The sequence below is a fragment of the Balaenoptera physalus genome (assembly GCF_965194825.1).
Source record: "Balaenoptera physalus genome assembly, chromosome: 17".
Lineage (NCBI taxonomy): Eukaryota > Metazoa > Chordata > Mammalia > Artiodactyla > Balaenopteridae > Balaenoptera > Balaenoptera physalus.
In genome coordinates this window covers 25,329,546-25,617,903 of record NC_138895.1, presented here as the reverse complement: position 1 = coordinate 25,617,903, position 288,358 = coordinate 25,329,546, and the positions used below count along the sequence as shown (strand labels likewise).

General features: G+C 37.1%; 5 protein-coding genes and 1 long non-coding RNA gene across 14 annotated transcripts; 4 read left to right on the top strand and 2 right to left on the bottom strand.

Annotated features, from left to right (window-relative positions):
- The first annotated feature begins 77,772 nt into the window (after positions 1–77,772).
- SNX16 (sorting nexin 16) lies at positions 77,773–115,980 on the top strand. Of its 4 annotated transcripts, XM_082434036.1 has the most exons (9): positions 77,773–77,881; positions 79,589–79,836; positions 79,924–80,063; positions 85,765–85,851; positions 93,142–93,290; positions 108,410–108,479; positions 112,416–112,552; positions 113,073–113,192; positions 113,936–115,980. In XM_082434036.1, exons 2-9 carry the CDS (start codon positions 79,689–79,691, stop codon positions 114,030–114,032), a joined length of 948 nt encoding a protein of 315 aa, XP_082290162.1. In that variant the 5' UTR covers positions 77,773–77,881; positions 79,589–79,688; the 3' UTR covers positions 114,033–115,980. The 4 variants fall into 4 exon arrangements, with proteins under 4 accessions (XP_082290162.1, XP_082290159.1, XP_082290160.1 ...); XM_082434033.1 differs by having other exon boundaries at positions 79,589–80,063; XM_082434034.1 differs by lacking the exon at positions 77,773–77,881 and adding an exon at positions 77,973–78,107 and having other exon boundaries at positions 79,589–80,063.
- A 119-nt stretch (positions 115,981–116,099) lies between these two features.
- LOC309647090 lies at positions 116,100–134,400 on the bottom strand. Its single transcript, XR_014255785.1, has 3 exons — positions 132,834–134,400; positions 127,806–130,118; positions 116,100–127,494 (listed from the first exon to the last, which is right to left on the bottom strand). It is a non-coding gene; the product is annotated as an uncharacterized lncRNA (long non-coding RNA).
- Positions 134,401–142,116: 7,716 nt separating this feature from the next.
- On the bottom strand, positions 142,117–168,610 carry CHMP4C (charged multivesicular body protein 4C). The gene is made up of 5 exons (XM_082434054.1): positions 167,956–168,610; positions 149,671–149,848; positions 146,830–146,944; positions 143,263–143,428; positions 142,117–143,070 (listed from the first exon to the last, which is right to left on the bottom strand). Exons 1-5 carry the CDS (start codon positions 168,143–168,145, stop codon positions 143,006–143,008), a joined length of 714 nt encoding a protein of 237 aa, XP_082290180.1. The 5' UTR covers positions 168,146–168,610; the 3' UTR covers positions 142,117–143,005.
- Positions 168,611–178,588: 9,978 nt separating this feature from the next.
- Positions 178,589–204,437, top strand: ZFAND1 (zinc finger AN1-type containing 1). Of its 5 annotated transcripts, none has more exons than XM_082432877.1 (9): positions 178,686–178,912; positions 179,065–179,201; positions 181,827–181,869; positions 182,837–182,876; positions 185,279–185,403; positions 185,491–185,582; positions 186,375–186,496; positions 203,861–204,016; positions 204,107–204,437. In XM_082432877.1, the coding sequence occupies exons 2-9, from the start codon at positions 179,081–179,083 to the stop codon at positions 204,275–204,277; spliced, it is 870 nt and encodes a 289-aa protein (XP_082289003.1). In that variant the 5' UTR covers positions 178,686–178,912; positions 179,065–179,080; the 3' UTR covers positions 204,278–204,437. The 5 variants fall into 5 exon arrangements, with proteins under 5 accessions (XP_082289004.1, XP_082289003.1, XP_082289005.1 ...); XM_082432879.1 differs by lacking the exon at positions 179,065–179,201 and adding an exon at positions 184,171–184,266 and having other exon boundaries at positions 178,774–178,912; XM_082432875.1 differs by lacking the exon at positions 179,065–179,201 and having other exon boundaries at positions 178,774–178,912.
- Positions 204,438–204,582: 145 nt separating this feature from the next.
- Positions 204,583–209,396, top strand: SLC10A5 (solute carrier family 10 member 5). The gene has a single exon (XM_082432859.1). The coding sequence runs from the start codon at positions 207,911–207,913 to the stop codon at positions 209,225–209,227; it is 1,317 nt and encodes a 438-aa protein (XP_082288985.1). The 5' UTR covers positions 204,583–207,910; the 3' UTR covers positions 209,228–209,396.
- A 6,450-nt stretch (positions 209,397–215,846) lies between these two features.
- IMPA1 (inositol monophosphatase 1) lies at positions 215,847–236,376 on the top strand. 2 transcript variants are annotated; one of them, XM_082433526.1, is made up of 9 exons: positions 215,847–215,948; positions 218,921–218,986; positions 219,374–219,507; positions 221,298–221,402; positions 222,653–222,698; positions 224,942–225,050; positions 226,646–226,754; positions 233,618–233,769; positions 234,641–236,376. In XM_082433526.1, the coding sequence occupies exons 2-9, from the start codon at positions 218,924–218,926 to the stop codon at positions 234,754–234,756; spliced, it is 834 nt and encodes a 277-aa protein (XP_082289652.1). In that variant the 5' UTR covers positions 215,847–215,948; positions 218,921–218,923; the 3' UTR covers positions 234,757–236,376. The 2 variants fall into 2 exon arrangements, with proteins under 2 accessions (XP_082289652.1, XP_082289653.1); XM_082433527.1 differs by having other exon boundaries at positions 215,865–215,948; positions 218,924–218,986.
- Positions 236,377–288,358: the final 51,982 nt, after the last annotated feature.

Here is a 288,358-nt window from a genome sequence, read left to right as displayed (position 1 = left end):
TTTCCATACCCAACAGCTGAACCTGAACATGCCTTTGTATTTTTCACTTCATCATCCTCCTTCTTCTAATAATAAAAAACACTTATTTAAAGGTAAGTGTATTATTGCCAGTCCCTGGCATACGGTAAGCGCTTTATTGGCTTTAAGTAGCTATTATTATTATATGCCACAAATTCAGATAAAGCACCAATGAGCAAAAGACCAAAGCTCCTTCTAGCTAGTGTGTTGCATTTATAACATCCTTTCCACTAATTTCTGTCACAACAATTCACAAGTGGCCACAGCATAAATTCTAATGTGCCCTGTTCTTGCTAGGAATTCCTGCAATGCACTCTAATATTTTCTATTCTTTCTATTTGATTTTATTAACATGCTGCCCACATAACTCTTCCTCTAGGGAATCTTTTTTTTTTTTTTTTTTTGAGCTTCTTGAATTAGGCCTGGAAGCCTGAAACAATTTGGATGGGAATGCTAGGGAGAGTTACAATGAATTGCTCAAATTAATCAGTTTCTGCCCCTGGAGCTATGATAAGTTCCCCAAAGTGCACACTGCTATATAATGGGGGAGGAGTGGTATGGATGTTGAGAAGACCTCGCCAATATCTACTATTTTCCATATATTATCACATACCTATGAGTAAACACTTTGGGAAATTCTCTTTTTCTGAACCTTGGTCCTTAACATTTAACTCCCATAACATGGGTTATGACATATATTAATAAAATCTCCTAATATTGTGCCAGCTTCTACCCCAAAATGCTGCTCATAATCTACTAAGTTGACTTCATGGCCTATTAAGTTATAATTTATAGCTTACAAAACCCTGTACTTCCTACAATAGCTGAGCCATCATTTCATGCCTGCTCTTGGATCAGCCTTTCCAAAAAAAAAAAAAAATGAAGAGGTCAGGATCACCTTCTAGCATACTCTTCTGTCCCTTCCTGACTGTCACCCACTGCAGTGCTTCCATCAGTGCCTAGTGTTTTTATTTTTTCTTTCCCTCGTTCCCTAACATCACAGTGTAGCATTTAAGAGCACAAATACTGGAATCAGAGACCTGAATTAGAGCCTCAGTATTGCCCCTCATTACTTCTCTGGCCTTGAACAATATTATTTACCTCTTTGAGCCTCAGTTTTCCCTACCTGCAAAAATGGGAATAATATAATTAACACATTCATAATATTAAAGTGAGGACCAATTGAGATAAGACACGAATACCTGGAACATGATAAAGTACTCAATACAAATTAGCCATGATTATTGCTCTAAAAGCTAACTCACATAATGTGATAAGCTAATTGCTCATTTTTATAAAAGACTACTTAATGTTTTCAGTTCCAGGGTAATAGATGTCAAAAACTAAAGCAAGTAACTCCTAACTATAGAATGTCAAAGATTAGTCAACTGATAAAGAAGGAATTTTTATGACCAAAGAGTGCTTTTCATATGCCCTCAAGTCACATTACAGATAGCTATATACTTGACCCCATTCTTGCTAAAAAGAAGGAAGAAAAAAGAAAGCAAAAAGCAGATTTTCTTTTTTTAAAGAGCAGTAGCAAAATTTCTCTTTGTCTCTGAGGTAGCCTGGAAATATTTCAGAATTAGACCCAAGGATGTAAATTATCTGTCTTTCTCCTTCTAAGACTAATATTTTAAAAAAGCAAATCTTAAGAAATGATTATACATTGTACTCTTTTGGAAAACAAGTAAATCAAGGAGTGAATTTTAGCTGAATGAAAACTGTTTTTAGATTTATTAACAATCTGCATGACCCCCCAACCCTTCCCAAATGAATCTTCCAATTTGTCACATGCTATTTTATACTTTTGTTGAAATCTATTTATGCATTCACATTACTTATTCACAGCCAGGAGATCAGAGCCCTAAAACAAAAATCACATCAAACGCTGCCAACAGAATGTGAAAAGGCTGTAAAATTACCCATCCATAGTTATGAAGCTGTTATTAACCCTATGGCAACAGGCGAATTTAGAGAAGTTATTTAAAGTTGTCATTCAGAGAGTTTTAGCACACCATTGTGGTCCCATATTTTCCACATCCATTACATTTGATTTATAAGTTTTTGCTTTTGTAATGCCTAACATTTGACCATTAGTTGTACGGCTTTTTGCAGTTGGTTATAACTAAATAGAAGTTATATGTTGTATTTTGACAATAAATGCATGGTGTAGATTTATGTTCTTGTGTTCAATGTTACTCTGTTCTGAATATTCAGTTTCCCAAAAATCAACTTCAGTGGCCTCAGCTGCTACCCATGAGCTTGATTTGGTGCTAAACAGAGGCACTTTCAGCTAGGGGACATGGGAGCATGAGTGAAAGAGGAAAAGCTGAATAACTCTAGAGACGAAAAAAAAGAGAGAGACAGGATTTGATCCTTTGGGTTTTTCCTTTCTTTCACTGTTTTGATATTGGAGTATCTTATGAGTGAATTGAATTTCAGTAAGATAATCAGCTATGAATTCACTCTTAATTCTTTCAATTTACTGTTGTAACATATCATTCTTTAAATTTATGCTTCATAACTGAATTGAAATGGTTAAAGAAGACCTAACTTATGACTGGGATACAATGGGAGCAAGAAAAGAATCAAAATGTAACTTTGTATATCTGTCTAATTATAGATGAACTTTTTTGTATAATTGATTGTGTTTTGAGATGAGCTTATTAGCCTATGCTAAAAAAAAATCCATCCCATTACATTCTGATTATTGTTTCTTCCAATATACTTGTTAAAACACTATTCAATCTTTCTTAATGGATTAAAATTAAGCTGACGTGAATAACAAAAAGAAGCCAAATGCAGAGATGTAGGAGGGCAATCACTACTAAATAATTTGTATCTTCAACAATAACAACTCTTAAAAATGTTTTCACAATTTACCATGTTTTCACAGTAACCCGTGTAAGAGTACAATACAATTTTACAAAGCTCAAAACCAAGGGAAATTAAACAATATATTATTTATCATATATACAATGGTTATAAAACTTTACTTTTAAAAAGCAAATGAATGATACACATCTATTTATAACCAAATAGAAAGTAGAAACAGAAATCTGAATAGTGATTGCCATGGAGGGCAGAGATGTAAGATAAAGGAAGAACACAAAGAAAGATGAAGGCTATTGCTGGTGTTCTAGGACAGGGGTTGGCAAACTTAGGCCCACAGGCCAAATCCCATTTCAACCTGTTGGGAAAATAAAGATTTTCCATTTTTTTACATATTGTCAGTGGATGCTTTGTACTACAGCAGCAGAGTTGAGAAGTTGCAAAAGAGACTATATGGCCTGCAAATCCTTAAATATTTACTATCTGGCTCTTTACAGAAAAATTTTGCTGGATCCTGACCTAGCCTGTAAAAGTAAAGAAGGCTTCTATTAACTATTATTCACACGTGGAATGATAGGTTTTACTAACCCCTTCATTCTCTTCAAGCTTACCTATCTTCATCCCTGATGAAAAATGGTTCATTCAACACAAAATTACATATAAGCAGTGGAAGGATGCGCAATTGATATTGAAAAGGCCAAGTTGTGTTTGTTTTATAGGTTCTCCAATCTGAAGAAAGTAAGAATCCAACATATTCTTTTTAGCATGGAACCAGGAAAGTGTTCTCAGTTTTGACTACAACAGAATTATGGAATAAGTTTTTAGCCACACATTGAGGCTGACTGTATATATACCAAAAGAGAGCTTGATGGAAATAGAACTTGAAGGTATAGATGTGAAGGAATGATTTTACATCATCTTCTAGACTCCAATTAACTTTTTGATTAGATACAAGTTAAAGTACAGTGGTTCTTTTTAGTGATTAACTGTCCTTATACACCATTCCAGAAAGTGCAGATCATAAGAACAAGGTTAAATAAAGACCAGTGGTTTTCAACCAGGGGTGATTTTGACACCTTCCCACCCCTCACATGGAACATTCAGCAATATCTGGGAACTTTCCACTTGGTTGTCACCACCAAGGTATCTAGTGAGTAGAGGTCAAGGATACTGTGAAATATCCTAGAATGCACAAGGTAGCCCAGAACAAGAAAGCCTCAAATGTCAATTGGGCCAAGGTTGAAAGACCCTAATATATATTCTTGGATTGTGTCTGTTGACAATTAGAGTCAAGATTCTGATGGTGAGGCCAAATTCAAGGTAAGTGACACCCATTACAAAATTCCTTCTGGATCTGATCCATGTGATGCACACACAGACACACAAGCAAGCACATCCTACACACTCTAATACATACATTCTACATAATGAGAAAACTTGAGGCATTCTCCATGATTCAAACTTCTTGGGTATATATATTTTTCAAATCAAAAATATTGTTTAGTCTGAATTACCCATAGAGATTGCCTAAGTTCTTTAGTTTATTCTGCACACAAGGAGACAGCACATAGATATCATTTTTTTTCATTATACTATTGCTTATACTTTATCATTTCATATAGATAATTGACCGTCTTTCAACAATATGAATTGCCAAAGAACACTTTTGTGAGGTATTTCATTAGTTATGCAGCTTTGAGCAGCCTGTCAGCATCTGCACATGCCTTAATGCACGTCCAAATGATATTATTGAGCACTCTTTTTAAAGAGTGTCTGGAAAATTACATGTCATGAACTTCAACAGTCTGGCTGTCACCACCAGGAGGAAAAAAAATGATTTCAGCAAATGTTTCAGACGTATCCCAAAGAGGCAGTGAACATTTTCATTGAAATAAAGAATCTGTTCTATAACTAGTATTCCATAGATAAATATTTCCTTTTTAATTTTAGTGTATTAATGGGTATTTCTAATCTTCACAAGAAGATATGACAGCTTTGTTGTTCATTAAGTGTCTCATTAGTAGGCTCTGAAAAAGTAGGATTCTAAACAACCAAAATTAGAAAATGTTAATAGACAATTCTGAAACCTTTAAAATGCATGCTCTGATGTTCATAATCACAGCTAGCGTGTCCATCATTATTTATTTATAGATGTTGTTAGTAAAGATCTAGTAGAAACACTTATTAAGGAAATTGGAATAGTTTCTCTGCAAATGAATTAGCAATGTCTTATTCTGTGTGGTCTACTTTAAATGTTAAAATTATTAGGGTTTACAATGTGCCTTAATATTGTAAAGTTCATCAAGTGAAATATAAGACATTCTCAGAATTAATTTTAATTAATTGCTCTATTCACGACTAACCTAGACAAAATTATGAAGCAGATAGTATGTACCCCAGCCTGCTTTCTACCCAATATAGTTATAGGTTCAAGGGCCTCTTTTCATTGTTTTATTTGATTTTTAACTAACTCCATTCTTATTTGTCCAAGTTGTTTATGTTTCCAACAGTGCAATTGCCTTAGAAACATTTTGTGGTCCACTCTATCAAACAAAAACCACATCCACAAATCTAGCCAGAATGATCCCTTCTCTACCCTGAGCTGCCTCTGAAGCTGTTTTACGACCACCATGCCCTTAAAAGTATTATTGTTTAAAAGCAATGATTTTCATGGCATGCTCTTCAGATTCTAAAGGCACATTTTTCTTTTTGTGGGTCCACCTTAACCTTACATTTTACATAAAAGAGTAAAATACTAATTTTAAGTACAGTGTGAAAAGTTAAGAATATATATTGTAATTCCTAGAACAAACACTTAAAAAGTAATTCAGGAAGGTATGGCCAAAATGCCAATAACTAAATTAAAAATGGAATTTTAAAAAGTATTTGATTAATCAAAAACTGCAAGAAAGGAAGAGCAGAGGAACCAAAACAGAGGTGGCAAAGAGAAAACAAATTAAGAATTGATAGAATAAATCCAACAAAACCAATAATTACATTAAATGTTAATGGACTACACATCCAATTAACAGAACTAAATTGTCAAATAGGATTTTTTTTTAAAAAAAGCAAAGCCCAACTACATGCTGACTCTTGCATACATGAACTTTAAAAATAAAGAACAGATGAACGTAAAGTAAATAGATGGGAAACATACCAGGCCAACAGTGAGCATGAAAAGCCTGAGGTAATGTTATATTAACATCAGACAAAATATATTTCAAGACAAAGTGTATCCTATGACCTGAGTGATAATGAAAATACAATCTATAAAATATGTGGGATGCAAATGAAACCATGCATATAGGGAAATGTTTAACTTTAAGTGCTTATAATAGAAAATGGAAAAGATTTGAATCTAATGGCTTAAACTTCCACTAGAAGAAACTAGAAAAAGAATAGTAAACCAAGAATAAAAAGAAGGCGAAAAAAAAAACAAAAGTAAGGGTAGAAATCAAAGAAACGGGAAACTGACAATTGAGAAAACTTAAAATGCCAAAAATTGTTTGAAAAGATCAACGAAGTTTATCAACCACTGGCTATACTGATCCAGAAAAAGAGAGAGAGAATGCAAATTACCAATATCAGTTTTGAAAGAGGTGTTGTCACTACAGATCTAAAAGACATTAAAAGGATGGAAAATAAGGAAATATTTTGAATAAACGAATGTCAACAATTTGGACTACCTGATAATAATATCTACCGTGAGAAGCTGTTGAAAAAGAATAATGTTTATAAAGAGAATGTATATTAAATGCTTAGGTTACATTGGTGCCAACAATAAGCCAGGCCTTATATATCTCATACAGGCTTATAACTCCATGGGCAGGAATGACTTGCTTAATAGATAAGAAAACAGGAGCTTAATAATGATAATTAACTTTTAAGGTTTACACAGACAATAAAGAAAAGAGTTTTGTTTCAACTCATTGTCGACTTGGCTCTAAAGCCTATACCTTTTAAATGATATAACATGATGCTATAGTAATAGATATATTTTTACCTTAGTTGATGTTTGTAAAAAGCTATATCTAAATATTATCCTCTGTTTTCTTATCACTGCTAACCTTCTAGATGTGAGAATTGTATATTTTGAAAAAATTAGTTGAATTTTTCTTTTAAATTTAAAAAATATGGGATAATAATTTGTACTCTAAAAATTATGAAATTACAAGTGAATTTTAAGTAGTATGAACATAATATAAAATAACCATAATCACAATAATTTCTCTAGGTCAGGAAGCAGGTTTTATACAACTTAATACTTGCCATAGGAACAAATTCAATGTCATCCAAATATTTTTAATCAAATCATTTTTAAATTGTTGTTAAATGCTATATCAATACCCCAAAGTATAGAATATAAATTTAATTTATAAATGTATAATTTATATACAAATTAAATGGACTTAGACTAACAATAAAACAAAATTATTCTCTAATAAATCATGCTGAAAATGCAATTAATTACTTAGTTAAATTAATTAAATTTTTAAAGCATCAACAAAAACCATCTTGGCTCAGATTTCTCATCATCAAGATGCTAACTGACAGTGGAGCAAAGTTTCCAATTTCTACATGAAATTATAATATATCCTTATTTCTATGCCATGGCAAATTATAAATCAAATGTGAATCCAAATCAAAGATATTTACAGATATTCAAGAACTCAAAACATTAATTCACTATTCTTCCAGGATATCCACTTAAAAATGTACACTTAAATAAGTGGAAAATAAGAAGGAAGACTTAGGATATGAAAAACAGTGAGCTCTCCCAGGATTCCAGTAGAATGAAGTGCCGAGATGACAGTTGTGCAGCAAGTCTAGGAAATAACCGGTCCAAATTAGAAGAGGAAGTCAGTGGGCTCCAAGAAAAAATTCCTCATAAAGAATGCCACGAAAAACAACACAAAAATACATTTTATGGAAAACTCATGGTTCAAATATGAAGCAAATTACAATGTGGCATGATATACAGCAATTTATGAAGGGTTAGAAAAACTAATCCAGTTGACCTTAATTTTGCTGATATTCTTTTTCTAACAATGAAGTCTTAACAGTGGACCTTTAGGAAGAGAATTCCAGCAGACCCCTTGATTCTGAAACTAAAAATATTAAAATAATAAAATTTATGTAGAATCAATGTATAAAAAATCCTGAGATATTTATTTAAATATAGATAACACATGAAAAATTTACATGGATAAGGATATAGGTAAAGCATAGGGTATTTACCTCAAGTCAATCTATAGATTAACAATGAAAAACCCCATTATGCTTGCAGAACCAAATATAAATATTATCAATAATAATAATGTGAAAGTAAAATTATAGATGGCAAAATTAGAAGACGAATGGTAAGGGTGCTAATAACCATGTCTTATATTAGTGCAAAACCAAGAAGAGTCACTGTCTGAATTTGATGGAATAATAAATGTAAGTTGATAAATAATGCTTAAAGTTATAAAAGGAACTAATAAAAGATAATTAATAATACCAAGGACAATGATTGAGAGAGCAGGAAGGGACTGAAAAATATGAGTTAAAATACTTATCTTTCATAGTAGAGGCAATAGAGTTGATATTTCCAAAGTTGATATTTCAAGAAATACCTTATTATTTAGATGCATGGGATTATCCAACAAAAGATCTAATAATAACAGTTGAAAAATGATAGTTTCTGACAAGGGAGTATAAAGGATGGAGCTTTTCATTATAAGCTTTTCTGTACTACTGGAATTTTTAGCATACCTATTCTGTTTTGATAAAAACAAATAATTTTAAAGAAAATATAAAACAAAGAGAAAGAGTATTTCATAGATAATAGCATATAAACTTGACTAACAAATGAAAACTCTGAATATATTGCCATTGACATGAGCAAAAAAGCCTATAAAGCCAAGAATAGAACAAATTTCTTAAAGAAGTAGACAATGGCTATAATTCATGTAAATTATTCTATATGCAATTTCATTAGCAATAAAATAAAATTGATACAGCAAGAATAATTTTATTTCTAAAAGTTCTGCAGGCAAAACTCTTATATAAGCTAAAAGAAAAGTAGAGTCAAAATACTGCTGAGCAGTTGTGGTGCTAAGTCACTCCCGAAAAGATCCAGGTCGTCAGTAAATCAAGTACTTCAATAAAATTCTTAAAAGCATAAGAATGTATAACTGTATTCCAATAATGAGAAATATAAATAATGAAAAATGTCCACCAGAACAGTCTGCAACAGAATTTCTGAGCCATTCACAATGCTTTCATTAAAGTTTGGCTGTCACCAATTAAAATAATAGAGAAAATTTCTCCTTCCAAGATAAGATCTTAGGATCCATAAGCCTTTCTCTCTACTTGCAGTCTCTTACTTTATGTCACCTAAAAGCCCAGACTATTTTAACAGTTTTAGAAATCTCAGACCTCAAACTACGTAAGGAAAATGTAATTTAAAAGTTCACAATTTTATACTACTCAATGAGTTTAAATCCTGAAAACACCAATTGTCTTTCAGTCTTCTCAGCTTCAACCCTTCTCCAGGTAAACTGGATTCACCTGTGAATATATCCTTTGACTCATCAGGTGCTTATCAGGACACACTTACTTCCACCTACTTCCTAAGAGTATGTACTCTATTTCTGACTACAACCTTGAAAAGTAAGTATTTTCTGTCTGTACTCCATATATGCAACTTGATTTCAAGAAAAATCTACTATTCTCACACAGCCATCTAGGGGTTATTCAATATCTTATGATAAGTAGTGTGGTCCAAAGAATCTTTTTGCTCTGAAATGCATTCAAGTAGATTCTCTTATGTTAGTGACTACAGAATTGCAGGACCAAGTAGGTTATACTGCTTGTGCTAAGACTGGGAAATGGAACAGGCAATCTTTATGGGTATGTTTTTTTTTCATAGTCTTAATTAGCCAGGCATTATTAAAATTACTAGAAGGAGGCAGTGGTAGGAGATCATTACAGTCAATTGGAGCATTATATTAAAAAGAGTAGTAGTGCATGGTAATCCAAACAGTCACTTCTCTTAAACCACTATTAGTATAGCACAATTGCAAAGCTCCAACAAGAAACAGAATACAGAAATCTCAGAAAGCCTGCAAGACACAGGCAATAATAGTAACAATATCAACAAAGAATGACATGTGTTGAGTACTTATTATGTGTCAGATACTTTACCTATATTATCTTATTTAAATCTCAAAAAATCCTATACACTATGTGCTTTTACAACCCTCATTTCGTAGATGAGGAAACAGAAACTTAAAAAGGATATCTAACTTGCCCATATCTAGCAAGTGGTAGGACAGCAATTTAAACCCAGACAGTAGAATTCCAAATCTGATATGATTAAGCAGTCTGCTACATAGTTCAAGACAAAGATTCACATATAAAGAGTAGAAAACAGATTTTACTGGAGTTGAGCTAAAAGATATGAATTAGGTATCAATGAAAAAGGGTAACTGATGGTTTTATAAAGGAAAATAAGACAAAGGGGGATTAACAATCTGTTGAACTAGTACTAAGTGGAATTTAAAGGTGCCTTATTTTCATTACTCTAGGAGGTGGATCAAAAAAGATCTTGCTGTGATTTATGTCAAAGAGTGTTCTGCCTATGTTTTCCTCTAAGAGTTTTATAGTGTCCGGCCTTACATTTATGTTTTTAATCCATTTTGAGTTTATTTTTGTGCATGGTGTTAGGGAGTATACTAATTTCATTCATTTACATGTAGCTGTCCAGTTTTCCCAGCACCACTTATTGAAGAGACTGTCTTTTCTCCATTGTATATTCTTTCCTCCTTTGTCATAGATTATGTGATCATAGGTACATGGAAACAACCTAAGTATCTATCAACAGAGGAATGGATAAAGAAGATGTGGTACATATATACAATGGAATATTACTCAGCCATAAAAAGAACAAAATAATGTCATTTGCAGCAACATGGATGGACCTAGAGATTGTCATACTGAGTGAAGTAAGTCAGGCACAGAAAGACAAATATCATATGATATCACTTATATGTGGAATCTAAAAAAAAGGGTAAAAATGCACTTATTTACAAAATAAGAGTCATGGATATAGAAAACAAACCTATGGTTACCAGGGGATAAAGGAGGAGAGGGATAAATTGGGAGATTGGGACTGACATATACACACTACTATATATAAAATAGATAACTAATAAGAACCTGCTGTATAGCACAGGAAACTCTACTCAATACTCTGTAATGGCCTATATGGGAAAAGAATCTGAAAAAAAAAAAAAGAGTGGATATATGTATATGTGTAACTGATTCACTTTGCTGTACACCTGAAACTAACACAACATTGTAAATCAACTATACTCCAAGAAAAATTTATGAAACTAACACAACATTGTAAATCAACTATACTCCAAGAAAAATTTTAAAAATTAAAATTAAAAAGAAATTTAAAAAAGAAATTTTAAAAACATTTAAATAAAGGTGCCTTAACCTCTTTTGGAAATATCCCTCAAAACTCAAGACTGATATAGGACACAATAGGCATAAACCACAATTAACGAAATATGAGAAAGGCAAAGCTAAGGGTGAACATATTTTAAGAGTTTATTTGTAAGCAATTTTAATTTAAGTAATTCAATTAATTTAATTTAATGAGTATATTTTAATAAAACAAGTTAAACTTATTTCTACACATCAATAAAGTATTATGAAAGGAAAAAAGAAGGAATATTAAAAACCAAAAAGATCTAATCTTATAAAAAAAGACTGATATAGAGATTTGTATGGTAAATGGAGGTGAGGAAATCATGAGGTTCAGTATTACATTGTTTAATGGGTCATTAATATCCATTAATATCCATTTCTGTGTTCAACCTGACATTCATTTTTCTCTTTTCTGTAAGTGTTATTGTTGCAGTTACATTTGCCCTATTTGCTGAACTTTGAACCAGTGAGACCCTCAGTAGTGTTGTCCAGATGAAGGAATTATCTAGCCTTTCGGGGAATATAATAGAAACAACCTGATTGAAAAGACTCAAGATTCTACAACTCAGGATCTACATTGGGATAGAAATTTTCAAGACCATTTGGAATTGAAATACCATCTTCTTTGAGAATTTTGTTTTCTAGCGTTGTGAATACATTTAAATATTAGATTAATAGATGAATAGGTGAAAAGATAGGTAAGTAGATAGATAGATAGATAGATAGATAGATAGATAGATAGATAGATAGATAGATTTCTAAGAGAACTTGTGAACATACAGTGTAAACTATGATGTAAAAATAGTGTAGTCAAAAGGAAAGAATTAAACTCAAATTCTACCTAAAATAATTCACTTTTGAGATTTCACCAATAAATTCTTTGCTCAAGTTACACAGACAAAATATAATATTTTATGTCAGTAGGACATTTCATGGCTTGTCACCTTCATATTTAAAAACAAGTTTTTAACTCTCTTTTTCTCTGAGTTGGCTCAGGTTTTCAAAAGTTTCTCTCAGATATAGCCATTCAGCACAGTGTGATTGCTACATGTAATATAATATAACAAGACAGCCCATTAACGTGTTCTCTAAAATACCCTTAAGTAACTGACTTAATACAATATTTAGAATGGTGCAGTCAGGTGGGAAATCTTGCTCTTAACTATACTGACTGCTGAGCACAGATTATAGCAGTTTCCCTCCAGCCTTTTATCCCAGAGCTTTCAGGGTCAATTTGTTCCTCCTAGAATCAAGTGCTCCAAATCAAAAGTTTTTAAAATAACATTTTCTTCTTTAGAGCACAGATTTTAAAATAGAATAAAGAGGATTCTCCTGCTTGCTTTACTGTTCTCTTCCTGTCTCCACAGAAATGTTCATCATACTCAGTCTCCATTAACTGCTCAACTACAAAGTTTATACAAAACTTTAAAATTAACATAGTTGATGTGGATTCATTATTTCAGAAGAGGTTTTTCTAAATGTTACTCTTCCAAGGCTCACTTTTTTCTTTATCTAGTCAAAGTACAAATGTACGACCCACTGTTAAATTACATTTCTCTAGCCATGGAACATAAATGTTTGTTTCTCTTGGACATTATCTATCACTTACAACAGAATCTCAAGCTCTTTGGACATATTAAAATTTGAAAGTATTTAAATTATAAATTCCATAATTCTTCATCTTGAATTCTACACTTACTGAAGCTTTGTTAACAAGTGTTATATTTATTAACAATGTTATATTTATTAATATTATATGTATAACATTTATGTGTGTGTATATATATATATATATAATAAGTTACCAAAATATTATATTCCAACTTTAAACTTTGACTAATTAACTGTAAGATAATATATTTTGGTTTTCAAATAAAAAAGTAAGCTATACTAAATGAGACTTAAAGGAAATTGTATTCTTATTATTTTTAACAATATGTGTATGAAAATATCAAATTCAGACCCAAAGTCAGATCAATGAAGTCATCACTTATTCATTCTTCAACTGATCTTGTGCCAATCCTTGTACTAAGTACTGGAGATAGAAATATGAATTAGATATATTCCTTCTAGTAGAAGAAACACACAAAAACAGATCTCTGTAATATAATGTCTTATTGCAGCAGTAGAGAATGCAAAGGTGTTTTGGAAGCATCAAAGGGTACAACTATATCTGGTTGGGTGTGAAACGAAGGGATAGTGGCAAGAAGACTTCTTGGAGATGGCTCGTGTGTTGAGACTTTAAATAGAAATATGAGTTAGATTACTCAAGAGTAAGAGTTAAGAGGATTCTAGGCAGAGATACCAGAATTAATAAAGATATAGAGGTAAGAAATAGCATGGTATGTGTGATAAACTGTGAGTCATTCAGTGACCTGAAGAGAAAAACAAATGTCAGGAATTGGTTTAGATTTGAAACTTGAAGACAGGCCAAAGACAGATCATTAAATGCATAGTGAGACATATGAACTGCCTTGGACTTTAAATAAGTTTTATTCTGCTCTTCCTTTCTCCTGAGACTCCAATTACATGTTTGACAGACTCCTTGGTATTATCCCAAAAGTCACTGAGATTATACATTTGTTAGTTTTTTTCTCTACCTAGGCTTCATTTTCCATACTCTCTATATCAACATATTCAAGTTCACTGATATTCTATTCTGCAGTGTCTCACCTGCTATAATGCCAATCCAGTGAATTATTTTCATATTTTATTTTTTACCTCTAAAAGTTCCACTTACTTCATTTTATAACTTCCATTTCTCTTCTCATTATGTACATGTTTTCTGTTTTTACTTTTTTAACCATTTTTTATATTGAAGTATAGTTAATTTACAATATTACATTGGTTTCAGGTGTACAACATACTGATTCGAAATTTTTACAGATTATAAATGTCAGACAGAGAAAGACAAATAGTGTATTTTTCACTTACATGTAAAATCTAAAAAATAAAACAAGTGAATGAATATAACAAAACGGAAACAGACTCACAGATACAGAGAACAAACTAGTGATTACCAGTGGAGGGGGGGGAGGGGCAAGATGGGGGAGGGGATTAAGAGGTACAAATTAATAGGTATAAAATATAAAGAAGTAATGTACAGCACAGGGAATATATCCAATATTTTGTTTATGTTTTCTTTTTAATCCTTAAGTATATTTATAATATCCGTAAGAAACGTTTAATGTCACTTGTCAATTTCATCATTTCCATCATTTTTGTGTATATTGCTATAGACTGATTTTTCCCCTAGCTATGGTCACAATTTCCTTCTTCATAAGTCTGGTAATTTTTGATTCATTTATAGATATTGTGTGTGTGTGTTTCACATTGTTGGACATTAGATTTTGGTATAACAGGCAGTTAACTTTCTTGATACTTTTGAAGTTTGTTTTTAAGTTCTGAGGAGTGGATATAAAATACTCCTTCTCAATGAGGGTTCTACAAGAAAATTAAACCCTAGTGCCTAAGGCAACATTGTACATAATGAATTAATTTATAGCTAATGTATTTAGAATGGTATTGCATAAACCTTGAAAGAAACAAGAAAATAGTTATTCAAATTATTTTCCATAGAATGTCAGTTGAGAAATACTGACAATTTAGCTGCACTACTAAGGCATGACCCTTCTGAAGCCTCTCTGAAGGCCCAGGTGTTCAAGAAAGACTCTTTATTCTAACTGATTAAAACTCAAATGTCTCCCAACTGTGTGTGAATTCTGGAAACTTTTCAACTTACAGCTTCCTAGCTATTTGTTGCCTGGCCTCGAGTAGTTGTTTCATACATACGCACAACTTAGTATTTAGCAACAAACTTAAGGGGATTCCTAAACAAATTTCTAACATTCTTTCTCCATGCAGCTTCTACCTCCTTGTTATTCTGCTCCACAAATTCAAGATGCCTCAAGCTTCCTGGACAATTCTGTCTGCTCAACTCAATGATACCACTGTCCTCTGTTCAAGATACCCCTCTCCACACTGTAGTCCAGAAAGTGCCTGAAGGCAGAAAGCTGGGATGACTGTAGGCTCATCTTGTTTGTTTCCCCTCTTTCAGTATTGTGCCAACTGTTTGACCAATGTCCAAAAATTGTTGCAGCATATATATTGTCCAGCATATATTTTGTAATTATTTATGGAAGGAAGGTAAGTCCAGTCCCAGAGTGAAAGCTTTATGTTGGACCTTAAATTATAGTTGAAGGAGAGCCAATAAAGGATTTTAATCAGAAGACTGACATGGTTAGCTTTGTATCTCAAATGACTCTAGCAGTCCTATGGAAGGAGAACATGAAAAGTTAGACTGATGAAAGGGAGAAGCTCATAAATGTTTAGGATTGAAACTATCAGGATGAGACGGTTTATTTTTTTAAAAAGTGAGAGAAAGGAGTCAGAGATACCTCTAAGAACTCAAGCTTGGGTGTCTGAGTGCCATCAACTATGAGGAAGGGGACCTAGTTTACAGCAATTTTGTGTTCATATTGCCTTTGAGGCATCTTTGGAACATCCAAATGGAGATAACCTTTGAAGATTTGAATATGCAAACTTGAAACTCCGAGGAAAGATTCTGATTGGAAGAAATAAAATCAAGAGTAATGAGCACAAAGAATATAGCTGAAACTACAGAGGAAATACTATTGTTCAGGAAGAACATATGGAATCCTAAGACAACCGGAAAAATATAAAAAACACTAACATTTAAGGATCAAAGGGATAAAGTAGAGATGGAGAAGTCCTCAGAAATGAAGAGAACCAGGAGACTGCAGAGTTTCAAGTCAACGTAGTAAAGACTTTCAGAAGGAGGAATTAAACTATGGTTTCAAATGAGAGTTCTAGCAAAATAAAAGCTAAAAGAATGGCCATTGGCTTAGGCAATTGAAGAAACAAAAAGCCTTTCACTCACTCAGTAGGTAAGTGTAGCCAAAAGCCAAATGCCAACAAGTAGAAAACATGAGGAGGAATAGATAGCAAGTATAGATTACTCTTTTAAAGGGTGAAAGGAAGAGGATTGACTAAATTGAAGCTAAGGAAAAATATGTATGGGTCAGAAGAGAATACCTTTAGTATATGTGACTTGAATTCTTGCAAGCTGAAGAGAAGAACTTAAAAGTACAGGAGAGAGGGAAAAACAAATGGATTAAGGTCCCAGAAGAGAGGGCAAGATGAAGTCAAGAACACAGAAGGATTGGTTAGCCTTGATGAAGAGTCTTGACCTCCACTGGTATCAGAGGAAAGAACATAGGAACCAGCATCCAAGCCCACAGAGAAGGCTTGTTCTGAGCAAGGGTTCCTACCTGGTTTTCAGAGCAGTGACAAGACCTTGATCTGAGGATGGATTGCCATAGAGTTTGGGAAGAGAGAACAAGGGTATCAGAAACTGAGAGCAAGGGCCTTACTCTGAGAGATGGCTTTCATCTAGAGCCTTTAACAGTGACAAAGACCCTGGTTAGGGAACAGTCACTGAAGGCCTTGTTATCAATGTGAGCTGCCACATAACATTCAGAGAATTTACATGAGAGGAGATACAAATGAGAATGTTAATTATAATGATGATGATTAAAATATATCCCCTGATATATCCTCCCAGTTACTCCCTTCAGAACTGTATTCCCCTGGCTGCTGGGAGTGCAGCTGGCTGATAACCCTTGCAGCAAGGTAATCTCAGCTGAAGAGAGTTGCCTTCCCCAAGGTCATGATTCTTTCCCCACTACAGTTTGCACCCCATGACTGGTCAATGCAAGGATATAGAAATCCAGCCTCTGTTCCCCAACCTGGGACAAGGCTAAAGAGCCATCCCAGTTTCAGTTCCCTAAAGAGTCAGCTGAGGCCTTGGTTGTTGTTGACTAGCAGTCCAACTTCTCTCTGTGTCCACTCCCACTTCCCCCCTTTTCTCCACACATAGGTTTGTCACCCAAACTACAGGACACTCAATTAAATTTGAATTTCAGATAATTATGTTCCAAGTACTTCATTTTTAATTAAAAAGTATTCATTGCTTGCCAGGAATTTAAATTTAGCTGGGCATCCTATATTTTTACTTGCTACATCTGGCAACCTTATCCACACATGTTAATTCCGAGAGCACTTCCTAGTAAACTTCCTTCACACTAATTCCATCTCAGAGTTGGCCTCCCAGGGAACTTGCAATAGTCAGTGAATTCTGGAACTAATTGCCTGCTGGATGGCTGGCAGTGAGGAACCCATGTCTGGGGATAGGCAGAATATAAACAGTTCCCAGAAGTATAGCAAGATAAATATTAAAACCTTGACTAGTGGTGAACTGGGATGGTCTGTGGTGGAAGGAGATGTACTAGCATATGGAATTCATCAGGAGTTTGAGAAATATTAGGGAAATAGTACAATTGTAATGATAATGGGATTGGGTGGCTATTGTTGGAGATAATGCTTTAGAAGAAAAGACAATAAATACCTGAGAGAGATTAAATAACACTTAAAGGCTAAGGGTGCAAGACAGAGGATTTCAAGGAGACCAGGGAAATACTTGGTGGCAAGTTGACCCCTTCTACCCTGTGAAGGGCAATGATTTATTCAGTCTGCTATAGGCATATATTAAAATACAGGTTTCCCTTTCCTTCCCATAGGGCCTTAGCCTGTACCATTATCTAGTAACTTAAAGAGTATTTAATCCATCAACATGAATCCCACACAAAATTACATCAGACCAATGGGGGTGCAGCAGTAAGCACATGAACTTGGGATTCAGGTGTCCTCTCATATACTGCACCACCTAGAACCTGCCAACCTGATAGAGCAAAGAAAAGCCTACTGAGGCTATAGCTATAGCACCATGTCAGAGAAAATATCCTATAAGAACAAGGCACTCTTCTCCAGAACACAAGATGCACATACCCATACACATCTACATACATATAATGACACTGTGTTCCCAAGAGATAAATACATGGATCTGAGGACCAAGGGGTAAAGAGGAGATAGTCTCACTTATATCCCTCCCAGGGAGCCACTTGGAGAATTTTTGCTTCCTGCCACACAATTCTGGGCTCTATGGGTTGAGAAGTCCTGACTCCTAAAGGAGAAATTCTTCTACCAGGGGAAATGACACAAATCTCATTGAACTTTAAGCTATGGCCATCTGCTTAGTACCTTAGGCTTCATAAGACAAAGGACCAACAGGCAAGAAGTCACCAAGTTGCAGAGGTAACTGAACTTGATCATTAGGAAGAGGAAATTACTATTATATAATGGAGGCATTGGCACACAGGTGAGCCGCTTAGACACTGCTTATTACTCCCTTGCCCAATTTAGATGGTAAATGGACAAGTACAGAAGCCATGACTTGAGGAGGGCATAATGACTAGGTACTTGAGTATACTCCCTAAGAAGTAGTGTGGCAGGACAAGAAAAAAATAAAAAGACAAAAGAATAATAGAGGAGAGTCATATAGAGGTCAGAACAAGCTTTCTCTAAATTCAGAGTATATAGATTTCTCCTATAATCTTCTCTTGATTTTCCAAGAATAATGATCTATTATCATTGAAAAAATTACTGTATTGTAGAGAATGCAAATTAGTGTTTATTGAGAACCTACTATATGCCAAACAGTTTTCTTATATTATTTTACATTAATTCTTACAAAAACCCTATAAACTGTCTTACTCTCCACAGATTAGGAAATTGAGTTTTGAGAAGTGAATAGTGAAAGGTATTTCCATTACAGTATGTCCACGTGGAAAACTAATAGAACCTACAGGCTTCAGACAGATTGAATAGGACCAAGGAGATTGAAAACAGCGCTGAGATGGCCAAGTATAAATGCTCAAAAGCAGTACTCTGCAATAGAACTTTCTGGGATGATGGGAATGTTCAATATCTATGTCTGTTCTGTCCAACATGGTAGCTACTAACCACAAGTGGCTATTGAGTAATTAAAATGTGGCTAATGCAAATGAGGAATTTTCTAATTTTATTTAAGTTTAATTTGTTTAAATTTGACTTTAAATATCCATTTGTATTGGGTAGTACAGTGCTAAAGGATCCCTGGAACTTCTTTATTCTTCTAATAAAATATACCCAAGGGTTAAGATGGTTGTTATAAGAAATCAATGCAACTCTGAATTTCCAGAACAAGATTTCTAGTTCACTGACCATACTTTTCCTCTCCCTCAAGTTGTAACAAAATTGGACTCATGGCATTCCAAGCTCTAATTCTTAAATGGAGCAAATGTATCGTAGATATTAATTAAAGACTTTTAGCAGCCACTGCTAATTTCAGAGTGACCTTATTATTTAGAAGCACTCTGAGCTATTTTTTCATTCTTCACAACTTCTTAGCTGGATAAAGTCTAACTTTCTTTCTCAAAAATAATGTGGTGATATATTAAGTTAAACAGCTGTTTTCTATCTTTTGTTGTTGTTTTTATGCCTGATTTTGTTGGGAGGGGCTGGTTTTGTTTTGTTTTGTTTTTCACCATCTGATTAATTTTTAAATGTCTCCAGTTTACTGTTTACTGTCTGTGCAACCTCCTTCTCTAGAGATTTAGGCCAAATAGATTTTTCCTGATTAGGTTGCTCATCATTATTTTTTGAGCTTCCAATTAAGCATCATCTGGCAATCTGGCAATTTTGTGAAAGATTAAGGCAGGCTGTATTTCAATTCTGCCTTTTAATGTTTAACTTTCATTAAAGAGAATCTATTTTGAGGCCACTGCTGAATTGAGACCTCCAAATATTTCATAAATTTTGACACCTTGCCAAACCTACAAAAATCTACACTCTGCTTAAAAGGATTTTTTAAATCAAATCCTATGACAAATCATTTACCAAATTGAGTATCTTTAACTAATTTTCTGGCTTCTCTCATTCAATCTAATGAGTCACACTGAAATCTTTAAATTCAGGTGATTCCACAACTTCCAAAAATATTTTGCAATTAACACTATTTTCTACAGGGAAAGTATGAGGTGAGAGAAATACCTCTTTGAGAGTGTTAACACGGTACCTATCCCTGCCTTCATATAAGTACCACTTTCATCACCTGCTTCTTTGCTGAGATGAAAAAGGAGTTGCAGATTTTTAAAACCCAGAGTGGACTAGACATTAAAAAAAATACTTTGTCATATAGAAACAACAAACCTTTACCCTCAAGTTCTTATGGCTTTCAAGTAACTGGCTAGATGTTGGAGGTTACACAAAGAAGATCTAGCAAATATTAAACTTTCTAAAGTCAAAAAGCCTGAGTTTGAATACTGATTTTATTGTTGAGCATTAGAAATTATTTAACATATATGTACCTCTGTTTCTTCATCTATAAAATAGGGATAATAATAATACCTCCCTCATAATGTTGTTCTGAAAATTAAATAAGTTAATCTTGTAAAGCACTTAAAATAGTGCCTGGCACAAAGGAACCTAGCCTAAGTTAATATAAGTGCATAGAATCATAGTATACAAATGTTGAATAGAACTCTAGATATTATTAATTTTATGTGTATATTTAACACTTGCATTATCTAAGAAACACTTTTTATACATACCTTTGAGACTTTAGTATTTAGATTCTAGAAACAGCAATAAAATTTTAAATATTCATTACAATTTGATATAAACAGAATTCACAGAAAACGGGTTTTCATTCAACTGGGAGATTGGAGTTGTGATATTTATGTAATTGATATAAATAAGAGCTTTGTATTTCTGATGGAAATTATGCCTGCAATTCTCATAGTAATAACAGTTATGGACAACAATGTATCTATGGATACTACATTATTCATTTTGAGCAGATCTGCTTATTCAATCACCAGTGTTCCTTGATCACCTCCATTTCACCTTTTTAAATTTTTTTCATCTCTATTGCTAAGTATGGGCGGTAATATTATCAACAAAATAGCTCTCATGACATTTACTCTAGTAAAGGATAAAGACATTAATCAAAAAATATCAAACAAATGTGAAACTTCAACTGATTTATATAAATTTTTGAGCATATTAATTGAAGAATGTGATGTAGTCAAAGAGATTAGAAAATTTTCCCTAGAGAAGAGAGAACTGGACTGATGCCTAAAGGTGAAAGGAAGTTAACCAAATGAATAAATGAAAGACCATTCCCAGAAAGGGAACAGCATGAGCTAAGTCTCATGGAATGAAGGAAAGAGAATAAGGTAAACGAGATCATCCACAAACTTGGAATGGTAGGTAGAGAACAGACCATACTGTGATATAAGGCCATGTTAAGGAGTTTTACCACACCATCCAGCCAAATAAAATCCATTGGATCCTATCAGGAGGTGAGGAGGGGACAAATATGATCAAGTTTGACTTTACATCAGATTAGTAGGCCTACAGTGAGAAGATAGATAGGGAGAGAAGGAGGCAAGAGTTAAGTAAATCAGTTGGGAGTCTATTTCAACATGATATCTTAGTCTACCAGATGATTAGTGGAGATGGAAAGAGGTATAAATTCAAGAGATATTCAGGGATCTTGATGATTCACTGGATGTGGGAGATGAGGAAGAAGAGATATCAAAGATAATTTCTAAAATTTTGACTTGTATAAGTAGACCAGATTTAGAGAGGGAAAACCATGAATTTTCTTTTTTTTGGGGGGGGTGGATATACTGCATTTGAAATGCCTTTTTTGTGTTTGTTTGTTTTTTCCTGTTTTTTTTTTTTTTAATTGAAGTATGGTTGATTTACAATATTATATTAGTTTCAGGTATACAACATAGTGATTCAATATTTTTGTAGATTATATTCCATTTAAAGTTATTCTAAAATATTGGCTATATTTTCTGTGCTGTACAATATATCTTTGCAACTTATTTATTTTATACATAGTAGTTTGTACCTCTTAATCCCCTACCTTTTCTTGCCCCTCCCCCTTTCCCTCTCTCATGTTCACAGTGAGAGAATTTCTGATTTTAAATATAATAAAGTAACCAGTACCAGACAACTCTTCCCATAGTAAATGACTGTAAAACTAGACAAAATATATAAAACAGTATTTACAGAGCTTGGTCAAAAGGCAGCACTGAACTCTGATCCCTAATAAAGGAAATACACAAGGTAAGTCCCATAAATGCCCTGAGTTTCTGCCCCAGGGAAAATTTTCCAGATTACAGTGCAGGGAGAGGAAGTTAAGCAGAGCACAACAATATCACTGAAGTGAGGAGGTAGAAATCAAAGTTGGGAGCTGCTAAGGAGGCTAAAGTTTGTGGAACTGGATATTGTAGACAAGGAAGCTGCATAGAGAAAGATCTCATAAATCTACATAAGGATCATCCAATACTTTTGCTAAATCCTAAAGCTGTGCATGCACATAGTGCGACTGGGGAAGGTCTGACAGAGAACAATCACTAGGGATTTGTAAAATAAAATGGACATCCTGGTAGCTGCAAATTGCTTGCAAAATAGAAATTCTGAGCAGCTAGAGTGAAGAGGCCTTACTAAACAACCCAGGGACTCAGTTGACACTTCATAGAAAGGCCATATAATAGGAGTAGGGCTACTCTAGCTAAAAATAAGCTCTAAAGAATAAAGTTGATTCAGCAGTAAATTACCTGCCTGCCAGCTCAAAACCCAATACTTCTAAAGAAAGAAGGGAAAAGTCAAAAATTCATTCAAACATTTGAAGATATACCTTAGAATGCCTAGCACACAATCAAAAATTAGTAGATGTGAAGAAATGACATAGCATAGCAGCAGTGACTACTTCCCAGCTCTCCTGACAGGGTTTGCCCCCTCTGAGATACCCTGGCAGTTTAACATAAGCCCCAAGGAAAAAAAAATAATAAAAGAACAATACACCTAAGGCAAGGCAAGTAAATAAATAATTAAATAAATAACAATAAATATAAAAAGAAGAGGAAAGAGAAAGAACAAGTAGAACACTAAAACTACTAGAGCAGACAGACAGCAACCAAAAATGATTAAAGCATTTATGATTTAACTACATTAAGAAAAATATTTCTGTAAATTGAAAAGCTGTATATTTTTACTGAAAATTAACTAATTTAATTGAAATGAAGAATGGTTACTATTGAGAAGCAAATTCGTGTCTTCAAAAATCCAGAGGAAGAAATATCTCAAAAGAGAGAAAATGTACAAAGAAAAGGTAATCATGAGGGAAAGAAAAGAAAAATGGATGATGATCTAGGATATTTAATAAATAAATCATAAAATTTCAGAAGAAAAAAAGTAAATAACAAAGGAAAAATTATTTACATTATAAAGGAAAATTTGTCAGGTTTTAAGAAAGATTTGAATCCACCAATTTAAGGTCCTTACTGAGATTCAAGGAGATTTTAAAAGATACGCAGTAGGGATACCTGGCAATAATGTTGGAATTTTAAGGTGGAATATGCTGAACAATGCCCTCACAAAGATATCAATTCTTAATCCCTAGAACCTGTGAATATTGTCTTTTATGGTAAAGTCTGCAGATGTGATGAAATTAAGGATCTTGAGAAGGTGAAATTATTTTGGATTATTTGGGTAGGCCCTAAATGCCATCATAAGTATCCTTATAAGAAAGAGGCAGATATATATTACGTACAGACAGAAGAAAACAAGACAATGTAACCAGAGGCAGGGATTGGAGTGATGCAGCTACAAAACAAGGAATGTTGGCAGCCACCAGAAACTGGAAAACAAGATGTATCTCAATGCTCTCTATTGCTTATCTATTCTGAAGATCTGCTAAACATTTAGAGCAAATGTTTGTAACATATTCAGAAACTGGAACACGCAAGGAATGAATTCTGCTAGAGCTTCCAGAGAGAGTGTGGCCTGCCGGTTCCTTGATTTCAGTCTTGTGATATTTATCTCAGACTTATGACCTCCAGAACTATGAAGAATAAATTTCTGTTGTTTAAGCCACCCAGTTCTAGGTAAATTGCTACAGCAACTGCAGGAAACTAACACACAAGGGTAAAGAGAAAATTTCATAAGTTCTCATGGAAGAAGAACAAGTTACTTCAAAAGGCAAAAGAGGGGAAAAAAAGGCAAAAGAATCAGACTAATATCAGACTCCTCCCCTACAACTCTAGAAGCTTGAAAACAATAGAATAATATCGACAGACAACTGATGTTAAAACAACAAACCAAGTATCTTAAATTAGCCAAGACGTTAATTACCTGTCAGAGTGAAAGAAAAGTATTTCAGATATTTGAGGATTCAGACAATATATAACCCACATGCCATATCTGAAGAAAAGGTTAGAGAAACTAAGTAACAAATGAGTCAAAACAGCTGGAGAAAGTTAAGGAGGAAGGGAAGAACAGAAAGATATGAGCTTTTCAATACATTATCACTAAATCTAAGTGGATAAAATGAATGTGTAATATAAATGAGACATTTAAAAAAGAAAACTTAATAGCTGCCTTAAAAGTCACAAATCTTTTCAGCAAAATGTAGGTGCTATAGAGAAAGAAAACATAAAAGCATTTTAAATATATCATCTTATTGGAGGGAAAGCAGGGAAAAATAAAGCATTTTATTTCTTTAAATAAAGGGGGAGAAGATCATTAGTATTTTGCTTTCATATAATAGTAAAGACATATCTCATTAGAAATGTGGTATGGAAACTAATGTGATATGAAAACACACAGAAGAATTATTAACAAGAGGAAAGTAGGGAATGAAAAATAACTTCAAGTCTACAAAAATAAAGAAAAGAGGAAAAGGGAACAATACAATTAAAGAAATGGTCATCTTAACATGGAACAAACAAAATATAATACACTACTTTGTAAATGTAATACACTATTATGTAAATGTAATACACATTTACATTTTACACTAAATGTAAATGGGCTGAATTCTCCTATTAAAATGTAAACAACACAGTCAGTAATGTGGGGTTTTCTTTAATACAAAACAAATTAACTCAAAATGATTAGGAAAAAAGTTTTAAATTTTAAATAGTCCACGAAACACCAAGGAAATCCCAAATTCCAGAATCTGAAAAGTACACTGGTGCCTCAGGGACTGTCTCAAAGAGGGAAGCAATATGTTTCCTCACTCATTTCTTAAGGACAGAAATGAGCTCTGACTTTTACTCACACCTTTACTCACACCTGCAGGTAAAGTTCTGTAAGCCATGTTTCCAATCCAACACTGCCATAAAGGAATAATAAAATGGAAATTTCACTTTAACGTGGTTTTATATCCACTCCCAAGCCCCTCAAAACTGACAGAAAAGAATGAAAAAATACACTTCCATAAGAACAAAGAGAACAGGAGGGTAAAGACAGCAAATGAGAGATGTCAAAAAATTATTGCAAAAGACATGAAACATAATCATGGTACAAGGCAGCATGGTATATACAATTCAGCAGTCAAAATGTGAATATTGGGGGTGGTGGTGGTGGGATAAATTGGGAGATTGGGATCAACATATATACACTAAAATGTCTAAAATAGATAACTAATAAGAGCCTGCTGTATAAAAAATAAATAAATAAAATAATTTTTTTTAATGTTGTAAATATTGATAGGATAGTGAAAACCAAAAATAATGATAAAATTACACTGAGAGGCCGTGGGAAGGAGGTCTTGCGTAAATAAGGTCAATCTTTAACAGTAACAAGAGCCAGTAGATATCTAAAATCAATAAATTAATAGCTAGCATTAGAAGCAGCTTCTTTAGACATACGAAGGATATTATAGAAAATAGAAAGAAGGGCATGCAGTTTCCCTTGAAGGCGCAGGATCTGGAGCAGAGAGGAATGAGGCAGAAAACTGTTGTACTTTGTCATAAACTTTTAAACTGTGTGATTTTTAACCCTACATATTTTGGATTGATAAAAATTCAAATTATTTTTCTAAAGTTCAATAAGGCTCAAAATAAGTTCAGTAAGTTTATAAAATGTAAGTCATTTTTTCAAATTTCAGTCTTTACTAAAAGGTGCTCCAGTATTCTCAAAAGATCAATGCTACCACTTTCATGACAGTCAATCTCCTATGTGTACTACTGTTAAAGGTTGATGTATATTAATGACCGTCATGTGTCACTAGAAAGAATCTTTTCCTTGGAATGGAGGGAATTGTAAAGGATTATCACCTTACATCTACATTTCTTCCATATCTTAACCAACTTTTGGAAAATCTTTCCACTACAAACTTCCACTTGATCACCCTCTTACATGATATTTGAGGAAATGTAAACTGGAAAGAGTGTGGAATTTGAAGCCAGATAGACAAAACTTTGAACTCTTGTTTTCTAACTTTCTAGTTTAAGCATATTTATTAATTTCTCTAGCTTACATTTTCTCATCTATAAAACAGAAGTAGTAATTCCATTATTATATAAAACAATGCATGTAAACATCTTGAAGTGTGCACAGCATACAGTAGGTATTGAATAAATGATGGATATTTTATTACATAGATTTCCATGGTATTTTAATCAGAATTTTGTAATCCGAGTGCCCATAAATTCACAGGCCTACAAAACAAGGCCACATATCCTTTTAAAGTTTAAATTATCATGACACAACTCTCCACAAGCTTCATTAACCAAAAAATGGCACCCCTAAAAATGTCCCCAGTTATTTTGGGGGATTCAAAAAAGTCCTTACAATTATCCAGAAACTAGTTACTCCCTATATCTGCTCCTCAATTTCCTGTTCTGGGCCTTCTGTATCCATGCGTCCTGCCCGTGAGGCACCTGGAGAAGCCCCCCAGACCAGTCCCACCACCACCCCTTATGACCAACGGGGTCTGAGTGAAGGTTGCTGCATGAAGAGGCAACCAGGACAGAGCACTGCAGGGAAAAAGGAAAAAGACCCTTTCCTAATTCTATGTCAGACTATAGACAAGATTCGTTAAAGTTATTTGGGCAGGGAGGATAATTTAAGTTTGGGAATTGGGATTTACTTTTTTTTAAATGAGGCAGGTTTCAATCTGCATATGGGAATTTCTGCAGGTAGTTTTTCTGCCCTTGGTAAAAACAGGAGCCAAAGCCATTCCAAATGCTTAAGATTCAAGTAGTATATGCATATTCAGAATCAAAAAGTTTCTTGAATCAAAATAACTTTGTACCCATCAATATGACCCAGCCCGAAGAATACACTAAATCATCATTATTTGCAGATTAGGTAGTTGCGAATTTGCCTACTCGCTAAAATTTATTTGTAGCCCCAAAATCAATACATATGGTACTTTCAAGGTAATCCTCCAACATGGAGATACTCAGAGTGGTGAAAAATTTGTCATCCATGCACATTCCCAGCGGAAGTCAGAGATGCTCTGCCTTCTTGTTTTAATTCTCATACTGTAAACAGTATCCTTTTAAACAAGTGTCCTTTTCAAGAATGTTTAGTGTCACATTTTTCACACTATTGTGCTTTCTGTTGGTGATCTTGTTGTTTAAAATGGCCCCAAGTGGGCTTCCCTGGTGGCGCAGTGGATGAGAATCTGCCTGCTAATGCAGGGGACACGGGTTCGAGCCCTGGTCTGGGAAGATCCCACATGCCGCGGAGCAACTAGGCCCGTGAGCCACAACTACTGAGCCTGCGCGTCTGGAGCCTGTGCTCTGCAACAAGAGAGGCCGCGACAGTGAGAGGCCCGTGCACTGAGATGAAGAGCGGCTCCCGCTTGCCGCAAATAGAGAAAGCCCTCGCACAGAAACGAAGACCCAACACAGCCAAAAATAAATAAATTAATTAATTAATTAATTAATTTAAAAAAATGGCCCCAAGCATAGTGCTGAAGAGCTGTCTAGTGTTCCTAACTAAGCACAGGAAGGCTGTGATACGTCTTATGAAGAAAATACACGTGCTAGATAAACTTCCTTTAGGCAGGAGTTCCAGTGCTGTTGGCTGTGAGTTCTCTGCTAATGAATCAACAACATATATTAAATAAGGTTTTTTTTAAAACAGAAACACACATAAAAGAAGGTTACATATTGATTGGTTGATAAAAATGTGACCAGAGGCTCACAGGCACCTAACCCTGTATTTCCCTTGGGGCAATGATTCCTATTCCCTAATTCAGTGTTCCTGAAAATGCCTAGATAACTGCAACGAATAATAAGAATCTATTGTATTCTGATTTATTAAAGTAGTTGAGGTCCCTCTTCTCTGTCTGGGTACTAGGGGGAAATAAACCAATGAGACATAAGCTCATTGTGACAGGCTTGGGAAACAGGAACTAGTGAAATTCTGATTCTGCTCTGACAGGAGTTCTTAGGAAGGCAATCGGGGAAAAAGCTCCAAAAGGTCTGAGCTCTGTTCACCAAGTGGGTTGCTACAGGTGGTATTACCCATACATCAGAATGGACCCTTCTCCAACTCTCCTAGGACTAGGAAGATAATGGATCCAGGCCATTCAACCATGGTCCAGGGGGAGCCATTCACACTGGAGCTACCCCAGCTAATCTCTGCCCAGGGACAGAATACCTTATTACTGAGGATCAGCTCTGGAGCCAGCAGTGGGAGAATGGGGCCTAGAAAACTACTCATTCTTAGCTTTTCCTGTTTGAGGCCTGCACCTACTAAACGGGTTTCTTTGTTTGTTTAAGTGCCCAGTGTTAAAAGGGTATTGATTTACTCGGACTAGGCAAGTAGACTAGAGTGAAGTGGAATAAGTGACTGTAAATCAATAAAGTTGAGCTTTATTTATATAATAAAGAGCTTCTTCTGAAACACTCTGAAGTAACTCTGTTTGCTGTTCACAAAGTCCTGCTTGAGAGTTACCTCAGCTCCTGACCACCACCTCTTGCCTGGCATCTTCCCAGATCTTTCTTAGTTCTATCAGTCTTTAAACATGGCCATTCAAACCCAGTTCATCTGCCTGATTGGAAACAGATACCAAATACTGGCTTCATTCTCAGCTCCTTTTCTTTCATATGCAACACACACACACACACACACACACACACACACAGGCATATCAATTGGTGCAAATAAATACTGGGAGAGGCATTTTCCGCGGTACTTTTCTTGGAGTTCAATTCAATAAGTCCAAAATGGAGAAGTAAGAAATGAGGAAACAAAGTGCCCTGCCAACTAATGATAATAGCAAGCACAGAGAGCTTACTATATACCAGACACAAAGTCTTTTACCTATATTAGCTCATTTAATTCTCACAACTCTATGAGGTTGTGATTTTCATAATCCTCATTTAAGACATACAGAAATCGAGGGGTAGAAAAGTTAAGTAACTTCCCCAAAGTTGCACAGTGACAGAAGAGAGACTTGAACTCAGGCAATCTGGCTCTAGAATCTATGTTCTTAACCACAGCACAGCACTGCCCCCCCAACTATCTATAAATCCCTAAAGTGAGAGACCATGCTTGATTTTTCTCTAGCAGTTCCTGGTATGATGTGATTATACCATTGGATCACAAATAGAAGTGTCTATATGAGACCTTCTCAGGGGCTTGGGTAATTTCTATAACATGAAACTACCTTGAAGGTTTTCAAGAATTAGTGATGTCCAGTGTGATGTCATTACCAAGGGCAAGATTATTGTTACAGTTAGCTGGTGATGCTGCTTCTCCCTTTCTAGAAAAACAGAAGCTAATCTGAAAATCAACAGGCTTTTGCCCAGTTTCCCACATGTATATCCAGTTCAGATTCAAAGGAATGGAGGTTTTGGTTCAAAAATATGGTTATGGTTTTGTGGAGTAGGGAAACAGTAACTATTCTCGATTTGCTGATGACTGAAATATGAGATGAGAAAAAGGTGAGGTGAATCTGATATTACATACTCAGAGGAAATGGTACAGTGTTTATGACTAAGGGTGACAGAAAATTGAGAAAGATAGGATAGCCCATAAACAATGACAAGTAACTCTGCTTTTGCTATATTGAGACTGCCAACAAAAACATCTGTTAGCTTAGTAGCTCTGTGTCCTGTCAGTCAAATATTTATCGACTGCTTGTCAGGAAGATGCTCAGTGGCAAATATTCTACAAAGACAAGCACATTACTACATAAATGCCATAAAATGTGTTGGAGAGATTTCCAGCCACTGCTAACCTCATCTGAGTAAATGTGAACAGTTCATTAACATCCAGAGAACCATCTAGATCTGACACTCCAGTCATTTTAAATCTTTCAAAAGTGAAAAGATTCAATAAAAATAACACAAAACAAAACATGTTTCCTACTATTTCATAAATCAATAGTACTGTGTTTTTCACAAACATCTGACTCTAGCCAGGATTTTAATGTAACAATTTGAAAAAACTTACAAGCAATACTTTATTTCATTTGTTTGAGGGTACCCATTGATTTCTTACATATAAACTCCCTAGTTCATTTAATTATTCCCAGGTGATCTGGAACACCGTTTTAAACTTGACTACCTTTCTTTCATATGCCAATCTCTTTGAGACATAAAGATTTAATATCTATTAATAAGGCAAAAATCATTTGAATTTTACATATATAAAAGAAGAAATTTCAATAATAATGTCTGTCATTCTTAAATATTGGTCATGTTATAACAAGTTAGTGTTGTCATTTATGTACTAATATAGAATTACTTTATACAATAAGGTATTGATTTTTCAGACTGCTTTCCTGTAGCCCAGGGTTCTGGGGTGTGTAAGGAGTCTATTTGGGTGAAAAAAGGAAGAGAACTAAATGGCCAAGGGAATTGGGCCCACAAGCATCATTCTAATCAATTTTTAAATCTATCATAAATTACAGTTTTACATACAATATAGTTTGGGGATAAATAATCTCTAGTTAAAAAAAATAAACTACCTCTAATGGAATTCTGTTCTCCCAAAGGAAAATATTGCAAATCTACTTCTAGTCTTCACCCTGTAAAAACAATTAATGTTTTAGTGGTTTCAAAGATAATGTGCTTTAATTATGCTCAGCTATTGGTTTATGTAATTTCATATTAAGTAAAATCTCAAATGTAATCAAATATCACAAAACATTTAAGTCACAATGAAAGGTAATACACTTTCAATCTGAAAAAAAGTTATTTAGACGCCTTTTCCTAAAACAAATATAAAACAATAATCATCAAACTGAGGTAAATATTTCTTTTCTTTTTCACACCTATCAATAATCTTTCTTAGTTATTTGCAGTTAAATTGACTATTTTCTCTCCAAAATATTCTACTGTCTCCACTAGTTTATTTTTCTATTCTCCTACATGAATAGAAATGAGGCATTTCTATCACATGACAAAATTAAATGATGTCATATGCCTGAAGTTCAAGGATAATTTAATTTTACATTTATTCATTTGTGGTATTTCTAAATTTATTTGAAGTGCTATGTTATTGTACAGAAACGTTTCCACCTTTATAATGAAAATACCTCAGTAATTTCATCAAGATTCTACAAAATCCATTTAAAGTTATACAGATAAGAAATAGTCAAAATCTTTTTAACATAATTCCTTCATAAATGTCAGTATGTGACCAACATATGTGATTCAGAAGAATCATTTTTTGCAAAATTAAACTATAGATTCTTTTTTATTCTTCATCACCCCCTTAAAATAAAAGAAATGAATAGATTGACAACACTGGACAGAAACTTTGAAATTATTTTATCTAACACATTGTTTAATTATTTAACATGAGGAACATAACAACCCAAAAAAGGAGAAATAACTTAATTTAACAGCAAAATTATGACCAAAACACAGTCTTCTGTCTAAAGCCCTTTCAACTACATCCTCATAGAACAGAATATTATATGTGATAGCATACAATAAACATAATAGAGAATTGTAGCAGCATGTCAAGATAGCCTTCCGTGAACTGCCTATAGTCAATTTTAAATAGCTAAGCAATTGGCTTAGTATCTGAATGTCATTTTCTGACCTAATATTTGCTATTTTAAATTTTAATGTGAATGACTATTCCTATAATCTTGTGGTAAATATATTTAAATAGAACATGTCCTGTGTGTTTTGTTTATTATTACAATTTCTAGAGGAGGGTAGGAATTCGCGGAAGGCTAAAATTTACAAGCAGCTCATGCAGCTCAATATCAAACAACAAACAACCCAAGCCAAAAATGGGCAGAAGACCTAAACAGACATTTCTCCAAAGAAGATATACAGATTGCCAACAAACACATGAAAGGATGCTCAACATCACTAATCATTAGAGAAATGCAAATCAAAACTACAATGAGGTATCACTTCACACCCGTCAGAATGGCCATCATCAAAAAATCTACAAACAATAAATGCTGGAGAGGGTGTGGAGAAAAGGGAACCCTCTTGCACTGTTGGTGGGAATGTAAACTGATACAGCCACTATGGAGAACAGTATGGAGCTTCCTTAAAAAACTAACAGTAGAACTACCATATGACTCAGCAATCCCACTACTGGGCATATACCCTGAGAAAACCATAATTCATAATTCAAGTCATGTATCACAACGTTCATTGCAGCTCTGTTTACAATAGCTAGGACATGGAAGCAATGTAAGTGTCCATCGACAGATGAATCGATAAAGAAGATGTGGTACATATATACAATGGAATATTACTCAGCCATAAAAAGATATGAAATTGAGTTATTTGTAGTGAGGTGGATGGATCTAGAGTCTGTCATACTGAGTGAAGTAAGTCAGAAAGAGAAAAACAAATACCGTATGCTAACACATATATATGGAATCTAAAAAAAAAAAAATGGTTCTGAAGAACCTAGGGGCAGGACAGGAATAAAGACACAGATGTAGAGAATGGACTTGAGGACAGGGGGAGTGGGAAGGGTAAGCTGGGACGAAGTGAGAGAGTGGTATGGACTTTTATATACTACCAAATGTAAAATAGATAGGTAGTGGGAAGCAGCCACATAGCACAGGGAGATCAGCTCGGTGCTTTGTGACCACCTAGAGGGGTGGGATAGGGAGGGTGGGAGGGAGACACAAGAGGGAGGAGATATGAGGATATATGTATATGTATAGCTGATTCACTTTGTTATAAGCAGAAACTAGCACACCATTGTAAAGCAATTGTACTCCAATAAAGATGTTAAAAAAATAAAATAAAATAAAATTGCCTATGTTTGGAATGTCTCTCAGCTCAGGCAAAATCACTAGGGGGCAGGCAGCTTCTTGGCTTTCCTTCCTCTCTGGCCCGAGGAGGCACTAGCTCTTTCCTCAGGCACTGGCACTCTGGCACTCTCACCATTCTTAGGGTTTCAGTTACAGGAATCATCTCTAACTTTCAGAGAACTGCATCTACCTGCATCATGGGTAGATTCCCATTTGAGTACTTGACTCCCCACTCCATCCCAAACTCTTACAAAGGAAAATTTCTTTGAAGAATGCCCCATTTTAGTCACTCTGTAATAGTTATATATTTTCCCAAACATAATAAATAGTTTATGCTTCTGTGTGTTTCTGTTGCCATGACTGGATATATTTTTTCAACAAATTGAGGGACAATTAGAAAGTCTAATTTAGTAAATAGACAAGATAGCATATGCAAAATTCACCTGGGACTGGGGGCAAACGGGACGTGAGGAAAAATCACTTGAGGACTAAGAAGGAAAGAAATCATTTTTGAAAGTGAATAAAAGGCTGTTTAATCTGAAGAATTTGCTGACAGTTGGAAGAGACGTGTATTCTCAAAGACATCATAGACTGTTATTTAAGGTGAAAAACTTTTGAGCACCCCAAGAAATAGGCAATCATCATTTGGAGGTATTCAAAAGACTAACTATAGCTCAAGAGAGAAATATTTGTTCATGGACAGTTGAAATTGATATTAGGCACTGGAGATAGCACAGACTAGCTATCAAAATGTCATAGAGAATATAGTGGTTTCAAAATTAAACCCTAATCAATTAGGCTAACATAGTGGGATTACAAAATAAATATCTATTACTACAATATGTGAAAAAGAAAACATATCTAATCTTTTCAATGAACCACATTCCACTGGGTAACAGGGAAATTTATACCAATTAATATCATCTCAGTCATTTAGAGTTTAACTAGTCTCCTTTTAGTGTACAACACTCTCTTTCAAGTAAATATGGTTCAGGGATTCTCCCTGTACTTTCCAAAGACTACCAGAACAATATCTCCCATCCCACTCTTTCTTCTACAATGTGACCTTGCCATCTTCCATCAAGAAATGGGATCTAATTTCTCCAAAGAAGACATACAGATGACCAATAGGCACATGAAAAGATGTTCAACATTGCTAATTATTAGCAAAATGCAAATCAAAACTACAATGAGGTTCCACCTCACACCAGAAAGAATGGCTGTCATTAAGAAGTCTACAAACAGCAATGTTGGAGAGGGTGTGGAGAAAAGGGAACCATTTTACACTGTTGGTGGGAATGTAAATTGGTGCAGCTACTATGGAAAACACAATGGAGGTTCCTCAAAAAATCAAAAATAGAGTTGTCATATGATCCTGTAATCCCATTCCTCGTCATATATCCAGACAAAACTATAATTTGAAAAGATACATGTACCCCAATGTTCATAGCAGCACTATTTACAATAGCCAAGACATGGAAGCAACCTAAATGTCCATCGATAGATGAACAGATAAAGATGTAGTGTGTATACACACACACACACACACACACACACACACACACACACACACACAGTGGAATACTACTCAGCCATAAAAAAATGAAATAATGCCATTTGCAGCAACATGGATGGACCTAGAGATTATCATACTAAGTGAAATAAGTCAGAAAGAGAAAGATAAATGCCATATGATATCATTTATTTGTGACATCTAAAATATGATACAAATGAACTTATTTACAAAACAGAAACACACTCACAGATATAGGAAACAAACTTATGGTTACCAAAGGGGAAGTGGGAGGAGGGATAAATTAGGAGTGTGGGACACAGATACACACAGATACATGCTACTACATATAAAATAGATAAACAACAAGGACCTATTGTATAGCACAGGGAACTATATTCACTATCCTGTAATAAACCATAATATAAAAGAATATGAAAAAGAATATATATGTATAACTGAATCACTTTGCCATAAACCAGAAACTAATACAACATTGTAAATCAACTACACTTCAAACTGTTAAAAAAAAATTAAAGAAAGAAAGAGAGAGAGAGGGAGAGAGAAAAAGGGAGGGAGGGAGGGAGGAAGGAAGGAAAAGGGTCTAAAGTTCCAGTTCAAGATGGCAACAGAAGAGGATCCTGAACTCCCCTCCTCCCATGAACACACCCAGTCTACAGCTACATATGGGACAGCTTCCTCTGAAAAAACATAGAAAAAGGCTGAGTGAGAGACGGCACTGGTTGAAAGACAGAAGACCCATATCAAAGTGGGTAGGAGAAGCTGGGATACAATCCACCATAACCCCCATGCCCTGCATGGCTTAAAGGGACTCATAGTCCTTTTAAGACCTGTACCCAAGAAACAAGTTTCCAAAGCATCTAGATTTGAAAACCATGGGGGTTCATGTCCATGAAACCCACAAAACTATAGTAATCTGAGAAATGTCTCAGAAATGGCTCCCGTGCTTGGACTCACACATCCCAGGGCCCAAGTGAATAAGTGGCTGATCATGATGTGCCCAGACTTTGTGTGGGAGAAGCTCATTTGCTTGCTTTGGGGTGTCATCCTGAGGGGCAGGCATCTGATTTGGGGATCATGGTCTGGTGACAGAGACTGGTGGGTGCCATCTTTGTGCTCTCTCTCCCTTCTTCCATGCTCCAGAGTGCCAGTATCTCCCAGAGAGGAGCTTTCACACATGTCTGGTGCCCCAGCTTTTGTGGCTGCCGCCGGGGACACCTCTACGTTGCCTGCCACTGGTGGCCAGTGGGGCTTACGCGTGTGGTCCCATAGGACTGTATGTATTAGCATACCTTAAAAGCTGCTGCCTGCGGGTCTGGCTTCCAAACAACCTGAATCTAGGTACTGACTGAGATCCTCCCCTTTGCAACACTGACAGGTCTTAGCACACCCTCAACTACTGGGAGCCATGAAAAATAAAATAGACTGCTTGAACAATCACAGATGTTTGAGAGACAACAGAGAGCTAGAGCAGGATTAAACAATAAGATTGATCTCCTACTCAAGGCCACTCCTTCAAGACTGGGAGAGGTGGCGTTTTATCTAATGCATAGAAGCCAACACAGAGAGTCAAGCAAAACAAAAAAACATAGTAATATGTTCTAAACAAAAGAATAAGATCTGAGAAAAAAAACCTTAAAGTTAGATATTGTACTTACAGTGTTTATATTATTATTATACATACTGATTATGTGTAACTTTATATATTTAAGTTACTTTACACATCTAAGTGACAAATATGTAATTTCCTTTATATATAATTAAATATATTATTTTGTATAATTTAAATATTTCCCAATTAAATGTAACAAGCCATATACATAAATTAAAACATGATTTAAAAAGTAAAAAAGGAAAAAGAAAGAAAGAAGAAATGGGATCAAAGTTCCTTCCCGTCAAATCTAAGTAAGCTTGTGATTGCTCCAAACAAGGGAGCATGGCCAAAGTGATGCTATGTGACATCCAAAGCTAGCTCATTAAAAGCGATGTAGCTGCCATCTTGTCCACTGGGACACTCGCTTTTAGAACCCTAAGCTACCAGGTAAGGAGTCCAACTACTCTGAGGCTTCCATATTTTGAAAACCAGACCACGTGTAGGGACCATGTGGAAGTGCTCTGGTTGGCTGCCCCAGCAAGGTCTTAACCAACAGCCAACATCAGCCTCTAGACATGTGAGTGAAGACACCTCCCGATGATTCCAGCCCCAGGCATCGAGTCACTCTCAGCCAGTGAGTGTTCCTAGATTCATACATTATGTCGTGGAAGAAAATTATCCTTACTATGCTTTGTCCAAATTCCTGATTACAAAATCCATGAGCATAATAAAAAGGTTGTTTTACACCATTGTTCGGTTTATCATGTAGCAGTAGTTATTGGAATATTCTCCCTCTCCTGGATCCACTCCTATATAGTGTGTGGGATTACTAGGGCCTCATGGCGTTATGGCGAAAGTGATCTTGCATCTCTGCAGTGTCCTCTGGATCCTTTCTAGTTTCTGCTGTGATGTGACTTGTCTGATCTAATTCTTGAACTGATGCCTACTATTGTGTGACGTTTCTATTGAAGCATCATGATGACATCCACCATGGGAGTTTGTGGTCTTAGATCTGTGACTTTGGTCATGAGGTCCCTCACACAGAGACCTCTTTGTCTCAACTTTGGGCCTCTGATGGACCATTGACAGTATCGGTCCCTCCACATCTCCCCACCAGAGGATAAGGAAATTTCTTAATCCCCTCACATACCCGTTCATACCTGTGAAGTCAAGAATGCTGCCTTGTGTCATCCACTAGCCAGCTCCCTTTACTATACTTGTGCTTTCACCCTTGCCATATTTAATAGGGTCAAATATAAGATTCTCTCTGAATTTTGCAGTCTCCCCTGAGCTTGTGTCTACTTGACTCTCTGATGTACTCAGATTCTTCCACACATGCATGGATGCTTCTACCACACACACTGGGTTCTATTCCCAAGAGGAGAAAAATGAGGGCTTGAAAATCGGACCTCCTTACCACATCTCTTTCTTTCTTTTCCTTCCCTAAATTCACATGTTCAGAAAAGGAGAGTATCCCATTTCTGTTTTCTCCCTGGCAAAGACTTCTCTTCCATTATATCTAATTCCTTCCCAGGAGCCATTAACCCCCAGTTCCCAGCCTCAATAATAGAAGAGGTATCTTCTCTACACTAAAGAATAGTAGCATAATCTGAATAGCCAGGCATGGCTCTTCATATGAGAGCCATAAAACTACAGGGAAAAAATCCATTTTGGTTTAATAACATGAAAATATCATTTCTGTTACACTAAGGAATATTACAGTTTTCCAATCTTTAAATGGAAAAGTGAGCTGAAAGGTCCCTGCTTTATCTTTGAGTTGTTTCACTTAGGAGGAATATAATATGGCTGCAACATATTGGGATCATATTTTTAAAAGTACAGTGGAAGGTTTTCTGATTCTAAAGACTAGTCCTTTGGATATGATCAGAGTGTGATAGTGAAGACATCTCTCATGGTATTAACAAATACATAATTAGCAATTGAAATGAAAATCATTTATAATATGGATTCAAAAATCATTATCTTCCTCTTAGTGTCTTTATGTCATTCTGGGTAATTCCTAAAACTTCCATGGGACAGATTTACTAAAACAGTGAATATTTGCTTATTTTTTGTCCTCCTTATTCATCATCCATTGTCCATTTTAAAAATGGGCTAAATAATTCATATTTTTGAATCAGTTGTCCCCTCTGTACAACATTTAAAGCAATAGAAAAATGTCCAGTCCCCATTACTAAGTCATATGCAAAGCCATAGACAATAATGCCAATCTAGAATTGAATAAGAGTCGGTGTGCAAAGTGAACTCTCTATAAGGGACTCTGGGAATTAAAATGCATATGTCGGACTAAACCCTAGTCTATGTGTGGTCAATACATCAACCAATTTTCTGTTGTTTAAAGTCAAGGGCCAAAAAAAAAGGTCAAGGGCCAATTACTATTCAAAATAGTGACAATATGTTTATCACAATTCAACCATTAAAACTTGTCTTCCAATGAGAATTTTTAATCATATAAACATCAGTAAAATATGGTTCTGAATAAAAAAGAAAATATGAATATTTCATTATCCATCTCAGCTAATTTATACAATAATGTCATGTTTATGAAATTCTAAAGAAAAAAGAATTTTAAATTCACCTAAGTCTTTTAAATCAGTAGAAGACAGGAGCTCTATCTATCTTGTTCACCTTTGTATTAATATTTCCAACACTAGCATCTGGCACATAAGCATTCTGAATAAATGAATGAGTCTAGACCAACCCCTTTATTTTACAACTAAGGAAACTGAGAACCAAAAAGGTCATACATCTTCTCCCTTTGTTCAGTAAGAACAACTAAGAGGTTGCTAAAATGAATCTGTACTCAGTATGAATGTTTCATAAATGTTGCTTGTATTATATATGTCTGATTTATCAGTTTCATATACATTTTTAGTATTTGCTACATTTAGGTTCTTTTTGCTAAGTAAGTTATGGTTATTTTTGCTGCTGATTGTTGATAATAAAACAAAAAAGACAGCAAGAAGAAATAATATATATATATAATATTCAATCAGTTTTCGACATATGATTTCACTATACCCTAAGCTAAAACTATTTTTTGGAGCTAAAAGATGTAAGAGACACTTGGGTGCAATAATATAATTTAAGTAATTCTGAGTATTACATACAGCCCTTTTGATGAAAACCAAAATCTTAAAAATTTCATGATATGGAAAAGTAAGTTGTAGCAAGGTTCTGCTACTTTATGTCTAGAAATTTTACTATTTATTGAACAGAAATAAATATATTAAAGGAGAAATACATTTTAATGTTGATTATTCCTAGACCCCTTTTCTATGATATCTTGAAATTTTTACTAAATTCAGCAATATTTATTATATGCCAACCAGAATTGCCTAGCCTCATTGGAGTTTACAATCAAAAAGGACAAAGACACATGGGGAAAAAAATTAAAACATGATTGAAAAGTGCCATGGTAGATCTATATATACAACATCTTAAGAGCAAATATTAAAGATGATTAATTCTGCCTGGGAAACCTTCGAAGTCTTTTTAGAAGAGGTGATTTTAAGTCAGGCTTCAAAAAACGTGGAGGAAGTCATTAGATAAAGGAAAGTGGGAAGAAGAAATAACACTCAAGGTCTAAAGAAAAACATTCACAATCACACACAAAAAAAGTGAAACAGCTAACAAATAAATATAAGGAGCATCCAATGATGTTGTGTGACTAGAATAGGGGGCATGAAGAAGGGAAGTTTCATTGGCATGATTCTCAAAAGATAAGCTGGGTTCAGATTATCAAGAACTTTTTGCATCATGATAAGAAGTTTTAACCTCATCTTATTGGTAATGGAAAGTAATTTCTAAGCAGGAAAGTAATATAGTTTGGTTTATAGATTAGAAAAAAGAATCAATTGGAATAATGAAGAGACTGAAGAGAGATAATAACAAGGCTATTTAAACGGGTCAAATTTGATGACAAGAACATTATCAGAAAGGAGGAAATAGATTCCGGATATCATTGAAGAGTACATTCTAAAGCCCTTGATGATTGATTAACTGTGGACCATAAAGAAAGAGCTGAATCAAAATTTCTAGGCTGAGCAACTGCATGGATGCTGACAATTTTAACCAAACTGAAATGCACTAAAAAGAAAGAATCAAGAGGTCACAGTATTTGTAAGACACAACAGCAATTACTTGAAATTTGAAATTTAAAAACTAAATACTTGACATTTAATTTTTATTCAACTAGTTAAATCAATCAGCTATATTTTCTCACCACAATGAAAAGCCATATGAGGCCATATAAAGTGCCTGTTTAATATTCTGTTCCTGGCAACTTCATTAAGACATATTTGGATGTAGCCACAGTTTAAACAGACAAAAGATGGGATATACTCTAGCTTCCCTAACTTCTTGTAATGAAGCCAGAGAGCGTGCAGCTTATTTTATTTCCCAATCCTGATGTCATATTCCATGTAAAGAGATAATTTTTTAGCTTCACACTCTTATCTCTCTCCTCCCCCTCACTCAGTCTAGGGGAGATGGGCAGAATTACCTAACAAATCGTTGAGTTTGGAAGGTATGCCAGCTCAAGTCCTCTGTAAAGCTGATGCAAGATGAGATTAGACACACAAGAGGTTTATTGAGGGAAATGCCCAGAAGGAGGAAGGGAAGGGGGCCAGGGAAGGCAGGAGAGAGCCTTCATAACGCGATGCCGGTCTGATACCTGCTAAGGAGAATCAGTAAAAGTCTCAGACTGAGGTGTCATTCTGAGAGGTTTGGCAAGGTCAATGGGGCCCTCACATGTAGGCTGCCTACTAAAAAAGTCTGAGGAATGAGTGGCATCAGTCCCTGAGCCTTGCTCAGTCACGGTGTGGGAGCAGCCCTAGGTGCTTCAGAGCAATTGCAGAGTTGGCTCCAGAAAGGGCAGAAATGGGGGCAGTCAGTCAGTTATGCTCCCTGCTGCCGAAAATGTAAGCACTGCATTTTCCTGGTCGCCACAGAAGGAGAAATTGAACATGTGTTATCTGGCACCTTCCTCTCTCCTTTTCTTGGGAACCAAACTCGCCACAAAAGATTATACTCTTTATTGTTCCAGGTCAGGACATAAGATTTACCCTATGGTGGGTAAGGAGGCTGGTGTTTGTTTGTTTGTTTGTTTATGGCTGTGTTGGGTCTTTGTTTCTATGCGAGGGCTTTCTCTAGTTGCGGCAAGTGGGGGCCACTCTTCATCGCGGTGCGCGGGCCTCTCACTGTCGCGGCCTCTCCTGTTGCGGAGCACAGGCTCCAGACGCACAGGCTCAGTAATTGTGGCTCACGGGCCCAGTTGCTCCGCAGCATGTGGGATCTTCCCAGACCAGGGCTCGAACCCGTGTCCCCTGCATTGGCAGGCAGATTCTCAACCACTGCGCCACCAGGGAAGCCCCCGGTGTTTATTTTTAAGGGAGGAAATATCTGGTACACGGGGTCAGGGTCTTTGTAACAGAAAGGATAATTAATATTTGGGGACTGACATATACCAGGAGTGACTGAGGTTTCTGGGGTAGCTATGATCCATGGCTTCAGTTTTTTAACTTTGACCACATGTAGAAATATTATCAGACTATCTTGAAATGTACAATCATCCAACTGTTTTTTGTTTGCTTGTTTGTTTTTTTCTGTCCTGGCCTGAAAGACTTTAAGCCTTAAGCCCCATGGTATTTTTTCACTTGTTGGTGATCAGAGCTTACAGTGGCTCTTTCTTTGGGGGGCAGTGCTACATGCATTAGGACTAACGAACAGGATGATAGCCATAAGGAATGTGGGGTTGTGGGCTTCATCTAAAGATTGATGTATAGCTGACTTGGCAAGTTCTGGAGGCGGGATCCTGCTGCAAGACCTTGGACCACACAGGTGTAGCTTCCTAGGCATGTGTTGCTGAGACAAAGTTCAACTGTAGGAAGCAGTCTTTTTATACAGAGGCCCTAAAATAAGACAGAAGACAGAAATTTGCTTCTATTATGCTGAAAGGATTTATCTCATGCTATACCTGAGTTTTGCCTGTGCCACACTACACTAGTAAGTTTCTAGGTTTAGATTTTCAATGTCAGGCACAGATAAACAGTACAAAGAAGAAATGCAAAAATAAGAGGCTTTGACTATGGGACGGAAAAGAGGGGTGCCTCAAATAAGATTTTCTGTCTGAAGCTTCCACCTTTAAAAATTTCTAAACTTTGAAAAACAGCAGCCAGATCTCGAATGCAAGATCTGGAAGACATGGCACACAGAGGTGGATATCTCCCCATATATGCCTAAAGGAAAAATTAAGCTTTTACTGATTTCTCCCATCTGAGTTTGTGAATTCTGGACCAACTGGCACAGACTGGCATTATAGCAAAGCTAGATCAAGAATATTTTCTCTGATAGGCAGTTGAGAAACATAAGGTTAATTTATGTTTTGAGTACATAAAATCTGTAGGAGTTCAGAGAAAGTAGTGATCAAAGAAACCAGGAAAGAATCATAACATTAGAAAATGTTCTAATTGGAAGAAATCTTAGAATTATCATTTGGAACATCTACCAATGTGGAATCCTTCTTAGGTCATCTCTTATTTCTTAATTGATAAAGATCGCTATCTTTTTTTTTAAGTCAAAATCCTTCTTTTTCATACTCCGAACACTAGATCCAGTTTTGTCTTCTGGGAAGGCTTCAAAATTTAGATATTTTAATGTTCAGAGATTTTCCAAAGAATGAAGTTTAAAATAAATACATTAACAAAAATGGAAAAAAAAAGAATATTTTCTCTGTCTTCACTTAGATATCTTTGAGTCAATACTGTGGTCTTTGACAAATAATATTTGGGTAGATGAAATCCTGGGTTCTGGATTCTGGAAATATTATTTTGTCTTGTATAACTGTTCTAGGGACTAGGGATTGGCTCATTTCAAAATTTACTGTGTGTGTGCCTAGAGTTGATACCGTCTGATGTGTCTAGTTATCATTTGGTCTCTTTAAAAGTGTAGCTCACAAAACAAACATTTGGCATTAAGCAAATACAACTTCTGAGGCCCTGAAGGATCTACACCCATTGCAGAAGGAGACAGCTCAGCCTGCAGGTTTTCAAAGAAACCCAACTCTGCCAAGCACTGAGAAATGACTCTAGCTGAGCCTGAGCAGAATATTAAGTTAAACAGAATGGATTTTGCACTTAAATTTCTTTGGCATTTTACAACACAAGGGCAACAGAATTAGATTTTGGACTTTATTTCCTTAGCACTTTTTCTTAAACTTGAATTTACGAGCTGGTTCTTTTCTGCTTGCTCCTCCAGATCACTCTGTACACTTTGTGCCCCAGAGGCTGTGCAGGCACCTGGCCCTCTGACTCCCCACTGAACTCAACCATTGGAAAGCACCAGTAGGATAAGAGGAAAACTAGGTCAGGGTGTTTATTCCCTTTGTTCCTTCCCAGATCACCACGAGTTAACTTTCCTCTCTCTATTTAAGGTAGCCCTCTCCATACAATTACTTTCTCCAGAATTTGAGGATCTCTCCCTCCTTGTGCCCCTTCAGGCCCAGGGTGGTGTCAAGTATTCCCTCTTGATAACCCCAGAATATTGTCCATCCTTCTTTGTTTCCCTATACCCTGTCTCCACTGGTGTAAACAGTTCTTTTATTAAACTCTTCTCTATTGCCCAGTTTGAGCGTGCCATCTGCTTCCTACTAGAATTTAATGGATACAGCTTGGAAGGGGAATTAAGTTTACAAGTTTCATTTCTCCCTCCCTGGGAATTTGATAATAAGAAGAGGATTGTATTTTATGACTTGTCACTTGTTCTCTTTGAAGAACCTCTGATAGGCCCTTCTGGATTCGTGGTTGTATACATTTGGGAGGTGAAGGAACATGTAAGTGAACTTCAGCCTTGAATACAGAGTGGCCTTAGAGGAGTTAATTTAATTGGTTATTGTTATGACCTATTTTAGAGCCTTTTGGGTGTAAAATCTATACTGCCTACTAGTGGTCCTAGTAGGTACTCAATGGAGCAGTGACTGGTATTTGCAGAGCAGCCTCAGGGGAAGGGTCATCCTGAGAGACCCCTACTCCCCTTTCCCAGTGGCATGGCTATAACTTTGGTTGACTAAAGATTTAATACTTAAGCCCAATGGATTAAGGTGCAAAAACCCAGGAGATGTTAGTGGTGAGAGATGCTTATTGGCCATCCCGATATTTCCTTTGATGCAGAGGGAACCTCATTAGCAAAATACTCCTGGCCTCTCTCCACCCCCTCATTCACGATCCCCTAAATACCTGTAGGTGACTGGTGAGTCCAGAAGGAGAAAGTGGGTATGAAAACCCTTTCCTCTAGGCTGTCCGTTCTCTAAGGAAGGCCCTGTCCACAGTGAGTGGGCAGTCTGTTAAGCTCCAGCCACAGATTCCAGCCCTTTGGTTTGTGGTGTCCGTGCAGAAGGTTGCCTTAATCCATACAGTTATGACTTTGGGAGGAAATTGGTCTAATTCCAGAATTCAGTATTAAGAAACACATGTGTATACAAATGTAGGCTATATTCTGAAATATTAGCTTTGTGTGGAATAGAGATCATATTTGGACTTCCATCAGCCTTGCTCCTTGGGGAAGAGAGGTAGTATTTATTTGTCCCCCTCAATGATCCCCAACAAATACTAAGTTAAAAGTTTCTCAGACCAAATTCCATATTTGCCAATATAATTTCCTTGAGTTTATTGCACACTGCATAAAGTATAAGATTATTAATATCATTAACCTACTACCAAAGACTAAGTTGTGATTTCATTATTTGTTTCACAAGCCAAGTAGACACTATAATGCCCAGCAAAGATGCAAAGCATTAAATTATATAGCAATCAATGAAATAATAAAAATAATATATCTGCCATTGTTTGGAAGATTTCAATTTATTTGGCTAAAATGAGTGTGTAATTCTTAAAAACCACCTAAAAACTGAATTATAGTAAATGGTAGAATTTATTTATTCAGATAAACCAGTTTTGTTTCTTCTTCTTGTCCTCAGTGTGTAGAACAAAGGTCAAAATCTGAGTATACATCTCTGTGGTTAACTGTGAGTACAGATGATGGTGTCTGGTGAAATAGCTGTTGACACCAGGTCAGCTCGAATGATAGAAAAAAACATTGCACTGATAAAAGAGTAAGACCTTCCTTGTTTTGTGTCATGTTTGATATCCAATGGAACACACATAGAAAGTGTTGGTTGACAAAGCTATATTATTATGTGAAAACTATTAGAGTTGAAAAGAGGAAAATTTATACTTGAGAGGAATATTTCTGTGTTAAACAAATTGAAGAATTGCCAGAGCAGGCCACTGAAGTTCTACTGACAGATCTGTTCAGAAAAAGATAAAGCTGGTGGGGAAATTTCTTAACACAAATCCCCATGAGCCCAGCATTACTATTGGTGATTTTGTGACACATCTCTTGTGGATTTCACTTCCTAAACAAATCTTTCTTTCACCAATGTTTGAGCCGACCTGTGCTTGATACCAAGAATACAAGATTAACTTGTGCCAGAAGGGAAGGTATGTCACAATGTAAGCAGCACACACCAGAAGGAAAACGCTTTGAGTAGACCAGGAGGCAACATGGTCGTGCCAAGAGAACCCAGAGATTCATGGAACGTTGTTCTACACATAAACTATGTCTTACAAGGAGAAAACAATATTTGAAGAAGGAACGGGTATTTCATAAATTAGGAGTGTTTTGTGTTACTGTATCACCCCACACTCATCAACCACAAACTGTCATTGAATACCATCTCTGTGTCAGGAACTTTGCTAGGCAAAAGAAATACCTGCTCTCAAGGAACAAACAGTCAAGTTGAGGATACAGAACATATTTATGAAAAGGCAAATAACAAAATAAAGTAGCAGATACTATACAACAGGTAATAGTGAATAAAGCTAAATATCCCAGTTTTAGGGAAATATACCAATGTCAGGCTATTAGAATTATTTTAACAAGAGAATAGAACCAGACCACATCCTTGAGTACTGGGATGGTTTCCCCAGAAAGGAGGAGTTTTCCTATTGTCAGTCATCCAAAAACAGGTTAAACCAGAGAGCTGGGATGGGAAATGGTGGTGATAGGGAACTTGGGTATAAAGGATACTTGTCTCTTTCTGGGCATGGGCATTTGATGCATGAAGATGACTGAGAATTCTGGAGTGGTTCTAACGGTGAGGCTTGAGCTGTCCCTGGTCAGAGGAGACAGGCTAAAAGCAAGGCAAAGAATGAGCCTGTAAGTGACCATAGGTGTGAACACAGGTTTGAGCAGTGATGGTTAGGAATTCTCTAACTTAAACCTCTCTACTCCTTTCTTTTATCCATGATCTATTAGTAAAGCCTAAGCAAGAATTATCATGGTCTCAGTTGTGTAGCGGATCATTAAGAAAGGCCTAGTGCATGCATTGTGAGAAGGAATGATACAAGTGGGAGCAGTTCCTCCTCTCCAGAGCCTGGAGAAGAATGTGAGTATGAGGGTCGGGAGGGGTAACATAGGGAGTCAGTGGGGTTGGGCAATGTAGGAGCACCAGGTGGAGTGGCTATCTAGTAAGGATCAGTGGTCAGGAAGGCAGAAGAAAGCCCCAGGATCAAATGAAGAAGACCGAACAGAAGAAACTGAGGTGTTTGTGTCTGAACAGGTGAGATGCAGTACTCTGGGAATGGCCAGAAATAGCTGAGACACATAAATTGATGGGAGATTTTCCATAACAATTTGCATATAAAGATAAAGTTTGCTTTGATTTGATAATAACAGATTTGATAACTTAAGGTTGCACTATTCATAAAGTAACCATCTGTCTCTTTGCCCAGGTCAGTCCCAATTTACACCAGTTGTCGCAGTGTAATTATCAATGGTACTCATTTTCACTATCAAAAGGGTCCCAGCTTGAATAATAAATAATGTGGTTGGTCTAACTAATAAGCACAGTATCAATGACAAAGAAAAGAAACATGCAACTTCAGAAGGGTAGACATCACTGAAGAATGGATATTTGATCTGAAATATGTCTTGAAGGAAGGGAGGGCTTAAATAAATAGAGAAAAAAGTAATGATTTTATAGGAAAAAGAAATGGTATGTGAAAATAAACTCAAATCTGCCATTTTTTGCTGACATATATTGAATCCTTTCCATGTGTCATGTATGGTTTTCTGTGAATTTTATGTAAGAACATTTTACTTCTCATAATAACCCTATGAAATAGGTACTATTATTAGTCCTTTTTTAGTGAGGCACAGAGCTTAATTAATTTACCCAAGCTATACCATAAGAAGGTAGTAGAGCAGGAATTAAATACAGACAACCTGGCCTCTCTACACTGACTATCAGAGAATAATGAACAGATTTATTTTGCTAAAGTTTCTGATGAGAGAATAGTTGTAGATAAAGTTGGCAAGATGGATTAAATGGTCTGCAGTGCCTTGATACAGCATTCGTACTTCATTCTCTACATGGTATAGAATTAGTGAAGAGCTTTGAGATATTGATTTGAGAAAGTCTTATTTTCAGAAGATTTATCTTTGACAGCAGCATACAGAAGGACTAAGAATTAGACTTTGAGGTTGTTTTAATCAAACTAGTTTATAATCTCAGATTTATTATGTTTGTTACCCTTACTCTGCACATTGGTATGAACATAGGTGACACTTTTAAGAATTGTCTGCAGTTGAGATTTGTGGAGAATAAGATCAACAATCAGAACACAGAAAAAGAAAGTTACCAGAGTGGGGAGGTATATACAGATATTTTAACATATAAATATTTCTTGTTTAGAGATATGTATCTAAGACAAAGCCCCAAAGCTGAGTGTGAAACCCTGTAGGAGAGGATTAAGTTAAAGATGAAAGGAGAAACAAACAGTAGGACTATGAAATGAGATCAGGGTTTCAGGAAAGATTAGGCATGCTGCTCGTTAGTAAAAGTGAGTACAATGGACAGAAATTTCAGTTCAAAACAAGAAGGAATTTTCAAACAATTACAACTTTCCAAGTCTGATTCTATGAGTATTTGTTCCCAAACACCTATATTCTGAAGGTTAATCTATTGAATGTTATACAAAAATGGAAAAGAAAAGAAATGTAACTGACACAGTATATATACAGAAGAAACTAGTACCTGTTTAATAGAAGAAAGAATAATATACATAGTACATGTACTGTAGGTAAGTTGGTGAGATATGGACAGATAGATTCATAGAATAGATATTAACTAGATAAATGAATAGACATGCAAACAGGCAGATAAGTATTATTACATTGTTTTACCAAATTTCCCAGTTTCCAAAATGTGGGAACCCAATCAAGACTCCAAGCATTTAAGGGCTATGCCTGAATAATGATTTGCATGGTCCATGTACCAATAAGTGGGAAAAGGAAAATGATTGAAGGCTTTAGTAATTATTTCTAACATCTGGATTTGGACAATTAGCATTTGTTCTTGAGGTGAAGATTGGGTGCTATTTCACATTATTAAAAATCTAGTGAGTATTGGAGTTTGGGGAGATCATTTTCCCTAAAAGGTAAAAAAAATAATTCAAAGTATTCTTTCTCTCAGGATGTGAGGAAAATGAATTCATCATGCTTCTTTTATAAGCATCAACATTTGGGGCATCCTACTACATCCAATGTAGTGTTTTTTTCATGTACTGGGATTGTGTATGTGTTTGTGTGTATAATATAAAAATGCAAATTATATTCCTGAAAATTTAAATTATATTCATCTCAAATAGTAAATTTAAAAATGAATTGCTTGAAACTTCTATGAAAGCAAATCAATTAAAATCATAAATATTTACCTACCCAAATATATATGTATGATATAAATAGTGTTTCACTTCCTTCGCCTAGGTAGTTTATATCTCCTGGTGGCCCAAATGAAAGCTCCAGTACAGAACCAGACACCTGTCTTCTAATGTTTATATATTATTTTGAAAGAAAATGAATTCTGCAGAAGAACAAGAATAAAAATATTTTCATTTTAAAATCATTTATTTCAGCAGAAAGACAACTAAAGGTTTTTTTTAACTTATATTTTATAGGTTATATAATGAAGTCATTATTTCCAGAGACTAATTCTTCTTTCCAGTTGCTTGAAACCACTGTCACAATAATTCGATTTAGATTGCAAAGAAACAATCATAGTCTCTTTTCAATTAAGAGACATATTTCATTTTCCAATACCTCCATTCTCTTCTTTTCTTCTAAAACTCATTATAAACCAAATAATTTCATTCAGACCAGGCAACTTCTGGAAACACAATCAAGGGTTACAGTATAAATGTGAAATTTTTAATTTTGTCCTTTATCTTTTTCTTGGGAACATTTTACATTAACAGGTAGAAACTCGAGCTTTTAAAATATTTCCCTAAAGGAGTACATCTGCAATGAAAACAATATATAGGAAAACTATAGCTTTTCTTCAGGATTAGTATGATATAGCACCGTAAAAACATACTTTGTAAGACACAAATGTTATCAAGAAACAATGATTGCTCTATGGTCAAAGGGAGTAATTAAAAGGAAGTTTTAAAAAAACTACAGTCCCAGGTGTGTGGATTTTTAAGTCAGGAAAATCAAAATGCATTCTTCATATATATATATATATTTATATATTTATATATATGTGTGTGTGTGTGTGTATATTTAATTTAAGCTATAAGTTCATAAAAAATGCTGTTCTCCTGAAAATTTAGTAATCAAGCAGAACTTTGTAATAAGATGCATAAAGGCCAAAATAGGGCTTATATTTTCAGGTAATATATTTAAATAAAAATTTGATGAAGGAAGGGAAAAATAATTTAACTATAATTCTTAGCTCCAAGAATTTCACCAAGCACTTTACATATGTAGTTATCTCATTAACTCTTTTCAACAATTCAAGAAGGTTGTTATCATTGCCTGTATTTTATGGATGAAGAAACTGAGGCTGAAAAAAAAGGAGTGATTTGCTCAAGATCATACAACTAGTTTGTGGCAGAGTAAGAATTTCAAACCAGATATCAATTCAAAATCCTTCTATTATTGACATGAGGATTCTTTAATGTCCTATACAACAATTCCCCTAGAAAAAGCACAACAAAGTCAGCACTGAAAAGATGTAGGAAAATATTGGTAGAAGTATATTCACATAGCCATTTAAAAGAGTAATTTTCTAGCAGCTATCAAAATTTTAAACATAAAAAAGCATGTCCTTTTACCCAGTAATTCACTTTCAGGAATTCATCCTATAGAAATCTTGCTATGCACAAGTACGCCATTGCAACACTATCTATAATTTCAACAACAACAGAAAAGTAGGATCAACCTAATGTCCAGAAATAGGGAATTATTTCAGTATAATACAGTGTGCCCACACCACAAAATTGTACATAGCAATATAAGACTATGGTAAATCTACATGTACTTACATAAAAATATCTCTAAGATATATTTTTAAGAGTAAAAGGAAAATAGAATATTACAAGTATAATGGTCTTATTTATGAGCTATGTTAAGTTACAGATAGATGGATAGATAGATGGATAGATAGATAGATGATAGATAGATAGATAGATAGATAGATAGATAGATAGATAGGAAGAAAAACATATTGAGAAGGAGATCTTCCTACAAGATCCAATGATCTTGTGACCATGATTTATCTTTATTTCTAGAAAACAGTTCATGCTACTTGTCAAAGACCAAGAATTAACATGTCTCCCTCACAGGTCTACTGGAGCTCCAGGACTGAATCCACCACTACTGTATTCACCATAAACCACATTTTTTTGGCATTTACCATTTTAAAGCACTTTCACTTGAATTACCTAATCTGGTCCTCACAATACTAATAATCAAAGTATCCCAGAGCAGTTCAACAAAAACCAAGTTATACTATTCTGCCATTTTATGCTAGTATAAACTCATATTTATTGAGTTAACAAGCATTTATTGAGGGTTTACTATGAGCCTGCTTCTCATAACAGGTAGAAACATGAATCAAATTAGACAAAGAACCTACACTGAATAAAATGAGCAACCAGAGTATATGTGTTGGGAGATGTGGTGAGTTATAAGATATATGCACAAAGAACATAATTTAAGGTAAAAAGTTAATAGGTAGCATCAAAAAGGTAGCCAAAAAAGTACAAGCTATTGTCTCAATGATCTGCAAATCATGAAGCCTGGGGGTCTTCCGTAAGAATCAAAACTCTGAACTCAAGTTGTTCATGTGACTTTCTTTGCTTATTTATTCACAATAGTTCTTTCAGGATTGTATTGATCCTACAACACTCTACTGTGTAATATGACCAAGGGGCAAGCACACAAAGTCAGAGACAAGTAAATCGGAGCAGCTGGGGCTGCTCCACTTCCTAGCTGTTTGGGAGAGTTATTTAACCTCACTGAGTCTCTGTATGGTAAACTGTATTATCTAAAAGTGACCATGTCAACATTTCTCTTCAGAACCTTGTCACTCCTCCATTAAGAGGAAAAGTCAATGTCTCCTCCTCTTGAAATTGGGCATTCCTCATAGTCACATAGTCACTCAATGAACAGAATGTGACAGAAGTTAATGCTACAGTGACTTCCAAGGCTACTCATAAAAATGATCTCTCTCTCTCATTCTCTCCCTCTCCGTCCTCCTCTCCCTCTCTCCACTCTTAATACTCACCTTTGAAATCTGTCCAACATGCTCTTAGGAAGTGCAAACTAGTCCACATGAAAATATCACATGGAGTTCGTCAGCACCTATCAGCATCAACCACTCAACTTGTGAGTGGATGAACTTTCAGATGATCACAGACCCAGTCTTCAAGTCTCCCAGCTGAGGCCTCAGACCCTGTGGAGTAGAGAGACAAGCCATCTCTATCTGAATTCCTGCTCCACAAATACGTGAACCTAATAAATGGTTGTTTTGATGTAATTTGTAACAAAGATAGAGTAACTGGAACACTCAATTCCCTCATCTGGAAAAACAGGATGAGAACAGTATTTAGAGTGTTGTTTTGAGGATTAATAGAGCCAATATAAAGCAGTTAGTAAAGTACCAGGCACACTGCCGATAATAAATGGCAATTACCGTAACCATGTTAATCCCTCTCAAAGATTGTCCTCTCTGCTACATGCCACATTATTTCACCTCTTCTCTCCACCTCCCTGGTAGAAAAGTCAATCCCCATTCTGAAACTGCACCCCAACCCAACAGATATTCCAGAATTAAACCAGTCTTTAGTTTATGAGCAGCTAGGTGCCTTTTAGCAGGCAGTTTGTACATCCCTAATCCCTTGCAGTAAACTTTAACTCTGAAGGTAGGAATTAACAGAGATGTAGTGGATGGAATAGCCAAGAACAGACAACGTAGACAAAAACTCTTTGGTGGTGAACCTACTTTCTAATTATTTTCTGTTGTCACTTAGGGCAGTATGTACTTGTGTGATATCTCACACATACACACACACACACACACACACAAATTCACCATTTGAAATGAGCACTTGTGTGATCAAAAATCATGCTGGTTGGTATTCAAAGCATCAGCTTAAACATTTCATTTTCCTGTTCATTCATTCATTCATTCATTTTACAGACCTTTACTTAGCACCTTGTACACTCCAGGAGCTATATAGGTACTAGGACTTCAATGATACATCCTACATGGTCTGTACACTTAAAGATTTACAGTCTAAAGGTAGAACACATAAGAGTTCTACTTGTTTTCTGCGGAGTTCCTTCTTCTCCCCAAAAAATCCTTAATAGTCTGCTTACACTAAAAATGCGTTTTAGATAAAGAGGTCAAAATTTAAAACAAATAAGTTGTATATTAAGGCATCTTCAATTTATGTTGATAGTCTTCTCTAGTAATTTACATTATCTTCATCATTGGCACACATATGAACCAACACAATATTTCAAGTATATCTGTTTTGTTTTCTCTTCAGTTAATGAACAAAGCTAAATGATCATGGTACTGCCATATGGGTACAAATATTACAGTGCACATGTTGTACTCGTGAACATAATAAATATTTGCTAAACAAGGCAATGAAAGTGGAGTTCTGGTAAAAACAGACTTAGTGGAAATAAAAAGAATCTGACAAGCTTTGCACAAGTTCCACAACAGCTGCCTGAGGGAGTCATGTTGCCCATCAGGATCAGATCCCTCTGAGAGGACTTGAATGAGCAATAGCCCTCTCAACTATCATAGTTCATGCTTCCTAGAAAAGCAGCTGCACTGAAAACTCCTTACTGCTTAGTAAACTATTCAGTGTTCACAGCCCAAGTGCTAAGTATACATCCTCCCACAGAGCCTATCAAGACTAACTCCATTTTGTCATATATTCCTACTTCACCAAAAGTCCAAGCCCCCATGTCACCCTTTATCTCATAACCAAAGTGCTTTCTACATCCTCATCCAATTCTCCTCCTTTCTCCTTCTACCTAAACCCCAGATTTTCACATGCCTCGTTTCCTCTCATTGTTCAGGTCTCACATCAATCACCATCTTCTCAGAGGCCTTCTCTATGCCATTAAGTAAGTCTTCTGTTATGCTCTATTACAGCACTGTTGACTTCATTCACAACATTGTCACAAGTTGTAATTACAAGTTAGTTTTTTTTTCTTTACTTGTTTCATAACTTTTTAACTTACTTATTTACTTGCTTATTATATCTTTCCAAATTAGGCGATAAGGTCCATAAAAGTCAGGGATAATACTCATATTGCTTACCACTCTATACCAAAAGACTAAATCAGACACTAGCATGTGGTATGTCCTCAATTAATATATGCTGGATGAAAAAATTAAAACATGAAATACATAAATATCTAACAAGAATGTATCATTATATAAGCAGAAACATATACTTTGCTCCAATTCCACTACACTCATGCAGGTCAACGTCATCTCTTAAATGATTCAAACAACTTTTAACTGGTCTCCCAGCTTCTGCTGCTTCACTGCTTCTTTCCCTTCTATTTAGTTTTGCAGCTTTTTTATTGATGCATAATGAACTAAAAATATTATATTAGTTTTAGGCATATAACACAGTGATTTAATATTTTTATACATTACTAAATGATCAGCACAATAAGTCTTGTTACCATCTGTCACTACACAAAGTTATTGCAATATTATTGAATACATTCCCTGTGCTTTTCATTACTTCCCCATGGCTTATTTAAAACTGGAAGTTTGTACCTCTTAATCCCCCTCACCTATGTCGCACGTCACCCTACACCCCACCCTTCTGGCAACTACCTGTTTGTTCTCTGCATCTATGAGTCTGTTTTTTTCTTATATTTATTCATTTGTTTTGTTTTTTAGAGTCCACATATAAGTAAAATCATATGGTAGTTGTCTTTCTCTCTCTGGCTTATTTCACTTAGCATAATACCCTCTAGGTCCATCCATGTTGTTGAAAAGGCAATATTTCATTCTTTTTTATGGCTGAGTAATATTCCATTGTGTGTGTATATATCTGTGTATATATATGTGAGGTAATATCTCACTATGGTTTTGATTTGCATTTCCCTGATGATTAGTGATACTGAATATCTTTTTATGTGTTTACTGGCCATCTGCATGTCTTCTTTGGAAAACTGTCTATTCAGGTCTGCTCATTTTTTAATCAAGTTTTTTTTTTATTATTGAGTTGTATGACCTATTTTTATATATTGTCTATTAATGCCTTCTCAGTCATGTCATTTGCAAATATTTTCTTCCATTCAGTAAATAGTCTCCTCATTTTGTCAATGGTTTCCTTTTCTGTGCAAAAGTTTTAATGAGATATCACCTCACTCCTGTCAGAATGGCTATCATCAGAAAGTCTACAAATAACAAATGTTGACGAGGATGTGGAGAAAAGGGAACACTTGTACACTACTGATGGGAATGTTATTGGTGCAGCTACTATTGAAAACAGTAAGGTGGTTCCACAAAAAAAGTAAAAACAGAGCTACCATATGATCCAGCAATTCCACTGCTGCATATACATCTGAAGAAAATGAAAACAGTAACTTGAAAAGATTCATGCACCCCAGTGTTCATAGCAGCATTCTTTATTTACAATAGCCAAGATATGGAAGGAACCTAAGCGTCCATCAACTGATGAATGGATAAAGATGTGATACACACACACACACACACACACACACACAATGGAATCTTAGCCAAAAAAAAGAATGAAATTCTGCCATTTGCAAAATCATGGATGGACCTAGAGAGTATTATGCTTAGTGAAATAAGTCAGACAGAAAAAGACAAATTCTCTATGTTATCAATTATATACATAACCTAAAAAATAAAACGAATGTATATAACAAAACAGACTCACAGATATATGGACAGAGAACAAAGTGGGGAGAGGAAAGGGGGGAGGGGCAAAATAATGGTATGGGAATAAGAGATACAAACTACTGGGACTTCCTTGGTGGCACAGTGGTTAAGAATCCGCCTGCCAATGCAGGGAACATGGGTTCAATCCCTGGTCCGGGAAGATCTCACATGCCATGGAGCAACTAAGCCCGTATGCCACAACTACTGAGCCTGCACTCTAGAGCCCATGAGCCACAACTACTGAGCCCGTGTGCCACAACTAATGAAGCCTGCACACCTAGAGCCCATGCTCCACAACAAGAGAAGCCACTGTAATGAGAAGCCCATGCACTGCAATGAAGAGTAGCCCCCACTCGCCGCAACCAGAGAAAGCCCGTGCACAACAATAAAGACCCAATGCAGCCAAAAATAAATAAATAAATAAATAAATAAAATTTATTTAAAAAAAAGAGATACAAACTACTATGTATAAAATAGATAAGCAACAAGGATATAATGTATAGCACAGGAAAATATACTCATTGTTTTGTAATAACTTTAAATGGAGTATTAGCTATACAAAATATTGAATCAGTATGCTGTACACCTGAAACTAATATAATATCATCAATCAACTATACTTCAATTCAAAAAAATTATTGAGATATTTTTTGAGGCCTAACATGTGATCTATCCTGGAGCTTGTTCCATGTACACTTGATAGTATTCTGAAGTTTCTGAATGGTATATTCTATAGATATATATTAAGTCCATCTGGTCTAATGTGTTGTTTAAGGTGAATGTTTCCTGATTGACCTTCTGTCTGGATGATCTATCCACTGATGTAACTGGGGTATTAATGTCCCCTACTATTATTGTATTACTGACAATTTCTCCCTTTACATATCTTCACTTTATATATTTATTCACTTTATATATTTAGGTGCTCCCATGCTGGGTGCATAAATATTTACAAATGTTATATCCACTTCTTGGCTCAAGCCCTTTATCATTATGTACTGCCCTTGTTTTTTGTTACAGTCTTTGTTTTCAAGTCTATTTTGTCTGATATGAATACTGCTATCCCAGCTTTCTTTTCATTTCCAATTGCATGGAATATCTTTTTCCATCCCTTCACTTTCAGTCTTTGTGTGCCTCTAGATCTGAAATGAGTCTATTGTAGGTAGCATATCCACTCAGCCACCCTATATCTTTTGACTGGAGCATTTAGTCCATTTACATTGAAACTGATTATTGATATGTATGGTATAAGGTATGTACTTATTACCATTTTGTTTATTATTTTCTTGTTGTTTTTGTAGTTTTTATCTGTTCCATTCTTCTTTTCCTGATCTTTTCCCTTGTGACTGGATAATTTTCTTTAATGTTATGTTTGGGCTCCTTTCTATTTTGCATGTGTGTACCTATTGCAGATTTTGGTTTGCAGTTACCATGAGGTTCATATATATATCAACCTATATGCAGTAGTTTATTTTAAGCTGATAGTTGCTTACATCCAAATGCATTCTAAAAGCACTACATTTTTACTCCCCTTTCTCACATTTTTTATATCATATATCTTTTTATTTTGTATCTCTTATGTACTTATTGTATAGTTGATTTTATGACTTTTGTCTATTAACTTTCATATTAGATTTTTAAGTGGCTAAACTACTGCCTTCACTATATATTTGCCTTTACCAGTGAGATTTTTTTTCTTTCATATATTTTCTTTTCCTAGTTATGGCGTTTCCTTTCCTGCTTAAAGAATACCCTTTAAATTTTCTTGTAAGGCCATTTTAGTGGTGATGAACTCCTTTAGTTTTTGCTTGTCTATGAAATTCTTTATCTCTCCTTCAATTCTGAATGATAACTTTGGCAGGTAGAATAATCTTGGCTGTTAAGATTTTTTTTTTCCTTTTTCCTTTAAATACATTGCGCCACTCCCTTCTAGCCTGCAAGGTTTCTGCTGAAAAATTAACTGATAGCCTTATGGGGGTTCCCTTGTATGTGACTAGTGGTATTCCTCTTGCTGTTTTTAAAATTTTCTCTTTATCTTTAACTTGTGCCATTTTAATGATGATAAGTCTTGGTGTGAATCTCTTTGGGTTTATCTTATTTGGTACTTTCTGTGCTTCCTCAACCTGGATATCTTTTTCCTTCCCCAGGTTAGGGAAGTTGTCAGCTATTATTTTATCAAATAAGTTTTCTGCCCCTTTTTCTCTCTTCTCCTTTTGGGACCCTTATAACACAAATGTTAGTACACTTGATGTTGTCTCTGAGGTCCCTTAAACTATTCTCATTTTTAAAGGTTCTTTTTTGTTTTTGCCATTCTCATTGGGTGCTTTTCACTTTTCTGTCTTCTAGACCACTGATCTATTCTTCTTTATTATCTAATATGCTGTTGATTCCCCATGGTGTATTTTTTGTTTCAATTATTCTATTTTTCAGCTCTGATTGGTTCTTTCTTTTATTTTCTAAATCTTTGTTGAAGTTCTCACTGTGTTTCTCCACTTTCCTCCAAAGTTCAGGGAGCATGTTTATGACTATTACTTTGAACTCTTTATCAGGTAAATTATTTATCTCCATTTCATTAGGATTTCTTTCTGGGGTTTTATCTTGTTCTTCCACTTGGAACATATTTTCTGTCTCCTCATTTTGTTTCTCTGTTTGTTTCTATGAATTAAGCAAAACAGCTACCTCTCCCAGTCTTGAAGCTGTGGCTCTGTGTAGAAGAGTCCCCTATGTAGACTGCATGTGTTGGGTGGCTTTGGCAGGCTGGCTGGAGGCGGAGTGGGTGCCAGCTGATGGTGGGGTCCAGGGGTTGCCTTGGCAGGACAGCCAGAGCTGGAGTAGGTGCAGATTAGGGGGGGGTCCCATAGTGTACCACATCAGGGCCACCTTGGCAGGATGGCTGGAGTGGGCACACACTAGGGGGAGGCCTCAGAGCACACGATGCCAGGGTCACCTTTGGGGGACAGCTGGAGCTGGTTTGGGCCAGGGGCCTGGGGCACACTGGGATGGCCCTGGCAGGCCTGCTAGAGCACCTGAACCATGTTCCTGCTTATACTATTAAGGTGGAGGGGGAAAACAAAAAAATGGTGCTCTCCAGTGCCTCTGGGCCCCAAGAGAATTACAGCAAGCCCCCTCCTATATGGCAGATGCTCTAGGGTTAGCAAATAGATTTCCTTCATGTATAGTCTAGGTGCCCTTTAAACCACTCTTCTTCCCCCATACCCCAGGACAGGCAAGTCTGTATGCAGACCCCTCAGTGATATACCTCCCTACAGGAGGTCACCATAACAGGAGTGGGATTCCTGCTGATACTATGTCTCCATCTCTCCTACCTGTCTGTATGTGGTCATTCTATTATTTGTCACGCAGAAGCTGTTCAATCAGCCCTTAGTTCTTCTTCAGGAGTAATTGCTCTGATAAGTAGGTGTAGATTCAATGTGTTGTGGGAGGAGGTGAATTCAGGGTCTTCCTACACTGCCATCTTGAACTGGAACCTATTCCCTTCCCTTCTGAATCTGTTCTCCACATAGTAACAGAAGTGATTTATAAAAAGTAAATTTGAAAACAGAAAAAGTAATTTGAAACTTCTGCTTCAAGAAGGAAAAGTACATCTTCTTCCCCCTATTTCTCCCATTAAGTACAACTGAAAACCCTGGAAACTGTATATAAAACAAACATGACTCTGGAAAGTGGAGAGAAGGCAAACCAGCTAGGGACATGGAGACCCAAGGAACCACAAGGTAGTGAGTTACCTGTGTTTTCTTTTAACCTCATACATTCCAGATTTGGAGTTGAAGAACTGGCATACCAGAAATGTCAACAGACATAAGCAAAAAGAGCCCAAACAAAAGCCATACTCCTTGGAGGTTTGAGAGGGATAAATATGCTTGGAAATGAGAATGGAAGCAGGAGCCACAGAGGGTTTTATTAGTGAGGAGAAGCAGCATGTCCCAGTGTTTTCCTTTTCTCTTTTTTTTTCAGTCTAACTCATCTACTCCTTTTCCCTCTGGACTATATTTTAGATTGCAGATCTCCCTGACACATTTCCATGGAAATACTAGACCATTACCACCTATCTCGACTCCACCACTATCAGACAGGAACCAGATTTTCAGATGAGATCTGGGGAACAGGAATAAAGGAAATGAGAAGTGGCAGGAGAATGGAAGGGCAGATAATAAGATGCTGAATTAACCTCTTAACTTACAGCAAATATTCAAAGTGTCAGTGGAGAAGGAGAGAGAGGAAAGTCAACAATGGTGTGGCAATTCATACTTCAGTACACATTACGAGTACTCACTGAGAGTTTCAAACTCTTTACTACCACATTCAACTAAATGGGGAAGGTTTTACGGAAGACATGAACATGTGAGAATCAATTGAAAGACGGATAATTCAGTGAATTGCTGGGACGTAAGAAAGAAATTTAGGAAAAACTGCAAAGGTGTCAATGTAATAACTGAACCAAAAAGGAAATTCAGTATTCTTGATTACTGATACATGAATACTATACATGCATATATTATGTATATTATATACATAATAATACTATATATTGTTATATAAATATATTGAAATATAAAATAAAATTTAAGCTGTATTATAATTAAATACTAAGAAAAAAATCTAATTGAATATACTTTTTAAGTTTCACTTTTAGGTCCAAATCAGTGCTGAAACAGTGTACTAGGAAACAACTGAAACCTTGAAACAAGCATTTTAAATATAAGTCCATTAGTGTTCTTCCTACAGTAATGAATTAGTCCATACACTAATGAATTACTCTAATCTAGGCTTTTTGAATTCTCAGTAAATACCTTTGGATAATATTTGCTAATGTTAAAATCAAACCATATATCTCAGACACCATATTAAGTGACTTGTATATAATATCAGTACCTTTTGTTTTGCTAGCCAATGGATTCCTTTTAAAGCTGCTTATAACTTTTTCTTTAATATATATAACTGTGAAATGCTAAATTTTACCACAAGGTGGCTCTTCCTAGATTCTAAATTAACTGTATCATGCAAGTAGCACTGAAGGGCTTCCCTGGTGGTGCAGTGGTTAAGAATCCACCTGCCAATGCAGGGGACATGGGTTCAAGCCCTGGTCCAGGAAGATCCCACACGCCTCAGAGCAACTAGCCCAAGTGCCACAACTACTGAGACAGCACTCTAGAGCCCGCAAGCCACAACTACTGAAGCCTGCACACCACAACTAGTGAAGCCCACGCACTGTAGAGCCCATGCTCTACAACAAGAGAAGCCACCACAATGAGAAGCTTGCGCACCACAACGAAGAGTAGCTCCCGCTCGCCGCAACTAGAGCCAGTTTGGGAAAGGAGAAAAAAAAATGTAATATGTACAACTACATGCTCTTTCAATGATTTTTGTATGTATATGTGTGTGTGGGGGGTCGGGGGGTGTTGGAAATCCATGACTTAACCGATTTCACTTGTACAAGAGTATATCTCCCATTCAATGACGGATACAGGATATGAAATGTCAGATATGAAATAATTCACTTAAGGAATGTCTTTATTAGCATTTGGGAGAAGCCCAAAACACAAAACATTCATTCATTCAACAAATATATATTGGTCCTGGCTATATTCCAGACTCTGTAATAGACAACATAACAGAGTGGTTAAGAACATAGACCCTGGAGCCAAATTGTCTAGGTTCCAATAGTAGTCCACACACCCCCGCCCCCACTATCTGTGCCCTCTTAGGAGAAATACTTAACTTATTGTACCTAGATTTACTCACTTGTGAAATGGGTCCAATAATATAAGGGTGTCATGAGGATCAAATACTCAATATAAGTAAAAAGCATAAAAGAGTGCTTGCTATGTTTAAGTGTTTGGTAAGTATTAGCTATGACTATTAGGCACTGCAGTTGACTTAAATCACATCAGCAAATTCCTTGACACTCCTCCCAACAAAAGTCTAATGTTCTTTTCTTTAGATATGAGCTAGCCTTAGAGAAGGCAGTGACTTCTGAGGCTACTTTAAAAAAGCAATACAACCTCAGCATGGTCCACTCTTTCTTAGGATGCTCACTCTTGGAACCCAGACACCATGTTGTGAGGAAACAAGGAACAAGACACAAGGAAAGTCCAGGTAGAGGTGTCTGGCCAACAGCTCCAACTAAGGTTCCAGGCAACAGTGAGCATCAGCTGGCAGACTTGTGTATTAATGAGCCAACAGGTGGTTCCAGTCACAGCCTTCAAGCCGCCCTAGGTGTGGCTGAGTAGAGCAAAGCTGAGTTGTCTCTCCCAAGCCATGTTCCCATTGCAGAGGCATGAGCAAAATAAATGTTATTGCTTTAAGCCACTAGGTTGTGCCAAGTTTAGTCACTCATTAATAACCAGGACAGGCACTGAACCCATAAATAAGAAGACCCAGCTTCTTCCTTCAAAGAATAGTACAGTCGAGTACACAGGGACAGTATGATCTACTAAGAAAATTTATGGACTTTGGAGTCAGATAATCCAGAGTCCTAATCCTCTCTGTTTACTGCCAAACACCTCCCTAAGCTCTGCTTCTGCATCTGAAAAATCAAGGTAGTAATACTTGCCCTCAAGGATTTCTATATACCCTAGCAAATCACCTCCCTGCCTTGAGACTTGCCTCTCTATTTCTTCTGGACACCAGAGATAGAATAATCTGTCTGAAATGCAAATCTGATCCTGGGTTCTTTTCTCTGTCTTCCCATTGCCCATTCCCAAGAGGAAACTTCTATGCTCCTCAACCTTGCTTTCAAGGTCCTCTGTGACCTGGTCTTCCACCTCCTCGGCCTCATCCTGAGCCTTCCCAACTCTATGATTTGAGGTATTTGCTCTGAGGACTTCCTCTATTTCTCTTCTTGCATTTCCTTCTAAAATTCAAAGAATTCCCAGTCAAGTCTCTATGTAGTGTTCCAGCCACAGAAACATGAGCTTGTCTGAAAGCTTGAAGGACAGGGTAGATCTTAAGTATGACGTTCTTAAAGAGGTGACACAGGAGTTTCATGCAGAATTTCAAAGAAAGCTACCAAAGCATTACCTTTATACACCTTTCCTTCCCCTGAAGGTTTTCCATTCTGAGCAGCTGGCAAAAATCTTTTTCCCCACATGGCTCTCTTATAGTCAGGTAGCTCCACCCTCCATTCTATCCCACCTCCATCATGTACCACTCCTGGTCCTCAGTCTTCCACCCAAGACCAATAGCTAAGGTAATCCATCCTAGAATGGTTTAGGACATAGAGAACCTAGAAGTCAGATGCCTAGACTTCTCTCACGTCCTCAGAAAGGAAGCACAGATGGAACTTCCTGGGAAAGGCAATCTCAGCTATCCTCTTGGTTGCTTTACTTATATAAAAAAATCAGCCCATTACTGCATTATGCAAAAGACCTAATAAGCAAGGTTGACTCCTTTACTTTAAGGTCTGGGGTGCATGGAAAATTGTACATATTCATATACTCATAATGTTTTGCCCCTATTACACTTGACTCTACCATGCTGTTTTTCACCACCAGACCTTAGGAAATACTGTCCTGCCTGGAATTCCCCCCTCCCCCCACTTCCAATCCCTATTCCCTTCACCTGTCTAACTTTTAATAATCCTTCAGATCTGAACTTAGATGTTATTTTCTCCAGGAAGTCATCACTGATTATCCACCCCACAGCCTGGATTGGCCCACTTCCTTCGTATGAACACTCTCTACCGAGTTATGGTTCTTGCTGCTCTGCATTGTAATCAGCTGTTTGGTCTCTTGCCTTTGAACTATACTGTAAATGCCATGAGGGCAATAACTAATTCTGATTTTATTACCACTGTATCTCTTGGGTCGGAGTATGGCAACCATAAGTGTTCAATAAATATCTGTTGGTGAAAAGAATAAATGAGATAATACATGTAAAGTGACTACCACCGAACCTGACACTTAATCCCCAACTCCAAGTAAAACTGCCTCTCTCTTCTTTATGCTGATCAGGTACCCTGTTGAGAGATCCATCCTAGTGTCTAGAACACATTCATATTTATTGATTTAAGTGCCTGTCTCTACTTAACTGCTAACTGAAGTTCTTAAGTATAAAGTGTTTATTTTTAAATGACCAGCATTTGGAATTATGCTTCACACACACGAGGTACTCAGCAAACGTGGGCTGACTGAATGAAGGGGGAGAAAAATATGAAAACAATTTCAATACAGTGTGATAAAGGCCGAAGTTTACACTAAGGACAAACAGGAGCACAGAGGAAGAAATGCCAACTAAGCTTGGGAAACTTATGAAAAAACACATGAAGGATTTAAAATGTAAGCTTTATGAATGGACTCTTTCAAAGGAGAGAGAAGCAGCAGCATGGACCAAGGAGAGGAGGCATTTCACATTTACAACAAGTGCTTCACCCAGTATAGGGGCTAAAAAGAGAGAAAAAGAAAAACAGGAATGAGGAGATTAGAGTGGTAGGCAGGGGCCAGATCATAAAGTCCTTCATGCCAGCTGCCAGGCTAAAGAGTTTTGTGTTTTATCTCATAAATGATGCTTAATAATAAAGGATTATGATGCATGTAGATCTATGTTTCAGAATTCTCACTCTAGTAGCAAAAGTGGAGAATGAAAGTCTGGTGTCAAGGATACCAATGTGGAGCCAATTGTATTGGTCCAGGGCAATATATTGGATGCCCAAAGGAATGTATTTGTAGTGATAAATGAAGATAAAACAGTTTTGAAAGATATTTTAAAAAACAATTGATAGAGACTGCTTCTGACAGGGTATAAGGAATGGAGAAATAAAAATCTGGGACAATTCTTAAGTTTTCTGCTTCAGGTGATCTAGTAGGTAGGAATATTGTCACCAACCAAAGTAGAGAGGGGAGGGGAACATCAAGGTACAGAGGAGGGAGACAATGAAGAAATAATGACTTTAAAGTACTGATGGGACATTCAAGTAGGAATGTTCCACCAGCTTTTGGGACTAAGCCTAAGTGGAATGCTCCTTCCTTTTCTGTTCTCTTCACTTCTAAAAAAGGAAAAACTGGGATTGGGGGGTCAGCTTTACCATTTTTCCAGCTGGACTGTTGCTGACAGGCAAACACTTCTCATCACTCAGCAGCCACAATGAAGTGGGTGCTTCTCCCTGTGGATCGCTAGAGGGGAAGATACGTGACCTCAATCTGTACTAGACACCACCTAACCTGACTTTCCATAAATCAGTAGAGATCCAGTGGAAGTATAAGCTGATCTTTATTGAGGAAGAATCCTTGAAAACCATCCCAACCTTTCTCTAAAGCTATACATCTTTACCCATTAATTGGGACACCATCCAAGTTCTTCTGCCTCTTATTTAGGATTTACACATGTCCTCATCATTGATCACCTCTCATTATGTCATTAACTACCCTCATAGAGAACATTATTGATTGTTTTTCAGCGTCCATGTTCCATCCTCCCCTCCAAACAGCATCCAGATTGTTATGCTGACATACACCCCCTCCCCCATGCAACCCATGTTCTTTGCATAAAGCTTATTCAAAGTTGCCTACTTCAGGGCTGGACCTTGGTTGATTTAAGCCAACAAACATGTTCTATTCCCCTGGCCACAGTCACTGCTGCATTGTTGGGCATCTGACTTAAACCGTCCAATCAGGATAAATCTCAGGAATCTGCTTGGAATATTCAGATGGAAGTTCTTTTTCCCACAAGAATTAATGAGGAGACATATATACTTCATTACTACTGGCAGCCATCCTACATCGTGAGGCTTTTTAGCCTAACACTACAGAAAACAGAACAGAATCATTGTCATCAGATCACCCAACTTAAAATCCATCCTACCTCTGTATTTTCAGGTAATTGTGTCAATACATTTGATTATTAATGTTTCAGCAAGTGTGAGCCATATTTTCTATTACTTATACCCCCAAGTCATACCAACCAATTTAGAACCTGGTATTAAAACGTGAAATGACACCGGTCAGAATGGCCATCATCAAAAAATCTAGAAACAATAAATGCTGGAGAGGGTGTGGAGGAAAGGGAACACTCTTGCACTGTTGGTGGGAATGTAAATTGATACAGCCACTATGGAGAACAGTATGGAGGTTCCTTAAAAAACTACAAATAGAACTACCATACGACCCAGCAATCCCACTACTGGGCATATACCCTGAGAAAACCATAGGTCAAAAAGAGTCATGTACCAAAATGTTCATTGCAGCTCTATTTACAATAGCCAGGACATGGAAGCAATCTAAATGTCCATCGACAGATGAATGGATAAAGAAGATGTGGCACATATATACAATGGAATATTACTCAGCCATAAAAAGAAATGAAATGGAGGTATTTGTAATGAGGTGGATGGAGTTAGAGTCTGTCATACAGAGTGAAGTAAGTCAGAAAGAGAAAAACAAATACAGTATGCTAACTCATATATACGGAATCTAAGGGAAAAAAAAAAAAAAAGGCCATGAAGAACCTAGTGGCAAGACGGGAATAAAGACACAGACCTACTAGAGAATGGACTTGAGGATATGGGGAGGGGGTGGGGTGAGATGTGACAGGGTAAGAGAGTGTCATGGACATATATACACTACCAAATGTAAAATAGATAACTAGTGGGAAGCAGCCGCATAGCACAGGGAGATCAGCTCGGTGCTTTGTGACCACCTAGAGGGATGGGATGGGGAGGGTGGGAGGGAGGGAGATGCAAGAGGGAAGAGAAATGGGAACATATTGTATATGTATAACTGATTTACTTTGTTATAAAGCAGACGCTAACACACCATTGTAAGGCAATTATACTTCAATAAAGATGTTAAAAAAATAAATAAATAAATAAAAATAAAATAAAATAGATGAAAACTTACTTGACTCAACCCTTCATCTAAGGAGTGCAATCCTCATTTTCCTCTTAAAAATAAGAGTAATAAATGAATGCAAACATTCACAGCCAAACGTCTGTCAAGAATCTCTCCCAACTAATTAACCTGCGTAAGGATGGAGCAAAGCAAACAGCATGGCTGATCACATAAATGCCAACTCAGAGAGAAATTTCTTTCAGTTACTCATATCACCTGGACCTGCAAATTTACTTTCTTTAGGATCAGATATCCATCCTTCCTAGCCCCTAACCATTCTCTTGCCTACTTGTTCTTCATAGCAAGCATCCCTATCTGAAGTTTTATTACTTTTTTTCCCCCCAATTCTCTCTTCCCTATTCGAGTGAAATCTCTGTGAAGGCACAAACTATGTAACTATGGTCACTGCTGTAATCACAGCACCTAGAATAGGACCTAGTGCATAACTAACATTCAATAAACATTTGCTGAACAAATAAATGTCTAACAAATGCCATAAAATATTCAAAAAAAAAAAAAAAAACGTGAAATGAGCTGAATGAGAGAAGCATGGTCCAGGGCATATCCCAGGCTGAGGAACTGGCCATCCTGATAATAAGGTTGAAAAATTGTTGGTTAAACTGTTAGCTGTTGTGATGGGAAAGAAATACTGTATTCACAAACACTGAATTCTCCAGGGCACTTCATCCTCTCTCTTCAGGCCTTCTCAAATATTACCTGGGTGATGTTGGTGGCACATCTCAATAATTCTCTGAACTAGCAGCCCTCAATAAGAATTTTGGAGAAGTTTGCTGGCTCCACCTACCTGTGTACTGCATCCTTAGAACATGGAGTACTTAGCAACTTATATCCTCATCTTTGGTACTTAGCTGCCATAGGTGATAAAACTCATGTATCAGCTAGTTGCATATCTTTATGTCTATCTATATCTACACCCATACCTATAACTATATTTATATACATGCTTATGTGTATATCTATAAAGTATATATATACATATATATATCTATACATATGTCTAAGTCTATATATCCAGCTGCATACATAACAGCACGTTGTTGTAACATTAGGGTGGTTATAGCAATTAAAGGAGCTCAATGGGTATTTGTTGAATGAATAAAAAATGCCTGCAACATTTTGCATTCTCAGTAAAGGCTAGGCATTATTATTTGTATTTATTGTATAATAGTAAAGGTAGTAACAACAGAAAATCCCAAGTTAAGCTTGCTTATCAGTAAGGAAATTTATTACCTCAGATAATTTCAAGACCAGAAGCAGAGCAGACTCTAGGCACAGTAAAATCAAAGGCACCATCATGTCATCAAGATGCTTACCCCCCTTCCCTTCACTCTGCCATCCTCATACCGGCTCCATCCCAAAGTGATTCCCTTGCAGTTGCAAGATGACGACCAATGGCAGTCAGAACTCTGTGCTTCCTTGTTCATAGCCAATTGCAGAGAAGAAGGGAATACTTCCCCCCAAGAACAGAAATTAAACCCTTCCCTTTTCTTGGCCTTTCTCTTGACCCTTCTCTTCACTTGCCTATGTGGCAAGCAGCCCTAAGGTGGCTCTGTCCAATTTAAGATAAAAGAAAAATTTTAAAGATATTGACTAGCCCACAGAACCTCTAGGACACTTGGGGACAATGCAGCCAGGAACAAAGCCTAAAACCAAACCATAAAACAAGTCTTGTGAGGATGCTTCGGTCACTGAGGTTTAGACACTGTACCTCAGAGGACAAACACAGCCGGCATGGGAAAGGATTCATCTGATTGGTAATGCCGAGGGCATGTTCTGTACCCTAGCTGCCATGGAGGCTGAGAAAGCAAGTATACAGCAATTTAGAATTTTATATGGGGAAATGGGCTCTTACCTCTCACCCAGACTCATAAGACTGGCATTCCCTAGACTCAGAAAGACACTCAGAGAGTTGGCATCCAATAAGGTCCGCTGCAGAACTGTTACAGGAGCTTCTGCCAACTCAGCCACCCACATGGTATGGTGCTCCCTGGGGAAAAGAGGACTAGGTGAACAAAACTCAAAGGGCTTGCTTGTCAAACTGTGTAACACTTCAGTATTCAAGCAAAAGTGAAAGAAAGTTCTCCGTTTCAATTGGCAGCAGGCTGCTGTCCTGTGGGTCTCCAGTTCAACAGGGGCAGGTAGCATTACTGGAAGATCTCCAGCTTGCATCCGTGGTGTAATAGTTTGACTCAAGTGACACTGAATGTCTCAGCTCTGTTAGTGGAAAGGCTAGTGTAGAGCTGTCAATGCAAGCATGACTCCATCAGTGGCAAAAGCAGTGACAGCAGTTCATCCAGCAATGGTGACAGGGAGCAATGACCAAAACAGATTCCCGGGAGCACAGAAGATATCTCTTGGGGAGTTTAAGGGTATGTAGAAAAGGAAAAATTTACAAGAGACTAGAACTCCTTAAAATGAAGTGGGAGCTTGAAATTAGCAAGATTTGGGTATTAATGTTAACATCCAATGTCTCAGAGACATGTGGATCACATATGCAATTGGAGAAACATCTGGCATCTTACTTCCTGGAATTAGAATGAGTTCTTAGGAAAAGGAAAAGGGAGTGCTTTTGCTAACTGGTTTCCGTTTTCCTCCTACAGAACATATGAAGCAGCTTTCCTAGAATGCTCTGCACCCCCCCATGTCTACAAAGTTGTTTTCTTCTAGACATTCACATTCTCAGAGAGGTCCGATTTGATGCCTCAATGGATAATTGCTGCACGTCCCCCTACCCCAGCCACTCTGATCATATTACTCTATTTTATTGTCTTCAAAGAATATAAACCTAGATAAATTCTTAAAACTTATTTCTTGTTATGTCTATTGTCTGTCCCCACGTAAACATTCACCAAATGTGAACTCCATGAGAAGAGTGGCTTTGCATATGTTGTTGCTGACAAATTCCTGGAGGCTTAGAACAATAACTGGAACATATGGTAGGCAGGCAAAAAATATTTGTTGAATGAAGAGGAAGATCTGGCTCCTCACAGAGTTGAGGTTATTTGATACCACCTAAAAATTAAAACTGTCTGCAAGTCTTTATTTCAATTCAAACAACTTTGTCTCTCATTATTAAGCAATCTCTACATAAAATCCTCTATACCTTTTCTGCCTAGGATACTCCTTTTCCCAACCATACTCCTCGTTTCCCATCCAGACACATCCTTCACCTGGTTAATTCCTTCCCAATCCTTCTGGTCCATCCAGTCTTTCAATAAGGAAGATGAGAGAAGTGAGACCTCAGAACCAATATCAAAGAGCAAATCAGAATAACAGTAAAGCATCTGAGGACAGACCAGGCACAGGAGAACATCAGTTTATCAAGACAAATTATTTTAGGAGCCAAACCTAGGATGCATGAATTATACTAGAGCTAGGTAAGAGTCAAAGAGAAAAAAGAAATGAAATCATCTGAGCCAGCTATCATACTGTTAAATGAAGTGAGGAACCCAGGAGTTCCTGGAACTAAGTCCAAAGACTTTGTTTTCAATCTATGTCTTGTCAAGTATGGCCCTCTGAGGGTCTAGGTTCTACCCCCTGCAATGACAGAGAAGGACTGGCGGAGGAGAAATCTGAGCTTAAGCTTCAGAGACAGACAGAACTGGGTTTGAGTCCTAACCTTTCTAAACAAGATAACTTCTCAGAGAATAACTTTTCGTGTATAAAGGACAAGCTATTTGGCCTTTCAGAGACTCAATCTGTAAAGGATCAATTATGATAATAGTACCTGACTCGTGGGATTATTTTGAGGGTTAAATAAGTTAATGTACATAAAATCGATAGTGCAGTTCTCTGCTCATAGTTCATTCATTCATTCAACAAGTATCTACATACATTACTATTAATATTGTCTATCTTCTTAAAGTAGTTGACCTACCGAGTTGACTCAAGATAATAATAATAGCTATTGTTCATTTTGCCAGGCACTGTACTAAGCACTTACCAAGCAAGATCATTTTTTTTATTTTTCACAACAACTTTATGAGGAAGAACTATTATTGTCGCATATTACAGATGAAAAAAGTTGGAAGCAATCCAAACAAAAGACCACAGCAAACCCAGATGATTTAAGCCCTCCCTGAAGAGGCTGATATCCCACATAGGAGATGAGCAGGAATCCTGGTATTGATGGATCAGAGACTTGCTACTTCTTCCAAGGCTATACTTTTTCCCCTGAAAACTTTTTATTTTCTTTTTTGAAAGGACCTCTTGCACACTGGGATGTTGAAACCTGGCACTGGGACCTCAGAAACCAGAATTCCTTCTCTATGTTTATCCCAGAAGTTGCAGCATATCTCAAACTTAATTAAGACAAAGACTTAAATGTACAATAAAACCTGATCCATTGGTCTGTTTAATTTCGGTAGTTTAGCTTTTTTTGGTTTTCATTTTATTTTTCCTCTGCATAATGCCTTTTATAGATCTTAACCAGGTTGTGATACTTGTTTGGTTAACTCCTTAAGGTTTCAAACGATACACATAAACTCATAAAGCATTAGATCTGAAGTGGACCTTAGAAATCATCTATCTAGTCCAGTGATTTATAAATTACTCTGAGCAAATGAAGGAATCATTTCTCTTTAAGCAGAGTTGTTTCACATTGTTTCATAGAGCAAATTTCCCTTTAATGTCTCTTTGAAACCAAATTCCACTGAGAATGTTTGTATGTGTGTCTGTTTCTCTTAAACCACCAAGCTGATCCAATAAGAAAACTTTAGTCACCCATTTTCATTCATTTATTCAGTCTAGCCCCAACATACGCCAGAGGTTCTGCGAGCCAGTGGAGAAGAAAAAGACATGTCCTATGCCTCAAGGAGCACATATTCTAGTCAGGAAGGCAGTCATATAGGGATAACCACATCCAGTGGGGGCAAGACCACAGCAGAAGCTTGTAGAGAGGACTGTGGGAACATGGTGAAGGGGATTCAGACAAGCCTTTGCAGAGCAGGTCACTTAGAGCTGAGCCTCAGAAATGGGACGAGAGGAGTAGAATTCCAGGCAAAAGCTACAAGAAATACTAGCAAGAGAAAAAAATGAAACGGTTAGACTGGGAAATAATTGATATAGCTGGACTTTGAGATTCATTGCATGTGATAGGTACTCAATAAATAGCTGGTTAATTAATTTACTAATTAATTAATCTGTAGGAAATAGACCATAAAGGAGATAAAAGTCATTACACGAAGGGGCTCATGGGCCTACTCAAAAAATTTGGATTTTATTCTCTAAACTAGGAATTGAAAATGCAAAAGTCTAGAGGGATATTATAGGAAATGTGAATAAGTAAGATAGGCCAGGTATAAAAAAACAGTTATTATGGAGACTTTACATGAAGTACCTGCCTTATTCAGGTATCATATAAAATGCTGTCAACACATGGATGTCCAATATATAATCCTGGCCCTTAGGCTGCACACTTAACAAAGTACTCAAAAGTAATGTGATGATTGTCTCCATTCATGTACCAAATACAAATACAATGGGCTCATAGAGGCGGTGCTTACTTAATTCCATCCGAGGAAATCGGGAAGGTATTACTCATGAGATTATATTGGAGATGGACTTGAGGGATGAGTAGGAGCTCATATCACTATTTCCAGCTACATCCAAAGACCCTTCAATCCAATCAGGTTGGTCTCCTCAGTTCCCACAGCACCCCACATTGTTATGCCCTTTCTCAAGTTTTTGACTTTGCCTAGGGTGCCCTTCCTGCTTCCTTTACTTATTCAATTCCTAGCAATCCTTAAAGGCCCAATGCAGGCCTTCCTCATGCATAAGATCCATGAAGACTTCCCAGGTATCAAATGTTAACTGAGAATGTACCAGGGGCAAGACACTGTTGGAAGGGTGAAAGATATTTAGGACATAACGAGTGCAAAAGTGCTCAGAAAAGGGCATCTTACTAGGCATGGTAAGAAGTTTACCAGTTTGGGAGTCAAGAGTTCACTGGCTCTGAGATTGATTACAGGCAGAACTTTTAGCTTCTGTTTTCCTCAGTAGTCTTAGCTCTAAAATGGAGGCTTATCTTCATGACCATTATGGTCCCTTTCAGTTCTAAGATTGTAACTGTGATTTGGTGAAGGAATTTGGTCTCTTTGTTGTATTTCCAGTAGGATTTCCACACCTGCTTTCAAAATCTTCCTTATGTAATATGATGAGTGGAAAATCACTAATCAATGGTAGCAGTATTGAAGTCTCTTCTTTGTGCCATTATAAATGTCATGTAATTCCTACCCTGGATTTAGGAAATTGCACAGGTCACAAATTCATTGTAATAAAGTTGGCTATCATGCTGCCCTGTTACAACTTTGGACACCTCCTGTTACTCTAAGAACAGATCACTTGTGGTTCTTTTTCTGAACTCTTACAATTTCATGGCAGGGAGAAAATAAAGGGCAGGTGGAGTACAGATCCTGAATATTAAGATTACAGAAACACTGCCTATGGAAAACAACATACATGAATTAGGGAATCCATGAATATATCAAAGTAATAATTGAAAAAGAGTCATTTTATGTTTTTTAGTTATTATAAATCATTGAGAAGGAATTGTTTGCATTTTATCAGCTTTTACTTTGCACCTTCAGTTTGCCTCATTCCAACTTGCTGTATTAGTTGTACTCTTGGTTATAAGCAAAATAACCAACTCTGGCTAGATTTAAGGAAAAAGCAAATCTATTGGAAGAACACTAAGTTACTCATGAACTCTAAGGAAAAGTGGAGAATGGGGAAGAACCAGATCAACTCCAGGGATCTCAGCCATGGGACTTCATGGACCACAGAATTTCCCTTAGTCTGACTTTAGCTCCTGTGACTTCCAGCCTGTATCCACACCACCCGCCCTCAAAATAATTCCTAGAAGAGAGCATCATTTGGACACAACTTGGGTCAAATATCCTCTTCAGATACAATCAGGTATGACAAAAAACTTTTGTTATAAAAGTATCATATTACGAACATGGCCACGAGGGCCCCAGCCTTGTAGAAGAGGGACAAGCTTCAGAGAAGGGGGAAATGTTGGGATCTAGGAAGCTACCTCAAGAGATGTCTGCCAATTGCACATACTTTTTTCTGTTGTGTTTTTTTCTACCTTTCCTCTCCCCTGCCCCTTAAACCCACTACCACCAAGTACCACTATCTATATATCATTGTATAAAATAGTACCTTGAGTGGGCTCAATACATCCTGCTAGGTATATATCTTTTATATAAAATTAAAATACTGAAAGGGCAGAAAAATGTTCTTTACAAATTAAAGACCTGTTACTTTACAAATTAAAATGTATGCAATTCAATTTGATTTTGTGCACTGTATAGAGGCATCCAAGCTTAACTATCAATAAAATATTCCATACATAGAGATTAGCCATTAGATGTTGTCTGTGATAATACAACTTTTACTCTGACAACCACAGGATATTCTTTCTTAATTATTAAGGATGTTCCAGAGGCCAGAAATAAACCCATGCGTATGTGGTCAATTAATTTTCGACAAAGGGGCCAAGAATATATTATACAATGAGGAAAAGACAGTTTCTTCAATAAATGGTGTTGAGAAAACTGTACAGCCACATGCAAAAGAATGAAACTAAACTACTATCTTACACCATACACAAAATCAACTCAAAATGGATTAAAGACTTGACTGTAAGACCTGAAACCATAAAACTCCTAGAAGAACACATGGGCAGTAAGCTCCCTGATGTCAGTCTTGGCGATGATTTTTTGGATCTGACTCCAAAAGCAAAAAAAACTAGTAAGAACTACATCAAACTAAAAACCTTCTACACAGCAAAAGAAACCATCAAGAAAATGAATGGGAGAATATATTTGCAAATAATTTATCTGATAAGGGGTTAATATCCAAAATATATAAATAACTCATACAACTCAATAGCAAAAAAGCAAACAACCCAATTAAGAATGGGTAGAGGCAATACACTAAACAACCAGCTCAGGTGGTTTTGTGTCCTATTCACTTGTGCAGTAACTATTGCTTGTATCCATGCCATGTAAACTCAGTCTATTATTTTCAGGATGTAGAACACACCTCTACATCCTTAGCAAGGAAACAGAAGAGCCAGTCTCATAATGAATGAGTGCTTTGGCACTTGTTAGGGGTTTGTAGCCTCGGGTTTAGACCAATAAGTTTATTAATTTCCTAATGCTAGATATTTAGGGGCTTTATGGAGAATGGATAGAAGTTCTGTTGACAGAATTAAAGGCTATGTAGCTGTGGGCTTCCCTCGTGGCACAGTGGTTGAGAATCTGCCTGCCAATGCAGGGGACACGGGTTCGAGCCCTGGTCTGGGAAGATCCCACATGCCGCGGAGCAACTGGGCCCGTGAGCCACAACTACTGGGTGTGCGCGTCTGGAGCCTGTGCTCCACAACAAGAGAGGCCGCGACAGTGAGAGGCCCGCGCACCGCGATGAAGGGTGGCCCCTGCTCGCCGCAACCAGAGAAAGCCCTTGCACAGAAACGAAGACCCAACACAGCCAAAAATAAATAAATAAATAAATAAATTTATAAAAAAAAAAAAAAGGCTATGTAGCTGTGACAAAATTAAGAATGTCTCAGTTCTACTCTGTTTTTGGAATCTGAAGGGAGAAGAAAGTATGTAGAAAAAATATGCAAACACTTACTGAAAACTGTTTGTTCTTTTTTTATTCAGATATTTTATGGAGTTGTTTTTTATGAAGAAATGAAATAAATCTGTACTGATATTTTAAAAAAAAAAAAAAAAAAAGAATGGGTAGAGGATCTAAACAGACATTTTTCCAAAGGAGACATACAGATGGCCAACAGGCACATGAAAAGATGCTCAATATCACTAATCCCCATGGAAATGCAAATCAAAACCACAATGAGATATCACCTCACACCTGTTAGAATGACTATTATCAAAAAGACAAGAAATAACAAGTGTTGGTAAGGATGTGGAGAAAAGGGAACCCTCTTGCACTGTTGGTGGGGATGTAAATTGGTGCAGCCACTATGGAAAACAATATGGAGGTTCCTTAAAAACTTAAAAATAGAACTATCATATGATCCAGCAATTCCATTTCTGGGTATTTATCCAACGAAAACAAAATACTAATTCAGAAAGATACAAGGCACTCCCAAGTTCACTGCAGCATTATTTACAATAGCTATTATATGGAAACAACCTAAGTGTCCATCTATAAATGAATGGATAAAGATGTGATACACACACACACACACACATACACACACACACACACTCATAAAATGGAACACTACACAGCCATAAAAAAATGAAACCTTCCCATTTGGGACAATATGGATGGACCTTGAAGGCATTATGCTAACTGAAATAAGTCAGACAGGGAAAAACAAATACCATGTAATCTCACTTATATGTAGAATTAAAAACAAAACAAAACACCAAGCTCATCAATACAGAGAACAGACTGGGGTTTCCAGAGGTGGGAGGTGTGGGTGAAATGAGTGAAGAGGGTCACAAGGTACAAACTTCCAGTTATAAAATAAATCAGCCATGGGGATGTAATGTACAGCATGGTAACTATAGTTAATGAAACTATATTGCATATTTAAAAGTTGTTAAGAGAGTAAGTCTTAAAAGCCTTCATCACATGAGAAAAAAATTGTAACTATCACATGAGAAAAAAATTGTAATTGTATGGTGACAGATATTAACTAGACTTACTGTGATGATCACTTCACAACATATACAAATATTGAATCATTACACTGTACATTTGAAACTAATATAATGTTATATGTCAATTATATCTCTTTAAAATTATTTTTAAGAAATAGTCAGTTCATTTTCTAAAAGTAAAATTTAGACATTCATCTATACCAGATATTCTGGAAGATAAAAGTTACATATAGTATGTATATTTTGTATGCTCCTTTCAATAATTAGTGAAGGAAGTTCTTTTTGGACAATTCCAATGATTTTTCCTAGATCTTTTTTCTCCTCCTAACTGGGATATCTCTATGTCTTTATTTCTTGAAAGTTTAATATTCCTCAGCTTCCTTGATATTAGATTATCAGATTTCCCACATCAGAAGTATCTTTTGCTACCACCTGCAGTCCTGACCACAAGTGAGGAAAATATTGCAAAGCTCCTTTTTCTTTTCTTTCTATACCTTTATTAACTTACAGAAATCATGGATATAACTGCCACCTCACAGCCAAGACTCCCAAGTCTGTCCTGAAAACTACCTCATGTTTTAGTCTACTGTTTCTACAGAATTCTCTTTTTATGTCTCATTCACACTGGAAGAGCAACATTATCAACTCAAAACCATTATTATGCCACAAGCCAGATTAGCTTCCTATGTGCATTTTGAAATTACGACTATCAATTTTTCCGAGTCTTCGTAATATTCCAAAGCCTTAGAAATCATGGAAAGATTTTTATATCAAATTGCGCAATTCTAATGATAAACAGACCTGCAGACTGGTCTGAATTTCAGTATTTGACTATCAAAGAACGACTTTCCTGATAATCTTCAGCTCTTTAAATGTGCACGTCTAACAAGCCTAATACCATATTATTTGAGATAAAATTGCTCTCGACATAGTAAAAAAACAAACAAAAAAATCCACCACTAACACACAAGAATTTCAGCAGTTCTCTGCCAATGAGGAGTTCTGAATTATGTAGGACGAATAGGCTGTAGCGGAGCATTCTACCTTCTCACTCAGAATCAACTGTCATCCCTTAAAACGCTGTTAATTCTGGAAACTAATCTGTAACCTAGTAGAACCAGCCCAAACTGGTGATGACTATAAGTCCCATGATGCAGAGCAGAAGCCCGGGCCAATGTTGGCCGCAGTGCCTCCCGGGAATTGTAGTCTTCTCATCACCTGTGGGGCAAACTAGGTACCGTAGTCTCCATTTCTCAAAAGTTAACTTACAAAAATAAAGCTATGGAAAAGAAGGTAAAATTCTTACCACAAAACTAGTTTCAACCTAGGTGCCAAAGACCCCTAGCCCCCCAGCTCCGGCCTGCGCCTCTGGGGGCCGGCGCCCTTTCCGTGACGTCACTTCCTGGAGCGGCGGCCCCGCCCAGCCCCGCCCTCCACCTCGCCGGGATCCTGGGCCCTGCGGCCCGGGCGGAGGCGGGCGGAGGCGGGCAGAGGCAGGGAGCAGCTGTTTTCTGGAAGGGGGTCACGTGAGGCCTCTCGGTGTGGTGGGTGGAGACAGAAAGCTGCGGTTAAGTAGGGTCGGATTTAACCGTCCCAGGGAAGCGCGCCCGAGCTGGATCGCGGAGCGGGCTAAGGTAGGGACCGGGCAGCGGGCGCTCTCCTGGGCGCTCGTGCAGTGACACCTGCGCCCCCGCGGTTGGCTGGCGGCGGGCCGGCTCCCCAGGAGGGTGGGCGTACGCGGCAGGAGCTTCAGGCCAACCTCAGGCCACCGCCAACTCCGCCCGGCGTCTGGGAGGCGCTGGCTGCGCATTGGGCGGCTGAGGCAGGACCGTCTTGGGGCCCCAAGGAGCTCCGGGAGCGGTGAGTCTTGCCATCCACCGAGCCGAAGACCCTTGGCCTGATCAGACACCGACCAGACACTCCTGGGGTCGAGCTAAGCCCGGGCTTCTGCACTTTGCTCTCGCCACCGACTTCTCTCGCCCACCGTGTTGCTCAGGCTCGGGACACTTCACCTGCCCTTGGTTTTCCAGAGTAGCCCTGAATGTTCGTCCTCAGAGCATGTCGATGCCAAGGCAAAAGTGGAGACACTCTTAATGAGCCCAGTACGTTTTTCTTACGTTTGGGTAGCGCTCACGTCCTTGCAAGGTCAATGGCTGTATTGGTCTGAGCGCCCCCCGCTCCAGCCTTGCGGCCTCAGGTATTCGAATGGCTAGAGGCGGGGCGACCTTACAGGCGGTGAGGAGGTTGAGATTTCAGACTTTTATTTACTTCTTTTTGGGGAGGCCATCTGGCGGAACCGAGCAGCTCAAGTTTCCTGAATCTTTGATGATGGGGAAGGTATCCCAGAGCCACGTGCTGGGTTAAAAATTTTATTTCAGCATCTGTCAGAGCCTGAGCGGCTTGTTTCCTACCTTTCTCACCAGTCGGGTTGCGTAGATGTAATTGGATAGGCAGACCTCTTATGTGCCATTTCCCCGGTTTGTAGTTATCGCTATTTCTTAGTTTATTAGTTAACTTAGTGGTAAAACTTTTTTCTTTGTATCATTACGAAATTATTCTGAGGCAAGATAAACTCATCCTTTTGACAACAGAGCTTACTGAGTATGAGTTTTGAAGATTTGTTACGTACCTGCACTTTATGGCGTAGCAGAATTAGTGATGATCTAGAAACTGAAGAATATTTAAACTTTTATTCATTTAATCTTTTTGGATATAAGTTTAATGTTCTTTGGGGTTTATTTGATTAATATAATTTGACTAAGTTTTTTTTTAAATCCATTTGATCCTGGGTTTAATAAACCGTTGCTTTAAGAACTGTTATTATTTATCTTACAGGGTGTCTAAGCTTCTGGCTCACTATCATTACTCTGGGTAATTGTTCAGTTACGCTAATTAAATCAGAAGGAAATATGAATAATTCTTCTCCCTTTCTTTCCTTCCCTTTACCCTTCCCTCCCTGTACTGTATTTAGTAGTGTCAGGATCATAGTAGAGAATAAAGTTTCCGGACGGTCTTTATCACTTTTCCTCTTTCCAACTCATATAGATGAGATCAGGTTACAATGGACGTTATAGAAATCCATCACGAAGAAATAAAGTGGGTAAAAAAGGATCAAGGTCAAGAAAAAGGGTGTGAATACTTCTGCTCTCCTTACCTTAAAAACGGGAGTTGTTAGAGATGATATTTTGGGATTAAAGGAAGAGGTTTGGGGCATGTTTTCATTCCAAATAAAGTAATAGAGTGTCACGAAATTAAAAGAAATGGATATGAGCATTTTGGTTTTTTTTGGATAATGCTCCCGATTAAAGACTAATCTTTCAATATGTTCTTCTCATTTTTAGGTAGTGAATTCCTAAGAAGAAAATAATGGATTGCATATTACTTGTTCTCTAATTGTTTGAACTCAGAAGTGTGCAGGTTTGTTGCAAAAGCCAAAAGAAGATGGCAACTCCTTATGTCCCAGTTCCTATGCCAATAGGGAACTCTGCTTCCAGTTTTGCAACCAACAGGAACCAAAGAAGTTCTTCTTTTGGGAGTATCTCAACAAGCTCAAACTCTTCCAAAGGCCAGTTGGAAGACTCAAATATGGGTAATTTTAAACAGACATGTGTACCTGATCAAATGGAAAGCACTTCATCTGTCTGTAGCAGTCCCCTCATTAGGACTAAATTTACAGGTGCAGATTCTTCCATTGAGTATTCTGCTAGACCAAGAGAAAGTGAAGAACAAAATCCTGAAACAGTGAATTTGGAAGATAGACCTTCTACACCTATTATCCTGGGTTATGAGGTGATGGAAGAAAGAGCTAAATTTACTGTGAGTATTGATTTTTGCTGTACATCAGTAGAAGATGAAAAATTGATTAACCTGTGTTCTAAACTTGTGTTAAGTGATGTTAGCCTATACGTGTAATTTCTTGAACATAAAATTCAGATGGTTTATACCCCTTAAGTTGTCCTGCCGTAGTGAACTTTTGCTTTACTTGAACGAATTTTCACAAACCAGTCACAGCTGTGAAACTAGCACACAAATCAGGAACAGACCATTACAACAGCCTAAAAGCCTCCCCCCATGCTCTCTGTCAGTCAATACCCACTCTCCTGATAGCCTAGATTAATTTTGCCTATTTTTGTATTTTATGTAAGTGGAATTACGGAGTATGTACTCTTGGGTATGGTCTCTTCAGCATTATGTTTGTAAGATTCATCCTTGATTTTGCACGTAATTGTAGGCAGCTCATTTTTATTACTGATGCTATTCCTTTATGTGAATATACTACAATTTATCCATTCTACTGTTAAGGAGCAGCATTTAGATAATTTCCAGTTTGGGACTTTTACAAATACTACTGCTGTGAACCTTTTAGTACTTGTCACTCAGTAAACACATGTACTCATTTCTTTTTGATAGCTCCCTAGGAGTAAAATTGCTGGATCATCTGCCCAGCTTTAGAAGATACTGATGAACAATGTACCAGAGTGGTTGTACTAAGTTATACTCCTTTAAGTAGTGTATGAGAGTTCCAGTTACTCCACGTCTTCCCAACATGTGGTATTTTTCTGTCTTTTTCATTTTAGCTATTCTAGTGGGTAGAATGATACCACATTGTGGTTTTAGTTTGCATTTAAGACTTTTTTTTTGGCCATTTGGATATTCTCTTCTGAAGTGTCTGTTCAAGACCTTTGTTCCTTTTTCTTTTGGAAAGCCTTTTCCACTTTAATTTGTAGTTTTCTATGCATTTTGGGCATAAGTCCTTTTTCAGAACGTGTACTGTGACTATCATCTCTCACTCTGTGGTTTGCCTTTGTTAATGGTGCATTTGATAATCAAGAGTTCTTAGTTTTAATATAGTCCAGTGTATTAAATTTCTTTTATGGTTAGCACTTTTTAAAATCTGCCTCGGGCTTCCCTGGTGGCTCAGTGATTAGGAAAACGCCTGCCAATGCCGGGGACACAGGTTCGAGCCCTGGTCCGGGAAGATCCCACATGCCACGGAACAACTAAACCCGTGTGCCACAACTACTGAGCCTGTGCTCTAGAGCCCACGTGCCGCAACTACTGAGCCTGTGAGCCTCAACTACTGAGCCTGCGAGCCACAACTACTGAAGCCCGTGAGCCTAGAGCCCATGCTCCGCAAAAAGAGAAGCCACCGCAATCAGAAGCCCGCACACTGCAACGAAGAGTAGCCCCCACTCGCCACAACTAGGGAAAGCCCACACACAGCAGCGAAGACCCAACACAGCCAAAAATAAATAAATAAATAAATAAAATAAATCTATAAAAAAAATAAAATCTGCCTCCTCTTAGGTTACAAATATGTTGTCCTATGTTTCCTTCTAAAAGCTTTATTGTTGGAACTTTCACAGTTAGATCTGTAAACCATCTGGAATTGCTTTTTGTCCGTGGTGTGAGGTCAGGGTCAAGACACATTTTTTTTCTCCCTAAAGTCAAATTTTTATTGAAAAGACAACTCTTTCACTTCTGCATTTACTCTGTTGCCTACGTCATAAGTCAGGTGACCATAAATGTATGGATCTGATTCTGTATTCCATTTTTCCCTGCTTTACCAATTCCACACTGTCTTGATTACTAAAGCCTGATGATAGTCTTGACATCTGGTAACTTAATTACTCTAGCTTTGCTGTTCTTCTTCGGGATTGTCTTGGCCCTTTGCATTGGGATTGTATTGAATCTATCTAGGGAGAACTGACATATTTACGGTACTAAGTCTTTGAATCTATGAACCTAACCCATTTACTTAAGTCTTTAACTTCTTTTAATAATATTTTGTAGTTTTCAGGGCAGACGTCTTACATCTTTTGGTAAGATTTATTTCTGGGTATGGATGTCGTTTGAGGTTCTTGACATAATGTTTTCTATTTGTTCCTTGCTAGTTTATATATTTTGGTCTCATATGTTATTATATATTTATGCATCCAGTGACCTTGCTAAATTAAATTCATTTATAAGCCTGTTCTTTCAAACTGCTAGTTTGTTCTTTCTCTTGGATTTTCTTGAAGTAATGATTTCCTATTTATTTCAACATTTCATGCTGTAAGTTTATGATAGTATGGAAGGACCGCCAAGAAAAAAAATACTGAAATAATTTATGAAGAGGCAGTCTTTAGAGTTCAAATATTGTAAGACTGATGATATGATGGGAAATCTGCATGGACCTGACTTTTCTGCAAGTGATTTTTGGAAATTATAATAAATTGGTGGCTCATTTCCTTACATTGACCTACCTTCCATACGAAGGAATGAGCATTCATTGAGGTGACATGTGTGAAAAGTTCATAGGCAAATTTAAGGCAGTGATATATAAATATAAACTCTTTCAAGACAATACAGAGGAAGAAATAAGTGGCAAATATGAAATTAGTCATAGTCGTTTATTTATTAATTTGACATTTTTGGAGTACCTGTTATGTGCCAGGCCCTCTTCCAGGTAATGTTGGGACAACAACTCGACTGACTGAATGAAAGATAAGTTTTTTTTTTTTTTTTTAATGCTAGTATGTCACATGGTGATAAGTGCTATAGGAAGGAATAAAACAGGGGAAGGAAATAGAGAGTTTCTTGAAACTGGAGTTGCAATTTAAATAGTGTTGTCAGTCATGGCCTCACAGAAAAGGTGTTAGCACTAAGATTTTAGCATGGGAATATCCGGGGGGAAAGCTTTCCAGACAGGTGGCATAACTGCCAAGACCCTTGTGGCTGACAGGAGAATAAGTAATGGGAAGAAATGTACGAACTGAGGTAACAGGTAAAGGCAAGCGAGTGTGACATCCAGATCAAGTAGAGTACATAGACTTTATAAGGCCTTTAGATTTTACTGATTTTACTAATTAGTAAAATTTATGAAGTAAATTTATGATTTACTAATTTTACTAATTTTACTAATGAGATGGGAATCTTGAAAAGTTTTAAAAGGAAAAGTCAGATGATCTGACTTAATTTTTTTAAAGGCTCATTCTGGCTGCTGAATTGAGATTAGATTTTTGTGGGGGAAGATTAGAGGCAGGAGGCAGTTAGGTTCCTGAAGTAATCCATGGGAGACATGATGGTGGCGTGGACCGGGTGGTGGAAGAGGCCCTAAGAAGTGATCAGATTCTGGATATATTTTGAAGGTAGAGCCTTGGGACGTGGTAGATGGAGAAATCAAAGGTGATCCCGAAGTTTTTGGTCTAAACAATGTGAAGAATAGAGTTGCCATTTAACTAGATGGCAAATTTTGAGGGGAAGATCAGGATTTGCTTTGGGAAGTGCTAGGTTTGAGATGTTTGTTAGACATCAAAATGGAGACGCGAGGTATGTGTATGTGCATGTGAGTGTGTACACACATATATGTATTTTATACCTCTATATATTCGGTATTGTGTTTAGGGTAGAAGTCTAAGCTGGAGTTACAAGCTTGGGAGTCATAGGTTTGTAAAATAATTTTACCTTGGTATATTTCTTTAAATTGATCTCTTAACTGAAGAAAGTATTAGGACAAACTGGCAAGATCTTATATAGAGTGTCAAGCCTTTGAAAAGTGTTTAAAAACAAAAAGTGACTAGGAGGGGTGGTGAGTAGGATCGGGAAAGAGTCGTGAGGTGGACTTCTTTGGTAACGTTTTGTTTCTTGCTCTTGGTACTAGTTACATGGTGTGTTTACTCTGTGAAGATTCATTAAGTTATATACTTAAGATTTTTGCACTTTTCTGTATGTATCTTATGATTAGTGTATATATCTACGTTTGTTGTTGTTTACTTAAAACAGGGAGTACATAACAAGATAGACAGTACAAAGTAGTACATACTAAGTTTCAAATAAAGAGTAGAGACAATAACTGCTATTAGAACATAGAGGAGGCAATGATCAATACTGTCCATAAAGTTTTCATTGAAAGCACTACTTAAACAAGTAGAAAAGTAGGAGAGCTTTCTAGAAAAGATAAAATGAAAACCTCTTTGTTTTTCCTAGAGAAACAAGAGTGTTTAGGGACCACTGTAAAGAGTGGCTTAGTTAGAAAAGGGCTCATTTTTTAAAACAGGAAAATAAAGTTGGTATGTATTATGAATAGATAAACCTAATTATCATATGAAGTTGACTTGTATCACGCATCAGTTATTCATAGTCAAAAGTTTTGAAGTCAATTTATCCCTTTTGTTTGAATTAGTAACTCCTAAAAAGAATGTTTTATTTGTATCCCCTTCGTGACTATTTTTACATCAGGACTGTCTGGAGACTTTACAGGGTATCCAAATAATTTTCTTCCTCACCTTTAAATGTTATAAAGATAAATTACTTATGTTTTACTTCAAAACAAAGGGATTCATCCTAACCCTTGCTGACCCCCTTCAAAGCTGAAAAAGAAGTCTGTAAGGGAGAAAAATCAAATGGTAAGGATGATCTACAGTCCCTAAATAATGAATTGTCTCTAGATCATCCAGTAGGATTATGATGAGTCATATTTGTAACTTAAAATTTCCTAGTAGCCATGTTAAGAAAAAGTAAAAAGAAACTGGTGAAATTATATTTAGTAATGTATTTTGTTTGACCTAATGTACGTAAAATATAATTTCAACATGTAACCAGTATATAATCATTTGAATGATGTATTTTTACATCTTTTTTCATACTAAGTCTTTGAAATCTGGTCTATATTACACGCATAGTACCTGTCAATTTGGACTAGTCACATTTTGAGTGTTCTATAGCCACGTGTGGTTAGAATGCAGCTCTAGAGCTACAATTGAAAGTTACTGCACAGCAGACTTTAAGAAAAAAAGTTACTCTTTTTAAGAGAGTTTCACTCATTCAATAGATAGTTACTGAGTACTTTTTATATGTCATGTATATAGTTTAGCTCAAAACACTGTACCAAAAACTACCAGGAGATGTTTCTCTGAGATTGTTATAAATAGTACTTCCAAAATTATACTTATAAAAGATAGGATCTAGCTTTTTCTTATATGCTTTTTAAAATATTGACTTGCTTCAACCAAGTTTTCTATTCAATAGCCTAGATAATTGTACATAATTATATAAATGTAAACTTTTATCTAATATGGGTATTTTTTACCTTGTATTTCAGCCTTGAAGATTAAAACATCTAATTTATTTGAAAACTTTGCTTGGCAGTTACTGAGTTTAAAAATTAAATTGACTGTATAAGACAAGATTATTCAAAGTTTTTTCAAGTATGATTGATTCTTTTATTAATTTTAGAATATATTAGCATAAAATATACTTTGGAGGCTGATAAGTTTATTTATTATTAGTGTGCAGCAAAAAAGCATTTTGCCTCAAATATGTCAGTCATGTTTCTTAAGAAAAAATCTTGCTTTTGGTACCTACATTTGATTATTTGAACATTTGATGGTCTAAATAATTTCTGATATTTTTTATATATTAATTGTATGATCTGGGTTGTCAAATAAAAGTTTTAAAATTATTTGGTTTGAATATTTAAATATTTTTACATAAATATATTTTAAAACTCTCTCTGTTTCTCGCTGTCTCTGCATAGGTATATAAAATACTAGTAAAGAAGAGTCAAGAAGAAAGCTGGGTAGTTTTTAGAAGATACACTGACTTCTCTAGGCTTAATGATAAAGTAAGTACTTTAATAAATCTAAAACTGACTTTTCAGTTTTGAATTATCTGTTCCTGGAGTTCTGCTGTTATATTTGTGTTTTTTCTTCCTTGTTAATTATTTGAGCAAAGTCAAGTCTTTGCTATTTCCAAACAAAATTAACTGTTTCATTTAACTTTAATAGTTCGAAGTCCCATCTCTATGCATAATTTCCTTTTATTGGAAACAAAAAATTATTTTTAATATTAAAAATGTGAAAACCTTAAAATTGGCAACAGAGATATAAGTGATTATTTATATAATCTTGTGAGTTTGAAAAGATGTATATGTATAATAAGACCCCCTAAATCATATGACTACAAAAGAATGAACAAGAAAGAAAAATTTAGCACATTGTGTTAGTTTTCTATTGCTGTATAACAAATTATCATAAACTGTGGCTTAAAACTTACCTGTTCATTATCTAGAGATTTGGACTGCTCAGCTGGGTTTGCTGCTTAAGATCAAACAAGGTCAAAATCAAGCTGTTGGCTTGACTGGCCTCTTACCTGGAGGGTCTGGAAAAGAATCAGCTTCCAGTATCATTCTGGTTGTTGGCAGAGTTTGGTTTCTTGTGGTTGTGAGACCAAGGTCCCTGTTTCCTTGCTAGTTGTCAGCCAAAAGTTGTTCTTGGCTCATAAAGACTGTTCTTCAGCCCTTCCACATGGCCCTTCCATTTTCAAAGTCAGGAAGAGACTGTCAAGTCCTTCTTGTGCTTTGAATATCTTTGACTTTCTCTTCTGTCACCAGCCAGGAAGGAACCTTTACCCTTATAGAGCTCATGTGATAAGATTAGGCTCACCTAGGTAATTTTCCTTTCTTAAGGTCAACTGAATAGTAACCCTAATTGCATCTACAGAATCTCTTTTCCTGTGTAAAAACAAAACACAGAGGCAACACCAGGGGCAAAGGTCATAGGGCCATCTAGAATTCTACCCACTGCATAGACAAAGACGATAATAATAAACCTCAGTACATTAAGTACCCTTAAAAATAAGTAACAAAAAAAAAATATAGAAAATTCAGCAAATGATATGAATGGGGTAATCCACAGAAGAAATATAAATGACCAATAAGTTACTATCACAAGTACTCCAAGAAAAGAAAATTAAACAATTTTTCACCTGTCAAGTTGGCAGGCTTTAAATGGTATTATCCATTGTTGGAAACATGAGTCTTCCTAGAGGACACCCTAAAGCTGAGCATAATTTTGACACAATCACATTTCTGGGATTTATCCTATATAATAAATTATGGATATGAGCAAGATTTAGCCCTAAGGATACTTATCATGATGCTTTATGTATTGTTTTGTTCATGTTTTATTTTGTTTTTAATAGTTAAAAACTTAGAACCAACCTAAATTTCCAACACTAGGGAATTCATTGAGTTAATTGCAGTAAGAGTTCAGTAGAAAAACAGCAGCTGAGGCCTTCACAGAGCTGGAGAGAAATCAGGTGGGGCAGGTGGGGGTAATTGGTATTTAAGAAACCAAGAGAAAGAGCATTTTTCCAAAAGAAGCAAGTGATTTATGATACTTCTGAGAGGCCAAGTAAGCTGAACTTGGACCACAAATTATTCCCTAATTTTGACATATGTTTAGTAGAGGAAACTTTACTGGTCCTATTCTTTCCCATCTGCCACCTCCCCCCACCTTCTTCCTGGACACTCAGAACTTCTCAAGTTGGTATATTCTTAAAATGTTTGGTGGTAGGAAACTCCATTTATGTGACTTTGCAACTGCCCGGATGCCAAAAAGTTTCTAACATTTCTGAAAACCTCAATTTGAATGAAAAGGTAAAATATAAAATGCTAAACTATTTTATCCTTAATTAAGGTATTGTTAAGATGACTTTTTGCAACATGTCAAAATACTTAAAAGTATTATTTCTAATATATTTCTACCATTATATGTAAATTTTATTTTCTGTTTCTGAGTTCTTCTTATATTCACAATTTAAAAACCTGTAATTCTTTACTTCTGTTTATTTTTTTTTTAATGATTAAACAAACAAGAAGACCAAAGTAATTCATGAAGTTACCAGATACTTAAGTGGAATTCTTAGCTTTTTTATGAAATTGTTATAATTTTTGTTCATACAGTTTCTAATAGTTTCAATTTTGAGCTATTTCATCCTTTATGACTTCTTATTTTTCTTTTCAGGACTCAAATATTATTTAGTGTTTACTTCCCTTTGTCTCTCTAGATTCATCTTTATTGCCAAAATATTTATCTTAGGCAAGCTGAGATTTAGATAGCTCTTAAGCTTTTGAAGAAAGATGTTAGTAGAAGTTTAATTTGAATCTAGTAAATATCTCCTTGATACTCTGAGTTGGGCACTTAAAATTGATAAGTGTCTGTGTCAGTCTTCTAGGTACCAGCAAGAGCTCCACCCATCACCTGATTTTACTGGCAAGAATCAAAAATGTGTGTCAAACACCAGCAGCCACACAGTTTAAATGGTAGTTATTATTTTTATAATTGTTAAAAATAAAGTAAAATCTTAGGATCTTTCATTTTATAAAACCAATCATGAAGTATTTGTGAAATGAGTAGTTTGAGTTCAGCACTGTGCTAGGAATTTGGTATTATATAGAAACTATTTAGATCTGATTTCTAACGTTGAAGAGTTTATGTTTTCCATTTATCTATACTAGGAGGAAAAAAATAGTCAATTGACAATATGAAAATTATTTAACATAGTTAAAATAACACTGTTTAGAAAGAAAATTTTCTGTAGAACGCTAGTCTTTTTTTTATTTCTCTTTTTTTAATTTCCTGGGTTATAATCTGGCTTCAGCTTCTCTAGGAGTTTTTAAGAGCCTCTTCTGGGAAAGTGAGAGGGCAAAGTCATGAGCAAGATCTGGAACACATAGAGCTTTTCAGAGTTGAGACATCTGGCAGGGTTGTAGGGCAGGCTGGTGATGAATAATTTGAAGAATATGGCCATGAGAGTAGGGTTTTCTCTATATTCTACTTAAAAGCTCGCTATTTTCTACTTCCAATTTGCAGAGTAGGTCAAAGCTGAGTATTTCTGTGACGTAAAATGATTATTCTCAGTTGGAATTAGAATTCTCTTAGAATTCTCTCGATTCTAAGTCTTAGCTGTACTAAGCAGAGCACACAGCAGAGCATAGGGAGGGAGCAGAACCATTATCAGATCACTGTCAAGACAAGCCAAGCTCATATGAAAATCTGGGCTAAGCTCAACCAAGCATTTGATCCTCTCATTAAAAAGAAATTCAGTGGTAATCCTCAACATGTCTGTCTCTTGGGTCACACTGTCCTGAACTGTCCTGAACTGATTGACATCAGGCAGTTCATAAGTAGTGTCCTAAGTTTGCCTTTTACTGTCTTTCTGGGGTTTTTTTCACTTTTTTCCTTTGTTGGATTTTATTTCCTTTATCTCATGTCTTCTTTCTTGAATTACTCTTTCCTTTTAGTAGAACTAATCCCCTAGTAGCTTTTTGAGGAAGATTACATGGGATGTGATGTCTTTCAGACCCCACATGTCTAAAAATATTCAGTTTTCATACTTGGTTGAAATGTGGGCTAGGTATAGAATTATAGATTGGAATTTTTTTTTCAGAATTTTGAAGACATTAAGCTATTTTCATTTTGCTTTTAGTGTTGAGTATTACCCTTGAGAAGCCCAAAGCTATTCTTGCTCCTGATCATTTGTATGTCACCTGTTTTTTTCTTCTTTAGAAGTCTGTTGAATCTTCTCTGTGTAATTAATCTGAAATTTCACAATGACTTTTTGTAAAGTTCTTTTCTTCTATTATCTTGTACACTCTGTGGGCAACCCATGTGTTTCAGATCAGAAAAATGTTTTTGAACTGCTTTATTAATGAATTCCTCCCTTCTGTGTTGTCAGTTCCCTCTTTCTGTAAACTTTCTTGTAAAACAGACATTTGGGCTGGTTCCAGATCTTTTCCTCCCCTTTCTTTACTACCTTTTTCTTTTTTGCTATTTGGAAGGAGATTTCCTTATTTCTTTCTAAAACCATCTTTTTATTCTCTGAATGTCCCTGTTTTTGGTCATTTTATTCTTATTTCTTGGATGTAGTATCTTAATCCATTGAGTGTATTAGTGATTTTTTTATTTGTATTTTTATTATTTTATGTTTTTTTCTCCTTGTGCTGTCTGTGTTCTCTGAGTTACTTTTTTCTGTTTGTCTTTGTCTTCCATGTTAAGTAATAGTATGTAGTAATTCTTTCTGGTTGTCTGGTCATGATTAAAAGTTGGGTACTAAAAGCTGATTGGAATCTCTTACTCCACGGGTGAGGCTTATGTTGACTTTAAGATTCACTGTATAATGGGGAAGGTGGGCTGTGCTGGAGAACTTCTGATGTCAGGATCTTAAGGTCTTTCCTGTTGGATTGATCAGACTCTCCAGAGAAGTGTTTTCCAATCTCCTGCCTTGTGCTGCCAGTTTGTGAGCAATTTGAGGGCCCTGTAAGTATAAACCTGGTATAAATTTTTCTACACTTTGGGTTTTCTTCACTCTCCTGAGTCAATTTCTACTCTCCTCTCTACTTTTTGGTTTCCAGTATGTTGTTTTATGTTTTTTTCTCTTCACTGTAGTTTTAGCAGGGCTGCAGAAAGAGAGAATTAGATGAGTGTACGCAGTTCTCCAACTTAATCCAAAAATTATGTGCATTACTTTTTTAAAGGCTTTTTTATGGAAACATCAAATGCGTATTATGATGTCATTTCACAGGAAATCTATTAATGTTTAATTTAATGAAATATAAAAACTAGCCTTTACTAAAGTTATTTCAAGCTAATGGATAGTTCCCAAATTGTCCTTTGTTCAAAATAAAGTTATTGAGTAAGCACTCATAATATAAACACTTTGTGAGGGCTCAATTGTGGAACAACTCACTCTTTTCTGAGGATTATTTTTTAAGGGGAAAAAAGTCTAACCATGCATGTGGACATATGTGACATTTAAATTTTAAAGCTTGAAATTAATAAAAAGACTTTTTATTTTCTCCTTCTGGCTTTTATTACTTTCATTGCAAACACAGTAAACGACCAGACTCCAAGGCCAAAATTATCTGTTTACATCTTGAAATCAAATCAGGGTTTTCAGTAGAAAAATATAGACAGAATTTATGTTCTATATTTTTATTTAGCATTTTACCCTGTGAATTTTCTCTTTTGCTGGTCTTTTTTCTTACGTTGTGATATTTTGTCTTATATTTAAGTATAGAAATTTGAACAGTACATGATTTCATTTCATTCATTTACTGAACATAGATTGTTGGCTGCTTGTAATGTAGCAGGCATTATGCTAGACACTGGAGGTGCAACTATGAATAAGACAATCATTACAATGTAAAACGATTCTAAGTCTTAGCTGTACTTTGGACACTCCTGGAAAACTTTTTAAACAGTGTCTATATGAGTTCTTACTCAAAGTTCCTTGGGTGATTCCAATGTGCAACCGAGGTTTAGAAGACTGGTCTGGTAGAAGAGTCCAAAATTAAATAAATGTTACTTAATTTACATCGTGATAAATGTCATTTAAAAAATAAATTAATGATTTAAGAATGTGTGGCAGATTGTCTTTTCTAAAAATGTTTGCAGCAATATTCTCAGTCCCATATGCTCTTCCAGAATCTTGCCTCTGACTATCAAGAAGTAGAATCTGTTTCCTCTCCCCCTTGAACATGGGTGAGCTTGTGACTGATCTAACCAATAGAGGACAGTGGAACTGATGCTGTGGGATGATGAGGCTAGATCATAAGAAGCATACAGCTTCATCCTGGCTTTCTTTCTTGGGATGCTCCCCTTTGAAACCCAGACTTTATGCTGTAAGAAAGTCCAGGATACATGGAGAGGCCACGTTAGGCTTGTGACTGACAGCCCCAGCCAATGTCTCAGCCAACAAGCAGCATGATCCAGTATAAATATGTGGGAACGAACTTCAGTTGCTTCCAGCTCCCAACTTCAAGTTTCCAGCTGAGATTCTAATTCATTGTGGCAAGACAACCCATCCTCACCATTCCCTGTACGAATTACCAGCCCACAGAGTTCATGGCCTAATAAATGGTTATTTTACACCACTGAGTTTTGAGGTAACTTGTTATCCAGTTATAGTCACTTGATCAGAGTGTGTAAAGAGAAATCTAACCGAGCTTAAAAAGTAGAAAAGTCTTTCCTAAGAAAGTAAAATTTAAGCCAAATATGCAAAATTGATCATAAGCCAAAATGTAAAAGCTAAAACTATAAACATCTTAGGAAAAAACATGGAAGAAAATTTTTGTAACCATGGAGTGAGCAACGATTTCTTAGATAGTATCTAAAAAACCATAAACCATAAAAGAAAAAAATGGATGAATTAGGTAACATTAAAATTTTTTAAATGTACTCTGTTAAGACTGTTAACATGAAAAATCAAGCCACAGTCTGGGAGAATATATTTGTCATACATATATCTGACAGAGAACTTCTATCTAGAATATATAAAGAACTCTGACAACTTAATCAAAAGACAAGTAACCCAGTTTTTTTAAAGCAGAGTTCAGAAGAATTTTTTTTTTTTAAAGTAAACTAAAGAACCATTTTGGGTTTTTTTGTTGTTGTTTTTTATTTATTTATTTATTTATTTATTTATTTTTGATTGCGTTGGGTCTTCGTTTCTGTGCGAGGGCTTTCTCTAGTTGCAGCAAGCGGGGGCCACTCTTCATCGCGGTGCACCGGCCTCTCACTATCGTGGCCTCTCTTGTTGCGGAGCACAGGCTGCAGACGCACAGGCTCAGTAGTTGTGGCTCACGGGCCTAGTTGCTCCGCGGCATGCGGGATCCTCCCAGACCAGGGCTCAAACCTGTGTCCCCTACATTGGCAGGCAGATTCTCAAACCACTTCACCACCAGGGAAGCCCCAGAAGATTTAAATAGATAATTCACCAAAGAAGATATGCAGATCCAAGCACATGAGAAGATACTTAACACCATTTGTCAAGAGAGGAATGTAAATTAAAGCCACAATGAAATACTACTACACACCCAGTGGAATGGCTGACATTAAAAAGACAGGCAGTGCCACATGTTAGCAGGGACAGGGAGCAACCGTAACTCCTATGCATACACAACTGGTAGAAATCAAGAAATAAAACAACCAAGGCATAAAAAGCATAGCTGAATTTAATTCTTTTATTGTAAGCTTGTTATGTGAATAGTTTCACATAGTCAACGGGATAGATTTTGTAGAATTCATATAATTGAGTTGAACATTGTATCTTCTTTTTTCTTCTTTTTCAGTTAAAAGAGATGTTTCCAGGCTTTCGATTAGCACTTCCACCAAAACGCTGGTTTAAAGATAATTACAATGCCGACTTTTTAGAAGATAGACAATTAGGATTACAAGCGTTTCTTCAAAATTTAGTAGCTCACAAGGACATTGCTAACTGGTATGTAACAAATTGAATAACAGGTTATAACTGCATTCCAATAGCTGGTTTAAACTAAAGAATAAATCTAGGACCATATATATTCAAGCACAAAAATAAAAGGTAGGCGTATTTATCTCTAATAAAGCACTAACTGTAATTTTCTTGCCTTTTTTCAGCAAGGACTTTATTTGGTGTTTGATTTATATTAACACCTCCAAAAAGTCAGCAGAGTTGAAAATTCAGTGTGCCATATATTCAAACCACGCAGCTATAAACTTGATTTTAGAATTTTAGTAATAACTTAAACAGAGTGGCTCACAAATTGGTAGATATTTAGTTAAATAACACTATATAATTTTGATGATAATATTTATATGTCTCCAAAGTAATGCAAAAATATGAAAATTGTGAAGTCAGGTTAATTTATACAGAGGGTAAAGTGAAAATACCAGAAATCATTAAAAAGGGAAAGAAAAGACCTATATGAGTTTTTTGTATCTGAATATATTTACAAGAAAATTGCTATATGATTTAATATCATCTGGGTATCTAATTTTGGAACTTACATTATCAGATAAATTAGAACCATTTTGAAAAAAATTATAGAGCATTTACAATGAAGCAATAACATATTGTATGGACACCTGTGTCCGTAACCATCTTTAGCAATTTTTCACATAGGAATGGAAAACAAATAAGAAAACTGCCCTTACTTTTTTCACCCTTTTTTCTTAGTCTTTCTTTTATGTATATCACCTTATATTACACATGTACTATGCATATACATATTGCTTCTTTTTTTTTCGAATTTTATTTTTTTTTTATACAGCAGGTTCTTATTAGTTACCTATTTTATACCTATTAGTGTATACATGTCAATCCCAGTCTCCCAATTCATCCCACCACCACCACCACCCCCGCCACTTTCCCCCCTTGATGTCCCTACGTTTGTTCTCTACATCTGTGTCTATTTCTGCCCTGCAAACCAGTTCCTCTGTACCATTTTTCTAGGTTCCACATATATGTGTTAATATACGATATTTGTTTTTCTCTTTCTGACTTACTTCACTCTGTATGACAGTCTCTGGATCCATCCACAGCTCTACAAATGACGCAATTTCGTTCCTTTTTATGGCTGAGTAATATTCCATTGTATCTATGCACCACATCTTCTTTATCCATTCATCTGTCGATGGGCATTTAGGTTGCTTCCATGTCCTGGCTATTGTAAATAGTGCTGCAATGAACATTGGGGTGCATGTGTCTTTTTGAATTATGGTTTTCTCTGGGTATATGCCCAGTAGTGGGATTGCTGGGTCATATGGTAATTCTATTTTTAGATTTTTAAGGAACCTCCATACTGTTCTCCATAGTGTCTGTATCAGTTTACATTCCCACCAACAGTGCAAGAGGGTTCCCTTTTCTCCACACCCTCTCCAGCATTTGTTTTTTGTAGATTTTCTCATGATGCCCATTCGAACTGGTGTGAGGTGATACCTCATTGTAGTTTTGATTTGCATTTCTCTAATAATTAGTGATGTTGAGCAGCTTTTCATGTGCCTCTTGGCCATATGTGTGTTTTCTTTGGAGAAATGTCTATTTAGGTCTTCTGCCCATTTTTTGATTGGGTTGTTTGTTTTTATAATATTGAGCTGCATGAGCTGTTTATATATTTTGGAGATTAATCCTTTGTCAGTTGCTTCATTTGCAAATATTTTCTCCCATTCTGCAGGTTGTCTTTTCGTCTTGTTTATAGTTTCCTTGACTGTGCAAAACCTTTTAAGTTTCATTAGGTCCCATTTGTTTATTTTTGTTTTTATTTCCATTACTCTAGGAGCTGGGTCAAAAAGGATCTTGCTGTGATTTATGTCCAAGAGTGTTCTTCCTATGTTTTCCTCTAAGAGTTTTATAGTGTCCAGTCTTATATTTAGGTCTCTAATCCATTTTGAGTTTCTTTTTGTGTATGGTGTTAGGGAGTGTTCTAATTTCATTCTTTTACCTGTAGCTGTCCAGTTTTCCCAGCACCACTTTTTGAAGAGACTGTCTTTTCTCCATTGTATATCCTTGCCTCCTTTCTCATAGATTAGTTGACCATAGGTGCGTGGGTTTATCTCTGGGTTTTCTATCCTGTTCCATTGATCTATATTTCTGTTTTTGTGCCAGTACCAGGCTGTCTTGATTACTGTAGCTTTGTAGTATAGTCTGAAGTAAGGGAGCCTGATTCCTCCAGCTCCATTTTTCATTCTCAAGATTGCTTTGGCTATTTGGGGTCTTTTGTGTTTCCACACAAATTGGGAAATTTTTTGTTCTAGTTCTGTGAAAAATGCCAGTGGTAGTTTGATAGGGATTGCATTGAATCTGTAGATTGCTTTGGGCAGTATAGTCATTTTCAAAATGTTGATTCTTCTAATCCAAGAACATGGTATATCTCTTCATCTGTTTGTATCATCTTTAGTTTCTTTCAGCAGTGTCTTATAATTTTCTGCATACAGGTCTTTTGTCTCCCTAGGTAGGTTTTTTTTTTTTTAACATCTTTATTGGAGTATAATTGCTTTACAATGGTGTGTTAGTTTCTGCTTTATAACAAAGTGAATCAGTTATACATATACATATGCTCCGATATCGCTTCCCTCTTGCATCTCCCTCCCTCCCACCCTCCCTATCCCACCCCTCTAGGTGGCCACAAAGCAATGAGCTGATCTCCCTGTGCTATGCGGTTGCTTCCCACTAGCTATCTATTTTACGTTTGGTAGTGTATATACGTCCATGCCACTCTCCCACTTTGTCACAGCTTACCCTTCCCCCTCCCCATATCCTCAAGTCCATTCTCTAGTAGGTCTGTGTCTTTATTCCCGTCTTTCCACTAGGTTCTTCATGACTTTTTTTTTTCCTTAGATTCCATATATATGTGTTAGCATACTGTATTTGTTTTTCTCTTTCTGACTTACTTCACTCTGTATGACAGACTCTAACTCCATCCACCTCACTACAAATAACTCAATTTTGTTTCTTTTTATGGCTGAGTAATATTCCATTGTATATATGTGCCACATCTTCTTTATCCATTCATCCGATGATGGACACTTAGGTTGCTTCCATGTCCTGGCTATTGTAAATAGAGCTGCAGTGAACATTTTGGTACATGACTCTTTTTGAATTATGGTTTTCTCAGGGTATATGCCCAGTAGTGGGATTGCTGGGTCATATGGTAGTTCTATTTTTAGCTTTTTAAGGAACCTCCATGCTGTTCTCCATAGTGGCTGTATCAATTTACATTCCCACCAACAGTGCAAGAGTGTTCCCTTTTCTCCACACCCTCTCCAGCATTTATTGTTTCTGGATTTGTTGATGATGGCCATTCTTACCACTGTGAGGTGATATCTCATTGTAGTTTTGATTTGAATTTCTCTAATGATTAATGATGTTGAGCATTCTTTCATGTGTTTGTTGGCAATCTGTATATCTTCTTTGGAGAAATGTCTGTTTAGGTCTTCTGCCCATTTTTGGATTGGGTTGTTTGTTTTTCTGTTATTGAGCTGCGTGAGCTGCTTAATGGTGAAAAACTGAAACCATTTCCACTAAGATCAGGAACAAGACAAGGTTGCCCACTCTCACCACTATTATTCAACATAGTTTTGGAAGTTTTAGCCACAACAGTCAGAGAAGAAAAAGAAATAAAAGGAATCCAAATTGGAAAAGAAGAAGTAAAGCTGTCACTGTTTGCAGATGACATATACTATACTATACTATACTATACTATACTATACTATACTATACATAGAGAATCCTAAAGATGCTCCCAGAAAACTACTAGAGCTAATCAATGAATTTGGTAAAGTTGCAGGATACAAAATTAATGCACAGAAATCTCTTGCATTCCTATACACTGATGATGAAAAATCTGAAAGTGAAATTAAGAAAACACTCCCATTTACCATTGCCACAAAAAGAATAAAATATCTAGGAATAAACCTACCTAAGGAGACAAAAGACCTGTATGCAGAAAATTATAAGACACTGCTGAAAGAAATTAAAGATGATACCAATAGATGGAGAGATATATACCATGTTCTTGGATTGGAAGAATCAACATTGTGAAAATGACTCTACTACCCAAAGCAATCTACAGATTCAATGCAATCCCTATCAAACTACCACTGGCATTTTTCACAGAACTAGAACAAAAAATTTCCCAATTTGTGTGGAAACACAAAAGACCCCAAATAGCCAAAGCAATCTTGAGAATGAAAAATGGAGCTGGAGGAATCAGGCTCCCTTACTTCAGACTATACTACAAAGCTACAGTAATCAAGACAGTCTGGTACTGGCACAAAAACAGAAATATAGATCAATGGAACAGGATAGAAAGCCCAGAGATAAACCCACGCACATATGGTCACCTTATCTTTGATAAAGGAGGCAAGAATATACAATGGAGAAAAGACAGCCTCTTCAATAATTGGTGCTGGGAAAACTGGACAGGTACATGTAAAAGTATGAAATTAGAACACTCCCTAACACCATACACAAAAATAAACTCAAAATGGATTAAAGACCTAAATGTAAGGCCAGACACTATCAAACTCTTAGAGGAAAACATAGGCAGGACACTCTATGACATAAATCACAGCAAGATCCTTTTTGACCCAGCTCCTAGAGAAATGGAAATAAAAACAAAAATAAACAAATGGGACCTAATGAAACTTAAAAGCTTTTGCACAGCAAAGGCAACCATAAACAAGACCTAGATAGGTTTATTCTTAGGTATTTTATTCTTTTTGTTACAATGGTAAATGGGAGTGTTTCCTTAATTTCTCTTTCAGATTTTTCATCATTAGTTTATAGGAATGCAAGAGGTTTCTGTGCATTAATTTTTTATCCTGCAACTTTACCAAATTCATTGATTAGCTCTAGTAGTTTTCTGGTAGCATCTTTAGGATTCTTTATGTATAATATCATGTCATCTGCAAACAGTGACAGTTTTACTTCTTTTCCAATTTGCTTCTACATCTTGCTTCTTAATGTGTGCTAAGCTCAATGACTGCTTAAGATCTCTGCCCATCCCCCCTCACTTTCCTCTAATAAAGGAACTATAAGCCAGACCCCTTTTTTCATCTCCAGTTTCACATCTGCAGTTGCCTCCTTGACATCTCCTTCAGACAAACCTCAAACCTAGGATAGACTTCAATGCTTACTCTCTGACTTTTCCCCCAATATTCAGCATCATCCTCTACCTAAAACCCACACGTCATCTGGACACATCCCTGCCTTTATACTTTAAACACTACTCGAATCTGCCTACTTTTCTCCATTCCTGCCATCGCCACCTAGTCTAGCAGTTTTCTCTCACTTTAATTACTCCTTTCCCATCACTCATCTTCCTCATCCACTCTTATTTCTATAGTCCATTGGAGCCACAGTGATCTTTTGTAATGCAGTTTAAGTCATCCTTTCTGGTCCCTGACCACCTGCGTGTCTTTCCAACTTCATGTTTTGTTATTCCTCCCTGCCCCCATTCTCTGTACATCAGCCATATTGGTCTTGTAATTTTTCAAAGTCGCCTGCTCCTTTGTCCCTTAGGACCTTTCAATATGCTATTCCCTAGAAAGGCAACATTTCACACTACTACCCTTGCTCCCCCAGCCCCCGTCTAGATAACTCCTTCATGTTTCAACACAGACTTTTAGGTAACTGGCTGTCTGGACCAACCCCTCACCTACCACCACCACCAAAAACTAGGTCAGGTCTTCTCATAGTATCTTCTCTACTGGTTCTGAAAGTCAACTCCTAATGCCCTAAGACACCCATTGCATGTAATGAATTAACTTCTCATTACATACTTCTAGGATGCTACTAGCTATGTACCAGTCTTAAGAGAATGAGAAAATAGTCACTCACATCATTGTCAGCAGGGTTTAATCCTGTCATGGAATCCCAGCTGAGAAAGGCTGCTTGGTACTTTACTTTCACAACATCTCAGTTTGTAACTATTTGTGTGATTATTTGATTGTGTTCTCCTACCAGGCTGTAAGGTGCATACATAGTAGTAGGTCATGTGGCTGGTTTACCCACCATTCAGTGTGCAGTGCTCAGCACAATTCAACACAGAGTCCATGCTCAATAAGTACTTGTTGAATGAATGGCAGAACTGTTGATATTTGCTGTTGTACTATTTATAAGAAAAAGAGACTGAAACAAATATGACAAAACTTAGCAACTGTGTGTTCCAGCCTGGGTGGTAGGGAGGCTCCCTACTTTTCTATAATTTTTTACATCTCTCCAAAGAAAAAAGAAAAAAAAAAAGGTTAGTGTTAATTCAGATACACAAAGCAGGAATAGAAACCAACAAAGTCTAAAATCATAGAGAAAGCCTTTGAAGAAAATATATTTTATACCATACCATAAAAGAAGACTTTTACAGCTAAGAAGTCAAAACATCATATCCCCTTTCTCTTATTCCCTATTCAGTAAACGTTTATGTCTCTGTATTGCAAATATGGTAAATTAAAGTCAAATTTATTCTATAAATGACTATACTCTTTTTATTTAATGAAATATTAAATAGTATGAACCATGTTGATGAACTCATCTTGTGATTTCTTGATTTTTTTAAACATTAAAAGTGTATCTTAGTTGAGATGTATCTTTTTTTTTTAAATTATTGATAATAGATCTGTATCTGTATGGTAAACATTCAAGATCCTGTTTCTAAAATTGCAGTCCTTAGAACAGTGATAATGATTGTGTTCAATTTATAGATAGGTGTTTCAGGGGAAGAAAGATTTCTTGGTCAAATAAGTTGGGGAAAGGTTTCATTTGACATTCCTAGAATATTAAAGGTTCTAAAATGTGTTGCATGAAAACCTCTATTGTGCCTCACATTTACTTGCTTACTTATTTTTGTCATGTATCTCAGACATTTAAGGAATACAAGTAAGATAACTTAAATAGAACTCTAAATAAGGTTTGTATACCTTGTTTGTTCTAGGGTACTATATTTTTTGTGAGTGATGAATAGCATTTTTTATTTCACAATTTAAGCAGTTTCTTAATAAATTACTGTTTAAAACATGACTTGGCAGAGGGAAAAGTTATTAATCTGTATCCTAAGCATTTGCCCTTTGTCATACTAAGAAGGGTAAAAAGGAAGCTGAGGATATACCTACTGAACTTAATTCATTTGAAGAAATTAAGCTTCTGTTTGAACAAAATAATGGAGTTTATGAAGTCCTACTTGGCATGATACAGATTATAAAAGTAAAAGGAATTCAGAGAAGTGGAAGATCAGTCCTGTTTGCAGTGAATCAAGCAATACTGAAGCAGGGAGTGGGGTTTGAGAATCTTGAACAATAGATTAAGATTATGGGTGGGAGGACAAATAATTAGAGAATATCCAGAAAGTCTGAGGTTGTCAAACAGCCATTTATGAATTCTTATAAGGGAGGAAAGGATAAAGACAAAATCCCAATACTTCTTTATAAAAACATGAAACTACATATTTAAGAATCACTACTTAAAATATCAGTGAGTTTACATTACCTATTGGTATACCTGTTAGCATCCTGTTACAGTTGGAACGGCAGCATAGAAAATTACTATCTTTATATGGCCAAGTAATTATCTGATATTAATTCTTTATACAGTTATTTCACTTTCCGTTTTGATTCCTTAGCACCTCATGACACAGTTATTTGTTAACCTTCATGTTGGCTAAGAGCTTGCCAGTACACAACTGGCAGCTCTTAATATTACAACTTCTCTAACTATAACAAAACAGAAGTGCAGTAAGAACTGAAGGGATGTTAAGAATTGTTGGTTTAAATGTTTTAAGAGAATGTTATTTTCAGATGCATTTAGAGAATACAAAGTAAGAAAACAGATAATGTTAGTATTTTTATGATAAAGGATTTATTATTGGTTTTTGTTTGTTTGATAAATGTTTATTTAGGTCTTACTATATATAAGGTATTACAGCTACACAAAGGTGCATTAGATGCTAATCCTTTATTCAAGAAAACTGAATAGGAAGAAGACACACCCAAAAGAACTATAATGGATAGAGCTCCATCTCTTTCAGAAGAGGAAGAGAGGGAACTTTTGACTGGGAGAATTAGAGGAGGCTTCCTAGAGGGTGATATTTGAGCTGGATTTTAAAGAATGAATGCTATTTGAACCGACAAAGAGAAAGTAAAGAAGGACTTTCCAAATGAGAGGGAATATTATATCAAAATGCAGAAGCAAGCGGGCAACGTCCTGTACCCGAAACACCATGTAACTCAGCTTGTCAAGGTGAAGGATGTGTAAAGATGGATAGAGGGGGAAGTTCTCATATTGCATAATCTGTTACAGTTAAAATTTAGCTATTTATTGTTTTATTCTGGTTTGTGCTACTTTGAAATAATTACATCATTTAATCAGCACACCAAATATCTTACTATTCTCTGTTTTCAGAATTACTACACATATATCCTGATTTACCACATTTTTCTTCTTAATTCTTTAAAATACAAGGGTTAAAATTACATATTTTTCCTTATATTACCATTCGTCTGTAAGGAGTTCCATGCCAAAATTCAGTATTTTAAATGCTACATCTGTTGAAAGAAAAAAAGTACAGATAGATCTGGATTAACAGCAGTTCATGGTTTAAAAAATATATATTGTAGTATATAGTATCCAAACATTTACATGAGGAAACAATTGAAAGAAATAAGAATTTACCCTTTGAAAAAAAAAGTACTTGGAAGAACATGATAACCATCTTCACGTATTTGAAAGATTGTGATGGGGAAAAGAATTAATCAAATGATATTTAGCTTTAAAGTGGTGCTTCTCCAGCTATAGTGTGCATCTTGTTCAAATGCATGTCCTGAATTAGGAAGGTCTGGAGTGGAGATTCTGCATTTCTAACAGGTTTCTAGGTGATGCTGTTGCTGCCGGCCTAGGGACCTCATTTTGAATAGCAAGACTAGCGTGTAGAACTAGGAATAAGTGAACAATTAGAGGAAGCCCCCATCAGCTCAGATAAAAAAGAGCTGCATGTCATTTCAAGCTGTCTGGTATAAAAATGTTCTGCCTTTTGAGAAAGTGAGTTTACCTTAAGCATCAATATTTGAAGAGACTAGGCTAAATAACTATCAGTGGTATTAAAGAGGGAATTATTTACATGAGATATATTGGATTAGATGACTTCTAAGGTCTCTTCTAGTTGTAAAATTCAATAAATCTATAATTTTTGAACAAGAATATATGAAGAAACTATTTTTTATACATTTTCACACCTTCTCACAGGAAATTTTATTAATGTGTAAGTTGTTTTTATATGTGAAGATACTGTCAAGAGAGGTTGAGTTAGTCTTAGTATTTTTATAAAATGAAAGAATTCAGTTATATATGCAATAGTTTATATAATGACAGCTCATGAGAATGAACACATTATTGCTAAGGTTGGTTGGATGATTTTTACCACAAAATATTAGTTTGGTAGACCTTCAGTTATGGACAGTTTTTTTAATGTAATAAAGCTAAATATTTTGTATTCAGATACACGTAAACTCTTAACTTATTAAATTAGGTCTCAAAGACCTTATGCAAAATTCAGTTTTCTGGGCTTAGTAGTGAAATAATTTTAGGCAATTACTTAACTGACTTTTTTTAAACGTATGCATTTATTTTTTATATATTTATTTTATTTATTTACTTTTGGCTTTGTTGCTGCGTGCGGGCTTTCTCTAGCTGCGGTGAGCAGAGGCTACTCTTCGTTGCGGTGCACAGGCTTCTCATTGCGGTGGCTTGTCTTGTTGTGGAGCACGGGCTCTAGGTGCCCCAACTTCAGTAGTTGTGGCTTGCAGGTCTAGAGCGCAGGCTCAGTAGTTGTGGTGCATGGGCTTAGTTGCTCCGTGGCATGTGGGATCTTCCCGGACCAGGTCTCGAACCCGTGTCCCCTGCATTGGCAGGCAGATTCTTAACCACTGTACCACCAGGGAAGCCCTACTTAACTGATTTTAATTAGTGTTTCCAATTAGAAAATGAAGTAATTGGACTAAATGTTCTCTAAAAATCCTCTTTCAGCTCTAAGTTTCTCATATGCTATTCCTTTCATTGTGCTTCTTTATAAATCTTGAAGACATACCATCAGAAACAGCCAGATTCTAACCTTCTTTTAACTCTTAAGACTTTTGGTCTTACATGTTGCTGTCCTAAGCTTACTCCCTTGTCAAAGTAGGCATATCTATTAAAAACTAAATTCCATCCCAAATTTGAGAGTTGTGCTGTATTATTTATCTACAACAGTGGATAGAAATTTGTTCTGATGCTCTTAATAGTTTCATTAATTTTTTTAAGAGCAATTAGCATAGCTTTTACAAATAAATTCATTATTTTTTGAATATTTATTCTGTGCTATGCTAATTTATTCAGATTCTGTACAGCCCTGGAACTTGTCATCTACTTTTTGTTGAAGCAGACTGCTTGGTAAACAGAAAATACTAATAATACAGTGTAGTAAGTCCTATGAAAGGGATCTCTTCAAGGTGGTGTAGTAATGCATATAAGAGTACTGAACCGAGTAGAGTGTAGGGGAGGGGGATTTAGTCAGAGAAGATTCTATGAGGAGATAATAGATGAGCTAAGTCATGAATATGAAGTCTGAGTTAGCCAGCTGAAGGTGGGAAGGATGGGCCAGGATGACAGCAGCAAGCATGAAACAACATGATAGACATGAAGATGTACTATTACTGAAGTGTCAAATAAGAAAGGCAGTAAAAGCTTGAATGTACACAGGTGTTTTATGCCAACGCCAAGACCTTGGCTTTGTTCCCTCTTGTTAGAGGAGGCACAGATGGGTTTTAAGCTGGGTTTGACATAAAACATTTGTTTTTGAAGTATTTTTTGTATTAGAAGGAATAAAACTGAATGTAGGGACACAAGTGGACTAAAAGTAACTAGGTGAGAGATAATCAAGATATAAACTAGGCCCACAGCCTCACCTGTACATCCACCCCAGGAGGGTAAACGTGAGCCCTTCAGCTTCACACCCACCAACCCGTCTCCCTCACCGTGACCCTCACTGTCACCAGCCTTGATCCCTGAGTCCCTATCCTCGGGGTTGTATTTAATGTCAAATTTTGGTTATTTTCTTTTTACTGGTAGAGAATACTGAAGAGAAATAGTAACTGATAAAACATTTCTATCTGAAATCCCTCAATTAATATTTTCATGCAGTGACTTTTTGTGCTTAATTTGGTTTTGACAGAAGTAGTATCTAGTATTTTTAGTACTTTTTTTACATAGTTCTTTATTGACCTTTTAATGAATTGTAGGCATTAGTTTTAGCTTTTTTTTAATATAAATTTTGAGATAAAGAGTTCATTTAGCTATTAAATTACTGGTCTTTTAAAATCATGTCTACATACATTAATTTGTATTTTCTTACAAAGTTATCTTTGAGTGTGTGATGATATAATATTAACTTAATAATCACATTTAATCGTTTGACATATTTGGAGAGAAGCTAGGGATTATCCATACTGTTAGATTAGTTATTTTTGAAATTATGTCAAAAATACTTACCAATGTATACATTAATACATTGGTAAACATACAATACAAATACATACCCATGAAAGAAAAAAAGGAAGGTATATTATGAAATAAAAGATGAAGATTCACTGGATGAAATAGTTTTTTAAGAAAAATTACAGTAAAACTCTTTTAAAGGAAACTTTTTCAGGAGACTCAAAGGAAGAGTTTAAGCTATAGGGCAAATTTGCTCTGATAAAAACAATGCTGAAGGGTACCATCTCTGGTTTCCTTATATTCAGGCAAGTTAAGTCAACAACTGATCACAATTTTAAAATAGAGATTTCCCAACCACAGTAAGAAGTTACTGTACGTGATAAAGAGAACAGAAAGATAGTCTTTCCATACCTTTCAATTCCAGATTGTTGGATTTTCTCTTAGATGGGTTTCTCTCCTAATTCTGATGTTTTTCTTACCTTCATTATCATGGTCAAATGGAAACAAAAGTATTAAAGATCAAATACAGAAGAGAGATTAGGGGGTTGTATTGAACAAGTGATAACAAGTAAATAAATAATAATTTTTTTTAATTGACTTCTATTTAATCCATAGACCATTTAATAATATAGACTCTTTGGTACTTATACTTTATTTGAATTTACTTGATTTGTTTATAAATTGTACATTGATAATATATAAGAAATCACTGAGCAGAGCCATGGCACACGTAGGCAGTCAAATATTTATCAAATCTAAATAAAGTTCTCTAGTCAGTGATTCTCAAGAAGCGGTAAAGCTTCCTTTTCTAGGGGGGAGAAAAGGTACCCGAATTTTTTAGAAAGAAATTGTCTCCGCAAACACTACCATCTGCCAAGACATTCTTGTGTGTCCCTTTCCTTGGATGGGAAAAGAGCTTAAGAGTATTAACTTTCTTCTTCCATCAACTGAGTCCTATTGAAACAGAAGAAATGTATTGAACCCCTGAAAAAAGTGTTTTGTAAATCACAGTTGTAGTGCCAGTTTTAAATTTCATTCTTATGCTACAGATTAAACAAAGTAGGGCATGGAATATAACCTTGGAACTGTAGTGAAAAAAAATTTAGAGAATCCATTGGATTTCATTTGAGTAGAACTCTAGTGAGCCATAAATCATAAAGATTTTTAGGGAAGGAGAATGAAATGGAATAACTACTCTAAAAAAACTTTCCTACAACTAGGTACATTGTCAACATCACTGTGGATCTTGGGCTATAAACCAAAGGTATAAAAAGAATTTCTGCTATAAACCAAAGGTATAAAAAGAAATACATATATCCCTTTATCCCCTTTTTCTTTCCTAGCAGCAGCATTCCAATAATTAGAGTAATGGTGAACATAAAAATGTTACTAGTGAATGAGGAAATCTGAGTATAAACTTGTAAGAAATAATGTCACACATTAAGTTGTCATACACTGAAAGTATTAAAAAGACTCTTCCATAAACTTCTTAGCACTTTCCTTTTCATCCTTAAAGGCTGTTCTCTCAGCGTTTCATCCAAACTTTTGACCTGTCAATCCCAAGATCAGTTTATTTCTTGTGCCTCATTCTGCCTAATAGTTGGTTTTCTGATATAAATAGTGGGTGGATAGAAAGTACAATATCTAAACCAAAAGAACGTATGGTGGTCCTGTTCTTCTCTATACTATTAGACCAACTGCAGTATTCTAGAGACTTTGATTAGAGAAAGATACAGAAAAATTGAATGTGGTCAGAAAGAAGTGATCAGCAAGGGGAAAGAATCCAAATGAACCAAAACATAAGAGAAAAGAGTTTAAAGGAGAAAAAGGCACATATTTATACTCAGAAGACAGATTTAAGGTCCAGCTCTACCACTTGCACTGATGACCTTGGGTGGGTCATTTTACCTCTCTGAACTTTATTATCACTTGTAAAATGGAGGTATAATGCCTATCCTCACCTCACATGATTGTTGTGGAAATTGAATAAAGTAGGATATGTGAAAGCCCTGTGTGTGTAATGTACTTTGAAAATGTTAGACATGGTAACCATGTGAGGTGATAGATATGTTAATTAGTTTGATTGTACTTCATATTTCATAATGTATTTATATATCAAGTCAAGTTATATACCTTAAATATATATAATTTTTAATTGTCAATTATATTTCAGTAACACTGGAAAAAAATGTTGGCTCCATGAATGCAGAAGACCATATAGGCTTTAAGTACTCAGTAAATTTTGTTACATGAAAAAAGAAAAGGAAATGTCAGTGTGTTAGTATTGCTTGTTAGAGGTATAAGGTTAGAGTAAACATAACATTCTTGACATATTTTTAGGGTTATCATGTGAAAGAAGACTTAGACTTACCTGGAAGGGCCCCAGAAAGCCAAACTAAGACTCATGAATAGAAGCTTCAGTGAGAAAAATCCAGCTCAGTGAAGAAATAATTTTCTAGTTGTCTGTGTTATTCAAACTTAGGATGGTTTATTTTAAGAGATGATTATAGTCCCTATTTCTGGAGGTGTTTAGACATATTCTTGGCTGAACATATAAAAGCGATAATATAAGCAGCATACTATGGATAGTTCTACTAGATCACATTTATGATCTCTTCCATCTCTATTATTTCATGATTATGAATACTCAAGTTTTATCTCAGTTTCCCTGAGTGTTATGTTTTTTTATTATCTATATTATCAAGATTTTATAATCCAGAAACTTGCTCCTCTTTTTTCTATTTTTGGGATCTTCTGGATTACTTTCTTAACACCACTTCTCTATATTCATTTTTTCCTTTGGAAAGATTTTACTAAAAATCCCATTTATCTCCTTATCACCACCCCCTTCATCATCATCCTTTAAGTCTCCACATTTTTGTTTTAACATACATATAGAGCTGTCTCTCAATCCAAGATTACTTTTTAGAAAGAGGAGTATTTTGTAACAAGGAAGTTCAGTTTTCTACCTTCTTAACCTGTTTCTGCTAATTGAAAAGTATAACAATATCATATTATTTCATTATTATGAACTTTATGGTAATTCAGAAATGGGATGATCAGAATTCTTTCTCTTGAATTCTCTAGGGAAAATACTTAAGTAAATTAATATAATAAACATGATTGCAAGAAAAATCTTTAACTTGTTTCATAGTAAATACTTTTTAGTTACTTTAGAATCATCTCCTGAAGAAGAAACAAATGAAGTATAAATTAGAAATTGTATTTCTTCATAAAAAGATAATGACTTTTTTAGACTAGTTCAAATTAATATTTCTTTGAAAATAATACTGTCTTTTCACCATTTACTTTGGTTTCCTATACCATTTCTGATTTATGTTTTATGTCGTGTAGTTTATATGTAACATAAATTCACAATCTATTTATGTTCATAAGATCTTAGAAATAACCTAAAATCTTTGTATCGTCTATAGATTTTATATTTGTATTTTGTTACTTGTGTGAAAACACATACGCCATCTTGCTTATTTTCATTTATCAGCAGAACCAACTTGCTTAAAACACTATAGCTAGCTTCAGAGTAACTTTTGCTTTCTGCTATCTTGCTATCTTTTGTAAACTTATTTGTACCCCAGCTAATTTTTTTTTTCCTTTGAAAGCCTTGCAGTGAGAGAATTTCTTTGTCTGGATGATCCACCAGGTCCATTTGATAGCCTAGAAGAAAGCAGGGTAAGTGCTGTATTATATATCACATGAAAAAGAGGAACAAATAATACCATACAATAACTACATTGTTTCTTGAATGGAACAATAAACAGCAAAGTTATAATTTCAGACCATGGTAGTTTTGCACAGAAAGCTTTTAATGTTTGAGTCAAAGCTTTCTTTCATTGAAATACATGAACGTAATTCAGTGAAAAAATAAAAATTCATACATGTCCTATAGTCTATGAGGCCCTAAAATTAAATTCTACATTTATTCTCTTTATTTATACCGTTTCAGAAAAAAGAAAATTACTTGGAAACTTATTTTACATTTAAAAGTAACATTTGCATGCTGAGTTTTCTTCCATCTGAGTATCAAAGTAAAGAACCTACAGTTAAAATCAAATTTAAAAAACCAATCTTCAGAAGTAGAAGTCATTGTCTTGTTATCAATTCAGCTCAAGCTTAAGGCTACTCAAATTACGCTACTTGACGTGTTAAAGTAACCTACTTCTTGAAGCAATTGGCTAGATTCAGCTAGGATTAGCTAGGATTTATGCAAGTTTTTCTTCCAAATGTTTAATAGTGTTTAAATGGAACAGATTTAATTGGTAGATTTGTAATGTTTTCAGTTAAACTGAGTCAGTTCTTTGTGTTAGAGGAATGTGATAGCTTTTTTTTAAACAGCTTTATTGAAGTAAAATTTTCATCCATAAAATTTGCTATTTGATATTTCATTGTAAATGTACAATTTAATAACTTTCAGTAAATTTGTAGAGTTGTGTCTCCATTACCATAATGCAGTTTTAGAAAATTCCATCACCTCAAAAAAAATTCTACAAGCCATTTTGCAGCCATTCCACACTCCGAGCCCCAGACAACTACTGATCTGCTATCAGTCTCTGCAAATTTGTCTTTTCTGGATATTTCATATAAATAGAATCATACTGTGTGTGTGTATATATATGTGCATATAAGTGTATATGTGTGCCTATATATATATAATCTCATATATACAATATGCATAATATTGTATATGCATAGTATATACAATATGCAATAGTATACAGTATATATAATCTTTGCATCTAGTTTCATTCACTTAACATAATGTTTTTGAGCATCATCCATGTTATAGTCTCTCTCAGTATTTCATTACTTTTATTATTGAATGGTTTTCTGTTGTGCACATATACCACATTTTGTTTATCCAGTCACCAGCTGAGGGATATTTGGATTGTTTCCAGTTCTGTGTTATTATGAATAATGCTGCTATGAACAATTTCAGAGAAGGCTTTTTGTGGACATATGTTTTCATTTCTCTTGGGTTGATCCCTAAGAATAGAATGTTTGGCTATATGGTAAATTATGTTTAACTTTTTTAAGAGACTTACAAAGAGTTTTCCCAAGTGGCTATGCCATTTTACATTCCCACCAGTAGTGTATGAGAGTTCCAGTTTCTCCATGTCCTCACAAACATTTGATATTATCTGTCTGTTGGATTATGGTCATTCTTGTAGGTGTGAAATGGTATTTCATTATAGTTTTAATTTGTATACCCGTAATGATTTTTATGTTAATCGCTTTTTCATGTGCTTTTTTGCCATTTGTATGTTTTCTCTGACGAATTGTCTGCTTGAGCCTTTGGCTTATTTTTTTAGTTGGGTTGTTTGTCTTACTGAGTTGTAAGAATTCGTTATTTTGGATACAGGTCCTTTATCAAATATATGATTTGCAAATATTTTCTCATAGTCTGTATGTGTCTTTTTATCTTCTTAATGGTACCTTTTGAAGTGCTAATGTTTTTAATTATAATGAAGGTCATTTTATCACATCCTTTATGGCTTATGCTTTTGGTATTGTATCATAAGAACTCTTTGCCTAACACAGGGCCACCAGGATTTTCTCCTATTTTTTTTTTCTAGGAGTTTTATAGTTTTAACTCTTACATCCATACTGAGCTAATTTTGTATAAGGTGTGAAGTGAGGATCTTAAGTTTCTATAGATATTAAAATGTGTCGGTACCCTGTGTTGAATTGTATTGGCACCTTTATCAAAAGTCAAATGAACATGAAAGGAAGGGTTTGCTTCTGCACTCTTCTCTTTCACTGATCGCATTACCTAGCCTTATGCCAATACTGCACAGTAGAAATGAGTATAGAGTAGATGAGTATAGCGAGATGTTGATGAGGCAGTGGGGGAGGAGGAGAAGGGGAAAGTGGGAAAGACTGGGTTACCTGGGTCATAGAAAGTAGCGAAATGCAGTGATCTAAGATGTTTGCCTGGTGGCTTTGATGGTGAGGTGGTAGAGCAGATATTCCGTTGGGAGTGCATTTTGACTTACCATTGGTACATACAGTTGAAGGGGACCAATAGGCATATGAATGATATCTGTGTACTCAGGAAAGGTCTGGGCTGGAGATGAACAGAAAAAACAATTGGAAGTCGATAGCAAATAGTATAGGTTATAGTTGAAGTGATAACAGTAATTGCCCAAGGATGAGATACAGAGCAAGAGAATATATAATCAAGGACAAAACTCTGATGAATGCCCACATGCAAAGAACAAGTAGAAATCTAAGAAGTAACTGTAAAGTTAGGGGAACCAGGAAGTTTCACAGAGGACAATAAAAGAGGATTCCATTAAATTTTTTTTTTTTTTTTTTTTTTACTTTTTAAGTCAGTAGTGACATGCTATGAAGTTGAGAAAAACAGTACTTTGGGTTTGACAGTTAGAAGTCATTGTTAGCATTTGCCTGGGTATAATTAGTAGAGAAAAGAGAGTAAAACTAATGACTTTAGCCATGAATGGGGAGGCTAAATTTGGATGATAAAAACTTTTTTCCTGGAAATCTTTTTTATTTTGAAAAGAACAAGATGAGTTAGTAGCTAGAGAGACTCCTATCAAGGGAGTGGTGGATATGACTTTGTTTTTATGTGGAGAGATTTTTAGGGTTTGCTTAATCAACTTCAGTCAAATTGATTAAATAAACCTAAGGGCCAAAAGAGAGGGAAAGGTTGAAAATTTAAGAGAGAGTGTATGGGATAGGGCAGGCTTCCAAAGGAGATTGGGCTTAACTTGAAGAGGCACATATTCTTGAGGACAAGAACGGAATGCAAATGTAGTTAGGATTCTGGGAGAGTAACTTTTTTTTTCTGGTATAGGAATAAAGATCATCTGCTGGGCTTGGGCTCACCAGTAGTAACATATTGTAGGGGATTTGCCAGGGGTGAAGTTTTAACGTAGTCACAAAGGAGACAGGGAACGATAGATAACTAGGAACAATTAAAAGAATTGATCAGCAACACTGAAAGCCTCATCAAGGTAAGTGACCCAGATTTTTTTCATGACATCATTCTTCATGGCAATATGATTTTGTTTTTTGTTTTAATCTATTTCAGTAGTGTTTAGCTTCCTGGGTATAAAGGATAGAATGTCTTTGAGTGAATATAGTAAAAGGATAAGCAAGGGAAAATAATATTGAAGGCACTATGAAGGAAATCATTATTATAGGATGTGTCTTCTGAGCTAATACAAATGGAATCAATAGCCGCAGTTTTCTTATTTTTATTTTTTTTTCTTTAAAGTATAATCATCTAGGACTGGGCAAAAACAGGCTAAGGAGAATAGAAGCTAAAACAGTGGTTATTAGTAACTTTTTTCCCAGTTATACACTAGGGAGATATCACATATTCATTTCAGGCACCCTGGCTTACTACTTAATAATTCTCAAGAAAAGGGACTTATATTTATTTATAAGTTCCCCAGTAGGTACTAAAGTAGCAGAGACCTAAAAAGATGAGGGTGGAGAACAAATCATCTGGGTTGTATACACATTATTTTGGTTACCTATGTTCTTTGACTCTTCAGTTATGCCCTTGAGAAAGGTACTGCATAAGTAATTAATGTTATTCTCTTTCTGCATATGTTTTTTATTTGCTGTTTGTTTGTTTTTAAGGCTTTCTGTGAAACTTTAGAAGAGACAAACTACCGTTTTCAAAAAGAACTACTTGAAAAACAAAAAGAGTTGGAATCACTGAAGAAACTGCTCTGTGAGAAGCAACTTCTTATAGACACGCTAGAAAACAGAATCAGGTGTGTTGTGATGCTTGCATTTTCAGTCTAATTCAGCTCGATACTCTGGGCTAAATGCCATTTGTACGTTACAATTTAGGAAATTTATGACTCCAAAAGTCTTAGACTCATGGTGTACATCCTTGTAGATTGGGAAAATTGTCTGTTTGATTATTTATTTAGAAGCCTGAAAATTTGAAGGACGGGAAATATCAGGAAAATAAAGCTCTAGCTGTTCACCAAGACAAACATTATTTTAACCTGTTTAAATAGTATCTTTGTTTCTAGGCATTTATGCCAACTTTTCACATATGAAAGTTCTAGTTTGCCTTCTTGTCAGCATATATCGAATTGATGTTAAAATCATTTTAAATTAATCATAAGTACTGATTTCACTGTTGACACCCAGAGTCAACAGTTTATTAGGTATATGACTACACTTAGAACAGCTGAAGGCTACTAAAGCTACATGCATTCAGAACAATAAATATATACCTATTTTATTCATAGAAAATAACTTGTTGCTGTACTTTACCTTTAGGAACTTATGTTTAGAACCTGAAGAATCACTGCTCGTGTCAGGAACAGAAGGTGAACAGATCCTAAAGGTGGAGTCCTCTGCACTTGAGGTTGATCAAGATGTCTTAGATGAAGAATCTAGGTATATAATGTTAGGTTTATTATAGCCTAATCATCTGAATAATTGGAGAGAAACAGTCATAATACTCTGTAGAGTATGTTTTTATGAACTCAGTGTTATTGTATCATGAATCTGATGAGCAAACAGAGGAAGACTATAGATATTCTAGGCTGTCCCTAAAAATGAATCTTTGTCATCCAGCCTATAAATTTCATTACTTATTTTGAAGATATGTCTGAATTAACTGGGCTGTGACTCAGTTAATTCATTAATTTTGTAACCTTGACAAATTACTTTAATCTCTCTCAATGTCAGTCTTTTCCATGCAAAAAGTGGGACACTGTAATAGCAACCACCCTGTCTACCTAATAGGAATGATGAAAAGATGGTATATTTGAACACACATAGAATTTTTATTACATATAAATCCAAGGTCACCATTAATACATTAGTGATAGTGGTTAAGCTATAATTATGAGAACAAACTTTCTGTTGGTTAAAGGTCATTACAAACTAGATTCTTATTGAAAAGTGGTAGTTCAGAGAACTGAAAGAGTTAAAAATATATCTCCAAAGGTGTTATCTGGCAATGACAACTTTAAAATATTAAATTTCTGATTGAATATTTAAATGTTCTTTTTCATTAAATATTTTTCCATTAAATATTTAAATATTCTTTACATGACTTTAAAAATTTTTAAGGTAATAGTGAAGTGAAATAGCGTGCATCCAGTCTCTTCATTGTGTTTCTCTTTTTTTTGCAGAGCTGATAATAAGCAATGCTCAAGTTTTAGTGAACCTGAAAATTCCATATCAGACATAGAAGTGGCAGAAGTGGCATATAATGTGGAAGACGACTAATGCATCTCAAGTGGTTCCTTCCATTTTTACGTTCCTGCAAATTTAGAATAGAGTAGCAGATATTTAAAAAAAAAAAAAGAGACTGAAGCATTTACAGAAAACAGCAAGATTGCACATGTATAAAGTTTACATAAAGAAAAATTTAAGTTATTGGTATAGGAACTGTATTCACTGTTGCTTTACATTGTCTTTTAGCCAAACTTTGTATTTAACACACTAAAAAAAATCTAGAGTTCTGTCATCAAGGCCCACATCCTGAAATACTGTGCATAAATTATTTTGTTGTTTTGCCAATATATTGCTCCAGACTAACGTGGGTGTGCACACTTTGTGTGTGTGTGTGTGTGTGTGTGTGTGTTTAAATCACCAGTTACATTAGTTAAGTGGACATAAATTGCATGTTGCTGTCTGTTGGTTATATACTTCCTTGTGTCTCAGACATGATATATTTTCATTAATGGTTTAAATAAATGGTAAGGATGAATTGAGTTTTAAATGTTGACATGTTTAATCATCTCTAAATAAAAGTTGCTTATCTGGAATGTTACTATTTAAAAGAAGAAAACTTTCTAGTACCAAAGGAAAACTCTTTGAAAGAGCTGTAATAACAGAGCTAAAGTGATAAAATAGCCTTGATTTTAAAAGCAAATTCACTAATATCAAAATACTAAAATAAATGTTGTACCAGTGTATTATATGTTATACTTGTATATTTTCCACATAATCTTTATCTTAAATCTCTACCTATAGAATCAGTGGGTTTGCCTTTGTCAGAACACTACCTCTTTTTGCTAATCAAGGCATACCCTTTTGAAAATATAGATTGTAAGCAAATAGGCAGTTATACAAAAAAATAAAAGAGAAAAAGCCATATATCCTGCAAAGTTCCTATGTCAACTCCTGGCATTGCATTTTTATTTCTGTATATATGAATATGTTGCTATAATGTATTGATGCTGATTTTCTTCTTAATATATTTAGCCAAGTGATGCACTTTATGACAATTAAACTCTTTTGTGCCAAGTTTAATTGGTGAATTTCTTTAGTAAGTGGAGTTAGGAAAAAGAATTATGTAGTGCCTTCACTATTTCACTCTTTACAGAAGTCTCCTAGAGTCTTTGAGTCCGCGTTATGAAAAAAATGTTTATCTCAGCTTTGCATATAGTTGTTGAAAGTGCCTTGTTTCATTTTTATAGTATGAAGTTATTTATTTTACATTTCTATTGTTTTGCATATTGCTGTTAATAAGCACTGTATTAATGTTAGCGTTTTGAAATCCCAGTTGGTATATTGAACTGCATATGCTTTCTAAAAACTGAAGGAAACTTATTGGGGAAAGAATAACAGTCTCCGTTTTTTTCTTTCACTAGCTAAAAGCTTATCAGTATCTTGATGTACATATTAAGATGTGGTTGTTTAAAATTCTATGGACGTAGATTAATAGATACAATGGCTGTTGTCAACCTTTGATCTAAAAAGGAGACTGCTTTTTACCAAAGTACCAAAATTTTTTAAAGTCTTCATCAAAATGAACAGGTATGCTCTATCTCAATATTTTCCACAAACTGTATTAGAAATGTGTGTGCTGTCCGGGGAGACAGAAAGAGTATAATAAAATGGTCTACTTGTTCATTTCAAAATATTATTCTAGGCTTTAAAAAGGTTTAAAAAAGAACAATCATTTAAATTAATCAATATCATTTTTAGTCTAATAAAACAAGATGATAAATTCCAGATATTGTAGTGCTACATACATGTCTGTTTTAAAGTGAACCCTACACTTTCAAAATCTGGCCTTTCAGAAGATTGTATTTAAAACTTTGAATGGGTGAAGAAAAACTCTTGTTAATTAGGGAAACCACTATTGTTTATATTTAGAATTTACTTTTATAATGCATCTTATTCCCAGTGTTATACTCATTTAATAAATTATTTTTTCAGTACAACAGTAACTGTGTTGTTCAGATCTTGAATACTATTTTTCTCCTCCAGTTTCTATGTTCTTCTTCCTATCCCTTACGATTATTGTAAATTTAATTACAGTTAACTGCTGCATTTCACAGATGTGGAATGAGTCTGTGATTTTCTTTTTAAGTTTACACTTTATATTACTGATCATTTTAAGTCTTTGTAAATAGGTGCAGTGCATTTCAAATGTAACCAGTATTGATTAAAAATTTGAACATAACTGAAACAGAATTTTGTGGATAATCTTTTAACCTTTTGAAAATTAAGTCCACGTATAAAAAGTACAACCATAAAATTCAGCATTTTAGAATGTGTTCTATCTACTATACTTAGATTAGCCATTTAAAGCACATTTATTTAGAAAACGATGGTCCTCAGATAAATCATGTAGTCTACTTCACCTGTCTGTGAGATTAGAAAGGAACAGTGGCCTTAGGTCTAAGAATAATTAGTCTGGTTTTGAAATGGATTTGTATTACTTATAGGAATAGAGGAAGTTTTAGATGTTGTTAAAACAAGTTTGTATTCCCAACTAGAAAGAGAAAGGAATCTAAGTTTTATATTCTAGGAGACTTTCAAAGAGCTACATATTTGATCCACATTTTGATTCTTCATAGAATTAGCTTTACTCCATTGCAATTTGCTTCTATACTGTTAGCTTCTACTAGCAAAAACAATCATCAAAACTTGTATTTTCAATACATGTGTTTTTAAAGCTGATGCATTCTCTATCACATTGTGTACCATTTATGAGAACTCATGGGAGAAAATTCTCGTAGGTCTCAGTTCCAGTAAAACCTGTGCGTCTCCTAAACAACTGATTTGTTTTTATCTTAAAGACTGTATTACTGTCATTCTCTTTTTTGTTTTGTTTTCTGGGGAGCTCTAAGCCAAATTGTGGTTCACCTGTAGCTACTGTATAGAACCTTATAAGTTATCGTTTTGTATAGTAAAGATGACTTTATTTTTCCCTCTTATTTTCTCTTAACTCCAATTTTCTTCCCTATTTAAGTTCTTCAATTAGAACAGATGTATTTTTGTTCTGGTAAAGTCTCAGATTTTAATGATGTTTTAGACTACATTAGGTAAGAACTTGTCATAGCCTGTACTAAAACAGTTACTGCATCATGAAGTGATGCCAGTAATTATACAAATTATTTTAAAAGATGCCTTTAGTAAAATCAGTGAACATGAAATGCAAATTTAGAAATGCTGGCTAGTGGTAAGCTATTGGTAGGTTCTCGGCCAGAACACAATAAACTCAAATTATGGCTTTAACCATTGCCTCAAATTAGAGCAGACCCTACTTGCCACTTTCTTATATTTATCATTGATGGAAAAGTAGAACAGTGTTAATATCTCCACACAAAACAAACAACAGTAAAAAAAAAATACAGCCAATGTATACTCAATAGATGAAAGGTAGTGTTTTAGATACAGGGAAGACTAGGTACAGACTTCAAATACCCTAGTGTAATGTTAGCAGCCCAGCTAATTGTAATCAAAGAGGCATTAGTGTTAGTCAGATGGTGGCTAAAGTCCTTTGCTACAGTGTGAAATATAAAGCCCACCTTGTGGTGATGAATCTCATGACAGGAAGACTCTTCTAGAATGAGCTGATCTGCCAGTCCAGTCTTCCGGTTCCCTCTATAGCACACACCATTCATTGACAAACCTGACAGATGCTTGCATTCCTCATCTCCTTTGCCACCTCCAAAATAAGAATTGGAGAAACTTAATACTTGTTTTCTCAGCTCCCCTTGCAGCTAGGTTTGAGCCTGTGACACATTATGGCCAGTAACACAAGTGGAATTCTGCTGGTAGCTTCTGGGAAATCTCTTGCTTTTCCTGTAAGAAGGTAAACATGCTACTGACCCATCCTCTCCCCCCTTCCTCTTGTTTTGACCTCAGATGGTATCCAGAGGTACTATGAAAGCCATCTTGCAAACATGAGGTGTGACAAGCATGGGGGAAGAGTAAGAGAATCACAGAGACTAGCCACTTGTTAAACCACTCTAAATTATAGTTTTTTGTTAATTGTACCAAGATAAAAGCTATCTTAAATTTGGATTGTGGATTATAAGCTTAAAGAGAAAATAAAAGGCCTTTCTTCCTGTGATGATGTTGTATATTGGCAAAGAAAAATAAAGGAGAAAAAAAACTTTTTGAAAGCTAAAGGGGAGAGAAGCATCTATTAGACATATCCAAGGTCACTTTACATTTGAGGCTGCTTTTGACAAATCAAATATGAAAGAGAAAATCTAGTATTCTACATATAGGTATTAGTCTGGTGGGGCTACTAAAACAAAATACCACAAACTGGATGGCTTAGACAATAAATTTACTCTCTCACAGTTCTGGAGGCTGGGTGCCAAGATCAAGGTGCCAGCAGGGTTGGTATCTGCTGAAGACTCTCCCTGGTTGCAGACAGCTTCTCGCTGTGTGCTCACGTGGCCCTTCCTCAGTGCACGTGCGTGTGGAGAGCAAGCTCTCTGGTATCTCTCGTAAGGACAGTAGTCCCATTGGATCAGGGCCCCACCCATGTGACCTCATTTAACCTTAATTACTCTCTTAGAGGCTCCATTTCCATATACAGCCACACTCGGGAGTTAGGGCTTCAACGTAGGAATTTGGGGGGGACACGAACATTCAGTCCATAACAGTATGGAATGAATATGACATCATTAAATGCTTGCAAAGATTTTTCTCAGTTCAAAAGATAAAAGTAGATAGCCTTAAAAAATATAGCATATTCTTTCATTTGTTCATTCAACAAACACTGAGTATCTACTGTGTGTCTGCTCTGGGTTATAAAAATTATTGAGAGGCACATGATCCCTTCAAGGAGTTCAGAGTGATACGATTTTTTATGATCTCTATGTGGTGCGGCATTGAGGTAGATGTGGTGATATTCTTGATGAATTATGAGAATGAGAGGAATGGAAAGGGGGGCGAAGACTGGCAAGCATTAGAAGTCTAGTGCTTTAGCTGCTTCTTAAAGTGGAATGTGAAGGGCACACCAAGCCGAAGAGTCAGCTCCAGCCTATGCAGGTGACAAGTATAATTATCCATAATTCTTTTTCCCTTATCCTGTACATTAGTTATAGCTACAAAATGCAGAAGTCCACTTACCTGATGTGATAGATCAGAGACACATACTATGATACACATCTTAAACATATTATTTTAACTTAATGCACATAAGTGTATATTCATTTACCAATGTTCTAATAGAGGTTCAAGGCTTTTCTTTAGTATAGTTTCACTAGTGAGAGTTTCTGGTTCTCTCTCTTGCTAAGCCATATCCCTAATGCATTTTCTACATCTTAGCTTTGGTTTCTGCAGAATGAAGACATGTATGAAGGAATCTGCGACAGGAAGCACATGTCTTACGGTTTTCTTTTTCAATCCTGTACTGCTATCTTACATACACTTTTACCAAGTATCATCTGACCTAGTTTTTCCTCAAAATGATAATTTATTCTCCTATTTCACTGTTTTATATACTATTAATAAATTTATTTAAAATTAGTCTAAGTACAGCTGATACAATTTTGGAAACAAAACTGATGCTTGGTAATCACACAGCCCTCTTAGGAGGGAACAGGAGTGTGCAGGTGTTCTAAGAAGGATCCAACCAGCCACGAGCATCCAGCGTATCATGGGTGTCAATGAGCACATTCTCTAGAGAAGATGGAAAACTTCAGCGGGTAAATTATGTATTCTAAGTTTGGGGGTGGCGAGGAGATGGCTTACCTTATACCTTGAATTTATCCAATTCTCTTCATCTCCACTGCCATCTCCCTGGTCCAAACCACAAAAATATCTCAGGTGAACTACTGTGAGAATCTATCAACTGATCTCCCTGCTTCCATCTTTGCCCCACTATAATCTAGTCTCCCATAGTTGCCATAGTGTTCTTTTTGAAAAATGTAAATCACATAATGTTTTTTTCTCTACTTAAAAACTTTCAAAGATTTCCTATCATGTTTAGTATTGTAACATTCAAAGTCCTTTATGTGGCCTCCAAACATGGTTTTACCCTGCCAACTCCTCTCCCTAATGCCAGCCCACATGGCCACCTTTCTGTTCCTTGAGTCTGTTAAGGTCTTCTGCCACCTAACCTTTCCATATCCCCTGTCTAGAATGCTGTATCCAGAATCCTAACTGTCTGGCTCTTCTCCAAATTTTAAGTTAAATGTTATCTTTTTAGGCAACCTCAAATAGTCCTCAAGACAGTCACTTCAACTGCAGATTTCTTACTTTCTTATTGTCTGTTTCAGAGCTTCCTCCAAAAGGAAGCTCTGAAGCTTTGTCTACTTTCTTCTAACCCTTGCCTGCCCCCACCACTACCAAGCTTAGAAAGATATGGCACATAGTAGGTGCTCAAAAATATTTATTGAATAATTAAAGACCTAAATTAGGGAACTAGTAGAGAAAATAGAGGTATTTGAAAGGAAAATTTAAGTCTTGGGGATTGACACTCTCTGTGGATTGTTGTGCTACCAACTGAGGAAGAGAGTGACGCAGGGAGGGGAAGGTTTAGGGAGGGGGGCGTAGATTCAGTTTGGGACACGCTGAGTTTGAAATACTATAGGTTATCCAAGTGGAGCTCTCCAGCAGGCATTTGGATACAATCCTCCAAAATTCAGGGGAACGGTGTGCCTTGTGGAACTCAAGTCAGGTTAATTAGGATTAATTGTTTTTCATATCCCTTGCCCATTGTACATTAGTCTAAAACCTATCAGGAACTCATATGTTTTAGTACTAAAATGAAGACCAGAAATGCATGACTCCATGTGTACTATGGTGACAAGCATCACGGAAATATACCTAATGGGCCCAGGTGTCTCATTCAGTTTTGTTTTTCATCCCAAAAGTAATTTGTTATCAGAGAAGATCATGTTTTTCTTCTTCCTTCAGAGGGGATACAATAATGGCACAATATCACAGTTTTGTCTTGTTTTGGGCTAATTTTAATATTTAGTATTTAAAGCAAAGGTTAAGAAAAAGAAGAAATTCAAATATATAATAAAATGAGAAAAGTTTGACCTCACTAATCAAAAATAGTTGCTATATATATGTATATGTATATGTATATATATTTTTTAATGGTATTTTTACTAGAGTTGGAGAAATGAAGTCTGTGTATTGCTGGTGGCAGTGGGAATTGGTTTAAGAATAATGTTTCTGGAGCTGATCTGACTACATACAGCAAAACTATTAAAAATGTTCATAGCCTTCAACCTAGGAATTACACTTCTAGGAACTTAAACCAAGGAAATATATGTGCTATTTAAAGATCTTGCTTAAGGGATATGCGTCGCATTTATCTCAAACACTTCAACCAAAATTTCCACTGCTAAGGTGATTTATTAAATATTTTATAATAGATAAAAAGGTAGACTCTTTTGTACCCAATAAAGCAAGGTTGCAGAAGATTTAAAGATGTACATGAAATACCACTACTTGAAAGAAGCAGATTTCAAGACAGTATGGTCTCACTTTTATAAGGAAAAAAGGTATACATTTATGCATTGGTATACAGAAAGAATAAATATGTAAAATATAAGAATAAATAAAGATTAAATAAAGAATAAATATGTAAAATCATAGCCATGGTTATCTACTTGATGGAACTACAAAGGAATTTTATTTCCTTCTTTTCATGAATCTGTATTCTCTCACTTTTCTACATTAAGCATGCATTACTTTGTAGTTTTTTTTAATTATTTTTAAACTAATGGTAACTGATATGTGTTTAACACCACCATCTACGATGTGTTTGACTCATGGCAAATTCCTCAACCTACCTGTCTCCTGTAAAAGGAAGATAGTGCCATTCAAACTACAGCACTGTGGAGGCCTAAATGGAGTGTGAAAACTCAGTCTATCACATAGTAGGCACTTATAAATGAACAGACTCTGACATCCAACCCTGTGTACCATCATTGTTGGCCATTCAGGTGTATACCCGTAAACCTGAAATACAGTGGAAATCCTTCATTAAACTGATATTGGTGGACAGACCGAATGTCATTCATTAACCATGTTATTCCATCATTTACCCTATATTTCACATTTTGAAGGCTTGAATAGGCTCTGTCTGGTTTATAAATGGTTTTTGTTCTAACCATACTTCCACGTGACCCATTTGGTAGGCGATGGTTTATCAAACTAAGCTTAAAATGCTTTTTAATCTATAAGATAATGGAAATCTGTAAAATGTTTGCAATGTGGTAAAATGTTTGCAATGGGGCAAAATGGTTTTGAACTGGTGATTAAACAAGAATAATTTAACAACAAATATTTATGTGGATATACAGGGCTTGAAGGAAGCAGTTTGATTAGAGAAGAAAGGTACGTGGAGACTTTTTTTTATTGGAGTAAAATTGCTTTACAATGTTGTGTTAGTTTCTGCTGTACAATGAAGTGAAGCAGCCGTATGTATACCTATATCCCCTCGCTCTTGGACCTCCCTCCCACTGCCCGCCCCGCCATCCCACCCATCTAGGTCGTCGCCGAGCACCGAGCTGAGCTCACTATGCTTTACAGCGGGTTCCCACTAGCTATCTATTTTACACATGGTAGTGTATTTATGTCAAAACTAATCTCCCAATTCGTCCCACCTTCCTCTTCCCCCCACTGTGTCCACATGTCCGTTCTCTATGTCTACGTCTCTATTACATATATGTGGAATCTAGAATAATGCTACAGATGAAGCTAAGTGGATACTTTTGTAAAGAATCTAATGGGAGATTTCAAAGAGAGCCAGGCCAAACACAAAGAGATGATACAGATTTGTAGTCTGCTCAAAAATGACAACTCTGACCACCTCAACTAAATAGCCCACCAAAGCCAACAAACAGTGCAAAAGATTTGCCATAAGGATACAAAAATGGCTCTCCAAATTCTCCCAGGTTTCTCATGGAGGCCAACCTCTAGTTTGGTGACTCACGCAGCACACATGGGGCACAAGGTCACGGAAGCAAAGTAACCACTGGCTCCCTCCCTGCCTTCTGTACATTAGCTAGAGTGAAGCCATGTCAGTCCTAAAGGCCCACCTACTGCCATACAAGGTAACCTCTTCCAGTGCCATAATTATCTGACAATTAATTCTATTTTTAGTGTCTTCATGCATTCATGTTTCACAAAAGGCTATCAATCACCGGCTCTAATTTTATGCTCATTAATCAAAATAAGGGCTGTGTTTTTGCTTAGAATAGATTAATGATTTCCTTGTGATAAATGAACAGGAATTGGAAGACAGAGGAAGAAGTGAGAGATGGCCTATAGTTGAAATAATTAAAGTATGCATGATAAAAGAAGAAAAAGTTACAACAACATTTGGGCTCATGCCCCGGAAATGAAGGAAAGAAGACCAGACAAATACGAATACAGTGGACAAAGCTGGGACAGACAAAAGCAGAGGGGCTCTCCGTCTAGGAGGCTGATAATTCACTGTGTCAGACTTCAATCCTTCAGAAACTCAGTGATTTATTTAGTAGGGTCTTGGAGAAACTGTTTTTATAGTATATGAACAAATTTATGTTCAAAATAAGACTTTTATTGTATGTGCTGAAAGACATAAATACATTTAGAAATGTCTTTCCCTTTTTAGCTAGGTAATACATTAATTCCCCGATAAAGGTTGATATAGCTAACATGGATGTATTTACAATGTCTTCCTCAAAGTATTTTGTAAAAACCTGTGGGGTTTACTTTTCTGAACATTTCATATCTACAAAATGTTTCCTAATTTTCTCCAGTTCTTGGAGCCCCAGAACCTTCCAAGTTCACTTACCTCTTAATCCAATACTAGTTAAGAATATACTTTAAAACTGAACAGACTTAAGTTTGAGTTTTGGCTCTGCTTCTTACCAAGTGGAGCAAGTTACTTTGCCTCTCTGAGCCTCAGTGCTCATTTAAAACGGAGATAATGATAGTGTTCACCAATTTGGTTTGTTGAAAGGAGGACATGTGAAAAGGTGTGTCAAGTGTGCAGCTGTGGACCTGGCATCTCCCATGGCCTGGAAATATCACCATAGCCCCGGGGCAGCATGGGTGTGGCATAGGTGCTAAGCATGCTCTTCTGTGCACAGGTAAAGCTGTGTGTCAGTCAGGCATTTCTGCCTCACCCAGTGCCCACCAAGGTGTGTTATAAAAAGGTCACAATTCAGTCACAGTCTGGAGACTTAAGAGGAGAAGAGAAAGCTACCTGCAGTCCTGGACTATCCATATTCCTACCTTTTATAGTTTTACTTGGTGATAGTGGGATCTCTGTGTGAATAGATATTTTCATGGAAATACACATTTAATGCACCCAAGTTGACAATCAGTTGGAGCTCACCTCTCAAGGCCATCTATCACTCTGCTTCTCATTTCCTAGTCATATTAGCCTTTTTCAGCTCCTTGAGTGTTCTACTTTCCTACCCCCTTACCTTCACACACAACATTATCTCTACATTTTCTTTCAACAGAAGCATAAAGCCAAAACTTAGGATATCTCAACTTCCTGCTTCTGCTGTCTTTCCAATAAGTTTTGTTTCATGAGTGATGCTTACAAATTGTTCTATAAACACTGAAAGTTAAAATGAATTGTCCAGTGTAAATGCATAAGGCAAATAGAGCATATTATTTAAGGACACAAAGAAATAGGGAAATGAAGGAAGTTGATCTATTTGTTGTCAGACATCAAATTCCCTCAGACTTATTCTTGGAAGCATTTTTCTTTTGGTTTAGTCTCACCTTTCAAATATGTCAGAGGAATAATATTGATTTAGTGCACTGTCAAGGCATAAAATCTGATATGATAGTCACTTCCTAAATTTATTTTCAGGGTACAGAATGGTCATCATGACTAAACAGACTGTATGCCTTGTGCCTTGGTAGGTTCCTCATTTTATTATATAGGGCGTTTTCAACTTAAAAATGTTTGAAAATAAATATAATTTGAATAACGTTATTCCATTCTTTTTTCACAAGCTTCTGCTGGGATGAGAAGAGATGTAGTCTAAGAAATTGGTATTTTGAGATACAGAAATAAGAATTTCCTTAAATTTAACCAATTTGAGATTCTTGCCCATGTCCATGGAATTTCTGGAAAAATGACAGCAACAAAGACACAATCTATGCTGGCCTTAGATTCTGTCTAGGGAAATATTGCAGAAACTTTTTAGACATTGCTCTCAGTTACACAACACTTTGTAATCTGTATGAGTTCAGGCATTTAATCAGCAAACAGTATTGGCCGTCTGCGTGGTAGAGCCTGTTCTTGACATGTGCTGCAATGAACAAGGCCCTTCCTGACCCAGCTACCTCTCCAGGCCCTCAACTCCAGACATGGTGAGCCCTCTGTGAGTCCTCAACTCCAGACATGCCATCTTCCAGCTCTGCATGGCATATTGCCACTGGGATGCCCAGGAAGCTGAACCCCTAGCACCTTGTACATTCCTCTAGTAGAGTACTTACTGCTTTGGGCTGTACATTTAAGTCCATTCCCCATGTAGACACTAATCATATGCATGCCAGAGGCTCTATGGATATTTGTTGCATGTGAAAGGATTGTGACCAATCTTGGAAATTAAAAATAATTTAAAAATAAGGTATTTGGACCTCAGCCAATTAATACTTTATCAACAACTCACAAGTAATATAGACTCAGAGAGTCTATTATAACTAGAAGTACTTTAGAAATTCGCTGGTTTAAACTGATCCTCGGGCACAAATCCCATAGGTAACAAAGCTGCCTTTCCCCCAGAAGCGACTGTGATTTAGACAGCTCTCCTGCAGCGGTTGTGGCATGGAAGTTTGCAGACAGACTCTACTTCTCTAGATTCCAGTCCTAGAATGTTTATGCCTGAAGGAGCCTGTCAAGTCTTCTGCTTCAAATCCCTCATCTTACAGGTAAAAAGTCAAACCAGAAAGATTACCTGAATGCAGTGACTGAGTGGTAGAGCGTCATGGAAAACAAGTCTTTTTGGCTTCCTGTCTAGTGCTGCTTTATTGCATACAAACCTCTCCTGTGTTGGGTTATATCCATAAAGACGACATGGATGATAGACCATAGCCATTAACTATGTGTTAACTTTCCCACAGCTACTGGAGGGAGAGTTCTCAATTTTGTCCCTGATTCCAGGTTCCAGTTCTACCTTGTAGGCTTATGTTGACAGAAGAGGTTGGTGAAGAAGGGTCATGTGTCCCATTTTAATACCAACAAACAGGAGTCAACAACTTCCAGCCTGAGCCTGGCTGCATGCGTCCTATCCTCCTCCCTGAAGTCTTTGAAAATCGGTGCCCATTCCAATGCCTGGAAGCTCATAGATAAGGAGAGCTGTTTCTCCGAATTTACTGGAATGTTGAGCCCCTCAGGCGCTGCTGCAATCATGCAGTCCTGGTTCCTTTGCGCGAGTGAGCAGTGAAAACCCTGCTCCTCTGAGCTGCTTGTTAGAGAATTTACCTCTATTGCGTGCATGGCTGAGCAAGGTTGTTGGGTCTTATCAATTCCTTGAGAAGCAGTCAACCAAAGCATCTCCCAGTTAGCACAGTACCAAGCCACCGGTGCTCGGGGAAGAGAGGGCCACCCCAGGCATCACTGCAAACTTGATGCTGTCACTGGCAGCCTCACCTTACTGGTGCGCAAGATGCCCCAGAGTGTGAGATGAAGCAGGAGGAGGGATTCCAAAGACGACTTACTTTCAGGCTCAGTTAAACCATATGGCATGCCTTGTTGCCTAGTTTATAAAGAAGCATTTATCAGTTCTAAAGTTTCAATGAATAAAATGCAAACTATTAGCGATTTTCCACGAACCGAGCTGCCTATGGCAGATTTTAGCCGGCGGCTTATCCTCGGCTTGACGATGAGCTTGGAGTGCCGCCTAGTGGGAACGATGCGTGGTAGCACTTGATAGCCTCGCATTCTGCGGAGGAAAAAACTATCAGAGGAGATGTCAGAGAGGCTACAAATTGAAGATCTCGGCGCCTGGCTGTTGTTTTACGGGTTTGCCAGACCTAAAGGAGATACATCCTAAGGAGATTTATCTTGAGAGACTATCTCATCTAAGAAAATGTACTATCCGAATGAGTGAACTCATCCCAGCTAGATCTCAAATAGCCTACAGAGGAATGTATTTCATTTACCGTAGAATTTTTGGGGAATTTTTACCTTTATCTTCATAAAGTAAGAACATAAAATTGACCCTTGCCTTACCCATTTTTATATCTGAAATGCTAAAAGTCATTATCAACTATTTTTTAGTTGTAATAAACTTTGCAATGTATCCATTTCTATTAGTTTACCTATTTTTCACTTAGGATGCCAGCTACACAATGTTGAAAGGTGCCTGTCTCTAAACATTTTTAATAATTCTACTCCCAATATCACCCTTTTCATTTTTTCACATTCTTTTTATTCCTTTATCAAAACTTTTCTTGTGCTTTAATTCCTTTTACAGCTAGTTTTCTAAAAGTGGTATGTTTGAAAACTTTTTGTCACCTTATTTTTTTTTTTTAATGTATTTATTTATTTATTTATTTTTGGCTGTGTTGGGTCTTCGTTTCTGTGCGAGGGCTTTCTCTAGTTGCGGCAAGCGGGGGCCACTCTTCATCGCGGTGCGCGGACCTCTCACTATCGCAGCCTCTCTTGTTGCGGAGAACAGGCTCCAGACGCACAGGCTCAGTAGTTGTGGCTCACGGGCCCAGTTGCTCCGCGGCATGTGGGATCTTCCCAGACCGTGGCTCGAACCCGTGTCCCCTGCATTGGTAGGCAGATTCTCAACCACTGCGCCACCAGGGAAGCCCTGTCACCTTATTTTGAAAAAATAAAATTCTTCCTCTTTTCTCCATATCTTCCGTTTGAGGGAGAGGTTGATTTTTGAAGAGAAGTGGCTTTGCTCAAATAATTGAAAGATGGAAAGCTGCTTCTTGGAAATAGGAATTTTTCCATTCTGTCAAAATATGTCACAGAAGCTAAAAAAACCTCCTGGATTTTCCATGTATCCCGTTCCTTCCTCAGTTGCAATTTCCACTAACTGGCTATTAGCCAGTCCTCTTCCACTCCACCCTCTTCTCTCTACGGCTGCAGTTTGCTGACTCCAAACTCTGACTCTTGTACAGATTACCCTCTGCACTCCAGCCCCGAAATCATCAATGGGCACTAAACATCTCAGCGTTGATGTCCAAAACCAAACTGATCCCCTTCCTCCCACCCAGGTCAGATCCACCTTCTGATATCCTTATTTCATAGAAAATGGCACAACCATCTGCTGAGCCTCTCAAACCAGTAATTGAGGGTATCTATGACCCCTCATCTAAACCCCATTGCGGTGCTCTCAGTTCACACCTCGCAGTGGGTCTTTCTGTGTTCACCTCACCTGTCTCCAATCTAGTCTTTATTTTTGTGGTAGACTGGACTTTGTAAAATGCAAGCTCATCAACACTTAAAAATCCTTCCTTGACTCCCCAGTACCTTCAGCATAAATCCAAATCCTATACTAGGGTATTTGAGACCTTCATCACCTGGCTCCTATCAGCCTCATCTCTCCCCACCCTCTGTCTTACACACAGTGTTCTGGCCATCCTAGACCCCAGCACAATCTTTTACAATGTCCTGCCTTAGCCACTGGCCGCCAGTTCCTTACTAGACCCTTCAGTCCTCAACTCAAGCAACAGCTTGTCCGGAAGACCAGCCTAAGGCATCCAAGCAACAATGGAACACTTATCACATCGCATTGCACTGTCTTTTGATGTGCCAGCCCTCCCCCAACCAGACTTCTTGAGGGCAGGAATTGTGGTTACCCATTTTTGAAAACCTAATGCTCTAGAGAGTAGTTGTTTTACTTATTGGAGAAGTTGTGAACAAGATGACAATGGAGAATCTTTGTGACTTCTCATGTGCCAGGCACAACGTGGTTGTTACCTGTATGGTTATATTTAATCCTAATTTTGACCTTATAAAGATATTTTTAAATACTTATTTTACACATGAAGAAAACAAGGGTCAACAAAGTTAAATTATCTAAGGTGACTGTGGTGGAAGCTATAATGTACCTTCCACATCCCCTTCAAGATATTACTGACTTTCTCATCTCCTTGAAGTGTTGTCTGTGGCCCTCCTCACCCCAAGACTATGCCTTTTTTCAAGGCAGCCACATTCAATAACCGATCGCCATGGGGGATTGCATCCACTCAGATACCACTTCTTAGTGTCTCACAGGGTTAGCTAAGGCCTCTGTTTAGATTGCATTGCAGCTCAGCTTCTCCTTCTATCTAATCCTTTCCTTGGGTATTGATGCCAAAAGTACCCCTTATTAAACTTCCTGTGTTCTTTTCCATCTCAGAGTCAGCTTCTTAGGGAACCTGGCTGGTAATAGTCATACAGCTAGTAAATGATGGAGCCAACACCTGGACCAAATCAGCAGCCTACATCAGGAGCTGTGCTCGTGATCCGTTAGACTACACCACCTCCTACGATAAACAAGCCTTGCTTATCTTTGTATCCCTGGTACTAAGCATAGGTACTCAACAAATATTTGTCAATTCACCTTTTTATCTGTTTTTTTTGTCTTGGTTGGTTAGGGTTATTTGTTTACAGTTCTTGCCCTCAAGAACCTCACAATCTAGTCTATTGCCACAAAGGGGCGGGCAAATTATATTCTAAAGTTCATGATTTTAGGATCAGGTCAATAAATGATCAATTTAATTGCTTCAAACAGTATGAAAGCACTCTAATTTTAGACTTTGTTTTATTTATCAATGCTTTTAGAAACTCAAAAATTTAGCAATTATATTTCTACCCCTTAAATACAAGCCTGATCCAAGTCTTATTGATGTTATTTTAGTAAATACCTTTAAGGCCATTAAAAATGAAACATTTTAAGAGAAGGAGAGAGAAGAACTCACAGGCACGTAATGACCCTTGGGTCTACCAGGAGTGTTCATGTCACACATTTAGCTCTCCTGCACTTTACAGTCTGCTCTGAGTGACTTCAAGCATTGCAGTCATCTGAAACCTTTAGCTATGGCAGAATGCTCCAGATCCTGTCAGGAAAGAAATCAGAGTAAAAACAACTCAAATTCCTTTGAACCTTAGTTTTTTGTTTTTTTCCCTTTTTTAAAAAACTTTTATTGGAGTAAACGAAAGGAACGAAATTGAGTCATTTGTTGAGACGTGGATGGATCTAGAGACTGTCATACAGAGTGAAGTAAGTCAGAAAGAGAAAAACAAATATCGTATATTAATGCATGTATGTGGAACCTAGAAAAATGGTACAGATGAGCCAGTTTGCAGGGCAGAAGTTGAGACACAGATGTAGAGAACAGACATATGGACACCAAGGGAGGAAAACTGCGGTGAGGTGGGGATGGTGGTGTGCTGAATTGGGCGATTGGGATTGACATGTATACACTGATGTGTATAAAATTGATGCCTAATAAGAACCTGCAGTATAAAAAAGCAAACAAAACAACTAATACTAAACTTTCATTGGGTTATTTGTATGGAAATATGTTAATATAAATGTTTCAGATATTACATGAAATTTCTAAAAATCTTATATTTGTATTTGTATGGAAATATGTATGGAAATATGTTAATATAAATGTTTCAGACATTACATGAAATTTCTAAAAATCTTATATGTTCTGGTATAATGTTATAAGTAATAATCCTAGTTATTACTTTAAAATGTATATCTCAGAAATAACTAATTTTCTTGTCAACTGCATTATTATGAACTTCCATCAAATCTTTTACCATGGTCATTTTTAAGTCTTTTGTCATTTACAGACAGTTCTGGGTGTACTCTGATGATTTTGCAAATATGTTCCTATAAAAGGGTTTCATCTTCAAGAAATTCATGGAAAAGACTCTGACAAGTACAGGTTTCTGGTAACTGACTGTACTGCTGAACTGAATGAATAAGCATTTTCAGAACTCTGATGAAAAACTGATGAACTCATAAAAGTGCTAACAAAAGATCAAGATAAAAAAAAAACAATTAATTACATGGGACTGAGTGAACTGATGAGGATGAGTATAATTTTTGTGACTTTCTGTCTGAATTAAAAAAAAAAAAAATCCCACAAGGACTCAGAGGCAAAGAATATACAAATCAATTTTCACTGCAAAGTAAAGGAGCTGTTACAGTGGAGGATTACTGGACTGAATGTCAGTATTATGACATAGTATGAGTGTGTTTCATGTTTGGTAATTGCAATCATTCTTGCTTTTGTTGTAGTCATCCATGTACAATGCTTGGTGTCAGTCTATTTATCTCTTGTAAAAATAAAATACAGTGTGTGTGTGTGAAAAAAAAAAAAAAATTTTTTTTGAGGTACTTGGGTTGAATTGATAGTCTTCTGAGACGGAAATCCAAAATAGAAGTCTCCTACTCTGCAATGTTCTCTCTCCTCCTAATCAAAAATAGTAATAGTAATCAAAAATAGTCATTCCTCTTCTTGAATGTTTATCGAACATCAGAGTGTATTTTGGTCAGCGATTAGCTCAGTGACTGTTCCTTCTGTTGACCCTTGAGAGTCTACAGAGCTAAAAAGATAAAGAGCTGAGCTGAGTTGGAGGGTTAACTAATGTGTGTAGAGTGTGGACAGGGCTGGAAGAAGAAGCTTCCTGGGAGAAAATTCTGAAAAGAAAGGAAACCATCACTGGCAGTTAAATGTTTACCAAAAAGGAAAGACCAGTGGACTAAAGTAAGGAGGCAAATTTGTTTAAAGGAAAATGTTCTGGATTCTACTTAAAACCTCCCCTTACTCCGATTCAAGGACTGTTCTCTTGAAATCTTATTTGAAACCAAAGTGTCTCAATTTTGGCACCATTGACATTTGGGCTGGATCATTCTTTGTTTTGGGGGGTTGTCCTGTGCACTGTAGGACATTTAACAGCACCCCTGGCCTCCACCCACTTCATGCCTCTAGCATCCCAAACACACACCCGTTGTGACAAACAAAAAATGTCTCCAAACATTGCCTAAGGTCCCCTGGGAAGCAGAACTGACTTATTTCAAGAACCACTGATTTAAACTAACAGGGACAAGGAGGCAGGACATAGTCAAGAGAATATAGTGAGACCCTGGAAGGAATCTTTATGGCAAAAATGATTGTAACCCCGCTATTGTAGATTATAAATGTTCTCTCAAATTCTTAACCTGAATAATCTTTATGGTCTGTTTGACACACATGCACATATACAAACACACACAAACACAAATAAGTAGATTTTTCCTAACCATCTTTATATTGTGTTAGTACTAAGAAATGTCATGGGGCTTCCCTGGTGACGCAGTGGTTGAGAATCTGCCTGCCAATGCAGGGGACACGGGTTCGAGCCCTGGTCTGGGAAGATCCCACATGCCGCGGAGCAACTGGGCCCGTGAGCCACAATTACTGAGCCTGCGCGTCTGGAGCCTGTGCTCCGCAACAAGAGAGGCTGCGATAATGAGAGTCCCGCGCACCGCAATGAAGAGTGGCCCCCACTTGCCGCAACTAGAGAAAGCCCTTGCACAGAAACGAAGACCCAACACAGCCATAAATAAATAAATAAATAAATAAACCCAAAGTTTAAAAAAAAAAAAAAAGAAATGTCATGTGTTCTGTAATATAAAAATTAAATGGATTTCCAAATCAGCTTCCTGGGGTTTCAGAATAATTTCATGTTACCATATCACTGTTGGAAAAAAAAATGTATCTCATCAAAACTATTCCAAAAGCACCTCATTTTGATAGGAAAGTACTTTGTGATGATTACCTAATAGGCAGCATTTGTTGAAATGCTTTTACTAGACCTTTTTTATCACATGCAAAAAAAAAAAAAAAAAAAACTTTTATTGGAGTATAGGTGTTTTACAATGTTGTGTTAGTTTCTGCTGTACAGCAAAGTGAATCAGTTATACATATATCCACTCTTTTTCAGATTTCCTACCCATTTAGGTCACCAGAGAGCACTGAGTAGAGTTCCCTGTACTATGCGGTAGGTTCTCATTAGTTATCTATTTTATATACAATGCTGTGTATATGTTAATCCCAATCTCCCAATTTGAACCTTAGTTTTAAAACATGATCTTGAACTTGTCGATCTTGACTAAAAACTACAAATGGGCTAACTTTTCCAATAGGGACTGAGGGGAGCCAGTGTTTGAACTGTTAGTAGCTCAATCTTTTCGGCTGAAGTTTGCTTTCTTTCTCTGCCAAAAGCATAATTGTTCTTTAAAATAAAAAATTAAAACTCTGTCAGAAAAACAAATAAACAATTAACTAATTAATTAGAAATGCAACCAATCTGGCCCAGTTTCCCAGGAGTTTATTACACAGTTTTAGGCTTATGTAATTTTGCATTGTCCAAAGTAAAATAACCTTCTAGGAGAAATACCAGTATGACGCACTCACCCTTTTCACAGTCTGGATTTCTACAGCCAAGGAAAGACAAGGAATGGTCCTTTCTTAGGTTCTACTGGTCTGGAACTATTTTCTTAAGGATTTTATGCCTGTGTCATCTTGTGAGAGAAGCACCGGTATCAGCAGAAGTACAGGGAAGAGGTTAAGGATATAGGTATTGAACTAAAGGAGAACTGAATTCAAATTCTTAGTCTTAATTTAACAATTGTGTGTCCTCAGGAAGTTGCTTCATCTCTTTGAGCCACTTTCAAGCTTATTATTAATGACTACTTATATTAATTAATTAATAATTAATTCCTAGCCATGTTTTACAAACTAAGGAAACATTGAATAAGACTATTGCACTCAGTTGGCATAGAGGTAGCACATGACAGATGGTGATAATTGTTACCTAAAGTGTCTCTGTTGCTTTGAGAATTGACAAGGGGAGGAAGAAAGTATTTATTAAGCATTAGTTTTGTACCAGGAACTGTACTAGTTTTACATACATATTCCCATTTAATTCTCATGATAATCCAGTGATATCAAGGATAGTGTTCCTATTATACCATAGAAGAATTTCATCCTCAGAGAAATTAAGAAACTTTCCCAAGGTCACAGAGCTAGACTGTGACCTACCTAAGAGCAGCATCTGTCTTGCTTAAATTCACAATATCTATCATCAAGTAGTCTTTCGTGAAAAAATATATGAACAAATGAATAATTGGGGAATGCATAAACTAAATGTAAGCCTTATTTCCCATGTAGTGCAGACTGTGCATATGTCACATTCAAGGAAACAGGAGTCTTACTGAAATCTTAACAAATCATGTAGACTGTTATTATGCATTCATAAAAGGTACAAAGAGTGGTACACACCACTTTATGCAGAATATTTTGTTTTATACAGCATACTTTTTATTTCCAGGTACTTAAGGAAATCTGTATTCAGTTATTAGCTGACCATTAATGAAACAGAGACTTCAATGGACACACACAACAAAGACTACAGCCTTTAAAATCTAGTAACTAAACAAGCAAACAAGTTCAAGAAACAACAAAAAACACTAAGGGATGGATTATAATATTTGAATATATGATATTCAAAATATCCTGTTTTCAACAACAAAAAAAATATGATGAGACATACAAAGAAACAAGACAGTATGGTCCAAACACAGGGGGAAAAAAGCAATCAATAAAAACTATACCTAAAAAAGCCCAGATGTTGGACTTATTAAAGACTTTAAATTGGCCATTTTAAATGTGTTCAAACAGCTAAAACAAACAATTTCTAGAGTACTAAAGGAAAGCATGAGAACAATTTCTCACCAAATAGGAAATATTCATAAGGAGAAAGAATTTCTAAATAAGACCTAAATAGAAATTCTGAAGTTGAAAAATATAACAACTGAAATGAAAATTCACTAGGGAAAATCAGCAGCAAACTTAATCAGGCAGAGAAAGAATCAGTGGACTTGAAGACAGATCAACTAAGATTATCTAGTCTGAAAAGCAAAAAGAAAAAATGAAAAAAAAAAAAAAGAACAGAGCCTAAAAGACCCGTCTGATACCACCAAGCAAACTAACATATGTAATTGGACACCCAAATAAAGAGAGAGAGAAAAAGGGAGCCAAAAGAATATTTGAAGAAATAATGGCAAATACTTCCCAACTTTGATGAAAGATATGAATCAACATATCCAAAAAGCTCAATGAACCCTAAGTTGGAAAATCTCAAAAAGATCCACACCTGCACACATTGTAATCAAATTGTCAAAAGGCAAAGAATCTTTAAAGTAGCCAGACAGAAGAGACTCATCATGTACAAAAGATCCTCAGTAAGATTAACAGCTGATTTCTCATCAAAAACCATGGAGACCAGAAGGAAGTAGCATATTCAAAGTGCTGAAAGAAAAAAAAAAAAAAAACTGTTACCCAAAACTTTATAACCAAAAAAACTACCCTTCAAAAAATGAAGGAGAAATTAAGATACTCCCTGATAAAGAAAAACTGAAAGAATTCATTGTTAATAGACCTGCCTTATAAGACATGCTAAAAGAAGTCCTTCAAGCAGAAATGAAAGGACACTAGACAGTAATTTGAATCAACACAAAATAATAAAGAATAGCAGTAAAGGTAACTATTGCTAGGTAAATATTAGACAGTATTAATGTAATTTTTTGTTTGTAACTCCTCTTTTTTCCCATTTTATTTAAAAGACAAGTACATGATGCAATAACTATAAACCTATGTTGATGGGCACATATGCCTAAAGATGTAATTTATGCAACATAAAGGGGGATGGAGATATATAGAAACAGTTTTTGTATATTATTGAAGTTAAGTTTGTGTTACTCTGAACTAGTTATAAATTAAGGTGTTATTTGTAATCCCCAAGGAAATCACTAAGAAAATAACTTTAAATTACATAGTGAAAGAATCTGCAAGGGAATTAAAATAGTACACTAGAATGTATTTATTTATTAACTTTTTAAAAGAAGTGAGTAATGGAGAAATTAAGGGGAAAAGACAGACATAAGACATATAGAAGACATATAGAAAGCAGCAAAATGGCAAATACAGTAACTACATTAAATAGTAATGCTTAAATTCTCCAATTAAAAGGCAGAGATTGGTGAATGGTTAAAAATGGAATATATAATTATATGCTGTCTACAAAAGACTCACGTTAGATTCAAGCACAGATATAGATTGAGAGTAAAAAGATGGAAAAAGATATCCCATGCAAACTGTAACCAAAAGAGAGCTGGAGGACCTATAAAAACACCAGATAAAACAGACTTTAAGACAAAGATGTTGACATGGAAGAGATGGCAGGAAAACTAAAGTAAACTTCTAATTGATTAGAACTTGGGATAGAGGTCACAGCTAGAAATATACATGATGACAGGACTGTTATATTAAACTTTAATCCCCATACTAGCTCAAAAGTCAGAGTATAATATTTAGTAAATATTGGTTGACTGAATGAATAAATTTATACATGAAATCTAAGTCATTCTCATAGAAGGGTAGTTGAAGCTATAATTTAAATGATACCTATGAATAGTATAGAAGAAAGAGAGGTCAAATAACTAAATTATGGAAAATCTGGGAAAGATTCACATTTATGAGTCAGGAAGAAGACTGAGTCCTCCAAAGAGAAAGAAATACAAGAGTGGGGATTGAGGAAATACAGGAAAGTTGTGGAGGGCAAGGAGTAGCAGACTTTCAAAAGAGTACAGGACACACACATATTGTATTAATATAGAGAGTATGTATAATTTGTATATAAGCATATATAATCTACATACACACATTTCATATATTTATAGATATATTACATATAATCATGTCACGTGACACATACATGTCATCCTTTCAGTCCTTCATCGAGAAGTCTGAATTGGAGTTTTTTTCTGGATGCTGAAAAGGAACACTCAACCCTCCTGATATCACAAATAATAGTGTATATATAACCTTCAGTAGCCTGTGAATATCGGAAATGTTCAGGAGAATCATTCATAATCAGAGGCATTACCTACTTGCTCAGTGTTCGAATATCTCCCTTCTGAATAACAGTTTTACTGCTTTGTCCTGTTTGTACTCCCTCAATGTATACCAAGTCTTTTTTTTTTTCTGAAAAGTAGCTCCAATGTCTTGTATAAAGTGCAATAAAACTTCTAGTCAGTCAAGAAACAAATGATGCAAAGTAAATTTGAAGTTAGAGGAGTATTTTAACTATTTTAAGAAACACTTTCTCCATCAGAAACATTAATATCTGTCTTAAATTAAAGAAATGAAAGGAAGTAGAGAGGTGAAATAGACATTGACTAACAGTTCATCAATTTGTTCCATTGGGCTCTAATGTAATGCTACCAAGATATCCTTATTCGTCCTAGCTTCTCTGAATTTTTCCCTTTTAAAATTTTTTTCTTTCTTTCTTCTTGCTTGGATTGCTAACTTTGACACATTGTTCAATTTGTTTTAGTAAGACATATACCACTGTGGTGTATAAACTATTTGCTACTCCAATTTCTACTAAATAAATCAGTGCTTAGACTCTATGTTTGCCAAGAATAAGGAAATGCTGAAATTCAGAGTCAATTATTCTCGGTTGTTGAGTGGACATGTGTGGTTTGAAGCGGTGTTTTTAGGTTTAGGTAGCTCACACCGCTTCTCTTTTCTTCAGGTAGGAGCACCTTGATTATGCTTTAGCAAACCTCCCTTCCTGCTTCTCAGTTCATGATGGTCTGGGTAGCTACTCCAGAGTTAGTTATATGAGCCAAGCTTCGTCAATCAAATATTCTGGCTCTGGAATTTGATTCTTGAGCAGAATAACAGCTTGGTCGAAATGGTAGCAACTTATATTTCCTCACCGTTGGCTACTCAGAAAAAGGAGTCCCTTAGATCTGGCCGCTGTGAATTCCAGAGCCTCTCTGGTTTCTAATCTTCCTCTGATTTGCATTTCAAGTGTTTTCTTTGATTATGGGAACTACCCAAATCACTTCCAAAAAAATCCACGTTTGTCTCTTAAGCTACATTGTGTGTTTCTGACAACCAAAAAGAAGGAGAAAAGTCTAAGTGATATATTGGAAAACATTTTATTTAAAAATATGAAACAGCACTGCCCGAATGGAGATCCACCCCTGATGTATCACTGTAATGTAGTGAAACCAATTTTTAGCAAACATCCCAGAATTTATAACTTCCAAACAGAAGTTTTTCCATTCTAAGATGCATTGCTGGAAACACCTTTAGATGTCTGATTAATACCTTTATTCTTTTCAGTACCTTTTCAATCTAAGGATGATTTACTTTTCACCTTTCCTCTCATTTCTTTCATTCCTTCCTACTGTCAACAGAGGGGCAACAACATTATCATTTTATTTCAAAGTATTTTATTTCTTTTCAGAGTAAGAGGTCACCTTTTGCAAAATTTATTTTATTTTTAACACTACGGCATTTTAGTACTTCAAATCATACATTACTTGTGCACTCATGGCTAATGAGGAACTGATCTTCTTACCCAAAGCTAACCAATAGAAATATAATGTGAGCTACATATGTAATTTTTTAATTTCCACGTAGCCATATTCAAAAATGGTAAAAACAATCAGGTGAAATAAATTTTAATAATATATTTTACTTAACCCAATACATCTAAAACAATATTTAAACATAAAATAAATATAAAAGTACTGATGACATATTCTACATTCTTTTTATACTAAATCTTTGAAATCCAATACAGTAAGTCCCCTACATACGAACTAGTTCCGTTCTGAGAGCACGCTCGTAAGTCCAATTTGTTCGTAAATCCAACAAAGTTAGCCTAGGTATCCAACTAACACAATCGGCTATATAGTACTGTACTCTAATATGTTTATAATACTTTTCACTCAAATAATACATAAAAAAACAAACACAAAAAATAAAGAAAACATTTTTAATCTTACAGTACAGTACCTTGAAAATTACAGTAGTACAGTATAACAGCTGGCATACATGGGCTGGAATCGAGTGAACAGGCAAGAAGAGTTACTGACTGGAGGAGGGAGAAGAGGTGGGAGATGGTAGAGATGAAGGATCATCAACAATAGGAGATGGAAGGCAAGCTGCAATTTCACTCACACCTGACGTTGATGGCACAGGTTCTGGTTCTTTGCTGGATTCAATTCTATCTACCCTCTTGAAAAAATGATCCAGTGATGTCTGAGTAGTAGTTCTTTTTTCTTGTCATAGATGACACTGTAACACTGGATTGCATTCCAAACTGCTGCTGCAACCTTCATGTACCATTCTATGTTCAAGTCCTGTGCCTCAAAAACTAACAGTGCTTCCTCAAATCAAGACAATCCCCTTACCATTTCCTGCATCGTGAATCTCTTCGGTTCTTCAGTTACTTCTTCTTCCTCTTGTTTCTCTTCATCCTGTCTCTGGGCCTCCAATTCCATCAGGTCTTCATTAGTAAGCTCCTCGTGTTGCACAGCAAGGAGTTCAGTGAAGTCGTCCTCTTGCAGATCTAGCTCCAGCTTCTTGCTTATGGTCACTGAAGACCTCTTTGGACTCCTCATCCACCTTCTCAAATCCATGAAAATCGTGAACAAACTGCGGGCATCCTGGGTTTGAAATAAAGATACTGTACTACTGTACTCTCTACAGTACTGTACAGTAAAGTACACAAAAGCACAGCCACTTGTAGAGGATGCACACACATGATAATGTACGCCAGACACATGAACTAACTTATGTGACTGGACATTCAAACGCACGTTCGCATCTTCAAAATTTCGTAACTTGAAGGTTCGTATGTAGGGAAATTACTGTATATATTTTACACTTAGACCACATCTCAATTCAAATGCAAATTTCAATTAGAAATACTTGTTCTGTATATATATATATTTTATAAATTTTACAGTTGAAAAAGTATGTACCTAAGTTTTTTCAAGCATACTTAACATTTTCTTATAACCAAATTGAGCACTAGTTTTTAAATTTAAATTAATTAAAACTAAATGAAATTAAAAATTCAGTTCCTCAACTGCACTAGCCACATTTCAAGTACTCATTTCATGTAGCTAATGGATACCGTTTGGACCTCACAGGTCTAGCAGAACTAGCTAGGAATGTATGTTTAAGTAGGTGGGGAGAGATATCCAAACATGTCTCAGGTTTCATTTATGAGGTTTTGATGTTTAAGTTATGTTAAGCTTCACTGAACTGTGGGTTTACAGTTTTCATCAAACTTAGAAATTTCTCAGCCATTATTTCTACAAAGGGTTTTTTCTATCATATTCCCTCCCCCTACTCTCCCCCCCCGAAAAAAAAAATCCATCCAGCCCACCACCACAATTCCAGGACTCCAATTACCTGCATGTTAGACAGTTTAATATGGTCTCACAGCTTTCTCTTGTTCTATTTTTTTCCAATCTTTTTTTTCTTTAGTATTTTATTTAGGATAATTTCTGTTACTATGTCTTTGTGTTCACTAACCTTTTCTTCTGAAACGTCTAATCTGATGTTACTCCCTCCCACTATATTCTGTATTTTCATTTCAGATAATGTATTTTTCATGTCTAGAATTTCAATTTGGGTCTTTTTCTCATATCTGCCATTTCTCTCTTCATTGTGATCATGCTTTTCTCTTCTTTCCCAAACATAAGGAGTATATTTATTATAGTAATTGTAATGAACATGTGAAATATATTTATAATAGCTGTTTTAATAACCCTTGCCTTCAAATTCCATCATCTGTGTCATTTCTGAGTCTGTTCTTACTGCTTGATTTTTCTCTTGGTTATGGGTTGTATTTTCCTGCTTCTTTGCACTCCTGAAAATTTTTTATTGGATGCCAGACTTTGTGAATTTTATGCTGTTGGGTGCCAGTTTTATTTTAGTTGTTTTTTTGTTGGTACTTATTAGCTTTTATATTCCTTTAAGCATTTGGGAGTTTTGTTCTGGGGTGCAGGTAAGTTACTTGGAATCATTTCATCCTTTTAAAGCTTGCTTTTAAGCTTTTTAGGGTGAGCACAGAACAGCCTTTAGTCTAGGCATAATTTGACCTCACTAATGAGACAATACCCTTCTAAGGACTCAATCTGATGCCCCTGTAGTAGGAGGTCTTTCCCCTATGGCTAGTGGGAACACAAACTACTCCTAGCCCTGTGTGAGCTCTAGGGACTGATCTGCCTGCTTCTTTCCAGTGGTCCTTCCTGTCCTCAGTAATTTCCTCATACATGTATACAGATCAGTTCTCTGCAGATCTCCAGCGTGCTCTCTCTCTCTCTCTCTCTCTCTGAAACAACCTCCTTTCCAGGAATTTCCCCCATAGATTTCCTCCACTCGGTAAGACCGCCAGGCTCTGTGAAGGCAGTGAGCTGGGACCGGAAGTACTCGTTTCATTTGTTTCCATCTCAAGAATCACAGTCTAGTGCTGCCTGCTGTCAACTGTCTGGAAACTGTTGTTTCATATATTTTGTCCAATTTTCTAGTTATTTGATGGTAGAAGGTAAATCCAGTTCCTGTTATTCTATCAGGACCCAAAAGATGTAAAAACTTAAAGAGTCATTCATTTAACAAATCTTTATTAAATGCCAACTGTATGTGAGGGACTGTGCAGAGATACACAGTGGGATTGAACTGGAAGAGATACAGTCCATGACCTCAAATTACCACAGCCCAGCAGGGAAGAAGAATAATAAAGTGATTGTTCAAGTAAATATGCAACATAAACCATGATAGATGATAGGAGAGAAAGCAGAGTGCTACAAAAGCATATAACAGGGAGACTTGATTTAGTCTGTGCAATCAGGAAAAGTTTACCAAAACAAAGGACACTCTAAGATTTAAGGAATAAGTAAGATGTGGTATCTGTGTTGTGGAGGGTGGGAAGACTGCTAAGAAAAAACAGCATGTGCAAAAGGCCTGTGGCAAGATGGAACCATTAGACATCATCAAGTCCAACCCTTAGATTTCCCAGTGAAGACACAAAGGCAAGACACAAGAGTTTATGACTTGCCTAGTTGTACTGTGTTAGTGTCAGAGCAGGAGATGGAATCCAGAACTCCGACCTCCAGGTCTAGTGTTCTTTCCATCCCATTAGACCTTGTATTCCCTAAGCAAATGTGGGGAATTACTAGATCATTTTCTATAACGACGTTTGTCATTTTATGGTCCATGAACCATTATGGACAATACATAATGTTGTACTTTCACTTAAAAATCATTATGGCCAAAACTTTATTCAAGATATACTTTTAATTTCCTATATTTTTACATATTTACAAGGAATATGATGTAAAGTGTAAATAAATGTACAAGAGAGCACAAAACAGAAAAGAATGAATACTCACACATTTAGCACGCTGAAGCCATACAGCATCATAATGGACTGGGAATGTTAATGCAGCCCTCTACGTGACTAAATTACACCCAGGAGATTCTCGCTCAGCAGTGTAAGCTGTTAGTGCTTTCAGACATTTTGGGAAATGCATCCATTGTCCCATTCCAAGCTTAATTGGCATAATAAATGTCAATTAAAACTCCTTTAAGATTTTAAACTGCAAAACTCAAGTGAAACTATTTATGTATAGACTCACACAAGACTTCTCTACAAACTTCTCTATCTCCTATAAGAGATACGTTTCTTATACATTCACCCTGGGCTACAACATGGATACACACAGCAAACTTGCATTCTCATAGGAAAGAAAGTTATTTTCCCCCTCTTTCCTAAACACATCATCACTCTTAAGTTGCTTATAAACTGTTATATGTTTTATATGTTCATAGAATTCAGTTTTCTTTCAACAAATATATAGAGAGTACCAACTATGTGCCAGGACTGCAAATAATACAATAGTGAACAAGGTAGAATGCCCCCTCCCATCAGTATGGAGAGATCCTCCAAAATGCTACCAGGAAGTCCCATTCCATCCTGGATCCTAAATCTACACATGACTCCTTTTTTAACTTTTACCTATGAGGCTTAAAAGACAATTATTCATCCAGTAAAAATATAAAACAGAATCTTTGTTAACCTCTATATTTGGCAAAAACATTTTTTGTGTCTTATGTACAGCTCATTAATTTCGGTGTCCAAACATTCTGTTTTAAGTAGCCCAAGCTGCCAATTGTTTGATATCATCATCCTCTTCTTCTGCCCTCCTGGAAGATGCTGAAACAAACAAACAAAAAATGGATAAAAATTAGTAATTGGTGACATTCATACTTTCAGCACAGAAAACAGGTATGAATTATGTATTAAAAGATATATTTTATGAAATGAAAAATAAGTGATAAAAGGGATAGGCCTGGCTATTATTTCAGGTAATTATTTGACCACAGGTGGTTGAGGTGGGGAACAGACCTGCTCGGGATCGATGTGCAGAGGAGGACGTGCTTGACATGCGACCTGGTACTCTGTCTGGCTGTGCTGGGAGGGAGGAGGAAGGCACATTTGGAAGTCGGATATTTGCCATCTTCTTATTTAATTCTTCCTGCTCCAGTTCCTCAAGTTCTGCCATCAGCTCATCCTGAACAGAGGAAAAAGAAAGAATTAGGGAGTTAATGTTTCAAGAAGTGGGTTTCCTCAAACATAATAACAAGAACATCTGCTACCCAATTGATATGTGAGAACCCAGTGAAATGGAATATTTATTTTAAGACTAAGTCTTTTTTGCAACACTGAGCAATAATTAAAATATGAATATTTGGGGTTGTGCAAATTTGTTGTAGTTAATCTTATAATACTTCAGTCAACAGTTTTTCAAGTAATTTGTGCTAGCTGAATATATAACCTCCACAGTTTCTAGGAAATTTACACCTTGCCTGTCATTTTTCCAATGTATCTTTTATTTTCTACTGTTAAGAATTAAGAATCTGTGAGACTTTAACTAGAGGGAAATAAATATTTTCATTTGGGCTAATGCTACTGAAATAAAACAACAGGTATAGCAAAACCATAACATACCAAAAGTAAAAAGAATCAAAGATATTATTGTTCCTTTGTCAAATTACCAAAACTAGTAAATATCATGCTGTGTGTCTTAGTTAAGAAAGCTTCAACTCAAGGTAAGTACACTGTATTTCTTTCTTTTAGCAATAGCCCCAGAGAGTCTGGTTTAATCCTAAACTATTCTCTGTCGCAAGAACCTTAGAGAGGCCAGTCTAGTTTGAGGCTTTAAGGGTAAAAGTCACCTTATGACAGATATGAGATGACTTGAGATGAATAGTTCATGTCTAACTGGCTCCAAGTGTCCTCAGGTTGAGTCCAACCCCCCTGAGAGAAGTTGGGAGTCAAAACTAAATTTGTCATCATTAGAATTCTGAGGTTGTCATTATTAGAAATGACCTAAGACACTCTTACATTCGACCAAGGAGATTTCTTCATTTATTCATTTATTCATCATAGAACAAATTTACTGAGAGCTCACTCCTGGCTGAACTCAGGGCTGGGGAGACAAAGTACAAACAACAGTCCCTACATTTAAGGAGCATATTGAATGTAGGAGAAAGGCACAGAAACAAATAATTATTCTATATTAAAATGAGAGTAATAATACTATGGGCCAAGAGTGGAGATCCTTAAGCCAACCGCAGCATTCGATCAAGTCACCATGTATCAGACATACAGTAAGCTGAATGACTGTCTGACCACCATTATATCTACCTCATGAAAAGGAAATAAACATGAAAATGTATAGCATGAGGCCATGTGAAATAGTGTGGTCAGTGTAGTTGTGGGCTTTATGGTGCCCGACAGGCTGAATGAATAATGTACCTTCAGCATGAATACTCTGATATCCTATTTCTGCTCACAAAACAATTAAGAACAAATATAGCAAATGTAGTAGTAGCAGAACACACTATCCTACACTGAACGTATGCCCGGAATTGCCAATAGTGCTTGATGGTTACCAACAGCACTGAAAAGATATTGATATTTTCTTTAGCAAATATGTGGTGACAGAATAATCACCTCCATCATTTTCAGACTTCAGGTACCATACACTTATTTATTCATTGATAAAAGAATTTTAGAATTTAAGAAACTTTAGAGATAGTCTAGGGATCTGGTCATTTTCATTTTATAAATGAGAAAACTAAGGATCAGAAAAGTAAAGGGACTTACACAAAGTTTAGTAATAAATGGCAGAACCCAGATGTGCTAATGAGCCCAGAGCTCTTTCCACCATGTCATAGAGCACTCATTAGGTGCTTGTTAGTCTAACCAGGGATAGGCAAACTTTCTCTGGAAAGGACCAGACAGCAATATTTTTGGCTTTGCAGACCACATATGGTCTCTGTCTCATAGACTTCTTTGTTGCTATTGTCACTGCTGCTGTTGTTTTCTGCAATCCTTTAAACATATAAAAACCATCTTGTTCAACAGGCCATACAAAAACAGAACTTGGGGAGGCTTTGGCCTGAAAGCTACATTTTTCCAACCCCTGGTCTATACCATTTTAAAAAGCTATTGAAGAAACAGACGAACAGACAACAAATAGAAAACAAATTTATGGTTACGAAAGGGGAAAGTAGTGGGGGACGAGGGATAAATTAGGAGTTTGGGATTAATGTATACACACTACTGTATATGAAATAGACAACCAAAAAGGACCTACTGTATAGCACAGGGGACAGCATTCAATATTTTGTAATAACCTATAAGAGAAAAGAATCTGAAAAAAAATAGATATATGTGTATGTATAACTGAATCACGTTGCTGTACACCTGAAACTAACACAACATTGTAAATCAACTATACTTCAATTTAAAAAAAAGAAGTAGAATGGAGAAAGATAAAATAAAATAAAACAAAACTAGGAAAAACAAGCTGTTGACACCCAATTCTCACTTTAAAGGATTCTGTGGAACTACATCTTACTTATTAGATGTACCATTTTTAACACTACATGAACGTAGGAAGTCAGATTCTTTGGCATGCTAATCTGAGAATTGGAAATGTTTCAAAATTTGTGTGTACTTTGTGTGTACTTTGAGTAGAACAATTGAAATTCACAGTGCAGACACCACCATTATAATTATAGTCTGTATTATTGGACTGATTAATCTCAATGGAATGTGTGTGTTAATAATGTCACTCCACATTTATTTCGTTTCATAGCCTAAGTAATGAACAGAGGCAGCCTAACCTCTAATTTAACATAAGCATGATCTGTCTGTTTCTTGCAGAGTGACACAGTCTGCTTTGTTTTGCCCAGATGTGCGAGCACTCAATTTTTCGTAATGGGGCTTTAGGCTTCAACCATTAAAAGTCACTAACTTTACATAATCACATGCTGCTTTTCCTTAATAGCTGAAAACTTAATTAGGGGGCTATTTACCAAACTATATTAATCTTTCCTTTAAATCAGAACTACCAACACTTCATTTCCCTCTTAAGAAAGGTACTTTTCTAAGAAATTTATTCTTTTTTTTTTTTTAACATCTTTATTGGAGTATAATTGCTTTACAATGGCGTGTTAGTTTCTGCTTGAAATTTATTCTTTAATGATATTTAAGGAAATGTGTAAGGAAACCTGCGTGCTCCATGTGGTGGGAAGCTGTCTTTTTTTTTTTTTTTTTTAATTTTATTTATTTTTATTTATTTATGGCTGTGTTGGGTCTTCATTTCTGTGCGAGGGCTTTCTCTAGTTGCGGCAAGCGGGGGCCACTCTTCATCGCGGTGCGCGGGCCTGTCACTATCGCGGCCTCTCCCATTGCGGAGCACAGGCTCCAGACGCGCAGGCTCAGTAACTGTGGCTCACAGGCCCAGTTGCTGTGCGGCATGTGGGATCTTCCCAGACCAGGGCCCGAACCCGTGTCCCCTGCATTGGCAGGCAGACTCTCAACCACTGCGCCACCAGGGAAGCCCGGAAGCTGTCTTTTTTAGCGGCCACAATACTCCATTCTTTATATAGTGTCACCCACCTCATCAAAGTTATCGCCAAATCCAACTCGTTGAGAAAACGCTTCTGAGATTTCTTGGGCAACATCCTGTTGCTCTGTGATCTCTTGCATCAAATCATCTATTTTGTTCAGATCCCTGGGAAGTAATATTTTATTGAAATAGTTTAGAATTTTACTTTAAAATTATGAATTTAGATATAAATTAGAAAAATGAGTCAATTTAATATAAACTCTTAGTTATTTCAGTAGGATAGTAAACATTCCAGGTGATAAGACTTATCAACTTTAAGTTGCTGAATTGGGCGATTGGGATTGACATGTATACACTGATGTGTATAAAATTGATGACTGATTAAACAAAAAAAATACTATTTGCTGCATAAAGTCAGGAGGGATGGAATCAAATACCACTCTGTAACCCTTACTAAAAATTTCATTTCAGATGCAAACAAACAAAAATAAATAAATAATGAACAATGATATACTGTATAGCACAGGGAATTATGCCCATTATCTTGTAGTAACCTATAATGGAATATAATCTGCAAAAATACTGAATCACTATGCTGTACAACTGAAACTAATGCACTATTGTAAATCAGCTACACTTCAATTAAAAAATAGGTAGGTCTACAGATGAACTGGTTTGCAGGGCAGAAATTGAGACACAGATGTAGAGAACAAATGTATGGACACCAAGGGGGGAAAGTGGTGGGGGGGTGGGATGAATTGGGAGATTGGGATTGACATGTACACACTAATATGTATAAAATAGATAACTAATAAGAACCTGCTGTATAAAAAAATAAATAAAATAAAATTCAAAAATTCAGAAAAAAAAGAATTTGCATTTCAAAAAAATTAATAATTCTGTATATGTACATATATTTTAAATTATGTAAATTAAATTAAATTGATAGCCATTACATTTGGGAGTCACTAGAGGGCAATTTGATAACTAACAATATTTGTAGACCCATTTTGAAAATTTGAAATTTTGTCTGGTAAGGCATATGTAAAATTTAAATATATGCTGCTATGTATTAACTCTGCAGGAAGTGGTACCATGGGCCACCAAGGACCACTGTGACTAAGATAAACTCGGGCAGCTCTCAACAGCTGCTATCAGGGCAGCTTTTGGTAGAAGGTGAACTCTGGAACTAGAGATCTATTTTCTAGACTGCCTAGTATGTCTGAGGTCCTGGCTCCCTGAGAACTTTCCCATAGCTGCTGATGGTCTGAGAGATTACCGATGAGAGCAGGATTAGGCCTATGAAGCCCTCAGAAGAATCAGCAACTTCAGCAAAGGAATCACAGGCTCAGGACAGACAGCTGCTTTCAAGACAGTTTCTAGCACCCAAGTCCCACTGGCCTTCAACCACCCACTGAAGCTGCCAGTGTCCAAATGCCAGCATCTGAGCTGCCTCTCCAGTACCTTGTCTCTGAATCATTCCTCCAACTCTGAAGCTAGGCCAAACTGATTGGATACCAGAGAAGTGACAATTTTCCTCATTATTAAGCAATTAACACTGAAATTTTGATTCCAGTGGAATAAATCTTTTACAAGTTTTCCAGACTCTATATATGGAAAAAGCTTAGTATTTTGACATAATTTCATGTAGTAATCAAAAGGAATACTTTGCCATCCTCCTATCACCCCTTATTTCCAATTCTTATATTTATACCAAATATACAAGGATTATTTATTTGAAAATCCTATGAGAAAGGTACAGCTAAAGTTTGGGTCTGGGAGTGAATTTTTCTCGAAAGGAACATCCAGGGATGCTGCTGCTAAACTACCCGGAGAGAAAAACTATGATTTTGTCAAACATTTTAGCACCCCGCTTACAGCAACAATATAGAACTGCGACTCTGATAGTGAATTGAATGATCTCTTAGAAGCTGTCAAAATGATGGCTGTCAATCGATTATCAAGGCAAGAAAATGTTAGCAAAGATGTCTTCACTGACCCCAGCCTCTCTCTCTCCCACCTTTTCCCATCCATGGAAGCTTCTCTACATCCCTCAATCACTCTTTGCCCTTGCGTACCTTTGGTGCAAACTTCACTATGATATTTAACTTTGGAAAAGGATTAGGTCGCAGACATTGATTCTCAGTGTGAATATAAAGCAAATTGTTAGCCCCACTACCACTATGAATATAGATTACTGAGCGCTTACTTTGTGCCAGGAACTCCTAAGTGCAGTATATCTTGTATCTCATTGAATTTCACAATAACCACATGAGGTAAGTACTATTATTATCTCCAATTTACAGATAAGGTAACTGACTCAGGGAGAGGCAAAGTAATTTGCTCAAGGACAGTCAGCAGGATCTGGGATTATAACCCAGAAAATCTGACCCCAAATACATGCTTTTATCTACTATTGTATGTCAATGGTTCTCAAACATTGGTTAGTATCAGAATCACCTGGGGAGCTTGGTTAAAAACAAAAAGGCCCAATCCTTACTTTTCTTGAAGGAGCTTGGGCATCTATGTTCTCATTAGTAGTGATTTTTGAGTCCCTCCAAAATTTGACAATCACTATTTTACAGTTCTAACACCTTCACAGATATTAACATTAAAGCCTTTTTAAAATTATAGAATGAAAATATTTGCAGGTGGAGTGTCAAACAATAGTGAGGCTACTGGGAAACATTAAGGGCAAAATGAATGTCCTTTAGTTTTTCATGGTCTTTTTTTTCTTTTGACAATATTACTTCTGCTCTTTCTCTGTGGGAACATTCCATTCCAACATGTCAAAGAGTCTCAAATGAGTAAGCCCATTCCTGTGCAGATCATCATATACTTCCAAAGCACTGAGGGAATTTATGGCTCAGAGGGAGACTAAAGTCACTCACATGTTTTCATGAACTGCTTTCATGGCTTTTGCTGCAATGCCCATGTTCCTTAACACTTCCGTGTTGGTGTGTGAGTTTTCCAAGGCTTCTCTCTGGAACTCAATGGTAGAAAGTGTGCCATCAATCTGAGTGAGCTGCTTCTCAAACCTCTTCTTTCTCTTTAGTGCCTGTAATGCAGCTAAATAAGGGAGAAGCCACATTTATGAGAGAGCCAATCACTCACTCAAGACACTTGCTGAGATATGTTTACTCAGCACCAACCATGGAATCAGTATTGTTGAAACCAAAGAGGATACCAAATAAAAAAACTAAAGGGTAGCATCTATCCTTTCAAGTTGCTTGTACCAACTACTGCTTCCTTAAACATTTTGTTATTCTTCCAAAGATCTGCCAAGTGTCAGAACATGAAAAGTCAAAATTTCATAGTCTATAAAATATACCACAGAAGTGTTTCTGTTAATATTGGATTTTAGAAAAAGAATAGATAAAATAGAAGTAAATATCACGTAATAAGAAAAATAAAACTTTAGAGAAAGAAAGAATTTTAAGGACTATCTATTCTATCCCTATTTTCTTATTGCAAAAACAAGTTAATTGAGACCCAGAGAAGTTATATGACTTGCTTGAAGGTAGTCAGTGAACGACAGTCCAAAGCCTAGGATGCCAAGCGTGTCTTGGTCTGAAGTGACTATGAGATGATCAGTAAGGTTACATCTAATCATAAATGTCCATAAAATCAACACTGTAGAGTCCTTCTCAAGGATTAGATGGCATACTGGTGAGGGAAAAGACTGGTGCCTTCAGAGAAATGGTATCCAAATACCCTCCCATTAACACTTTGCAAAATCTTACGTGCTTCTTTCAAAAATCACAACACTGAGCTCTTCTGACTATGGCACCTTGGAAGGCACCCTGAAAAATAGGCCCTAAAATGTGAGTTTTGATAAGGCATTTAGTGAGAATGCAGGAAAACAGCAGCAGCAGAATGCTAATATGAAGATAATTAAATGGAATTGACAAAAGAACTCAAATATTTTAATGGTTTCAGAGTGAAACATGTAAGTTATTGCAACAGAGATTTCTGAGGGAAGGCTCTTTTCTAACGGTTTTGGTCAATTTCTTCTTGTACTTCCAACAGATTCAGTATATTTATTCCAATTCTTTTTGTTTGGTGCATGAAGAGTTCTAGCCATTATACTTTCCTGCTGGATTTTATTAATAATCTATGAATCAATATTAGTTGATCTCCATTTAACCTTTGCCTCAAACTCCATTTTGTTTTCTATTAAATTAATATTTAATGTAAAGTTAATATTTATATATTAAAATTTATATTTTGTATATTAATATTAATGTTTAATATAAAATTAATCTTTCAGCTTTCTTTTTATTACAATTTGCCTGTAATAATTTTACGTGGACCTCAATTTCAAAATTGTTTTTAATTTGCTCTTTTTTGATATTGCCTATTACAGATAGCATATATTTGAGTGTTTAATGTGTGTGATTATTTTTAACCATTCAGATAGTCTCCAACTTTTAATGTAAGTTTTTAAGTTATTCTCATTTATTGTAATAACTGATATATCATCTAGTATAGTCTTTTTACTATCATATTTATTGTGTTTTCTGTTTGTTGTGATTTTTAGTTTCTTTTTGCTTTCTTGTCTTTATATAGATTGATCAATTTTCATTTGTCCATTTTATTCCCCTTTAATTGTGGATAGTTATATATACTAAATTATTCTAATGGATACCCCTGTATTTAAAATATACACATATAATTAAACTTAAGTTTTCTATCCATGTTGAAAATAAATCAGAATCTATAATTAATCAGTATCTATAAAATGTATTGTCCCCAAACAAGATTGTCTTATCACCCCAAACCCCACAGTATTTGATTGAAATAATCTTGCTTTTATTAGTTCCAGACGATTACCAGTTTTTTAAATTATTCTTTCAATATTTAAGGAAACATTTCTTAAGTGCAGTAAGTTTCATAGACACAATTTCAACAGTTATTTACACTAAACTAACAGAGCTTGCTGGCTTATTTTCTTACTATTGCTTCTTGTATCCTACATTGTCATGAACCCAAGAGAAGAGAGAGAATGTAGGAAATAGAATATGTTATAAACAAAACTTGTATTAGTATCTTCAGGGAGATCAAGAGGCTATTGTGTTATAAGACAAGAATGGGCTTCCATAAAAACGAGCAACTAGAAAACAAGAAAAAATTCTTAGGAATTAAAAACATAACTAAAAAAATAAATAAAAATATTAAAAAGTAGAATAAATATAACTGATGACTAAATTAGTGACCTGGAATATAGAGTTAAGGAATTCTCCCAGAACATAGAACGAAAAGAGAGATAAGTTAATATATTGGAGGACAGAGCCAAGGAATCCAACATCCGTCTTACAAGGATTTCAAAAGAGAAAGAATGTTTCAGGGGGAGCCTGGATAATAATACAAGAATAAATAACGATTTCAGAAGAAAATAGAAACAACAGTGGGGAAAGAAGTAATAAAGAAATTAAAGAATACGGTTTCCCCAAGCTGAAGGAAGACTATTCTTCAGAATAAAAATACTCACTGAACACTTAGATGGGAAAAGCAAAAAATAAAAGGCACATGCCTAGACCTATACTAGTGAAATTTTGTAACTCCAAGGTAAAAAAAGAAAATCTTAAATGTTTCCAGAGGAGAAACAAGCAAAGAGATTATCTACAAAGGAATGAGACTGATATTATTATCAAATGTTTGAAATACTGGCTATCCAACAGCAATGGAATAGTGTCTTAAAATTTTTGAAATGTTTTGAAGCTAGAATTCTGTAAAAATCCAAACTATTATTTAAGTCTGAAACAAAATGAAGTCATTTTTAGACCTACAGGCATTTAGAGAATTTATATCTATGCACTGTTTCCAAAAAAAATACTTTTACTCCAGTAAAATTTTTTAAAAAATCCAAGGACAATATAGGATACAAAAAGTAATAGTAAGAAAATAAGCCAGGGAACACTGTAGTTTAACAGTGCAAATAACTGTTGAAATCGTAGTTACATGAGTGTTTCTCCATGAGGTCTCTCTCTTGAAAGAGAAGGCTGCCCAGAGCTCTATAGAAGCGGGTAGGGCATGCCAACAGGCAGGCTTCCTTCCAAGGGTAGGGAGGAAGCAGACAGGCTGGGGATTCTTACAGTTGCCAAAGAAAGGCTTTTTAGGTGTGGATCACTTTTCTATATTTCCCTCATGAGTGGTAACTTTCTTTCCCTGCCCCTTTCTGCCCACTGTGAAGGTCCAGGGTCAACTCGGTTCTGCTCTACTTCCCTCCCCAGGTGCAACACCACAATTTCAGTCCTTGCTGAATGGCACTAACACTTAATTTAAAGAACAGCTTTTATTTATTTATTTAATCTGTCCTTTAGGAAAGAACTAATAAAAAATAAAAAGAACATCTGGCACAAAAGCCTTTCTACCATATCATACAATATCACTGTGGAGAGGCTCTTCACGTGAATGACCAGAGCTGTGTGAGGGTTTCCTCCTGAACGCAGGAATATGGGCAGCTGACCTTCTGTGCTATCACTCTGCCTGGAGATCCACACCCACTATGACATTTATTACACTGGATTATAATTTTTGTAAAATGTATTCTACTCCATCTCCCCTACACTAATTATAAGCCCTTTGTGGAAAGATACAGAATCCTATTCATCTGTTTCCCCAGCACCTGGCCCAGTTCCTGGCACATGGCCAACAAAATACTGTACATAACAAAAACCGATGTTTACTGAGCATTTGCTAGACGCCAAACTGGTGTTGTGCTTTATGTGCATTATGTGATTTATATCATTAACTCTCACAAAAAACTACAAGAGTAAATACGATTACTGGTCCATTTTAGAGAAGATAAGATGAATGAATACTAGATGAAAAAATTTGATAATTTTGTGCACCTTGACAGCATGATATAACAGAAAGAGTATGGCCTTCAAAGTCAGAGTGTGAATTTTTCTTCCATGACTTAATAGATGTATATTCTTGGATAAGTCACTTTCCTTCTTGGATAAGTCACTTTCCTTCTCTGAGCTTCAGTTTGCTGTTCTGGAAATGAGGACATAATCCCCAAGAGGCAGGGTGATTGTTCTAAGAACTAGTGATAATTTATGGAAACCACCTTATAAAGTACCTGTACACAGTAGAGACTGAGCAACTAGATATTATTTCTATTAATAATAGTGATTTATATAACAGTCATTCATTAATGAGATTGCATATCTTATTTCTGAGACTTCCGAGCAACAAGTTACCTGTTTTTTCACCCTAACTCACCATAACAGGAACATAATATTACAAAACAGCTCTGCATTTCAATGGTACAGTGCATAATACTATACAGCAGAGTATCCTAAGAAGCTAAACTCCAAATACACATCTCCACCCAACATACCCAGAGGTGGAAGGTTCAAAGTCCGTCTCTTTCCTATCTCAGGCTGGTTCAGTGTCCGTACTTATTTGGAACATAACTATACCCATTGACCCAGAAGTATTTTCTTTTTTCTTTTTTTTTTGAGAATTTTTAAAACTTTTCATTAAAAAAATATACCACGCTTCCTAGTAAGAATTAATTTTAGATTACTTTCTGTAAATTGAAAAATACTATTTGGTATAAAAGATGGGGCTTTGGAGTCACTAGCACTGCATTTTAATCTTACCTCTACCAATTAAAAACTGTGAGTAATAACCTTATTATTATTATTATTAAGGAATGTGACCTTAACTCTCCTTAAATGATGCTCCCTCAGTTGAATAACAATAAAAATAACACCTAGAAGATGACAATAGAACATTGTACCCTGCAGTCAAGTTTCCTTTCAAATCTAGGCTCCATCTACCCACTGCTACGTGGCCTTACATAGCTGCTTATTGGAAAATGTGAATATAACTCATGTGGTTGTTAAAGATTAAATGAAATAACATATGTAAAGAAATTAGTCTGGCACATAGTGAGTGATTACTAAATATTAGAAACCTTCATCATTATCATCATCTTCTTCACAAGATTTCAGAACCATATAATGGGAGCCACATGATGTAGTGCCCAACCTTGCCAATATTTTTTATTAATAACAATAAGTTCTGGGAATTCCCTGGCAGTCTAGTGGTTAGGACTCTGTGCTCTCACTGCCAAGGGCCCAGGTTCAATCCCTGGTCAGGGAACTAAGATCCCACAAGCCGCACGGCGCAGCTGAAATAATAATAACAAGTTCTGGTCTGGACACAATTTTGAATGCCTATATTAACATATGGTTTCTGCCCTTCAAAATAGTCGGGAGAAATTTAAAAATTCACCAAGGTGTGAGATTTCAACTTACACTATAATCTCCATACCGCAAACTACACATTGGCCTGAATCAGAGACCTAAACTCTGAAGGAGGAAGCAGGCAATGAAAGTAAGTGAAGGAGAGAGAGAGAGGTTAAGGGGAAAGGCCTTCTTTGTTTTCTCACCTGTGAGAAAGAGATAGAGGAATATTCCTCTATTATAACAGTAAAAATTAGTGCAAGAGTGACAATAAATGGCCGTGGCCACTAGCTCCAGTATCAAAGAGCCAACAGGAAGAAGTGGGAACTCTGGAGACCAGGAGAGATTAAGCCTGACCTATGGAAGCAACACCACTGGGCTCCAGTCCTCGGCTGCCATGCAGACTGCACGCCCAGCCTTCCACACGATCAAAAGAAGCAAGAGATCTGGATTTGCATCCCAAAACCTTCAAATTTAAAAGCTGAGCTACATTTTTCAAAACAACCTTGTGTGAGCCAAACAGATGATTTCTGTATGGCTGGATCTGGCCCCAGGACACCTGACACTTCTTGTGGCTTCTATCTGGCACAGTATGTTTCTCCCAAACACTAAGACCGGAGGCTTCTGTTCCAAAGAGTCAAGACGTGTATGTGAGGAGTATCCTTGTGAGCTGTTTCTCATGTGAAATGATGATGCCGCGGGCCCACCATGAGACGGACAGGCTTTAACTTTGTTTTCTAATAACCAATTTAGGAAAGAAACAGCTGTATTTTTTTCAAAGAAGACATTTGACAAATGTTGCAAATAAAGCATCACTCCTGATTTGGCAAAGAAGGACACTTTTCGAGGCGTGTAATTTAACCTATGTAGAATGTGCAATTCAATCTGCCAAGCTCCTACATGTGCTTTTAGGCAGCTGATGAAACCTGGAAAACATTCTTTCTGAAACAAAGGAATCTACTGTATTCCTTTGTGGGGGAGAAACTTCCAGGGGTTTTGTCTCTTTGTATAACAGTGATGTTTCTTCAGCGACGGAGCTGCAGAACAATGCCCCGTATGTACTGCTGCCAAGGGATACACGAAGAGCCCTTACTATACAGCCCATTGAGAACTGGGACTGAAATGTAAGAATTACCCACTTGAACCAAAATTCAACTAGCCCTCTGCAACTTTACCACATTGCCAGAGGAGGAAGGCTTTCAGTCATCTATGAAAAATAACTTCAAATAGCAGAAAAGAGTTGCCGTTTCATTGCTTAGATCATGTATAGGGCATCTTGATTGGAAAGGTCAATCTGTTATTCTTTGCTCGTTCAAGGTGTATAAATCCGTGCATTGTTCACCTATTAGTTGGCAAAAAAGGAAGAACATTTTAGGAACCATCATATCTAGTGACTACAGACAAACCTATCTGTGAAATATGAAACTGAATTACGACAGCTCTACTCTCTCCCAGGAACGGATGATTTCTAGAGAAGGCCTAAAAAGATGAAGCTTGGAAGACTTAATCCCAGAGAGTGCTTAAGTGACATGCCACTCATAATTGGTTATGTCCTCTTTTGCTTTTAACTGGGAAGTCTCATAATCGTGTTGTTTTATTTGAGAAACTTCAACGTAAGCCCTGTTCTTACTCACATACAACTCACTTCATTAATCAAACAATAGTTCTATTTATGGCAACTCATTATAGTTCTCGAAAAACACAATCTGAGTAAGCATCACTATGAGCATTCCATAAATGGAATAAAAACAAAATGTTTCTGTTCAAAGTCACAGGTTAGATTGGAAACGGCTGGGGAAATATTAGAAAAATCTAACATTCATTTATTTGTCCAGGGCCAACCCATTATGAATTTTCCCCAGCCTTTGTCATTTTTTAAAAATATCCTTCATCCATTCCTTTCAGTCACTCCACAGGCATGCACTGGAGATCCACCACATGCTTGGCACTGCAGGGGCAAAGAAATAAGGCTACAATCTCAGAGGAGACAAAATATAAAACGGGCATGCAATCACTTATTCATCATTCAACAAGCATTTATTAAGCACCTACCATCTTCAGGAACTGTCTCCATGGATACCAACTTGTATAAGGTACATCCTTCACTTCAAGTAGCATAGGAGACATTGAGGAAAATAATAAGAGACATGTACAAGGCACAGTGGATACACAGAGGAATGTACACACTACACTCTCTCTGGAGGGTGAGGGAAGACCTCACAGGGAAGGTAATGAAGCCAGGGTGATTGTCTACACAGATGCTCACACACACTGCCCAGTAAGAAGCATGAATGATGAAACATATCACCTCTAGCCCCTGACCCCCTCCCCTACTGCAAATCTCTTTACTAAATGATGTAAAGTTTCTGGCTGAGAAACCAGAGCAAATCACACCAGTTTGCCACACTAGCTGGAACTTGTAAGTAAGATCACACTTTCAGAGGTCTGGCCAATATTAAATGTCTTTAAAAAGGGTAAATAGCAAGCTAAAAGAAGATTAGACCACAGAAATGATGTAGTGGATTATACAATGGCAAAGCAGATGCTTGAGAAAACAGTAAAAAAGGAATGAGATTGGAGAAAGTAAACAAGAGATATTCTGAGGAAAGGGCATTTGGAAGAGGAATATTGCTGTAAGCAAGCCAGTAACGTTGTACTGAATTTTGTGTTAAAAAAAAAAAGAGTGATTGATTAATATCATAAAGTGTAAAGGATTACAAAGAGGTGGCCTCAGCCATCTGCAGAAAGATAGAAAAAGACAAGGGAAATGGAAGTTATTGTCCAACAGAAATGATGTTCCTCTCCTCATCCTAAAAAGCTCACACTTACTTTAGGAGATAAGGCAGTTCTCACTGCCAGGATGTCACCCAAGAGATTAATAGAGGAGATAAATCTGAGAGGGGAAGGTCATGACCTAAAAGTGCTATTAGGCTTGAGTTGCCAAAAAAGGAAGAAATGCTTGCATAAATGACTCATTTAATTTATTTTTTCCTTTTTTTTAAATTAAAAAAAATTTTTATTGGAGTATAGTTGCTTTAGACTGCTGTGTCAATTTCTGCTGTACAGCAAAGTGAATCATCCATACATGTACATATATCCCCGCTTTTTTGGATTTTCTTCCCACTTAAGTCACCACAGAGCACTGAGTATAGTTCCCTGTGCTATACAGTAGGTTCTCATTAGTTATCTATTTTACACATAGTAGTGTGTATATGTCAATCCCAATCTCCCATTTCATACCATCCCCCCATTTCCCCCTCAGTATTCATACGTTTGTTCTCTATGTTTGTGTTTCTATTTCTATTTTGCAAATAAGATCATCTATACCATTTTTCTAGATTCCATATATATGCGTTAATATACGATATTTGTTTTTCTCTTTCTGACTTACTTCACTCTGTATAAAAGACTCATTTTAAATATCCACCGAAATTCCTATTTTTCATAATTAATTGCTTCCAAGGTCAACTTCCAGGCAAGTAAAATTAACTTGTTATTGGAACACTATACCAATGTATTAATTAAAATCTTCTTGACATTCTTTGTAAAGACCCAGTTAAGTGACCAGGCAGAATATATAACCAATTGAAGGAATAAGTTTTCTACTTGCTACTAGTATTATTAGTAACCTCACAAATTGGTAACCTTTATGGACCTGCTATTGCCTAGAATATAGAGGGAAAAGTATGAACATGAAACCAGCAAATATTAAATAGAAAAACTCAGAAACAGCTGATTATGCTTCATTCTACAGGGTAGACATAGGTACCTATGGATGTAATTTTGTATGTTGTGTGTGTACCTTTGTGTATATCTGTATATATGAATATGTGTATATGCATGTGTTTATATGTGCATGTGTGTATATGTATCTATATATGTATATATGTGTCATGTGTATATGTGTGTGTGTGTGTAATGTGGTTCTATTTTCTACTTGTAAATAAGTATTCCTTGTTCATATGATGCACCAATAGTTCCAACTACTGTGCCCATGGCTTGTAGGTGCTCCTGAGAACCAACAGATTTTACCCCTAGAGCCCCCATTAGCTCCCACTGCTTATGATTCTATGATTATTCCCTGGAGATCCTATGACCAACAAATCTGGAGGAATACATAATTCTTATCCTCAAAGCAAGGTGACTATTACTAATTTAAATTCTTGGAGAAAGGTTTACTTTGACATTGGTGATGAACTCTATGTACTATTCTTTAGTTTTTCAAATGTAAGTGAGAGAAAAACACTCAAATATTATAGTTTATGTAAATATAGTTTACATGAATAAAAGTTGTCAAACTGCTCAAAGAATGATAAAACATAAGTTCTTGTGTATATGATCTTTGAAATATGTGTAAATTGGCTTAACGTAATCATAACTTTTTTTCTTGCTTCAGTCAACACAGTAGAAGTTCTGAGTTAGGATAATATCTTTGTTCAAACTCCAAGGTTATACTGACTTTCATTTTACATGAATGAAATATACAAAAAGAATGGTAATATAAATAGCACTGCTCACTGAGAAAGGCCTGTTGAACAATGTTCCTCCTACAGCAAAGAAGACACACCCATTATGACTGTGCAGCATATAGCACTCTGTGAAAGAACCAAAAAGATTCACTAGAAATTCATGTTCAAATAGAGAATGAAATGTCCAAAATGCTTGTCAAATGTTTGGTCGCACAATTTTATTTCTCTAACTTCATATGTAAGCCAAATATAAAAGTGTAAACTTTATTAATTTAAGCTCACTGGTTGACATCAATTTTAAGTTTTTAAATAATTTCTAATACAAGGATTCCCAACTTTTAACAGAGAATAATCAACTTTTCCTTTCCTATACTTTTAAAATCACCACTCCTCCTTGCTTGCCTTTTTGGGTTTGTTTTGTTTGAGGGTAGCAATTACACTGTTGGTACTTAAGTCACTAGACTGCTAGATTGAGAAGAGGTGTTGGAGACTGCACAGAGCAGATGATGGGCAGGGCTTTAGCTATTCCCCATTCTCTCACTCGAAATTCCCACAAGATAGAAATATTTGAGAAAAGGGCTTAGCAGTGGGCTGAGAGAGCCACTGGTCCAGGTTTAAGAGCTCTTACTGCTTTAAAGTATGACCATATAAACTTCGTACTAAGTCCTAAATATTTCCAATAAGTAATTATCTATTAATACCACTTGTTTGAGGTAAGTAATTGAAATCTCTGGTACAAGAAAGTTAGTTACTCAGGAAATGGCTTACTATTTGCTTTATATTTATTCCAGACTCTTGTTTTATTTTTTTTCCTTCACCTTCTGCAAATTTTTGAGCAATTGTGTATGTGTTAGAACTTCTATAAAATTATAGTCAGAAAAAGTAGAAGAAACTAAAATTACTGGTATATGCTCTAAGTTCTGGCTATAGTTTGCTAAAGCAGAGGATGGAGAGTGTGGTTTTAAAAAATAAATCCTCAATATTATCTATATATTTTAAGTGATTGTGATAATTTTGTCCCTTAAGAGCACAAATAGATTCACGTGTACTTAAGCATATTACAAAAATTGAATACCAAAATAGATTATTCATGCCCTTTCCAAAACTGACCCCCAAAGCAAAGCATCATAAACTTTAAAACTCAGATGCCTTACCTTATAGGCATAGGTTAGAGTATTATGTGTTTTGAGTTGTTTTTTATTCTGTTATCTTGAAAATAAAATCTGATCTGAAATAAGTAACCCTAAACACTGAGAAACATACTAGTAATACTAAATACATCTGAGGACAGTTCACAGTAATCTCCTGTTGTAGTTTCTTGAAACTGCATAAATCATATGATTTTGGCATAATCATGGTGTTAGTAGTAACTTGTCTACCTTATTCTATTTTATTGTGGCTGATTCAATAAACTGCAACATAGCATAAATCAAGGAAAATTATATTTTTGCTGAATGTAAATATTTCCCAAAATATGGTGCTCTATTCCAACTTTGTGGAATTTAAATGAAGAATAATAACAAATGAATGTTCCAATATTTATACTATTGCTCCAAATTCATGAAGGAAAAAAATAAACTAGATGTAAAGTTATATAACACAAGAAGCAGTACCAATTACCCTCAAAGAAGAAGCTATGGGTTAGCCAAAAAGTTTGCTCAGGTTTTTCCATGCCCGAATCAGCTTTTTGGCCAACCCAATACGATAGGTCAGCAAACTGTCAAAATTTGTACCACAGATACTTGAAAGAATGATTCTAGAACAGATACACTCTATACTCTAGCTTCTGAGGAAGTAGAAAAGAAGCCAGTGGTAACTAGAAGCCAATACGAGTTCACAAAGTTGAAAATTTAGTTCAACAACTAATCTCATGGGCTTCTTTTCTTTGGGTTACTGGATGATGACCAAAGAAAAAATATGGACCACCACTGGCCTTCTAACCTTATACATATCAAAATCACCCAGAAAGCTATGAGTACCAGAATTCTAAACCTTATCCCAGATCTCTTGAAACAGAATCTCCTGCTGTGGCATCTTAAAAAGCTTTCCAGGTGAATCTGATGAAGTTAACACACTACCAGTTCATAAACCAGCATTGTGAACCAGAGGTGTGTGAATATAGTTTGGTTTTAGGAATGTAATTCGCAAGGTATACTGAGGCATTGTTAGGGAAAAGAGAAAAAAACTTAGAGAAATAAGATGGTGTGGGCTAGAGATAGATGTCAGGTGTATTCATAACTAGATGAATAACTGAACTCACTGCTGAGGTGTCAAACCGCTAATCATGCCTTAGCTGAATCTTACATGAAACATCATTGCTATCATGCAGAGGTGATCCTGGAATGAAGTCTCTAGTGGCGTGTCATGAGCTTCTGTCCTTGGTTCTGTCTTATTCAATACATTTTAATACTTGAACAACAACAAAAAAGGCAGCTGAATAAATTTGTGACTGATTCAACCAAAAGAAATGGCTCATATATAAGACAATGAAATTGGAATTTTAAAATCTTAATTTTAAGGCAACTGAAAATAAGATGATATTGAATAGAAATACATGTAAAACATGGAATGCAAGTTTAAAATATTGATTTTAAAAAGGGAGGGAAGGGTAAATCTGGCTGGGATTTTTAATTCTTTCAAAGTCCAGTTGTAGAAAAAGCAACTGATAAGGCATCTGAAAAGGTAAATACAAACTGAGGCTGTGTCTGCAGAACAAAAGAGATAAGAAACCCAAGGCATTCTGTGCTGGTCAGTTCCCAAGTGCGTGAGTGAGTGTGTAAGCCCTGGATCCTTGCCAGGGCTCAGAGGGGAGAGGGAGGTATTAAGAAAGTGAGATGTTTTAAAATTACAGTTTAAGTGAATAGGGCTCCCAGGACTGGTCCAGACATTTTAGGTCCCCCCCCCCGACCAGGAGTTAAAGCCTGAAGGGAGCTCCCAAGGTGAGGGAGGAAATTGAGGGTGGAGGTTGAGGGAGGGTCGCATTTCTATTGATCTGTCTTTTCCGGAGGAGAAATGGGCAGTTGACCTGAGAATAAGATCCAGGTATTGGATGCCCCAGGAATAAAATTCTTTTCCCTGGCCCCAGAATACACAGAGTGTGGTACAACAATTGGATAATCAGAGGCAAACAGAACACTATTATGATGTCTGGTTGTAATTTGAATACCGGGGGACTCTGGGACCCTGCACAACGATTGTGGAGTCATAGTACCCTATGTACTTCCCTAAAGAAAACTAATTCTGGTGCATAAGATGACTTGTCAGAAGCTCTGGGAGTGTTTCTTCACAATTAACACAGCGGGAGGTTTATTTCTCATCAGGGTATCTGAGTGATGACAGAGGAGAGGAGAAACAAGAGAACGGGTGAGGAAGAAAGGAGAGCAGAGATAGTGCCTCCCAGTTTAACGGCCCATTAAATAATACATACAGGTTCTCAAATTGCATCAGAATCATTGAGTTATTTGTTCAAAGTTCAGGTTTCTGAACTCTACACTCAACCCTAAATTAGAAATTTTAGGGGCATCCTTCTGAGTATACATTTTAACCAGCATCCTCCAGGGCTTCTGATGCAGCTGAAATGAGGCCCACATTTTGAGAAATTCTATTAAGAAAAGAGGTCGCCAGGTAAGTGATATCTCCCAGGGGAACTTCCATCCGGGTCCTGCAGGCTGTGCCTGTCTCCTATTACCTGAGCCATGCTTTTGCCCTCACTAGTTTGGCACTCAACCAGCTGACAGTGATGTGGTTCTCTTTACCCAGTTCTTCTGGCCCCTGGTGTCTGAGATTGCAGACTTCAGCTCTGTGACAACTATCATAAAAAGCCCAAAGAGATTCCAACACTGAGCTAAACTAGTGGGACTGTGCCCACATCCTGACTCCAAGGAAGCCCCAAACTGCATGATGACTCTGAAAACAAATTCATCCTTGCCCCCAAACACCTCAGGGCTCAAAGTGAGCCAGCTATGCACACAAGACTATCTGCCTTGGGGTCTCATTTCACCAAACAGACACCTGGCAAAGAGGTTGAACGAATGACCTCAGCTCCGAGTTGTCACTGGAATCCTGTGAAATGACACTGAGGAGGGATTTTGGTCAAATTCACTTCCTCTCTGTCTCAACCTCTCACCTCTGTAAGTCCACTTCCCAACAGCCTGAGGCCTAGTGATAACTCCAGCCTGGAACCACCCCTTTTCACATAGTTACATATTTGGATTTCTTGTTCTGCCTGGGAAAAGGTAAGCAACGGGGCCACCACGAGGGTGAGGGGAGAGAGCAGAGCGGTACCGAGGGGGAAGATGTCAAGGGGCACTCACTGTCAGGGCTTCACTCGCCTCACCCTGACTGACCTGCCCTGGTGGGCAAACCTCAGCACGGGAAGGGGTAACTGAGGAAGTGACCGAGGTGGGGTTGCAGAGCAGGAGACTCAGGCAAGTGACTGCTGTCCTCAACTATGTGAAAGGTCTTCACGTGACAGATGGAGTAGATTTATTCCGTGTTATTCCAGAAGACAAATTTGAGCCAGTATGTGGATCTTACCAGGAAACTGATGTCAGCTTTAAAAAAAAAAAAATGCTATGTTATCACAAAGGGTGATATTTATAAAGCGCTGAATGGAGGGCTTTACACAGTAATGTCGTTAATCATCACAACTTTGAGGATCAACTTTATCACCACCATTATGCAGATGAAGAGACTGAGACTCAGGCCAAGTAAATGATCTAAAGTCACACCGTTTCTAAGTGGCAGGACAGGGCCAGGAATCAAACCCAGGGCTATCTGCTTTGAAGCCCAGGCTCTTGACTACAACACTAAGTTATTTTCTATCAGATATTTACACACTGACGGAAACTGAATAGGGATATTACACTTAAGCAAATCCCTGTGACCATCTCTTAAAGATTTTATTAAAAAAAAAAACAACTCATAAGAGAGGTTAGAACTGTGACCTCTAAGGTGTTCCACCAACTAGTGTGGCAGGAGGGAGTTGCAATGTACTAAAATGTTGATACCTTCAGCTCCTGAGGCCTCCAGCCTGGGGTGTCCAGAGTCCTCGAGCTGCTGGTCCTTGGTTATCCCAGGGACACACACAAATATTATCGGTGCCCATGGGTGCCATGATATGAAAAGAGTTAGGAAGCACTGCAAGACTAAGAGACCTTGTATTTCTACCCCACTAACATTACCACGGATTTAGTTTTCTCATCCTTGACCCTGGCTAGGGCAGAATCACCTGGGGGCACCTTTAAAAAATATTGATTCCCAAACCCCACCCCAGCCAATTATATTAGAATCTATGAGGGTAGGATCCCGCAGGCATCAAGGTGATTTTCATATACAGCCAGGACGGAAAACTGCTCTAGATGACAGTGCTCAGCAAAAATAGAAAAAAAATTAAGTGACATATAAAAAAGTCTGCTTTTCCACAAAGCAGATTACTAGCTTATATAAAGCAGGAGTTCTATCATAGTAATCTGAATAAACTGCATTAAAGAATGTCTGCTCTTCTCAAGTTTTTAACCAAATTATAGATCTTGCTTCAGTTGTTCCTCTTTTAGATCAACAGAGCCTTGATATCATGGCTGTTGCAAAACCAGTTTGGTGGTGCCCACTCAGGCTCTTTTTGGTAGATTATGGTAACTGCCAAAGAGGTTTGAAGTAAGAATTAGCTACCACTGCACAGCCTTGCTACAAGTTGCAATGAAAGCAAGTTTCAGACTCAGATCTGCAGATACACTTATTAAACAAACATACTTTGGCCAAGCAGGCAAAAAACAGTTTCTCAACCTGTTTTATGAGCTCAGTGAAGTCCCAGCTCTATGTCCTTTTAGTCTAATACACCTTATATGAAAGGCTCACTGAACACAGACAGCGACCTTCTCTGGCAGGGTGCTGTGCTCTGTGGGAGTTCAGAAATCCACCTGAACCAAGGACTGGACACTATGCTGATTTGATCAAGCCCCGGGTACCATCCTAACGTTGTTAGTTATACACCTAGTACATTCTTAACGCCTGTTCTTACGTGGGGAGCAAGGAAGTATCCCTAAACTATCTCAGCCAAACCACATGTTTAGAATACCCACAATTTCACCAGTGAGATCCCATTTCTAACATTTATTATGCTAATTTAAGAGTTACTCATTTTACCAATAAAACCCATTTTTGACATTGAGAATGCTAACTGTCAAAATTACTGTTGTAGAGAACTAGATCATGGAAGAATTTGTACTGGCTGGGAGTGTGGCCCTTTCTGATATGATACTAGCTGGCCACTCAACTAATATTCTTGACAGCATGTTAGCTGACTAACCACCTCTAGAAGTAAAACTTTAACTGCACATACATATGGCACTCTGATTATCAGGTAAATTACGGCCGTTCTGACACTGACATTGTGTAGCACAAGACCCATTTAGTACTAAGTATATTTGGCCTTATTATGTGTGGGAAAATATTTCTTGGGGGCTAATGGAAAACAGTAACCATATGTATATGAAGTTATTTGGTTTATTTGGAAGATGCTGATATTGACAGTGTTTCCAATGCATGGTCTGTGATTGGATTCTTTCCATAGTTTAGATTACAGATGGCCTCATGCTAACCAGACTCTTCCTACTTCCAGGGCCACTGTAGAACCAGGCTTGGGCTAACTCCAATGAAGCTCCCATGGATAAATGACGAAAAATAAATAGCTTTTCTGAAACCAATTGATTATTTGCACTTGATACATCTCTAGCTACTCTGATTTAAGGAAGTTAGATTGATGTTCCTGATTAGGGTTGCCTTTATTTATTTATTTTTTTTGGTGTCTTTATAAAGTCTACTTGTAGACACTTTATTTAGTGCATTGCCAACTCAAGAACATTATATTATTTGACATTCTTTTCTTCTAAAAGCAAATCTATATTTCTACCACTTCATAGAAGCAGACGTTTCATTTTTCAGATTTTTTTTAAGCCAGTATTTACTGAGCAACCACTGTAGATAAAGCTACATACAGATCCAAGTGGATAACAAATCAAAAAAAAAACAAAAAAAACCCTTGACAGAGTACCTTGATGGGTACTCTAAGCAAATGTCAGAGTACCCATCAAACTGAAGAGGAAGGGCCCAGGAACAGAACAACAAATGGCTTTTTAGCAAGTCATATTGGCATAGTCTCTCTGTAGAAATTGCCATTTAATGACATCCCAAAATATTTCAGACACGAAGTAAAAATAGAAACCAGCACTTAACTCTAAAACAGCCTACAATGTGGACAAGAGTTACATGCAAGAGCAGAGGAAAATGAAACTTGGCCTTTTTGTTGTTGGTAGTAAATGGGCATAAATGTCATTTTTATGGAAAGAGCAGGATTTTCAAGGTCAACTCCAGGAGACATGATTGCTTTCCTGTGTTAAACAATGGCAGGGTCATTTAGGGCAAACTAAATCTTCCCAAGGCTTCATTATGACTCAAGAAGCCCAACTTGAGGATGCAAGTTCAGGGTTTGGTGGTGAGCAGAGTCCTAAATTGCCACTTCTATTTCTGGGTCTGTCACTGAACTTGTGTTACAAAAGCAAATCACTTCAACTTCTTGCTGGGTTTTTATATGTGCCACGGGTGTTGTTTAGATATATTTTCTATAGAGAGAGCCATACACTGAAGAAACCAATTAACTCTGGCAAAGAACAAAGGGTTCAAGGTGCAAGAGGAGCACCAAGAATCATTATTGTCTTAAAGACCTTTCCACATGGCAAAAGCCAGTGATAGAATTAATATTTAATTCTCTGACATTACTTTTTGGTATAATAGCTCAACTGCACAACAGCCAACTAAAGTCTTCAACAGCTGAGGAAAAGGGAAACCAGAACATACTAGAATATACTTCAATGGAGATTTACAAGCAAGTTGAAATGTGTGATTCAAAATACAAACACACGGCAGAAAAGTTGATATTTAGCATTGGAGTCAGCAGGACTGGACCAGGGTGGGACGAGCCAGGGGCAAAATTTAAGGGGGCACCCAAAAAAGCAATAATCAAGATAAGTAATATTTCAATGCAATATTTTTGAAATTCAAAATTAATGCAAAAAAAATCCATGATGAACAAAACATCACATTTCGGAACGAATTTGAAATAAAGAAGGGCTGTGCAGAACACATAAGGGCCAGTTGCAACAGAAAAGAATCAATAATACCAATCCTGTTTTTATTTTAAATATTGCTATTTTGTTCATTATGGATGCTTTCGTATCAACTTTGAGTTTTTTAAATATTGCATAAAAATATTGTTCATCTTGATTACTGAGATTTGTGGTGCCTCCTTACATTTTGCCCTCTAGGATTGTGCTTTGCTCAGGTCTAACTCCGGGCCCCTGGGGGGTCATTAACAGTTTCTAGAAAGGCCGTGGGAGCACACGTGGTGGCCTGGGGGACAGGTGCTGTGGGCCAGACCGGACTGTCCCCAAGGAAACGGCTGGAGGTAGGAGGGGGAGAGTTCACGACTGGGGCCAGACCCCGAGCCTACCTCGTTTATTCTGCGTGCCATGCTTCTTGGCCAGGCTGAGCTCCCTCTGGATTCGATTTTCCAGGTACTCTTGTTTCTTGCTCAGCATCTCTTCTGTCTCCCGAAGTCGAGCCAGGGCTTCCTGGGAGCTGGGAGCAGCTCGGCTCTTGGAAGAGCCTCCCCCTTTAAAAAACTTGCCCAACTTGCTCATGGTTGTGGAGCTGAAGGGAGAGCAGCGGTCCCGGGAGCGTCTCAGGGCTCCCCGGGGCCGCGCCTGGGGAACAGGTGAGCGCGATCGGGCTCGGGACTCGGAGGCCCAGACCCGGGAAGGCGGCGATCCTGGGAATCAACACGTCGTCGGGCTTGCCCAGGTGACACCCTCTCCTGGGCATTTCCTGGCGGCCGGCTGGGCCCCGCCCCTTGGCGCGGCAGGGGCGGGGAGGGCACCGGAGTCGGACGCGGCCGACCGGCGCCACCCGGCCCCCCGGGAGTTCAGGCGGAGAAAAGAGTTGAAAAGAGCGACCGGACTGCAGCCGAGTTGCTGTTTTATCCACGCTGGGCACGCAGCCGCGAGTGAAGGACTAGTTTGGGCATGGCTTAGAGAAAAGCAAACCACTGTTCCAAGGGTCTTGGGCGGGGCATGAAAGCCTGTGTATAAGTGCGCTTTGCTGCCCTGGATGAACAAGATGCATAATTCCACCTGTGTTTTTGTTTGTGATCGTGTGTGAGCACAGTGTCAGGTCTCTGTCCTTGTGAATAAGAATATTCAGGTGCGTTCATCTAGGTGTGCATGGTGTGGGTAGGAATGTGGCGGGCAGCGGCTTGCAGGACATTTGTCTGCCACTGTGATGCAGGTGTGTGGGCAAGTAGCTCATTCTCAGAACGGCTGGTCTGACTGGGCTTGTTGCCGCAGGTGGAGAATCTGGGCTGGTTGATGTGTGCCTGGCTGCCAGTTAGCATGGGTGGATTCTAGATCATCCTTACCTGGCTTAAGGTGACGAAAGACGGTGGTCATCTCTTTCCCTAATGTGAGGACTTCTGAGTGTGTTGATGGCTGCATTCAGTTCTGTAACTAGGCATCTGAAGCTTTCAGTATGATTGCTAGTGTACCAAAGCCTTTAATGGGGTGCCTGTGTTTGGATCTATGTCAAACACCTTTACAGAGACACCTAAGTAACAAAAAGGAGACAATGTCTTAGAGAAAAGCAGCATTATTTTGTTCATTCTCACTATCTCAGTCCCATCTATTAGAGCTGCAAGCAAAGAGTCTGGTTAAGATAAAAGGACCACAATAAGTAATGATTACGGATGATGCAATTCAACTGAAAACCTGTACAGAGCATGCTGCAAAGAAGTGGAATATGGGATTGAGTCTATGTTCTAGTTTTCCAGGGCTAGGATGTACTCCACATAATACAGCCCTATTTGAGCAACATTACCCACCGTCATCAGAACCTATTTGTGATCATTAGCTAACCACTGATTGTTAAAGGGGGAAAAAGCATCCATTACTATGACAGATACAGCTTGCTACTCAAGATCAATAACGCAATTTTGTCTGCCATCATATTAACCCAGAAGCATCAGGTTGATGCTTTCTACCATTTTATCCAACATTGGTAGAGCTAGTGACAAAGAAATTGAATATTTTTATAGGAGGCTTACTGGTCTACATCTTACACACACAGACATGGGAACTTATCATTCCCCAATAACTACAGCCAGCCACCTCTTACCATTTCCTGCCTGGCCATCCAAAGCACTTATGGCCTGTAGCACATATTTTGCTCTAATCTTGTATATAGTACACTATAACAGGTATTATATTTTGTTATTATCTAAATATTTCATGAATCTGTTTTGGAACTTATTTTCTTGCTTAGATTTAAAACCCGTTGAGAGTGGAGAAGTAGCACATATTCTGCGGGTCAGTTTAACCAACCTTTACTGAGAGTATTCTATACATAAGGTTCTGGGAATGCAGGTGTAGTCTGCCCTCTAGGAGCTTACCTTATGGTGATAGTAGTAACAGGTGCCATATTTTGAACACCTATTATATGGCAAGCACACTACATGCATTATTAATAATCCCTACATCAACCACACAAGGTAGGTATTGCTGTTTCTCTTTGACAGATGGAGAACCCACGGCTCAACTGGTAACTTAGCCAAGCTCACGCAGGCAGTCAAAGTGTAAGAGATCCTTCTGTTTTAAAGCTTCTGGTCTTTCTACTGTTTACATGACCTTTCCCTCCTGTGTAGTTTTGTCCAGAGGAGAAACTCATAAAGTATTTATTTCATTAAATAACATGTGGGGGTAAAGAGGCTGGTATGAGGCATCAGCTTTAAGGGATCCTACAAGCATTACTGAATTCATGGAGGGGTATGTTTAAATAAGAACCTGTCCAGTATAGAAAAACATTCCCTCTGGTTCACTGACCACTATTTTTTTGTTGAGAGAACGTTGAACAAGAGGAACAAAGGGACTGAAATTTATAATGAGGAGTTGCTTGACCATCCATCTATCCATGTTTTCATCCAACAGCTATTTATGGAGCATCTCTCTGTTCCAGGCATTTTGCTAGATGTTGGGGAGATGATTAAAAACAAGATAAGGACATGTTACAGTTTAAGAGAGAAGACAGGAGCTAAGCAAATTATCTCACAAATAATGGACTTTATAAGTTAAAGTTCTAATAAGTGCTATGGAGAACTTAGACATACAGAGACGTGTAAGAACAAGTCGTAGAGAAAGCTGATCTTGCCCTAGGGGTCAAAAATGGTGGCTTGAAAAAGTGACATTTAAGCTGGAATTTGAATGATGAATAGAGGGTACCTAGGTATAGAGAAGGGAAAATGGTATTCCAGGATAAGTAATCATTCATTCATTCATTATGATTTTTTTCTGAATGCATACTATATACCCAGCACAGTTCTAGATGTTAGAGATCCAGCAGTGAGGAAAGAGAAACAAATCCATGCATTTTTTGGAGGCTACTTTCTAGTTAGGGAATGACAGACAAATAATTAAGAAAGTAATGTACCATATGGAAAAAATAAAGCAGGTAGTGTTAGAGAATGAACATTTTAGACAGTGTGTGCAAAAATCTTAAGTCTGAAGTATTAGGGTTTGAAAGAAGACCAGGGTATCTGGAGACAGAAGAGCAGAGTGCTGTGAAGTTGTCTTTAAAAGTAGGCTGAGTCCAGATCACATAGGGGCCACACGATGTGATAAGGATCTTGTATTTTATCCAAAGAGCAAATGAAAATCAATAAGAAATTAGAACAAAGGAGTTAATCATTAATTTGTAATTCAGTGGAAAATCTGTTCTACTCAATTTGATGTGTAGCACTTTCAAAAACACATGTGGTGTGCAAAGCAAGCTACCTTTGAATTAAAAATCATTCCCTTCCATTAATATATAATCTCAATAGGGAAAAGATAATACTTTCAAACAAGCACACCATCCAAATATATATTAGTGTTTAATCCAGCAGTGGGATATAGAGAATAAATATTTAAATCAATGATATAGAAGCTGAAAATAACACATTAATCTTCATTCAATACTCATCTTACAAATGTGGTTTCATAAAGAGTTCTCAGCATCTAGTGTATTTTTCATTTTCTAATCTCAATTGATCTCAGTTAATAAGGAGGCTGTTGTTCAAAAGAATGATCTTGTTAGGATGATTTACCACGGTTAAGATGGCAAAGGAAATTGGAAATTTAAAGATCTGTTAAAAAGACCTAGATGTCAGGCTAATTGATACATTTTGGTTACCCCTTAAAATTACATCCATTTTTAGAATGCCAGATGAACTCTCCAAAGAAGAAGAATTACCCTTTAAACATACTGCAGAATCATCATCAAATAGTTATTTATTAAACAGCTCAACAAGCATGTACACATTCTTTCCATCAGCAGTTTTTTTGTTTGTTTCTTAGAACCAAATATTCATTGTATATAACACTCAATCACAATAATGAATACAAAAGTAGCCATTATGGAAAACAATAACTTTGCAAAAGTAAAAGTTTTATTGCCCTAATTCATAATGAAGGTCTCTGGTACCCGCGACTGCGTTTTGCCTGCATAGCTCTTTATCCATGTTTTCTCATATCTCTGTCCATCCCTGATTAGAAAGAAATTAAAGAATTTAAGGGTTATCAGATTTGGCTGTAAAGTGTTTTCTACACCAGCCACTTAATATATATAAAAGGAGACGTAACCCGTTTACCTCAACACCATCATTATTGCATAGCTTTCCCAAAGTTGATTCTTAACGTCTTCATTTACCTCCAGAACTTCATTATGCCTGAGTGCACTCAGGTGAGATTTTGTACCTAATGGAGGAACATATAAATTGTCTCCAATCCAGCTCCTTCCCCTCTCAGGTGATAACTGTAGCCTTCCTTTCACCCAAGCCCAAAACCTTGGAGTTATCCCTGACATCTCTCTTCTCTCACCCCACATCCAATCCATCAGCGAGCCCCATGTACAAAAACCTGGCCACTCGCCACCACCAACCCTGCGAACACGCTACTCTGAGCCACTCTCATCTCTCAGCTAAATACTGCCGTAGACTTCTGACTGACCTCCCTATGATCACCTTGACCTTGCTGCTGTCTCCCTACACAGCAGCCAGAGTGAGCGTGGCTCAGAACCTTCCATTGACTTCCCACCTCACTCCAATAAAAAGCCAAGGTCTTCACAAACATCTTCAAGCTCTGACATGAAGTGCTGCCAACCACACCCTCATTTCACCACTTCACTCCCTGTCCACACATCCTACTGTAACTGAAAATGGGGTCTGGCTACTCTCCCCTCAAAAGCCAATAAAGAGGCAAGGTTGGTTTGCTTTATTTTGGATGCCGGCAACTGGGCAGAGGGCGGACTCCTGTCCAAAGGCCGACTTCCCCCCACTGACAATCAGTGGGTAAGAGCTTTTATAGGTGAAGGGAGGGGGCTACATGCAGAAACAGCACAGTCAGCTCTGACAGTCATTTTGAAATTGGTCAGCAGGGGTCTGACCAGCGTCATCTTGTTTTAAGTACAGTTAACCTTCAGTTCCAGGGTTGGTTTGTTTCCATTTCTTGAAGGCAGTTCTCGGAATTGTGGCAGCTGATGCCATGGCCACAGTCTGGTCATCGTGTAGTTAACTTCTCCACCTGATGAGGGTTTCAATATCTATAAGACAGCTCAAAGGATAGGGCTCAGAATATAATGTATAGCCCTGAGGAGGAACTAAAAGTCCCTGAATTAGCTTAATGACTAAACTATTATTATTTGGTCTCCTTTGACTGTTTTCCTTTGTTTCTGTATTTTCTCACTTCTCTGATTAAACTTATTCTTTGGCTAAAGTTTTTTCCACAGACAAAAGGCAGGCAGAGGACATGGGGAGCAAGGATCGTAGGGTCCTGCTCTGTTTCACTACCATTCCCCCCGGTCCACTCTGCTCCAGCCACACTGGTCTTCCCACTCCAGCTAGAATGCAGCAGGCACACTCGCACTGAAGAGCCTTTGCGCTGGCTGCTCTGCCCAGAAACCAGACATCCATTTTGTTCACTCCTTCACCTTTTTTAGGACTCTATCTAAGTATCACTTTCTCACTCCACTCTGTTTAAAATTGCAACCCTCTCCCCTACAGGGGAGAGGGAACCCTAAGGGTTCCTACAGAACCCTTATTCCCTTTCCCAACTTTATTTTTCTTCATAGCATTTACCACCATCTATCATGTGCTGTCTTGGTCTTGTTATTCTGCCTATGTTTCTTGCCCCTCCCCACTAGAATGCTCCCCATGAGAAATGAGATTTTTATTTGTTTTACTCACCATTATATTCCCAGTTCCTAGAACAGACCCTGGCACATCGTAGGCACTCTATCAATATTTGTTGAATAAATGAATGGATGAATGAAGAAATACAACATAAGTGATAAAATATTCAAATGACGGTATAAAATACGAAAATATTTGGGAATGCATTTCCTAGATGTAGTCATCTTTGTCATGATTCTGATACAGAAGAGACACCTATACTTCTAAGTTTTAAGTCTGAAACCAGTATGCAAAGGTTCTCACAAAATCTCTGGCTGTCTTACTGGGGCAAAGGAAAGAACTTTGGACAGATGTTGCACCCAGCACTTTAGAAGGAAGTAATCACTTTCTCATATTAAAAATGTACTCTCTAGAAATGAATTCATATTTTTAAATATTTGATTCCTTTTCATTGGTGAGAATTTCAAGGAGTCGTGCTAATAGTAGCCGTTATTGCACATCCAAAAAACTTCTATAGTTAGTTAATTATATGTGAATACCCAATTTGTCCCAAAACACAATTGAAGACATCATTTCAAAATAATTTTATGTATGTTTATCAGGACAACTAAAATTACTTCTCTAAAGAATAATTACCTGTGAAAACTCCTTCTGAGACAAACCGTTGCTAAAAAAAGATGATGCTTTCCAAAATGCAGACATGTAATGCACAAACATATACACACAGATGCACACATTGGCTGTTATAATAATAGTGGTGATGGTAGTTTTGATGATGGGTTTTTCTTTGTTCACACCCTTCCTCAACTCTACTGATTAAGCCCTAAACATTATAAAGGCTCTGAGTTTCACATAACACTGTTTTTTGTTCTTCACAATTCTGTTGCCTTCCTTTAAATGTGCCCTAGATTGCCTCTTTCACACTTGAAGTGTGGTACTCAGAACCAAGCACAGTATCCCAGGTGTTTTTGACCAGTCGAGCAGAGTGAAACAAGCTACCACGTTCATGTTCCTTGTTCTGAAGATTCTATTTTTATTAATACTGATTAAGATTATAAAGCTTCTGGTGCAGCTGAATGTCAATGTAGACGTGTTCATTTGTTGATTCAGTGGACAGATATTTTTTGAGGCCTTACCATGTGTCAAGCACTGAACAATTCTAGGAAATATAAGAATGTATATTGGGGTAGGTAGAATAATTCCCCCCTCAAAGTTGTCCACATCCTAAACCCTGAAACGTGTATGTCACCTTATATGGCCAAAGGGACTTTGCAAGTGTTAGTAGTTAAGGATCTTGAGATGGGGAGAGTATCCTGAAATATCCAGGAAGGTCCAATGTAATCACAAGGGTCCTTAACAGAGGAAGGGCATAAGGGTCAGAGTAAGAGAAGGGAGAAGTGGAGAAAGACAGGAAAAGAGAGATATTTGAGGAGGACACATTGCTGGCCTTGAAGAAGGAGGAAGGGATCATAAGCTAAGGAATGCAAGCAGCCTTTAGAAGCTGGAAAAAATAATTAGAGAATTAGATTCTTCCCAAGATCCTGCAGAAGGAACACAGCCATGTCAACACATTGGTTTTAGGACTTCTGACCTCCAGTACTGTAAGATAATAAATTTGTGGTAATTTGTTAGAGCAACAATAGGAAACCAGTACATTTAACAAAGGAGCTGATCTGATCTGGGGCAGGTCCTAGAATCTCTTTTGAGAGCCGAAGGTGAGGAGGATAAAACCAAGTAAGTTTGGGAAAAAGAGACAGCATCCCAGACTAAGAGACTAGTCCATGAGGTTGAGGAGGAGGATAGCTGGTAATTACAATTATTTAAGAGGTCAGTGGGGAGAAGGAGAGTAGTTTTAGATGCTGGAGACAGGGAGGCAGGAGGTAAGTAATTTTTTTATAAGCCATTCAATGAAATGGGGATAATAATAGCATATATCTTAAAGTGTTGTGAAGATTAAATGATTCGTTTAAGTGCCTGGTACATAATAAAATAATCAAGAAATTTTAGCTGTTATTGTTAAGTTTGAATTTAGAATATTCAAGATTTGATTTGGAATATGGTGTGCAAGATAAATTGATATTCAAGGTTATAACAAATCTACAGAAAGGTACATAAACATATAGAGACAGATTAACAAAAAGTTATACAGTGAATATCTATATAACCACAACCCAGGCCCCTGTTCTCACAGAGCTTACAGTTTAGAGGGAGAGACAAACATTAATCAAATAATCATACAAACAAGTAGAAAATCAAGTCTGGGACAAATGCCTTGAAGGAGATACAAAGTGAATGTCATAATAGCAGGATTTGTCCTAGTCAGGAAGAACAAAGAAGAATTTCCTGAGGAAAAGATACTTGAGGGGACAGCTAAAAAAAAAAAAAGCGGAAATTAACCAGATCGAATGGGAAAGGGAAGAGCATGCCAAGTAGAAAGAACAGCAATTGTGAAGCGACTGAGGCTCCGAGGTGCACCCATGATGAAGAGGCCTTCGAAAGATAAAGAGTGAGAGAAAGTTGGGTTGAGCCAAGATTTGAAAGACTTTAAATGCCAAGCAGAGTCATTCCTTCCTAGACCATGTGAGCTCCTTGAGATTGGGTCTTAGTCAATTCTGTATCAAACCTAGAATAATATCTGATATATAATAGATGCTCAAAAGATTTGCTAAACTGACTTGAGTGCAGAATTTATTTTGTAGCTAATAGAAGCCACTGAAGTTTTTTTGTTCAGGTAAATTATAATCTTGCCTGGTTAGTGCTAGTAAGAAAAGTATGTAGCAGGTGCTACTTTAGCAGGTGGCTGATGTCCTGGAGGATTGAATTTTGCCTGTGCGTTCTGAAGGCTTTCCCAGGTGAAAGGTTAACAGAATTACACTCTGAAGGTGGAATAAGAGTGAAACCTGTTTGCTAAACTGATCCAATGATAAGAATGAATGGGAGGGCACTTGTTAAAAACATAGCTTCCCAGGACCCATCCCAGACCCTCTAAATCAGACCCAGGGAAGATGTAAGTAGCTGTATTTATTAACAGCAGTTTACCTGATTGTTATTCTCAAGAAAGTTTGGAAAACTCTGGTATAGAAAACATTCAAAGGAAAAGGAAAGGCATGTGCCAAAGTATGAACATCTGAAAAAGCCAGAGGTATTTTATGGAAACGATTGGGAAGTAGGGAGCTGAGGGGAAGCAGTTATTGCTGAGGCTGGAAACTGTGAAGAGCTTTACCAGTTAAGTTTGTCCCAACTAAGCTAAAAAATCTTGTGAATAATGGAGATCCAATGGAAGATCTTAGGGCAAGGAAGTTAGTTTTCTGGGAGGAAATTACTCAAGAAACTGAAGAGTACAGGTTTGAGAGACATTTTTGAGACATAATTGAGAGCGTTTAATGGCTACTTCCATGAGAGAAGTAAGAAAGGAGAGGTGGAAAATGAATCCAAGGTTTCTAATGTGGCAGATTTCCCTTGTTAGGGAGGGGGTGATATGGTAAGAAAGCATTCCAGTTTAGAATTAGAAATATGGAACTAGAAATCTCCAGTTTGGGAGCAAGTTCTCAGGGTAGAGAATATGGTTATGGGATCATTGGAACCATGGGAATTTCACTTGAATGAGGATGCAAATTGATAAATGGACCAAGCACAAAATTACAGGGAAACAGGCATGTTTAAGTAGCACCTAGAGGAGAAATCAGCAAAGGAGACTAAACAGAGATGGAAGAGTTAGCAACTGTGATCTTGGCTATCTGAATCATTTAATGCTTCCTATACTCCCAAGCTAGTGAACTGAAAAAATAAAAACATTTCCATTAAGATTGGACTGAAAAATAAATATTTGCCACCTATCTAGAACATTTTAACAGTAAAATTCTAGAAAACCTGCTATTGCTTGATACAATCAGCTAAAAGAAACATGCAAAATCTAGATAAGCCACTGATTCTTAAATTCAAGAACACCAGAAGTCTTTGATACTTGGATTTTAGTCCTGGCTCTTCCACTAATTTGGGCAAATTATTTAACTTCTATGAACCTGTCTTCTCATCTTCAAAGAGAAAAAAAAAAAAAAAAAAAGGCTGGGATAGCTAGATATCTTCTGTTACTTCCAGTTCTAAAATCTAGTTTCTCCAGAGACCCAAGCAAAGTCTGAGATGAAAATTTTAAATAGATTTATTCAAGAGCAAATCTTGAAGTAAGGATACCTCTTTCCCAACCCCACCCTTCCCTCTTCCTCAATGAATATTGATTGGGAAATATTTAAATTTATATAGGAGGCACTGGATATTTTTACAATTCCTCTCAGTACAGCTTTGATTGTCACTCATCCACTCTGAGTCGTGTCTAGTGTCACGTCAGTGGAATGGCATCCATTTGCACCCCACCTAGAAGAGCCTCTCCTTTCTCAGTATCTTTGGAGTGGCTCGTCAAGCACATGAAGCTCCCTACCTCCCTACATCCCAATGGAATCACCACAAGCTTTCTTCAGGACGTGTGTTAAATGAGTCTGTGCTCTCAACTGAGGGACCCTATGCGGCTCAGTGCACACTCAGGACTTCAAGAGCTAGAGACTTTTTTTTCCTACTAGAATGTAAAAAGTAGGGCAGGGCAGAAAAAGAAACGTCTACTTTTTAAAAACCCTGACTCCTTTGCAAGAAGCATTTATATAATCAAGTAACACTGGTGTAGGACGAGTGAGGAATTGAACCAGGGTCGGTCTACTTCACTTGATTCCTGCAAATGCTTGTGCCAAACTGTGCTTCCTAGAGTTATGGAGTTATGTTAATTCAAAAAAAAAAAAAAAAAAATCCTTGTGAGGCCGTCCGGGACTCCGATTGCAGCACGGAGGAGGGAACGCACGCACGCAATCTTCCATAAAGGCAGTTGGATATTTTCCTAAGGACTGGGCGACAGGGCTTCCGCCCGAGGGAAAACCGAACACAGAAACCACCTTTTCCTCCTGCCGCCTCACTAGGCGACCCACAGAGCAAACATTCAGAACTCAGGGCACTCGGAGCAGCCCGATCGCTTTCAGTACGCGCCCCGCCCCCACCTGTGGGCTCCGCCCCTGGGCCCACCCCATTCCCAGCAGGCACCGCGCGAGCGACCTCGTCCCGCCCTGCCGTGGCTGTGCCCGCCTCTCGCGGCGCTAGGAGATGGCGGAGCTGGACATTGGGCGGCACTGCCAGGTGGAGCAGTGCCGGCAGCGAGGTGATTCAGGAGCCCCTAGCTCTGGTCGCGGGAGGGAAGGCCGTGGGGCGAGGCGGAGTCTGAGGAGGCAGGGCGGGCGTGTCCCTTGGGGGGGCGGTCTGCCGTGACATGTGTTGATGCCCCTGATGCCCATGTTTTTTGTTGCCCTTGAGCCTTTGGAAGAGGCTTATGGTCTCCTTGGAATGGAACCGTGCGATTCCCAAAAACATACCTTGCAGTGTGAACTTTGATTTTCGAGTGCGTCTTGCCAAGAAGTCGCTTCGCGCCCACTCCTTTCTGATGAGCACGGGTAGGGAGGACGCTTCGGTCTGGGAATCGGGAGAGTTCCCTTCTGAACCTGCCACTGCGACCTCGGGCAGGCCAGTTCTCTCCCAGACTTTTTGTTTGCTTATCTATTACTTATCTGTCAGAGTAAGGAGTTGGGTGAGATCAGTTTTTAACCTCATTTTCGCGGGCTGCTCAGGAGACGAGCTTATAGTGGGAAGGCCCTTAGCTTTTCCTCCAGATGATCATTACTCTCTCTCAGCTCTGTCATTCTTTGATTCTGATTATCACTGATTCAGTAAACATTTACTGAGCACCTCTTTTGGTGCTGGGACCACATAAGGGTATAAAATATAGCCCTTTCCACAGAAAAGCTTTCAGGATAGTTAGCTGCTTTTTAGAGCATTAATAAGGTGATGTTCTCTCTCTGCTGAACTGAGAGACCTTGTGATAACACATTGCCCAATATAATAGCCAGTGGTAGTGTGGTACAGGCCTTAGAAACATCTGCAGCAGGTATGTCCTGAAGCACTAGAGCCACATAGAATGCTCAGTCTTTGGTACCTGGCTTTCACTCCAAATGGGTGCTACCACATCTGTCTCATACTACATTGGGTGACAAAATAGATTTTATCTCCCACTGCAGCTATAGTCATTGGCAGCAGGTAGCCACCCGATCAGTCCTGTTGAGAAGGACTCTGGGGTTTAGCCCAGAATTAGTGGGAGTGCTGCAGTTGATAAATGATACCTGTTGTGTGTGGTGGGCAAAAGGACACAATCCCTGCTAGGTTATTGTTACTTTCAGCACTCTGATTTGTATCTTTCACCACTGGCTGCCACCTTCAGCCATTCAGCAGGCAAGAACCAATGTTTCCTTGCAGATCTTTCATAGGGAAGCTTAGCCAGTTGGGTTTTGACTGTAAGTTATGTAATTCTGGTATACCTGATTATCTCTAGCAAGTCCATAATACCTACCATTTGTGACATAGTTCATCTTCCTTTCCAACTTCAGGTGTCTCTTAAAGTGTAAATACCTGAAATGAGGCCAGGGTCTAGCTCTTTTGGACTAGTGGAGAGCAGTTAAGATTTAGAATACATTAAGTGAGTATCCTAAATTTCATTTAGCTTCTGGATGAATAGAAGGACGGTGTCAAGTGTTAGGAAATTATCTTGATCTTAACTCTTACCCCTGGATTCTCTTGGTTTGTGTCTGATATTTAGTTGGTCACCAAAGTCTCAAAATAGTGAGCATGTACATTTTTCCGATTTGAAAGAGACTATAAAAGTTTTGTTAAGTATTATATACTTCGGTTTCCTTCTCTTTTTGACAAATGTATACCTACCTTCTGGGTATGAAACAGATACTTACAGTATCATGCTTTCAGGACAACAGTGACAATGCATTAAGTTCGCTTTTCAGGTGAAGGAAGAACTATATTTGGGCCCTCTTGTCCCACAAGCAGAAACATCCAGCGGTCCCTTTGGGTTATAATAGGACCTCTTCTTTTTCTTTTGGGTTAAGATACTCTGTAGGCTGAGATATTTTGGGAGCAATAGTAACTTTCTCTAAAGTGCAGTGCTTTTTGTTTTCATTTTGTAAAAGTGGTGTGATTAGATATAGCCAGCCTCACTTGGCTGTATACTGTAATTTAATATGAGGTACACTGAAAACAATTTAGAGAAGAAATGATTGTATTCAGTGATTTATGGTCAATTGTCACATCTAAGAATGGATACTTTCATGTGCTTTCCAAAAATTCATTTCCTAACTTAGTTGTTACTTAGTCCTAACTTAGTTGTTCCTCAACAGCAAGGAAAGAAACAATTCAGGACTAAAGTTTGCAGTATCAATCAATCCATCCATTGAATTTCTGGAATTTCTTTGAACACATCTCTACCTAGTCACCACAGGATTTTCCTCAGAGTTGAGTGTATTCAAAACAAGTTAATTGCTATAATTATTCTTGTTAATTACAGGTATTATCTTACTATTCTTATCTTTTACATGTATCTCATTTGGTTTTTACAATTACCCTGTGAAGTAGGTGTGGCATATAGCATAGATACATACACACACACACACATATATACATATGCACACAAGCACAGTATACTTATATCTATGTCTATTTTTATGCATATTACCTAATAATAGAGCTTTGGTTTTGTATACATACACATACATACACTGTATACTATATATCAAATATATATATATCCAATATGTATGTATGTAATCCAAAGCTCTACTGTTAAGTAACTTGCCTAGCATTGCTAGATTAGTAAGCAGTGGAATCAAAATTGAAACCTAAGATTGTCACTTCAAATGTAGGATTTTTGCAGTATCAGTCCTCAGAAACAACACCTAGTAAATCTGGGAAACAAACAGAAAACTCACAGGACTTCTTTTTTTTTTCTGGTTTAGCATGCTACAGCAAGTAACATTTATCTTCTGATAATCCAGTTACTTTCAAAGTGCTTGAGGTTGTGATGGCTTTTGTTTAACCACTGCTTGCTGCACTAGGATATTGTTCAAAAAGGAAAGTTCTCCTATAGCCATAGTTCAGTACTTTACGATTCTTTTTACTTAAGAAAACTAAATCAAAATCAGTTACTGACCAGAACATATAACATTTCCCCTCAATTTTAGATTTTCTTCCATTTGTATGTGATGGTTGTTCAGGAATATTTTGGTAAGTTAAGTTTTTTATGCTGGATTTGGGAGTAATTTTAGTGTTTATAATATGAGATTTATTTCTAAAAAGTAGTATGATTTAAAATAGTTTTTACTTTAGCCACTGATATCTGATATTCATTATAGTAATCACTTGGGGAAAAAAAACAAATAGACTAGTCATAGACTCTGATTACTTGTACATATATGTGGCTAGTCTTTAAACTTTACAGAAATGGGGTGATGTGTGTGGTTTTTATGTAAAAGTTATATATATGTCTTTTAATCACAAGGAGAGAACATATCCACAATATAAAGAATATGGTAAAAAAATCCAGTTTATGATTATTAGTCTTTATTTTAATTAATAAAATGAAAAGAGCCCAACGTTTATATTTCTTAAATTGAGTACTATACGTCCTTTGCACACACATCACATGCAAAGTAAAACCTGGGAACAAACAAGAATTTTGGAAAATGCATTTTCTTTTCAATTAAACTTTCAAGTATCAGATATTTAATTTATTAAATAGAGCACTGAAAGAATAAATTCTTTTCAGAAGATGGTTCAGAAAGATTTATTAGAAGTAAATAAAAATAACGCATATTTTTAAGTCATTCAGAACTAGAACACTCCTTTGACATTTTATTACTGATTATTTTTGAGAAATAAAAGAATCAAAAGGGTCTTTGCATTTTCACACACCTTAAAGCACTCAAAGTAAAGGGAATTAAGAGTGGTGAATTTTTGTACTCATATTGAAGTTGAATAGTAGTTGGGTTTTAAAACTTTTGAGACTATAGATGCTCTATCTTTTATTTATCTGTCATTTCAGTTTATTCTTATAGGCAGAGTTGTTAATGTAGTGTGAGTGTAGTTAATCTTAAGGATACTAACCATTAAAATATCTCAAATTACTGCAGTTATCTTTAAGTACATTATTTGATTACATTTAAATAAACACTTTTTTTTGTTGTTATTTAAGCCTTGAACACAGGAGCAGGGAGTCACATAGCTGTCCTGAGGTATGTTAATATCTCCCGGTGAAACATGTTTGTATTTATGTACTTTCATTCAGAATTTGATTCAATTTAATCCCAGTGTACCACAGATTAATTTGGCAGAATAAACTGATTATGTAAGAGGGTCTTTATTTATATTATTTTTCTCAGCTTGTTTTAACATAAACTAGTCTACTTGGTATTTATAAATTTTTGTTCTTATAATTCTTATTCCTTTGTACTTCAGTTCTGTTTACGTAGCCTGCTTATAGCTTTAGGCTCTATATTTATAGATACATAATGGAATTAACATCCTCATCATATACTCCCTCCAGCTTGCTTCACTGTTTTGTTCATTTTCACTGGTGCCTGGTGTTAGGACTCTGTGGTAATACATTGTTCTGACTCCATCAGCCTTAGGTCACCAGGAGCAAACCTGTAGTCCAGCAAGATCTCCCTACCCTAATTCAGACCAAATCAAGAGATTAAAAAGGGCTGTTAAATAGAAGCCAAAATATCATCTTTATTACTGATAAAGAATAAGTTGAATGATACAGCTTAGTGTAGAGCCAAAAGGGTCTGCAAAGGAAATCCAGAATTAGGTGGATTTGCCCACCAGTCACAGCAATGCTGCACCAGGTTAGGCTTCCAAGGAAAAAAAGAGAAAGCGGAGCCTAATGTAATTTTCTCAAATTTGTAATCAAAGAAGTTGTTCCACCTCCCTTGGATCAGAGATCAGCAGAAAGTTAAACTGAATTTACTCCATTTGGAAAGAAGCATTTACCTCACATTTCGTGGTTGATATTTATTCCTGCCCACCATTTACCAAACACTTTACCGAGTCTCTTGATTATAGAAAATTAAGGTTAAATGAGCTTCAGTCAAAATCTGTCCCTTTGAAGTTTTGGTGATTTATTTGAGGGAAATAAAAGTTAAGTAACATATTGGTATTATTCAGGATTACTTGGAAGGAAATACTCATATAGAGTCATGTAGTAAACATATTGATGTTTGTTATACAGCTTGTAAATCTTCCCTGTGTTTTCCTTTTTCTTATAGGATTTGATTTTTATGAATGTCTCATAGAATGTCTCTCAATTAGATCTTATTAATTTAAAGGTGAAATAAAAATCTTCTACCTTTAGACCATTGGAATAAATTTGAAAAAATAGTTAAGAAGGTAATTCCAACAAGATGTAACTATCTTTTATATAGAGGAATGCCCTTTGGTTATAGATTTCAAGCAATTACAGTTGACCCTTGAACAACATAGGTTTGAACTGTGTGGGTCCCCTTATACGTGGATTTTTTTCACTAGATATGTACTATACAATGCATTGGATCTGCAGGTGCAGAACTGCAGATACGAAGAGCTGACTGTAAAGTTATACTTGGATTTTCAACTGCATGGAGGGTTTGTACCTCAGCCCCTTAGTTGTGCAAGGGTCAACTGAGTTCATTCAGTTTTAGAAACCTAGTTACTTAATACTCAAAATAGCCTGAGTGATCTGGATTTTTTTTTATCTCATAAAAGCTCTTTTTCCTCTGATGTAATATTTGCTAGTAATACAGTATTAAATAGAAAATAAAGTATATCGTTGTGTGGGACTTCCCTGGTGGTACAGTGGTTAAGAATCCACCTGCCAATGCAGGGGACACGGGTTCGAGCCCTGGTCTGGGAAGATTCCCTCATGCTGTGGAGCAACTAAGCCTGTGCACCACAACTACTGAGCCTGTGCTCTAGAGCCCACGAGCCACAACTACTGAGCCTGCATGCCACAACTACTGAAACCCATGCAACTAGACCCCATGCTCTGCAACAGGAGAAGCCACTGCAATGAGAAACCTGTGCACCGCAACAAACAGTAGCCCCTGCTTGCCGCAGCTAGAGAAAGCCCGTGCGCAGCAATGAAGACCCAACGCAGACAAAAATAAATAAATAAATAAATTTATTTTAAAAAAAAAAAAGAATAGTATATCATTGTGAAAACTGTCTTAAACCCTCTGTATCACGGAAAAACATAATTTTAAGTGTTCTTTTACATGTATTTAAGCCTCTAAAACCAGTATAGAAAGTAGATATGACTTGCCATTTGAGGAGTGATGAGCTGATTACCTAAGCATACTATTATGGAGGCATCTTTGTGTAGTATGTTACAAAGTAGAAGACTAAAATTATGGAGAGTAACTGAGTAGTCATTTTAACTTGACTTAGAAGATAAATACACCACAGTAGGAAAACTTTCAAAATGTAGAGCAGTCAGCACAGTAATCATTTCTCACATGAACAATTTTTATAATCTATGTGAGAGTGTGTGAGTTTCTCTTATAAGTTTAAGCAAAAATGATATGGATATCCAGAATAGATTTGTTGATTTGCTTTAAATGTGAAATATGATGCCATGTCCCCCATTTTACATTTTCAGGTGACTGTAATTGAGAGACTGAAGTCAGATACACATACATCTTACCCATGCTCATTCAAGGACTGTGCTGAAAGAGAGCTTGTGCCAGTTATGTGTCCTTATTGTGGGAAGAATTTTTGCCTGAGGTGATCACTGAGACCATTCAAACTCTGTATATCTGTTTAAGTCATATGCAAATACATGAACTAGTGTCACTCTTCTGTTGCTCATAGACATCGTCATCAGTCAGATCATGAATGTGAAGAACTGGAAATCCCTAAGTCTCGTATGGCTGCCACTCAGAAACTTGTTAAAGACATTATTGGCAAGTATCTAGAAAGCTTGTTTTGTTGTTTCCCTACTGCTCTATACTCTATATGAGTTCCAGAGCCCTGCTTCTCGTGTCAGCTTGCCGGTTATGGAAGGTGTTATTAGCAACCCTGATGGTTATAACTTGCTATAGATTTTGGTGACATTCTTGTGACAGTATTTCTCACAAGGCTTTCCAATGAAACTTTGGAAATTCTATGGAAATACCCTACCAGATGTTCTCTTTTGCTGGACCATTTATATCAGCTGGTTAACCATCTTGGCTAAAAATTGTATTCATGAGGCTAAAGTAGTGGTTTACATTCTTTAAAGACTAAAGTTTAAGCCCAGTCAGCTATCCTATGAATGCTGCTGATATTCGGACATATGAGGAAAGAATGTATCTGTGATTTAGACCAGTCTGTCTGCTACCATGTTAGTTCAGCTGAATTTTCATTTTATATTAAGGGTATTACTTTAAATTAAATTAAATTAAATTAATCAAATTAAAATCTTCTATAACCAAATCTTAAAATTCTCTGTAGAAGTGTTCGTGATTGCTCTGGATTAAATAGATTTAAGCTGGAAAGAGGCACGTAACTTGAGTTTTTGATGTGGAAATCACTTAGGTCAACTCAGTGGTATTTTTCCATTGATCATACCTATAAAATGAATGTGGTCTCTATATATCTCTATTATATGTAATTCATGTACATTTCAGGGCCATAGTTAATAAATAATAATAAAAATAAAACTCTGGAAAATGTATAAGTTCTTATTTGCTTATATGCTTACACTTATTTCTTAGATTCCAAGACAGGAGAGACAGCAAGTAAACGACGGAAAGGTGCAAAAAATAGTGAAACAGCTGCAAAGGTAGCATTAATGAAATTAAAGATGCGTGCTAATGGAGATAAATCATTGCCACAGGTTGGTCTTAGAGATTTTAGAATACAAAATGTTCTAAATATAGTTGGAGCTCCCTTTTTACTCTTCCCTCTCATTAAGTATGAGAACCTTATATGTATCATTTCTACTATTACATGGTATAAGTCTGCATAAATAATACATAGTTTTATGAGTTTTTTTCACTTTATAGAAACAGCAGTAAACCATATGTATCCTTCTTCAACTTTTTTCTTTTACCCTTGGTATCATTTTTTAAAACTTTATCCATGTTGATATGTTGAGTCTTATTCATTCATTTTGATAGCTCACATTTTTCTGTAGTATGAATATCCATTTATCCATTCTTTTAGTGAACACAATTCAGATTTCTTTTCCAAGTTGTTTGCTATTATAAACTGTTCAAAAGTGAACATCCATGTGTACTTGTAGGAACATTTCTCTAGAGCAGCTTCTTTAAAACTCCATATTGCCAGTTACATTTTCTATAACAATTCAGTACATATGTGCATACATACATACCTTAACACAGTTTCAGTAAGTAACTGATGTGTATGTGTATACCTTATGTGTATGTGTATTTTCTGATATTTTTTATTCTACTTTAAAGATTGTTGATTTTGTAGCCCCTGAAGGATTGAGACCATCAAATTGAAAAATGCTACTCTAGGGAACATACCTAGAAATAGAAAAGCTGGATCATGGGGTTTGCTCATCTTCAGCTTTACTAGATATTTTCAACTTTTTTTTTTTTTTTAATAGATATTTATTGGAGTATAAGTGCTTCACAATACCGAGTTAGTTTCTGTTACACAACAAAGCGAATCAGCCATATGCATACACATGTCCCCATATCCCCTCCCTCTTGAGCCTCATTCCGACCCTCCCTATCCCACCCTCTAGGTCATTGCAAAGCACCGAGCCAATCTCCCTGTGCTATGCTGCTGCTTCCCACCAGCCAACTATTTTACATTCGGTAGTGTATATATGTCAATGCTACTCTCACTTCACTCCAGCTTCGCCCTCCCACCCCATGTCCTCAAGTCCGTACTCTATGTCTGCCTCTTTATTCTTGCCCTGCAACTAGGTTCATCAGTACCATTTTTTTTTTTTTAGAGCCCGTATATATGTGTTAGCATACGGTATTTGTTTATCTCTTTCTGACTTATTCGCTCTGTATGACAGACTCTGGCTCCATCCACCTCACTACACATAACTCAATTTTGTTTCTTTTTATGGCTGAGTAATATTCCATTGTATATATGTGCCACATCTTCTTTATCCATTCATCTGTCGATGGACATTTAGGTTGGTTCCATGTCCTGGCTATTGTAAATAGTGCTGCAATGAACATTGTGGTGTATGTCTCTTTTTGAATTATGGTTTTCACTGGGTATATGCCCAGTAGTGGGATTGCTGGGTCATATGGTAGTTCTATTTTTAGTTTTTTAAGGAACCTCCATATTGTTTTCCATAGTGGTTGTATCAATTTACATTCCCACCAACAGTGTAGGAGGGTTCCCTTTTCACCACACTCTTTCCAGCATTTATTGTTTCTAGCTTTTTTGATAATGGCCATTCTGACCAATGTGAGGTGATATCTCATTGTAGTTTTGATTTGCATTTCTCTAATAATTAGTGATGTTGAGCATCTTTTTATGTGCCTCTTGGCCATCTGTATGTCCTCCTTGGTGAAATGTCTATTTAGGTCTTCCGCCCATTTTTTAACTGGATTGTTTGTTTTTTTAATGTTGAGCTCCATGAGCTCTTTGTATATTTTGGAGATTAATCCTTTGTCTGTTGATTCATTTGCAAATATGTTCTCCCATTCTGAGGGTTGTCTTTTTGTCTTCTTGTTGGTTTCCTCTACTGTGCAAAAACTTTTAAGTTTAATTAAGTCCCATTTGTTTATTTTTGTTTTTATTTCTTTTACTCTAGGAGGTGAATCAAAAAAGATCTTGCTGTGGTTTATGTCAGTGTTTTTCCTATGTTTTCCTCTAAAAGTTTTATAGTGTCTGGCCTTACATTTAAGTCTTTAATCCATTTGGAGTTTATTTTTGTGTATGGTGTTAGGGAGTGTTCTAATTTCATTCTTTTACATGTAGCTGTCCAGTTTTCTCAGCACCACTTACTGAGAGGCTGTCTTTTCTCCATTGTATGTTCTTGCCTCCTTTGTTGTAAATTAGGTGCCCATGTGTGCGTGGGTTTATCTCTGGGCATTCTGTCCTGTACTATTCATGTAAATTTCTGTTTTTGTGCCAGTACCATACTGTGTTGATTACTATAGCTTTATGGTATAGTTTGAAGTCAGGGAGCCTGATTCCTCCAAATCTGTTTTTCTTTTTCAGGATTGCTTTGGCTCTTCAGGGTCTTTTGTGTTTCCATACGAATTGTAAGATTTTTTTGTTCTAATTCTGTGAAGAATACCATTAGTAGTTTGATAGGGGTTGCATTGAATCTGTAGATTGCTTTGGATACTATAGTCATTTTCACACTAGTGATTCTTCCAATCCAAGAACATGGTGTATTTCTCCATCTGTTTATGTCATCTTTGATTTCTTTCGTCAGTGTTTTATAGTTTTCTGAGTACAGGTCTTTCGCCTCCTTAGGCAGGTTTATTCCTAGGTATTTTATTCTTTTTGTGCAATGGTAAATATCAGTGTTTCCTTACTTTCTCTTTCTGATTTTTCATTGTTGGTGTATAGGAATGCCAGAGATTTCTGTGCATTAATTTTGTATCCTGCAACCTTACCAAATTCACTGATTAGTTCTAGTAGTTTTCTGGTGGCATCTTTAGGATTTTCTATGTATAGTATCATGTCATTGGCAAATAGTGACAGTTTTACTTCTTCTTTTCCAATTTGTATTCCTTTTATTTCTTTTTCTTCTCTGATTGCTGTGGCTAGGACTTCCAAAACTATGTTGAATAAGAGTGGCAAGAGTGACATCCTTGTCTTGTTCCTGATCCTAGTGGGAATGCTTTCAGTTTTTCGCCATTGAGTATGCTGCTTGCTGTGGGTTTGTCATATATGGCCTTTATTATGTTGAGGTAGTTTCCCTCTATGCCCATTTTCTGGAGAGTTTTTATCATAAGCGGGTGTTGAATTTTGTCAAAAGCTTTTTCTGCATCTATTGAGATGATCATATGGTTTTTATTCCTTAATTTGTTAATGTGGTGTATCACATTGCATGATTTGCGTATATTGAAGAATCCTTGCATCCTTGGGGTAAATCCCACTTAATCATGGTGTATGATCCTTTTAATGTGCTGTTGGATTCTGTTTGCTAGTATTTTGTTCAGGATTTTTGCATCTATGTTCATCAGTGATATTGGTCTCTAATTTTCTTTTTTTGTGATATCTTTTTCTGGTTTTGGTATTAGGGTGATGGTGGCTTCATAGAATGAATTTGGAAGTGTTTCTCCCTCTGCAATTTTTTGGAAGAGTTTGAGAAGGATGGGTGTTATTAGCTCTTCTCTAAATGTTTGATAGAATTCGCCTGTGAAGCCATCTGGTCCTGGACTTTTCTTTGTTGGAAGATTTTATTTATTTATTTATTTATTTATTTTATTTATTTATTTTTTGGCTGCGTTGGGTCTTCATTACTGTGTGCGGGCTTTCTCTAGTTGCGGTGAGTGGGGTCTACTTTTCGTTGCGATGCGCAGGCATCTCATTTCGGTGGCTTCTCTTGTTGCAGAGTACAGGCTCTAGGCATGCAGGCTTCAGTAGTTGCAGCATGCAGCCTCAGTAGTTGTGGCTCGCGGGCTGTAGAGCACAGGCTCAGTAGTTGTGGCGCACGAGCTTAGTTGCTCTGTGGCATGTGGGATCTTCCCGGACCAGGGTTTGAACCCATGTCCCCTGCATTGGCAGGCGGATTCTTAACCACTGCTCCACCAGGGAAGCCCTGTTGGTAGATTTTTAATTATGGTTTCAATTTCATTACTCGTGATAGGTCTGTTTATATTTTCTAATTCTTCCTGGTTCAGTCTTTGAAAATTGTACCTTTCCAGGAATTTGTCCATTTCTTCATGGTTGTCCATTTTATTGGCATATAGTTGTTTGTTGTAGTCTTTTATAATCCTTTGTATTTCTGCACTGTCAGTTGTGATTTCTCCTTTTTCATTTCTAATTTTATTGATTTGCGGCCTCTCTCTTTTTTTCTTGATGAGTCTGGCTAAGGGTTTATCAATTTTGTTTATCTTCTCAAAGAACCAGCTTTTAGTTTTACTGATCTTTGCTATTGTTTTCTTAATTTCTATTTCATTTATTTCTGCTCTGATCTTTATGATTTCTTTCCTTCTACTGACTTTGGGTTTTCTTTGTTCTTCTTTCTCTAGTTGTTTTAAGTGTAGGGTTAGATTGTTTGAGATTTTTCTTGTTTCTTGAGGTGAGATTGAATTGCTATAAACTTCCCTCTTAGAACTGCTTTTGCTGTGTCACGTAGGTTTTGGGTCGTTGTGTTTTTGTTGTCATTTGTTTCTATGTATTTTTAAATTTTTTCTTCAGTGATCTCTTGGTTATTTAGTAGCACACTGTTTAGCCTCCATGTATTTGTGTTTTTTACAGTTTTTTTTGCTATAATTGATTTCCAGTGTCATAGCATTGTAGTCAGAAAAGATGCTTGTTACGATTTCAATTTTCTTAAATTTTCCGAGGCTTGATTTGTGACCCAAGATGTGATCTATCCTGGAGAATATTCCATGTGCACTTGAGAAGAAAGTGTATTCTGCCACTTTTGAGTGGAATGTTCTGTAAATATCAATTAGATCCATTGGTCTATTGTGTCATTTAAAGCTTGTGTTTCCTTATTTATTTTCTGTTTGGGTGATCTGTCCATTGGTGTAAGTGGGGTGTTGAAGTCCCGTACTATTGTTGTGTTACTGTCAATTTCTCCTTTCATGGTTGTAGCATTTGCCTTTGTATTGAGGTGCTTCTGTGTTGGGTGCATAAACATTTATAATTGTTATATCTTCATCTTGGATTGATCCTTTGATCATTAGGTAGTGTGCCTCCTTACCTCTCCGTCTTTATTTTAAGTTCTATTTTATCTGATACGAGTATTGCTACTCCAGCTTTCTTTTGAATTCCATTTGCATGAAATATCTTTTTCCATCCCTTCACTTTCAGTCTGTATGTGTCCCTAGGTCTGAAGTGGGTCTCTTGTAGACAGCATATATATGGGTCTTGTTTTTGCATCCATTCAGCCAGTTTGTGTCTTTTGGTTGGGGCATTTAATCCATTTACATTTAAGATTCTTATCGATAAGTATGTACCTATTACCATTTTCTTAATTGTTTTGTGTTTGTTTTTGTGGGTCCTTTCCTTCTCTTGTGTTTCCCGCTTAGAGAAGTTTTTTAGCATTTGTTGTAAAGCTGGTTTGGTGGTGCTGAATTCTCTTAACTTTTGTTTGTCTGAAAAGCTTTTGACTTCTCCATTGAATCTGAATGAAATCCTTGCTGGGTAGAGTAATCTTTGTTGTAGGTTTTTCTCTTTCATCATTTTAATTATATCCTGCCACTCCCTTCTGGCCTGCAGAGTTTCCACTGAAAACTCAGCTGATAACCTTATAGGGATTCCTTTGTGTGTTATTTTTTGTTTTTCCCTTGCTACTTTTAATATTTTTTCTTTGAATTTAATTTTTGTTAGTTTGATTAATATGTGTCTTGGTGTGTTTTTCTTAGGGTTTATCCTATATGGGACTCTGTGCTTCCTGGACTTGGGTGACTATATCATTTCCCATGTTAGGGAAGCTTTCCACTATAATCTCCTTGAATACTTTCTCAGACCCTTTCTTTTTCTCTTCGTCTTCTGGGGCCCCTATAATTTGAATGTTGGTGTGTTTAGTATTGTCCCAGGGGTCTCTGAGATTGTCTTCAATTCTTTTCATTCTTTTTACTTTATTCTGCTCCTCGGCAGTTATTTTCACCATTTTGTCTTCCAGCTCACTTATTTGTTCTTCTGCCTCTGTTATTCTGTTACTGATTCCTTCTAGTGTATTTTTCATTTCAGTTATTGTGTTATTCATCTCTGTTTGTTTGTTCTTTTGTTCTTCTAGATCTTTGTTAAACAGTTCTTGTATTTTCTCAATCCGTGCTTCCATTCTATTTCCGAGATTCTGGATCATCTTTACTATCATTACTCTGAATTCTTTTTCAGGTAGATTGCCTGTTTTTTCTTCATTTATTTGGTCTTGTAGGTTTTTACCTTGCTCCTTCATCTGTGATGTATTTTTTTGCTATCTCATGTTTTTTTTTTTAATGAGTGGGATTGTGTTCCAGTTTTACTGGTTGTTTGGCCTGAGGCTTCCAACGCTGGAGTTTGTAGGCTATTGGGTAGAGCTGGGTCTTGGTGGTGAGATGAGGAACTCTGTGAGCCCTCACTCCGATGAATATTCCCTGAGGTCTGAGGTTCTCTGTTAGTCCAGTGGTCCAGACTCGGAGCTCCCACTGCAGGAGCTTCCGCCCAACCCCGCGCTTGCAAATCAAGATCCCACAAGCCACATGTGTTGGCAAAAAAAAAAGAGAGAACAATAACAAAGTAAAAAATAAAATTAGATTAGGAAACTAACAGATATGTTAGAAAGAATGTAAAAATAAAAATATAGATGAATCAACAACTGGAAGGTACATCAGTACCACAGTAGTGAAAAAGAGGAGGGAAAAGAAAAAAAAAATTAAAAAAGGAGGGGGGAAGGCCTTGGCTGTGGAGAGTGGGGCCAAAGGAAGGATGAGGTTTGGGTGGTGGGCGGGGCCAATGCTCAGATCCCACAGGGCTGGAAAAGGCCCTGGGGGCTGTGGGGGGGGTGGGGCTTAGGCTCAAGGAACAGAAGGGGCCCAGGCGTGTCCCCCACTCCTGGTCTTAGAGAGCAGGGGACCTCACCTGGGAGCCCAGCAGGCTTCCTGGGCTCGAGTGGGCAGGACAGACACCCTCCTTTCCTCTCTTGCTCCTCCGGTCTGGGGTCTGGGAGGGCCCCTTCCACCTGCCTCTCCTGATCTCCCTGGCCTCCCTCCTATGCCCCCAAGGACCCACGCAGCCTGTAGTGGGCTTGGAGAGCAGGGGATCGGCCTGGGAGCTCAGCAGGCGAGTGGGCGGGGCAGTCGCCCTCTGTTCCTCTCCCCCTCCTCCCGGAGGGCCCCTTCCGCCTGCCTCTCCTGATCTCCCTGGCCTCCCTCCTATGCCCTCAAAGACCCACGTGGCCTGGAGGGAGGTTTGGAGGGCGGGGGACCGGCCTGGGAGTTCACAGGCTCCCTGTGCCCGAGTGGGCAGGACAATTGCCCTCTGCTCCTTTCCCGCTCCTCCTGGATGGCCCCTCCCACCTGCCACTCCTGATCTCCCCAGCCTCCCTCCTATGCCCCCAGGACCCTCATGGCCTGGATGGGGCTTTGTGTGTGGGGCGGGGGGGACTGGCTTGGGAGCTCAGCAGGCTCCCCGGCCCCCGTGGGCCAGGTGATCGCCCTCTGCTCCTCTCCTGCTCTTCCCAGAGAGTCTCTCTCACCTGCCTCTCCTGATTTTCCTGGCCTCAGGCGTGCCGGTCTTGTCTGGCCTCCACTTCTCCTCCCACCTTGGTCCCCCTACATCCTACCTGTTCACTCTGGAGTTCCTCCCTTCTCCTTGGGGGTTAAAGTCCCCCACCAGTGGCTGACAGGTGCCCTAGTTGTGGGGAGATGCTAACTCCACGTCTTCCCACACCGCCATCTTGCCTTCTCCCCTCCGTGTCAACTTTTTATTTTAAGTAGTTGTACAGATTTATCTCCTTGTAGTGTCTGAGAGTTTCAGTGTTTCTTGCCACTGTAGGGTATTATTCATTGTTACCAATCTGATAGATGTGAAATGATACTTCAGTGAGGTTTAAAGTTGAATTTCCCTGTGGCTAGTGAGGTCCAGCTACTTTGCATATGTTTATTGGATATTGGGCTTTCTTTTGTGAATTATTTGTTCATATCCTTTGCCCATGTTTTCTGTTGGGTTGTGGAATATTTAGAAAGGTTTATAAGAGTCTATATATTCTGAATTCTAATCTTTTTTTGATTAAATATGTTGCACAAATCTTCTCTCAGTCTGTGGCTTGTCTTCACTTTGCTTTTGATCTCTTTAGTAATTCAGACTTCTTAAATTTTAATACACTCAAATTTATTAATGATTTCATTAAGATTGTACTTTTAAAAATAAGTTATTTTCTTATATTTTCCTTTAAAAGTTTTATTTTATATTGTTGTTTAGCTCTTTATTCCATCTGGAATTTAATTGTAAGTAAGTAGAGGCAGAGATTTCTTCCTTCCCCTCCCACCCAATGGGTTACCTATCGTTCTAACATAAGGTATTGAAGCGTTCATTCTTGTAATGACATTTCTGTCATACACCAGATTGTTTTGTATATGTGGGACTAGTCTGGGGATCTCAATTCAGTTCCTTTGGTCTGTTTGTCTCTCTTTGCATTACTATCAAACTGTCTTAATTATAATAACTTTATAATAAGTAGGACAAGCCTCTCCACCTCATTCTTTGCTTTCAACTCTGTCTATTCTTGGCCATTTATTCTTCTGTAAAAATTTCAGGATCACTTTGTCCTGTTCTGTGAAATGGTGATTTTGATAGAAATTGTGCTGAATTTAAAATTAGAGACAGTTGACATCTTTAAAATTTCACTCTTCCCATTCATCTCCATGGTCTATCCAACTTTTTTTAGCTCTTCTTTTATGTCTTTAAGGAACATCCTATAATGCTTACCATACATATTTTATGTCTTTTCTTAAGGTTTATTCTTAAGCTCTTCATAATTTTTGCTGCCATTGTAAATGGTAATTTTTTTAAATTAACATTTTTCTAATTGTTTATTCCTAGTTGTTGTATAATGTCCTTCCGTCCAACAAATAAACTCTAATAGTTCCCATAGTTTACAGATTTCCTGGCTTGTTTTCTGTGCAATCACATCTTCTGCAAATGACAGTTTTATGAGTTGTTTTTGTTTTTTTTCAAATTTGTTTTTCTCTTGCTCTTCCACCTTCTCATTATTATTGTTTGTGTTAGTGCATTGGCTGAAATCGCCACAACAATGTTGAATAATATGAGTGATAGCAGGCATTTTCATCATATTTCTGACTTTTAATGCAAATTATTCTAAAGTTTCATCATTAAATATTATATTTGCTGTAGATTTTTGATAGTAGCCTTCCTTAGGTTAACAATATTTTTCTATTCCTAGTTTTCTAGGAATTTATATCAAGAATAGGTATTAAATTTTTCTATAATTTTTTTTCCTCCATCTAGTAAGATGATTATGTCGAGTTTTTTTTCCTTATCAATGTGGTAAATTACATTGATCAATTTTTTTTGTTTTGAATCACCCACATATTCTGGGATAAACCAGTTGACTCTGGTATATAATTCTTTTAAAATGTGCTGCTAAACTGATTTACTAATATATTATTTAGTGTTTTGTCTTCACATTAGTAGCCAAAAAATAAAATTAGTTGAGTAGCTTTCCCTCTTCTGTTCATTGAAATAGTTGGCTATTATTTGTTCTTGAAGGTTTGGTAATGATTGTTATAACTTTCAGATTTGTTGCCTTTTTTTGAGGGGAGAATTTTGAATACTGTTTTAATGTATTAAATAGTTCTTGGCTTATTTGGATAATCTATGTCTTCTGAAATATATTTTGGTAAATAACATCTTTCTTAAAAATTTCTGTTTGATGTAGATCTTTCAGTTTATTGTTATAAAGTTGTTCAACTTATTTTCTTATGTTCCCAAATCTCTATTGTGTCTTTCATTGGTCATTCTTAATATTTTTCATTTGTACTTTTCTTTGATTTCCCCTTGAACAGTCTTGCTAGAGGTTTGTGTTTACTTTTTTAATTTATATTTTAGTTTTTTCAAAGAATCATGTTTTGGTTTTATTGACCTCTCTATTGTTTCTTTGCTTTCTGCTTCACTAATTTTGCTCTTATATTATTATTTCTTTTTTTCTGCTTTGTTTAGATTCTCTCTGATGTTCTTTTTCTAACTTCTCACACTGAATAATGAACTTGCTTATTTCAACCTACTTGTTAGGTGTATTTTTTTTTTTTTTTTTTTTTTGGTAACTTTATTTTGATACAGTTTCAAACCGGAAAGTTGCAAGAATAGTACAAAGAATATTTTCATATTTGTTACCCAAATGTACCAGTTATTTACATTTTGTCCTGTTTGTTATTTCATTTGCATTCTCTCTCTATCCATATGTATATGTGTGTGCATGCTTACTAATTTTTGGTTGGCTTGATCTATCAGTTTCTGAAACAGATGGTATCAAAATCCCACTGTAGCTGTGGTTTTGTCAGGTTTTTTATTTCTGTAACTCTAATAGTTTTGCTGAGTTGTATATTATCAGATACATTGAATTTCTTCATCGTTATGTCTTCTTTATGAATTTTGCCTTAAATCCAGTTTTGAATTATAATAATATTGTTTCATTACCTTTCTTTTGATGAATAGTTAACTATTATGTCTTTATGCCTTTATATTCAACTTTTCTTGTTGTTTTATTTTTAGGGTGTTTCTTGTAAGCAGCATGTAGCTGGACTTTGTTTTTTTAATCCAATTTGATAGTATCTTTCTTTTATAGGTGAGTTGAACCCATTTATATTTATTACGATCACATGTATTTGAATGTATTTCTTCCATCTAATGTTCTTTGCTCATCATCCTTTTCCTTTTATTATTTATTTCTCTCCAGTCATTTTTTGTATCGACTGAACTTTCTGTATTCCCTTTCATTCTGCTGGTTTAGAAACCATTGATTATAGTCTTCTTCTTTGATTATCCTTAATATTTCTTTTTTGAAAACTTCTTTATTTGTTTTTAAAATTATAAAGATACATACTTTCAACAAGGGTAACTTTTAAAAACTGTATAAAGGAAAAAAACTAAACACACCCTCCTGTGCTCATGTCCATCTCAACTGAGGATGGTTTTGTCCCCTTGGGGACATCTGGCAATGTCTGGAGACACTTTCAGTTGTCACAACTGGGCATGGGGGTGCTGCTGGTATCTAGTGGGTAGAGGCCAGGGATGCTGCTAAATGTCCCACAGTGTATAGGAAGCACCCACAGGAAAGAATTTTCTGGTCTAAAATGTCAGTAGTGACATAGTTGAGAAGACCTGCTCTAAAGTATCCAATAATATTATTCACATTACTTTGCAATTCTTTTATTACTTAAAACATAATAGCAAAAACTTCTATAGCGCTAACTTTGTTCCAGGCCCTCTTCTATCACATTTAATCCTCGCAACAGGCTTGTGAAATATGTACTATTATCTCTGCCTAATAGACAAGAAAACTGAGGCACAAAAAGGTTAAGTAACTTGGTAGTAACACAGCTAGTAAGTGGAGAGCTGTGAATTGAAACCAGGGAGACTGCCTCAGAAACCATGTTCTCAACACACCTAACACTTTATCATGGAGCATGCAGGTCTATAGATAGAACTTTTTCCCCTGTATCATTAGTATTTGTGTGTGTTTATACATATATGTACTGACATATATTATTTATATATATATGCACCCATGTATGTGTGTGCATATACATGTGTATAATTTTACATAAATGAAAATGGCTATTGATATATGCATACAAAGACATAAAGAGTGTTTTAGGGTCATGATTTCATAAAAATGGCATGATATTCATTTAGTTAGCACTTTTTTTGAATACGTGCTATATATCAGGTCCTGGGGATACAACAGTAGGTAAAACAAACCTGGGGATACAACAGTAGGTGAAACAAAGTCCCTGCCCATATGAAGTTTATATTCCAATAAGATGAGACAGCTATTAAATATATACTACAATTTCAGATAGTGATTAAGCCTATGGATAAAAATAAAGCCCGTTTCAGGTAGATAATATATCCTTTTATCTCTATATATTCTTCTCATGAATGCCTAACAGAAATTCCCCCAAGGGAACTGGTATGGTTCTAAATCATTTTCTTTAAAAGCTTGGATAACTTTCCAAGTGGTGTGGATATACTGTGACTTATGTCACCATTTTCCTATTGATGAACATTCACTTCGTTTCCAGTTCTGGCGACTGTGCTAAGAATTTTCCTATTTCTGGTTTCCTATTTCTGTGAGATAAATTCCCTGGAGTATGTTTTCTGGGTCAAAGGGTATGTGTGTTTTAAATCTTAATAGATGTTGCCAAGCTGCTTTACAAAGAAGTTGAAACAATTTACATTTCTACCATCAGTAATTGTAATAGTCAGCTTTTATTGACTGATTGCACTATGCCAAGCATTGTTTTGTGGCTCTAGATTTTTTTACCTCCCTTAATGCTCATGACTGTCATGTGATATATTATTATCCTCATTTCACAGATTAGTAATCTGAAGTGAAGTGCTGTTAAGATCACTCATGTGGTCAGAGCCTGCCATTCTATCCTGTTTATTACTATACTGCCTCTTGTGGCCATACTTGAGAGTACCTTTCCCCTCCGATGGTTTCCAGTAGTTGTTTATCTTTTTAAATGTATTCCAGTCTAATGGCTGTGAAAAGATATTTCCTAATTGCTTTACTTTGCATTTCCTTGACCACTATTCAGTTCCAGCATCTTTTGTTATGTTCATTGGCCATGTATGATTGCTCTTCCTTGAATTGCCCATGCATATCCTTTGATCATTTTTCTTTTAGGTTGTTATTTTTATTTTTATTTCATTTATATTTTGCTTGGTCAACTATGGAAACTCTTGGAGTAGAATGGATATTAATCCTTTATCTATAATCAATCTGCTTTGGAATCTTTTTTCAAAATCTGTCAAACATCTTGATTTTACTTAGGTATCTCATTGACATATCAGGGTTCTAAATTTTTCTAAGGTCTGTCTTTCATTTCTGTTTTGGTTTTCTTAGGGTTTTCATTTTTCTTCATCTGTCTTTAATAGATCTGGAATTTGATTTTAGCATATGATATGAGCTAAGGACCCAATTTTATTTTCTTCCAGTTGTTTAGCTAGTTTCTGCCAACCAATTAAAGAATTCATCTTTGTCCTATTGAACTGAAATACCAAATATCACCTTCATGATAAGTTTAAAATTTATTTTTAGTAGATCGGTTTTTGGATTTCCTATTCTATTCCATTCATCTATTTTTTATTCATATGTTAATACCAAGTTGATTTGATGTAATAACTTTATAGAATGTTCTAATATATGATAATGTAAGTCCCATCCATATTTTTCCATAGTTTTTCTTAGCAGTTCTTTTTTTTTTTTTTTTTTGCTTTATCCATCCATATGAACCTTGTGATTATCTTATACAATTTTTTTTTTTAATCTCTCTTGGGATTTTCATGGTTGTCATAATGGGACAAGGTTGTAAGTGACAGACTTCAGCAGATACTGTTAAAGAATGTAGCCTCTTTAAAGGTCAAAATGGAGAAACGGAAAGAAATCATTATAAAAAGCAAGAGAGAACACAGCATGGTTTTAGGCAGAAATGTGGCTTCTCATATCTTTCAAAGTTTCCCACAAGGATGTTGGCTGTGAATAATAGTGCCTACCGGAAGTGAGAAATCTGCCATTTATGAGAAGCCTGATTTGCCTTTCTCAGGAGGATTTTATACCCAGTTGGCCTCTTCCTTTTGATTCTGGGGATTCTGGCTCCTTCCCTACCCACCAGATGCAAGTAACTGAGGCAAAACCGCCTTGATACATTATCAAGTGATTTCTGTGAAGTTGGAGAAGCAAAATTCAACTTCCCAGCAGCATCTATTAACAAGTCCTGACTGAGGATCATTCCTGAAGGATTCTCTGAATTTGCATTTTATGATATATATTAATTTTGAGAGAAATGACATTTTTATGACATCGTCTTCCTATCTAAGAACTTTACGTCTTCTCTTTGAGATCATGTTTTATTGCCTTCTGTAACATTTTATATTTTTCTTCAGTTAAGTCTTATTATTCCTTGCTTATTTTCATCTCTAATTATCTTATGGGTTTTCTTTCTTTTGTGAACAGAATATTTCCCTTTATCTCTATTCCTAGTACTTACTGTTAATATAGAAGAAAAAGGTCTTGAATTCTGTATATTCATCTTATTCAATCACATCGCCAAATTCTTCTATTTATTTTAGAAGTTTTTTTTTCCCTTTGGTTTCCTAGGTATACAATCACATCCCATTGACAAGTAGCTTTAGTTTTTATTTTTCAATAATTATACTAGTTATTTTATTTTCTTGTATTACATTATCTATAATCTTCAATATAATGTTTTGTAATAATAGTGATAACAGGCATGTGCTTACATTTAAAATTTTTAACATGTATAGTTAAATACCAATTCTTCTCTCAAAATCTAAAGTTACTTGGTATTGTATCCTCTTGAATAAGACAAAGAGTTTGACATGCTTTATGTAGTTGAATATCTTCCATCCCATCATCTTTGTTCACACATGATTATTTTTAAGTCACTTGCTATTTGAATTTACCAATATATTTTTTGAGTTTCTTTTTTCCTTAAGACTCACTTTTATTTTGGCTAAAGGCCATTCTTTAGCAGTTCATTCGTTAAGAGTCTTTGTTGGTAAACTCTTTCAGTCTTTTGTTTGTCTGAAACTGCCCTTATTTTCCCTCACTTGAGCTGGATTATCTGTTAGATTCTCTCAACTCTGAATATACTATTCATTGGCTTCTTTTGTCTATTGTTCAGGAAACTTGTGCTGTAGGTCTTATTCTTGTTGCTTTATGGGTAATTTGTCTTTCTTTTTGTGCGTGTGTAGCTTTTAAGATTTTATCTGTGATATTTTCCAGTTTCAGTGCAATGTTGCTAGGTATGGATTTGTTTTAATTACACAGCTTGACCCTTGAGATACATTTTAAAATCTGACTTATCTCTTACTCTTGGAAAATTATTGTTATTTTCTTTCTGAATATTACTTCCTTTTCTTCTCTTCTGAAACTCTTGCTAGACATATTTTAGAGATTTGTAATTTCTATCTTTATGTCTATTTGTGCTGCCTTCTAGATGACTGCTTCAATTCATCTTCCAATCAAGTAAACCTTTTTATTGAAGATTATAGAAATTTATTGTGCTTGAATTTCTTATTTCAGAGACTGTATTCTTAGGTTTTTATATTTCTAATTGGATCTTCATAGCTTTTCCTGTTTCATTTCTGCCTGTTTCGGTTTTACAACTTTCTGTTCCATTTTTATGAATATTATTCTTTATCTCCTTGTACATCCGAAATAACTTTTATAAATGTCTTTTTCAAGTTTATTTAGTTTCACCTGCCCATAATAAATTAACCTTTGATTTGTTTTGAAATTTTGGCGTACAGCTTCTGCATGTTCGTGTTGAGTAGGAGTTTCTTTCTGTGTCTCTCTTACTGTTTTCACTCACCTCTCCCTGCTAGCAGTCTCACATTTTCTTCCACAGGCCCACCTACCCATGACCTCTATTCCAAACCCAAGTTTGAGACTGACAGTCTCTGCTTCTGCTCTGCGGAGATTTTCAGGTTATTACAGATCCATTTACTGAGCTGGAAGGCTTTGGCTTTGTTCACTGTCAAGAGGTTATATCTGTGCTTTTCTGCCTCCCTATATATCGGGGGTTTTTTTTGTTTTTTTTTTTTAATAAATTTATTTATTTATTTATTTTTGGCTGTGTTGGGTCTTCGCTTCTGTGCGAGGGCTTTCTCCAGTTGCGGCAAGCGGGGTCACTCTTCATCGCGGTGCGCGGGCCTCTCAACTATCGCGGCCTCTCTCGTTGCGGAGCACAGGCTCCAGACGCGCAGGCTCAGTAGTTGTGGCTCACGGGCCCAGTTGCTCCACGGCATGTGGGATCTTCCCAGACCAGGGCTCGAACCCGTGTCCCCTGCACTGGCAGGCAGACTCTCAACCACTGCACCACCAGGGAAGCCCTATATATCGGTTTTTGTAAGCAATAGCCTACATCAACATTCAGCAGTAACTTCTTAAGCCTCCTTTCCTCGAGTGCACATCCCACACAAGCCCCTGCTTTCAATTAGTGAGCTGGACGTAGGTGCCCCATCACCATGTGGCACTGTTATTTCCCATTAACCCAAAAGCTGAGCTCTTGCTACCTCTTCCTCTTCTGGAGCCCTGAAAGCCTGTGGCTCAGCCTGCCTACTGTCACTTTGCCTTTCTGTTTCATTTTTGGATCCTCAGACATATTTTTTTACTTTTAGGTGAAGGTATATCTTTTTAAATTTCTCTTTTCAGATTAATGCTCTTGTTGCTGTGTTTTTGGAGCAAGGACTATGAGGTTATAGAGTTGGCCCAAAGCTTGAATTTCCAATGATTTCTTATTTTTCTTTTAATACTTGTTCTCTGTAATAATGCACTCCACTGGTCTCTAACAAATCTAAATTCCTTAGTGCTGAGATAGAAATTGTGTTGAATCTATTATTTCTTAGAATAATTGTGATCTTTCCCTACAATTTAGGGATCCTCCAGTTATGCTAAAATATTTACTGTAGCAGGAATTGGTCTGTAAAGCCAGCACTTCTTTAAAGCGATATTAGGAAGAAGGGAAAATCAGAAGCCACTACCTTTGTTCCTTTTCTTGTTTCCTGCATTTGTTAATTTTGCAAGAAAGTACAATATAAAAGAAGCATATAGGGTATAGAATACTGGAGGAACCATCTCCAGATTTCTGAATCTTTCTCTTTTGTTGATATGGTGCTTGTCTAACTTTTTTTTTTACGTTTCTTTGTTTTTGAAAGCCCTACTATCTCTAAATACGTAGTGAGGTCTTTCAGGTGAAAAGAAGTGTTACATGTCTCAGGAATCTTTTAATTGTAAGTGACAGAAACTTGACAGAAACCAACTAGCTTACTCAAAACAATTTTTCTTTTTCTCACATAATGGGGAGTGCTGCATTGATCTGGTCTCAAGGGATGACTGAATTCCAGGGCTCAAATGCTGTTGAAAGAGGCCATCTGTTTCCTTGACTTCTCTCTGTGAGTTAGACTCACTGTTTTTCATTTGAGGAAACTTTTCCACATTGGTTCAGGAATGGCTGAGAGGCATAGAGGATAGCTGCAGGCAACCTCAGGTTTAATTCAGCAAGACTTAAAAAAAACTCTGGAAAAATATTGCTCCTCCCTGCCCCCAGGTGTTGAATGTAAGATCCCAGGAAAGGACCTTGATTGGCCTAATGTAGGTCACATGGCTATTTTTGCATAGATCATCCTGACTAGGGTCTTAGATCCTCTGCCCATGCATTTAGGTGGATGCTGGGGTTCTATGATTGTATTCCCACTAGAAGTTGTATCATTAGAGGGTAATCCTTCTCTGACCAGGAGAAGAGAGGAAGAAATGTCACCAGACAAAAACAGATGTCCATTTCATGTATATAATCTGTATTTTAACTTTTTATTTTTACAGACGGAAAGAATTTACTTTCAGGTTTTCTTACCTAAGGGGAGCAAAGAGAAGAGTAAGCCAATGTTCTTTTGCCAGCAGTGGAGCATTGGAAGGGTCATAGACTTTGCAGCTTCTTTAGCGAGTCTTAAAAATGACAATAACAAATTAACACCTAAGGTAACAACAGGTTATAACTTTTTCCCTAAAAGTTTTAGAATACTCTATAAAGCACGTTTATTACATTATGATGTATCTCTCTCTTAACAGAAATTGAGGTTATGTCACAGTACCTCAGGAGAAGCCTTACCCTTGGATCATATTTTGCAAACCTGGATTGCTAAGGCGGATTGTCCTTTATACAATGGTGGAAATATTATCTTGGAATATTTGAATGATGAAGAACAGTTTTTAAAAAATGTTGATTCTTACTTGGAATAGTCATTCAGGGAGTCAAGCTAGAAATCACGAGGAAAATTCAATGTTAATCAAATTCTTTTACTACAAATACTATGTATTTTTTATTTTTGAAACTTGCTTTTTATTTCCATTATATCATAATTTACATTATCAGTCTTCCATTAAATTGGATTTGAATTTTTGTGTTTTCAAGTTTAACTATGAACTGACATTTAGCAAATTCTCTTATCTAATTAACATTTATTAGGTTATGCTGTAATAACAAGAACAAAGGTATATATATTTCTCATTTGGTTAATGTCGGCTTTGATTGGCTGTGACTCTGCTCCATGTTATCTTTACTCCAGAATCTAATATGAAGGAATGACCCCTTTTGGGGACATTGCCATTCTTATGGCAGAAGAAAGAGATGGCTCTTAGAAGATAACATGCATCACTTTTGCTTTAAGCAAGACACATGACCAAGCCTACCAGCATGGGGCCTTAGTATCTGCCTACATCATGATGTATAAATTGATGTGTATACATGAATCATAGAAACTTAGAGGTCATCTCACTCACTCTTCAAAGTTTGTGGATGAGGAATCTCAGGCCTAGGAAGGGAAAGTTATTTTCTTGTTGTCACCTAAGTGCTTTGGGGCATAACTCTGATAAAAAACCCCCTCCAGTAGGATTCACCGTTTTGTCTGTATCATATAGTACAGATAAGAAGAAAGAGGGGATAACTAAACTACATTACAAGTCCTTTATATATATAAAACAAAGCAAAACACATGCCAAAAGTAACTACATTTTACCAATACATTAAAATTAATGCTCCTGACTGATGTATTCTATCTATACTCAGCAAAGTACTACTATAGAGAAGAAATAGAAGTTATTTCTGTTTGTTATTTGTCCCTTTCCTACTTTGCAATAGACAGGGATAGTGGCTTTAGGTTTAATTAAAGGAATAAACTCACAATGTTTATTTCCTCTCTAATTCTTTCTTCATATTATTTTCATGCAGTGAATGGAGATAACTTCTGACTTCTATCAGCTGCTTATACATTCACTTATTAACCTAGTTATTCAAGTACCTACTAAATGTAAGGATTTGATTCTAACTGCCATGGTGGATACAATGAAGAGATGTATACCTACTTAAAGCTATAATACAAAGCAGTGTGGCAAGTGCCAATGAATATATAGTAAGTATAGCTATGTTCTAATAGCTCTTTTATCAGAAACCATAAGACCAGAAGTAGAAATAATCTTTAAATATATTCCCAGATACCAGAAAGTTTTAATACAAATACCTTAGCATCTGCATAATTACTTGCACATGGTAGATGACCAACACATGTCTCATGAATTGAACTGAAGCTAAATATACCGGAAAAAATACCAATGCGGGTTGAAAAGAAGGGAAGTAAGGCGGGCAGAGATTGAGCTACACTTAAGGAGACTAAAGAAGAGGTCCTGTCAATGATTAGAAAAGAGACAAAGCAGCATGGAGGGAAGGACTTATGTCCTCTGGTCCCAGATAGTGGAGCAAACTAGTCTGTAAGAGACACAGGTGCCAGCATTCTTGGAGGCTCTATGGACGGGGGCTCCGGCCTGAGAAGTCTCCTAAAGAGAACAAGATTGTGGGCAAGAGAGGAAGTCCCCCCAGTGTCTCGTTTCCAAATTACTCTGAAATCAGACATCTTTCTCAGGCTTTCTTTTAGGGCTTTCAGTTGAGTCTGCTTAATATAATTCTAGGGTTGGCTGTCCCCACCCCTCCTTAGAATCTTTCTACCTGCTCACAGGCAACTAGAATTATAAGCAGAAAACCCACAAGTAGAAAAATGTTTTAAATTCAGATAAATATCTAACTACAGTATGATACAAATGAGCTTAAGCTTCATATAATCAGCCAGTAAATACACATGAATAATAAATTACTAGATTTTCCCAGATTTGTCAGATTTTATTCCAGGCAGTTTTCAGATAAGAAGCCTTGGAGAACCTGAAGAAGGGGAAAGGCTACAGATGGAAGGATCTGAGGAAAGTGAAATTTACATTCCTCACCTCTTTGACCTGGGCGACAAAAATTGTGAATTAAGATATTTGGTCACATAACTGTAAAGATAGCTTTGGTTTCATAAAGTTCTTGTCTTATGTTTGTTTTGTTTTTGTCTTTTTAAACCAGGGAAGTTCCCTGGGAACTTAACTGAAATATCACAGAAACATTAGTTCCAGTACCTATTTCAACATTGGTGTAGTGTATTTTGTTTTTCTCAATGTGGTACATGGAAATAAAATTTATGGACTATAAAGTCTATTGTATTTGAAAGATTAACCTACATAAGTCAAATTTTTAAAAACTTGTAAAAATAGCCAATAAAAATTGCTTTGACAATTTTTGAGGAGCAAACATTTTATGATCTAAAATACTTAATGTATAACTGTCATTGTTCCATTTGACACAGATTGTGTCATGATTACAGGAAGGATCTGCTGAAATGATTATATGATCAGAGACTACTAGATCTGTAGGCTCAGTAGTAGATAACTGTAGTGGGGTTTTCTTGTTGTTGTTCTTTGTCTTTTTTTTTTTTTTTCTGCTTAGCATCAGAAGCCCCTCCTCTTGTTTGGGAAACAGAAAGCGTTTGTGAATCTGTGGGTTGAAGTTCAAAAAGCCTGACTCTTTTCCTTATTCCTGGCAGCCAAGACAGGCATATGACCTAAGCTGGGTCAATTGAATATCCTTGCCCTAGCTGTGAGTAAGAATAGTGTTACTAGGAAGGAATAAAAGATTAGAATTAGTCAGTGGGCTTCCATTGCCCCATTGTGTCAGGGTCCAAGTGTCCAGCAGCAGTGGTCCCTCAACCAGGCTGTACCTTTGGCCATGGATCTGGCTATGTGCTCTCCCTAGGTTGCCAAGCTATCTGGTAACCATCCAGGAAATTTTTTTTCTACCTAGGGACACCACAAACAGTTTCAGTTTTTGCCTAACTGATATCATCACTGTTTAGAGTTATGGGAAAACCCTAACTAGCCTAAGGATGCTGCAAGGCCAATTTATGGGCTCTGCAGTTTCCTAAGTAATGATAAAGAGCCACCAAGACTAAGCTCCAGGAGGGAAGAGTCACCTAGCTTGATTACCGTGGTATACTCAGCTCCTAGCTCAGGGCCCTAGTACACAAGTTCAGTAAATTTTTATTTGATTTTGACCTGAATGAATAAAATAGTAACACCCACCTCTAGGCCTCCTCAACATCTATTTAAAATTTTTGGATCCTGTCTGCTTTTAGTGTAGATTTTCCTTAGGAAGGAACAGAACTCAAAAAAAGATGACACTAAGGTTTTAAAATCAAGTAAGTAGGAGGCTGTTTTTCCAGTGGCAGAAATGAGGAAGTCAGGAGTAAAGATTAGGTTTCTGCTGTGATAAATTGAACCTGTTAAATGCTATGACTTTTACATTTCGTAACAGTAGGTTAAACCGGTTATGTCACTCATTCGATAGCTCTGTATTTGTTTGAAAAATACAAGAGTCCCTCCTACTGGACTTTGATCTAGCAGAAACAGCTGTTACCTAACAACCTCAGACCGTCACTGGAACACCTGTACAAGAACGTTCTTTAGTTTATTTAAATGGTTTTGCATATGTAATTTATTTAAGCCTTGAAAATGATTAGAAAACTTTTTATGGTCCTGCTTTTGTCGTCTGTGACTCTTGGAGAAGCAAGGAAGTCGTTTCTCAGTTTTCTGAACATAGAAAAGACTGAAATACTATTTTTCACAAAGACTGAAGAAACTGTCGTTGTAAGGTCAAGTTACAGAGATAAACAGCCAAACTCCAGCTACCTCTTTGTGCAACTAGAAGATCCTAAAATGCTCCAAGTGGTGAATGTGACTAAGACCTTATCAGATGTTACCAACTTTACCATAAACCTGGTGACAGATGAAGACGGGGAGACAAATCTGACCATTCAATTGTGGGATTCTGAAGGTAGGCAAGAAAGACTCATTGAAGAAATAAAGAATGTCAAAGTCAGAGTGCTCAAACAAAGACAAGACAGTCTTTTCCAGGCATCAAACCTTATTGATAGAAATATCCTTATGCTTTTTCTACCAATGATACTGTTAAATAAATGTGCATTTGGTTGTAAGATTGAATTACAGGTGTTTCAAACAATATGGAAGAGACCTTTGCCAATAATTCTTGGGGCAGTTATACAGTTTTTTCTTATGCCATTTTGTGGATTCCTTTTGACGCAGATTTTGGCATTGCCTGAGGCACAGGCTTTTGGATTTGTAATGACCTGTACATGCCCAGGAGGGGGTGGGGGCTATCTCTTTGCTCTGCTTCTAGAAGGAGATGTCACTTTGGCCATTTTGATGACTTGCACATCAACGTTATTGGCCCTGATAACGATGCCTGCCAATTCATACATATATAGTAGGATGTTAGGGTTATCAGGTACTTTGCATATTCCTGTTTCTAAAATTATGTCAACACTCCTTTTCATACTTATACCTATATCAGTGGGAATAATCATCAAGCGTAGACTACCTGAAAAAGCAAACTTCCTGGAGAGGATCATTAGACCTCTGAGTTTTATTTTAATGTTTGTAGGGATTTATTTGACTTTCAGAATGGGATTAATGTTTCTAAAAACAGTGAACCTAGAAGTGCTTCTATTGGGTGTCTTAGTTCCTGCTTTGGGTTTGTCGTTTGGGTACTTTTTTGCTAAAATTTCTATGCTGCCTCTTCCTGTTTGTAAAACTGTTGCTATCGAAGGTGGGGTACTGAATAGTTTCTTAGCCCTTGCTGTTATTCAGCTTTCTTTTTCACAGTCCAATGCAGACTTGGCTTCTGTGGCTCCTTTCACAGTGGCCATGTGTTCTGGATGTGAAATTTTACTGATCCTTCTGTTCTACAAGGCTAAGAAAAGATGTATCCTTACCATAGAAAAGAAAAGAAAGAAAAATCCCCCGGTCTAACAGTTAAAGCTTTACTGAATTTTCCTACTCTGAATGAGGTACTGTGGGAGATTCAAAGAATATCTGAAATGATGCCTGCTCTCAACTCACTTATGATCTGATTGAAAACTTGACATTAGGGGAGAAATATATACATACATATAATCATATGTGCTAAACACCCAAAGAACAGTACAGACAGTTAAATGTACAGGAATTCAGAGGAAGGAGACTACTTTTCAACTGTGTTGGCTTGGAAATGTTCTATAGAGTTGGATTTTAATATAATACTTTATTATGGTGTCTTGAACAGGAAAGAGCAATAAAAAAAAAAAAAAAGTCCTCCTGTAGTGATTATGATATATCCCGAGTATTTATGGAAGGGCTGCCCTTCCATAATAGGCATTTGGTAAATGCTCACACAGTGAATGAATATGTAAATTCCTCTTTGGAATCAATGTCTTAAACTAAATATAGCATTTCTGCTCTCAAAATTGTACTTCCTCCTGTCGTCCACGTCTCCCACTAAAGACATTACCATTTATCCTGAAACACAGGGTCATCTCTTCCCCCTCTTCTCCTTTCTTCCCTCTTCTTTCTTTCATTATAGTCAAACTATTTCCTACAGACAATTTCCTGTAATATCTTTTTATCAGTCTCCTCTCTATTCCCAGTACTACCACTTTTGTTCTGTCCTAGATTGCTGCTTCCCTAAACCTTTCTTACCTGGCTTTTGGCCTCTCTGTCCACTCTCCAAGCACTGGCAGATTAATCTTCCTAAAATCTAACTTTGATCATCTGCTTTCCCTGCTACAAACCTTTTTGCCTCTTGAATGAAGTCTATATTCCTTAGGGAGGCATTTTGTACGCTCTGCTCACTGAATTCACCCTAGCTTTCCAGTTTTATCTCCCCTCCCACTTCTTTACACGCAGTCTTTGCTCCAATCAACAGATAACTTGATAACTCATGACTCTGCCTTTGTTCACACTGTCCCTGCAACCTGAGGGGACCACGTCATCTCTGTCTAGATTTTGACCACTCTCACAGACCTGGCTCAAATACCACCCTTGCTATGAAGCTTTGACTAATCCCCCTTAGCTACCAGGAACTGAAATTTCCTCTAAATTCTCATCACAATTTTTTATGCTCATAGTACTTGCATTACAGCTATTTGTGTTCCTATCGTATCCTCCCTATTTTGCTATAAATCCTTGAACATGCAAATTATAAACATAATATAATATGTAAACAATATAATAGAATATTAACAGTACAATATAATAGTATGAACAGTATAATATAATAATATAAACAATAGAATATGATACTGCAAACAATATTCATTTTGATACTCCCCATAATATCTAGCATATTTCCTGTGTGCTTATTCAAATAAAGTGTTGAAGTACAGACTAGGGCCCAAATGAATAGTATGCTTGTTTTTACACCACTGTTGAGTTTTCAAAAGCAATTTTTAGTATCTAGTTCCAGTTTGCACTTCTCTCCAAAGAAAGTAAGGGCATCAAGAAAGAGAACTATCACTCTAAATAATTCTGCTTCCCATATTTCCCAGGCCCTTAGTTGTAGGCAAATTACTTAACCACCCTGTAGTACCATTTCCTTATCTAAAAAATGGAGATAATAGTGTAAACTCCATCAAATTGTCATAGGAATTAAATGAGATCTTATTGACAATGTCCTTAGAACAGAGTACATGCTCAGCAAGTGTTAGCTGCTATAATTATTTTACCAGATTTTAAACTTTTGACCTTGATATATCTACTGTTGGTTTGAAATACTAATCTGATAAGTCCATAGAGCCTAAAACTTCGAACATTTTCCTATCAGTGTTATTCACAATCTTAATCATAGTATTAGGGAATTTTTGTTCAGTTTGCCAGCTGATAAGACAACCAAAGTTCTTTTTTTCTTATTTCACCAAATCCAGTATGTTAATACCAAGACTCATCAAAGCGCTGGTTTGGCATTGTGATGGATGGTTATTATTCACTTTATAAAATGATAATTGCCTACATGAAATACTTGACTACTGACTCCTTTAAATGGAAATCTCCACTTAGGGGTTTAAAATATAATTAAGCTAGCATAAATTTGATTTATGTACATTTTCATGAACATATTTTACTGATTGGGAGACAAGAAACTGCCTTTCTAGTTGCTCTTTATCCTTAACTTTGTGGTCTCGAACAAGACACTTCTCTGCAGTTCAGTTTTCAAATCTGTAAAATGAAGAGATTCAACTGAGGTTTAAGATCTTGCTTAACTCCTAAACCTGTAATTCTGGCATAAAACTCTGGGACATTAACACCACGGGCAGGGCGATGGTTTCAGGTTGACAAGAATAACCACTCACAGCTGCTGCTTTCTACTTAAAGCAACAACCAAAATATGAGTTTCTTGAGGGCAGGGACCACATATTATTCTTTGAATTCCCTACAGTTTTTAACCAATACTTTTAATTGAGTTGGTGCTCATAAAACATTGAATTAATTAACCATTAATGTCTATGAAAGTCAATATCATACACTCTAGGGCCAGATTATGCCAGGGTCTGCAGTTCCAGCTCTGTCACCAACTGGGTGACATTGGTCAAATTACTTAATCTCTCTATGCCTAAATTCATGTGGAAAGTGGGGATAGTGATAGTACCTACCTCATGGTATTGTTGTGAAGATTAAATGAGTTAGTATTAATAAGGTCCTCAGAATAATGCCTAACACATAGTAAACTCTATAATTATTATAGTTACTCTCTGCATGTTTGATCTTGCACCTTAAAAGCAGATGAATGTGTACAAATGGAACTTGGAATATATTTTATTTATCTTATAGATGTATCATGGAAGATTGAGATTTTTATGTAGGAACATTTGTCTAATTTGGATGGGGATGAAGTTATTCAAGCTATTTATTTATTGTTTAAGAATGAGAGGCATAAAGCAGGCTAATTGCTTGAGTTCATACCAACCATTTGTCCAACAATAATCAGTATCAAGGCTGCAAAGAACAAAAGTCTTTATTTGAAGTCTTAAGAATTGCAATTCAGGAGACACAGATTTGGGACTTCCCTCGCAGTCCAGTGGTTAAGACTCCACACTGAAGGGGGCCTGGGTTCAATCCCTGGTCAGGAAATAAGATCCCACATGCCGTGCAGCACGGCCCAAAAAAAAAAAAAAAAAAAAAAATTTTAAAATTAAAAAAAAAAAAAGAGAGAGAGACAGGAGACACAGATTCGGGTAAAACTGAAAGAGTATTGCAGGGGAGAGAAAGAGTCAGGAGCTTATGCAGACAAAAGCCACAAGATTGTTCAAAAATTATTACTGACCCTGATTCAAGAAGGGACATATTTGTCCTTAAGACTGTCATGAGTTATTTTAGGGTAAGGGTCCAATAAATATCTTGAGTTTCTGGAACATTGGGTAAGTGTTCTGGATGCATGTGTTAAGATAATAAGTGGTCAAAAGTTTCATTTGGTCTGAGACATGCGTAAGTCACACTTCCTCGATGGCCTCCTGGCTCCATTTTAGAGAGCTCTCTTAGCAATACCAACTCCATTTTGATTTTCCTTTCACACATTTTACACAGCCATGATTGATTAGACAAAAGATCCAGAGGTAGAGGAATAAGCCATTTTAAAAAAAAATAAACTTGCATTCCAACCTTTAATAGAGATGATTCTATGGTACATTTTTTTCCAGAACTAAAAACTCTATCTCTAATTCCAGCCTACGTTATGTCAAAACGTGAAATCTTGTTAGGTATCCTGAAGATTCCACCCATAAGGAACCTGCATTTTGTGTTTATAAATTTTTGTCATTTTTAATCAAAGTCCACTAAATAATTAATTATTAATTAAGAAAGTCTTGGTATGTGGAATCTGCATTTTTTTTTTTTTTTTTTTTTTTAGTGAAGGGAGTTGCCATTTAAAAGAAGTCAGCTCCAGAGACTAAATAAAGTTAGCAAGATACCCAAGATTGCAGGGGAAGGAATCACCATGAAGGTTGCTCTTTATTATGCGAATACAAGGCACCTATCACTCATGTAAGTGAAGACCAGAGCACTCTGTGGCTTGACAAAGGCCATCCTTCCCAGAACCCCTCCACGAATAGTCAGGTGTCTGGGGAGGTGTCAGGGGCATTGGATCTTGCCTCTCTTCCATTTTGAGGTTTAGCATAATTGGAACCTCTGTCATGGATGCAAGTCCGCTGGTAGGAAAGGATATCAAAGGCCCCCAAGAGGGAACTCCCCATTAGGGAAGTCTGGAATGGTGATCTGGTCACCACGCCAGGGAGCAGATTTTGTCCTGGTATAGTGTGTGGCTGAGGCTGGAACCTGACCCCTCCATAACCCCAAACCACCTTGGCACAGCAGACAGTCTTCGGGGTTGGGAACAACGGCTGCAGATGTGACTATAGCTTTAAAAAGTGCTCTTTTGGGAAGCCAAGATCAATGCACCAGGTACCGAGGTCTCTGCAGCCATCTGAATCACTCACAGCATTGGACAAAAATCTTTTGGATTGTGTGGGACCAGTTTGCAACACTGCCAAAACCAGATCGGAGCGCTAGACCTCCCTGTGTACTAGAGGATTCTTCATTTCACTTTGTCAGGCATTTGAAAGCAGAACAACCTCCTTGGACTGAAAAATCCCTGAGTTACTTGAGGACAATTGTAAAGTAGCAGCTGAGGCTCCTAGAAAGATTGTACTTCTTGCTCATTAGAGGTAGGAAGCTTGAAATGGTTTTAATTTGAAGGAATGAGATATTCTATCTATCTTCACTTCGAGTACACCGATTTTAGCAGCTTTGTTTATTTAAACGAGGCTTAAAGAGGACTCAAATGACATTTCTGCAAATGCCTGGAAAATTTTATTTGGTTAAAAACCAACACTTGTCACCACAGAGTTGGCAAGATTTTTATTTTAAGATGACTGACAATGAAGAACCAAAAAGCTAATTTCTAAAGTTTTTTTATTTTTTTTAATCAAGAAAACAAAAGCATCATTTGCTAGACAAATTGAGGTGTTCAAATTAGATACTTACAGCAACACTCTTTAGAAGGAGACAAAGTTCTGGCTCTTTGTGAGGTTTGAGAATTGGTCCCACACTTCATGTCATTCATCTTTGAGAACCCTCATTTGCAACACGTTGGTGACAATACCCTGTCTTCTGATCAAGCTAAGAGAACCAATCACTGCAAATGCAAGGAGCCAAATTACCTGCTTCCCTGATCCTGTTGTGGCTAGGACATCTTTTACCTGTGCACTGCCTTTTACATTATAATAGTAAGACTATATGATGCCAGACCTGTAATTTCAAGAAGCGGAACTATTTTAAGGACCATAGACTAGTCCTTGTATTTCATGTGATGCAAGCTTATCGTACCATGTATTCCCTGAATATGGACTTTGGAGTCAGTGTGTTCTACTCTTTGCTCTTGCTGTGTGACTTGAGGATAAATAACTTCCCTGAGCCTCAGTTTCCTCGTCCGTATGATGAAGCTGATCATATCTTCTCATGGAACTGTTGCAACCTTTAAGTAAAATAATGCATATGAAAACAAAAGCGCCTGAAGCATGGTAAGTCCTCACTACATGGTTACCAAATAAATTATTGAGAATAGGGGCAGTTGGTTCTGGCCAATAGATGTCTGTCTGTCTACCTATCATAGGTTTACTATAGTGTATATTGTTGGGGAGGAAGAAAACTTTCCTCTAGGAAACCTTCTAAGTTCTTCTGGCTGGTCTAAGAATTAAATTGACATGAGACAGATTCAACAGGAGAAAATCAAATTTAATTTTATACATATGAGAATCCCACACACATAAGGGGGAGACAGACCCCACATGCATGAGAGGGTCAGAGGCAGAAAAGTAAAATGAGGACTACATGCTATCCTGAGCTAAGGAATGAGATGGGGGCCTGGGGCTTCCAAGGACAGGAGGATGATAAGAAGAAAAGCAGATGTTTGGTAATTAGATATTTGCCCTACCATATAGATGGGGCCCTTTAGATAAAGCGTATCTCCAGTAATAACTCTTTTCTGAGAAAAATTTCCAGTTTAAATTCTTCTAGGTAGTTAAGGGAGGGGGAGTATTTTCTCTTGCACTCACCAGGTCTCAGTTGCCTTGAGCTCAAAATAATCCTCACGCAAAAATGGAACATTTGGGGGACGCTCCGTTATGAACCCCTACAATATGTATATAGTGTAGGTTTACGCAGCATAGTTTTAACAAATAAAAGTTGCAAAGCTAGAGTCGTATCTCCAGTTTGTGTTTTGCCAAAAGAGTAGTATGGCATAAAAGACAGGGACAAATAAAGGGAAACAGGAAAATTAGAAGGAATGGAAGACGTAAGGGATGGGCAAAATAGAGGAAAGGAATTTTTTAAAAATTACAGAAGAATGTACAGGAAGGAGAAAGAAAGTCAGAAAAACCACAGACGAAAAAGAAGGGGCCAGATCTGGAAGGACTAGGCAGAAGGGGAGGGGTCAGGAAGCGATCACCAGCGCAGCTTGGGGCTGGGGCTGGGGCAGGGAGTTGGGGGTTGGAGGGCTGTGCTGCGTTGTGGGGCGGGGCCAGAAGAAGCCGAGCCCCGTGGGCGGGGCTGCAGGGGCGGGACTTCCTGTCGGAGGCGTAACCAGCCTGACCCTCCTCTCCCTCCGGAAGAGGCCAGCGTTGGAGCCGGCTGGTATCCTAGCGAGCCTCAAGCCCTCCATCCCGAGGTGAGACCTTCCTTCCTGCGATCCCGCACCAGCCCTTGGGCGGGCTCGTCGGGCGCTGCCGGCGCTGCGGGCGCGGGCGGCTCTCCGGAGTGGTTTGGAGTGGGTGGGCTCGGTCAGCGGTGCGGGATGGCGCCCAGGGACAGAGGCCGCAGTTGGGGCGCCTTCACCCTTGCGGTTTTGTCCTGAGCCACGGCCGAGTGACACCAGGAACGGTCCCTGCGTGTGTAGCGGTTTCGCCCCCGGGATCTCGCTGAACCTTTGCGGCGGCTTGTGTAGAATAATTCCCTCTTTTTCATTTTACCGATTCCAAACAAGCTCAGAGAGACCTGGCATACTTCCAGGGGCGTGTAGTCCCGGTGTAAGCCCCCGATCCCGTGCTGTCCGCAGTCCCGCTGCTGGGGACAGGTGGCCGGAAGGTGGCATGGCTCCCACCACAGGGAGGGTGGTAACCAGGACAGAAGAAGTTGAAAATGTTTCATGTGTTTGTCTTTGAGAAAGTGAAGGTGAACAAAATCTGTTCCTTTTTGAGATATGCTCAAAACTGGTTGGAAAGATAAGGCATGCACACAAATGACCGAAATGTAAGGAAAACATTCCTGAGTGCCCCAAGAGCGATGTACAAAGTTTTATGGGGTCTTCCAGGCTTGGGTGTCCTCTGAGCTTCTCACGGCGTGTTCCCTCCTAAGGAATGTCATTCAGACTCAGGACTCAGTTGATGCCTACTCAGATGACTTGCATATTTGTATCTGCAGGCCATACCTCTCCTCTGAGGTCAGGATCCATACAGTCAGCTGCCTAATTGACATCTCCTTTTGGTTTCACAAAGGTTCCTCATCCTCTACTAATTAAACTTTTGTTCTCCCCACCTCCTACCCAGATCCCAAATTTGACTGTTTTCTATTGCTCCCTGTTTCAGTAAATGTCACCATTATCCATTCAGTTGCCAATGTGAGATATCTGGGCATCATTAAACTCTTCCTCTCCCTCATACTCCATATCCAATCTATTGCTAAGTGCCCTCAGCTTTACCTCCCAAAGCAAATACCCCACTGTCTACTCTTCCCTCCACCCTCTAATCCATTCTGTTCAGCAGCCACGATGTAATGATTCCTCATGGCTCTCAAATCAAAATCTTACCTCTGAGGCCTCGCTGAGGATGATCCCTACTATCCCCCAGCCTCACCCCTCCCCCGTTTCTCTTGATCTCTGAGCTGTCACACTTAGGCCTTTCGGTTGCTCTTCACATACCAGGAGTCCTGCAGTTGAGTTAATTAATACCTATTCTCTTGTCCATCAAATCTTGGTTGAACCATGTTCTTAGGGAAACCGTATCTGGTACCTACGACCAGGTCAGAGTTCCCCTGTTACATGCTTCTCATTGCACTTCTGCTTAGCCTTTATTACATTTGTGATGTCGCATGTGGTCTGTGATTTTTTTTTTTGATTAATATCTGACTACCCACTAGAGAGTAAGTGTGAACTCTGCCTGTTTTTCCTCACTGTGATGCATTGCACAGCATATAATAGATATTCAGCAAGTAGCTCTTGAATGGTTAAACAGATTATGACTTCTGGGTGGAGAATCCCTAGAAGAAAGGGTAGCTTTTGAAATGAGCCTGGAAAAATTGGTAGGAGATATCAGTGCTGTTAGTAGAGGGAGATATGAATGGCTTAAGCAAAGTTTCTGGCTATTGAGAACATCTAGTTCTGTTTAAGCCTAGAAGAAAGGAATGGGAGTAAGTAAGAATGAAAAAAAAAAAAGTTTGGAAACAATTCTTGAAGTGCTCTAAGCAGTTACTCCTATAACTCAAAAAGTGGCTTCCTTTTAAAATTATTTAAATGCTCATATCAAGAAGAAGAAGCAACTAGCAGAAACAGCTCAAAGTATCTGTCCTTTGTCCTCCCTTCCCTTCCCCTCCCTCTCCTCCCCTCCCCATTCCTATACTGTGAGCACCATGATTGGGATTTCCGACCAGTCTTCAAGGTGAAACTCTGTGTAAGTTATTCTCAAATATAAAGATGACAAAATTAGGGTTGCTTTATAAATGATCCACATTTTTCTGAGTCTGACAGCTTGAAAAGCTTCACTGTCCTGGGTACAGGTTTTAGAGTGTGGTCAAGCCAGTGGTGAGTTATTTTAGTCTTCTCTTCAGAAGTCAGTGGAAAGCTGGACAGTTCAGAAGACAAAAATGTGTTGTTTTTTTTTCCCTCTCTGAAACTTGGGGAAATTCCTTTTTTACTCTATTGTTATTTTTTTAGTCCTGGAATTTTCTTTCCTCAGAATGTTATGATAGAAAGAGCAGTGGACTTTACATTCAGAATTGAGTTCGAATGAATTCTGACTGGGTCATCTGTCTAATAAAACCTTGGGCAAATTATTTATAATCACTGAGCTTTAAGTTCTTCATCTTTACAACCTCATTAAAAATAAATTCACATGTATAAAGTACTGAACTACTTGACATTCAATTAGTACCTGTGCCTTTTGCTCCTTCCCTTCAAAGCTTCTTTAATTTCTATCTGTGGTTAGTGGAATGCACGGATGCCAAAACTGCAGATACTGAAAACTGTCTGTGTTCCCTGTGTTCTTTCTCTAATTTTCACTTTATTCTTAACCCAAACATGCACCTGTCTTTTAAGATATTTCTTGTGTCCTTTCTTCTCCATTCCCTAGACCAATGCTGTTTTTTAAAATGTTGTATGGTATGGGCACTTTGGGAGACACTTTTATAGAATACTTTTTGTTATGAAAATGTTTCTACAATAGAAGTGAAGTAATTTAGGTAAAAAGTGTTTCTTAATGGACCTGTGAGTGAATACTGAAAAAAACTGAACTCTAGAATCAGGTAGAGGGTGAATCCTGAATAAAAGTATTTTGCAAATTGAGGTGTTTTTGTGAACGAACTATTCTATGATTAAGATTTTTAGAGATTTGTAACTGCTGTATCTTTGTATGTGTTAAATCTGTTCAGAAGATGGCTGATCCTTGGCAGGAATGCATGGATTATGCAGTAACCCTAGCAAGACAAGCTGGAGAGGTATGAACTGAAATCTTTTCAGCCATGATGTGTTGGATGTGGACAGCCAGCGTGTAACCACACGCCTTGTTAAACAAAACATGTACTTTGATTCATCTGTATTTGTTTTCATTTTATTAAACTTTAGTGGAGTGATACTTTAATTTTGTCATTAAACTTTTTGTGATGACAGTTGTGAATCTGAAATAGGATATAAGATTCTATGATTTTATACCCAGAAGGTCATAACCCCTAAGGATTTATTTTATTTACACTGTGGTAAGAAATATTTAAGAATATCATTTAAGACAGATTGAATGTTTCAAACCATTTCTGTATTTCATCTTTTAGTTTGATTTAAAATGACTTAACGCTTTTCCTATTTGCTTACCAAAAAATCTTTTTTAGATGGCTCGTGAAGCCCTAAAAAATGAAATGGATATTATGATCAAAAGTTCTCCAGTTGATTTGGTAACTGCTACTGACCAAAAAGTTGAAAAAATGCTTATCTCTTCCATAAAGGAAAAGTATCCGTCTCATAGGTATTTCTTATTTCAGTTTCTTGTGATAAAAATGAAATCTAGGTTGGAGTCAAGGGTACTAGACAGAAATTTTGATTTTAGACTCAGTAATTGACTGTACTTAATTTAAGCTGAACGGGAATTTATTTGGAGGGTGTTGGGCAGCTCAGGAGCCCTGAGAGCAGGGCTCAGGTGGGAACCAGGGAGGAAGGCAGAGCTGGTTAGGATTGGGTTAGGGTTCAGAGCCATTGCTTCAGATGCTGCTGGTAGCCTCACTCCTGACTCTGCTCACTTTGGATATTTTTACCCCGTTAGCTCAAGATTACAAATCCTGGGCAAGAACATCTGCTAGCTGAACTCAGGTTGTTTGCCTAAGCTCACACTTCCAGGGAGCAGTGAACAGGGGCTATTTGGATTCCTTCATAGTAAGAGGAGTGTTTGGATGCTGGGAAGTTGACGTGACAAGTGTCTGGCATAGACAAGATTTAAAAGTTCAGTTTTATTCTCTATATTGCAAACTTTTTTAGATGCTAAAGTCAGGGTAGCTTTAAGGAGTTTGAGAGAAAATACTAAAATCAGGGCTTTCTTTATAGGCACAGAAATATAACCAAAATATTGTCATCATTTTAAAGGTTTAACATTGTCATTCTCTACTTCTTCGTGATCATGCCATTGGCCATTCCTGGTATTTTAGTCACTGAGGAGAAAAAAAATGTTTAAAGCTAAATATATGTCTTCTCAATGAAAAGGTTTATAGCCAAGAGGAAAAGAGATACAAGAAAATTATGATAATGATTATTAGGACTGTTCAGTATTGAATAAAGGACATAAATAAAAAAGAAAGTAGCAACGGAAGGAAGAAATCCAGTGAACTCAGACACCATTTACAGAATTCACCTGAGATTTACTGTGTAGCGTGTTTTAGGAAAGCATGTAGACACAGTAATTTTGGTGGGTGATTTGCTTTCTCATTGACTTATTTAACGTTCTGTATATTACCTATTGCTGTATAGCAAGTTACCCTAAAAACTTAGCAGCTCTAGACAGCAAACATTTATTATCTTAGAGTTTTCTAGGGTCAGGAATATGGGAGTAGCTCTGCTGCATTGTTCTTGCCAGCGTCTCGTAAAGTTATAGTCAAACTGTGGGTCACCTCAGGCTCCACTGGGGCTGAATGGTCCATTCACTTTTGTGATTGTTGGTGACTTCAGTTCCTCATGGGTGGTCTGCGGCAGCTCCGCTCAGTTCCTTACCATCTGGGCCTCTCCACAGAGCAGCTGATAGCATGGTGGCCGGCTTCCCCCCAGAGCGACAGAGGGAAGGGGAGGGAGGAAGAAATAGAGTGAATAAGATGGAAACCTCAGTGCCATTTTGTGAACGAGTCTTCCAAGTTGCACGTTGTCACTTCCACTTTGTTCTATTGGTTAGAAACGAGTCACTAAGTCCAAATTCACACTCAAGGCAAAGGGTGTTAGGCTCTACCTCTTGAAGAGAGGAGTATGAGAGAATCTGTGGACTTATTTTTAAAACCTCCACATTTCCTTAGTAAGTTCTCATCTGCAACAAATTGACTTTTCAGCATGTGTGCCTTCACTTATCCTGGCATTCCATTTGAGAATTTCGGATTCTGTTATTTTTCACATGACTTTGTTCTGGGGGAAGTAAAACTTTCTCACTGCAGGAAAAACAATAGAAAAGTGTAGTGTACAGACTTTTGTTATGTTTTATAGTAGACCCTGGGTAGCTTAAGGTTTGAAAATTGTTGAAAGCAATGTAAAGATTCCGAGTTTGTTATTTTTTTTTGTTTTCAGTTTCATTGGTGAGGAATCTGTGGCAGCTGGGGAAAAAAGTATTTTAACTGACAGCCCTACGTGGATCATTGACCCTATTGATGGAACAACTAACTTTGTACATGGGTATGTTTTAAAATTTTTAATATTGTAATTCCTGTTTGTGTGTTAACTGAATGGACTGTTGGATATTTTGTTCACAAACATATATACTTTAGAGAATTGTGTAATTTGTAGAGTAGTTTATAAGTGTATTATGCATAATATTCATCGGCTATGGAAGAGGTGATGAACTATTAATGTTGTAGACTTGCCTTGTGCAGGGAAGTGCCCTGTTCACCATTCTTTTTCTCACTGTTGAAATCACATAAAAATGTATGCAAGCAACATTGCTGCTTTGAGATCAGTTAAGGAAATAACTAACTCAATACTGGACTGTTGTCTATATAGAATGGGTTCAATCCAGGAGAAAAAATCTGTTAAAAAGAGCATGGGTTTTAGGATGTGTGAACTTGTGACCTTGAGCAAGTTGCTTAACCTTTCTAAGCCTCAGTTTTTTCTTTTCATTCTATAAAATGGGCACATTAATGGTACCTGCCTCATAGAATTGCTTGTTGATGGGACTCAATGAGTTGTACATTTATATAAGAACTTACTCTAGTGCCTGGCACAAAGTAAGTATATAATTCAGTATATACTGAGAAGTATATGTAGAATATATATACAAAGTAAGTGTATAACTCAGGATATTTAGAAGAAAGCCTGATGGAATTGCCAGTGAGAGTTCAGATGAGTAGCCTAGTTTGGTGGGATGACACATAGTTGTTATATTTGAAGTTACCACGTAGCTGTATGCATCTTTACTAATAGAATCGTTAAAGCCATAAAGCTAAGATGTAGAATCGATATGTGATGGAATGTTAATGTTGAAAGATGCTCATAATATTATATAACATAGAGAAGATTATAATACAGTGTATAGTATGATCCCATTTTTGTTAAAATTGAAACTATATTCATGGAATTCTACATTTAAACGGTATGAAATGGCATACAGTGCCAAGTGGCCTTCCCACTTCTGACCCCAGCTCTCAGGACCCATCTCTGGAGGTGACCATTGTTATCAGCTTCTTGTGAATCCTTTCAGAGATGTCTTATGCCTGTAGAAGCATCCTGTATGTACGCCTCTGTATATTCTACCCTCCCCATCCCCTACGATTTACACAAAGGGTTGCATACTGTACACACAGTTCTGGGGGAGGAGGGATAAGACTGTTCATATGAAAAAATTTGTAAGCAGTTTTATTATGAAAAAACATGTTTGTTGAAAATAAGTTCTATTTTGATAAATTTATGTGTGTGTTTTTTTTTTAAAGATTTCCTTTTGTAGCTGTTTCAATTGGCTTTGTTGTAAATAAAAAGGTATGTTGTTTAAATTTATGGTTGGTAAAATGCCTTGCTGTCATTTTCTGAGAAAGAGTAAATGTGTCTCCATAATAAATTTAGGTTTGTCTCTATTCAATTTATGTAGCTGCATTATTTTGAAGTAAACTCCAGAACTGTTAAACTTGTCATGATACTTTTTCCAGTGAAGAAAATATAATGTTTTCTGAGAAGATTTTATAAGGAAAAAAATACACACAAGTAACTGAAATATGATTCAGTATTTAATCACCATTATATATATGATAGAGTCAGATAAGATAGGCATTGATGTAGGGTCTAAAATGCTTAATGGGAGAGGTGTGCTTTGAGCTAGGAATGCTTTAGTAGGCATTGTGAAGGGAAACACCAGGAAGTGGTAGGGGCCAAACTTGGTTAGAAAATGCAGACTATGTTCAGGATCCTGAACACTTGCTGTATCTAAAGCCCAGTAGAGTACAGTCTCTACCTGTTGCATTTCTGTGCTGTTTGGGTATTTGATTGATCAAAACACGAATGATGTTTACTAACATCTTACATAACTGTCTTCAAGAGGCTTGCGATATATTTGATCAGCATGTACACAAGAGAGTTAAGAAATCTCTGAAAATAAAAACACAAATTAGTGCAAATGAAATCTTAGGCACAGGATTGTGTTAATCAGTGAGAACATTCAAAGGGAGATAGGTGAGCATTTCTCGTTTAATCAGCCCTGGGCTGTTGAACTCCCAGTTCAGTGCAAAAGTTACATGTGTGAACAGATGAAGGTAATATGTAGTGGAACTATGAAAAAAAAAAATACTATGAGAACATGAAGAGGGTGTAACCAATTCTGCCAAGAGTGGTTTGGGGAAATCTTCATACTAAATGGAAGGGGTCTTAGAATTTGGTCATGTGAGTTGGGTCATAGCAAATTAGGGGTTTTCCAGATAAAGAAGAAAAGGAAAGCATTTTAATCAGAAAGAACAGTTTGGAGAAGAGCATGATGTGTGTGGGGAACGGTGAGATGTTCATTGTGAGCAAAACTCTGGAAATGGCAGAAGCAGAACCAATGAGGTGAGTTAGTTGTGGTCTTGCCGTGAGGCACCGTGGCCTGTCCATGTCAGAACATTTAGATTTTGTTTTTAGGTGGTAGGAAACCAGTAGAGGTTTTAAAGTGCAGAGTGACAGATAATTCCAGCAACGTAGAGGTCACACCAGAGGGGCAGGTGATACTGAACTCAGATGGAGGTGGGGAAAATGGCTGAGGAAATGCCAAAAATCAGGAAGTGTTTTCAAGATAAAATTGGAAGGAAGTGACTAATGGGGAAGGAATGAGGCATGAGTGATCAGCTAGTGAGTGAATTTGACCTCCTCAGTTGAGGTTTCTGCAAGCCTAGGTTCTGAAGCACAGCTTCTGACCTGTGAAGATGGGGTTGGTGGGAGCCACAGTTAGAGAGGTAGTTGAATTTGTGGACTGGAAAGAACAAACCTGTAAGAATCGAGAGAGCTAAAAGGGAAATGGAAGAATGAAAAACCCTGGGGAACACAACTTTTAGGGGTTAGGCAGAGAAGAAGGTCATAAGAAAATGTGACACCAAGACAGATCAGTGAGTGTGGTAGGACTAGGAGAATACTGCCAGGAACACAGAGTATGGGATTAACTGATGGTGGTCAGGAGTCTCCAAATCTTCAGAGAAGGCATTTGATCAGCAAGAGTGCATTGATGATCTCTTTGCAAGGAGTTGCAGGAGATGCGTGATCAGGGAAGAAGCCAAATCGTAATGTAGTAAGAGAATGGGAGATGCGAAGTCTAGACCACTCTTTGGCAGTGAAGAGAAAAGGAGAAGGTAATGCTTTGAAGGTTTTGCGAGGCAGGAAGAAATTTGGTGAGAAGTACCGGGATGAAAGTCCAAGAGAGGAGGGATCAGTTGATGGGGCAGGTTTTCAGAGAAGTATAACACAGGAGGAAGGATTCACCCTAGAAAACAGGAACGATCTGTCTTCATCTGAGGCAGGAAGGAGAGAGGTCAAGGTGGGTGCCCTTAAATTTAGAAATGGATGAGACAGGAGTCAAGTGTTTAGGTCTGATGACTTCTTTCCTGTGACTAAGCTGGGAATTAGCATTTTAAATATCCCACGGTTTAGCCCTTTGAAAACATTATTAGTATACCAGATTTTCTTGTTACTTTCTTAGAAAAAGTATGGATGAAATGAGAAAGAATACTCAGGTTTGGTAAAGGAAACTTGTTTTCCTTCTGCAGATGGAATTTGGAATTGTATACAGTTGCATGGAGGATAAGATGTATACTGGCCGGAAAGGAAAAGGTGCCTTTTGTAATGGTCAAAAACTACAGGTTTCACGCCAAGAAGGTAGGTTTATCCTCTAATTTTTGGTGTGATTGATATTATATATTCGTATGCTATTGTTTTTGAATGTTAACCTGTAGAGCTCTCCAAGTGTTAACTGATTCATAAATTGTGTCTGTTTTCTCTGTACTTTTTAATTGTGACCACAATTTTGGATGTGGTAGTGGAAGCAGGGGAAGCAAGTGTGATGGAGCAGAAGACACTTGAGGCTTGCATTTTGTCAGGGGCTGGGGAGGAAGATGAGTAAAAATGACTCTCTGCCCTCATGGCATTCATGTTTTATTGCTTCAGCCACTGCATCTCAAATTCTTTGTAGAATTCCTTTGTTCTGATGCCATTGGGCCCAGTTATTAGTAAACTGAGGGGGAAAAGGCACTTCAAGTTGGGAATCATTAAAAATGAGGCATAAAACTATTATATATAGGATACATAAACAACAAGGTTCTACTGTATAGCACAGGGAACTATATTCAGTATCCTGTGATAAGCCATAATGGAAAAGAATATGAAAAAGAATACATATATATGTATAACTGAATCACTTTGCTGTATAGCAGAAACTAACCCAACATTCAGTTATACATATATATATTCTTTTTCATATTCTTTTCCATTATGGTTTATCACAAGATATTGAATATAGTTCCCTGTGCTGTACAGTAAGCCTTGTTGTTTATGCATTCTGTATATAATAGTTTGCATCTGCTAGTCCCAAACTCCCAATCCTTCCATCCCCCTTGGCAACCACAAGTCTATTCTCTATATCTGAGTCTGTTTCTGTTTTGTAGATATGTTCATTTGTGTCATATTTTAGATTCCACATATAAGTGATATCATGTGGTATCTTTCTGTTTCTGATTTACTTCGCTTAGTATCATAATCTCTAGGTCCATCCATGTAGCTGCAAATGGCATTATTTCATTCTTTTTTATGGCTGAGTAATATTCCATTGTATGTATATACCACATCTTCTTTATCCATTAATCTGTTGATGGACATTTAGGTTGTTTCCGCTTCTTGGCTATTGTAAATAGTGCTGCCATGAACATAGGGATGCATGTATCTTTTCAAATTATAGTTTTATCTGGATATATGCCCAGGAGTAGGATTGCTGGATCATACAGCAACTCCATTTTTAGTTTTTTGAGGAACCTCCATACTGTTTTCCATAATGGCTGCACCAATTTACATTTCTGCCAACAGTGCCACCATTTAATTTTAATTTTCGTCTTGTTTCAAATCTATATATAAATTATTTAATTTCTAAATTCCACTTTTAAAAAAAATATGTAAGGTGTTTGCTCGTTTCCCACTAAATGTATCATGCATGCAGGCAGATTGGTTATATTCTGTACTTTTGAGGGGGTGGTCTAAGGAGCTAGACTCTTTTTGATGATTATAAAAGTGATGATAAAATAACTAAAAGAGATAATAAATTGATAAGAATTTTAATATTTAAAGCCTTAGAAAGAAACAAATGTGATACAACTAGGAAGAGGAATAAAAATGTCCAGTTTGTTCTGAGTTACAAGTGTCAAATTTTTTATCAGAATTCTTATTAATAAACTCTAATGATTATTTAAAACATTTTCTTTTAGATGTTACCAGATCACTCTTGGTGACAGAGTTGGGCTCTTCCAGAACACCAGAGACTGTGAGAATTATTCTTTCTAATATGGAAAGGCTTCTTTGCCTTCCCATCCATGGGTAAGCTCTTTTCACTTTCTACCTAAAGTTGAACATTCTATGTTAACATTATAGATAATTTGACATTCTAAGGAATGAATTTTTCTTTAGAAATGAAATTTTTAATTAATAGACATGGGATCAGTACCATAATTCTAATTTTATAATGTAATTTTTAAAAGTTTTATTTGAAAATAATTTCAAATTTAACAAAATTTTCAGAAATAAAAAACTGCAAGAAACAGTAGTATACAGTTTATCCAGATTCACCTATTGTTAACATTGTACCCCGTTTGCGTTATCATTTTATCATTCCTTCTTTTCTCTGTCTCTGTCTCTCTCTCTCTCTGTGTATGTGTGTGTGTGTTTTTGTGTAAATATACTCCTTTTTTTCCCTGAACTATTTCATGGTAAATTATTTAGATCATGGCTCTTTACCCCTAAATACTTCAGTTTGTTATTTCCTGAGAATAAGGATACTCTCTTTTATAACCACAGTACAATTATTGACTTCATGAATTTGCTCTTTATCTAGTCTACCATCCATACATATATAGCTTTGTCAGTTGATCTAATAATGTCTTTTATAGCATTTTTTTTCCTCCAGTGCAAGATTCAGTCTAGGGTCAGTATTATGTTTAGTTGCCATGTCTGTTTTGCCACCTTTAATCCAGAACATTTCCACAGCCTAAGTAATTACCCACTTCCTCTAAGTTTTCAAGTTATTTGCATAGAGGTACACAAGGTAGAATCTTATAGTTTATTTCTGGCCTCTCTGTATCAGTAGTTATTTCCCCCTTATCATTTCTTATTTTGTATATTTGTGCTTTCTTCTTCTTTTTAAAAAATCTTGATTAAGTTACTTGGTGGTTTGTCTATTTTATGTTTTTTCAAAGAACCAGGATTTTGCTTATTAATCTGGTCTACTGTTTTTCTCCTCTGCTTTATTATTTTCATCATTGTGCTTTCTTTTTGTTCGTTTTGTTGTTTCCTTTTTTTTTTGTTCCTTTTTAAGTAGAGAATTTATTTTTATGCTTTGATTTTTATTGATGTAAGTATTTAGGCTATGAATTTTTATCTGATTACTGCTTTAAATGTATCCCATAGATTCTGATGTGTTTTCATTGCAATTATTTTTCACAAAATTTGTTACTTCTGTTTGTATTTCCCTTTTCACCCAAGAGTTGTGTTCTTAAATTTCCACGAGGAAATGACTTTTTGCTTTTATAATTTCATTTTTAATTTGTAGTTTTATTACATTGTAATAAATATATATTATGGAACTTTATGCCTTCTTTGTGCCCAGTATATGATCAGTTTTTGTGGAACTTCCATATGCACTGAAAAAAAAGTACATTCTGTATTGTACTTTGATGTTTGGACTTGAAATCTACTTTGACATCAGAATTGTGCCTGGTAAATCTTTGTCCACTCTTATTTTTAGTCCTTTTGAATCACTGAGTTTTAAGTGCATCTCTTGAATACAGCATAGAGTGGAGTTTTGCTTTATAATCAATTTGAAAATCTTTTTTCTTTTGATAAAAAAGTTAGGCTTATTCATTTATTGATATGACTGTTTTGTTTGGTCTCAATTCTGTTGTATTATCTTACATTGTAATTACTTTGTATATTATGTTATAGTTACTGTATTTATTTGGTGTATCCTCTCTGCTTTTTTTCTTTTTAGAAATAGAAATTTATGAAAGGTTCAATTTTATTCTAATGGGTTTCTTTTATATTAAAACTCTTTATAATGCTCTTAATATTCTCTTTTCTTACTTGACCATTTACTCTCTGTAAAGGCTCCAGAACGTTTTGGCTTCTGCCTGTTGCCTATATAACATTCAGTGATTTTACTCTACTTTCCCCTTTTTCTCTCCCTTTTCATCCAGTTTTTTAAGTTGCGTTCTTTCTACTTTGTCAGACATATTATTATTACATATTCTTTCACCCACGGTCCCATCCTGTGGTCTTAGTTTTTGACTTTATAAAATGCTCACAGTCCTTCCATGAAGTTTTCCTGGTGTCAAAAGTTCATAAATAACAGAATTAAAACCAGTGAATCACTGAAGTATGATTAGTAAAAGTTTATTGTTCACACACCAAAAAGACAGTTTGCAAACCAGGAACACCCTGACCAAAACATGAAATGAGGCTCAGGCATATATTGTTATAAAGCAGCTTATAAAGTGAGAAAGCAGTGACTATTTATTCTTCACAGTGTTTGGCTATAATAGAATTTTTTTAAATGATAGGGAATTGATTAGTGGTTACCTCATATCAACCTTGAGAAACAACTTAAGTTTTGCTTGTCATTTCCAGAAGCATAAGCAAGAAATGACCCAGGTTGAGTTAGTTTTGCAAAATATGCTAAATTAAGCTTTGTTTGCATGACTAAACTGGTTTTGTCTGCTCAGGGAATTTTCAAGGCTGGTCTCTGTTTGTTTTTGATTTAACACCAATCACCTTTAGATTAGATGAAGCTCATCTCTTAGTAGATTCCTTGAGAAGGGCACATGCACACAGTATTCCATGAGATCTGGCACATTCCAAACTGTTTTTCTGGGGTCTTGAAACGTGAAGGAAAGCTTGGCTGGATAGAACATCCTTAGTGAAAGAAAGTATAAAGTACATTTCTTTTTTTTTTTTTTTTTTTTAAGAAATGTATTATTTATTTATTTATTTATTTATTTATTGCTTCGTGGGCTTTCTCTAGTTGCGGTGAGTGGGGGCTACTCTTCGTTGCGGTGTGTGAGTTTCTCACTGCAGTGGCTTCTCTTGTTGCAGAGCACAGGCTCTAGGCACGCGGGCTTCAGTAGTTGTGGCACGTGAGCTCTAGAGTGCAGGCTCAGTAGTTGTGGCGCACAGGCTTAGTTGCTCCAAGGCATGTGAATCTTCCCCGACCACAGATCAAACCCATGTCCCCTGTGTTGGCAGACGGATTCTTAACCACTGCGCCACCAGGGAAGTCCTGAAGTACATTTCTTAAAAATGCTATTACAGGGCTTCCCTGGTGGCGCAGTGGTTAAGAATCTGCCTGCCAATGCAGGGGACACGGGTTTGAGCCCTGATCCAGGAAGATCCCACATGCCATGGAGCAACTAAGCCCATGTGCCACAACTACTGAAGCCCACGTGCCTGGAGCCCCTGCTCCACAACAAGAGAAGCCACCGCAATGAGAAACCTGTGCACTGCAACGAAGAGTAGCCCCCACTCACTGCAACTAGAGAAAGCCCGTGCGTAGCAACGAAGACCCAACACAGCCAAAACTGTTAATTAATAAATTAATTAAATTAATTAAATAAATTAATTAAAAACCCAAATTAAAAAAAAATGCTATTACACTGTTGCCTTGCTTTGTATGTTATGAGAAATCTGATGCCAATTTAATCTTATTGGCTTTTAAATTATTTCATGTTTTACTTGGAGGCTCTGAGAAAATTTTTTTTCTTTTAATCTTCCATGGCTGACACTTTTATAAGGGTATATCTTGGAATTGCTCATTCTGGGATGTTGTCTCCCTATAACAGGTAGATTCATATCTTTTTTTTTTTTTTTTTCCTGGAAAGTTTTCTTGAGTTTTAGTTTTAAATATTACTTCACTTCTGCTGTTTTCATTTTCTTCTTCAGAGACACCAGCAAGAACATTAAATCTTCTTTGCTTCTTCCCTTTTAACCACTTTCTCTCCAACCCGTTTTACTTCTTTCTTTTATTGCTTTTCCTCACTGCCCTTTATTAAGTTTTCATTTGCATCAGTTCTCTTTAGGGAACCTTGCGATTTAGTCTTCATTCCTGATAGAATTTTGTCTTTTTTCTCCCACTTCTTTTCTGAGTTCAGTTATCTCTTGTTTTATTTTTTCCTTGTTTTATTTTGTTTTGTTCATTTCTGTGCTTAATTTTTTGCAGAGACACTTTATGAGTCAAAAAAACCCCAAACACTTTTATTAGCAATGTCTGATGTTTCAGAGTAGATTTGTGTGGATGTGTCTACTTTTTCTATTTCTGTTCACTTTGAGATCCGGGTTCCTGGTTTCAGAGCTCCTTATCCTGTCAGTTCTGCCATTCTGTGTAGGTTCTGTTATGAATTTCTGTTAAGTGGTAGTGGGAGGTGAGGATTGGCATGTCTTGTTTCTCTTTCATTTCTCAGCATCTTTAATTTTTTCACTCTTAGCTCCTGCTTTTCCTTCACTTTGTCCCAAGAGATACCACCTCTTTTTATTTTAAATTGAAGTATAATTATATATTAATTATAAATGACATTTATGAGGCAAAGTAAATCATTATGGATCAATTTCCTTTGTGTAATTTTTTGGGATTTGTTTAATGAAATGCACTGTATTTGTTTACTTTAATGATGTTTTCTGGTATCATGCTTTAGGGAATCATTTCTTCATAAATATAGCTACTATTTTTTGAGGCCCTTTTATATGCTAGGCCCTCTGCTAGGTGCTTTACGTCTGTTGTTTCTAATCATTGCAGCCATAGCCAAGGTAAGTTGGTATCTCCATTTTGATGACAAGAAAGCTAAAACTTGAAGAAGGAACTTTTTCAAAATTATAGTTTTTAAGCAACTGAGCAGGGGAGCAAACTCAAATCTTTGTGATTCTGAAGATAGTCTTTTTTACTCTGTACCATCCTAGCTGTATAGGAGGAACAGACTAACATAGAATTCAGGACACAAATGCAAAATCTAGACCACAGCCTCAATTATTTGGTAATTAATAATATTTTGTAATATTTGTCCATAAAAGAATATGCTTTCTGATCAAAAGACCTCTTGACCGAGAGCCATTGATATACATCAAAAGTAGACAGAAGCATAGCCTATATGCTATGCTGGAAGAACAATGCCTATAGCATTGTTCTTCCAGCCTAGGGTTCTATATTTGAATAGAATACCAAGAGATAATTTGTGAATGATCTTGGTATTTTCTTTCTATGACATGAGATATGAACTATCACATATCCCTTGAGAAAAGGAGGAAAATACACCATTATTTATAAACTAAAAAAAGCCACTAAAGTTAATTTGGGTTTATATATTTGGAAAGCAGTCAAACACCTATGGAAGTTTATTGAGGTTGCTAGTTCTTTCTTAAATTCGATATATAGTAAGAATATAGGCAGTAAAATGTATTTGAAATCAAGGGCATCATGTAATTCTGATCCTTTTTTTTAAAAAAAAATTGCTTTGGCATGAAGGATGTACTCAGGTGTAATACTTTTTCTATTTTTAAGAAACAAAACAAATACCACATTAGTCATCAATTTCCCATTATTTTTTTTTTAAATTTTAATTTAATTGGGGTATAGTTAATTTACAATGTTTTGTTAGTTCAGGTGTACAACAAAGTGATTCAGTTATACATATACATATATTCATCCTTTTTTAGATTCTTTTCTCATATAGGTTATCCCAGAATATCGAGTAGAGTTTCCTGTGCTATACAGTAGGTCCTTGTTGGTTATCTGTCTTACATATAGTAGTGTGTGTATGTTCATCCCAGTGTGTGTATGTTCATCCCAAGCTCCTGATTTATCCCTCCCCCCATGTCTCCCCTTTGGTAACCATGGCTTGTTTTCTATATCTGTAAGTCTGTTTCTGTTTTGTAAGTAAGTTCATTTGTTCCATTTTTAAAAATTAGATCCCACATATCATATGCTATCACTCATATGTGGAATCCCCTTATTTCTTTAAAAATAAATAGTGAAGGAACTCAGTGAACAGACCTGACTGCTTTATTTTCAGAGGTTTAAACAGCTAAAAAAGAAGCTTGAGCAAAACCCATTTGAAAGTAGTAACTTACAGACATGATGACCTCTTTTTCGTAAACATTTCAGTGTGTATATTTTTGATAAAAGGGACATTCTCTAACATAACCACAATTACTAAAATCAGGCAATTAAGTTTGATACATTATCTAATATAGTGACTTAATTCGTATTTTGAAAGAATTCTAATCCAAGATCTAATCCAGGATCATACACTGCGTTTAGGTGCCATTTCTCATCAATTTCTTTTAATCTGGAGCAGTTGCTTAGTCTATCTTTTCTGACCTAGACATTTTTGAAAAACGTAGGGTAATTATTTTATAGTATGCCTGTTGATTTGAATTTGTTGGGCTTCCTCATGATTAGATTTGGGTTATGCATTTTGGGCAGGAATGCTACAGAAGTACTGTTATTTCCTTCTTAGTGCATTATATCAGGAGGCACATGGTACCTTTTTGTCCCATTATTGAATACTAACTTTGATCACTTGGTAATGATCTTGCTATCTTTCCCATTGTAATTATTATGTATCTTATAGGGAGATACTTTGATACGTAAATATCATTCATCCACTCATTTTAGCATTTATTGTTGATTCTTTCCTGAATCAGTTATTATTATAATGGCTAATAAAGTAATGTCTGTACTTACCTTAACTTGATATATTTCCAAGGAAAAGCTACTGTGAGAAAGCAAACCTGAAATAATCTTTCCAGGCAGGCCTAGATCTAAGCAGAGCCCACCAGTGCTGTTATGTCTTTGGTCACGTGTACTGATGCCCATGCAGTTGGGGATGACCGGGAGTACACTTTCACCCTTCTACAAACTACTTGTACTGTGGGGCTCTTGTCCCTGGGTTTAGACCACAATGAATATACATGCATGCCATGATAGTAGAATTATAACATTGTCTTCAGTTTTTTTCCCCAAAATATCCTTGTTTTAAAGTTTATATTACAAATGATTGCTTCATAAGGATTAGTTTTGTCATTTATATAGTGCATCATGACTGTTGCATCAGTCAACACTTAAAAGAAACTGAAGTTAAGGAGGAATGCCTTATTTGAAATAATTTCTTTTTCTATCTTATTTTTAAAATGTTATTTGTTAGGATCCGAGGTGTTGGAACAGCAGCTCTTAATATGTGCCTTGTGGCAGCTGGAGTTGCAGATGCATATTATGAAATGGGAATTCACTGCTGGGATGTAGCAGGTGCTGGCATTATTGTGACTGAAGCTGGTGGAGTACTCTTGGATGTAACAGGTAAAATTATGGGACAGTAAAGCATTTTTCTTTCCATATCTGTTGGACCTTCCTCTCTATATGGGATTTTTCCTTTAATGTTTGGTACACATTATACCTCAGCTCTTAAGGCAAAAAAAGCCATGTAATTTTCTACACAATCAAAATAACAAACATTGGGAGATAGAGGCAAGGATAAGAAGCTAATGGTAGCATGGGATTAATAATGATAAATGGCTTAGCCTTTTCAAATATGAGTATCACGAACTCTTGAGAGGCTATAGAAAAAGTCTAGAAGGTCACTGAATCTGAGAATTGTACCAAGAGTTCTTTGAATGGTGACCATGGTGGTGGTTGAACATGGACTTCATCCACCATCACTTTCTGCCTTGAGCCTAGAGGGGCTACATATTTCCTCTGTGCTGGTGGTGAGATTTTTAAAAGTAAGATTGAACCTGGGTTAAAATAATTCATCAGTGGTCTGGGAGAAAGGCAGCAAAGAATTAAGGAAATGGGAAGGAGAGTGGTGTGAAAATGCATTGGAGTCAGATTTTCTGTCCATAGATTCCCAAACATTAAAGAGGTAATAAGAGTAATAAAAAGAAGAAATAGAACACACAAAAGGTGAAATAGAGAAAAGATGACATTTTCCAGCCTAGTGTGATTGAGATACCAGTTCCCTCCACAACCGGTATTTACTATAAGAAGGTGCTTAGAAACTCATTTATGTATTATCAAAGCTTAAACATTATGGTTATGTGACAACATAGATCTTTTTAAAGATAGTCGAAAGTATTAAAATGTTATGATTGACCATAGTACATATTGCTATGCGAGTTTTATAGGAATTATTTTTGTACAGGATATAACCATGTTCCATATTTGATTTTAGGTGGACCATTTGATTTGATGTCACGAAGAATAATTGCTTCAAGCAATAAAACAATAGGAGAAAGGATAGCCAAAGAAATTCAGATAATACCTCTTCAAAGAGATGATGAAGATTAATTCTAACAGCTTCACACATTCAATCACAGTTGCATCTCTCCAGGTTTGCTGATGGTGTTACAAAATTCAGGACATCTGTTTCACTTGAATAATATGATTGGTTTAAATTATCTTCGATGTCCAGATTAAAAATTGCAACTTGTTCTGTATTTTACTAAGAGTAGGTATGCAAGAATGGCTGAAATGTTTGTTTCATTGTTTTAAAAATTTGTGCGTGTTAAGAATGTACTTTGGGAAAAATATGCAGGCAGTTGATGAGACAGGTATCACATCAACTGAAATAGTCAATTAGCAATTTAGAGTTTCTGAGTATTTATGAGCCTCTGAAATTTTGACTGAACTATTTATGTGCATGTGCATTCTTAATTAGAAAGTTAACTTTTTGGAAAAATTTTTTTCTTTAGTTCCAAAAACCATACTTAACTAAATTTGTAAGAAGTATATAATGAGTACTTCCTAGACCAAGGTTTCTTTCTTTGCAGAGAACCTTGTTTTATTCATCAGTGTAGCACCAAACATGGTACCTGTTAAATAGTAGGCAATCCAAAAATAAGCATTGAAAGAATGAATATTTTAAAGGTAGCAATTCCTAGTTGCTACATAAAGTAATGAGCTCATCATTCTGTAATTTTACTTCAGGTTTGGAAGTAGAAATTATCTAGTCATCCTTTTTATATTTCACATTACCATTCCTTTTAACATTTCACATTACTACGCCATTTCAGTTAACTGTACCTATACCTCCTGATACATTTCAATTACTGTACCTCCTGATATCATTTATTATTGTGGGCATTTCTGCAGTTTGTATGTTTTTCAAAACACTGCATTGCAGTATTTGTTTGGATTTCTTTAAAGTCCATATATAAAAGAGAAGAAACAGTTTCAGAAAAGCACTTTCATCAGGTATCTGATGTAACTAGATACTGTATGACACTTTACTAAACTCAAAATTCATGTTTTCAAGATGTTCAGACTGATCTGGCTGAGCACAGGAACCTGGCAGATATACTGCATTGTTAATATTGAGCTATTTCTTTCTTCCCAAACTCCTTATTTACCTTTGTTGATTCTATTCAGCCTTTAAATATTCCTTAATAGTCTTTGGCTTCTCAAACTCAAAAAGAAAATTGTTCTGGGTCATAGATATTTTTAAAAGAATAACTTATTGCTTAGCCTTGTCCTTTGACACATGAACAGTATTAAGTTTTGTTATAGGCTCATGTGAGCCTTATATTTGATGAAAGGAGAAGTGCTTCTATAAAGTTTTCAAGACAGGATTTTTTTTTTTTTAATTGTCATACACATCTAATACATTAAATGTCTATGAACCTAAGATTTGAGTATTATAATTACTGTATTTGTACTGTTGGTCACATGCATCTCATACTGTATTATTCTAAGACAGGTTGTTTTGCAATTAAATATATTGTGATTAAGAATATGATCATGAATAAAATTTTAAATAAAAAGTATATATATGTTATAGTCAGGGTTTATAGTCTTCCCAGATGTGTACACACACACACACACACACACACACACACACACACACATAAAATATACACAGTTGAACACCCCTCCTTTTTAAAATAAAAAATGAGCTCATTCTGTCATGTACTTATGTGTGAAGTGTTCTTTGGATTCAATTTGAGTTACTAGCTATTCCTAGAAATGATTTACAATGTCTGGGTCAGTAGTTTGCCTGTGATATATATCATTTGACTCAGTTGTCCTTCATTTCAAGATCTAATCTAGAGCCTAAGATACAATGTTTAAAGAAAGAAAAAATAATCATTTCATATGATAGAAAAAGTCTAGAAGGTCACTGAATTGTTGTTTCCATTTGCTTCAAGTTCATAACCCCCTATCTTTACCCTGCCTCATTTGGAAAAATTAATTCTTTTGTTATCCAATTAATACATACACATAGTTCAAAATTTCAAATAATATACAGAGCTCAGAAGGAAAAGTGACATTTTCCTATCCCATTCCACCTCACCCCTAAGTTGATCTCCCCAAACTCTTTAAGTAGTTTCTTTTGGTATTTACCTCCATCTTAAAAAAAAAAAAAAAAAGAGAGAAACATATTCTGTTATATCTTTATTTATTGACTTTATTAATTATCTATTAACTTGCTATTATGGAAGATGAGGATTTTGTACTCTTAACTCCATGAATTACTTTTAGCTCCTCCTTTCTATTCTTCTAGTATAGTGATATCTATTATTTGTTGTTGTTAAATTTATATTCAGTGTTTAACTTAGGACTTTTATTCCCTGCTAACTAGTAGTGTGTTATGATTACATTTTCTTTCCTGTGCAACTTTTTGTTCTTTCTGAAATTGACAAGTTTCCCACAGGACTGTAAGTGCTCTTTGTTTTCCGTTTGTTCAACCATAGTCAGGTATTCTCTTCTATTAGTACTATTTTCTTTTCCTCTTGAAGACAGATCTTTTGGGGCCCTTTTCCTTTTCTTCTAGTCTGATTGGTTCCTGGCTAGATATGCTGTATGGCAGTCCTTCTGGGGCTTCCCTTTGCTTCTAGAAGATAGCAGAAGAGAATATCTTCCTGACCTTGGTAGACAAAGAACTGGTAAATAGGACACAAAAAGCATTATGCATAAAGGAAATTGATTAATTGGGCTACATTAATATTAGGAACTTCTACCATCAAAATATACCAGAGAGTCAGAGGGCAACCCACAGAGTTTGTAATACATACACCTGACAAAGTATATCCAGCATATATAAATAACTCCTACATATCAAGTTCCAACAAACCCCCAATGATACCAAGGGTTGTTAAGGATGTGAAGCACCTGGCCGCCTCTATCACTCCAAAGGTTCTGCCCTTTTTTAAAATTTATTTATTTATTTATTTATTTATGGCTGTGTTGGGTCTTTGTTTCTGTGCGAGGGCTTTCTCTAGTTGTGGCAAGCGGGGGCCACTCTTCATCGCGGTGCACGGGCCTCTCACTATCGTGGCCTCTCCTGTTGCAGAGCACAGGCCCCAGACGCGCAAGCTCAGTAATTGTGGCTCACGGGCCCAGTTGCTCCGCGGCATGTGGGATCTTCCCAGACCAGGGCTCGAACCCATGTCCCCTGCATTGACAGGCAGGTTCTCAACCACTGCGCCACCAGGGAAACCTGGTTCTGCCCTTTTTGAAGTGGCCAGTGATGTCCTAATTTAAAGAAGAAAAATCTTTTATGCTATTAATTTACTTGACCTCTCTGTAGTTTTTCATCTCACCCGTTCTCTATGTTTTTAAAATTACATTTGTCAAATTCTCCTCTGTCCACTTCTTGTCAGTCTTATTTGCTGACTCTTCTTCCTCTGGTGAAGATACTGTGCTATGAGAGAGCCATTCTTGGTCCCGGCTTCTATCAAGTCACTCAGGAAACTCATTCATGTCCCTGACTTCAGCTATCACAACCATTCTGCTGAGTCCCAAATCCAAATCTTAACTTAGTGCCCGCATTTCCCTTGTGAGTTCTTACCCTGATTCATCTCCGTCTCCTTGCTGGACGGCCCCTTCTGAATGCCCTCTACTTTAATCAGCTCAACATGTCTCTAACCAAACTAATTAATTTTCTGCTCATAATTTTCTGCTACTGTCCTATATACATTCCCTCCCTACCCCATCCTCTCAAATAAGAATCTGTTATATTTGATGTGTCCTTTCCACTAGTCTTCCATTCCACTTTGTCAAAACCAAGTTTTTCATAATATTCCCCTCTCCCCACCCTCCCAATATTCCCATCGAATACTCCAGCCAAACAAACACTTGCTCTTCACTGGACTCCTCTGAGACTTTTCAGATAATATTCTTTCTGCCCAGTATTATTACAGTAATACTGATCACTTTTTATGACTGTAAAAATACCTCTAAATCACAATGATTCCCCTTTCACTGGGACCTGCCCCCAACACACAGGGCTGTCCCTACTGTTACCATGTCTGTGGGTGATATGGTTCTGCCCCCTGATTAATTCATGAGATGACATCTGACCCAAGCAGGACAAGTGAAATTTGCTAGGGAATTGGGCATTTTGAACCCAGTTAGGAATAGGAATAGGAGAGAAATTAGGAATGATTGGGAATAACTTATAAAGTTGAGGTCAGTACTGAATATGAAGTCACGCGCTTCTCAGGGAGTGGCTGACCCTCAGGCTGTGCTGGATATCAGCATTAAATCCCACAAATCTTCCAGCTTAAGAAGAATAGAAATAGGCCATATGTCACATGTTCTAATTTCCAGTATTCCATATGTTATATATTTATATCCCTTAGGTTGTTTATTCCCTTAAATAACTCATAAAATATCCTTGATAATAAATATTGTTATTAATAGTTAGCATTTGTTGAGCACAATGTACCATAAATTATGCTAATCACTTTTCATTCATGATCATATTTAATCCTCACAATAACCCCAGGAGAGGTTATTATCCTCATTTTACTGAGGCACATAGATGTTATTTAATTAAACCAATTTTCCTGCTCAAGGCCATACAACTAAGTGGTGGAACTCATGTAGAGATACAGCTGAGTCCACAGTCTTAACCCACCACCCAGTGGTCCTCTCCCTGGCTGTACGTTAGAATCACCTGGGACATGAGTCTCACTGAGTGAATCTGACTCACTAGGTCTGGAGAGTGGCCTGGCCATCTGTATTTTTTAAAAATTCCCCAGGTGATTCTCAGGGTAGCGAGAATTGGGAACCGTTTGCTTCAGCGTACTGCTTCCCAGAAGTAACCGATTTTTTTAGAAGTAGCCGACTCACCTGCCCACACACTCCCTCAGCTCCACAGACCTCAGAAGGTTTCATGATATAATTTGATGTCTTAAACTTGAAATGTTGCTTTGAGTCATCCCTCTGCCACCGAGTGAGCCAGATTTGAAAATTATTGTACCACCCTTTTTTATTTCCACAAATTAACACTAGATGGCAAACTACACATAGGGAATCATCTTATGTTAAGCATTTTTATCTCTGAAACATTTGATTTTTTCCTTCAAATAACCTTATTAGCCAATATTTGAGTTTAATAATATAGTATTAAAACCAGGGGGATTTTTTTCATAAATTGAATTACTCTGTATTGTGGATCAACTCATATTCCCTTAAGCAAAACCATAGATACCCTAGATGTACAATATGGCCTTAATTTTAGTTATTTTTTCAGCTTCAGCTTTAAAAAGGGGTTCATTAATTATAAACCTATATAAAATGAAATATTCGCGAACACTTTTCTACCAATAGATTTTAATGTCCTGTCAAAAACTTGACTCATTAATTAAAACGTTTACTAATGTCCTACTTACGTTTCCTAGGAAGTTTGTGGAAAGCCAGCCCTGCAAAGCCGGCGTCACTTAGTGTTATATGCCCGCTTTTCCTAATGGCTCCCTCATTTTCTTGGAATACAGTTTAAATTCCTAAGTATGAATTAGAAAACCATTCAAGATCTGGCCTGACTCTCCTGTTTTCTCAACTTTTTCACTCCCAGCCCCACATATAACATATATAGAACTCAGACTAGATTTCTTTCATCTTCAGCAGCATATCTTCTTCTGTTTCATGAATGTTCACTACAAGCTGGGATTTGTTTGTTTGTTTCATAGCATTCTCTCCCACCTTCCATTTTGAAGCCCATCTCAACCCACCTTCACATGTTTAACTTCTACTTACATATTAGGTCTTAGCTTACATGTAACTTCCTCCAAGAAGCCTTCCCTGACCACTCAAGTATGGTTTTGTTTCCTCTCTTTGTAGAGTTCTGCATTTCCTCGTTCAGACTACGTACTTAGCACACCATGTTATAATTACCTCTTTTGTGTCTGTAAAGACCTCAAACACCATGGAAGCAGCCTTGGTTACTCTTGTATTCTCATCCGTGAGAGTCTCAGTGCTTGGCAAATACCAAGTCCTCTACAGGTATTTACTGAACAAGTGAGTGAGGTCTCAATATCTAATAGCACCCTTATGCCATTTTGTACCCAGGTTTGAGAGCAGTAACTTTTATGCACACCTGCAAATAACAAATTGTCTAAAACCAGCTCAAATTGTCCCTTTCCTAGAAAAACAAAAGACCATCCCATCTAGTTATTGATTTATTTAAAAAACAAGACAAAACAAATCATCTAGGAAGCACCCCCAAAGTCTTGCAGATTTACTTCAGATTCAAGGTGACAGGATGTGAGATGTGGAAAATAAAATGTATGTCTCTTTTGCTACAAAATTGGAAGGAACAAAACTTTACATGATCATGCAAAGTTTATGTGTATAGAGAATTTCACCACATTGAGAACTTTTGATGATTTGGTTCCAGTAAAAACAGACTTAGGTCTTCACAAAAAGCAATTTTCATAATAAGGAGGAGCTAGCTTCCTTCCATCCCCCTCCCTCTGCCTCCTCCCTCAATCAGAATTCAAGCCCTGAGGATAATGTAATTTCTCAAGAATAAATTCTGAAGATAACTAGATAACATTTCTTCCAAACCAAAGGAGGCAAGAATATACAGTGGAGAAAAGATGGTCTTTTTAATAAGTAGTGCTGGGAAAACTGAACAGCTACATGTAAAAGAATTAGATTAGAACATTCTCTAACATCATACACAAAAATAATCTCAAAATGGATTAAAGACCTAAATGTAAGACTGGATACTATAAAACTCCTAGAGGAAAAGATAGGCAGAACTCTCTTTGACATAAATCGAAGCAATATATTTTTGGATCTGTCTTCTCAAGTAAAGAAAATAAAAGCAAAAATAAACAAATGGGACCTAATTAAACTTAAAAGCTTTTGCACAGCAAAAGAAACCATGGACAAAATGAAAAGACAACCTACTGAATGGGAGAAGATATCTGCAAATGATACGATCGATAAGGGATTAATATCCAACATACATAAACAGTTTGTAAAACTAAACATCAAAAAATCAAACAACCTGATTAAAAAATGGGTAGAAGAACCGAATAGACATTTTTCCACAGGGGAAATGTAGATGACCAACATGCACATGAAAAGATTATAAACATCACTAAGCATCAGGGAAATGCAAATCAAAACAACAATGAGATACGACTTCACACCTGTCAGAATGGCTATCATCAAAAAGAACACAAATGTTAGCGAGGATGTGGAGAAAAGGGAACATTCCTACACTGCTGGTGGGAATGCAAATTGATGCAGCCACTGTGGAAAACAGTATTGAGGTTTCTCAAAAAACTGAAAATAGAACTGCCATTTGATCCAGCAATTCTACTCCTGGGTATATATCCAAAAAAAAAAAAAAAAAAAAACCCAAAACACTAATTTGAAAAGATACATGCACCCCTCTGTTCATAGAAGCATTATTTACAAATGCCAAGATAGGGAAGTGTCCATCAACAGATGAATGGATAGAGAAGAAGTGGTATATAAATACAATGGAATACTATTCAGCCATAAAAAAGAATAAACTTTTGCCATTTGCAGCAACATGGATGGACTTGGAGAGCATTATGCTAAGTGAAATAAGTCAGACAGAGAAAGACAAATGCTGTATGATATCACTTATATGTGGAATCTAAAAATACAACAAACTAGTGAAGATAACAAAAAAGAAGCAGACTTACAGATATAGAGAACAAACTAGTGGACACCAGTGGGGAGGGGGGAGGGGCAATATACAGGGGGGAGTGGGAGGCACAAATTATTGGGTGTAAGATAGGCTCAAGGATGTATTGTGCAACATGGGGAATATAGCCAATATTTTATAATAACTATAAATGGAGAGTAACTTTTAAAAATTGTATAAAAATAATTTTTTAAAAAATTTAAATGGAATAATAATAATACTTAGTTAATGGGGTTATTATGAAGTTAAATGAGATAATGGATGTTGAAGGCCTAGCACAGCATTTGATGCAGCTGATTTTTTAATAAAGTAAATTTCCTTCATTGTGAAAAAAGAAAAATAATGTAGGTAAACCTCAATGCTGACATAGCCCTGAGACTTGTATGCTTTGCTGACATATTTACTAAGGGAGTCTTGATTTTTGACTTCGTATAAAGATAATAGTATTGAGTAGATATAAAATCCTTTTTAGTTCCTATCCTGGGTTAAGCAAAACTGGCAAAAATAAAGTTCCAGCAGAATGTTGTTATTTTTTTTGCCCCCTCTTTACCAAATCTCAATGTAATTACTTTCACATAACTATATGCAATTTATTTTGAAGGTTATTATAAACAACAGTCTGTGGGCTTCTAAAACTCATCTTAAATCCCTGTAAGAATGTTTGTTGTATTTCTCAAGGTTCTCCTTGTCATTCCCTGGAAGAAAGTTCTGTATGATCTTTATATATATATATATATATATAAAAGATTGTTCTCCTGAGAACTTGGATTGCTTTTATCTGAGAGATCAATAGGAATGTGCTAAGATTATAAATTCCATGATTTTACCTCAGATCAGCAGAATTTGAAGTTCTGTTGTTGGGGCCTGAGTGATTCTAGTTTTATAAGCTCTTCAGGTAACTCAGGTACTCAGAAAAGTGTGGGAATCCCTCTTATAGACAAGATTTATATAATTGACTAGATTTCTCTTCAAACTTGGCCACTGGAAAGCTGAAAGACACATTTATGGTGCACTGGTAGCAGGTGTGTAGATTATTATATTATGCTTTTTAATTCTTTTCCTGTCTCCCTGTATTCTCATCTTTGGTTTGTTTTTAATTTCTTCTTTCACCTCACTTCTAATTTAAATTCTTGTCATGTTACATATTCACATATGCCATCTTAAATCCTTTTTGGAATATGACAAGAAACAGATATGTAGATAGCCACACAAATATATAAATAATTATTACACTCAGCTTCTGTCAAGAAAAATATTGCAGTTGGTACACAGATTAAGCACCCTTGGCTGATCTGGAGAAAGCCGCACGCACGTGTGTGTGTTTGTGTGTGCTTGCACGTACGCTCACTCATGCTGAGAGAAATGGGAGAGGAGGTCATGCGTGTGCATTACAGAACTATTGTACATCTGTTTAAAAATCAGTAAATGATTTTTCAATTTTTCTGTCAAAAAGCAACTATATTTCCTGGTTGCTCTTCGTTAAACTCATGGTACATGTACCAGCTAGAAAACTCACATCTGAAACAATGACATGGATGTTTTGCTGGGACTGACCCATTCCCTCCATTGTGCTCTTTTTTGCTTGGCCCCAAACCCTTCCACCTTAATCCCTGTCTCGTCTTCCATTACTTGCTAGCTAATTCCCATGAAGGCATTAATTTATAGCAGCTTTAGAGAGTGATTCTTAGAATTAGCAAAGGGGACCCACAGATTGTTTTGCTGTGTTTCACTAAGGGAAAATACACTCTCTGCCTTTCTATCTTTACTACAACCACCAAGCCTTTGAGAATCACTACAGATGGAATTAAGCCTGGCAATTATACCACATGGGTAACTGTCTGCTTTATTTATCTGGATGACTGGTCATGTGTCTGCAGCTGAGAGAACCAGACATTCCTCTCTTGTTTTACTCTCCTCAGTCATTCCCAGGAGGAAGCTCCAAGCGCTAGTGAGACCACAGTTTGAGACATATCAGCTAAATGACATCAGGGAGCCATTGGGGTGATGCGGCCTGACACCAGCTCTCTGCCTTAGAAACCAAACTGAGGGCTCTCAGGCTTCACTGTATTTGCTGGGTTTTCACTTATTGCATATCTACTTATCACACGGCTCCATCTGTTGTGAAACATAAGTGACAGCTAGGCTTCACCATACCAAGATCAGCTTTATAATAATTGGGTCATGTTGGTTCAGCTGAAAACCCTAGAGTCTGATAAATCTAATTGGGAAATATTCTTCAGGGCTCTGTAGGTCAACACAATACTTGTCAAGCTGCTACTAAATTTTGAGATAAGTATTAAGCACAGGGATCCACCTAAAGACAAGGTCCTACTTCAGCTCAACCAACGTTCTGAGCACCTAGTTTGTGAAGGGTATGGGCTAGGCATTACAGGGATCTGGAGATGGGAAAACTGATCATTAGAGTTGATAACAAGAGCCAACATTTAGTGAGCACCTGGTAGTTAATATACGTAATTTAATTGCATTTGAAAAAGTTGAGCATAACTCACTTCTTACAAATAAGATAAAAGGATAAGAATAAGGATGAGGAATGGATAAGGAACTTGCCCAAGGCTATTTAGATACGTGTTGGAGCTGGGATGCAAAGCTGCTGTTTTTTCCCAACTATGGTGCCACCTCCAGCACAGAGTGCAGTATGTGTGTGTGTGTGTGTGTGTGTGTGTGTGTCTCATAAGATATGTAAATCAATAACTATAATACCAAGAAGAAGAAAATAAAGAAAGTGTGATGGAAGAAAGACCGACAATGTGCTATAAAGATTTGGAGGAAAGAATTCTATTAGGAGGAATTGGAAAATTGACTTTTGAATTGAGTTAAAGCCCTTAAGGAATGGATGGAATTGGGAAAGATGGGGTTGACACTGGCATACCATGAAGAAGAATCAGCCTGAGCAAACACCTGGAGACAGGAAAAGCCTGGTTAGTTTAGAGAAGGGTGAGAACTCCCATTTAGTGAGCATCTCAGGTAAGTCCAAGGGCCCATCAGGAGGACAACATTGTGGAGGGCCCTGGATGCCTGGCCAGGATGAGGAATTTCTCTTAAATTTGCTAATGGACTCTCAAGGTTGTTGGGCAGCAGAGAGATTGACAACAGTTGCACATAAGAAAATGAATAGCAGATTGCAGCCAGGAGTGGTATTTAGAAAGCATGAAGGACAGTTAAAAGAGTTTTAGAGAAGTCCAAGAAAGAATGAGGGTGACTTGGCTGTGGGCATCAGGAACTCACAGGAGGGGGACAAATCCAAAACCCATTGTAGAGATATCTTCAGGACTTTGGCAATGATTAGAAAGATTAGGAGCAGATTTGGGGAGAAGTTCAGTTTGGGACATGTTGAGCTTCAAGCAAAAGTAGGAAATCTAGGTAGAGATGCTTAGAGGGCAGTTGGCATAGCTACCCAGAGTTTGGAAAGAGAGGATTAGTAGAACATGAGAGATTTTGGCAGAGAGGTGATTGTAGACGCTACAGGAGAATAGGTGATTGCAGAAAGGCATAAGGAAGCGATGGGAGATAAAGATCCTCATCAGAGGATCTTCAAACAGTGTGGGTCCATTCATTTGGAGATAGATTTATCAGGAAAGTTGATAGATGTAAAATAAAAACAGTGATAAAGAGCAATTTAATCCCATCAGAAACTAATATCTTGACCTCTCAAAATACAATAGTGGTTATCAACTATAAACACAATCTGACTATGGAGAAAAAAATCTAGGTGCAGTGAAAGAAGAGCTGTATAGAATCAACAAGCAAACTTACCTTTACATGTTACTGAATGCAGGTCCTTGTGCCTGATGCACAGTGAGGCCAAACAAACCTAAATATTGTTGGAGTTTGGAACAGAGAAAGATTTATTGCAGGGCTGAGCAAGGAGAATGGGTAGTTTGTGCTTTAAAAAAAAAAAAAAACAACTCCCAAAGGTTTTATTTATTTTTTTAATTTATTTGTCTGCGGCGGGATCTTCATTGCCACTTTTGGGATCTTTGCTGCCACATGTGAGATCTTTTAGTTGCAGCATGGGAACTCTTAGTTGTGGCATAGGAACTCTTAGTTGTGGAAGGTGGGATCTCGTTCCCTGACCAAGGATCAAACCGGGCCCCCTGCATTGAGAGCGTGGAGTCTTAGTCACTGGGCCACAAGGGAAGTCCCTCCCCAAGGGTTTTAGCAAAGCACTTTTAAAGGCAAGGTGAGGGAGGGGCATCCCCGATTAGCTCCTGCACAATTCTCTGATTGGTTGATGGTGATCAATCCTTAGGTGGCAGAAGGTCTAGGGGCTACATGCTCATGATCATCAAGTAGTTAATTTCTTCCCTTTGGTGGAGTTTTTAGCATCTATAAAACTCAGGAAATATACATCAGATGCTATTATCTAGGAACTTCAGAGGAGCTAAAGCAGAGGATATGGGGGATGGGTCTGTCCTGGGAAGGCCCCATAGGGTCCTGCTTGGCTACATACAGAACTCCACACACACAAAAGACTTAACAAGGAGGAAATAACCACCCCCATGACTTTAGAAAAGATTGGATGACAGCCTAGGCCTCTTGATTTGTGATATTCAGGATTCCCCTGGGTTGGTTTTTGTTGTTGTTGTTTGAATAACTGTCAGCCTGAAGTCACCTCTTTTCAGCCTTCTCCTTTCAGTTTGTTTTACTATTACTTGTGTAATAGGAGCAGACACAGGCAATTCCTCTGTAAAATACAAATTTAAAGGGGAGGCTGAGACAGATCCACCCTTTTTCCTGCTTGCCCCAGCCCTGGATCCTGCTTCATTACCGAGTAATTACCTGGGCAGTGCTACAACCTGAGTGAACATTTATTCAAGCCAGAAGCACTTCAAATGGCAAAAGTATTCTTTCAATATTTACCGTTCTGCCATGGACAGCTTAGGCCAGAATGCTGCTAATGACTTTCACACACACAAAGGTTAATAGATTTGAATGATAGCTATCATGTTCTGTAGTCACTTGGTGAGTGGCAAATACTGCTACAGGGCATTTAATGATTGAGGCTGTAACTACTATAAAATAACAAAATAACATCGTGGAAATCGAACCCTTTATATAGGCATTAGGTCCCACTCACAGCAGCACGTGAGAAAGGGCAGCTCACCTCTGTCCATCCTCTGCTCTCTACCTGCAAAGCATGAATGGCTCTTTAAGGAAATCCATTTAGCCCAGAGTGAATATTGCTTTGGCTTCTTCCTGTTTCCTCTAGTTGTGAAATTCAGGAGAGGCAGCAAGTGAGAATCTGTTTCAAGATTTTAACTCTTCTAAAGAATCAGATCTTGTTCATTGTAGATTTGGTTTTCTTTACCTACTCTTTAAGAAAATGGAAAGGATGTATAACTCTAAAATAATTCAATTGAGCCAACCAGAAAGGGGTTGGGGAGAAGGATTTTGGAGTTCATTAGTCCCTGAGTTTAATTTTTGCTCGCTGATTTCATTATCACTAAACCATTAAACCAAGTTACTCCGGAGGACCAACTGTGGCAGGCTGTAGGTGCTGGGTTATGAGGATGAACAAACAGGCACAGTGCCTGCTCAGGGAACATACATGTTAGTCGGAGAAGACAGGCAATTTAAAAAAATGTCATGATGAAAATCAAAACAGCCACTAGATTCAGAGTTCCCAGGTGGTCTGGTCAGGGAAGCTCTGAGGTACTGTGTAACTCTTGCTCTCTCAGTGATGCTGGCAAATTTCTTAGCTTCTCAGTTTCCTCATAGGGTTTTGGGGAGGATTCAGTTAAATGATATTTGCAAATCACTAAGTACGTAAGTCTGGCATGTAGGAAGCACACACACAATGAACATTACCTAATATTATTTTAAGCTCCTCAGTGACAGAATTTTGAATCATTTTGTTCATTTACTGTTGTATCCCCAGTACCTAGAGCTGTGCTTGACACATGGTAGGCACTTAATAAATATTTGTTGGCTGAATGACTTTAATGATGAAGAGAATCATAATGGGAAAAAATGACAACAGTGGAGATAAAATTAAACTACAAAAAGGATGCATAGGCTGCTTGATGGAGCCTTGGTAAATTGAATGTAACAAAGTGTAGCTTCTCAGGGAGAAACTAAGCTGAAAAGCAGAGTTAGTGGTCAGAAATTGAAATCCTAACTAATCCTCAAATCAAGAAATCAAATACTTCCTTCTCTCCTTTACCCACTAGAGGGAGTGTATTACTCCCCACAAGTCAGCCTTTGCCAAGCACATCTGACCCTGAAGCCCTTTAAGATGATAAGTTAATGGAACAATTAGAGCTGATGCTACAGCCTGTACGTTTTGATTTAACTAGATAGTTACAAAAAAAGGTCTCAGATCAAATCACATGGTAGCCAAAAGAAATGATCAAACTCAGAAGAAAAGAAAATCAAAGGAAATAATTTTTATTTCATTGACTGCAAAAAGAATAAAATCTTTAGTAACAGGCTGTGTATCTGCTCAGTTTTAAATCTTTAGGCACCCATATTACAATGCTCTAAAAATCATTATGCAAATGTTATTACTTGATTTTTTTAGAAATCAGTTTGCCAATGTTCTTTTTTTTTTCACATTTTCTTGCATGCTTGATTCAGATAGTTTGTGAATCATAATATCTTTCTTCTCACGAAAACTTTCTCTCTCATATTCATAGATGGAGTCTGTAAAGTATGAATGGTCACTATGAAATCAGTGTTGAACATATGTTGAAATGGTGAGACAAGCAGCATAAGTAGAGCAGTAACCCTCTCACAGAGCCTGGTAATCCTCTGACCCTGGGGGGCGAGGAGAGCTGCCTCTGTACAATGTGCGGGTGAAAGTCCCAGGGTCCTGCCTCAGGTGACTGCTATGTGACTTCCTGGAACTCTCTGGTATGACACACTGTTGCTTAAATGAAGATGATTTTATTATAAAAAGAACAATTTTTGAAATGCCTTTGGCATTTTATATGTCTAAATAGAATGTTGTCTGGAATTTTTCATGTTGTTTAAAATTTCAGAAACTCAAAGTTATGAACAAAAGTCATTCTATGGTTCCAATTCCAAATTCAAGGAGGCACCTCTGTTAAAGTCAGCTGCCTCCCGAAAGGCTAACAAGAGAGACCCCAGTTGGAGCTGGCTTTCTTGTTAAGGTTTGATGACTGGGAGAGGGGAGAAGGCAGCCTGTCCTAGAAAGTGCAGTTTGCAGAGAAAGTGTGATGTTTTGCTTCCCAGAGCCCAAAGAGATGGAGGTGTCAAGAGAATCCTCATAAGGCTTGGCGCTGCCTGAAAAAAAGAGAATGGACACTTTTCCCCTTAATTAGATATCTTCTTAGGGACTTGTTGATCGGTCCCATTCTCCTTACGCAGGGGGAAGGTCATTGGAGTTACCTGGCATTTAACACTCTGGGCCAATGATGCAACCTCCTTGTTTTCTCATTGACAAAACCAAGGGGTGACTCTATGAGCCTTTTACCTCCTCTACATAGTAAGTAAAAGACTTGGGGCTTCCCTGGTGGCACAGTGGTTAGGAATCCGCCTGCCAATGCAGGGGACACGGGTTCGTGCCCTGGCCCGGGAAGATCCCACATGCCGCGGAGCGGCTAGGCCCGTGAGCCACAACTACTGAGCCTGCGCGTCTGGAGCCTGTGCTCCGCAACGGGAGAGGCCACGACAGTGAGAGGCCCGCGCACCGCGATGAAGAGTGGCCACCGCTCACCGCAACTGGAGAAAGCCCTTGCACGGAAACGAAGACCCAATACAGCCAAAAATAATAAATAATAAAAAAATAATAATAATAAATAACAGTGTGTGTGTATCTATAAGGGGTTAATTGTACAAAGTTCTATACTAAAAAAAAAAAAAAAAAAAAAAGACTTGTAGGACTCATTATCCTGAGATGTGGACCAAGGTGGAAATCAAAATAGTTCAAAATACGTTCAGTGGACTCATGGCTAACAGATGGGAGTGTAAAGAATAACACAGACAGAGATGGAGAAGCGTCCGCAGAAACCTGTGTTGGAAGTGAGCCGGTTTCAGGACAGCTAGTTTGAGAAGAGACAGCTTGTAGTAAAGTTAAAGGGACGAATACTGGGGGCAGGGGTGGGGGCTAAGGCTTTACAATCGTTGATTTTATAATTATATTTGAAAGCGATTCCTTTGCGATCTGAGAAAAGAAAGCACACAGGAAGGCTCAGGAGAGAGAGAAACAGTTGACACATTTGAGAACCAAGTAGCAAAATGGGGTTGACAGTTGAGAGGTCAAAATTAAAATGTTAGCAGGTGTATGTTCCCCCTGGAGGCTCCGGGGGTAACCTGTTCCTTGCCTCTCGCAGCTTCTGGTGGCATTCTGGTGGTTTCTGCTGGCATTCCTTGGCTTGGTGCCATATCACTCTAATCTCTGCCTCTGTCTTCACGTCACCTCTCCTTTGTGTGTGTGGAATTCTCCCTCTGCCTCTTCTCTTACAAGAACACTTGCGATGGCATTTAGCGCCCGCTCCGATAACCCAGGATAGTCTCCCCATCTCAAGGTCCTGAATCGTGTTGGCAGAGACCTTTTTTTCCTGACTCCTGAGTGAGGGTGCGTGTGTGTGTAGATAAGTATCTTTTGCTCTTCAGTCAGTGTTTAGCTGACTGAGTCTTCTTGGGGCTCTAGACCCCCTTCTCAGAAGTGGAGAAGAATGAACCTCGGCTGTCACACTATCGTTGATGACCACTAACCATCTGTGTGCCTCAGTCTGCCACCTCAGGCCTGTCCCTCGGGTTCCCCTGCCTCGTGGTGCCATCACTTGTGCGGTGACCTTGAAGTCACAGCTAACCGCTTACTCTCGAATCAACAGCCAAACTTCTCTGATTCTCAGTTGTGTGAACCCCAAAGTACACAGCAGCACAGAACCCAGCCCTAAGGGTCCCTTAGGAGCGTGAGTGCTTTCTTTGGGTGCTGGACCCTTGATCGCTGAGGTTCTCTGGTGCCAGAAAGTCTGCAGGACCTCAGGATCCTCTGCCCCAGAAGCTGATGTGCTCCTCTGGTAAACAATCATCCTTATCTCAGACATGGGGTTGGCTGCTTATCAGGCAGTTCGTTCACTGACCTCAATCAGGAAAACAACCGCTCATCTGCCAGGCCCTAGGAAAATTACTGAACTGTTTAAGACGGCAAAATCAATAGCCAAGAACTCTGTAGCTTGACCTTGGAATTATTACGATGACTGAAGACTCAGCCCACGGGGAAGACAATTGTGGAGTGAGTTCAATCATAAACACGCCAGGCCTGGAGGAAGAAAAGGGCAGGGCCCACACAAACACGGTTTTCTCTGGTGAGTCTGGACATGCCCAGCTTCTGAGGTTCCAGAATGAGAGCTGATCCAACCGAAGCAGGTACTTTGATGTTGAATTCCCAGACTCTGGTACTGAAGTTCTTCATTCCTGCACTCCCTTTCCTTGTTTGCTCACATTCTAACCAAGTCTCTAGATCATTGTCTACGTGACAGTATGATATACATACATTCATGATGAAGATGAAGAAATATACATTTTACAATGAGAAAAACTACAAAGTGGCCATTTTGGATATGAATAATCTTCGCGTGACATATTTCTTAGGGACGATTTGGGGCCAGTACACTGATGTTTTGTTGACTTGTTTACATAGTTCCTAGTTTATTCCATGAGCCCAACCCAACCTCATTTACTTTGCTATTTGGTGTGGTTTGGGAGCTTGAGCCTTGGGTGGAAGTGAAGTTACATGTTCTAGTCCAATCTACTTTAGATGGTAATCTCTAACCCCCGAAATGCCACAAACTCTTTTTTGTTTAGTTCCCCCTGTAATATACATGGTACAGTAAATTAATGACGAGGATCTGAAAATGGAAAAGATCATGGCTACAGGAAGGGCTTAGAATCATTTGAAAGAAAAGAGTAAAATGAATGCAAGATATTCCTATTATTCTACATATTCATCATATGAGTTATAAGCTTAAAGGTTGGTTAATGAAATCATATTATGTGTTCTAAAAAGTAGTAAAAACTACATTTTTATTGCAAAGAAAAATACATATGAGAAAAATACATGGAAAAATGTATGGTTCCCATAATAATTAAAGAACAGTTTTTTTCTCTTCTATGAAAAGCTAACTTTTTGACATATTTAGAGCATAAATAAGTAAAGGGAATTTGTTTGCTTTTGAAAGTGAATTAATACATAGTTTGTCTATTTTCCCTATTCTCCCAATAAGTGAAAGCCTCTGTAAGTCTTTATTGGTTCCTGATCTCTTCTCCCCTTTATGAACAACTTAACCTCTTTCTCCCCCTTCTACTATCACACAGTATTTGTATTTCACCCTAGAGTTTCAGAGCTTGAGTTCTGGACTCAATCTCTGGATTCAAATTCTGGATCTACTCTTCTTAGTCATATGATCTTGGGCAAGTTTCTTAACCTCTCTGGACTTTGGTTCCTTCACTTGTAAAGTGGGTATAATAATAGTATATACCTTAAAATGTTGTAGTAAATTAGTGCTGGGTTCATAGAAAGCTCTCAATAAGTGTAAGCTAGTAGCATTACTTTCTTTTAATATATGATATATTGTTTCTTGTATTAGACGGATTTATGTTTGTGTCCATCTCTCCACTAACTTGTGAGCTCCTGAAGAAGACATGGGACTATCCTCTTCACCTTTATGCGTCTCCCAGGTGCCCTAGCACAGAGCATTATACACAGTAGATATCTAATAAGTGTTTGTAGAACTGAATTATCTCAGGCATTTGGAAAATCTACGCACATACTCTGATGTTTCAAATTAACATTCAGAAATTCAGTATATTGCAGAAGCCAATTCTAAAGGGAAAATGTCTCCTTAAAGACCACACTTGAATCATTTCTCCCTCCTACTGTCTACAGGCTCAAGCTTAAATCAGGCCTCTTACCTGCTGTTTGCATTGGGTCTCCAGACATGTCAGTGGGCTTGCTCATCAGCCCTGCCTTATACCACTGATAATGTCAGAGCTGATTCTCCCCTTGAGACTTATATCAGATCATGTCTTCCTGTGGGATGTATGGAATATTCCAAAGCAGCCCTCCACTTCGGTTCTTATAGTTAAACAGCTCTTATCCTATAAACAAATAATAAATGTATAATACCATTTAATATGAAAGCTCACACAGCCACCCATTTTAAGCAGTAACCTTTGCTAAGAGATATGTTTTTTTAAGGGTCTCCTCTGGAGGCATCTGGCTGAAACCTCTGAGCAGCTGGGGCAGGTAAAGGTGGGCATGTGTAGTGACAGTGGATCTGCTGCATAACTCTTGGGTCTAAGAAATGTCACATTTCCTTATTTGTTCAAAATCAAATCAAATCTGGTTGTGAGCTTTATCTCCCCAATCTCAGTCAGGATTGGGGGAATTCCTTCCATTTCCTGAGGGTCAAGAAGGGGGTGTTTCCACGGTTAAGGACAGTAGGGAATAGAAATTTTGGACCATAGTTGAAGTCCTCCTTGATCAAGTCCTGCAGGTGGGCAGCTGCAGCCCCTCCAGGTTGAGTGGAGCTGTAAGAGCCCTTCAGAGCCGGCTCTCCTCCGAGCCTGCTACCCAGCCTTCACCTTGTGGGTGCTTCCACTAGAGCTCAGTGAACCTACTCAGCAGGAGACTGTGGACTTCTTCTACTCTTGAATACCAGCCCCTTCTCAATCTATCTCAGCCCGTCAACCTCCTCTAGCCCTGGTTTTAGAGGTTTGCTTTCAGGCCACACAGTTAAGACAAAGTGTTCTTGCAAATATATTCTCCCATCCAGTAGGTTGCCTTTTGGTTTCGTTGACAGTTTCCTTCGCTGTGTTTCACTGTGCTGTACACCTGCAACTAATACAATATTGTAAGTCAGCTATAATTCATTTTTCAAAAGACCTCTTATTTCTTCCCAATGACAGAAGCTTCCAAGATGAAACTTCTTGGATAAAAAGTTAAGCAAGAGAGAAAAAATTTCTCACTCTGTCCTGAGTCTTACACAATAGAAAGAATAAGATAGAGTTTGATACCTCTATAAACTATTTTGCTATGTATTTGACTGAAGCCCTTTGCCTCACCACAGCTTCTCTTTCAACCCAAACTCAGAAATGTAGGCAGAAAGGCCTGCTGCGAGTAGCCAAATGGGCAGGGTAGGTGTCATCGGCTGGACTTGGGCCCAGTGTGTGGCTGAAAGGAGTTGACAGAACCTTGCTTTGTTTGGACAATGGAAACCTCCAAGGGACTAGTTTGGGACCAGTATCTTGATTCTCATTGGGGAAGTATGTGCTTTTTCCATGGAAAGCATCCTAAAAGACAACCAAGGAAGACCAGATTCTGGTCCTTCTTATCTTTGTTGTGATAAGCCTGCATTTTAGCCAATATTACATGTGTGTCTGCTCTATATAGAAAATAACAAACCAGTCCTTGAGTAGACCATTGCCCTTTTGAATCAAACGAACAGGTTTATTTAATGGACTCATTTTGTTGATAACATATTCAGAGCAAAAATTTTAAGTTTTAGAGTCAAAATTCATCCATATTATTTAATGCTCAGGAATAACTATGAATTAAAAAAAAAGTAAACTAGATTTCAATTTCAAGCATTAATAAATTGAACTAATATAGTAGCACCAAATTCAGGTTCCTAAATTTTTTCTCTAAAAAATTAAGCATATTTGTAATTAGAACCTGAAATTTTAATTAATTAATTAATAATGATTATTTATTATTAATTTATTTATTAATTCTGAGAATTAGGATCTAACTTGAGTATCACTGGGAATTTGGGACAGTAAAGCTAGGCTTAGGTATATTTCTTTAAAAAAAAATTGTTTTTTCAGGGTATGGAAACTTTTCTTCTTCTTTCTTTTTCTTTCCTTTAAAAAAATTAAGATATAATTGACATATAACATTATGTTAAAGATGTGCAACGTGTTGATTTGTTTTTTGTTGTATTTTTTGAATTTTGTTTCTTTTTTTACAACGTGTTGATTTGATACACATGTATATTGCAATAAGATTACCACTGTCGTGTTAGTTAATGCCTCTATCACATCACATAATTATTATTTCTTTTTTGTGGTGAGAATGTTTGAGATCTAGTCTCTTAGCAACTCCGAGATATATAATACACTATTGTTGACTATAATCATTATAGTGCATTAGATCTCCAGGACTTATTCTTATCTTAACTGGAAGTTTGTGCCCTTTAACCAATATCTCCCCAGTTCTCCAGCTCCTGGTAACCACCATTCTTTTCTCTGTTTCTAGTTTAACTATTTTAGAGTCCACATATAAGTGAGACCATACAATATTTGTTTTTTTCACTGTCTGATTTATTTCACTTAGCATAATGCACGCTGGGCACGAGTCCATGTTGTCACAAATGACAGGATTTCCTTCTTTCTCCAGGCTGCACAGCACAGCTGCCCCCTCAATAAAGAATTATCCAGTCCCAATGTCAATAGTTCTGTTGTTGACAACCCTTGGTGTTTACCAATCCAGAGAAGAATATTTCTGTAACTTTAAGACAGCAGTTGCTGGGACTGAGCAGTTGTGTGGCTATGGCAATTCCAACAAGGATGAAGTCAGCAGGTGCCAACAGAATCCTCTCTATGGCCAGAAAGCTGACCTTTGTGCCATCATTTGAGGATACAGGAGGGACTGAAGTTAAAGGAATGAAAGTGTGAGATGGTCACACTATAAAAATACTGAATCACTAAGTTGTACACTTGAAACTAATATAACATTGTAAATCAAGTATATTTCAATAAAACAAGAACATATGTACTATCAGGTGTAGGTGTCCCGTATAAGGAATACATCAGAATATTCTTAAGAATCATAATAAAAAATCATAACAGTAAAGCAAATTAGAGATATTAAAAAGAGTTTACACAAGGAAGTGGGACTGAAGAGATGTTTGTCTGAAAAGTTTTGTTATTTTTTACTAGGAGGCCCTCAGTATTATTTTTTCTATCTGTATGTATGTTATACAAAATTAATACATACATATGTATGCTTATTAAACAAAATTAGTAAAGAAAGAAGCAAACATTTCAGTGTCCATTGTATTTTTTAACAGCTTTATTGAGGTTTAATTGACATTCAAAAAAGTGCAAATATTTAAAGTATACAATTTGATAAGTTGACTTATGTATACCCTCATGGAACCATCACTACAGTCAAGAGAATGAACATGTGTATCATTCCCAAAAGTTTCCTCATGGCCCTTTGTTATTCCTCCCTCCCTCCCTTCTTCCTCCCCGCCCACCCAGGCAACCTCTGATCTATTTTGTGTCATAACATATTCATTTTTATTTCCTAGAATGTTATATCAGTGTAGTCATGGTATGTATACTCTTTTGTCTGCCTTATTTCACTAAGCTTAATTACACTCATTCATCTGTCATAAAGTGTATGAATAATTCACTCCTTTTTTTTTATTGCTGAATTGTAGTTCATTGTGTGCATATATCACAGTTTGTTCATTCATTGAATTGATGGCCATTAGGGTTGTTTCCAATTTACAAATACTAGATATTTGTATGGACATGTTCTTTTATTTCTCTTGAAAATATTTGGGAGTGGAATGGCTGGATTACATGGAAGATATAGATATATATATATATATATATATATATATATATATATATATATATATATATATATATATATATATAAAGAAACAATCAAACTGTTTTCTGGAGTGGCTGTACCATTTTGCATCTCTATCAGCATGCTTAAGAGGTTCAATTGTTTTACATCCTTTCCTATACTCAGAATGGTCAGTCTTTTTTTTCTTTTTCTTTTTTTAATTTGGCCACACCTGATGGCATACAGGATCTTAGTTCCCCAACCAGGGATCGAATCTGGGCCCAGGCAGTGAAAACACCGAGTCTTAACCACTGGACCACCAGGGAATTCCCTGGTCAGTCTTTTAAATTTTAGCCATTATAACAGGTGTGTAGTGGTATCTCACTGTGTTTTAATTTGCATTTCCCTAATGGCTGAACACCTTTTCATGTGCTTATTCACCCTTCTTGGTGCAATGTCTATGTTTTCTGTCTACTTTATAATTGAGTCGCTTGTTTTATTATTCTGGATATGTGATTTGCTTGACTCTGTTAAACTATGTTCTTTTTTTGTTGGCATTTGCCTCTTTTATTCTCCCTCTGCACAGCCTGGGAGAGTGAAATTAAAATATTATTTAAAAATAAAGTTAAATTGAACCCACTTGGCGCTAATCAAATTGAGCACCCAGGTCTTAGCCAACAGGCAGTTGCCTACCAACTTATGGGGGGGTGGGGAGTATTAATTTACAAAGCAGGGAGTGGCTGTCTTGGTTTTCACCCACCTCTTGGTCTATGGGCTGAAGGTTTTATACCTAGGACTCTTCAGGTGTCTTCTATGAAGGAAACAACAGGTGCGTTGAAAGGTTTTCTCAGGTAGATGCTGGGTTTGGATCAGATCAGATAACCAGGTCTGCAGTTGCCCCCAGGGAGCCCCTGGAAGTGCAGGTTCAGGTCTGAACTTGTGTGTGATCAGGAGACAGTAACTGCAGTGGCCCCACCTGTTTGACTTGGCAGGAAGTTCATGCTCTTGATTCTCTCCTCATTAATATCAAACAGTTCCCGGTTGATTCATCTCCTTTTAGGTTATGTGTGCAGATTTCTGGATCCAGGCCCAATTGGCCAGTTTGTCTATCATTCCTTATCAAACATTCCCTGCTCTTTTTCCTGTTTGTTTGACATGGGAATTTTGGAATTTTTTTAACCTCTTGTCAGACACAGTTTATCTAGTGTAGATAATTCTAAGATGTAAATAGGGTCACCTAATGTTTTATAAATATCTTTTTTAAAAAAATTTTTTATTGGAGTATAGTTGATTTACAATGTTGTGTTAGTTTCAGGTGTGCAGAAAAGTGAATCAGTTATACATATACATATATCCACTCTTTAAAATTATTTTCCCATATAGGTCATTGCAGAGTATTGAGTAGTGTTCCCTGTGCTATACAACAGGTTTTTATTACTTATTTATTTTATATATAGTAGTGTGTATATGTCAATCCCAATCTCCCCATTTATCCCTCCTCCCCCTTTCCCCCTTGGTAACCATAAGTTTGTTTTCTACATCTGTGACTCATTTCTGTTTTGTAAATAAGTCCATTTGTACCATTTTTTTTTAGATTCCATATACAAATATCATCTTAAGCATATTCAAGTATAAAACATGGTACAATTTGAATTATTAGCAAAAAAAATTTAGGTACATCTGAGATTATGAACTTCCTATATAGATTCGAGTGCCCTCTTCTGGACACCTGAGCAAACCAGACTAGACCTCAAGCCAATATCCTCCATCTCCCACCCTTCCCACTCCCCACCCCACTCCCCTCACAGCCCCACCAAAAATGGCCCTGTCCTTAAAAATCTTATGTTCTGGGTCAAGAGACAGCACATACACAGGTAAGTTTGGGCATTTAAAAGATGATGCATATGTATAACTGATTCATTTTGCTGTACACCTGAAACTAACACAACATTGTAAATCAACTATACTCCAATAAAATTAATTAAAAAAAAAGACAATGTTAGAGTCATAGAGAATTTTTTACAAATCAGTAACAGTGAACGGATTTTTAGAAGTGTGTCGTGAAGGTTCAATAATTGTTGGAGGAAAACAGGAAATAAACTTTCAGATTGGGTTTATCCTGTAAAACCTGGAATGAACGGCTTCTGAAAATTAACCATGTTGCCTCGTGTTTGTTAGTGGTTTCACTGAATGCAAAGCCATGGCTTTAAGTGACCCCAGCATCTTGCTGATGATTTTTTAAAAGACTGGAGTGTGGAAAAACACTTACGATGCTCTGTAAAAGAAGGTTTGGGTTCAAGTTTGGCCTCTGCCATTTACTACCTAAGTAACTTAGTCTCTCTGAAATTTAGTTTTGTTCATCTATAAAAAAGAAATATCCTCTCTCACATAAGAAGATATTTGAAAGAGCTTTGTAACTGTAAAGAAAATGCTAATTATCACTCAGAGGGAATTTTTCAGTGACTAAGAATGTCTTTTTTTTTCTTCTTTAATCATCACTTAAAGAAACATATTTCATTCTAAAACTCCTTGGAGTAATTTGGGTCTTCTGAGTGGGCTGTCCTAACTTGGCACTGCTTACTCAGTCTTGAAGTTAGCACTTCGCTGTGTCTGCGGTGTCTGGGTTGGTCTCCTTACTCTGATGGAGACATAGATTAAAGAAGGCAGAGCTTTTCTCCCTTCTAGCGCTGAGTCCACATCAAAGAAGAAATGAAGGCAGAATTGCTAAGTCACCTGCTGTCTTCAGAACACTGCAGAATCAAACTATTTCTTCTTCTAGACGTCAGCTCTTGGGGCCCCAGGGTTCAACGCTGTGCATCTCCATTTGACCTCATCAGTGTTTAATCTGCCTACACTCCAGAACCACACAACAAACCACAATGGCTAAAACCTGTCTGACCACCATCTTGGTTTCAACCAAAAGCCTCTTTTGTTAAATCAACAGTTTAAACACCAATGCATTTTAGAATCTTAGCTACAATATTAGCAAAGGGAAAAAATAGTTAATGCAGTTTCACTTTTTTTTGCCATTGGGTATGTGGTAACTAACACCTTGACCTAATTTTTGGAACTTAAGCCTGGACTGGTATGTCACAGAATTTTTTCCTATTTGTGAAATACATTCATATACACTATCATTGTGTGATTCTATCAGGAAGTGTGGGAGATGATTACTCCATTTTAGAGATTTGGAACTGAGAACAATTATGTGTTGCTTAAGATCTCACAGCCACTAAGGTAGACTGAGACTAAAAAGAAAAAGAAAATTCTGCCAAATCTCCATCAAACTTCATTGCTTCAAGGAGCTGGGGAATGATAATGAAAGTTTCTTTAAAAAGACATACGATCTACTCATGAAGTGAAATGAGAGGACTTTTGTGCTGGGAAGGGTGGCCAGGACCGTCTGCAGCAACTTGGCTCTTCCAGGTCACAATAACACCCTGAAGGCATAGCAAACGAGGGTTAGTTCATCAAGGAGGATTACAGTTGCTTTCCTCACTTATTGAGTGGAAGTGGCACAACATAAAATTAAGAGGATGGGCTTTAATGTCACCATGTTCTTGTCCTAGCTCTGCCACCTACTAGCTTATGTGCTCTGGGGGAAGTCACCTAGTCTCTCAAAGTCTGTGTTTCTGAAAAATGTTGAGACGATTAAAAGAGATAATGACCTTAATAAAACCTGACCCAGGGTCCGCTGTAGAGTTCTTAAGGAACACAGAGGAAATGGAAGATAGAACAGAAGAAATCTGCAGCGTCATGCAGGTATAGGTGATGGTTTTGGTTTGTAAAGGTGTGTCCCTTTGTCTGAACACAAGCCAAGATATCTTTTGTTTGGCTGACAGAGGGATGGCCTACCTAGTATCTAGGATGTAAAACAACTTTTTGGAGGCAAATAAAATAGACAGGAATTCCTTGACTTTGATTGAAAGGTGGTGTGCATTTAATTTTTTTTTTTTCAGTTTGTTAGTGTGGGACTTTATTCCAGCATCTTCTCATAAGTTTGGAGGGATGTGGGTCTTTCCAAATCCTGTCATGTCAGCACAAGTAAAGTATGAGAGAGATAAAGAACAGGAGAAGACAGTGGGATAAGTATGCCAAATTAGTTATATCTTCCTTCCTTTCAGTTGGTATTCTTTATTGTAAGTTTTTGTGTCATTGTACCAGGAGATCATTACTACAGCTGTAGATAAATACAGCTGAGGGTGTGGTGAGAAAAGATTTTGTTGGGAAAATACCTTTTATGATTTTTTTCTCAAAGTGAATTCAAGGAAAAAAGGTTGTGACCTGGCTGGGGATGAGGATGGAGGTAAAGAAAGAGCAAACATATAAACAGAGCCTATCATTTTTCCTTATAGTGACGTCTGAAGGTTACATTCCTACAAAGAATTGTTTGTACTACCGAGGAGTCCTTGCTGCTTGTAAATTATGGTTCAGTAGTTCAGAAATTAAATTGCTTCCTCCTGAACCAGACCATAGAGGTTTCTCACCTCATGCTGCAGACAAATTATAACCCTTTAGAGTACCCAGTGGCATGAACCTCTCCCCAGGATAGGTAGCAGTAGTGTTACAATACTCACCCAGCCTTTCTTCAGCTCTCAGGAACAGAGGCTCAGATGCTGAATTTTCTACAAAGAGTATAGTCTATATTACCAGGCAAAACCTATCTTTTGGAGGTTTCAGGAAAGGGTAGGTCAGGGATCCCCCATGGCAACTTTATTATAGTTGTAGAAAGCAAGCCAGATGGTAAGAGAGAGAAGCTACCTGGCAAGGCAGGTGAGGAAAGAACTCCTTTTCACCACATGACTGTTGATCCCATTTGAACCAGACCTTTTATCATCCTGGCCGAGGAAAAGGAAGTGGGTCCTAGACCCATAAACGAAAAGAAACGAACATGAGGTCTGCTCTTTGCTGATCCCATATTTGGATCAGTAGAGTTCCAAAGACACCACTCTACAGGAGGAATAAAGCATCACTGGGAATGTTATAGGATGGAAGAAATTTCATCACTGGAATTCCTTCCAGGGAGAGAATTGTTAAGTGTCGAGAGGAATACTTTGATAAGCTGCTTAGAATGGGGGTTGGATGGGGGTGAGACTCCCAGGGGAAATGCTCCAGGAACAAAGTATGATTGCCAACCTGCCTTCTAAAGAGAAAGGGTCGGCTTCAGCCAAGTCTGTGTATTGCTGAGGAGAGCACACAAGTTTGGAGCCAGAGCAAAACTGTAAGGACATAAGGGAGGCTCTCCCTGCCACCAAAGATCCTACTCCTCTGCCTTCCCCTGGAAGTACTCACTCAGCCTCTATCCACTTAAATGCCAAAAGTACCTTGGCCATGTGATCCCCGAGGGCAGCTGGCTGAGTCCTGGTCGGTCATGACCATGATTGCCTTGGTTGGGAGCATAGTGCAGGCTGGAAGGTGGTGTGGGCAGCAGGCCCAGGCTCCCTGTGCTGCAGAGAGAGTGAAGGAGGGGACCTCCAGGGAGTGGGGACCCGGTCTTCCCAACTCCCACTGTTACCCGTCCTAGAGTAGCAAGTGGCTCAAAATCCAAGTTACTGAAGGATGAATCGGCAGCACTCTTATTCTAGTCGCCATGTACCCTCTCGGTATTTGCAGGAGAGTCTCCCCTCTCACACATATTCCCTCCATTCCCACTGTGTGAGGAGGGCTGGGAAGGGTGTGCCCTTATATGCCCTTACGGCTGTTTCTTCTTTCTGGGGGAGAATTCTGACATGCTCCCTCTTTCAGAGCACGGGGCAGAGGAGCAGGGGCATGCCACAGAAATCACTTCTCTATTTGCCAATAGTGCTGTTCACGCAATGCTCATGTCCATTTGGCCTAGAGGGGAGCTTGGGCAACCGTGTGCTGTGTGCTCCGGTGGCCTCTCGCCCACCTGGCTTCTCATACGCCCCTCGCTGAGTGTCCTGTGCTGACCTGGCTCCTCCACAGGCCTCCTGCCCATGCAGATCCTACGCTTGGGTACCAGGGTGTCAGCTGTCAGGCCTCAGGACTGAAAGCAGAGAACAAAGAATGTTTATCTGATTAGGTCCATATGAGATTTTAAAACCAAATTTAAATGATTTTAGAATCAATCATTTTTCTATTTTTTTGTTATTTTTAAGAATAAGGAAGAGTTTTTTTTTTTTTTTGCAATTGTCTGAAACTTGTTTTATTTTTATTTTCTTAAAAATGTTTATTGGAGTGTAGTTGATCTACAATGTTGTATTAGTTTCAGGTGTACAGAAAGTGAATCAGTTATATATAAGGGAAGAAGGTTTTTATTTATTTATTTATTTACTGGCCATGCCACACGGCTTGCAGGGTCTTCCCTGACCAGGGATTGAACCCGGGGCCATGGCAGTGAAAGCACCAGTCCTAACCACTGGACCTCCAGGGAATTCCCCAACCATTTTTCTTATAACAAATGTCTTATTTTATCCTTTGACTAATAAAAGAAAACAAAACAGAAAATTTTGCTTGTAGAAATGTTTCCTGTAGAAAACAAAATGTAATCTTATTTTGAAAAAAAAGTTAACATGTTTAACCCAGGTGTCAGTTAGGACCTCCCTGTAGTTTGAAAAAACATTTAAAGGTTTTAACTGATTTCAGGCTGTACTGAAATAATTGCTACTTACATAGCTTTCTTTCAGACAGCTAACCTAATCTTACAGTCACGTGGTATGGTTTTCAGATCAACTTCCATCTGGATATATGTTTAATTTGGGGCACTACATTTTCAGAAAATCTTGGAAAATTTGAGGCATATTCAGAAGAGATGATGAAAATGATCAAGGGATAGGAAACCATGTTAAAGAAGGATCAAGAATTAGTTACCTTCTTCCTAAAAAAAAAAAAATTACTTCAGGGGGAAACGTTAACTGTCTTAAAATATTTGGAAGACAACTAGATTTATTATGTCCATATCAGGAAAACATAATTATATCTAATAAACAGGGAGTTATAGAAAAATGAGTTTGACTCAGTGTAAGGAAGACCATTCCAGCAATTGGTATCCTCTAGAAACAAAATGCAATGCCTAAGAAAGGAGTGCGTTTCCCTTCCTTAAAATCATTCAGTCAACCAGCAAGTATTTTCTGAGTGACTATGTTCCAGGCATTGTTTTTTTTGTTTTTTTTTTAACATCTTTTTTGGAGTATAATTGCTTTACAATGGTGTGTTAGTTTCTGCTTTATAACAAAGTGAATCAGCTATACATATACATATATCCCCATATCTCCTCCCTCTTGCATCTCCCTCCCACCCTCCCTATCCCACCCCTCTAGGTGGTCACAAAGCACCGAGCTGATCCAGACATTGTTTTAAGTACAGAGATATAGCCAGGAATAAATTCAAGAGAAGGCTGATAGCCACAACGTAGAATGTTATAGGAAGTTTTTGTATCTGAAGAGGAAAGTTAAATTATGTTATTTCCATGGGTTTTTTTCCGACTCTAAAATTTTATACTTTTATTCATTTGAAGAAAACAATGATAACAAAATCCTATTTATCATTTACCCTTAGAATTAGTCCTTTCTGGATTATGATTATTGTCTTTTTATTTTTCCCCAGAGCTGCATATTGTATAAGAATAGGTGCTTAATTAGTTCTGGATTCTGATCCTAGCAAACCCAAGGGAAAGGTAGCAACGGTAATGAGTTTCCTATCTCAGTAGCCCGACAAGTCTGCCCTTTTACAATTGTTGCAGTCAATCAAGATGTTTTTAGTCCAACCTTTCCTTTCAAACATATTAGCTTTGATCCTAAACTTTGCGAATCAGTACATTGGATAACATGCCTTCGGTGTCCTCATTCAGAACAGAACAAAGTGTTCCTGCTAGCTTTCATCAAACCACTAATCCATGTTATTGTGTAAGCAGAAATGAAACTTGCTAACTGTAGTACTACATACGCAATTGAAAAAATTTTATCAACACAGATATTGTGAAAGATTTTGAGAAATGACTTAAAAAAATATGAAGTCACTGTGTTTTAGCATGTTCTGTTCTGCTCATTAAAAACTAAGATTTGTTATTAAAATACCATGATCTCCTAGAATCATCATTTCATTTCCTACATACAAACTATATTCAAGAATTTATTTTAGCAATTTTCCACAGTCCAAATTTACTTTTTTTTTTTTTTTTTTTTAATTAGAACTTCTAAAATCTTTGGTCACTCAAGCTTTCTCCTCTAGTGTCTTTAGGGGTGAAATTATTGTCCTGAATACTTTTAATGTTGTTCCATGTCCTTTTTTCTATTAAAAATTTCTATTAAGAATATACTTTAAAATTTATTCCAAGCCGGAATTTAACAGAATAGGTATATTTTAACTATAGTATAGGATGCTGCTTTAACTGAATTGATACTAAGTAATAAAGAATACTTATAGACATAAAAAATAAAATTTGATAAATCTCCTAAATGTATTTAAGACTTTAAAAAAATCCTTAAAAGATGGAGAACTAGCCTATGCCACTATATTCTTTCCATCATTCCCATGGAAGTTTTATCAGTCACTGAATAAATTTTCGCTTTAAAACCAGGCTTCCACTTTCAAGTATTTTACTGCTAATTAAAAAAAAAAAAGGAAAAGAAAAACTGGGACCATTTGTCTGGCATTAGGACTTTGCATTTTTAAAATTTCCCCAAATTATTAAAATTAGGTTTTCCAAACTCTGGGATAATTGTCCAACTTTTATGTTTACTGTCTCGTTCCCACCGATTAGAATGTCAGCTTTCTGAGGGGATGGGACTTTGTATGACTTGTCCTGTGCAGCCACGGTCTAGAACAATATCTGACACAGAATAGGGGACAAATAAAACTATTTTGACTACCTAACTGACTCACAGTGATATTCTCTGACTATTTTAAAAGTTAAGACAATGTGGTAGTTGTTTCCCAAGGAGCACATGACTCCCTCTTTAGCCCACAATCTTCCCTCAGTCAGAATTGAGCGTGAAGTACGAGTTTACCTCATTACTTTTTTTAACATATTGAGAGTGGAAATTGTCATCCAAGAAAATTCACAGAAAGAAAAATATAAAAGTATTTGCCCTGACCTCACTCCACCTCAAACTCTGTGGAGGAGTTCAGGCTGTCGGCCAGGACCACTTTATCTGAGATCGTGGCTCAAGACTGGTTCTTCCCCTCAGCCCTGGGGATTTGGCTGGGCTTTAGTGTCTGAAGATGGTAAATGGTGAAGGAGGCAGGGAAAGTCAGTTACTTTATCAGCTCCTGAACAAGTAGAAAGTGGTCCCCTGGAAGAAAATCATGTTCCATCTTATTACTGAGAGATGAGCATAGGGCGGGATTTCAGTGATGTCAGCATATCGTCATGGGAAGAGCATGGGCTTTGAGTTCAGATCCTGCCTCTGTCATTCAGTTCTGTGTGCCCTTGGGAAAATTACCCCAAATCTCTGATTCTTGGTTTCTCTACGTGAAGATTGACATAAGATTGTATATGCAAGGCATATAGTACAGTGTTTTGTACACAGTAGGGCTTCAAAAATGGATTCCACTGTTGTTAATATCCAGTCAGAGGATGCAGTCAGTGGTGTGTGGATAATCTAACACCCCCTTGCCGTTCTCTTTGCTGTCCTCAATAAGCTTAGAGGATGGCATTTGAGATACAGCAGTGAACAAAACAGATAAAAAGGAAAATCACTATCCTCTATGGTACTTAACTGGAGCCTTAGTTTCTGCGATTCTCCATAAATTTTTCACAAATCCCACTTTTCTTTACCTCACTCTCATTACGCTAGTCCCAAGCATGATGCACTCTTAATTCCTTCCACAACTTTCTAACGCGTCTCCTTTCATCTAGTCCCCAGTTCCTCTCCACAGAGTAGCCTGAGTGAATTTATTAAAATCCTAATCTGATCAAATCACTCCTCCACTGAAATATTTTTAACAGCTTCTAATTGCGCGAGGACAGCACCTAATCTCCTCAGATCCACAACTTGTGACCGGACCCCGGCTTCCTTTCCGGCGCAGTGTTGCAACACTCCCACCTTGACACCACCTGGTCCTATGTTCTGAACTTCCTCCAACTGCCTTAAGGGACCTTGCTCTCTTCCTTACACCAGAGCATTTGTAACTCTTCTTCTCGCTGCCTGGAATCTGTCTCTCCACTGTCTTTTGTTCCTGCTACTTCCATTCATTCTTTCTTTTTTTTTTTTTTTTTTTTATTTTTTAAAAATCAAAATGGTTTCCTACTATGTGTACTGGCTGTGTTCTTTTTTTTTTTTTAACATCTTTATTGCAGTATAATTGCTTTACAATGGTGTGTTAGTTTCTGCTTTATAACAAAGTGAATCAGCTATACATATACATATGTCCCCATATCTCTTCCCTCTTGCGTCTCCCTCCCACCTTCCCTATCCCACCCCTCTAAGTGGTCACAAAGCACCAAGCTGATCTCCCTGTGCTATGCAGCTGCTTCTCACTAGCTATCTATTTTACATTTGGTGGTATATATTAGTCCCTGCCACTCTTTCACTTTGTCCCAGCTTACCCTTCCCCCTCCCTGTGTCCTCAAGTTTATTCTCTGTGTCTGTGTCTTTATTCCTGTCCTGCCACTAGGTTCTTCATAAGCACTTTTTTCTTCTTAGATTCCATATCTATGTGTTAGCATACTGTATTTGTTTTTCTCTTTCTGACTTACTTCACTCTGTATGACAGACTCTAACTCCATCCACCTCACTACAAATAACTCAGTTTCATTTCTTTTTATGGCTGAGTAATATTCCATTGTATATATGTGCCACATCTTCTTTATCCATTCATCTGTCGATGGACACTTAAGTTGCTTTCATGTCCTGGTTATTGTAAATAGAGCTGCAATGAACATGGTGGTACATGACTCTTTTTGAATTATGGTTTTCTCAGGGTATATGCCCAGTAGTGGGATTGCTGGTCATATGGTAATTCTATTTTTAGTTTTTTAAGGGACGTCCATGCTGTTCTCCATAGTGGCTGTATCAATTTACATTCCCACCAACAGTGCAAGAAGGTTCCCCTTTCTCCAAACCCTCTCCAGCATTTATTGTTTCTAGATTTTTTGATGATGGCCATTCTGACTGGTGTGAGGTGATACCTCATTGTAGTTTTGATTTGCATTTCTCCAATGGTTAGTGATGTTGAGCATTCTTTCATGTGTTTGTTGGCAATCTGTATATCTTCTTTGGAGAAATGTCTATTTAGGTCTTCTGCCCATTTTTGGATTGGGTTGTTTGTTTTTTTGATATTGAGCTGCATGAGCTGCTTGTAAATTTTGGAGAGTAATCCTTTGTCAGTTGCTTCATTTGCAAATATTTTTTCCCATTCTGAGGGTTGTCTTTTCATCTTGTTTATGGTTTCCTTTGCTGTGCAAAAGATTTTAAGTTTCGTTAAGTCCCATTTGTTTATTTTTGTTTTTATTTCCATTACTCTAGGAGGTGGGTCAAAAAGGATCGTGCTGTGATTTATGTCATAGGGTGTTCTGCCTACGTTTTCCTCTAAGAGTTTTATAGTGTCTGGCCTTACATTTAAGTCTTTAATCCATTTTGAGTTTAATTTTGTGTATGGTGTTAGGGAGTGTACTAATTTCATTCTTTTACATGCAGCTGTCCAGTTTTCCCAGCACCACTTATTGAAGAGGCTGTCTTTTCTCCATTGTATGTTCTTGCCTCCTTTATCAAAGATAAGGTGACCATATGTGCGTGGGTTTCTATCCTGTTCCATTGATCTATATTTCTGTTTTTGTGCCAGTACCATACTGTCTTGATTACTGTAGCTTTGTACTATAGTCTGAAGTCTGGGAGCCTGAGTCCTCCAGTTTCATTTCTCTTTCTCAAGATTGCTTTGGTTATTCGGGGTCTTTTGTGTTTCCATACAAATTGTGAAATTTTTTATTGTAGTTCTGTGAAAAATGTTATTTGTAGTTTGATAGGGATTGCATTGAATCTGTAGATTGCTTTGGGTAGTAAAGTCATTTTCACAATGTTGATTCTTCCAATCCAAGAACATGGTATATCTCTCCATCTGTTTGTATCATCTTTAATTTCTTTCATCAGTGTCTTATAGTTTTCTGCATACAGGTCTTTTGTCTCCTTAAGTAGGTTTATTCCTAGGTATTTTATTCTTTTTGTTACAGTGGTAAATGGGAGTGTTTCCTTAATTTCTCTTTCAGATTTTTCATCATTAGTGTATAGGAATGCAAGAGATTTCTGTGCATTAATTTTGTATTCTGCTACTTTACCAAATTCATTGATTAGCTCTAGCAGTTTTCTGGTAGCATCTTTAGGATTCTCTATGTATAGTATCATGTCACCTGCAAACAGTGACAGCTTTACTTCTTCTTTTCTAATTTGGATTCCTTTTATTTCTTTTTCTTCTCTGATTGCTGTGGCTAAAACTTCCAAAACTATGTTGAATAATACTGGTGAGAGTGGGCAACCTTTGAGTACTGCTTACATGTCATTTTCTCAGGGATGTCTTTCCTGAATCCTACCACTAGTGCTTGTTTGCCTGTCTGTGCTCCATACTGTGTTATACAGGCTGGATCACAGGACCCTTGATTGCCTTCTTCCCTATTGTACCCTAGGACCTGGTAAGTGAAAGGCCCAGAGTAGATACTCAAATATTTGTTACATGAATAAATGAATAAATACATATATAAATGAATAAAATGAATGTTTGGAAAGGCAGCCGCCACACGCTAGCTGAGACCATAAATAGATAGGCAAGTAGAAAACGTTATGGACATAGAAATGATTTGGTGAGATGGGAAATGTTTTTTTTCCCCCCTCTTTTATCCCAAAATATTTAGAATAATCACAAGGAGAAAAAAAAAAGAATAATTTAGTTGCATAATGCATTTTTATTTTGTATAATTCCTAGGACTTAAATGATAGATTAATTTCATCTGTTTTTTGGAAGAGGAAAGAAGTTCCCTTAACTTTGAACATACCTCTCAGAAATACTTCAGCTTAACTTTCTGGTTCCTAAATACAGGTATCTCCAAAAGAATAATAGAGAACATGCTGACTGTTGTAGATTGAATTGTGTAAAACACCCCCCTCCCAACATTTATATGTTGAAGTCCTAACCATCAGTAACCTCAGAATGTGGCTGTATTTGGAGATAGGGCCTTTAAAGAGGTAATTAAAGTTAAATGAAGTCATATGGGTGGGTCTTAATCAAATATGACTGGTGTCCTTACAAGAAGAGGGACAGACACCAAGGCTGCTTACACAAAGAGAAGAGGTCACATGAAGACATAGCAGGAAGACGACAATCTGCAAGCCAAGAAAAGAGCTCTTAGGAAAAACCAAATCTGCTGACGTCTTGATCTTGTGAGGCAGGAGGTAGATGGGCAACAGGCTGAGCAGCTGTAGTCTATCCCCTGTGGACAGAAACTCCAAGATAAAGATAATGGCAGGGGGAGAGAGGAGCTGAGTCCTGCCCAGATAAAAGATAAACAGACCACATATTTCTCATTCTCGAGGTCAAGGAGACATTCCCAACTACACATGCCCAGAAAGGTTCCTCGGGGGCCATAAAGGGAGGGGACGTCACCCCATAATATGTGATGTCAACCTTCCCACAGGCCTCTGCACTGGAGTCCGTCTTGGCTAAGAGATGCTCACACACACAGGGGAGGACCCTGAATTAAACCAAATATGGACTCAGAGTCAGGCAAAGCTAGATGACTGGCCAGAGGAAGCCCAGAAGAAATGTCCCATATAAGTGATTTAAACTACCCTGAAGGTGTGACTCTCTCTGAGCCTGCCTGTGTGTGTCTATTCACATGTACTTTTTTTCCTCCTAATAAACACTTTACTTGTTGCACTACTTTTTGTCCCTTTGTTGCAATTTATTTCTATAAAGCGGACAAGCCAGGGCCTTGTCACTAGCCACTGGCCCTCGTGGTCTAGGGGCTAGGATTCAGCGCTCTCACTGCCACAGCCTGGCTTCAATCTCTAGTTGGGGAACTGAGATCCTGCTTCAAGTCACTGCAGGCTGAGGCCACCCAAGATCACTTGGACTTGCAGCTTCCAGAACTTCAAGAAAATAAATTTTTGTTGTTTAAGGTGCTCACTCTGTTTTATTTTTTTATGGCTGCCCTTGTAAACAAATACAGTGACCTCTTAATTTATAATAGGGGAAACCCGCTCCATAAGTTGGAATTCTCCAAATTGACTAAAGGATTGGTGTATCGCTTTATTCTTTTCTTGAGTTATTTTGCCTGAAAAAAAAATATTTTCAGTGTTAGTTCTAAGAAAGTGTAGAAAAGCTCACTCTGAGTTGGGTAGAATACACTAAGTGTGTGTTTATGCCTCCCCAGACAATGGCCACAACTGGTGATTCTGTTCATGTTACAACATCGGCCCAAAGATCCCAGTATCTTCATGAAGTTTCCAAAGATTCCATGTTTTCAAAACCACTCAGGCTTAAAACCTGTGAATAATTTTGACTCATCTTTTTTTTTTTTCTTTACCACCTAGGTATGGTCAGTGACCGGTTCTAGTTGATTCTTATTTCAAAATGCCTCTTTCATACATCACATTGTTTTTCTTCACACAGTCATCAGGAACATCCAGACTCTCATGAGTTTACAGATAAGTTATTGCGAAGCCCTCCTACCTAGCTATCTTTCTGTAATCTTTCGCTTCCATTCTGCAACTACCGACAGGTTGATATTCATTAAATGCCATCTTTTTTTTTTTTTTTTCATTATCAAGAAGCATTTATTTAGCGTCTGTATTTTTCTAAGTAGAGAGTTTTTTTAAAAAATTGAGATATAATTGACATATAACATTATATTAGTTTCAGATATACAACATAATAAGTCCATATTGTATATATTGTGAAATGATCACCACAATAAGTCTAGTTAACTTCACTACACATAGTTACAGAATTTTTTTCTTATGAGAGCTTTCAAGATCTACTCTCTTGGCAACTTTCAAATATACATACAGTATTATTAACTATAGTCACATTATATCCCCAGGACTTAGAGCTTTTTTATAAGCCAAAGTATAACCCCTCCCATCCCCCATCTACCTCTAATATCTGTCTCTCCTTTACTTCCAAACTTAGAGACTATACCCCTTGATTATCTTTTCCCTCCTCTTTTTTTCTCCATTAATTATCTGATTTTTCTTCTGTTTTCTACTTGTTCCTTATTACTTACTATATCTATTCAGCATATCAACCTGTTTTTCTCATCTTAAAAGACAAACAAAAACGAAAATAAAGCTCTTTTTGTGGTCTTTTCATGTCTCTTTCTTTCTGTCATTGACTTTTCTGAAAAAATAGGCTTCAGTAATGGTTCTCAAAGTGTGGTTTGTGGGCCCCAGGGGGAGGGATCCCCAAGACCATTTGAGGGGGTCTATCAGGTCAAAATTATTTTCATGATACTTTTTTTTTTCTTTTAATGGGTGGGGAATTAATTTATTCACAAAATTTTAATATCAACAATATTGCAAAAAAATCCAATTATATGTATTCCTAACTCTCTTTTTTCTTTTTTTCTTTTTTTTCACACACACACACACACACACACACACACACACACACACACACACACTGTAATTAAATGCCATCTTATCAGTGTGCTGCTGAGGAGCTTCCGGGTGTCCTCTTGGTTAGAAATTAAAGCATAAATGTTTGCACCTGTAATTAAAAGGACTCCGCAGTCTGGTCCCACTGTATTAACGCAGGCTTCTTTCCCAGGATTACATAGCATCACATCTACATTTCAGCGTGATGGACAGTTTCCTCACCATTTCTTGAATATCTGCTGCTTATTTCCAATGCTGCACCATTTCTCCATGATCTTCCCTCTTCATGTAATATTTCCCACACTTCCTGCTCCCTCTCCTCTCTACTTGAAAAAATTTTGCACCTGCTAAGGCCTACCTGACCTCCATCTCCAGGAAGCTTTCCTGATCATTGCATTCATGTCTCTCTCAGATCAGTTTCCATGGCTTACATAATTTGAATTGCTAGTTTAAGGTCTCAGGATTTAAGCTTAAAATTTATAGTCACCATAGTTGCAAATTTTTGTTTTGCTCTAAGTGTCTGTTGAACAAAATACAGTAAGCTCCAATATACATCCCCACTAGAATTTGTGTCAGAATGTCCAGTCTTCAGATAAATTTCAAACCCAGACACAGTGTTTCACAGGTACCCCAAATATTCTCTGCCTCAAGACCTTTTATAAAACAAGTTTTTAGTCTCTGAAGTGAATTAAGCAACCATGATCAATAATACTTGATTGACTTCTGAAAATGCTGGCACCTCTCTTCCTTGAGTCAAATACTTATAGAGTGGACAAATTTGAGAATACAGTCAAGACCATACCAAAGATCAGAGAATGTAGGTCATTTTGGGAATAACAGCGATCTGTGGATAGAGATCACAGTTTCCTGGTGGTTCTTAATCATAGCTTCATATTAGAATCAACTGGAGAGTTAAAAAAAAAACAAAACTGAAGTATAGTTGATTTGCAGTGTGTTAGTTTCAGGTGTACAACAAAGTGATTCAATTATAAATATATCTATCTATTCTTTTTCAGATTCTTTTTCATTATAGGTTATTACAAGATATTGAATATAGTTCCTGTGCCATACAATAGGTCCTTGTTGTTTATGCATTTTATGTATAGTAGTTTCTATCCGTTAATTTCAAACTCCTAATTTATCCCTCCCTCAGCCTTTCCCCTTTGGTAACCATAAGTTTGTTTTCAACGTCTGTGAGTTTATTTCTGTTTTGTAAATAAGTTCATTTGTATCATACTTTAGATTCCACGTATAAGTGATATCATATGATATTTGTCTTCCTCTATCTGACTTTCTTCACTCAGTATGATAATCTCTAGGTCCACCCATGTTGCTGCAAATGGCATTATTTCATTCTTTTTTTATGTCTGAGTAGTATTCCATTGTATAAATATACTACATCTTCTTTACCCATTCATCTGACAGTGGACATATAGGTTGCTTCCATGTCTTGGCTGTTGTAAATAGTGCTGCTATGAACATGGGGTACATGTATCTTTTTGAATTAGAGTTTTTATCTTTTCCAGGTATATGCCCAGGAGTGGGATTGCTGGATCATGTGGTAACTCTATTTTTATCTTTTAAGGAACCTCCATACTGTTCTCCACCATGCCTGAACCAATTTACATTCCCACCAACAGTGTAGGAGGGCTCCCTTTTAATTGGAGACATTTTTTTTTTTTTAATAAATTTATTTATTTTATTTATTTATTTTTGGCTGCACTGGGTCTTCACTGCTGCTTGCGGGCTTTCTCTAGTTGCAGCAAGCAGGGGCTACTCCTCGTTGTGGTGCGCGGGCTTCTCATTGCGGTGGCCTCTCCTGCTGCGGAGCCCGGGCTCTAGGCACGCGGGTTTCCGTAGTTGTGGCACGTGGGCTCAGCAGTTGTGGCTCGCAGGCTCCAGAGCGCAGGCTCAGCATCTGTGGCGCACGGGCCCAGCTGCTCCGCGGCATGTGGGATCCTCCCACACCAGGGCTCAAACCCACGTCCCCTGCATTGGCAGGCGGGCCCTCAATCACTGCACCACCAGGGAAGCCCCTGGAGACATTTTTAAAAACCCAATTATATCAGACCAATACTACTCTCTGAAGATGGGACTCAGGTAGCAGTCTTTGAGCTCCCCAGGTGATTCTAATGAAAACCACTACCATAGCTCATAAGATAAACATGTGGAATGGGTAAACAGCAACAGCTTGGACTTCTGCACCCAGAAAGAGATATTTGTTATAGCAGAGAGTGTCTTGGTGTCTCTATGTTTGCCCAATGGGGGATCCATTTTCAACTCAGACACTATTTACTTACTCAAAATGGAGATGTTTATCCTCACAGTCAGATAATAGAGTTGTGTGGTTACACAAATAAAAATGTAACCCCTTTGGGGGATATTTATTTATTTAATTTCTTTCTTTAATTTCTTTCTTTTTGTCTGCGCTGGGTCTCTGCTGCTGCACACGGGCCCTCTCCAGCTGCAGCGAGCGGGGGGCCACTCGTCACTGTGGCGCACGGGCCCCTCACCGTGGTGGCCTCAGCCACTGAGGATCACGGACTCCAGGTGCGTGAGCCCCAGCAGCTGAAGCACGCGGGCCCAGCAGTTGTGACTCTTGGGCTCCAGAGCACAGGCTCAGCCGCTGTGGCGCACGGGCCCAGCTGCTCTGCGGCATGCGGGATCCTCCCGGACCAGGCGTCGAACCCGTGTCCCCTGCATTGGCAGGCAGACTCCTAACCACTGCACCATCAGGGAAGCCCTCTTTTGGGGATATTAAATAGCAGATATTTTATGGAGCATTTTAGAGGAAAAAATCATGGTTGTTCCTAACAATTGATTGAGATTCAGTTGAACTGAGCAACTGCTTGACTAGAACCTGATAGAATTTTCTGTAAATAAGAACACAGGTACTTAGGTTTGGTGTTGACTGATTCTTCAGACTAACTGAGCTCTCCTGTCATTTCTATGTGTGCCTTTCACTAATTGCACTTGTTGCTAGAGTTTACATTGATCTGTACGATTTTTGAAACATTTTCTGTTTAATCCCTACTGCATTGTAAGCTCTAAGTGTGCAAAGACTGTGTTTTTACTCATTGTATCCTCACCCAGCCTTGTCCTTAGTATGGATTCAAACATACTTGCTAAATGAAAGAAGGGGAGGAGGGTGAGGGAGGAGGAGGGCCTGTCTCCTGGAGAAGTATTTTATGCCTATTGGAATCTCCACTCACAAAAGTTCTGCTCCATAAACTTTCTAGAAATCCAGCACATGCAAAGAAAACCCCCAACACATTTGCTAAGCTAATGGGATCCCATCAGGTGTCTGAGTCAGTATCTTTTATAACATCCCTCCTTATTTCTTGCATTTTAAGACATAGTTTTATAAGCTACCAAGAGATTATAATGAGAACAAGATTGTGTCTTTTGTCTTGTTGAAGACTGTACTGTATTCCCAACACCTATCACAGTGTGGAGATTAGAGTAGGTACTCAATAATATTTATTTCATAAATTCTGAATGGAGTGAAGAAATCTATGAAGGAATGAAGTGGCACCTCAGCACACATTACTAATAAAACACTGGAGAGGGAACTGACAGATTTTAGACAAATTAAGGAGAACATCTAGACTGGTCTAGAACTAAGAAAATTTAACTACAAAGCTACAACAAGGGTATGATAAGCACAGATGATTTCAACAACATTTTTTAAACAAATACATGCAGCATCTTTTCCCATCCTTCCAATGGCATTAGAGACACAGATGTGTGTGAGCAGAGTCTTTGAAAACCAAGTTAGAATGGTAGGTTATAAAATTCCTAGTGTTCTTCATATACGTCCTTTGAAGTCTAACTTGATTTGTTTTAGTTCTTAAAACTCTGGGATAGTTTTCATGGCGACTATATCAAAAGAGTACAGATTGAATGTCTCACCAAGTGACAGCAGAACATGGGCTTGGTACCTGCATGAAGGATTTGAAACCCAAAACCTCATTTTTCATTACCCTGTTTCACCTCTTCTTCCACTTTATCCCTGTGATGTATTGGTGATTCTGTAGCATAACAATGAAGGAAATTGACTGTAGCAAACTTCTTAATCCTGCTCTAATAAATTACGTGTTTTTGAATAGCTGCTCCCCTTTCTGTGGTGTCAGAGAAAAGGGATTAATCCATACTCTACACTGATATTTTTGTTTCAAGCTGAGTGCCAAAGGCAAAACCTGTACTCTGAAGACTCACCTGGTTTATCTGAAAACTTCTATAGTCCCAATCAGATAAAGTCCAAGCTCTTTAGCTTGTTCATGAAGGCCTTCCTTTAATGTATTCTGTCATCTTTCTAACCTCTCCTTTCTTATTAGTCAGGGTTTTCCAAAGAAACAAAACTAACAGTGTGTGTGTGTGTGTGTGTGAGCATGTGTGTATGTGTTTATGTATATCTATCTATATCTATCTATCTCTCTTCTATCTATCTATCTATCTATCATCTATCTATCGTTTATCTATCTACATCTATTTCAAAGGCCTTCTGTTGGCAGAACTCCTTGCTTGGTGGAGGTCAGTTTTTGTTCCATTCAGGCCAACAAACAATTGGATGACACCCATCTGTATTATCTACTTAACTCAAAGTTCACCCATTTAAATGTTCATGTCATCCAAAAAATACCTTCACAGACTCATCTAGAATAATGCTTGACCAATTATCTAGGCACCATGGCACAGCCACATTGACACATAAAATTAACCATCACTCTTTCTATCCTAATTACGTAGATTTCCTTAACATCATCATTCCCCTCAGTACATATTATACTCATTGTAGCCTCTTTCCCCCAGTAACAACCACTCTTCACCTGCCAATAATGTCCTCCAAATTCCCACCCTCTAGTCTAATGATTCTCAAACAGTGTTATGTATTAGAATCACCAGAAGCAAGCAAAGAATAGAGTGGCCCAAACTTGTGGAAGTAACATAAGGCCTGGGTATCTTCATTTTACCAAATTCCATAGATGGTTCGGATACACACCCAAGTTTCTGAACTGAACTAGAGTTTTGACTGTAGTCAAAAGTATACCCTGCCTTCAAGTGCTTTCTCTATATTCCCTTCATTTGTGAAATTATACTTCCATGAACCCATCCGCATTAGTTTGCTAGGGTTTCCATAAAAAATTCCACAGGCTTGGTGTCTCAAACAACAGAAATTAATTTTCTCCATGGTTCTGGAGGCCAAGAGTTCAATATCAAGGTATCTGCAGCGTTGGTTTCTCCTGAGGCCTCTCTTCTTGGCTTGTAGATGGCTGCCTTCTTGCTGTGTCTTTACATGGTCTCTCCTCTGTGTGTGTGTGTACCTCTGGTGTCTCTTTGTGTGCCCACATTTTCTCTTTTTAAAAGGACACCAGTTAAAAAAAAAAAAAAAAAAGGACACCAGTTAGATTGGATTAGGGTCCATCCTAAAGACCTCATTTTAACTTAATTACCTCATTAAAGCCCTATCTCCAAATACAGTCACATTTTGAGATACTGGGGTTAGAGTTTCAACATGTGAATTTGTGGGGGGGGAAGCACAATTCCATGCATAACACCATCCCAATTCCAAAAGTAATTTTGCCTTTCATGAATTCCTTTACTTTAAATATGTACCACACAATTTCAAATATCCTTATGCATTACCTCAAAATTGTTTTCCAAGTGAGTTATATTTTTATGTATTTATCTGTAACTTCCGTACAGTGTAAGCCTTTTGAGGGTGATAACCTTGTATTCAACTTAATCTAAAAAATGAAAGATTCTCAATCCTGGATGCACTTTGGAAACATTTGATGAATTTTAAAAATCTTTAAGCTCAGGCTTCACTTCCAGAGATTCTGACTTAATTACCAGAAATGGACATTGGTGCTGGTGTGTTTTAGAAGTTCTCCAGGTGATTCTAGTGTATTCTCAACCAGAGTTGAAGGCCACTGCTGGAAAGAAGTGGGAGGAAAGCACCTTTGTTTGTTTTGTATCATGGTGTATCCCAGGGCAGTGCTAGACACTTGGTAAGTGGTAAATTAAAGGAAGGAAAAAATGAATCTGGTTTTCACCATTTTTTAGCTGTGTGAGCTCTGTGAAAGCTTTCATTTCCCTAAATCTGTTTCCCATCTTTATAAAATGGGGATAATGGTAACTATGGTTTTGGAGAATAAATTAGATGACAAAATAAGTTATTTGGCCCAGAGTAGATGCTTGTCAACCTTTAACTTCCTTCCCTTCAAGAGTTTGTGTTCTCACCTTGTTTCTGACACTGGCAGAAATGCTGTGAGGACAAGAAAAAGTACGTGTGAAATGTGTACTGAGCGAATGAATGAGATATGGAAAACTAAACAATAGTTACAGGACTGAGTGATTTAAACTGGGCCTAGAAAGTCAGTCACAATGTCTCATTTTAATTGTTGGCTTTGTGGATCCCGCTGCCCCACTCTGGCAGAGATAAGACAGTAAGTGTTAATCGCAGGATGTGTTGCAATTATTTACACTGTAATATTTTTGCCAGTAATACTGTAATATTTCTGCTGAAGAGAAAAGAAAAGCAGTTATAATTTATGTGTATTTTCTCTCCTTAAAATTAACGTGTGGTAATTAAGAAACTGGAATGTGATCAAATGAACTCATCTGTCCCCAAACCTTACTTGCAATAATATGTTTGATTTTCACTGAATCCCAGCAGCCTTTGAGGTTATTGTGTAGTGTGAAGATTGGTAGGGGAGGGGAGAAAGGAGGGAGGGAGAGAGAAACACACTTTTTTTTTCTGGTAGACCTGGGTTTTTTGATTTTTTAATTTTATATTGGAGTATAGATTTGCAGTGTTGTGTTAGTTTCAGGTGTACAGCAAAGTGATTTAGTTGTACATATACATATATCTATTCTTCTTCAGATTCTTTTCTTATATAGGTTATTATAGAGTATTGAGTAGAGTTCCCTGTGCTATATAGTAGGTCCTTGTTGACTATTTTATATATAGTAATGTGTATATGTTAATCCTAAACTCCTAATTTATCCCTCTCCACCACATTTCCCCTTTGGTAATCATAAGTTTGTTTTCTAAGTCTGTGAGTCTGTTTCTGTTTTGTAAATAATTTCATTTGTATCATTTTTTTAGATTCCACATATAAGTGATATGGTTGATTTACAAATTTATATGTTTCAGGTATACAACACAGTGATTCACAATTTTTAAAGATTATACTCCATTTATAGTTATTATAAAATATTGGCTATATTACCCTGTGCTGTAAAATATATTCTTGTAGCTTATCCATTTTATACATAGTAGTCTGTGCTTCTTAAATTGTCTCTTCAGTTGTCTATGGTGTGTGTATGTTTGTGTATGTGTGTATGTGCATGTACGTGTGTACACACACACAGATGCTTTGGTAACATCCTCTTCCCCATTCACCAAGTTAAATTAAACCTGGCCCAGAGGTCAGGACTTTGTAAGCTGGCAAAGGACGACTTCTATTCGTAAATTTTGCTAATTGTTCAGCACCCACTTTTTTTCCTCTCTAGATGTAAAGCATGGGAATCCTGATTTTTTTCTCCTTTCTTCTTCACATTTCTCAGATAGTACACGTAAAGGGAACAAGTGAGTTTTTGCAAATCACTCTTATAAATCTGTCTGAACAAGTAAAAATAGCCTCCGGAAAATGGCTCTATTCCAAGGGCCTCGCTTCAAAAGAAACCCGAGCACTGTGAGAGTCAGGGAGGGCGGTTGAAGACAGGCAGCTGTCCGTGTTAGACTGATCCAGCTCAGTAAGAGCTAAGAAGTGGAAACATAAAGAACAGATAACAAAATATGTAAAGTTTACTTGTTGAAATGTTCTCACAAAAGTCTGCTTGGATGAAAAATGATACAGGAAAATTTGTATGCAGTGCCACTATATACATTAGGCCTTAAATTTTAGTCCTACTGTGGAATTTGTTTCAATATGACAAAGATAATTTAAGAACTCTTCCTGTGTGGAGAATTTTTTTTCTGGATGATTTTGGCATTTTATTTAAAATTTCCACTATATATAGAAATGATTCTAGTTTGCTGGAAAATGTTTTTTTCCTATACCTGTACTCTGTGTAAACTTTCTTTCCACAGGAGAGCAAGTTGATTTTGAATTCCTCAAATGCAACTTTCACACTGGACTCATTACAGGTGCAAAATTATTTATCCTTAACCCTTGGCCTTGAAATCAGAAATAGCTGGTTCAGACGTTTAGCAGACCTGAGAAAGGTAACATGAGGCATGTGCCATATATTATGGGGCAACACCCCATAATCAAATACAGTATTTCTTCAGCAAAAGATGTTTATTCAGTCTAAAGTGGGTATGTGAAGACTACAAATGGCCTCATGTTAACTCAGGTCAGGTTCACCACCAAGTGAGTTGCACCAGATTGATTGATTGATTGATTGATTGATTGATTGATTTATGGCTGTGTTGGGTCTTCGTTTCTGTGCGAGGGCTTTCTCTACTTGCGGCAAGCGGGGGCCACTCTTCATCGCAGTGCGCGGGCCTCTCACTATCGCGGCCTCTCTTGTTGCGGAGCACAGGCTCCAGACGCGCAGGCTCAGTAATTGTGGCGCACGGGCTTAGTTGCTCCGCGGCATGTGGGATCTTCCCAGACCAGGGCTCGAACCCGTGTCCCCTGCTTTAGCAGGCAGATTCTCAACCACTGCGCCACCAGGGAAGCCCCAGATTTATTTTTAAATGTTAGCTTTTCAAAGCTGTTGAGATTTGAAATCTTGGGTAACGGATTGTGAACTCTGTTTCCCCATGTCCCTTCTCAGCCGTCACTTCCTCTCAGCTGTGTCCCTCTTCGTCCATTTTCCCAAGCTGACAAGCCCAGAGATCCTCTTTGCTCCCGGCCTCTGCTAGAGCCCCCTTTCCTGTATCCCACGTGTTGTCTATTTACACGGCTGCCCTGCTCTTAACTATCCTTCTATCCTATATCTTTGGAAAGCCTGTGCTCAAAGTGGATCGATCTAAGCTCATAGAGCCCCAAATGATTCTTTAAATTCTATGGTGACTAGTAGTCTTCTTTCTTTCCTCACTCAGGACTCCCTTTAATGTTCCAGATCTTGATTAGAATGGGCCTCAAAGGCAAGGATAAAGATCTGTGCACAGTCCCAGCCATTACCACAACCTCTTGTTCACTTCCGCCCCAGGCCTTACCCTCTAGGGTTACCCAACCTTTCCCTCTTCCCTAAACACTCCATAAGCTTCCCAGCCCCCAAGCCACTGGTCGTGAAGCCTCTTCCTGGAATTAACCCTCCTTCCCCACTTTTTTTTTTTTTTTGCCAGTTTCCACTTAGACTCTTCTTTGATTCTACAGAAAATTAATTTTACCTCTCACTGAGCCTCCATCATAAATACTTTGAAGATTTTTCTATTGCACCACGTAAACAGTGCAATCCAATTATTTTGATTCTATGCTTCTTTCCCACTGGCCTTCATGAAGGCTGGGATTGGGTCTTATTCATCTTTGTATTTACACTGGGAGAAGAGAGTGCCAAATGCATTTGGGGAAAGATATGCTACACAAAATGAAGCAGGTCTTTTTTTTTAAGTGTAGGACTTCTCATTGCCTAACCCATACAAAGAGACACTTTTCCCTATAGTTATTTATTTTTTTAAATTTATTTTATTGAAGTATGGTTGACTTACAATGTTGTGTTAATTTCTGCTGTACAGCAAAGTGATTCAGTTATACATAGATATACATTCTTTTTCATATTCTTTTCCATTATGGTTTATCATCACAGGATATTGAATATGGTTACTGTGCTATACAGTAGGATCTTGTTTATCCATTCTAGAATATATATAATAGCTTGCATCTGCTAATCCCAAACTCCCCATCCATCCCTCCCCACCCCCATAGTTCTTATAATTTCCTGACCTTATTCCTATCATGGGTTGAATGGTGACCCCCTAAAAGATGTCCACATCCTAATCCCTGGAACCTGGGAATGTCATATTATATGGAAAAAGTGTTTTTGCAGATATAGCTAGGGATTTTGAGATGAGATCAGCCTAGATTATCAAAGTGGGCTCTAGATTGAATGACAAATTTCCTTATAAGAGATAGAAGAGGAAAAGACACACACACAGAGGAAAAGCCCATGTGAAGACAGAGACAGAGATTAGAGTGATGCAGCCACAAGACAAGGAATGCATAGAGACACCAGAAGTTTGAAGAAGCAAGGGAAGAGTCTTTGCTAGAACCTTTGGAGGGTGCGTGTTCCAACGACACCTTGATTTCAGATTTCAGGCCTTCAGAACTGTGAGAGAAATTTCTTTCGTTATAAGCTGCCCAGTTTATGGTAATTTGTTACAGCAGCCCTAAGAAACTAACACGGTCCCTTTTTCTCCTCACCCCATTGGTTGTTGTTACATGTTAGTTTTCGTACAGCTCTGCATGTGTTGCTTGTATTTTCCACTCTAATCTAGGGTGACCCCACCCACTTCAGAGCACTACGTCTTTTTTTCTTTTTTTTCTGATCCAGATCTTTACTTCCTGTGCCCCAGATCTGTGTATCCAACTTCCTAATGCACGCTTTAGACTGGCTATCATACAGACACTGGCTATTTAAATTGAACTCATATCTCCTTTTCTTCTACAAAACTGCTTCCCTTTCTGTACGTCCTATTTCTTGCATGGTACCAGCATCAGGAGGGCACTTTAATTTCTGACCTTAACTCCCACATCTTGACAGTGTCACAAGTTCTTGTTGAATATACTTTATTTAATCATTTTAATCTTTTTATTATTGTTATTTTACATGTGGTCCTCTATTGTACTGTTCTTTTTACATACAATTACATTTACCATTTTAACCATGTTTAAGTGTACAGGTCAGTAGTGTTCCGTATATTCACATTGTTGTGCACAGATCTCTAGATCTTTCCATCTTTCATCTTGTGACATTGAAACTCCCTCCCCCTCCCCCAAGCCCCTGGCAACTACCCTCCTACTTCCAGTTTCTATGATTTGACTACTTTAGATACTTCATATAAGTAGGATCATATAGTATTTGTCCTTTTGTGTTTTATTTTTTGAAAGGAATTTATTCTTTTAATTATAGAACAATTTCAGACAAGCTGAAATTATTGAGAAGTGGGAAGAAATAATTTACTTGCCATTGTCCTGTCATCTAAGACACTCACTATTAACTTAGTGCATTTCATTCCAGTCATTTTACTATTATTTTTTTCATATTTTTGATCAGAATGTAAATAATTTTGTATACCCACAGATGAATGAATGAAAAAAACTCATCACTTTTCAAAATTATTGGTGTTTGTTTGTTTTTAGACATAACATAATTTCTCACCTGTTATCAACAATCCCCTAAATTCATTTCAAAATAGTATTTGCTTTTCATCTTCACTTTGACTTCAAACACAGCCCAGACACTAAACTCATTTTCCCCCTTATGTTCCTTCCCAGTGGAGCCATCATCATTAAAATAGTGTGAGATGGCGATTCCCTTATGACAGCTACTCCACGTTGCCCAAACATGCTGAAGAAGGATCATATGCAACTGTTCCTGAAATGTCATCATTCACTTTAGATTTCACAGTTGATGTTAATATGAGAAGAATAAATGATTCACATACTGCCTAGCCTACAGCTAATTAGTTTCATCATGCAGTTCAGGATCACAAAGCCAAAAGTGTAAATGCTCTGCCTCCTATGACAACCCCAGAGAGTTGCATACTGGTTATCCATGACCTACTACTGGTTATCCAGGACCTACCTACCACCTGCAGGCATGTGGGCACATCCAGCCCCATCCAGAACTTTCATGGCTCAGAGAGATGTGGAATCCCATCAACTTCTCCCCATTCCCCACTCAACAGGTCGGTTCTAACTTTCAGGTCATCGCATGGTTGCCTCAGTTGCTCTCAAATCATTTGGGTGCTGGTGCAACTCTTCCCTGAAAAATCCATGTGCTATGGTCCGATTCACACAATGTTTCCTGAGGATGACACTTGCTAAGATGCCCCAAGGAGAGGACCCAGTGTTTCCCTACAAAAGCAAGAAGCCTGGTTTCCCTTTTGGCAGACTGGGACAGGCATCTGTTCCAGGAGTCATTTCTCTGGACTTTCAACCTTCAGAAATTCACTGCAGCACTTTCCCCCAAGAGAAGAAGGTTAATGCCAACAGGTCCAGGGGAAGTATCCATGTTCACCATTCTAGCTGGATTTTATAACATCCCATCAGTAAACTATCTTTATAACATCAGTAGGTCCTTGTTTCTGAGACTGCAATGACACAAAAGGAAAAAGTCTGGGAACAAAGGAAATTGTTTATCTTTCTAGTTTCATTCCTAAGCCTCTAGTGGCTCTTAGCCATTATCTCGAATCCCAGATCCTGTTGAACCCACTTTTTTGGTAAACATTGGGACCTCTGGAAATCCTGTCTTTTTGTTGAGCTATTTGATGGAGAAGCAAGCTCTCCACATGCCATCCTATCTCTAGATATTTCCAGGCCTGGTTGAATCTGCAAATAGAGTACAACATCTGAGTTTATAGTGACAATAGTTGGAAATCCCAGCACTAATCAGCATGGGAGGTGCATGGAACAATGTGACAGAGGGCTTCTAGGAGGCAGCACTAAAAATACCAGGCATGTCAGCAAAAGGAAAGTCTGTGGCAGGTAGCAGGCCCCAGGCAGTGTTAAGGATCAAAGGCAAGACTCCTGTCTTTTAAGGGAATAATTGTCTCACAAACAAAAGATTGGGTCTGAGCCTCTGGAGGGTATGAAAATGTAAAGAATGAGCCCCAAGGAGTGGCACAGAGCTTAACGATCTCAATCAGGTTGAAAACTGAGCTTGGGTTTTAAGAAATAGGCAGTTGCTCAATAATCAAAACTGGTGTGTGCTGTTGGTGGGAATGTAAATTGATACAGCCACTATGGAGAACAGTATGGAGGTTCCTTAAAAAACTAAAAATAGAACTACCATACGACCCAGCAATCCCACTACTGAGCATATACCTGGAGAAAACCATAATTCAAAAAGACACATGCACTCCAGTGTTCACTGCAACACTATTTACAATAACCAGGACATGGAAGCAACCTAAGTGTCCATCAGCAGATGAATGGATAAAGAAGATGTGGCACAAATATACAATGAAATATTACTCAGCCATACAAAGAAATGAAATTGAGTTATTTGTAGTGAGGTGGATGGATGTAGAGTCTGTCATACAGAGTGAAGTAAGTCACAAAGAGGAAAACAAATACGGTATGCTAACACATATGTATGGAATCTAAAAAAAAAAAAAAAAGGTTCTGACGAACCCAGGGGCAGGACAGGAATAAAGACGCAGGCATAGAGAATGGACTTGAGGTCACAGGGAGGGTGTAGGGTAAGCTGGGATGAAGTGAGAGAGTGGCATTGACATATATACACCACCCAATCTAAAACAGATAGCTAGTGGGAAGCAGCCGCATAGCACAGGGAGATCAGCTCGGTGCTTTGTGTCCACCTAAAGGGGTGGGATAGGGAGGGTGGGAGGCAGGTGCAAGAGGGAGCGGATATGGGGATATATATCATATAGCTGATTCACTTTGTTATACAGCAGAAACTAGCACAACATTGTAAAGCAATTATACTCCAATAAAGATGTTAAAAAAATAAAACAAAACAAAAAACAGTACAGAAAAAACAAACAAAAAACCTGGTACGTGCTTCAGCCCAGAAAATGTTGAGCTGATGCCATATCCCAGGCTTGTGGTAAAGAGCAGGGTTTTTCAACTGTTTTTGCACATTCAATGATTAACCTGAGGATCTTTTGAAAAATGCAGATTCCGATTCAGCAGATCTGGAATGGGTTCTGATCATCATTACTAACAAGCTTTCAGGTGATGTACATGCTGCTGATCTGGGGACCAAACTTTTTTTGCCTTATTTTTTGTTTTTGTTGATTTTTAAAAATTCTTGGAATACTTTTAGATTTACAGAGAAGTTGCAAATATAGTACAGAGTGTTCCCATGTACTGTTCATCCCACTTCCCTAACATCAATATCTTACATCATGGGGTACATTTGTCAAAACTAAGAAATGCACATTGGTACAATGCTAGTAACTAAACTATAGACTTTATTCAGATTTTCTCCAGTTTTTCCACTAATGTCATTTTCTGTTCCAGGATCCAATTCAGGATCCCGCATCGTGTTCAGTTGTCATGTCATGTCTCCTTATTTTCCTCCAATCTGTGACAGTTTCTCAGTTTTTCCTTGCTATTCAAGACCTTGACAGTCTTGAAGAGTATTTTGTAGAATGTCCCGCAGTTTTTCTTCACATGTCTGACACTTCCTCATGATTAGATTTGGGTTATGGGTCTCTAGGAAGAAGACCACAGAGGTAAAGAACTTCATCGTATCAGGGGGCACATGACATTAGCAAGATTTAACAAAGAGGATGTTAAACTTGATTACGTGGTTAAAGTGATGCCCACCAGGTTTTTAAAATTACTATTTTCCCCTTTCCAGACTCTATTCTTTGGAAGTGAGTCTAAATGTGGGCAATGGTTCTCAAATTTGAGCACTCACAAGAATCACCTGGAAGACTTGTTAAAACATCCATGACTAGGCCCCTTTCCCATTTCTGATTCAGCAAGCCTGGGGTGGGGCCCAGGAATTTGCATTTCTAAAAGTTCCCAAGTGATGGTGATGTTACTGATCCAGGGACCACACTTCGAGACTTCGAGAACCACTGGTCTGGCACATTTGCCCTTCATTTCTGAGCCATATGCTTGACTAGATTCACCTGGGAGAAATTCTAAATTCATATTGTCAGGTCTGATCCCTGGCAATTTGGATTGAGAAAATCTAGGGTGGCACACATGAGTCGGCATTTTTACAAATGCAAGTGAACCTTGGGAACCACTGAGGTTCATGCTACTTTACTGGTGAATGTGTCACTGTGGCCTCAGGACAATGCTAAGGCAGCAGATGGGTTTCAAACAGCTCCAACTGTGGGAAGAAATGGGCAGGAGAGCCTGGGAACCCAGCAGGGTCTGAATCATCGGCCTTCTGCCTGCCTGGCTCTGACCTTGCTGTCTTTCTTCATCCCCCCAGGAAGCCTCTCTATTATTTTGATTTGCCCAAATCACATAACTGCTCAGGAGTGGACAGCACTCAACTCCAAGACCAGCCTAAAGTTAGCAATCTGCTGAAATTCTGAAACAGAATAAAGCACAACATAGTACTGTTTTCTAGTGTCAAGTAATTTATTTTATTGTCTAAATCTTATATCCTTCAATGTTCACCCAAAAGAAGTTGTATGATTCTGAATATTTCAAGAGAAAACTGGCGGGAGGCGGCAGGGTAAGATGAAAAAACTAGAGAAATAAGGAAAATGTTTTTCTTACTTGAACTGAGGAAAAAAATTTAATTTATATAATTTTATTATATAATTGTACTATTATTTACTACTTATATTTAGCTTTTTATTCTATTATCAAAATTACTATATTATTATTATTATCTATATAAAGTTACATCTATCCTTGGTAAATAAGATGATAACTTTTAACTGACCAAAACCAAAATCCAGTAAAATAAAAACAATAAGTTTAAATGTCATTTTGTATAATTAAATAAACTCCTTATTTTAAACATAAACTGTCCAAGATCTTTAAAAATTAGTTTCTCCCTTTACTAGTTTCCTAGGGCTACAATAACAAATCCTCACAAGCTGGTAGCTTAAAATGAGAGAAATTTATTCTCTTAGAGTTTTGAAGTCCAGAAGCATGAAATTAAGGTGTTGACAGCCTTCTGGAGGCTCTGAGGAAGAATCCACGCCCTGCCTCTCTCCTAGCTTCCTGTGGCTGCTGGTAGTACTTG

Bases quoted from the DNA above. Each gene is read 5' to 3' on its own strand.
- ZFAND1 (XM_082432879.1), top strand. From the start codon at position 178,858: ATGGCGGAGCTGGACATTGGGCGGCACTGCCAGGTGGAGCAGTGCCGG. The intron at 178,913-181,826 runs GTGATTCAGGAG...CCTCAATTTTAG, and splicing joins GGAGCAGTGCCGGCAGCGAG to ATTTTCTTCCATTTGTATGT. The intron at 204,017-204,106 runs GTAACAACAGGT...CTCTCTTAACAG, and splicing joins ATAACAAATTAACACCTAAG to AAATTGAGGTTATGTCACAG.
- SLC10A5 (XM_082432859.1), top strand. From the start codon at position 207,911: ATGATTAGAAAACTTTTTATGGTCCTGCTTTTGTCGTCTGTGACTCTT.
- SNX16 (XM_082434033.1), top strand. From the start codon at position 79,689: ATGGCAACTCCTTATGTCCCAGTTCCTATGCCAATAGGGAACTCTGCT. The intron at 80,064-85,764 runs GTGAGTATTGAT...GTCTCTGCATAG, and splicing joins AAGAAAGAGCTAAATTTACT to GTATATAAAATACTAGTAAA. The intron at 85,852-93,141 runs GTAAGTACTTTA...CTTCTTTTTCAG, and splicing joins TCTCTAGGCTTAATGATAAA to TTAAAAGAGATGTTTCCAGG.
- IMPA1 (XM_082433526.1), top strand. From the start codon at position 218,924: ATGGCTGATCCTTGGCAGGAATGCATGGATTATGCAGTAACCCTAGCA. The intron at 218,987-219,373 runs GTATGAACTGAA...AATCTTTTTTAG, and splicing joins TAGCAAGACAAGCTGGAGAG to ATGGCTCGTGAAGCCCTAAA. The intron at 226,755-233,617 runs GTAAGCTCTTTT...GTTATTTGTTAG, and splicing joins CTTTGCCTTCCCATCCATGG to GATCCGAGGTGTTGGAACAG.
- CHMP4C (XM_082434054.1), bottom strand. From the start codon at position 168,145: ATGAGCAAGTTGGGCAAGTTTTTTAAAGGGGGAGGCTCTTCCAAGAGC. The intron at 146,945-149,670 runs GTGAGTGACTTT...ATTACTTCCCAG, and splicing joins AAAGCAGTTCATGAAAACAT to GGATCTGAACAAAATAGATG. The intron at 143,429-146,829 runs GTGGGTGACACT...TCCTCTGTTCAG, and splicing joins TTGGCGATAACTTTGATGAG to GATGAGCTGATGGCAGAACT.